At 41.8% G+C, this 250,000-nt stretch overlaps 8 protein-coding genes and 2 long non-coding RNA genes across 18 annotated transcripts in view; 5 read left to right on the forward strand and 5 right to left on the reverse strand.

The window, feature by feature from the left end:
- The window catches only part of mgmt (O-6-methylguanine-DNA methyltransferase), a 34,146-nt gene extending 19,333 nt beyond the window's left edge, over nt 1-14,813 (forward strand). The window contains 3 exon segments of the mRNA XM_088420771.1: nt 910-1,077; nt 6,815-6,959; nt 12,523-14,813. Coding sequence (XP_088276897.1) covers nt 910-1,077; nt 6,815-6,959; nt 12,523-12,681 — 472 coding nt within the window. The 3' untranslated portion in view covers nt 12,682-14,813.
- An 11,382-nt stretch (nt 14,814-26,195) lies between these two features.
- Nucleotides 26,196-141,565, reverse strand: ebf3b (EBF transcription factor 3b). Of its 6 annotated transcripts, none has more exons than XM_088420763.1 (16): nt 140,822-141,565; nt 140,449-140,605; nt 140,309-140,372; nt 140,181-140,236; nt 138,800-138,873; nt 134,179-134,247; nt 67,623-67,704; nt 63,766-63,883; nt 56,754-56,884; nt 56,543-56,669; nt 38,992-39,080; nt 33,100-33,165; nt 32,740-32,911; nt 32,270-32,455; nt 30,812-30,901; nt 26,196-28,189 (listed from the first exon to the last, which is right to left on the reverse strand). In XM_088420763.1, exons 1-16 carry the CDS (start codon nt 140,950-140,952, stop codon nt 28,158-28,160), a joined length of 1,644 nt encoding a protein of 547 aa, XP_088276889.1. In that variant the 5' UTR covers nt 140,953-141,565; the 3' UTR covers nt 26,196-28,157. The 6 variants fall into 6 exon arrangements, with proteins under 6 accessions (XP_088276889.1, XP_088276886.1, XP_088276888.1 ...); XM_088420760.1 differs by having other exon boundaries at nt 30,734-30,901; XM_088420762.1 differs by having other exon boundaries at nt 56,754-56,887.
- Nucleotides 60,450-140,645, forward strand: LOC148419877 (uncharacterized). The gene is made up of 4 exons (XR_015866318.1): nt 60,450-60,717; nt 62,475-62,539; nt 131,667-131,825; nt 140,499-140,645. It is a non-coding gene; the product is annotated as an uncharacterized LOC148419877 (long non-coding RNA).
- A 17,384-nt stretch (nt 141,566-158,949) lies between the features above and the next one.
- On the forward strand, nt 158,950-165,661 carry LOC148419878 (serine/threonine-protein phosphatase 2A 55 kDa regulatory subunit B delta isoform). 2 transcript variants are annotated; one of them, XM_088420765.1, is made up of 10 exons: nt 158,950-159,221; nt 159,421-159,495; nt 161,575-161,672; nt 161,745-161,910; nt 161,989-162,101; nt 162,433-162,610; nt 162,708-162,872; nt 162,953-163,122; nt 163,288-163,379; nt 163,981-165,661. In XM_088420765.1, the coding sequence occupies exons 1-10, from the start codon at nt 159,158-159,160 to the stop codon at nt 164,258-164,260; spliced, it is 1,401 nt and encodes a 466-aa protein (XP_088276891.1). In that variant the 5' UTR covers nt 158,950-159,157; the 3' UTR covers nt 164,261-165,661. The 2 variants fall into 2 exon arrangements, with proteins under 2 accessions (XP_088276891.1, XP_088276892.1); XM_088420766.1 differs by having other exon boundaries at nt 158,951-159,164.
- Nucleotides 165,662-165,707: 46 nt separating this feature from the next.
- Nucleotides 165,708-169,868, reverse strand: bnip4 (BCL2 interacting protein 4). The gene is made up of 6 exons (XM_088420770.1): nt 169,678-169,868; nt 169,298-169,475; nt 169,157-169,214; nt 168,294-168,400; nt 167,713-167,862; nt 165,708-166,087 (listed from the first exon to the last, which is right to left on the reverse strand). Exons 1-6 carry the CDS (start codon nt 169,718-169,720, stop codon nt 166,045-166,047), a joined length of 579 nt encoding a protein of 192 aa, XP_088276896.1. The 5' UTR covers nt 169,721-169,868; the 3' UTR covers nt 165,708-166,044.
- A 7,763-nt stretch (nt 169,869-177,631) lies between these two features.
- On the reverse strand, nt 177,632-179,055 carry LOC148419880 (alpha-2A adrenergic receptor-like). Its single transcript, XM_088420767.1, has one exon. It carries the CDS (start codon nt 178,863-178,865, stop codon nt 177,774-177,776), a length of 1,092 nt encoding a protein of 363 aa, XP_088276893.1. The 5' UTR covers nt 178,866-179,055; the 3' UTR covers nt 177,632-177,773.
- A 1,145-nt stretch (nt 179,056-180,200) lies between these two features.
- On the forward strand, nt 180,201-184,298 carry smndc1 (survival motor neuron domain containing 1). The gene is made up of 6 exons (XM_088420769.1): nt 180,201-180,347; nt 180,691-180,810; nt 181,107-181,249; nt 182,556-182,720; nt 182,802-182,955; nt 183,662-184,298. Exons 2-6 carry the CDS (start codon nt 180,691-180,693, stop codon nt 183,797-183,799), a joined length of 720 nt encoding a protein of 239 aa, XP_088276895.1. The 5' UTR covers nt 180,201-180,347; the 3' UTR covers nt 183,800-184,298.
- Nucleotides 184,299-184,763: 465 nt separating this feature from the next.
- LOC148419882 (max-interacting protein 1-like) lies at nt 184,764-192,354 on the reverse strand. The gene is made up of 6 exons (XM_088420768.1): nt 191,925-192,354; nt 190,867-190,969; nt 190,451-190,480; nt 189,533-189,647; nt 186,920-187,091; nt 184,764-186,816 (listed from the first exon to the last, which is right to left on the reverse strand). Exons 1-6 carry the CDS (start codon nt 192,352-192,354, stop codon nt 186,653-186,655), a joined length of 1,014 nt encoding a protein of 337 aa, XP_088276894.1. The 3' UTR covers nt 184,764-186,652.
- LOC148419883 (uncharacterized) lies at nt 186,371-193,338 on the forward strand. The gene is made up of 5 exons (XR_015866319.1): nt 186,371-187,136; nt 188,010-188,085; nt 189,370-189,711; nt 190,094-190,277; nt 193,251-193,338. It is a non-coding gene; the product is annotated as an uncharacterized LOC148419883 (long non-coding RNA).
- Nucleotides 193,339-197,947: 4,609 nt separating this feature from the next.
- add3b (adducin 3 (gamma) b) lies at nt 197,948-216,549 on the reverse strand. Of its 3 annotated transcripts, XM_088421875.1 has the most exons (16): nt 216,474-216,528; nt 216,350-216,392; nt 214,995-215,236; nt 213,506-213,650; nt 211,329-211,480; nt 209,423-209,503; nt 207,501-207,650; nt 207,220-207,363; nt 205,784-205,882; nt 205,500-205,673; nt 203,725-203,991; nt 202,362-202,478; nt 201,588-201,677; nt 201,389-201,512; nt 200,345-200,440; nt 197,948-199,618 (listed from the first exon to the last, which is right to left on the reverse strand). In XM_088421875.1, the coding sequence occupies exons 3-16, from the start codon at nt 215,181-215,183 to the stop codon at nt 199,377-199,379; spliced, it is 2,070 nt and encodes a 689-aa protein (XP_088278001.1). In that variant the 5' UTR covers nt 215,184-215,236; nt 216,350-216,392; nt 216,474-216,528; the 3' UTR covers nt 197,948-199,376. The 3 variants fall into 3 exon arrangements, with proteins under 3 accessions (XP_088278001.1, XP_088278002.1, XP_088277999.1); XM_088421876.1 differs by having other exon boundaries at nt 200,345-200,437; nt 216,350-216,549; XM_088421873.1 differs by having other exon boundaries at nt 216,350-216,545.
- Nucleotides 216,550-250,000: the final 33,451 nt, after the last annotated feature.

The following is a 250,000-nucleotide window of genomic DNA, read 5'->3' on the forward strand; positions in this document are numbered from 1 at the left end:
GTTCCTAAAATTTTAAGTTCAATTTCAATTCAGTTTCATATCTATAAACAGCCAGATTTTCCCCCCATACTAGAATTGTTTGACCCAATTTGTCACGTGCCGCCTCTCGTCACCTGTCGAGTTGATTAATTTTTGTCAACACGTCTTTATTGTGATCCCAAAAGTTGAATATTTTTTCCTGTCCCACAAATATTTAATTAGAATTATTTTTTTTAGAACAATTCTGACACTTTATATGAATTTTTTTTCGTGGAAAAATTTGTATTGATAATGAAGTCATTTTTTGGAGAACAGATTTCTTCTACCATCCAAAACTGGACATTTTAGGTTGACTGTTTTTATGTGGATCAGTAAAAATGAAGTTTGAAAGGGTCTAAATTTTAGTAAATCAGACACTGACGACATCTTTTAGTCTTCGTTCTTTTTTTTAAACCCCAAAATTGCTTTGCGCTGGTTAAGGGGTACTTGCACGAAAAGACATTTCACATCTTGAAAAAAAAGTCCAGCCGTAAAGCAACCGCCTCTCAACATTGACTGACGTGTGACCTAAACCGCGGTTTCCCTGTGGACCCAAGTTCCAAAATAGGCCGGATGTATGAAAAATGTACGTTGTTAAAAATATCCATGTTCCAGGTGACCGCTTTAACGTCTTCACATTTCTTCAGCTTGTTTTGTTTTATTCTCCACGTAAAGCAGAGCGACGGCAGAACGCTGTAACTTTGTATCCGCCCGAGTCCCCCATAACAACTTACATTTCACTCTGTAAATTACGTCATCCCGCCCCCGCGTGACCCCCGCGGGCGTCCGTTTACACCCCGGTGGCGTATTTCGAGACCGGAACGCTCTATCGCGATCACACCTTTGGTCCCCCCCCCCCCCCCCCCCCCCCCCCCCCCCCCCCCATTGCAGGAGCGGCGAGCCCCCCCCGAGTTGCCGCCCGGTCAGCGCCGGCCCGGCGGAAAGCGGCCCCGAGTTGCGGCGCTGCGTGGAATGGCTCCGGGCGTATTTCGCCGATCCGCGCAGCACTGGGAGTCTCCCGCCGCCCGCCTTTCACCACCCCGCCCTCCAAGCAGGTCTGTCACGGATAAATATTTGCAGAGCCGTGGCCGGGATCAGCCTTTCACTCTTAATTGTCACTTACATCACTTAAACTCACTGGCGCTCCGTGTTTATAATGAACTATTTTATAGCTGGGAGAGAGAAAGGGGGAGGGGGGGGGGACACAGAGCTGTAACTTGCTTCAATAATCTGTGGCGGCTCTTACCACGCGTGTTAGTCCTGGCAGGATTTCCCATGATTCTTGGCACATTCTTTGAAACTGATCGAATTCCGCCCTTGACGTTTTCTGACAGGAAGCAGACTTTTTTTTTTTTTTTTTTTTTTTTTTTAAATGAGAACATGTGAATGGTGGTGAAGTTTGAATGAGTTAGTTGTAGGCAATGGGCAGCCACCTCGGAATGAGCGCGGCGCCAAAAAAAAAAAGGGGACAATTAGTGTCCTTTCACGCCTGGGCGCAGAGTAAACACAAAAGTCTTTAATTGTGATAGTGATGAGGTGGCAAACAATGCTGGGGACTACCAAAGTTATTTTGGGGAATGAAAACTAACATTAAAATCAAACGGGGTTTTTCATACTACGTTTCCATTCTAAAAGCAGTATATATATATAATATATATATATATATATATATATATATATATATATATATATATATATATATATTTTTTTTTTTTACAAACCCAGAAATGACCATTTTTTGTGCTAGCATTCAGCACTTTGTCTAGCATTAATTAGCCGCTAGCTACCAGCATTCATGATGACCGAGATGCTGTTCCCACTGATCACTTTTGAACAAACCAGGCTGACAAAATTCTTTTGGTGAATGAAAACTAACAAAATGGAAGTAAACTGAATTCGATTAAATGTTTTTTTTTGGAAAATAAAATAAAAAACAACTGAAACTACATTTTAGACATCAGACACTCCTTTTAGCGCATAAACCTTGTGTTTTTATTTACAAGTTAATCACCGTGTAAATTTTTCCATTTTTACCCCTGTATTTTAGTTGTAAATGTATTTTTTGCAATTAAAATTTTCATACACAATTTTGATATGCTATGTATGCTCCAATTTTTAAGCAATTCATATGGGGACAAGGCGCAAAAAACCGTCACAAAACAACATATTTTAAGGTTTTTGATTGCAATTTGATGATAAAAGATTGAAGTTAAATTTTTAGTTCAAAGATAATTCATTTTGATACATTTTTGATTCCTTTTTGCATTGATCTGAACAGTCTTTTAATGTCATCAATAGGTAGTTTTTTCCTTATTCTTCCACAAATCACCTTTATTCTTAATTTCTTATTGCCTGTCATAACCGCGTTTTTGACTGACTTATGTGATTGTTTTGTTGACATTCCCTTTAGTGTGGCTCCATCTAGTGGATGCTTAGCGCCAATACTGTAGCTTCTATTCTGTGCGCCTTATAACGCGGCGCTCCTTATATATGAAAGCCATTTTAAAATAGGCCATTTTTATCTCGGGAAATGCGGCAGTCTAAATGACAACGGTGAATACCAGTCCGCAGCAGTGGCTACCACAACACCTGCGTACTTTCTGAACAAAGTTCACAGGCGTCGTCACAGCGTCGCATGAAAGATTTTCCAAAGCGCTCATTTAGACGCACAATCACACCTACACGCATAAAAAAAAAAAAAAAAAAAAGCAATCCCTCTAATATATGCATTTAACAATTGTGTCTGCCTTCCCCTGCAATCAGGCCTCACTTTCCCTCTAATTTCATGCAGACCCGCAGTGCTTGAGTGATGGCATTTTCAATGAGCAGGTACTCCGTGGAGACCGGCGCATACAGCCGGCGAGTCCCACGCTCCCGCAAAGGCAATGCAGAAATACATCAGGACCAATTACGATATCACCTTTCAGTGCGATTCCCTTCGCCACCAAGTGCTTGTGTACCAGCCCCGGGCTCTTTCAAATCGCATCTCATCTCAAGTCTTTGGGGTTTTAATTAAATTTCAGGATAGATGGAATTCTTCATTAGTACCTGATCTGAATAGGTGATTGTGCCGCGTTGCGCCTCGCCTCCCTCGCCTGTTGTTTCGGGGCTCGGTAAATACGGGGTTTAGGGCCCCATCGCTCTCGGTCGTGGCGACCGAGGGCCGCGGGCGGATAAAAATGTTAAATGTTTGCATCCAGGGTATTTGTCCGCAGAGGAGGGACGGTAGAGGGATGCGCCGTTGTTGTTTTTTTTTTCGTTTTAATTCATAAATATGAGCTAGAAAGAAAGAACCCGCAAGTTTAATCGGGTCATTACGATCCGTGACAAGCAACTTTTGTTTGCTCGCTTATCTTGCGGGAGAGCCTCCGCGCGACAGCGCTCTCGCTGCACTTGTCATGTAATATTGAGTTGTGACCTTCGCTTGAAGTGTTGCCATGTTTATTTACACGTTTCTGACAAAACAAGCCACTTTTCATATTAGCTGTCACCATATACCTGAGCCGCAGAGGTGACATGAAAGGAGAGCCGAGGCGCCGCGTCTGGGCTGATTGTCACACGCGACATCACACGCCAGCCGCCGTCCTCCGAGGTAGCGGAGGGACGCGCGTGCGTGCGCGCGCCACCTCCAGGAAAACGCGGGCGCCATCGCGGGTTTTTAAAACCACGCGTATTCTTATCTCATTAATTATACATCCGTATGTAACAGACGAGAGGATCTTAGTCTCGGTAAGCGGCGCGGGGAACGTGCGGGGGGGGGGCTTACAGGGGCGCTCTTCAAAGCCCAAATGACTGCGCTCCTGCAGGAGCTTGAACCTCCCCCTGCGCTGATGAGACGCTCACCGGGGCCCGGCCCCTGTGATGTGGAGAGGAATTAGGGAAATGAACGTTTTCAGAATATCGAATAATCAGAGAATCATCAGCGCCCCCGTCAGCCTTCAAACGCGCCCGTCCCTCAAGACTCCAGAGACACTTTGACTGGGAGTCAAAGTCTTCCCTCCCATTAGACACAAAGGATAATGAGCTAGCTGCATTTCCACCATTGTCGTTTTTTTTTTTTTTTTTTTTTCCACGACGCGACTGTCAGCTGGAAGTCATCGCGCTCGATCCGTCATTAGCCCGCCTGATGGAATTCGCTTTTATCCCCACCCCCCCCCAATTGCTCTCATATCCAAAATAATGGGAAAATCAATCACAGGACTCAATAAGTTCATAATCACTGGATCCCTTCGATCCGAGGCTCGGCCTATTACCTGGCCTGCTGCGAGGTAATGACCTGTGACATAATTATGGCCCTGTGTGTAAACGTGGAAGTGCTTCCTCTCAACTCTTATTCAAACAGTTGACATGACTGCACTCGATCTGGAGAGTGCGCGGAATGGCCGTATGTCACCGCCGCTGATCACGCCGCAATTCTCAAATAGTGGGGCGGGCCTCCCAGGGGATTTGTTTTGGTGGTGTTTTGTTTTGTTTTTAGTTTCAGGCCCTTTATTGTGCTTATTTGTTGCACTTATTATGCACCCGATTTTGTTTTTTTCTCTTTTAGACTAAGCTGTAACCCAAATCAGTTGTTGAGAATCGATTTTTTGGTTAATCTTAAAGGATACAGGTTTAGGTAAACAGTTTTTATTGATAATCTATTTTTGTAGTCAGTGTGTAAAGTGGGGGGGCGCAAAAAGTTTTCTTTTTCCAGGGGGTGGGATGCTTGGCAAAATAATTGAGAAGCACTGCTTTTTTTTTTTCCCGATTTCTGAGCCGATTCAGTTTTTGCTTTAAAAGAGGGACGAAAAAGGTTTGTCGTATCAGAAAAAACATGTCAGATTTCCACATTTTGAAGTTTTTAGTTTTCGAAAACATTAATCATTGTTTTGAACAGAGGAAGGCATTTTGAATGTTTTATTCTTTTTTCCTTTTCTTTCGTTTTCTTCCAAACAGCGCACAAGGATTGAAAATGTATAAAAACTTATGAAAGTTTATGTAAAAATTATCCATTTACTATACAAACCGGAGGATAGTCTAAAGTGGCAAAAGCGGCACACATTTTTCTATTTTTAAGTCCTAAAATTTTTCTATTTTTAAGACCTAAACGGGAATTTTTCGGATTTATGAGAAAATCAAGGGCACAAGCCAGAGGCTTTCGGCCTTTTTGCCTGTTTAGACGATTGACCGAAAGCGTCCGCCGTGACCAAGTACAGGAAGGTAAAAAGGTAATCGGCAAATATCGTCCGTTTGGCCGATTATTTTTGGCTGATGTTTGAAGAGTCACAAGTAGAATAATTCATCTTCATGATGAATCTTTGACATCTATCGCCATCGATCGCGGATACCGATCTTCGTAAAAATGCCCATAATCGTCCAGGCCGATAATCGCTGCCCTTTCTTATTGTCGCCGGAAAGCCTTCAGGGAAAAGTAGCTGGAAAAAAAAAATAAAGGCAAACAACAGCAAGAGCTTGTCGCCGCCGACTTTTGGTTGTTTGCGGGGAATCGTCGACGCGGGATTTGTCAGCGCTAAAGTCTGGGCAAACTGTCGTCTGCACATCAGTGACAAAGCAATCAATATGCGCACGGCGCAGGCCCAAAAAGTGACTTTCGCGTGGGGGGATAATGCATCAAGAAAATTTTCGGGGAGGGGCGTCTCTCCCCGTCATCTGCTTGACAGCGTGATTATTACCTGAAAAATTATTAAACAGTACCTACGGGCCTTGTTCAAGACAAAGAACTCACATGGGTGCGCATCAATCAAACGTATCCCCTTTAGGTTTTACACTTATTCCCCCCAGTTTAGGCAAATTGCCTCGTTGGCGTGGCTTTGTGTAGCCGAGAGTGACTACGAGGTAGCGAGGGAGCCTGGGGAGCGAGAGGATGTTCACTCCGTACAAGTGAGACAGGGGTGTGACATGTTTTCACACAATGCCAATTTAGGGGGATTTCTCCTCCATCACTTGTCATGTGCTCTCTTAGACCATATAAATGAGAGAGAATGGGAGATCGCTAATTGAATTTTCATGACTGAGTACACGCGCTTGTGTATACTAGGCAAAGTTCACCCCCCCCCCAGCTTGATAACGAGACCATTGTTCGAGCGGCGTTCGCGAAAGCTCGCCGTCGGAGCGTCTTTTTCAAAGGCCTCCGCTCTTCTTAGGCAAACACGCCACTTCCTGGTAATCCAAAAAAAAAAGAAGATAAAGCTAGTGCTAAAGTGCTAATGAAATCAGAGCTGTTAATGTGGCCGCTTAAGCTGCAGATGATTTGAAGAATTCTGCCGTTTAAGCGGAGATGATATAATGAATCTACTCTGAATAGAAAGCAATTAAAAGGACAAATTGGTCTGATTAACCTCAAAGTCATCCCCGCTGCCACAAATGGTATGCAACATTCAAATTATTATTATTAAAAATCTGGAGCAGATTTGCCGTCTTTTTGGCCTCTCTTAATCCTTTTAAATGAAGGAGCCAACTTTTTTAATTTTAGCTGTGACCTTTCAGTGCATAACCTAGATTTTTTTTTTTTTTTTTTTTCTCCTCCTGCCTTGGAAATAATTTTCTCCCATCAGCCACTGTACCGTATTATTGCTAGTGCTAAGGTCAAACGGAGGGACTCGCATGTATTTAGCAAGCAAACGGGTCCTTGACGGCAAATTAAACCCAAATGAAGGTGTCGTAGTTTTGATTTGTGCACTTCGGCGCCGCGTCTGCGTATTTTCCGCTCATCTTGTCCGCCAGCCGCTTTGAAGATGACATGAGGAATCGGTCATCTCTCTGTATTTTTCTACGTCTCTGGGAACAGGACGCGCAGCACGCGACTGTGAACGTGTCGCGTGCTGCGCGTCCTGTTCAGAGACGTGAAAATCGGGGAGACTGTGTCCTACAAGCGGCTGGCGGAGATGGCGGGAAATCCCAGAGCGGCGCGGGCGGTGGGCGGGGCCATGAGGAAGAACCCGGTACGTGTGATTGACAGGTTCCCCCATTCCCACACTTTTTTTTTTTTTATTACGAGGATTTGGAACTGCCCATGTTGCATTTCGGCATTTACGCTTTCAAAAAAAATGAGTGATTTTGACGTAAGGGGTTAAACCACGGTAAGTTGATTAATTAGCGCAAGTGAGGCATTACATTATGATGAATAGGATTCATTTTATCGCATACAAGTGTCTATTTGTTGTATTTTCAGTCAGTGCTTAAACATAGCTGCGATATAAAGTTGGGCTGCAGCTATCGAGTATTTTTGGTATTCAGATATGGGAAATTTTAATCGAATACCTGGTATTTGGTTTAAAAAAAAAATGAATGTTGAAAAACATATGATCGCGCCAGTGTTATGCGCTAGAATTAGTTGTTTTTCTGGTTTTATTAATATTCCTGCGTGTGAACAAGAATGGACTCGGACGTTGGTTCAGTGTGCTCTCTTCTTGGACCGAAAAGAATGCCGTGACAACCTCAACTAACGCGAGCTGCTGTTAGATGCGACTGGCGCTGGAGCCAAGTGATTTCCGCCCTCTAGCTGGTCCCGTTACGCTAATTATTGTAAGTATAAAATATAAAATATAAATATTTTATATAATAAATATCCAAAATATATAAAAGATATATATAGAGATATAAAAAAGATAAGATATAAAAAATGCACACCTGTGCGTCAAAACTCTGCTTGTGTGGCTGACGGATCAATCTTCCGCAAATGGCGGTTTTTTTCAAGTTACCATTTATAGGACGCACCCATATTGCCGTTCATTTTTTTGGGGGGGGGTTAGGGTTAGGGTTAGGGGTTAGGTTGGGGGGGGGGTGCATCTTTTATTTGGGGAGTTAGATTAAATGAAATCATTGGTTCCTGGCATACATTTTAAACTATAGCTGTTAATAGCGAATGACGTTCATCTATGTGAAGAAATTTATGATTGATGCCTCTCAAATATTATCAGCAGTTATTGAACACTGCGTTATTACAAATCGTTGAAAACGTGTTTTTCCTGACTGGTGGAATCATACATGTCATCGTTGGTGAGTTATTTTGATTGTAGCTCTATAGGCCGCTCATGTGGCCCTTGGGGGTTTCCCGTCAGCAACACGTTGATGATCCCTGAAATAAAGTCGCGCTGTTCTACATCTTCAACAAGCAAAATAAATAAATCCCACCTTTGGGCATTTGTAAAAGCAACACTCTTCCGGATCTCGTATCGGATCTCATGAGTATAACCTAATATCTTAGCGATCCAACTTTTTGTTTTAATAAGCGTCCGCAGACAAAACAAAGTGTAGAAATAAATGAGAAAGACATGAAAAACTGTAACGCAACACCAAGGTGTTTTATTTCCAAGTCCTCCCTCATGCCGGATTTGTTTTTTAACAAGCATCCCTTTGGAAGCCCAATCCGGGCAAACTAAACGGGCTCCCCCAGAGACAAGGAGAACCTCTGGCGCGGTTTTAAGCCCACACCTTTTGTCCCTCCTTCACCGTTTCCTGGGTAAATCTAAGAGAGGAAGCCCGACCCTCCGCGTCTTCGGCCCCTGCGCGCCAAACGGAGGGCCAGAGGGCAAGTGGCGTGTCTTCTTTTGATCAAATTCTTTGATCAAAGTCCATTGAACGCTTCCCTTACGGCGCTGCGGGCACCGCCGGCGTGAGACGCAGAACGCCCCTCGTAGTCCAAACGTCTTCTTCCTCTCTTTTATATTCACAATATGTCACTTTTTTTTTTCTGTACGTACTTTATTAAGTACACTAGCCAGTGGCGTCGCTTCCGGATGGCTGAATAATATTCTCCAGTCAGTTTTCGCACTTGTTTCCCCTTTCGCTGAGGGGAGGATGGGAGCCTGAGCCCTCAACCGCCGATACTGATCCGGAGTCAGATTGTCAGTGTCAATTACTTGTCAGCGGCGTCGGGCTTCAGCTGCGAAAAGCTCAGTGTGCTCAATCGATCCACGCCTTCTCCATGCCACTCGTTCCTATCGATAAGCCCGTTGCGGAGCATCCGTACACATCCACCGTTAAGCCCCCGCCGCTTCCCCCCTCCTCGCCGCAGCCCCCCCCCCCCCCCCCCCCCCCTCGCAGTCAGGAGGCAGATCCGAAGGCCTTGAGGGTACCCTGCTCTCCTTCCAAACCCGGGGAACAATATTGATCTGAATACCGGAGCAGTATTTCTCTGTCTGCAAGGTTAATCTGGGGCTCGGAAAGTTTTATTGCTGTTGATATGGGAGCGGGTTTAATGATGGATCTGAAGCCAGGCGCCCAGCACATCCAACTTTTATACGCCGCCGCAGCCATCAAGTTATGATCAACCAGAAATTACTGCCACGGTCGGCGACTTTTTTTTTTTTTTTTCCTTCTTTTAACCCTTGTGGCATTATGTTACAAATTATGGAAATTCCTGTGATTTTATTATGATATCATAAAAGAATCAATGGGGGAAAAAAATAGGGAGTTGAAATTTCCAGCAGATGATTAAAACGTAAAATTTTAAAATGCAACGATTCTGATATTTCTATGTGACTGCAGCTGGTTGTGTGAGATTTTGTGTAGAAAAATAATGATTGTCCAATTTTTGGTCCATATAAAACCATTATACTTACAATTTTTGAGATGCATTTGAATAGGGTTTATTACGATGATTTTCCTGCGATTTTTGCTACATTCCGTTGCGCGGCGGTCAAACTATGTCAGCAAACAGAAAATTCTTTGTCGACCTGTGTTTCACTTCCAGACAGTAGGTGGCGGTGGATACCAGTTAATGATTATGTCTTAATGTGTCATCGTCACTTCACAGGCTAAAGACCGTACCGATTTTCCATATTTTGTGGGTGTTAATAAATTTAACATACATTTGAATAGTTGAAGGAAAAAAATATTCACATTTAACTCATTATTATGTATTTCGTAGCATTTACAACATTAAAAAAAAGGCAATTTATGTGTGCTCGCAAGGGTTGACGTCACCAATCAACGGCGGCGCGTTTGACGTTGAAACGATTGCCGCGAGTCATGGCGAGCGTCGCCGGCGCTCTTGTTGGGAATTTACAATGATCGAAGTGTTTTAGGCTGGCTTGTTTAATCTTTCTCCAGCCATTTAGTTTACAAAGAAGCCGGGACCCCCCTGGCAGTCGTCTGCAATAAGAGTAAACGCTCCACCGACTTCCTCTTTTTAATGATCACAGGGTTATCAGATCTTAATGTTGACACCCTCTCGATTGAATATTCATCCTGCTGCTGTTTTTGCCCATTAATTTTTGATTGCTTCTTTGCTTTACACTTTGAAAGAGCGGGAAAAACATTTATCGCCATAGACTCAACCATCAAGCCCAATGTGGGATTGTGCGCCTTCAAACCCCGCGTTGTTGTGGTGGCGCTTTTTTTTTTTTCTTACCCTTTTTGTTTTACCACAAAAGTGCATGTTCACGTCGTCTGTGTGGCGAAAACTTGAAAGCTGCGCCGTTTACGCGATTATTTATAAATCACAGGCTCTTTTATCCCATACCGCAAAATCCTGTAAATAACACACACACACGTGTATGTCTCCCCTTAAAAAGATTTTTTTTTTACTCTGTGCGTGTGTATAATACGCTTCCCTGATTTGATGATATACGTTTTTATCAAAGTGAATAAAATAAGGGCGAATCTCGAGACTAAGTGTCGGTTTTAGGCCATTACCTGGCTTTGTTTTTAAGGTGTCTGTGCTCACAATGTCAACAGATGCGGTACTAGTATGTACTGCTTCCTAGGAGCAATTTTACACTTACAAATTTGAAGAATAGAAAATTGACTTTGATTAAGTTTTAAGGAAAAATGTTATATTGGAATAGGTAGGTCTTCATTTCACCCCGGGCTGAGTTTGGAAAGGTCATAACATCGTCAAATATATTTTTACTTCCAACTGCTCAAAATGTTCAGTGGCATCAGCCCTAGTCATACATATATTAAAAAATATATACAAAATTTCTTAAAATGTGACAATAACAATGGTCATAATTCGAGTGTTATTTTTGAAGACTTTTGCATTATGAGAGTCCAGGCTAAGCCATTCATCAAAGTCATTGAAACACTTGCAAATGTCATAAGCTGGCAACTAGCACCACCCGGTGGTTTTGGGGTGTCAATATAAAAATTTCTCTCGCCCCCGTTCGCGAATTGACATTGAAAGGTTTAGTGCGAAAATCGGGGAAAATACCTGACAAAACATCGGGTTTTGAGTATATTGAATATTTCCCAATTTTGAATGGCAGTAAATGAGCTCGACATGGGCTAAATTTGACACCTATAGGGTGTACCTCTCGATCTCCTGTTTGCAAGCATTTAGAAGTGATGGCAGCGTGGCATATTGAAAGTTGTCATGTTTTGACAATCTATGCAATATTTTAGCCTCCTAGTAATTTTTTTGTATGCTTGTCCTGATTGCATTAAAGTACTACTGGTATCTCTACTTTGTAGTTTGACAACTCAAGAATAGGGTATCAGTCTGATTAAAAAAGTCTTATTGAACAGCATTATTCTTTTTCCAGACTCAAGGTACAAAGATTGATCAATTAATCAAGAACTAATCAATTATAAAATCTATGATTGGGAATGAAAAGTTTGGGTCCCTTTTTTTTTTAATTGAAATTTCACACATTTATGTGAACCGATTTATGTGGTCCTCCCTGAAAACAAACTGATTGGATGATGATTTATCATACGGACAGGAACTGGATCTGTTGAGTTAGTTTGTGTCTAAAAAATACCATGAATTTTTTTGATGGTAAACTTTAAAATTTTGTGAAAATTTTGAATTTTGGTACAGAAGCCCTGAATTAGCATAACATTTTTGGACTGTGTTGAAACCAGAACGTGTGAATCAGAAGATACATAGTAATGGTTGCGAGGAATATATGACATTTTGGATTTGTTTTTTTTTTTTGTAGGGGGGTAAAATTTAAGAAAATTCCACAGACATTTTTTGTATGTGTGTGAAATGAATCTCCAAGGTGAATGGAAAGCCCGGAGTATTTAGAATTTCTATGGGGGAATGAAATTATTCTGTTTTGATGAATCGTTCATCCCAAATAAATCCGATTTGTTGGGTTGGTGAAATTTGAAAATTTGCGAAATAAACGCTAGCCTGGATGGCGTGAATTTTTTGAATCTGATGAAATTTGAAATGAAGTGAATCAGATGGGAAATGTGGGGCGACGCCAGACGAACAAATGGTCGGAATACAAAGAAGAAGAATATCAAAGAATAAAAAAAATGTATCTAATCAGCATGATTCACAGGATTTCTACTTTTTGTTTCCACGTATTTTCCTGTATTTACACTTCATTTGCTTATTCTTAAAATTCAATTCCCCACTGTGAATTGCAATATCGAGGTGGCTTAACAAAAAAAAAGCCAACAACATAAAAAAACAGGAAGATAATTGTACCTTTCCAGAAAAAGATAAGACATCAAAGTACCGGCGCCGAGATGCGCTTGCACAACATTTGCAAAAGTTGCACGTGGGTTTCCTCGGGGATCAATTCCTCTTTTGTTTGCCCGCGCCAGATTCCGCTGATCATCCCCTGCCACCGCGTCATTTCCAGCAGTGGCCGGAGCGGCCCGTACATGAGCGGCAGGGGCGACCGCCTCAAAAAATGGCTGCTCGCCCACGAGGACTCCGGCCCCATCAAACGTTCCGAAGGAGAAACAGAAGCGCCGAGTTGAGCGCGTACGTAAATATTCCATTTAAATTCATTTAAAAAAATAAATAAAAATCTAAGAATAGAGACGCCCGCATAGTTAATGCGCTCGCGAGTAGTTGCCGAATTAGAATGTACGAAAATAACTTAAACAGAGAACAGTAGGAATTACAAACATATGCTCCCGTGGGCCTGGGCTGCGTTTGCCAGATAGTGCTTGGAATGGTTTTTCTAAAGGGTTATTATTCCCTTAAAAATATGTCTCTCGCATTGTTGTTGTTGTTGTTGTTGTTACCCCCCCCCCTTTCCTGAGAGCAGAATTAGTCTTTGTACCTCTCGTTGGTTTTTTAATTTCCTGCCAAGCGAGTGCTTTGTTCGACATCCAGTGATAAAGGCGGCGAATTTTGCCGCTACAAAGCTTTGTAGTGGAGTATTTGTTTAGTCTCCATTTAGATCTCATTGTTTGCTCCCGTCTTCGCCATCCACCTCCAGCGCTGATGTCTTATGCATTATATACGGCGCCGTCTCCGCGTGTCAAATTAGCGCCTTTCATCATTTTTAATTGCGTTTATTTACAATAAAAAGTTGACCGCCTTGGGCTCATTACCGATTAGGCTCAGCGTCTTCCTCTCTCCGCCCGTGTCTTCTTCTTTTTGGGATTTATTTATTTATTTCCCCCGCTCTCTCCCGAGTTGAGCGCTTTCCATTAGAGGGCAGTACAGAACGGCAAAAAAAGTGACAGCCGGCAACCCGGAATTCATCCTCGCGCCGTTTGATCGGCAACTTACACGTTTGTATGTTATTTTATTTGCGGGCGCGAGCGCGTTTAATCCCTTTCGAGAGGAATTATTTTATCTCGGAAGGACCATATGGAGGGGGCAGTAGGGAGCGCGCGCGCGTGTTTGACTGAACGTTCGCCCCCCCCTTTAAGGATCTTTTGTTGCGTCGACGCTTTGGATTCTTTCCTTTCCCCTATTAAATTCTTGATTCTCCTCAGCGTCTAATGCGATTCCGGGGTGACCCTGACATGTCCATAGTTATTCCTCCTCCAGGTAGACTAATAATCCACCCTCCCAAAATAACCTCGGCTCTAACCTTTGCTGATCCAATTCCAGCGGCCCTCCCCTTGAATATATTTCAACTTTTTTTTTTTTTTTTTGAATCCCTCATCGGAGCGGGCTTTCGCCGCGCCGCTCGGACTCGCCGTCGCTGTGCGCGGACGTGGAGGCGGCAGACAGGCAGATGAAGAATGAGAGCCAGTCTGCGCTTTCACAGAGGGCTAATGATGCCTGTGGTGACTACAGGCTACAGTCAGCCCCCTAACGAAGGGAGTTGTGACACAGCCACAAGGGGTCCCATTTAAGCCAGGCGCACTCTGAAGTGCACTGTAAGCACCCTCCTTTTCTTTTTCTTTCTTTTTTTTTTTTTCGCTCGTGGCTAACTAAATTCGGTGGAATGCTACAAATTTAGCAAGCGGAGTTGCTGCTGTCTGGAGCTGCTGAAAACAAGTCCAGCATCAAAGCGTCAGCTACGCTGCCAGTAATTGGCCGCGTAATTGCTCAGGTACCCAAGGCAATGCTTTATATTAAATATTTCACACCTTCTTCTTTTTTTTTAATTTTTTTTTTTTTACATACAGTGCTCAAATAAGGCTACATGAAGGCCCTTCAGGGACTATGTGAGATTTTCAAGTTTCTGCAGATAGCAGCAAATCAAATTTTATACTTTTTTTAGGAACAGAATGTTTTTCCTTTCGAATAAGAGCAAATTAATTGGAACATGATGCAACTGTTTGCCATCGTGACTTCGAATGCTTTTATTTTGGTGAGTTTCATCCGAATGCTTATTGTCATTAGTGATGAAATTTTCTGACAGATATGCCAGGGATCGGTGAGTACCAATACAAAGGGGGTGATACTCATATTTTAAGGTAGCGTCTCTAACTTATGTTTTTGTCACGTTTCGATCTGGAATACTACGATTTTTCATCCCCCGTTTACGGCATTTTCCCCGCTTTACAATATCAACAACTGTCATGACCTGTGGGGTTGGCTGTGTTTATGTTGTTTTGCCTCCCTCTTCAGGCGTTTTTAGTTAGTTGCTCTCATTTTCTGTTTGCGTCAAACTAAGATGCTGGTCTCCGATTGGTCGGTGTCAATAAAGCATACTAAAGACTTGATCTTGTGTGAGTGCTTATAATATCGTATTTATTGTGCATTTTAGTGCTTAACTCAAAATTTGATTAGTTAGCTACGGGCGCCAAGATTGCTAGTGATGTTAAAGGGAGTAGAAAGAAGATGAATAGTATGGAAACCAAGATGGAGATAATAAAGTAATATGAATTAGGTTAGCCTAGGCTACGCTACCCTCGCTAGGCCGTAAGTAGCTCAAGTCAACGTCACTCAACAGTAAATACAATTTTCATTCTTCCTTTATATATATTTTTATTTATGATATGATTTCATTGTATACATGTATGTTACGTATAAGTAGCCCTGACTATTTTTAACGTATATAAAATTTGACCTGGGGTTTTATATGCAATAACTAATTAGCATAGGTTACGATAATTTCAGTGTTTCATGGAAAGGGAGTATCAACGCTATCGATACTTTGCGACGACATTTTATGCCTTTATTTTGTTTTACATGGACGCACGTCGTCTTCAGTGACGCAATTTATCCGTCAGAATAACCAGAAAACAGATGATGTGACTCGATTTATCTTCTGGAGTCGCTGAATAAAATAACACCACTGAAAATGTAGTTCCAAAGTTGAATCAATCAGACGCCATTGCACAGAAGTCTGTTTTTAGTCTTTTCTTTTTTTTTTCCCTCCAAAAATGCGGTCTGGTTAGAGGGTACTCGGCCGGAAAATAAAGTATTTCACCGGGGTACGTCATTGAAAAAAAAAAAGTAGCGGTACCCCTTCTGTGATATTACATATCCACCGTTCAGAGTTCCATTAAAAGAAGCCGAGTCCATCTCATCAAGCGAAAGCTATAATTTTACCCCCCCGCCCCCGTTTCAGTGAGATGGCGCGCGTGCGGCCACGCGTGCTCACGTGCGCACATGTGCACGTCCATATGTGTGTGGGTGAAGTGGATGATATCGAGTCTGACTTCATAAATCACCCAGACACTGATAAACTCCCCATGCACCCACACACCGCTAATGGGCAACCCTTAAGGAGTGTGAGTGTCTCGTGCGGCGTTTGATTCAACATTTATTAACCCCCTCATACACACACACACACACACGACACACACTCATCGGAGCCCCGCAAAGAATATATTTTGGTGGCGTTGCCCGCGCGAGTTCATACTTTTGACCCGGCCAGGTTGCATTAATCACCGGCGGGCGTAGTGCGAAATATTTCGGCGTATAGCGACATTGCTTCGCTTCTCATAACTTACATCCTGTCTCCAACTCCCCGTTTCCCATCTCATATCCTGCCACCCCTCCTCATTATAGAACAATTTTCTCCCCCACATCAAACACAAACACACTCCACGCTTCCGCGTCTTGCTCCTTACACGTAACCGGGCAACCTGCCCCCCCCCCCCCGCCCCGACCCCACCCCTTCCTGGTGGAAACGTGCCAGCCCGAGCGGGGTCCCGCATCCGCGCCGGTGATTCATTCGCAGATGCTTTTATTATTTCCAACAAGTTTGCGAGCTTAAAAAAAAAAAAAAACACACAAAGAATTGCCGGGAAGCCGGAGGAGTGTTTGCTATTCAGATAGTCCAGTCAGTCAGGCGCAGGACTAGATAGCCCGACTAGCGGGATCGGATTTCCTCCCCCCTCCCGTCTGTCTGTCGGGACCGCCCGGCCTCGGAGGCCCTGACACCGTGGCACCGCGCGGCCGCCCGCGACAGCTGCAGCGCCAGCCTCTAATACCCAGGCGCGCCGCCGACGCTACTAAGAGCGATATGGTGGCAAACGTGCCATCCTTTTATGCCCTTGATGGTCTTTGGTTTTGTTCGCTGGCTTTTGTTTTTGGGGGATTCTCATAGGGGAAAAATGAGCCGCCGCCCACACACACTTTGCTTGTAAAACCACATGAACGATCGATATTTTTCACACGGTTGACGGTAAATTTCAGAGTAGGGCTGCAACGGGTAATCCACATCTAATCAAACTAATGTGATGGAAAATTAACTCATTCGATGCCGGGGACGTATTTTCACGTTTTTCAAAATGTCACTGTGTAAGATTTAGAGAGTTTTTCAGAAAAAAATGTATATAATTGTTGTAATTTTCAAAAACGTGCAAAAAAATGTGTTGTTAATGTATGTTTTAAAATGTAATCTTAGGTCTAGTTATCATTAAATTATAGCGCATGGGGGGTGGCACTTCTGGGGAGTTTGCCATGTCTGTAATATAGCGTAATATACCGTAATGCCCCGTAAAGCTCCCACAGGCACATACGAAAAATTACACATACTCCCTTTAAGAGTCCAGACATTCAATCCCAGATACTTAAGTATCGATTTAATATGTCAATGTTTGGAAATTAACATTCTTAATGTTCTTAAGTATCCATTTAATATTTAAGTATCTGGGATTTAATCATAAATGTGAAAAAACGTCCCTGGCATTGAATGACTTTCAGGCTCATCTTTGATTGATTTTAGTTTGTAATGTGCTGTAATGTTTATGTTTATTATTATGTTTGTTTCTATGTTTTTGGACCCCAGGATGACTAGCTAGATGCTTGAGCTAATGTGGAGCTTTAATCTACTGTTACCATCGTGTTGAATCAAAATTTAAAAAATTGTTATAATTAGGGGGAAAAAGTTCACATATGTACCCCAATTTTTCACAAACTAAAACCAATAACTGAATTTGAGGTGATGGAAACTCAGTGTGATTCATTTCAAGACATTTAAAAGTAAAAAAATCTAAAGTTGCTTACCAATTTTTTGGTAGGACCATTTTTTGGTAGGCATGTTTTATGAAAATATGCTTTTAAATATACTTTAAAAGACCTTAAATCATATGTATAAGAACAGAGCATCATTTTTATTCTGGTTTTTAAAAGCATTCACTCTTTTTTGGGGTGTTATCAAGTGTATTTATTTCATATTATTGTACCTTTCGGTTCACGTGGTACGCCGCATTATGAGGCGCAGTCTAGAACATGACAAGTTGGGAGAATATCCATATTTTTAGAGCCATACGCTGAAAGTAAATAAGAATGAATTTGAATCTTGACATCAATACACAATGTGCACCTTATAGTCCGCAAAATGCGGCGATGAGCAATTTTGCGTATTATACACGGCCTCGTGTTTTTCATTGGATTTTACGGCACATGAGAAAATAAGAAAACCCCGAGAGCTTTTATGCGCGTGTGTGTTTAGCTCCAGTAACCTTGCATCAGTATGTCATTGCAACCTCGTGAACCCCGAGAACAGAACCGCAATTCTCTAATTAGGACCGGCTGACGAAGGGCCGCGTGACGCGGGAGCCTCGTATCAATCCCGGCGCGCTAGCCGAGTGTCTCGGCCCGGACAAAGTGCAGGTCTAGCCTTGGTCCTGTCGACAAAGGGGGCGGAGCTTCAGAGGCTCCGGGACCCCGTGGCACCAGTCTCTCCGGTCCCCCCCAGACAGACTGGGAGCATCTGGGCTCTGTCAGCGCCTCCGGCCCCCGCAGACTGCGATCTATATGACGGCGAGGATCGCATCGGGGAGAGAGGGGCTGAAAATATGAGCCCGATTCCTCGGCCTCGTGCAAAAACGCACGCCGGTTAGCGTCACGGGTACGGCGCGCGCACGCACTGATAACAGGTCAGAGTGATTAATTTTGCATGACGGGAGATGGAGGCTATTGATTAGAGGCTAACGCCGGAATAAGTCCTCTCTATAAATTGGCCAATTAAGTATTAATTAAAAGCGCGGCGCTCGGAAATATTCAAAATAAAATAAATAACACGTCGCGGCGTATGCAGATTACACTGACAGAAATCATTCCAGAGATGTTTTTTTTTTTTTTTGGAGCGCGCTCTGTGATGCGCAGGCGAAGATGGAAGCCGATACGGCGCACTTGCCAAGACTAATTAATCCATACACTAAATTAGGAATATAAATTGTGGTCCCGATTTAACAAGGTCAGTTTTAACTTCGCACTTTACACTTTATTTAACTGTGCGACGGGGACGGGGGAAGGGGGGGTTGGGGGTGGCGGGCGGCGGGGGGGGGGGCGACGCCCTATCGATGCGTTTCGCTTATTATGATTGACGATTGATGATTAAGTCCTCCAGCTGACACACACCAGCAAAGGCGGTGAGTTGGAATTGGATGTGACACATACACAGTTCTGCGTGTTAGGTAATTCGTTGACGAGGGGCCAAATTCATTTATGGAACAGCGGTATTGGCAGGCGTGGACACTCTCTGCAAAAACAACGATAATCACAGAGGTTTGGCGCCGCGTGACAAGGACTCTTCAGGGAAAGGCCCTTACAAGCCGCTTTGTTGGCCGAGACTTTTGGGGGAGGGGGGCATATCCACCGCTGTTCCTAAAAAAACACCGAGCGGCGACACGCTCGGTGCAAGGAACCGAAAGTATTCCGCACTAGAAATGGGACGGCATCAGTTTTTTGATATGATGACCTTGAGCAAAAATGTAAATGTAGCACCGTTTAAAAATGACAGCTCTACTGAGCACGATCTACCTTATTTATAAACAAAATATTGAATATTTGATACACTGACAAATGTGTACCATGTTTAATATAGCATTCTTGTTTTTTTTTTCTTTCTGAGCAGTGCTCTTTACTGGTAAGTTATTTTTAAGACAAAGACCTCCTCCATATTCTCCATGCATGCCAAGAAGGTAAAAAATAGAACAAAAAAAACAACAATGCCATCTAATTCTTTTCAGAGGCAGCTTGTTGAGTCGGCTCTGCAAGCCCTAGTGATACCGTATTATGCCATTGCGCTTTCATGAATGTCCAGTTTGTGTCGACAGCCAATTATATTCTGCTCTCGTTAGGTTAAGCGACTTCATTACCGGTTTTAGAAAGTACAGTGGACCCCGGGTTCCGGTGTCCCTAGCTTGCGAAGCGGAATACGACATTTTTAAATGCCCTGGGTACAACATTTTTCCTGCCTTACGGCATCAACGACAATGACAAAATTCAAACTTGTGTGCGTGTGTATGACCGTGCGAGTCAAACCACGCCCATACGTCCTTCTATGGGTCACTATAAACGTCCCTAAGATGTTGGTCTGCTATTGGTCGGCGTCACGGCGTCCGATGCTTCCGATATCGAATTTATTGTGCATTTTAGCGCATGATTCCAACTTGAATTGGTTAGTCATAGGTCCCAAGATTGCTAGTGATTTTCAAGGGAGAAGTAAGAAGATGATTGCTATGGAAACGAAAGTGGAGATAATTAGAATAAGGCTAGGCTGGGCTACCCTCGCTAAGGAGCTTAAGTCGCGTCACTCCAGGGGTCAATAAATGTCGTTTTTCCCCTATGTTTTTTCTTTATGTTGTTCTTCATTTATACACATGTATATTATATTTAATTGGTACTGACTATACTATTTTCCGACAAATTTTTAATCTGTATTTACAATTTTGATGTTTTTTACCTGCGGTTTTGCACGCTTTAGCTAATTAGCATAGGTTTCTATCGCCCGCCATACGACGATTTCACCTCGGGATCCCAATTCCGGAATGGATTAACGTCATACGGTGGGGGTCCACTGTATTAGCAGTTATCGAACCGTTACATTTCCACGCCCCGGTAAACCGAGCCTATTTACACATTTCCATACATTTTTTTTTAAAAGAAGAAAGTCAGTCGGAGAAGTAAAACACAAGGGGGGAGCCATTTAATCTCCTTCCGCATTCCCCATTTTTCCTGCTAATGAGCCTTATTGACAATCAAACAGAAGCTGTCATCCCCCAGGATGCAACACTCCCATCGCCAGCCTGTTTGTCATAGTGTCCTGGCAATCACAGGCGCCTGCAAGACCAGGCTGGCAGTTAGCGCTTCTCGCAGCGCCGCTGCCTGAAAATGGCACACTTCCTGTAGAGTTGCAGCTGCCACCTCTGCTACTTCCATTACTTTCTATAGCATGCAGATGTTGGATCAACATTCCCTGCCAAGGGGACCGCAATAACTGCGAGATTCATGCCATGTTTCGGAGGCGCGGCAATTTCTCAAGTGGCGCAATTAAAGAGGGAAACGCGGCGCCGGGTTCCTCGCAAGTCGGAAACGGAGCTTTTTCGTACGGGTTCAGAAATGCGCCTGCTTTTTACCGCCCTTTTCCTGAGCCGAGCCGTCGTGCGGCGGACCTGTCGTGACCCGCGGCGGATATGGAAATGGGGCGAAGGTTTTATGGGCCAAACGGATTGGACGCGGTCGAGCTCAAGGGGCATGAATATTGGATGTTATTTCTGCTCCCTTTTTATGTAATCCATTGCCAATACATTATTAATAGATGATATCATATCCAGAAGTACTGGACAAAGCACTACAGAGGGCCGCTATGAAAGGGGCTCTGTACGCTCGGGCCGTCGGCGGCAGTTATTTCGGGGGACCCGGCGACGTTCGTAAAGGGAAAATAGGTTGAACGCGGCACTTTATTTTATTTTTTTTTTAAATTCACTGAAACATTCATGACGTATCAAATGACACCCAAATTCAAGTTTAATGGCTCTTCCAACGCGCCGGGATACTTTGCACATCTTTTTCTTGACTGCGGCGAGTGAAGTGGAAATCTTTGTACGGGGCGCGTCGTCGTAGCGGGGGAGCGGCGTGTTATCAGATGTTTCCGTTCTCACACAGACTATTTAAAAAAAAAAAAGGGTCAAAGCCATCGTTTTGATGCGAATTTTTCAAAAACGCTCAGGCCTCTTGAAAGTTGCCATCCCAGGTTGCGTCCCGCTACAGCGGTTCACAACCTTTTTTTTTTTCAACCGCGTACCCCTTAAACAACCAATCGAGAGTTTCAAAATATAATAATTAAATAATGGAGCGGTGTGGCTCGGTGGTGGAGTGGTGGTCTCCCAGCTGAGAGGTCGCGGGTTCGATCCCCCGTCCGTCAAGACCATGTGTCCTTGAGCAAGACGCCGAACCCCCAGTTGTTCCTGATCCTGCGACAGGAAATGACTAGTTAGTGTAAAACGCTTTGAGTACCCAAGGTAGAAAAGCGCTATGTACGTGAAAGTCCATTTACCATAATTCAACGTTAAACTTTTTTAGTCAAAACTCAAAACCTTTAAATAGGTCATTTTGTTGTTTTAAAAACATCGCGCTTTCTCTTCAAAAAACTAACAGTCTTTGCGCCTTGTCCCCTTATAAAAATCTAAAAATATTACCGCATTTTCTGCATTTTCCGCATTTTGTTTTTTAAAAAGCGGATGGTGCGCCTTATAATCAGGTGCGCCTTATATATGGATCAATATTGAGATTGGGATCCGTAGATGGCGAATGAAGTGTTAAAGTTAGCTTTACCTGTTTCTTTTGTGTGTTTACCGTTGAACAAGGTTGCTCATATTGACATTGAGTTATGCTATTGAGAGTTTAGAGTTATTATTGTTATTACTTTGAGTATTACTGTATTGAGATTGAAAAAGTTTTAAAATACTTCATTAATTCAGGGTGCGCCTTCTAATCCTGTGCACCTTATACATGGAAAAAGTTTTAAAATATGTCATTAATTGAGGCTGCGCCTTATAATCCGGTGCGCCTTATAGTGCGGAAAATACGGCAATTGTGAAAAAATGCATTGGTAAAAATGGCAGAATTCTCATGGCGATTACTTTATTTGGTTTTTATTTTTTTGATTTCTGATTTTTTTCGCGGTTTATCGCGCCGTATAAGTCGCACGGGATTATAAGGTGCGCCGTCATCGTTTGAGAAAATTGAAGGCTTTCAGCGTGGAAAATGCGGTATTGTTGTGGTCGCTATCCAACATATGTAGAAGCAGCTTGCATTACATGCATTAAAAAGCATTACATTTGTTTTGATTCCTGCAGAAAGCTTGTCACAATCTCCCATACCGCCATTTGCGCTCCACTGTATCTCAACCGCCCCTCCCACCAGTAACATCCATTAAAAGTCCAACCTATAACCTCCTCAATAACGGCGACACGACCAGCGGATGCGTAAGCTAATATTCCCGTTTTAAGGTCAGCCGGAATTGTTTTTTCTCCTGGGGAAAGTGCAGATTGATAAAAGCGCAAACAAACAAAAAAAAAAAGAAAGCTCTTTTCTGAACGCTTGCCCTCCACGGCCCGGGCCAAGGTTTCAATTCCTTTCTATCGGGCAGCCCAATTCCCCGCGTGCTCGGCCATTGTGGCGCTTCTCCATTGACTGGCTCATTGTCCGGCCGGCCCTTTGTGCGCGCGCTATCGCCCGAGCGCAATCTTTCACCTGAGCGGCCCCCGCCGACGCTCACCTAAAGCCGCCGAGTCACCCGTGGCGCCGCCGCCATTAGCCGGCCCTCTAATGAAGAAATATTTATCGCATCGGCGCCTGTAAATCCGCGAGCGAATAACGTATTGTTATACGTATTTTTTGTTATACGTACTTTAGTAATAAACCAGCGCGGGTCAAAAAAAAAAGGCAGACATACATTTTATGGTTATCTGCGGTATTTCGTCAAAAACTGCCCAAAACAGTTGTGTTATTTTAAAACCGACAGTTTATGAACTGTTGGGTCAAATAATATATGTATATATATATATATATATATATATTTTTTTTTTTTTAACCACCTGTTTTAAGTCAATAAAGTACGTATTTGTACCCGGGTTTTTGGTTTTGTTTTCATAACCCTCGTGTGTTTTTTTTAGACCAATTCTTTACCTCAAAGGCAGTTCATTCACATCAAAGTGAAAGAAGACACCAGGGAGCTGAAATTTCACCCAGGTGGTGACAAAAGCCCAGTTAGACCACTGAGAAATCACGCTAGCAGGACTGTGCTATCCCTTGGCTAAAATACCGTGAGAATGCTGTGGAAGATAATGACCCAAAAATGGTCAAAAAATTTCACAAGTGTACAAAATATTCTGTGCACTGAAAACAGTTGGGTTTAAAAAGTAACCCAAACTGGATCAAAAGGGGGCAACAGATGTTTGAGTCAATTTAACTCATGTTTTTGTTATATATATATATATATATATATATATATATATATATATATATATATATATATATATATATATATATATATATATATATATATATATATATAAGAAAAAATAGAGTGGTAAGTGTTTTTTTGACCCAAAATTGGTTGTTTTTCAGAGTGCGTATTCCCACACAGTTTGAATAGAATTTTTTTTTTAGTGTTGCCTCCCCTTTTTGAATATAACAATCCACGAGCAGATGTTTGAAGCGCCGCCCTGGGCAAGTCTCGTTCAGATCGATATTGCTTTCAATATTTCCCTCCTTTGACAGATAAGCACTACTGAGGCCCGTCTTGATAAGAGCGCCCAACGTATGGACTGGCGCTGGCGTTTGATTGCGTGACCCCGTCACCTTTCGGGAGGGAGGCGGCGGCACGCTACGGCGGGGGGGGGGGGGGGGAAGCACTGTCAGGCTCTGGTTATGGGGCATTATTGACCCGGGATTTATAAATATTTAATGCACACATTAAGATCATGGCGGAAGGCGGCCATTAGAGTTCTCCAATAAAGAGGCTTCGGGAATGATTGAGTGGCGTGGGCCCGGCTCGCCGGACACGGGGAAGAAACCTGCTGAGACGATGGAGTGCACCTCCAGCCTGCCTGCCAGCGCTTAAAATTGGCAACAACTGAGCAAACATGTCATTTTTGATTGTACTTTCACCCTTGCAACTTGTCTGCCCCTCCCACCCGCCCCTTTTCTTTTTTTTTTTTCTGCTCAGCCGGCCATTGTTTGCGCCCGTCTTAAATTTACAACCGCGCTCGGGCTAAATGTACACTTTGCGCATTTTCCTGCCCGAGCCAAGATTTTCGTCATGAATAATAGAGACAAACGGTAAGCAAAAAAAAAAAAAAAAGGGGGGGCACGATAGATCCGACGCCGTATCCGAAACGGATAATGCAATGTCAGGACGCCATTGTTATCAGACACTTTGGATTACCCGGGGAATGATTTGAGGCTAGCAGGCGATCGCAGCTGAAAATTAAATTGCTCTTTTGAGGGCGTCTGTCCTTTTTTTGCGCTATCAGCACCCCCCCACCACCACCGCCACCACCGCCGCCGCACATCTCCCGACTATCCCCGCGCGGCGCTTGACATAATAAGCTGCGATATGCTGATTGGCACTCAGGTTGCCGCCGCTTAATTGTGCATTAAAAGGAGAGGTGGCGGCGGACAATGTTGCCTTGATGGGAAATTGACATTTTGTGACCTGCTTCTCGCTGCGCGCTCAGGACGCCAGATAAGATGCTCTCTTGTTTTTAGGGACCCCCCCCCACACACTCCTCTCCTGTTTGACCCACTTGATGAGTATAGATTTCACAATGCCCCCCCCCCCCCCCCCCCCCCCCCCCGCTCCTTTCAGCTCGCTAACTATAAGGGGTTCAAAACGATAGCGGCTCTTATAGACAAAGGATAACCTTGCACTTTCAATGTATTGATTCTTTATTAACTAGGTGGCTTAATGCAATGAAATGAGGGATTTGAATGAGCCCCATTTGAGCTGCTTTGAATAAGAAGCCGCCGCCGTTTATGAATGACTACAATGAGGCTTTGAAGCGACAGGAGGAGCTCGCAATGTCAGTGGGAGGAAGAGGAGGAGTTGTTTTTTTTTTTCTTGGAGGTTATACTTTTCCGCAGGACACGACGTGGTCCGTGTGAGTGGTCGCAAGAAGGCCGGCGGTCCCCAAATGCTCCGGAACTGATTTAGTTTAACGTTTCAATCGTTTGTGCTTTGTTTGGATTGATCTTTGTTTTTGGCGCCGTCTCTGGCCGCTGTTGGTATTACATTTTGTAGGATACGACGTGGTCCGTTTGAGTGGTCGCAAGAAGGCCGGCGGTCCCCAAACGCCGGGCCGCAACCGAAATAATGCTCCGGAACTGATTTAGTTTAACGTTTCAATCGTTTGTGCTTTGTTTGGATTGATCTCTGTTTTTGGCGCCGCCTCTGGCCGCTGTTGGTATTACATTTTGTAGTGAGAAGGATGGTGTGGTTTTGAGAGCACGCTCTGTGAAATCTGGCCCACGATTGACTGTACTTTCTTCGTAAGAATGTTGTCATTAATGTCCCGATGAATTTGTTGATCCAACAACTTGCGACTGTGGATAACACGCGAGCTAATATTAGTTCTTCTCGTCATCACGTCGTAAAGCGCCGCCCTGTAGCTCGTTCGCATTTTCATTTGTGCCAGGGATTTTCTTCTAAATATTCCCTTTCGTAATTCAGTTTTATGATTGACTTCATGTAAGTTGCGAACAATTTTCAGTCCCCTAACGGCAGCAAAAATCTCGTAGGGATGAAAAATCGTCAGTTGGAGAGCAGCGTAGAGCATAAGTGTGTGTTTGCGTTTTTTTTTTCGTTTTTACTCCAAAATTTTAATAAAACATCATGTTTCCATTCCAAATGTTGACATTTTTAATGTTTCTCCCCTGTAAACACGTGTAAGCTATGTGGCAGAGTCATAAGTGGTGAGTAAAAATGACTTCTTTACATTCTACAAAACAGAAAATAATACAACCACAAATGGAGCCTGTGTTTTTCTCCTTTTTTTTGTTTTTGTTTTTTTTTTGGTAGGGTTTTTTTTTTTTTTTTTTTATCTCCAAGGTTGTCCCTCATGCACATTAGTCTCTATTGGATCTTAACAACTATCATATGGGTCACAAACAATTTATTTGACAATACAACCAACAAAGTTTTCTCCAAAATGGTCTGTATAGATAATTTAAAATCAATATAAAAATAAACAATGAAGTTTGACTTCCCCTTTAAGAAAAAAAAAAAAAGTGGACGAGAGTCTCGACGGAGTTAACGCAAGATTTTGAGAATACACATGAAATATATGCACATTGCATTTTCATCAAATACAAAAAAAAGAAAACAAATGAAGGCAACATTTCTTGGCTGAATTATCTGTGCTGCATCACTATATTAAGGGCAATGACGATTAATACATACATAATGAAAAGCAATATACAAAATTTCCGAGATAAATACATTATTTATAGTTGATATGTTACAAAATTTCCCTCAGTGAGCGCAAGTGTGTGTCGGAACAGAAATATGACAATGAACTACTTTACGCCTACATTCTCCATGGATTTGCTTTTTTTTCTTTTTTTGGGCCTTTTTTTTTTCGGTGTTGATCTAAAAGAACATGAAAAAGACAGATGTATAAATATTTAGCACAAGTTTGGCAATATCACAATAGTCTACCATTTTTTTTTTTTTTAAACCACATATAAAACACATAAGGGAATTGGAGCTATAGAAGGGAGAGACTGCTCCTCATCAACAAGAAACAGACTTCACAGTAGCCTAGGAATGCATTAATATACAGTGCTAGCAAAAAAGTTGAAAAACATGGCAAAACACACTTGCTTAAAAGGAAGCTCTAGACATGGAAGTACATCATATTCATCAACAGAGCAGTGTTTTGTACACGACAGTGTGCTTGTTGAGTCAAAGAGATTTTTTTGTTTTGTTTTTTTAACCATTTGAAGATGTTTTTTTTTTCCTAGCTACAATAAATTACAAAATTTAAGTTAAAATGCAGGAATGAAACATGGTACAACTTTGTCCGCCAAGCCCCGCCCCCCTACAGCCCGCCCCCCTCCCTCCCTTGTTATTTTTTTCGGTCGGTTAACTACATTATATATCTCTTATAATTTCCAGTTGAAATCGTCTTGGCCCCTGTGTTGTTGTTGTTGTTGTTGCTTTTTTTTTTCTCCCCCCCCCCCCCTCTCACATTTAAAAATACAAAAAAAGTCACATTATAAAGACGCACAACTCTTGTGTGTGGTTCTATTAAAAGAGTCGGAACAGGAAGGAAAAAAAGGGAAAAAAAAATCTGAGGCAAACAAGTTCATTGGCAAATGTACTGTACATCAGTGTTTTTTTTTTTTGTTGTTTTTTTTTTGTTTTTTGTTTTTTTTTTACTGTACAACGATGAGTCCCTTCCAGTATTGAGCGTGTGGTCGATCGGACGGATCCAAGGCCGAAGCGCAAGCCGACAGGTATACAAAATAAACCCTTCGTCATCCTGTGTCCTCGTCGAGGGCGGTGGAACGAGCGGGCGGGGGAAACAAACCAAACAAAAGTCCCGCAGGAAAAAGACAAAAAAAGACAAATTTGCGGGTCCTCGCGAGATCCTTTTTCTTCTGCGGGGTTGCTTAAAGTCATTTTGGGAAGATTCAGAACAAGCACTCGACTATACATGGCACAAGCAATTTTTTTTTCTTTTTCATTTTTTTTTTTTGCTGTTTAGTGCCAGGGGAGGCGGGAAGAGGAGGGGGGGTTGGGGTGGGTGTGTCCCGTGATAGTGGTAGACTGGTGCTTGAGATGAGGAAAGTGCATTTACATCGGTGGGACGACGAGGCCGGACATGGCTGAGAAAAAGAGGAAAGAGGCGATTAGTCCATCAAGCTTCAAGTAGTTGCTGGAAATAAATGCAATGAAATAGTGCAGCTATGTGTGTGTGTGTGTTTGGATGTGCGTGTGTAGGTGTGTGTGTGTGTGTGTGTGGACGGCCGCCGTTGCTGTTTGCCCGCAGCTGTGCGCCCCCCTAGCGGGCCAGACTTTGTTAAGCTCCCTCCTTGCTCTGACATTTCAGCCCCCCCAGCACGTACGCCTTGCTTGCGTGTGATATTCCCACTCGGGCGACAAACGACGCTCGGGGAGGCGGAGCCTCTTGCTGTAAATTCGATCGGATAATCGGGTGTTTGGATAAACATGAAAATGTGTATTTTTGCTTGGTTAAAAAACAAGTATGTGTGTGTGTGTTATATATATATATATATATATATATATATATATATATATATATATATATATATATATATATATATATATATATATATAATCCCCAAGAAATATTTTTACATTGAAGAGTCCAGACATTCATTTCCAAGTTGATTGAATATTTTTTTTAATTAGTAACCTAAGTCGTTAATATCTTAAAGTAATTATTTTAGAACATAATTGATTTAGTGTCAGGTATTTAATAGGCTCCCTTTGCCAAGTAATAAATGAAATAAAATATATAAATAGGTACTGGGAATTCAATTTTATGACGTAAAAATACGTCTTTGGGATTGAATGAGTTAATTTTTTCAACAAAGCTTTTGTTAAAGATTAAACTAAAACAATATTTTTGAATTTGAACAGTTTAGGTGAGGTAATCAATAATTTTCGTCCTTAATATCTTATAATTGATTACTTCAGAACATAATCTTTTTAGTTCCAGGTATATATGAGGCTCCTATAGCCAAGTAATTAAAAAAATGAAAATATGTTAATATGTTCTGGGGATTCAACTGTATGAGTCTCAAAAGAAAAAAAAAACATTAAAATACGTCTTTGGGATTGAATGAGTTAATATTTTCAACAAAGCTTTTGTTAAGGATTAAACTAAAACAGTACATAAACGTCCATCTTTGTCTGTCTTTGTGCAGAGTTCAGCTGCCACAGGCAGTAAAATTTTATTTTAATGCTTCATAAAATTTACGTCAATCTCCGGCGTTTCTGCTTTAACTGACCTTAAATAAAACATTTCCTCCTAGTAAAAACTACTTTCGTATTTTTATCACTTTTTTTCTAAACTTACACTACATAGCTGCAGAGTAATTTTACTTTAGAGACAGTGATCATTTAGAACACAGAAGACAAAACACGAACTGCTTTTCATTCTCAAATAATCAACTTTTTCCTGTTTAGAAATGAAAAGAAGTGACATCATAACCACAGTGATCAATGCTGACTAAAACGACATTTAATTCAGCTTGCCTTGTTCAAAAAGTGATCAGTAGGAACGGCAACTATGTCTGTTGAGTCATTAAACGGCTTTACAAAAGCTCAATATGGGGCAGGTGAATTCAGCTAATGTTATTAGCATCTGCTAGCCGCTAACATTGGAGCCGCCGCTAATAGCGAGCAACAGTCGCCGTGTCATACAAAATCGGCATAATGAACCGTTCTAGATTAGCGTAATTTGCAACGTGAACTTGATTATCAGTTATGAGTCGAGTCGGCCATTACAACGCAGCTCTACTTCAAAATAAAAGCGTACCAGAGGCGTCCATATTATTCGGGAAGGAAAAGTTTATTTTGAAGTTATCGACGGCGTATCAACGCATCGCACCGGCGCTCGTCGCTACGGTTAGCTTGGCTTTTTTCCTGACGGCGTACACGAAATAAACGGGTACGGGAGGCAGAAGAAATCCGCCTGCTGCGTTTTTCATCTTCGACGTACGGAAATTACCGGAGGACTCGTTTCGCCCCGAGTACGTACGCTCTTCTCGGAGAAAGATTAGCCGCGATCAAAGGTATCTTCCGCGATTGTGGCGAGACCATCTGCTCGGGGCGTCATTAGCAACCGCACCTCAGCCGGAGAGTTTATATTTGCGCCACTTTTCACACGTTTTAACAATTAGGCGACTAGCGAAGTGCCGGGAATGATATATTATGATATTGCTGGGAGTGTATTTGTAGAGTCATGGTTGGAATGCTTTTAAGTTTGCCGGCGCAGATGATGGCGAGGCATTGCTCATTAATTTCTGCACAACATGTATTAATAAGTACGAACGTGTTGCGAGATGAACTTTAATTTCCCACTTCATTAAGCCCAATGTTATTAATCTTGGGGCGCGCGCGCGGCGCCGGCTTTGCTTGTTTTCAAACCAATCGGCGCCGGTGACGAGCGTACGCGCAAAACCTAATAAACATAATTACCGAAAACAATTCCGCCAAGCTTCTTCGTCGGCGGGGATCGTCGTTACCGAAGGGCGGCGAGGGTGCGCGTCGGCGTGCGTGTTATGTCCACATGTGAGGTGTGTGTGCGGTGCGTGTGTGTGTGTGCGTGTCTGCATGTGTGTGTGTGACATGTAAATTGGCCTGTCAAAATGCATATATATGTGTAATGATTAATCCCTCACCAAACCGGACAGAGGCCTGAGCAGCAGTATCTGACCAGTAGTCCGTAGGGAAAGGATGAGGGGGTGAGGGGGGCTCACCTTGCAGTCCGTTGCCGTTGGCGCTGGTGCAGGAGGGGGGTGGGGAGGCCTGGGGTCGGACCACGGGGGCGAAGGCGCTCTTTTGTTTAACTGCGGAGACGACAGGGAGGGAGGGGGCAGGAGGGCGGGTGAGAGTCAGAACGTGCTGTGAGTTGTGCTTAGAGAGGGAGGGGGCAGTTTAGGTAAGGCTGGGGTAGTGTTACTTCGGGGTCGGGTCGGGGGGGTGAGGGGGGGGGCGGTACACGATCAGAACTCGCGGGCTCCGGCGGAACGTATTTGGAGTAGTGGTGCAAAATATCAATCGAGTGACCGAGAGAAATACTTACCTTGTGAGTTTAATCTGGGCTCTAGATCAGCCGTTGTCAAATTGGGGGTACGCGTACCCCCGGGGACATTTTAAGGCACTTTGGGGGGGATGCGAGATTTTAACGAGTTTCCGCAGGTATCGGCAAATCTCGTTTAATGCTTTTTATTGCCGTAACGGGAACGGTGCGGTTTCTTTTCCATTTAAGAGCAAATTAATTGGAACAGTGAGGCAACTTAATGGTTGCATCGGTCCCTTTTTAAAACAACAAAACAGTTTACCTTTATTATATTTTTTAATTCATATACACTTTGTATATGCAATTTTATAGCGCATGAACTGGAAATATCTTCTGGCGTTACTTTGAAGTACTTCTACAAAGTTTAACAAATCAGACATGCATAGAGCCCGGGTCAGTTTGACTTATATTAACCTATAAAATATGTATTGTTCTACATTTCAATTCCAATGTTCGATATCCTTCAGAATTAAGGTGTTTTATTAAAATAATCAAAAATGATATGTATATCAATGAAACATTCTTTATCATGATACAAGTGGAACGAGAACTTTTTTTTATCGTGATTGATTTGGGGGAAAACCTTCAAGTCATGAATTAATGTCAAGTTTGGGCCAGTACGACCGATAAGACCAAACCAACCCCGAATACGCCACCATTTTGTGGAGATATGATTCCAATAAACTTTATGATGACCAGGGAAAGCTAAAAAAAAACGGAGATATCTAGAAGCCAGTTCCTCCGTGGAAATCCGTTTTAATGTAATCTTGCTAGCAACCAAAGTTAGCGTCCCACCCTGCCTTCATTATGTGGCAACTGCGGATCGGCGCTCGCAGATTGCGGCTTGATTCGACTCCCGAGACCCGCGTAGGAACTCGCGGCCGTACCGAGCACAAATCTAGCGACCGTCCAATTCCGCTCACGGCGTAGAAAATCAATCAAAAGGGTCTTCATCTTAACCGCGCGCGTCCCGAGAAGCCCCGGCCGCAAATGGGACGCTTACGCATTAGCGGTAGCGGCCGCGTTCTGACCCTGCCTCCCACCATTCATCGAGGCCCAAACCGACGCGGGAACTGGAATAGAATCGGCGGCGGTTCGGTGCGACGGCTTCGCCGGCCGCCGGCGGGCTACTCACTTCCATATGGGGAGTTGGCGGAGGATCCGTTGAGGAACCCCGGGGAGCTTGGCACCCCCAGGTTCATGCCGGCGTTGCCGTAGCCATTCATGCTGTTGCTGACGGTGTTGTAGCTGGACTGTTGAGGGGTGCTGCTGGAGATGTAGCCGCGGGGGGACACGCTGCTGGTGTTCCGGCTGTAGCCCACTACATAACCAGGGGGAGAACAAGGACGTTCGGTTTTTAGCGGTCAAATTTACTGCTGCAATCAAATATAGATATATATTTTTTTTATATCCGCTCATACTGCAGATGGCACTTTAATAAGAGGAGAGATTTGAACTTAATTGGGGCCTTTAACAGCCTATATTGTTCCGGGTAGGAGCAGTTAGTCAAAAAAGGCGGATTTCTATCCGTTTTATCTTTTTAACGAGTGGCGGCGAGGAGAAAAAAAAGCAAAGGAAGTCGGGGCGCGGCGCGGCGCGGCGTACCTTGGTCGTTCCCTTGCGACTCGGACACGTTGACCGCGAGCTGGCTGCTGAAGGAGTTAACTCCCATCATGCCGTGGGAGGCAGTGTTGGCGAGGGAGGGGATCTGGTTGTGGTTGCGGGGAACGCTGTACAGGGCCTCGGCGATGTCGGCTGCCCTCTTCAGAATGATCTCCTGAGAAGCGCGGAGAGGGAAGGCAAAGGTTGTTTCGGAGTTTCCTTTTTTAAAGCTGCGCCGCCGCTTTGATGCCTGGTTCACGGCTATATGCTTGAGCTCGCATCTGGCTCCGGATATAGTGATGCGAAAATCCCCTATGGTGATGCTCTGGGTAAATTTCTCATTTATTTACGTACGGAACAGACCTGATTGTTGTGGGGCATCCCATACAAGGCCTCCACGAGGTCAGCCGCCCTCTTCAGTAACACCTCCTGACGAGGGAAGAAAAGCGAGAGAAAACGCTAAGAGCCCGTACGGTCATGACGAGTATCCAAACATTACGTGTAGGGGTGTGTATCGCTCCAGAAAAAAAAGAAAAAACGGTTTTCTATACGTGGAGGATGAAACCGTTCGAGGGCTCCTCAATCTGAAAGAGGGACGATCGATCCAGATCAACGGGTAGATTCGATTCGGTATGATGCGGAATAATCCTGTCATTCCCCAAATATAAGATCGGCGTACGAGACGTAATTTCTATGTTACCGTGGATGAGACGTACCAAAACGTTGGCAGCAATGTAAAAACTAACGAACCTTAACCCTAACCCCAAAACAAAAGAAATCTCTTATATTGGTAAGGTTCATTTTTGTTTAGTGTGTTTCAGATTTCCCACGTTGCGAGTGGTCAGTGAACGCCTAGCCGGTGTAATTGAATTTCTTTTCCTCGCGATGTGGCGCAAGTTCATTTCATTATAAATATCCGACCTTGCGCAGCATTCGTGTTTCACCAAGTTTATGATTTTGCCAAAAGATGCAATCATAAACGAGTCAAATGGGACAGCTGGTGTTCTGTGTAGCACTCGGCCGCATACCGTGCCGCGCTTATCGCCTGGAGAAATCATACCTTTTACATTATCCTTTCACTTTTAGTAATTTTCCTGCGCGCGAACGAGGATGGACTCGGACGTTGGTTCAGCCTGCTTGTTTCTTTTATTGAAAATAATGCCGAAATAACCTTAGCTAACACTAGCAGAAAATGAACAAAAGCTGTATAAAAAACAAAAAATACGGTATAATCCATGCATCCGTTTTCTTAGCCGCTTACCCCCACTCGGGTCGCGGGCCTTTACCGACGCGAACAACCATTCGCATTCACAAACTTAAGGGCATTTCGGAGTGCCCAGTATACTTTGTTTTGGGGAACGTGAGAGGAAACCGGAGTACCTGAAGAAAACCCAATCGGGCACGGAACTCCGCGCAACCTCTGACCTGCGAGGCGTCCGCGCTAACCACTAGCGCACCGGCGTACGGTATAATAAACGGAGAAAAAAAAGCCCAGCGATGCAGTTGTAACTATTGGATCCCACGCAAAAGGATTTTCTGGTTCAAACCGGTTTTTGCACACCCCGAAGAAGACAACGGACCACGTCGGGTTTTCCCGTCGTCCTAAATTGAGGAGCAGCGCTGTTTTAAGAGACGCATTTACACACTACTTGGCTCCTCCCATGCATGCCGAGCGGTGAATAATGTTCCCTATCTTAATTAAAGCGGCGCAGTCCTTTAAAAACAACACCTCGCGCCTGATTCCGGGCTTCCGGAGTTCAGCGCCGAGGCTCCTCTCCTCAGAACAATAAAGTGAATTAGCTCTGGGTTAATCTAGTTCTGTTGTAATGACATTAAGGAATTTTTCAATTAACCTCTTTGACTGGCTGCTGCAAAGGACTTCACAAATGACTTCCCATCCAGCGGGAGCCGGGCGCCGACGCCTCGGGGACACGGATGCTCACCGCGCGGTCTTATCCGTGTCCGCGCCCCCGCCCCGCGAGGCGGATTAGCACGCGTGGCTTTGGCTCCCCGAAAGCAGTTGGCCCGGGATCGGGCACGGGCCGCGGGCTAGGCGGCGGGCTCGGGCCCGCTCCCGCCGCCTCTCGATTCGCCACTTACAATTAAATCCCTCTCGAGCGAAGCAGACTGCTCTCTTTGCTTTTATAATACGGGAGGCGACACGCCGGCGGCGAAAGCCTCCCGTCCCCTTTTTGTTTCCCGGCGCGACAGAGGCGAGGCGCGGAAAAACGCCCGCTCCTTGTCACCTGCTGTAAAAGCGGCGATTTGTTGACCGGGCTTTCAGAAGCCCGCTTAAAAGCAATGCAAATCCGTCAGCAGAAACATCTCAGATGGCGCTTGTTTTCTTCCCGCCGTTCGCCGTGTTTTCTTTCGCGGGGCCCGGGTAATTTGTCTGAAGTGTTCCATCGCTTGGCAATAGCCGTGCGGGATTAAGACGGCAGCTGCCGTAAATGAATGTAAACACAGCCTCGGTTGCCTTCAAACGGCGGCCTCCAACGCTTGGCCCGCCTCGGTACGCCGCGTCGCCGCCGCGTTTACGCTCCCTTTCATCCCGAGGAGCATATCTGGCGCGGCCCTCTTGATTTATCAAGATGAATCACCGCGGAAGGCGCTTCCAGCGCGCGCCGCGCTTTCTTATAGAAACATATCGCTTAATCCGGCCCAAGTTAGCGGATGGGTGCCTCTTAGAATGGGCATTTACCTCTGAAATTGGGGTGTATGCTCAACGTCGCATGCATCTAGTTTGCATACAAATAAAGAATTACGCTTGTCGCCGGGCAGGTAGGCTAAATGAGAGGACCAGCTGTCTTGATGTGTTCTCATCAGGCGGAACAGATTTCTCCGGCGCTCGCCGAGTGAGATAAAGTGGCTTTCTTTCTCTTTTCGTCGGCGCTTAATAATTACCAATAATCTATTCTATCATATTTCGAGCTCTCCGACATGCCTCTCGATTTGAAGCAACAATTAAAGCAATTAAGAGCCGCCCGTGTTTCATTCCCTGTAAAAACGTCCTCGCCGCTCCTTGTCCATATGGCGCTTTGCGGCGGTGGCATAAGGACAGCCCGGGAAAAAAAAAAAAAAAAAAAAAGGAGACGATATTGCCTCTCATCCTTAATCTGTCGTTTACCGCGCGGCGTCTTAACTAACCGAGCCGACCGGCGGGGCTACGCTTAAGTGGCGGCCCCGTCGTAGCCGAGGACGATGAGAAGCGCCGCGCCCAATCAAGGACGGAAGTTTGCCGCCTTCCGACGAGACGCCTTCACGCGGATCGGCTCACGCTGTGAATACGATTAGCGCGGAATGGCGTTCCGGGGGCATTTCCATGTAAATTCTGAATGCTACTCCAGAATAAGTGTAATTGGCTTTCATGTCATGGAGACATATCAGAACACGCCACGCTAAATTGAAACAATTAAAGGGCCTCAAACGATTCCCTTTGTTCGCCGACAAACGCGTGACCGATCCCCGCTTGTTCGGCGCCCCGGCTTTGCATAAAGGTCTGGCGCGGGACGAGCGTTTAAGCGGTGACAGATCAGGCGAGATTTAGACGCCGCTCGCGGGAAGTCGTAACAAATGACGCTTTGTCGTAAAACGGGCGGGAAACGGGCGATTCTTGGCGCGCTAGATTAACGCGGATGTTGTATTTATATTATCGCGGTTAATAAAAGAGGGTCTAGGTTATGTAGCTCCGAGTGCTAATGCCATTATAAAACTGTAAGGCAATTACTCTGTTAGCTCTAGCCCGAGGTAATGAATGCATTTAGAAGCATAGGGCCATTAGATGAAGGTACTTCAAAGAGCACAGGAAGAGAGATTCATTTAAATACATGGGTAATTGCTTGACATGAGCACATTTGTAATATTTTTTTTTTTTCCTCTCCTCTCCTGGCGGATTATGCCAGGAATCGGAAAAGAATGGCTTTCTGCTCATTTTCGGGGGGGAAAGTCAAGAATCCAAAGCAATCAGCTTAATAATAAAACAATATTGAGTTTCCACTTTTAATTTCATAATGAATCTAATTTGTTACAGAAGAGAGAAATTGAGTGTGATATAATGTGATATCCGAGTCTATTTGTCCATTACTGCCAGAGGGCACAAAACGGTATTATAAATTGTCTTTTTTATATTATGAATAGAAAATTGTTTTATAACAAGATCTTAAAAAGGGGGGTGAATTCCAAAGTCTCTCTTCACTTAACGCCATGCCCGCAAACCAATCTCCTTTCTCATCACTTGACTGCTCACACTTATTACTTTCATATTCACCCTGGACTTTGCATTGAATTTTTATATCTGCACTCCTCCCACAGGGTCAGACTGTCATCTACGATGTTGTCTTAGAATTACGAGGTAAACTTCAATCAGAGGCGGCCCCCGCCCCCGCCGCCACTCTCCCTCCATGTTTTTTTTTTTTTTGTTCCCCTCTCTCCCTGTGTAGCAACAATATTAGCGTGCATCCCTCGCTATCCATGAGCACTCCCGTATTGGCTTTCTGTCTCCTTACAATTACCACGTGTCTTACTGGTCCCAGGGAGAAGGCTGGTGGAAATCAATAGCGCGGTAATATTATCAACTGGAGGGTGAAGTCATGGGGTGGGGTCGGGGGTTGGGGAGGGGGGGGGCCGGGGCGCGGCGGCGAGTGGGCCGGGTGTCGATTTGCCTTTCTGCTAATGCACACCCCGCCGTCCTCCGGCTTTATCTCCTTTTTATAGAGTTTCCCCCGCCTCACCTGCACCCGGTAATGGCCGCTCTCCGTATGCCGTTTGTGTCCTCATTCCAAATGTACGCGCGGGCCCCCGGCAGCCGCCGCCGGCTCTTTTATTGGGAATGCGCTTTTGACCCCCGGCGCTGACCCTGGGATGGCAAGCTTAACAATGACGAATCACTTGGCGGGATCATTTACATGCCCCCTGAACCCCATATTTGGGTCCATTAGAGAGCAAATCAAATATTTATGTTGTTTATTGGAAGTGCAGGGTTTCATCTCACTCTGTGATTGTTTCATGCAAAGGCTGGGAGACCGCGCTATATTAAGTATACACGCGCCCGGGAAACTAATCTCGGGTCCGGTGTCAAGAGCTGTCTCACTGCCAACAACACTTTGTATTCATGGAAAGAAGTCTGCTTTCTCCGTAATAAAGCTGTGTTTAACAATGCGGCTGTCTTTTTTTTTTTTCTTCTTCTTGCAAAGACGCCGTGACTTTATGGAATAGAAATAGTGCGCCCGCGTTGACCAGCAATGCCCGCCCGGTTAAAGAAAGTGGATATTAAAGGTGCTCCAGCTTATGGTCAGGGTTTACTAGATAAAATTAGAGTCACATTTCATGTCAAGGTGTTGTGTCCCGTCTCCGCGGGGACCGGGTCTAATTGAAACACTTCATATCGCCAAGCTAGCGCTAGCTGCGACGCTCTACTTCTCCGCATGGCCTCGGTCAAACATCTTTAGCGACCGCGCGCCACGGTCGTTATTAAATTGGCCGCCGGACGTTAATGATATTGCTATGTCGCATGCTGGGATTTAATAGATAAGGTCTTCAAAGGTTTTACGGCGGTTATTAAAACTCTTAAGTTGGCCACCCGCTTTACTTTGGATGGACTAATCAGTTACATTATTACGCCCGACACATGTGGAACGTCAGGTTACCGGCGTGGTAGCAATTAGTGACGAGGCGGGGGTAGATTTTATCAATAGGAAATGGAAGGGAAGAGAAGAATCAAAAAGAATCGAGGGGTTTCATCTCAGCGGGAGAACGATCTCCCCGTTCCACGAAACGCCGGTTTACGAGAGCGTCTCCGACTCGACGCGGCTTTCAACCGCTTCGTCCGGGTTCAAAAGAAAACAATAAGAAAGCCGAAGCATAATAACGCGCGGTCTTTGTCTATTAGCGGCGGTAAGACGAGGGGGTTTACGGCACAGGGTTCTGTAAACAAAAGATTAAACCAAATCGAGCTGCAGAAAATGAAAGGAAAACATGAGCGGGGTAATGAGGGCGCAGACGTCGTTTCTGACCAGATTACCATCTCCACAGACTACTGGAGAGGAAAACGCCTGATTGAGCTATTTTACCGCACAGAGAGTTTACGCCTCTCTCCTCACACTAAACCGATGCAATTACCGGGCTGGCTAGTGGCTAAGCCACATATGCGAGGCAAAGCTGTTCCTTTTAAAGCGCCGCCTTGACGATAATGTCGCTTTGTTCGGCTCTCGCGCATGGAGACGCGGTAAGGTAGTATTTGTGAGATGCGGGACTGACCTTTGGTAACCTTTCGGGGTCGCCGGGGTGTCTGGGGATGACCTTCTGCAGCCTCTGGAAACCGTAGTCGATGGTGGGTTCGTTGAGGGCTGCGCGAGAGGGAAGATGGCCGTCAGACCGGTCGCATTTTCGGGTTCGCGTGGATTGTGGTGTCGTAGTCAAGACCGGGTTGTGCATCGAGACCGAGTCAATTGTTTTCTGTCAAGCTTGTACCATTTACTTGTTTGAACGCTCGGAATTAATGTAAGATAATCAAATCCGTTCAAAGACTTGTAATATCATTGATACTTTGATTAGTACAACCGTTTAAAAAAAATAGCAAATCTGATTCTTCATTCTACCACAATCCCAACAGTATTTGCGAGTATTTCTCTGAGATGGTAAGGCAATGTTCAACTAATACGGTGCTCAAACTTGGCTTTGAGTTTTTCCAATGATCTGCTAAGCAACTGTTTAGAGTAAAACTAGCATAAATGTCCATTTTTGTGCCAGTGACATTCTTCTAACGTTTGATTGCAAAGTTAGCAAAGTTCAGTGGTAAGAACTGAGTTACCAAGTTGAATGTTTTTCCTACTGCTTGTCCGGGGTCGGGTCATGGGAGCAGGTGCTTAAACATGGAAGCCCAGACCTTTTTCACCCCAGCTACATGCTCCACCTCCACCTCTGGGGTATCCCCAGGTGTTCCCAGGCTAACTGAGAACCATAGTCTCTCCAGCGTATCCTGGGTCATCTCCGAGGCCTGTTCCATTCAGAATATACCCAAAACACCTCACCATGGAGGTGTTTCTAATTAGATGCCTGAACCGCCTCCACTCAGTGTGAAGAAGCGAAGGCTGGACTCTCGAGTCCCTCCCGGATGATGGAGCTTCTCGCCGTATCTCAAAGGGAGAGCTCAGACCCCCTTTGAGCAAATCTGGTTTGCTGTTGCCAAGATCTTGTTCTTTTGGACTCATGACCATTTGTGATGGTAAATCGAGAGCTTCGCTTCTGCGCTCTAGTCTTCATCACAGCAGACTCTAACCCTGAACTTAACCCTAACCCTCACTCGTGAACAAGACCCAGTGATACGTGAACGCCTCCACTTCGGGTAGGATATCATTCCCGACTTAGAGTGGGCACCCCACCCTTTTCTGATCAGGACCAGAGTCTCAAATTTGGATGCGCTTATCTTCGTCCCGCTTTATAAAATTCTATTTTTTTTCCCAAACAACGTATGACACTTACTCATTCTCTGGTCAAAGAAGCAGTAGTTTTTTTAGTATCGATGGTCTGGACCTGTTTTGATGAAAAATCCCGAGACCGACCCGGTAAAAATGCTTTCGACTCCGTAACGACGGCCCTCAAAAGCGGCGTGCAAAGGTCTCGAGAATTACGCGGCTAACAGACAGGAAGAAAGTCATTGAGCAATCTGTTAGCGTTTACAGTCCAAAAGTCATTTCAGAACGGCTAATTTCACCAAAACCTCACGGGTGTCAAATCGTTTCATGGAAGGAGAAAAAAAAAAAAACACGGCGGCTCCGTGGGTGGCGATGGAAAATGACACAGTTACTTGTGACACCCGTGTCACAAAGTGTTATTCCATTAACAGCCGTGATGACCTACATCACTGCGAGGGACCCTCCCCCTTCTTTTTTTTGTTTTTTTGTTTTTTTTATCTACTGTCGAATATTGACTCGGTCCAAACTACAGAGCGGGCCTCTTTTAATCTAACAGAGCTTTAATAATCTGCGAAAGGCTGTCCACACATTGATCTAGTGTAAGCCGCCGTCATCTCACACTTGGCCACCGACCGTACCGCAACAGAGCGCCGGTGAAATACGGCGGCGGATCCCGCGGAGCCATCCATCTTTTCCCACCCCTCAAATAGTAATCTGGAGCATGAGGCATATTGGGCGATGAATCAGGGGGCACAAAGTAAATGAATCATAAGCAAGACTTTTGGCGGGAGCGCGGACGCTTTATGTCTGACAGTCCTAATGGGTAATTGAAGGCTTCCTCACAGCGCCGCCCGCTTCTAAACAATCATGTGTACACTCCGAGGCAGGTCTGCGCGAGGAGGGGAGGGAGGAAGGAGGGCGGCGGGAAAAGGGGGAAGGAATGACTTAATAGAGAACATCACTTCTCGATGTAGATATCATTTTCAGGAGAGTAAGTCGGCCGAGCCAGGCGCTACATAAATCAATGGCTTTCTATGGAGACTAATAAGAAGTGCCTGCTTCTATTCATTGTTCAGCCTGTAATTTGGCCCATCACTCATTACTCAGCATGTAATTTGGGGCATTAACGGCGCGCGGCTCGCTGAACACGCTCCACGCCAAACGCACACGCAAAAGCATCCAGTCACGGTTGCAACGTTCGTTGGTTTTCGCTTCTTTTTTGTCCCCGGTTCGTTTGAATTGAGCCTGTACGATCGTCTTGTTTCTGCGAATTTTTGGCACTTTTTTTTCAAACGGCATGCAAATACATGTGCTCTGCATCCTGATTGGCTAAGAGAATGGATTCCGTCCAGCACCAGATTATTTGAGGCACTCGTCAAGCCCAACACAGAAAAAAAATAATTATTATAATGACACGTTATGTCAATGGAAAAACCATGCAGTAAAAAAATTCAAAATAGAAAAAAAACATGACAAACAAAATATATTATAATAAAGAAAACAAACATTAAACTCTCTCTCTCTCTCTCTCTCTCTCTCTCTCTCTCTCTCTCTCTCTCTCTCTACATATATATATATATATATATATATATATATATATATATATATATATATATATATATATATATTTACCCTTCCTATTCATTTGTGTCCATTGTAGTTGACATTTGTTTTTGGTGAATATTTTTTGACCGACTCGAGCTACCCTATTAAGACCTAGCGTCCTCGATAGAGGGCACCCTGAACATTCCAATGACATGTTTTTTTCAATGGACTTGCTGTCATTCTGAGACAAAATGTAGGCAACAGTGAAGACAAATGGACAGGCTGGCTCAGGAGAATATATAGTATCATGAAGATATCAAAATGTCAACAAGCGCTGTGCAAGAACGAAAACAATACAGTAAAAATCATTTGTTATAAAAAGGAATAAAACTAAATGGAAAAAAAAACATATAATCAACGAGGGGAAAAAAATGTACCTCAGGAATTTCCCGTATTTTGACCGTACAAAGCGCACACACACACATAGACCCGGCGTAGTTCCTGCGCTCCACTTGTACAGTAATTGCCAGGCCGAGCGTGATCAAATGCAGCAATTACGTGTTCAAGCGTGGACGATGCAGGGCGCTAATCGATAGCAAGGATCTAGCGTAGCCCGCAAGTACAGTAATATGCAGCCTCAAATCGCCCGGCTCACCTGAGTAACATACACGGCTGGAAATCTAATTTGGCAGCTCATCATGCGTACCCCGAGCGACAAAAGGGGCCCGTCTCACCCGGCGGACAAACGCCACCTTCCCCTTAATAAAGGATTGATCGGCCGTATTGATCGTACATGACAAGGCGGGAGGCGGGAATTTGCCCCTTTTTTTTCCCTTTGTTATTTCCGACCTCCATTCTTATGCACGCACGCGCACCTGCCCGGGATTGCGTCGGCGGCCCCGCCAGACCCCGCCGCTCGGTGTGATGTAAATTGTGTATGTGTAAAAAGCACTCCATAATCAGGCCATCCATCATCAGAGGCTGTCAGTGGGCGCTCTCAGGGTGATACATCACGCTCTCCTGTCCCCCCGCCTCAGCTGGGGCCCGCTCCGGCCGCCAGGCATGCCGGGAACGCCGGCGGCTGCGAGGGGGCGCCCGCCGTTGATAACCGTGCCCGGATGGCGGCGGCCAGAGGATAGGATATCCTCAAACGATGCGCCCGGGCTCGAGCGCTCGCGCCCGCCAACGAAAACGCGGGGCGACGCTCTCATCTATCACGGAGATGATCTTTGTAACAACCCCGGCGTAATGAAATTGGTGACACGGAGCGCCATCTGCTATTGATTTCATGCAAATGCTGGTGACAGCTGATGGAGACTTGCATTAGCGCTAAACGGCGCTGTCACTTGATGACTTGACAGTTTTGTAGTCGCGGCATGTACGCCGGCGCCGACAGACACAGACAATGTCAATAATCCCGGAAGAGACGCCCGTGATATATACTGAGCGCTCATACGCGGCCGGGGAAAAGAAATGCCGCCGTTGCGCCTTGCTAGCGCCGCGCGTTTTTGTCCTCCGTACAAAGATTTTCTTTCATCCTCCTTTCTCCGGAATGATCGCGGGCTTTACTTTTGAATGCCGCACACGTTGACAGCGTCCGTTTTCGTCACCGAGTACTACTGTCTCTTCTTTTTGTCAAACGCTTTTTAGGAATCTTTGTAGATGAGCCAAGGATGACATCTGGGGGTGGCTTCAAGACTTGCGTAAATAATGGGAAACTGAGGTATCAGCGCACCGTTCAAGGGCCTGTCTCGTGGTACTGTAATTCCTCGAATATGTGACACACCTGTGTAAAAGACACACCCTTAATTTTGTGGTCAAATTCTGGAATTTTTTACGTTACCGTGTATACCAACACTGTGGTCACTATGTAAAAATAGAATAAATGTCATCTTCCTAAACTCGTATATTATTATAATATTGTATTCATATCTGTAAGTTATTTATTTGTTGCACATAAAGTTAAGTGTGTTTCAAATTTCCTACATTCTGAGCGGTCAGTGAACGCCTCGCCGGTGTAACTGAATGTGCTCGAAGAAGTTGTTTTTCCTTTTCTTTGCGACGAGTTAATTTCGACTTGAATAACCGAAGTCGCGCAGCATCCGTGTTTCACCAAGTTTATGATTGTGTGAATATAGATGAGCGCAATTAATAAACAAGTCAAATGGAAGACATTTTGTTGTTCTCTAACCGGCGCACTCTTAATTGAATCAGCTGGGGACATCATAACTTTTCGGCGATCCTTTCGGTTTTAGTCATATTCCTGTCGTGGATGAACTCGGACATTGGTTCAGTCTGCTCGCTTCTTTTATTGAAAATAATGCAACCTCAGCTAACGTGTGCTGCTGTGAGCTGCAACAGGCACTGGATGCTAACAGCAAGCTGACGTCCGCCCTCTACGCCGTATCATTACGGTAGTTATAAGTCAAAAATCGACTTATGTGGCTGACAGATGAAGCTCAGATCTACTTTTCGCAGGGGCTAAAATTCTCACATTATACATGCTAATTTGGGGGGGCTAAACAGCATTTTGAGATTTTTAAGACCCACAGGATATATTCATATTCTGTTTTATTCTGTATTTCAGGGTTAAAAACTGAATTTTGTCTAAAATGGCGTGAAAAATAGACAGTGCTTTATTTTATTCGGCATTGCTTCTTGCTTTTTTAGCCTTTTCTCACTCCCTGTAAAATTTTGTAAACGTGGTCTCAAATGTTTACATTTTTTACTAAAGTTGTGGATTGCTTTCATACCTAATTGCTTTCAATAACAGAATACTTGAGTACCGAATTGAGAAATAGCTTATTTTGTGGAAAAGCCATTTTTAGACCCTCCTTTAGGCAAAAACTTGAAAAAAAACAAAAATACGAGTTACCTGAGATGAACTGAAGTTCCTAAAACATTTTTTCTATACCTTTGCCTGTGAGTAAGTACCTTTTGTGTCCATCTGACTGAATATTAATTCGGCATTGGTGGAGGTCTGTGCTCCGCCCAGCGTCTCTTAAGCTTGATACAATTATGTACAAATTCAATGAGCAAAATGTATTTTCATCAAATGGTCAAAGGGGGAGTTGAGGGTGTGGATGCTTCAGCAGCCCATTCTGCCCCCCACCCTTTTTTTTTTTTTTTTCCGTGAGGGCTTTCAATCGCCGCATGGAAACATGAAACCCTCCACAGACATCCCATAAATCCTTCCCTGGGTGGGGAGTCTAGCCAAAGGGGAGGGGGAGGCTGAAGAGGGCAGGGGATAAAGGGGAGCTATGATACGGGTGGTGGCGGTGGTGGATTGTTTAGAAGGGGGGGAGGGGGGGGGGGGGGGTCTGCTGGCACGTTCCAGTCACGCCCGCTTCCCGGCCCGCGGCCAATCAATACCACTTTCCTGTTTTAGAGGTGGGTAATTATGAGGTGGAGAGATTGTGTGACCTCTCACCCCTGCTGCATTACTCGGCTGATATTAAGATAAATTGCCTGATTTTGGGTAAACATATGCTGCAATTCAAACTGTCAGCACTGGTTTGCTCAGGGATAATTTGTATTGATCTCCTGGCTTCTTCCCCATTTTGCTTACTGACCTCACGGATAATTAGAGAAAAAGAGACACGGGGAGCTAAGGCAGGACTTGCATTTGAATACTTTGGAGAGCAGATGAAGAGCACAGGAAAGCTGGCGGGGGAGGGCGCATTATGGACTAATAGAATTTTCATTTTCTGTTCAAATTTAGACAGGTTACACGGTCTGTTCAATTACGTCGCCGCTCTGTTCTTTTTTTTTTCCCTTCTTCTCCTTCCCGCTAGTCATACAGATAAGAGATGTAATTGTTTAACAAGCGCTTTTTCCACAGTTTAATATCCGCGATTATTAGATTAGCGCACGTTTGTCAAATTGGACGGATTACGAGAGAAAAAAAGAGCCCGAGCGGCGTCGTTCGCCATGATTCCGTCTTGGAGGAATGCTGTTTTCCTTCAAAGTTTCCTGACCTTCCCGCTCTTGCGCGAGCGCGCGATCAAGTTTCAGAATATGAAGAAATGGAATGCATGACTCGGTGCGCAGCTGCGACCGTATCGCTTCCAATTTTGCGTACGAGAAAGAGCGCCCGGTGGACGGGCTCCAGCGGAATTCCTCGCCACTTCCCGATCTTGTTTTCAATCGGGCCGCCGGACATCTCCGCTCGCTCTTTCCAACGCGACGTGGCCGACGCTGGCAGCGCTAACGTGGCGCCGCGCCGCCGCCGCCGCCTCGCGCCCTCGCTCCATATGGAGCCGAATCGAGCACATGTTTCACCCGACGGTATCGGGACATAAACATAGGGAAATGTTTGAGCCCGGCAGTAAATTTCAGGGAAATTGTTCCTTGTTAAGTCTATGAGCCTGAATGGAGGCTTGCGCCGCGTCCTAGCATTCCTGCCAGCCATTACAGCTTATTACGATAACTCTATCTTTCCAGGAGATAAAAACCTAGCCTTGTTGCCATTTGCCAGCTATTACTTTCGCTAATTATACTTAACTGCTTCGAGCTTATCTCCACTCCTCCTACACCATTGAGCAGTTATTTTTTTTTCTTTCCCCTTAACACAAATTAGAGGTGGAGTGGGAGTTGGAAAGGGGGAGACAGATAAACAGCACAGGCAGAAGTTCATTCAAGTGTTATTGCATTTGCGACTCGTCAAACAGCGCGAGCCGAGCCTCCGAGGCACCTGCGCATCTGTTAGGAGGATGTGGCGTCAGCAAACGCGCGCCGAAGAGCTCGTCTTATTGCCGTTCCGCGGAATAGGCCGCGATAAGGAAAGGCGGTCCGACGTGGGGGAAATTAATGAGATACCCGCACGCCAGCCGGTCGGCCGGGTCGATTTCGGACCTCGCGGAATCGCGCGATGACAATCGAGCGCGCCCCGATGGTTTTTGAGTGACGCTTCAGTTTTGTTCCGGGATGCCGAGTTCCGTTAGGGGACAAGGATGGTATTTTGGCAACTAAACCGCACGCAGCGGCATGCGTCGTCAGATAAGTAAAATGGCCGTCACATGAAAAGTCAACTTTTTGGATCTCGTAACCATGTTCCGATGTTGATTTATCATTCTTAACACACCCAAAGTATTAATATCCTTCATTTCTAAGGAGTCCTTGCTTATTCTGCGCTCTCACACCGGCCCCGCCCGTGCAGATGATAACTGCTTGAAGTACGCTTATGACAAGAGTACTTTGCAACTCCCTGCACCACCTGTGCAAGAGAAAATACACTCTGACCTTATCCTCGTCTTTTAGTTTCGTTTTGGTTGCATAGCTGAGGAGGAGAAATTTTGCACCGGGTCGGCCAAGTAAACAGCAAACTTGCATTTGCATTTGCATTTGCTTAGCTACAAAATGTGTAGCATTTTGCAGCGAATAACTAATCAAAAGTAACTAAGAACTATTCAAAGTAAAAAGTAGTTGTAAAGTTAGTAAGATCAGATTTGTATTTTGTTTTAAAATAGCTTCAGGTCCCTGGGATTAAAACTGCTCCACCAAATTAGAACATCACTCCTCAAATTAACCCGTTCAATCCCAAAGACATATTTTGAGATATTTTTTTAAGAGTCCAGATATTTAATCTCGGGTGCATATTCTATTTTTGTCCTTTTTTTGCAAGTGTTTGGCTCAAGTAGGATCTAAAAATAGCTGTTGATTTAATAATTAAGTAAATAATAACTAAAGTTCAGACGTAATCGTTGGGCTCTTCGTGTCAAGTAATTGATTACTTTAGGTCCTGAAGTACTAGAGTAATTTAGGTACTAAAGTAAACAATTAGGTCATTATAAAGTATTCAAGTAAAAGTACAAGTAATTGATTACTATCAGTACTTGATTATAAACAGTTTTGAAAGCTATAAATGCATATGTATATAATATATAATGTGTGTGTGTGTGTGTCTTTGGGATTGAGTGAGTCAAGTCAGTGACTTTTTAAAGCGCTCTGCAGAAAGATCTAAATCAAGGTGAGCCTTGCATACGCCATGCTTCGGGTCCCCGGCGCGGATAGAGCAGAAAACACGCATGCAGATGAAAACAGCGTCTCAAACCAAGCCAAATTGGAATTCTTCACTGCACACCCACGCAAAGCTCATCCGCTTTGACACTGACCATATCATCTCCATCCACTGTAGCCAGTTATCATTGAGTGATTCCACCTCCAGCGGCCTCAAGATGAACAGGAAATTAAAATTTCAAAGATCTGCAGTTAAGATAAATCAATGGAGAGAGATCAATGTTCATTGAAATTTCATGAACTTTGAGCCGATACAGATGGAAATACCCAGACAGTTACACTCTGCTGCAGATATTGCCCCTGCAACAGATAAAATGTAATTAACACGGTTAAAAGGGAGCAATGATACAGATTGCACATCCATAATTTCTCCGCGCCTTCATTTCTCCGGTATTATTAGAAAGGGCCGAAGACACCTGTTCAATCCCCTTAAATGACATCTCGAGTACGCGCGCCGCCTCTCTGAGGACGACGGCGGACTTTGGCGCATTACCGGCCAACAGAAATCAAACGGCTTTCCCTTCACAGCTGATTGCGAGCGCAAATTAATATTGTAAAATGAAGATCAATACATGGACGGGGCGCCGGTCGATGGCGGCTAAATTACGACCGCGTTTTCCCCCTCATTCAAGATGAGTTGTGTTTTCCTCCCCGAGTCGATACCGCGCTGCCTCCCTCATTCATTTCTCAATAAACTCGCCGATGAATTTCAATCAAAATGCGCCGACGGGGGAGGAGGGGGCGGAGTTCTTTTAAAGCCCGCCGGGCGTGGACGGCTCCAAAAATGGGGCAAGGGGGGGGAGGAAGGGGAAAGGGGAAAGATCCTCGTCTATGGAGGACCCCCCGCCCCCCACCCCACCGCCCGTCCGTCTTTCCGACGCCGTGACTTACCGAGGACGACCCATCCTCAAACCCCCCCCCCCCGACGACACGAGGGGGGCAAAAAGTGCGTCCAATTAAAAGCGAATCAATGACTACCATCCTTTCGAAAACATACCGCCGCGGCTTTCATTCTCCTCCCACAATGCATCCCGAGACGTATTAAACGCGGCCAAGTACTTATTTCAATCAATTTGCCCGAGTCGGATTTCACAGGTCACTTGCTGATAACGCGCGGTGGAATAATGCCCGCGGTGCGCTTCTCAAAGCCCTACCTGACAAGCTGGCTGACAGCGGGGGAGCGCGGCCACGTGTCACGTCAGCCCCCTAATTGGACACGAGGACCTTCCTCTGCGGGACCTTGTCGCGCTCCACGCAAGCTCACAAGGCCTTCAAACGACGGCCCGTCTAGCTTGGCAGTCGGAGTCCGCTCCGCTCCCGCCGAGCCGCCGCTAAATACCCCGCTTGTAATGAGACAGGCAGGTATGGCGATTGGATAACACGGCTTGACACATGCTACTAGGCCGCTGCCAAGCGCTTACAACCCACTTGGCCGCCGAGATGACTTTTTACAAATGCCCGCGCGCTCCCGTCTCATGGCGGCGGTTCATCGCCCGCCGTAATAATAACGGCGCGAACGCAATTACGCCTTTTGCTTACATGCCTGCGTGAACGCTTTTGATTGGGGCTATCTTCGCGCCGGGCCACACCCATCATTGATGGAGTTCCGAACCAAACCCCGGCAGGGCGGGAAATGGAACGGAAAGGCCGCATCTGATCGGCCGATGAATCTGGGACTTCAAAGCGTCGGCGGGGTGGGGAGGAGACCGGAGGGTAGGCCTGATTTACACAATAGCGCAAGGCTCCATCAGATAAAGAAAAAGAAAAAGAAAAAAATCCGGCAGTGTCCTAGACCGCAGAAAGCTTAATTTGTGTTTTCCAAAGATCAGTACCTCACTATAACGTGGTTCACTTTTTGCTGTTTTTCCTACCTTCGATGATGCTAGTTTTTGAACAGGGAGGAATGAGAGTGAGAAAATGCTAATGCTTATCTGCGAAAAAGTGTTTTGTGACAGATGGATTATCCCTAGTTTATTATACTTGTACAATACATGGAAATCGGAACCAACCCCATGATTAGAATTGGGGGTAAAAGTGCTTTATGGCACTTTTATACCTTAGGTAAAGTGCGTTACATTAAAAAATATATATAATAAAGTAATAAATAACAATTTCCTCCCCAAAGTATTGACAAGGTATCAAATCGATACTCGGGTGACGTGGGCTTGGGTGCAAAAAAGGTAATGGAAAACAAATAATAGAAAAAAATGAAAATATAATAGTATAATAATTTATAAATGCTACTAGATATGATATTGAAATACTTTTAAAATTATACGTGTAATAAATCATACATTATGAATAACAGAACTGAAGATCACACAATATATTAAACAAAAATAATCTTGAATTCGTAAAAACGTGAAAGATAAAGCAAAAAAAAACGTAACAGGAAAAAATAAAAACACATGATGAATGAAAATAAACACTTAAATGAAAAAATATAATCAATGACAAATTTCGTATAAATGAAAAAAAACATACTACACACCCTCAAAAAGAACATAAAAAAATCAACTTATACTTTCCGTATTCCATAGATTCCACTTATTAGTTATTGCTGTTTTTTCCCACAAAAATAATAAAACACAGTAACAGGCTCAGACTCCCTTCAGTGCAACTCTGTCAATATTAAAATGCTCCGTCCGACATCCCTCCTCCAACAATGACTTGAAAAGTTAAAGAATCAAACACCAAAGACGCGGCCCTCAACCGGCGCACTTGGCCCATGTTCCTTTTCCATCCTTTAGCCGACTGACATTTCCTGATCCCCACCTCTATTGAATGAAGCACACCTGACCCCTTTGTCCTTATGTTGATGAATGACCGCCTCATACCCATTTTGTCAGATTTTGGTGCAGCCGAGTCGATAGCGTCACCTTGACGGGTAAACTTTGCGATCCATCAGCCCTCAAGGCTGTCTGCTCTCGACTAAGGCCCGGCAAGAGCGGCCCGCTGCATGGGCGGGCGGGGGGGGGCGTCGGCTCCGTCCGAAACCCTTCAACCGGTGCGCCCGCCGGCCCGTGAGGTCGGACGAATGGCGCCTCTTATTACTTGCCGGAAAGTGAGGGGAGGAGCGAAAAAAGAGAAAGAAAAAAAACGCTTGACTTGTACTAATAGCCGAGAAGCCGCGCCGGTCACCAAAGGTCTGAAGACGAAGCACCCTGTCAGTGCCCGGCTTGGGAAATTAGCAAATAATGTTCCCTTCCCCCTGACAAATGTGTGACAGCTCGCCTTCGCCAATCATCCTCTCCTAACGTTATGATGCATGTCCCGGATCCCCACTGGAGGATACAGGCGAAGTTTACTGACCCTCAATTTACCCGTGACAAATGGGGTCCTGCTAAATGTGCCTTTTCTAGGGCGCGGAAGGGCTTCATTTTAAGCAATCCCGGTTATGTGGATGTCACTGATTAGGATAAATAGCGGCTGAGTGGGTTAGCGCCGCTCGCCGAGCCCGATTACCGCGGGTCCGCGTTGTTGTCCCCGAGGGGGGGGGCTTTTGTGAAAACTTGACCGTGTTAGAAAGGCAAAAGCTCGGTTGTAATTAGGAGATTTAATTGGATGAATTGTACGGTCGGGTTTTTATTTTATGACCAACCCGGCGCGGGAAAAAGGTTACAATGCTGCAAATGTGGTTGAAAAGATTCTTTCTATATTTGTTGGCGAGGAATGGCAATAATTTCCCCGGGTCAAAATGACCCGGGGCATATTTAGCCGCCCGAATGTGTATGTTATATTATTTTATTATTTCAATATTTTATTTTGACCAGTGTCTTATGTTCTTTTTTCTGGAAGACCAATAATGGCTCTGGGTCAATATGACCCACAGATATGTAAAATGATCTTTTTTTTTTGTGTAGAAACCCAGTCAGAAATACTTAATAACGAAAATACTTAATACTTAATTTAATAATAATTTAATAATAACATGAAATGGAATTCATGGCGTTCATTACACACCTTTCTACAGATTCTAGTAGCATCTTTTCCACACAACAAGCCAGCGCTGGGCCGACTGTCAACAAAGTAGGTTGCGTTGTACGCTTTCTCGTGAATTCACCATCTAACCGCGGAAATATATTGATAATATGTGCTATAAATGTGTGTTACTTTTGATTACACTGATTACTATGTGTTGTATGGAATCGGTAATAATTTTTACTTCTCCGGCATGTTTATATTATTATTATACCTAATCAGTGGGAATTTTTAAAATAATTTTCCAAGTATCCCAGACTTATAAACAAGTAATATAAGCCATAGTTTTTTTTTTCCAAAGGAAAAAAAAAAGAGAATCAGTAATGAAAGTGTTAAATGTGTGCTGCGTTTATTTCGCTGGAGTAGTAATCACTTCCTGGATCACTTTGACCCAGGATCTTGTGTAATTAGCTAAATCTTACCAAAAAAATAAAACTAGTTTAATCTGGCTTACACATCCGGTGATTCTGTTTTCCCCCTCAGAAAAAGCAATAATCTTCCTGGGTCATTTTGACCCGGGATTTGTTCATACAGCAAAAGACTTGCCCAAAGAAATCCTTAAAAATGTACACAAATGTCATTTTTCATCGATAAATCGAATATTCTTAAACAAATCAGAAATATCGAACAGAAAACAACGCTCATCATTGACTATAACTTATAACTGCGTCAAATTGGCCCCCAACATACCAGAAGGGTTAAAAACAAAAGAGTGAAAAAACAAACAAACGCAAAAACCTCTTGATCACTCCAGGCTGCTCACTTAGAGCGGCTGGTAATAAAGTATCGACTTCAGGTACAGCTCGGACTTTCTCCTTTTGATTTTCTCCAACCTTGCTGACAGTCAGTTCTAGCGCTTCTGTCCTGACCAATGGATAACCGATACATGGATTAGACAGAGGACAAGCCGGCAAGCTCCGAAGGGACAACACTTTGTTGAAAGGGGAAAGGGATGGACTGTAAATTAGCCCGCGCCACTTTCCTTTCCAACGCGCGCGGGGAGCCGCGCGTTCCTCCAAGATGTCACAAAACCGCGACCCAGTGAACTTTTACGCCCGGTGTCTGTTTGTCTCGTTAGCGTTAAAAACGTCCGAGAGGAAATGCCAGCGCGAACATTCGACGCTGCGGGGTGCTCTCTTACGGAGAATGGATTGTGAGTTTGGGAAGCGGTTTCGGGGTAATAACCCGAGCGAGGACGTGCCCCTCTGCTGTACGACTTGACTCCGGGTAATTTGCGGTAATTTCTTTCAATTGGGTGACTTACGTTTCCACAATTAGGGAGGCGGTTCAAGAAAAGCCAACTTGGAAAAGAAAGTATGAAAAAAGCAGGGAGCTGAAGCCGCAGCTGGGGCCGTAGATCCGCGTCACACACGCTTTTGATTACTGTATCTATACAAGTGTGGAAATGCTAACATGTAACTAATGCAAATCTGCATTTGCAAGCAATGTATTTATGTACATACAAATATTACTTACATTCAAACACGTACAAACGTATTATCAGACACAAATTCATTTAAAAGTACGTTTGAATGTATTTGCCGAATTTATGCTGGTCCATCATTCATCACTGGCCCCCTTCCCTTGTTTTAAGACCGCCATTTTGTTTTTTCAAGCCAAACCAAGTTGTAATCATTAGAACATCGGTCCGTCGTATTATTTTACCCACACTTCCGTCGTTACTCCGTTGTAATGAGGTGGGGATGCTACACAGTATTGCTGGTCATTCGAAACATCAATTTTTTGTGCTTTGTTTGATTTTTTTAATTCCGCGGTTCCGGGAACCACAAAAGAAGACGGGTGTGTAGAAGCCTTTAGGAGTAATATGCATCTTTTCACCATCTCATTCTTGTCTCGTCCCCCTGTAAAATTTGCGTTTCACCAAGTGGTCCTCAATCATTGGCCCCGTATATTCAAATAGGGTTGGACAATCCAAAATTAGCAGTTGCGTGATTCCGTATCTATGTAGATTCTACCCCCACACACCGTATCATTTTCTAACGCAAGTTGTTGACAGTAAAAGGATGCTTTCAAGACCTTAGCAAAAAGCCCATTTGCGGTTCCAACGTGTCAGCCCAACAATTACTGGACTCTGTGAAAAATCAAGCGGCCGTTTGCAAGTGTCAATCCTCGTGAGCCACCCGCCGACGGAGGAGCCGGACCTTGTTCATTGGTGACTTTCGCTTTTAATTCACTAATCAATTGTACCACCATTGCCTCCAGGGGCAATTGTATCCTTCTACTAACTGGAAGTGAGTAAGTACTGAGGGAAGATGGAGTAAGAACAGAGGGGGAGAAGAGAAGAAAATCAACAAAGATAGAGAAAGGGGGACACGTTTCCTCAGTAAAACCTGATGGTAATCATCCCAATCCGCTTAGCCTCTGTGACTAATGGGGTCTGTTCTTTGGGGACCTGCCACTTTCACCGGGGCGCTATAGAAGCCATTAATGTCTTAACTTATACACCTTCTCAAGGCTGCGCGCTAGCACATGTACAGACACACACACACACACACACGCGCATCTCGTGCACTCGCAGGCACACATGCGATATCGCGGGCACACTACACTCCCGTTTCATTATCCCGGTGCCTTGTTGGCCTTTGCTCCGCCCCTGCTAGGGAGGTTAAATGCAGGAGAGCTGGGCCAGACTGCACGGTTGGAGGAGAAGGGGACGCATGGCTGAAGGAGGCGAGGGGGGTCTGGGGAGCGAGAGGGAGGGAGGGAAGGGTCTTGATGAGAAACAGCTGCCCCAGGATGGAAGGATCTGGGTGAGCGGGGGTGGCGGGCCCCCACTTTGCAATTCTGCTGCGCTCAAGGCCAGGGCTGCGCTTGAGGCCCGGGGCTGCTGGTGGCGGGGGGGGGGTGTTTCTCGACGCACCCCCTGTTTCATTCTGTCCGTCAGAGCCGCAACAGACAGAGGCTTCCAGGTCAGACAGGCTGCGACCCCCGCAACCTCTGTCTCCTCGGCAATGATGACAGATAAGACCGCCACTTCCTTCTGTTAGCCAAGATAATCACATCGCCTTACTTTTGGAGTGTGACACGCTCACACGGGGCGCACACCTTTCTTGCGCGTGTTTGTCTTGTTACGTACCCCTTTCACACCAACCGAAGTGAGGTATTGCATTACCGGTTTCATTTCTTAAAACTAGAAAAGCTTATGGCTTCTGCCAAGGGACCAATAGTCGTAATTTGGATTACCCCCTCCTCACAAAAAAAAACCAAAACAAAACATTGAGATCCATTTCCTGCAAATGTTTGAGCGTTGTCGTGAAATCCCTCATCCCACTGAGTGTTTTGGAACGCAGGGAGTGTCCTCAAGAGTCGCAAAACGAGATGTGTGCCTGTAGTTTTTTTTAATCGCAAAAAAAAACAAAAAGTCAGAACTGTTGGCGGTTGTTTGGCTGGAACCCGACTACCTTGGCCAACAGTCGAAACTGTTTGCCCCTCCCTCAACGTAAAAGGTACCTGTGATTTCCCGAAATGTACGGAGATACGGGGTTTGTTCAAGACTGCAAACGTTCACCTTTACTTGTCGGAGCAGAATTTTGAACAAGTGCTAGAATTTCTTTGCGCCAAAAAAATAGATCACTAAATCTGTTGGAAAACCTTGGACAAATGTCAAAGAGGTTCCATATTCTGCAAATATATAGGGATACAGGGTATGTTCAAGCGGAAATTGTCGTCGCATGATGTTCACCTACATGTTTCTTGTCGCAAATTTTGAATGGTCAAAATTTCCTTGCAACGTAAAGAATCACCCAAACTGTTGGTGAATGTTTGGGTGGAATCCAGCTACCTGTTGGCCCCTTTGTGTGAAAGGATCCTAAGTTTCCCCAAAAATACTGGCTGTAATCAAATGCAAATGTTCAACAAACGACGGAAGACATTCACCTGCACATTTCGCTGGAGAATTTTAAACGGTCAACATTTCCTTGCCACAAGCAGAATCCCTAAAACTGCACACGTTTGGGTGGTACCAAGCTACCTGTGGGCCCCTCGGTGTGAAAGGGCCCTAAGATTCGCCAAAATATACGGAGATAGGGGCTTTGATCAAGTGCAAATGTTCAACAAACGGCCGACGTTCACCTGCACGTTTGAGAAACGATCAAAATCCCCTTGAAACAAGAAGGATCACTAAAACCGCGACCGTTTAGCTGGAATTCGGTTACCCGTCGGAAGGGACGTAAGCTTCCCCACAAAATGCCAACGGCAGCGGCAGAATTTTTTTTCTTTCCCCTGCCTGTCTCACCGCTCCGCATTCGCGTCAGTACTTCCCTCAAAATCCTGCTAACAGACATACAAGCTCCACTGAAACCATAAACCACCTTGGCAGCGGTAACAGGATAGGCACTCAATAAAGTGCGACGAATCCCCGGATCCGCACCTTTATCCTCATCTCCGCCGAAATTTAATGGCATCTTATTTGGCCCGTTCCCCAGCCGTCCACAAGGTTTTAAGCTAGCTTTAGCGTAATCCTCCTAACTAAGTAACAGCGAAAACATAACCTCCCTCCCCCCCTCCCTTTTGCAAAATCGGCACAATTAGCAAGGAGAAAGCTCTATCTGTCTCGTATCAATCAAGATAAAGACAATTGGCAGAATGAGTCATCCTGACAGCTTGAGTTTAACAGAGCTCGGCAGCGACCTTGTACGACGGAAGGTCAGAGGGGGATCGGGTTGCGGCGCTGGAAGCCCCCCTCATCAAACAGCCTTTTACTTAAAAACATTGCAGATCTTGCACATTTTACATCCAGCCAGGCAAGACCTTGGTTAGTTCATTACCGCCGAGCCGAGGGCTTTTCAGTACAACGGGACGACTAAAAAGGGGGGGTACTTTTGACTCACCAGTGTACACAAATCTCCCAGGGGCACCTTTGCAGAACTGCTTGGACTTGTAGGACAGCGTGACTTCCACCACGCCGGGGATGTGCCGAGGCGGAGTCTGGACGCGGATAGCGTGGGGAGTTATCAGCTGGATTGCAGAGCGGGAGAGAAGAAATAATGAGCCCCCGGCAAAAAACGAGGAGAGGAAGCCCGGAGTCTCCGCCGGTCATACCTCGCTCCATACGAGCATGGTGCCGAAGACCACTTGCAGGCCGTCGAAGAAGTTGTCCCCTATGATGATGACGGTGGCTCCTCCGGTGGTCCATCCCTCGCTGGGGCTGATAGCCTTGATGCATGGGGTGGCTGCTTATCCAAGACAAAGAGAAGAGCAAATTCAACATACGAGGCGCCGCCGCCGCCGCGTCCGAGCCCTCGCAGACACTCTGAAAAAACACTTGCCTCAAAATAACCCAAATTGGGTCGCTACCTAACTTTTTAAGTGATTCTTTTTACCCGTGATGTTAGGCTGGTCCGTTTGGTCCTTTTGACAGAGTGTGTTTTTTTTAATATATATATACACAATACTCGAAAACTGTTGGGTAAAAAAGAGAAATAGCCCAATGTTTCAAGTTATTCATATAATACAAAATGTTGGGTCGGTCTATTTTTGATCCAAATTGGTTTGAACTAACTTATTTTTCACCCAACTCTTTTTGAAGTGTAAAAATGTTGTTTCAAGGAAAAAAAAAAGAAACAAATAAATGGAATCGGGTCAAGTTGGACCGACCCAACTTGATAATACCCCGTTGAGGAAACAGATGAACAAAATGTAGTTTTTTTAAGTTATTTGTTTTGCTAAAACACTTTTATCTTGACACAATTAATCTTTTTCAAACAACATTTTTACACTCTAAAACAATTGTGTAAAACCAAATCGGATCTAAAGGTGACCAACAGAACATTTTAAGCTCTTCGTTTTAGCCATTTTTGACCCAGACTGGGTTGACCCAACCTGCTGTTTTTCACCCAACTCTTTCTAAAGTGTAAAAAAGAGAAGAAACAGTCGAAAATAAACCAAATTGGCTCAAAGATGGACTGACCCAACTTGGTCCCATTTCAGCCAAAATATTGCCTCAATCCAAGGTGTTTTCAAGCATTATCTTTTTTTTAATCAACATTTTTCAGACTATAAAAGCATTCGGGTCATAAATAACCCAAACTGGGTCAAAAAGGGAACAATCCAAATTTTGACAGTGGGGTCATTCCATTTTTGACCCAATTTTGGCTATCCCTGACCCCATTGTTTTTCGAGCGCCTATCCTGGAAAGGCCCCCCGGCGAGCGGTGCCCGGCGCGTGAAAAATGATGGATTTGTCCTTTGCGGCAGGAGAATCCAAATCATTCATCAGCGCGGCGGAGTGGTGTAGTTAAGCAGACCCTTCAAATGGTTCACTTCACAAAGGCTAAACGCCGGGCTCGCCGGCAAAATGATTTGATGTTGCAAATGATGTGTCAGGGCAAATGTAGCCATCGGAATTGATTAGGCGTGCGCCGGCGTGTACAGTAAGATTTCAAAGTTGGGGCGGCGCGTCGTAAATTAGCGGAGAAGAGAAGCCGTTAAAGTGGAAATGACAAGCTCAAGCTTTGCTGCTTGGCGTTGTTTCATTACCTTTTGTTCTGCGTACGCCGGAGTAGTTTCAGGTTTCCATAAGGTGGAACGCGCTTCATGAATTATTCACGCCCTACCCCCCCTCCCAATCCGCCCCCTTTTGTTTTGGTGATCGATTCAATCCATTTCATATTGTTTATTATTACAATGCTTTTCATCTGGCGTGACTTGTGCGACGCGGCGCCGCCATACATCAACACTCGGAGTTGTTATTATAATCTAATTTGAGTGATCTGGCGCCTCGCATCCGCTGTCATTTGATGCATTACCTTAATATGGCGCTGGGCGCAACACCGTGTTTACCACCGAAATAGCGTGACAGCTATCCATAAAGCAGCCGCGTCAAATTTAATCTATTTCCATCGATATCGTGGAATATGCAATATGAATTGCGCATGCTATTCCGTCCGGCGTTTTTTTTTCTTTTTTTTTTTTTCTTTTCTTCCCCGGGCTTCTAAACCTCTATTATCCTTTCCATCCAGTGAGTAAATCACAGTCGGCCCCTTGTTGTATGGATCACCTCCGACAAGACATCTCCCTTTGTTTGCCTTGCTGTTGGGCCTGTTGGGGTCATGTTTGCCGTCTCCGCCGGCCCATAAAGCGCACGCGCGCACACGGGTACTACGGGGAATCCGACTTTAACAGGCGCTGTTGACTTCATGCTAATCACCCCGGTACAGATTTTCATTTGCGAGGCCTGGAGGAGTGACATTTGCTTTCCTTAATTGCCAAGCGCGGCGTCTGAAAGAGGACCGAGCCTCGGCGGGCGCGCCGGGCCCCCCTCGGAGGGCCTGACCTTCATCAGCGCCGACGATTACGGCAAATAATTCACCCTTCAAAATTACTGTAAACAAATTGACTTTGGGGATGAGAGGGGAAGGGGGGGCGAAAGTTGTCGACGGTCGAGAAAAGACGGCGAGCGCGGCTGCGAGACGTTCGTCCGTCTGCCGGCGGATTTGCATAAGTCTGAATGCGCAGACGGAGCGGGGAGCATGTGCTGAATGGGGACCGTGGAAAAGTGGATTACACAGTCAGCGCCGGCGATCTGATGACAGACACGCACAATAAGCCCCTCGCCACACCCGCCCCGCCCAGCCCTCGCGCGTGATAAGCATCGCGCGGACAGGAAACTTTGGGTTACGCCGCAGGAAATGCACCTGTTTAAAGTCCGAAGAGGAAGTCCATCCTAAATTTTCTCCCAGTAAAACGGGCCGGAATTTGGACCATTTTGGGGTCGGTTTTTCCGTATCGTTCCAGTAGTATTTCGGCAAAGGGATGGCACGCTCCTGGCAGTGGTCGTTGAACTTTGACATTGAGGTGAAATTTCAGCTCCCTGGTGTCTTCTTTCATTGCTTTCCCTCATTCGATCCCAATGACATTTTTTAAGGGTTGAGTTATTCATTTCACCAAAAATATTGTTTTGGCCTAACTATTATCAAGTATATGAAATATGGACAACTCCAACATTTTATGGGACTAGTTTTACCCAAAATATTGGGTCAGTCCAATTTTTGTTTTAACGCAACTGTTTTAGAATGCATCTTTGTTGTCACTATAAAAAAATGGCTGGGAGAAAATATCCCACAATATATCAAATTTTTGAGGGGGGGGGGGGGGGGGGGTCAAGAAGAGTGTTTAGTTGAATTCCCCTTGAAGTTGGTCCCGCCCACGCCTGGGAATTTGTCAAAAGCCATCCCAGATCTACTGTCCCAAAATAACCCAAATTGGTTCACAAAGAGACAATTTCACCCCAAATTTTGTAGCAAAAGGCCACATTTCAACTATCTGGGGCGGCGCCTAACACTTTGTTCTTTTTCATCAAAAAAAATCCGACGTGGAATCCCCCGTAAATTAGTCCCGCCCACGCTCGCGAGTCCGCCATCAGAGGACGTCAAAAGCCATCCCAGATCTACTATACAAATAGTTGAGACGCAAATAACCCAAATTGGGTCACAAAAAGACAATTTCACCCCAAATTTTGTAGCAAAAGGCCAGATTTCGACTATCTGGGGCGGCGCCCAACACTTTTTTCATTTTTATCAAAAAAACCCGACGCGGAATCCCCCGTAAAGTTAGTCCCGCCCGCGCTCGCGAGCCCGCCGTCGGAGGACGTCAAAAGCCATCCCAGATCTGAGCCCGGGAGGTCGCGCCTGCGGTACGGCGACACTCAAACAGGTCTGATGTCGCCCCGTGAAGCCGTCCTTTGTTCTGCCTGCTGAAATGTGTTGTAATTGTGCTGTGGGATGTCCAGATGGTCGGTTGATAGTGCAGCTGATGGGATTATACCTTTTACCTCTCCCTGGGCCATCTGTTCCCTTTGACTCTCTCTCTTTCACGACATGGCTGCGCCTCTCTCCTTTTCCCTCCATCTTTTCCTCCCTCTCTTTCTTCCTCTTAGGCCCAGCAGTCTGGATTCACTTGTCTTTATTGCATAAACCCTAACAGCATTACAGCCACTTGGCATGCAAATGAGGCGGGCGCTGCGGGCTCTATGCTGAGGCTCCTATATTGTCTGGGGCTCTATAATGGTGAGCCGCCGAACGTGCGCGCGCATCATGACGGCGATGCCGCACGCGCGCCTGCGAAATACTATTTGTTTATGCGTCTTTAAGCCATACATGTTTGAGTGGCAGGCGAGCGCAAAGCGCGTTTGCGGCTGAATGCATAATTTGCTTGTTGTTTGTCAGCGTGCGCACAAGTGGGAGGGGGAAGGGGGGGGGGGGGTACCTAGAACCCAGGACCTCCGCCAAGGCCCGACGGTCCTCGTTTGGATGGGCACCAAACTCTTAGATATCCACCCTATTCGTAGGCCTGGATTTTGTCAGCTAGATTAATTATTGGCATTATCGGAAGCCGTCGGGGGGGTGCTATGAATTCTTTTGGCGCCGATCATCTTATTTTGTTGGATCGCGCTCAAATTTTGTCACACTAACAACGCTTGGTCCAAAAATCGGTATCTCTGGCTTCAGTTTTTATTTACATATTTTCTCATTCATGCAGCGCTGGATTTGAGATGTCCCCGGTTATAAGGATGCGCAATTTACTCAATTTTTCAATCGATTGAGGTGAAGAATTTGTATACATTTTGGAGGTTTATCTATTTTAGGTATGCATGAAAATCAAATTACTATAACAAACTTTTAGCAGACTAAATGTGAAGCGTTGTTGGTTGTGTATGAAATATTAGGAGTTTGGAAACACAATTGGTACTAATGTTTTTTTTTTCTTCACTATTTAACCATGTCCTGATATCTAGTCTCATACTCAAGTCATCGAGATCATGAAGAAATATTGAGAGAATTATTTAGTCAACAAAAAACGTTATTTAAAACAGGATTTTTTTTCTTTGCACTTCTTATTTTTTCAGTCAGCTTTATGATGCGGATGTGCTGAATGATTTTCACAGCCGTGATTTCTTGACCTCTTGTTGTTTCAGCAACTTTTGGCCCAATATGGCTTTTTACATATTACTGTATTTTCTGTTATTTTTCTAATATCGATGTTATTTTATGAGTCGGAATGACTTTCAGTTCACAGCTGTGCATTTTCAAGATTTTTTAAAGAATTTTTTAGATTTTTTAAGACTTTTTTTTAGAGTTGTTAAGACTTTTTAAACATTTTTGTGGGTTTTAATAAATTTAACCTACATATTTGTGGATAGAACTGATGCAACTGAACAATTTGAGTGGTTGAAGGAAAAAAGATATTCATAAATAACTTTAATTACGCCCTTAAAAGCATTTACAAAATCAGGAAAAAAAATGCAACATGTATAGTTTGCAAGGTGTGTGCACAAGAATGACCTGGAATGCTCATGCTAGTGAAACGGCTCAAAACATTGCCTGAGAGATGCGTGCTATTCCGTATCTGCGCCAATAGGGGGCAGCACTACTTGATCAATGCTGAAGCACAGAGAGACTGATGCTCCTCTGCCTCAGCCACATAACTGAGGCTTCTTGCCTATAGTGAACTCCAAAGGAAGAACGTGTCGCTATTTAAAAAAAAAAAAATCTTTAAAGCCTGCTGGCGAATGTCACGGCTCCTTTTCTGGACACGGCGGGAGTCTGGGAGAAACAAAGCGAGCCATCGTTTTCCGACGCGTTTTATATTAGCGGAGGGAAGAAAGAAGGGGGCGGGGATGGCGTTGTCAAGTCAAACACACACTCTCTCTCACACACACACACACACACACAGAGCCGAGCATCTTGAGGGTGTGTTAAAGTTATTAGACAAAAGACATGTTCAACTGCGCGGTTGACAGTCGCTTCTTTTCTCGCTTTTACAGGGTGTCACTCTGCTGCTTTGAAGAGTGTGCTGAGGAGACGAATAAAGCAAGGCTTGGCTTAACCTGTAAGGAACACACACACACACAAATACATTGACACACACACACACAGGCATAACGCAGGGGGGGTCCCGGGGGAACGGGGGAACATGGAGGCGAGGGCTCAACCTCTTTAATTGCTCTCCTCATTAAGAAACTGGTTGCTAGGCGATCCACACCTATCGTGTCATAAACGCGAAACACACAAACAGAACGTCAGCGAACATAATGACTTTGCTGCTCCGGGCAGGACTTTAATTATTTGATTTTGTTCTCCAGTAGAGGAGTCATTAATAAAGACAAAAACAAATAGATTAGCTTTTTGCCCCACCAGGACTGCCGAGCGCACCAAGATATATTAATTGTCTTGCGTGCGCGCGCGTGTGTGTGTTTTTTAAGTTTATTAGTCGTCGTCGTATTAAATATTACATTTGCTTTTGGTGGTCCAAGCATTAATGGCCATTAATGTGTCGAGAAGCTCGGTTCACTCGGCGGCGTATATAAACAGTTTGCCCGGCCGTAATTGGCCCTTGAAATGTGAAGATAAGCAATTTGCACAATTGCCTCTAGTCCGTTCGCTCCGTTTTCTTTTTTTTTTTCTTTCTTTTTTCAACAAGCCTTCAACCGTACGCGAGTGGAAAACGCAAGGGTCACGGGGTTATGTTTTGTGCATTTTGCTTTTTGAATTTCCCATGGTTTGGTGGTCCTCCTTCTCTCGCTCTCTTTTGGCCGTGCAGGCAATCAGTCTATCATATGGAATCAGTTGGAAGAAAAACAGTAAGTTCTGTTTTTCTCATAGGTCACCCCCCCCACCACCACCAACACACACACACTCGCTATTCACCCCCCCACCCCACCCCCCAACCCTTTCTCTTTCCTCCCCCCTGTTTCTGCTCTCTCACAGCTAAATTTGCAGAACCCAATGACAGGAAATTGACCTCACAGCTAAATTCTTAAGCAATTCGATCATGTTTCACATGAGCTTTTAGGACAAATGTAGGTGCATTAGTAAAGTCGGAATACTTTCTGAAATAATAAATACAGCGACGTCGTTTCCAAAAAAGATAGCTAAAGAGTCTAAAAATGGAAGCCGCGGAGAGAAAAAGACGCTAATGCGCTAAGAGCTACTAGTCGTGTGCTGGTAGGGTGAGAGAGGATGACGGGAAAGAAACGGCGAGAGGGTGGACAAACAAAAGATGCAAAAAACAAACCAAAAAAATGTGCCTACCATTCTCCAGATAAGGAGGCGTACCTTCTGAAGGGTCGAGTCTGCGAGCCCTTCGCCCATGCTTGGAATTGTTGTGTACGAACATGTTGTCGGAGACGGCCAGTACGTGGCCGTCCACGTTGACCGTCGTCGATACGACAACCTGCAAAGCGGAGACGGGGATATTTGTTAGGTTTTTCAAAGTGGCCTTTTTAGGACATGGAATTCCGGTTATGATGCGGATGATGCAGCTTTGGAAGGTAAAAATGTTGTCAAACAAAAGTACGGTTTTGATTTTAGAGCGTTGTTTTGACAAAATGACAAATGTTCGCATCTCGGTATTTTTCTCAGTCAGCTTTATGATGTGGATGATGTTGTAGAATCTTCCATGATGCGGATGATGCAGCTTTGGAAGTTAAAAATGTTGTCAAACAAAAGTACGGTTTTGATTTTAGAGCGTTGTTTTGACAAAATGACAAATTTTCGCATCTCTGTATTTTTCCCAGTCAGCTTTATGATGTGGATGATGTAAAATCTTCCAGATTTTGCGTAGATGACAGCTTCTCACATCACGCAAGTAATCATTAAGCAAACTTATAAATGTTATTCAAACCAAGATATGTTCATGATCTCTATTTTACTCAGTCAGATTTATGATGTGGGTGTTGCTTTAACATGAAATGAATTGTTTAACTGAAGTTAAAAATGTGTCAAAAAATGTTTTAACATCTTGCCAAAAGGACATCATTGCACATCTCTGTCTTTTTTTCTGCTCTCCATGATGTGGATGATGCTTTAACATGTAATGAATCATTTTCATTACATGTAATTTTCATTCATTATCAACGTCGGTATTTTCTCAGCTACTGTTATGATGTGGATGATGCTTTTATACGCAAGTTACCATTTATAAAACCTAAACATCTTAGTAAAACCTAAAGATCTTCTTGATTTTAGATTTTGCAATTTTGTCTAGATGACTGCTTTGCGCATCTTGGTACTTACTGTCAGCTTTATGATGTGGATGACGCTTTACCACTAATAGAATTATTTATTAACGTTAAAAATGATATTCAATGTTTTAGATTTTAAATTCTTCAAAGTAGTTGAGTAGAGAAAACTGCTTTGTACATTTTGGTATTTTCTCTGTCAGCTCTATGATGCGGATGATGCTTTATGACCGGCAATGACTTTTACTTCTCTGATGCTTTTTCAAAAATTAATATCTTCCATTTATCTCAAATTTGTTTATCATCTCCAAGGTGTTTTCAAACCTTTGACATGTACCGTAATGACCCGGTAAGTGGGCATACGTGTTGCGTGTTTTCACACCGCACGGCCGCTTTCAGACACTCGTTTTGTTTGGAAGTATCGCTTTACGGCGAGCGGCCATTTTGCGTTTTAGTGCCTCGCATTTGTGTACAGCTAATTGACTTTTGAGCCTCCAAAATACATTTCCGTTCAGCCACTCCGCCAACTGTCGTCACGTCTCAAAGCTCCGAATTATTGATCAGCGTGTGCATCTGTTTGAAAATGGAGGGGGGCGGGGGGGTGAGGGCACCCCCCCCCCCCCTTTTAAAATATTACTGGAGTCATTAGTAGCTGAACCGTGCTCTCACCCATCACTCAGCAAACATTTTGCTAGGATCGTATTCCAAACCACACTCCATATTTCATAATGCTTATTTTTGTTGTTGTTTTTTCGCCGACCACATCTCCAAACATTCAGGCCACATGTGAATGGCTAAAGTGTGTCTGAGCCGGAAACAGAGAGCCCCTCTCAGGTTTTGCCTCGCCGGTAAGTGACCTCGCTGTAGCAGCGGAATTTAGGGGGGGGGGGGGGGGGGCTTTTTTTTTAAAGGGGGGGGGGGTGTAGGTTTTGGGACCGCTGGAGGTGGGGGTAAAGGGAGAAGGGGAAGTGAAAGAGCTCCATTCTTTGGAGCAGGTTCAGAGCTGGGCCAAGCTGAGGATGATGGATTGGGCCCGCTCTGGCCTCCAGCTGGTTTTTGGGGGTAATAAGTGGAGTTGAAGGCATTCGGAGTACACAAGTTTGGCTAAAGAAACACCTACGGAGGAGCATCTGGCAAATCTATTTGGGAGGAAGAACACTATATTAACTGTTGGACCCCAGACAAGGGGAGACATGATGTACATTTTTGCTTCTCCGAAAAGTGCTGCGCAGCTTCTTCTCGCGGACCCTTTGACACCGACGCGGGACGCCGTGTCTGTCACGCATCGGTCCACATTCGTCCGCGGGGAATACGCCGGGAAGGAGTGGAGGGCTGATGGCTTTGACATCGGGACGGGACACCCTTGTCTTGTCCCTCTCATGTCCGGGGGCTCAGACTAGAGCGCCTATCACCCGGCGAGAGAACCCCCCCTCGCTTTGTCCTCATCCCGTTGGCGCGAATGGCTGGAATCGTGACGGCCAAACGCTAGCGGCGGGATCAGAGATGGACCGATTTTCGGGGCCGATATTTGGAAATTTGGCATATACGTATACAGTGGCCCCCCGGGTTACAGCATCCCTGGCTTACGTTTTTTTCACGTTACGATGTGTTTTTCGTCCTCTCTTTGAAGCGTTTTTTTTTTTTTCCCCGCTTTACGATTAACATCAACAACTGTCATGGCTTTTGGGGCTGGTTGTTGTTTTGCCTCCCTCTTGAGGCGTTTTTAGGCAATTGCTCTTATTTTCCGGTCCCATCAAACTTCCTGCGCGTCCCTCAAATGCTGGTCTGCGTTACGATCAAAATGGCGGCATGCTACGGACTGGATGTCGAGTGCTTAAATTAACTGTTTATTGTGCATTTTACTGCTTAATTCAAACTTGAATCGGTTATCCATGCGTCCCAAGATTGCTAGTGATGTTAAGGAGAGAATACGAAGAAAAGCTAAGCTAGCCTAGCCTAGCCTAGGCTACCCTTACTAGGGAATATGGGCATAACAAGCGTCAGTCAAAGTACATTAATCCTTCATATATTTTTTATTTATGATGTCATTTAATTGTATACATGTATATTATATATAAGTATCACTTACTATACTATTTTGATACCAATTTTTCAATATGTATGTACAATTTTGATGTTTTTCCTCGGGGTTCTACACGCATCAGCCAATTACCTTAGATTTGGATTGCCCGCCGTACGACGAATTCGCGTTTACAATCCCAACCGCGGAACGGATTAATCTCGTCGACCGGGGGCCCACTCGGCCTTTACTACTAATAATCGGTCCTGAAAAACCCGTATCGGTCGAGCTCCGTTCGGGATAAACCAATTATCAATCGGGGGGTCGGGGGGGGATCATTTCAAGGCTGGACTACTTGACACATTAGACTCTGGAAGGCTGAGAGAAAGTCGTAAAAGCGCTCGGCGGTCATGTCCTCTCGGTGTAAATCGCCACGTTGTGCCTGCCCACAACAATGATGGTTTTCAGATGGCTGCAAGTGCTACATGTGCGTACGCTTAAGTGTGCACACATGTGAGCAAGGCTGCTAGCGGGAGGGAAATATGAACGTGCGTGCGAGCCAGCGAGCGCATGCTGGCGCATACATGCAGGTATGAATTTCCGCTGTCAGACAGCTCGTGAGTTAACACTGTTGTTACATGTGCTGGGATGCCCCCCCCCCCTCCCCCCCTTTCCCGTTCCGAGGCTCAGAAAGCTGTCAGGAACACAATTGATGGCACCCCTAAATCCTATATCTTTATTTGTGTCAGATACGATCCCCTTATAAATATTCCGTCCAGAGCGCATAAGACACAAATTCCCCGCCCTGGTTTTTTTTTACCTCCCCCAGTGCCAATAATAGATTCGGATTCATGTGTTGAGTGCGTGTTGATTTATTTGTACGAGAAGGCGGCAGTAGACGGGACGCGACGTGTGAAGTGGGTTTCAGTCACCTGGAATCTGCGCATGTCTCTCGGGTTCCCTGCATTCTTCAGACAGTTCTGGTTGCACTTGAGGAAGAACTTAAGGAAGAATCTGGAAGAGAGGACACAGCGAGAGAAAAGAAGTTTTAGCCGTCTTGATTCTCTGTAATACGTTTGGCGTCCGTAAGCACGGTTACGTCGGAGATTTAGAACAGGAGCAGCGTATAAAAAATTCAATCCCATGTCCGGTTTTGACAGACGCTGTCAGAGTTGTTTGTTTGCAGGCGTGTAGAACAAGAAGGGCGTCAGACTCAAATTATGCATTCGAAATTCGGGATTCTCTCTCGTGGCTGCATTCTGTACCGTACAAATTCGGTGAATTAACCTGTATAATACACCTCCCGTGTCAAAATGAGTCTTAAAAAGTCTTTTTTCGGTGGTTTTCCGACTATCAATCGCGCCAGATTATTAGATGACTGCACCAACACAACAGTGACATGCCTGGTTGCGTTTACTAGCGGAGAGTGTCGTCTGCTGGCTATTAAAATAGAAGTTCAAACTCTAAATCAATACTTCGATCGCGTCTTCTTCTCTCTTTCAAAAAAAAAAATGCAGATAAGCCACACTGGATCAAAGTGTAAGAAAAAGGTAGCGGCTTTGGTATATTAAAATTTCCCCTAGCTCTCGGTGAACCCAAAGGGTGGCCTCCGTGAAGCTCCGCCCCTGCTGATGCGGCTCGATTTGAGCCTTTTATTTCACCCCCGAAAAAAAAATCAGGCGTTCTTCCCGAGATTTTTCCGTTTTTGAGACCACGCGCTGCGTTTTCAACGTCAGCGGGAAGGCGTAATTACCGACGCGGCGTCGCGCGCGATTAGTTTAGCAAACAACGGCGTTGCCGCAATCAAGCGGGCGCGGCGCAATCGATCCATTATTTATCCCCTCAAAATCAACACCATCAGTCTCTTTGTCGCGGCCTTCACCCGAGTTCACGGGTCTTTCCCGACACCCATCTGCCACTAACACGCGGAAAGTCACTTGATATTCCGCCCACCTCTTTAATCCCAGGACACCCGTGTGCAATTAAAGTTCTCCTGTTCAATAGGGAAGCAAATGAGGCCCACCTGTGACCAGGTCTTGTTTGAAGAGCATCAGGGATAAAGGACCTAACAAGGTGAGAGCGCGCCACAAAACTTATAGTCCTGTCAGGCAATTAGGCGGACACTCCTGGGACCGCCGTACGCCACACACACAGACGCACGCTTAACGCATGCACACACGCCCCGTGCACTTGTGGCTGGGTGAGGCAATTATGCCACAAATTACAACCTGGCTAATCGTCTCTGAACAAATGTCACGTCTGACTGAGATCTGGGCCCGGCCCGTTTCTCAGCCCGCCGTTTCTCACGGCTCGGCCCGAGGTTATCCGACGAGGACCCCGGGCGCGGCGGTGCTTAAGGGGTGACTTAACGCGGCCTATTGTGCCGCGTTGCGCAAGGGCGCGGAAAAAACAATGGGAACGGGCTCGTTTTTCGCAACGTCCCGCCGCCGAACGCTGACTGATGTCGCCGGGCTTCGCCGCTGTCGCGCACGCCGTTATATTTACTTTCACCCCCCTCGCGTTTGTGTTTGCGTCAACTGTGGTTTCTATTGTGCTCGTGAGGCGGGACCACACAAGAAGTAGGCCGATATGGTTTGGTTTTTTATGAGGTCTGATACCAACGCTGATTATTCGTGATGCGTGAGTACCAACACTAAGTATTACAATCATTTCAAAGTATCAAAGTGTGTATATATATATATATATATATATATATATATATATATATATATATATATATATATATATATGCACAGTATATGTATATATATTTTTTTATTTATTTATATATATATATATATATATATATATGTGTGTATGCACAGTATATGTATATATTTTTTTTTTTATTTATATATATATATATATATATATATATATATATATATATATATATATATATATATACATATATATAGGGGCTGATGTTCGATCTACACTATTCTCAACCCTTTTTCAATGACGTGAAATGTTTTGTCAGCCAAGTAGCCCGTAACTTAAAACAGTGTGTTGTGCCATCTGCGTCTGATTTATTAAACATTGCAACTACATTTCTACTGTTGTCTCCAAGCATATTTCATTCAGCAAATCCAGAAGATAGATCGTATAACATCATCTGGTTTCATTTCTGGCTCGTCCCGAATGGCAGTGTGTATTCGTGTCAAAGTTAACAAAATAAAGGCGTAAGACATCTTGCAAAGGAGTCACTAAAATGCATTTTAGCGATAAGTTGGTTTATGTCCAGTTAATTTATTCTTAATACTTATTTAACGTATCACATTTTTGGGTCTTTATGTCACAATTAAAATGCTTAAACTTTATCAAGACAGGTGCACTTTATGTATCATATCAAATTGAAGTTGAATAAATTTTGACTCACGAATAACTCGATGCCCCCCCCCACATGTATCATATGTTCGATGATACCTGGAAAAAAACCTTTTAACATCACTATATTTTCCGCACTATAAGGCGCACCTTCAATGAATGGCCTGTTTTTAAACAGTTTTCATATATAAGGCACACTGCATTATAAGGCGCATAGAATAGAAGCTAAAATAGTGGCTAGGGTTACATTACGCATCCACTAAAGGGAATGGCAACAAAACAATCATATATGTCTTTTCAGAAATTCAGAATAAAAATGATTTATGGAAAGTCATATCTGAAGAATGATTAAAAGAATCATTTTGATTATATTAAAAGACTTTAGATCAAAACTAAGATGAATCAAGAATTTAAAAGGTATAATTATGATTCAATTCAATATAAAACTGTAAATTTTTAATGGATTTGCAAACAAAAGTCTTCAAATATATTGTTTCAAAAACAGATTTATTTATAAAATCATGCTTTCTTTTACAAAAACTGGTGTTTTTTTTGCACCTTACCCCCATATAAATTGCTTCATAATTGGACCATTTATAAGATATAAAAATGTCAAACAGGGTGTGATCAAAATTTTCATTGTAAAAAAAAAAATTCTAACTTAAATGCAGAGGTAAAAATTGACACATTTTTTCACCTTGCTCCCATATAAATTGCTTCATAATTGGACCATTTATAAGATATAAATCCATCAAACTGGGTGTGATCAAAATTTTCATTGTAAAAAATACATTTCTAACTTAAATGCAGAGGTAAAAATTGACAAATTTTTTCACCTTGCTCCCATATAAATTGCTTCATAATTGGATAAGATATAAATACGTCAAACTGGGTGTGATCAAAATTTTCATTGTAAAAAATAAATTTCTAACTTAAATGCAGAGGTAAAAATTGACAAATTTTTTCACCTTGCTCCCATATAAATTGCTTCATAATTGGATAAGATATAAATACGTCAAACTGGGTGTGATCAAAATTTTCATTGTAAAAAATAAATTTCTAACTTAAATGCAGAGGTAAAACTTGCCAAATTTACACGTCGATTAAGTCATCGTATTTTTCCGTACCGCTAAATGAAAATTTAAGTTTTCTTCGCTGTATAAAGCTGCTCTGTCCGCTTCGGAGAAAACGGCCGGTTTTTAGGTGCGCCTTATAGCGCGTAAAATGCCCTACGCGAAATTTGAGAATTGAGACCCGCCGCCCTTGACCACAACCGACGGCGACGTAAGGCGAGCGTTGGATCGCCCTAAACGCCGAGTCTCGCGGCAACGCTTAAGCCTCGCCGTTCGTCCCGGCGGGCCGGCCCGTAAATCAGCATCCGGAATGACCCCCCTCACCCCGACCGCATTAACACATGCGCCGCTACTTCGGAAGCGTTCTTCGATAGACTCCCGTACCTCGCGCTCGGCCCCGCGGGGAGAGGTGAGGCGAGAAAATATTTTCCCTCCGCATCCTCGGAGCTTTGGCTCGGACATCAATAAAAGGCGTTTTAACCCGTGCCAGGATGCTGATTGCCTGTTGGTGCGCGGCGAGGCCATAAAAAAGCCGACTTGTCATTAGAGCGTTTCACTTGATTGTGTTGACTGTGTTTTGGGGTTGCATCTGTTGGCTGATCATCAAAATGACCATTATGTACTCTAATTCCCTGACCCTGTTTTTATTTCCCCGAAGAGTCGTAATGTAGAGCAGCAGACATCTGCGGAAAGCAGAGCTGAAATACGACTTTTATTTGTCTGTCGCCTCTCTTACAGATTGGGCGAGGCCGGGCGCAAACGCACGCGTTCCTCCGTCGCGCGCGCAATTTATGCCTGAGCAAGAGATGGAATACATTTGCCAAACAATGCGCCGACTTCATAAAACAAACGCATTACTTTCCGACTTTTCTCGGATACTTTGTTTTTTTTTTTTTTTTTGGGGCGCTTTTTTCTTACCCGCCTCGTTCTGGCTAGCAGCGGAGCAAAAAAGTAACAAAACAATAAACGGGGCCCGCTCATAAAGAAGCTCCTTTATGTTTACTGTTATGAAGGCAATTAAGCTCAATTTCGCCGCTAAAAAGATAAGCTTAATTTTCATCGTCCGCGGCGGCGGCCCTATAGCATCCATTACGTTTGAGTTGGTTAAGATTCTCCACGAGCGGGGCGCAAATTGGTCCTCGGTGGAAAGGGGAGCAATTAAGAGCGGGCCCCTCTCTCCCTCTCCCGCTCTTTTACTTCTTAAATATCTACCCAAGTTTGTGCTCTTGTTTTGGCACGCGCGGAGACAAAAGGAGCTTGTTTAATTGTTTTTTAATGGGATATCAAGTCGTCGCTGCCATTAGATGTTGGCAATGGAGGGCAAAGGGGGATAGCGAGAAAGAATGAAGCGCAATTAGGTTTGATTAAAGCTATCCTTCTCAATAATCAGCCCTTCTGACAGGACAGGGGGGCCCCGGCGGCCGCCGAGATGGAGGAAGGTGTTGAGTGATATTAAGGCCAATGAAGGGGATATTAACATGGCTAATTAAAGCTCTTCCGAAGCCGGCGGAGGAGGCTCTCGGCGGACCCGGGCGGGACCGACTAATCGGCCCGGGCGGCCATCGCTCGGAGGTGAGAGGGAACGGCGAGGGGCGGGGCTGGGCCAAATTCCGCCATCCGACGCTTTTCGACCGAGGGCCGACGGCAGCTTCTATGCCGGTCGCGCCGCTCCACAAATCAACATTAGAACGATCCCGGCCCGCGCAATTAATACGCTTCTCCCGTTGTACCTCCGCGCTCGCCCGCTGCCGAAGCTACTAATCATGCCGTAATGATTTCTCTCCCTCTGGTCAAAGGGGAAATAGATTGTCTCTTTAGTAATGCGGCGGGCTCGGGCGCCTTCCACTCCCCGGCTTCACACGGCCGGTAATTGAGGAGAAAAAGGCCGACTTTGGCACTTTGACTGATTTGAGGGCTGCTAGACCCTCTTATCTTTACTCTGATCATTTTAGGCTGACACTCAAAGGAAGACCCATCGCCCTAATTCGAGCTCGCCCTCTCCTATCATCAAACAGGGGGGGGGGGGGGGCGGGAGGAAAGTGAGTAAGGGGGGAAAAAAAAAAACAAAACAAACAGACGAGGTGATGAGGGCCTTCTCTCATTTATACGGCCGGCTTAATTGCCGGGTTGATGTCACCCGGGCATAAATGTCCGCGGCTTTGATTGGATTGACGAGGGCGAATAGGGATAGTGTTGCATTATTGAGTGAGTGGCGCAATGCATAAAACGGGAACGCCGGCGTTTCAATGAAAACGCGCAATGAATTCTCGCCGGGAAATTGTTCTGGCAAATTTGATCGGCGTTCCGTCGACCGCCGTCGCGTTATAACTGGGGGAAGAAATATTCAAACAAATAACGATTATCGTATCACCTGCTCCTGCAACTGCTGTTGGCGTGCAAGTGTTCCGGTTTTTGTGCGTCCTCCTACATTAGCTATTCTGTTAGAGGTGCACCAATTAATCATTAAATCATTTTTGTTCATGGATTGGAACTCAATCCTCAGAATTTCAGACTTTATCATTTCAAATTAAATACAGTTTACTCCGATTCATGTCATCTTCGATGAAAGAAAACTGATTAGACTTATGTTAAAGGGACAATGTGTAAGATTTAGACCGTTTTTCATTTCGGACAGCAGGGGGTGCTGCATTCACTATTTTCCATAGCTATACGTAATATAACTTAATGATAACTAGTCCTACAATTATATTTAAAATACTCTTTTTGTTGTTGTTGAGAAAAAAATTATTTGCAAGTTTTTCAAATGTATAATCATGTATTCCTTTTTCATGAAAAAACTAAATCTAAATCTTACACATTGTCCCTTTAAATCAAAGTAATAAACAGTATTTACAATCACCCGCTTTTTACTTTGGAAAAAATTGTCAATATTTTGACCTATTTTCTAAAATGTGACAAACAAAATCAAAAACAAAATTAATTTTGTGGTTATTTTTCTTCTCTTAATTTGAGAAAATATTCCGGTCTTAATTGAAAAAATGTGAAGTAATGTAAAGTATTTTTATCCATTTTTAAAATGATAATTAGTGACTCATTTTTATAGATCTTTGAGATGTTTACAAGTACTCATTTTCTTTTGCTTTCATGCCCAGCTATGGATCATTGAAAACAGGTATTATTATTATGTTTTATTTTATTTTTTTTACAAAGCTAAACAATTGACTCGACATACTTCCCACTCCATCATTGAAAACACTGGTAAAAAAACATGCCTTCCATCTGACTACATTTCCCAACTTTCCTAGAAACAGAAACAGGAAGTGGTTCTAAGTCTGGTGCGTCACAAAAACAAACAAGAAGAAATTCAAGATTTAAGTTCCCTTTCAATTGGTTTATGATATAAATCGCTATGACAACTACGTGATTGACAAATGGCCCAAATTATTGATTTTTTTTCACGTACCAACACTGTGTAAAAGTGGGACAAAGCAATGGCTGACAAAAGCCAAAACCGGGATTGTCCTAGTTCAACCCTAGCTCTACCCTCAATTTGTTTCCCTGCCAAAAAAAAAAAAAAAAAAAGAGCTTTCCCCGTCACAGAATACACCACCAGATGGCCAAAAGTATCCATACGCGTCAGGTATTGACAAGACTAAGCTCCCGGACCGCCGCCCCGCCACTAATGACTAGCTTGCAGTGTCCGCAGCCGGCAGCCATGACAGTGAGGTCATCCGTTGCGGGGTGGAGAGTATCGATCGCCGACCAGCCCGGGCCCATCGGGCCCCAGCTGCCTTTCCCAGACTCAATGGGCCCCTGTTACAGGAGCCCCCCATAGAAGGAACAGCTCCCGACACCGCGCTACAATCTGCTGACACCAGATAGTTGCGCGCGGGTCAATAGCGTATCGGATTTCCAAAACGCCGGGGTCTTAATGTCAAGTCTCCCGCCTTTTCCTACCTACTGCACCGCTTATTAGGCACTCCGCCGAACTGCGTTCAGATCTTTGTTGCGACAAGGTGGGGAAAAAAAAAGAAATAGAGACACTTCACGATCTTAATCGTCAGCGCTTATGTATGCGACTGAAGTGAGGCTACGCCTATCCAATATTTTGGTTATCCGACTGAAAATTCAATCGGATGATTAAGTATAGGGATATAAATGAAAGATATACATTTTTCTCTCAATTTTTTAATTACGATTGAACTGTTGGTTGCTAAACTCTGAGTCTTGAAAAATTACCGACATTTCAGACAAGTACCTTCCTGTTTGATTTGTGGGATGACGTGAACCACGGTAGCATTTTTTTGCTAGCTAAAGCGTCACGTGAGCAAAGATTTTTGCTAAAAACGATCAGTAGGAACATCAGCTGTGTAAGTCATTTATTCTATTAAACTGCCTTTCAAAACTCTGTTTTAGTCTTGAAAATTACCAGCATTTTAGACAAATATCTTACTGTTTGATTTGTGGGATGACGTGAACCATTGTAGCATTTTTTGCTAGCTAAAGCGTCACGTGAGCAAAAATGTTTGCTAAAAACGATCAGTAGGAACATCAGCTCTGTAAGTCATTTACTTCTATTAAACTGCCTTTGCAAAACTCTGTTTTAGTCTTGAAAAATTCCTGACATTTAGACAAATTTCTTCCTGTTTGATTTGTGGGATGACGTAAACCATTGTAGCATTTTTTGCTAGCTAAAGCGTCACGTGAGCAAAAATGTTTGCTAAAAACGATCAGTAGGAACATCAGCTGTGTAAGTCATTTACTCCACATAGACCCCATATAGCTCCATATAGACTGCAGACTTTGACGCCGAGAGCCCGACGCGGTTGCCGTTCCTACTGATCACTTTTTAACAAACCACATTGACTCAAATGCGCTATTTCAGCTGGGAAACTCAGGTGAAAATCTCAAATTTTCTGTCTGCTATCAAATTACCGCAGGCCAGCCAGGATTATTTCAAAATAAAAACTTAGCAATGCATTGACATCCATGTTATTTGGGAAGGTTCATTTATTGGCACGTTTGCCGTCACGCATAGCATGAGCATCCGTTGCTACGGTTAGCTTGAACTTCTCCGCGACAGTAAGTAAACGGGAGAAAATGCCTCCGTTTTTTTTTTTACTCAAATTACTCAAGGCCTCATTTCAGCCCTGAAGTCCGAGTACCTCGGGAGGCCGGGTCGGGTAAGGCCGCCGTTTCTGTCCCGGGTCTCGGAGGCAGTTTTTTTCTTCGCCCCGGCCCAAGTCAACCGCAGCAGCACATTAACAATATTTGCTCTACCCCGCGTACAAGCGCCCTGGGAGCCACCCCGGCAGATCCTATCGCTTCTTTATCGGCCAACAAGTGCCTCACTATCCAACCTTATTGGGTTTGGGAGATTAACCCCTTCCGCCGGCGGCCCCGGCGGCAGATGTCACCGCCATTATTATTGTTCGACATCAAATATCTCAACTGCGTATCTGCCGCAATTTATTGGATCTTTTCGAGCACCTTTTTTTTTTTTTTCCGTCGGCCGCTCGCCGTTGTCAGTTCATTTTGTTGTTTCATATTTTTTTCAGTGCCGCGTGTATGGCGGGGGTGTCACAAATAATTGATGCGCTTCCTGCGCGCCCTGTAGATGTAGCTGTGTCCCTCCATTCATCCCTCTTTACCCTCACACCCCCCCCCCCTCCCCCGCCCCCTTTTTCCTCTCTAATGGGCAGAGTGGCATTGACATTATTTCACTTGAGGATCCCTCATTCTGTCAATCCCTCTTCATTTACTCCATGGCTGCAGAACTCATTATGGAAGCGCCTTGGCTTTCTCTCTCTCTCTCTCTCTCTCTCTCTCTCTCTCTCGCTCGCTCTCTTCTACTTTCACTCTCACGTTGTCTCTCTCTCTCTCTCTGGACACTGTTAGTCTCTTACTTAAGAGAATGGCTTGTCTTGGCAAATGGCCGGGTGTCAGGGCCCGCTTCTAGCTAGGCCAGGTTCAGTGTCGCGGATGAAACAAAAGATGGCCGGCTCCCCCGCTAAGTATCTATCAGCGGGCGAGGCGTGCGTGATGTTTGTGTACTCTGTGTTTTCATCTTTTTTTTTTTTTTTAAATCAGAATTTTTCAAACTATAAGCCTATATTTGATTCCTACAGTTGTCATTATTGTGGTTATGCATTAGGCACGGTATGGTATGTAATTTGGCATGGAGTTTGACAGGTGCAATTACTGTTTTTCTGACTATAAACCGCACCGGTATATACGACATAGCAGCAAAAAAAATAAATAAATAAAAATAATGGATAGGCCGCACCAGCCTATAATCTGCAGTTTGTAACATTTATGCAGAAATGGCGCGAATAGAAGTTTTTTTTAAATATATTTCTTTTTTTGGAATTGTATTTATTTTATAATTTCCTGTTTACAGGCACATCCTATTTTCAACAGACTGAATCCGGCTACATGTTTAGCACCAACATATTTATATAAAATAGATGGAGGGATATTGCTCAAAAAAAAAAAAAAAAAAAAAAAAAAAAAAAAAATATATATATATATATATATATATATATATATATATATATATATATATATATATATATATATATAGATGTATTTATGTGTGTGTGTGTACACATCACAAACTTTTATGTTATTTATTTATTTTATTATTTTATTGTGACTTTTATTTAAACCTTAATAGTTCATACATAATTTGTGTATTTTTAATCCTATATTTTAAAACCAGTCGTTGATTCACATCTTTTCATTTGTATTTCATAGTGGTACCATAAATTGATCATTTGAATGGATGCGTTTGCTTCCTCGTTGGATTCTCTCCTGGTGGCTAGCCAAAAAAAAAAAAAAAAACACTTTCAGATAAGCCACACTGGACCATAAGCCGCAGGGGTCAAACCATGAGAAAAAAGTCACAGTTTATAGTCGTAAAATCCGGTACTTTGAACACAATGTGACGGGATGCTAGAACGTCAATATTTCCACGCACCTTTTCCCAGGGGAAAATTCCTCTCCTCTCCCCCCCGACCCCCCCGAAATATGTTTAGTATTCACACATAAATAGCGCATGATGATGATGCCAATTAAAATGATCAGCTGTCAGTCAGTGGAGTGCAGACCTCTGCCAAGGCTGAGCAACCCTCATTTGGATCAGCACCAAATTGAATATACGCCTTCTGAATAGATGCCTGGATTTTGTCATTAACAGCCATGCATTATTCACAAACACCTATATCTGGATCAGCACCAAAATGCACACCATTCTTCCTTGGCCAATGCAATTTTTTTATATGCAATCTTGAAGACAGAAAAAAAAACAACTTAGCTTTTTGTAGAGGTGAGACAATGCATCTACTGTATCGATTTCTGAACCAGCGGTTCTCAAACGAGCGTTTTTTTTTTTTTTTTTTTTAATACTGTGGTAGCAACAGAACAGCTTTCTTTTCAAATTGGGAGCAAATGAATTGGAACATGAAGCAACTCCTTGCAAAAATGCTATTGTGACTTCTTTGCAAAACACGCAACATAACTCAAATTTGTACGTGTTAATGTGCTGTCATTTTATACTAGCTGCGCTATTGCAGTTGCAAATTATGATTTACTACTAAATCAGAATTATTAACCAATCAGTTGAATAACTGGGAGTGCTGTTAACTTGGAACAAGGGAGTCACTATTGAATATTTTAGAAGCAATTGTTCTATTGAAGAATCAAATACAATATTTCCTGATCACTGTTTATTTACCAATACATTTGGTATTGGTAAATGATTTTCGCAAATATCAAATTTTGATTAAAGCGAATTATAACCACTAGGGATGAGCGAGTATTGATATCAAGGGTCAGTATTGGGCTGATACCGATACCTAGGCTTATGATGGAAGCTGATCCTTAGAAGAACAGAAATGTCTTAAAAATTTAAAGTGATATTGTGGAATACATCTGCCAATTCGCCGGCTTGGGGAGAACATGCAAACTTCACACAGGAGAGCCGAAGCCATCTGGATTTGAACTCGGGCCCTTAACCGAATCATTGCCCCCTGGTGGCCAGTCAAAGGAAATGCAGATACGGCGCATTTGCCTATAAGCTGCGGGGTTCAAAGCATGAGAAAAAAGTTGCGGCTTACAGTTATTACATTAACCTAGTTAGTTGATGAATTTTGTAACAGAATCGTGATTTATTCCATAGCTCCACATAAATGCAAAAACCAGTTGAGCAAGTGCGCTTCGTTTCGGCCCAATTGCTTCAAGATGCGACCCGATTACCTCGCCCATCCCCAAAAGCCACGATTGTGTAATTTCTTGTATCGTTTGCGGGAAAAAAATTCGCAAACTCCACGACGATACGTAGAAAACGCAGAATCAATTTTTTTTGGCTCCCGAGCAGAAAATCTGGTGCTTTTGATTAGCGGTCAACTCTGGAGCCGGAGGCCCTGAGGAAATACCAGTCAGCACCTCCCGCCACTCGTCCCGCCGACGATAAGCACGTGTTGGAGCCAGCTGCCCCGCTGAATAGTTGTATTTAGGGTGTGGGACGCGGGGGTTCTGGAAGGCTCCACAATGGCGGCCATACAGGAGTGATCAGTACAGTTGGGGGGAGGGGGGGTCGGTCTTTGGACATTTACTCAGCAGCTATTTTGGAAGCTGCTCATACTTGCATGTGCTTGTATGGTCCCGTGAGTCAGTGCTTTTTTTTTTTTTTTAACCCCCCCCCACCACCACCACCACCACCACATTTTGCCACCGCTGCCCGTCCATGCATGCCCAAACGCGTACGAGTGTATTTCGACATCATATTATTACTAATGTATAATACATACATCCAAAGTGGCTGTCAGGACTGGTCAGCCATCATAAAACATGAGGCAGCCACTCTTGACATCGCCGCCACATTAACGCATTCGAGAGAAAAGGGGGGGGGGGGGTGAAAAAACAGTGCATTTGGACTACTGGGTGGGTTGGGGGGGGGCGGGGCGGTCGCAGAAAGACAGCGAGCGTCTCGGCGCTTAAAGCTAACAGGTAACCTTTCCGTGCACCTAGGACAAAGGCGGGTTGGGGGGGGGGGGGGGAGAAAATGTCAAATTAAGAGAGGCCAGGCAGAGAGACGTGGCTGCCATATTTGTGTGAAAGCCCAGTGCTGTTGGCAGCAGAGATGGCTGCTTTCTGATTCATCTGGGGCCGTATGGCAAAGCTTTGTCAGTCTGTGCGAGGTATAAATAATTCAGGGTGAGAGATGGCAATTACAGGGCCCTGCACAACCAAAATGAATATTTTATAAGGACTAAAACTGCCCTGGAATGAATCACACACATGGAGTCACACACATACACACCAAGCACGTCACCCATTTGTGTGCACACAACATGGAAGTGAATGGGGTGCACATATAGGCACAACCCCCCCCCCCCCATTCCCTCCCCCCTTTCCACTCGCCCTTCTAACATAGATGTTGTATTGTTGACATTACAACTATTATATGATCTAAAACCCCCGCGTTAGGACTTAATGATATTTAATATGCCGGCGCGGCGGGCGAAATTTCGATTCCCCGCTTTGGACGTGGCGCAATTTCTGCCGCTTATTTTTGTCAAATTAATTAGCAAGAAAACGAAAGCGTAAAGTCTTGTCGATAAATCCTAAAGCTCGGCATAAAGGAAGTCTCCCGGGACGATCCGGCTTTACTTTTGACCCTGTAAATATGCTCTTTGTGTGTGTGTGGGTGGGGTGTTGTGTTGTGTTGGGGGGGGGAGTAAATGCTAATGGGAAAAGATTAAACCCACTAGCCGCCCGGAGCATTTGCCTCCAAAGGGTTTTTGTCTGTCAAAAAGGAAAATCTTTATAATGGCGGGACAAAAAATAACATTGTTCCCCGGTCCGGAGGAGCGCTGCCACTTGCTTGAATGGCCATTGTGCGCGCCTCGTAATGATACCTTAGCTTTTGTGCGCGGGAGGCCAGGTAGGGCCGCGTGACATCGGCGTCACACAAGTGCCTCTCTGTGCCCGCGTTTGGGGGGGGGGAAGGCTTTCGTCCGTGGTGGGAAAAAAGGGGGGGGACGGATAATGAACGGGACTTGCTTTCGTGGCCCTGAGACTAAAAGCATGGTGGCAAAAGTATCCGGTTCAGATTGGAAGTAAAACGTATCCGGTTCAGATTGGAGTTGAGTAGTGTGAATTGTGTGTGTGTTTATACACATATATATAAGTATACAAGTATATTCAGTTGCATATTCTGGGTCATTTTTGTAATAATAAATATACTACAGTGGACCCCTGGTTTACAGTGCCCCGTTTTTTATTTCACTTTACGACGTGAACTGCGATGTTTTTTCGTCCTCTGCGTTTTTTTTTGTTTGTTTTGCCTTACGGCATAAAAAACAACAACATATTTCAAGCATGGCGGTCAGTGTGCATGCGTGACTGCGAGTCGCTCCACGCTCATACGTCACTACATGCATCACCACAATGCTGCACTGCTATTGGTCGGTGTCATGGTGTCACTAAGATGCTGGTCTGCTATTGGTTGGCATCATGGTGTCACTAAGATGGCGACATGTGAAAGACTTGAACTCATGTGAGTGCTTACAATATCTTTTTTTTGTGCATTTTAGTGCTTGGTTCAAACTTGAATTGGTTAGCCATGGATCCCAAGATTGCTAACGATGCTAAAGAGAGCGATTAGTTTGAAAACGAAGCCGAAGATAATTAAGAAATATGAAAAAGGTTAGGCTAGGCTACCCTCGCTTACATAGCTCCAAAGGTAAACAAATCCTATATATATATATTTCTTTTGATGTTATTTAATGATATACATGTATATTACATGTATATAGATCTTACTATACTATTTTGTAACAAATTTTTAATATGTATATACAATTTGGATGTTTTTACCTCGGGTTTTATACACATTATCGACAAATTCGCTTTACGATCCCGATTTCAGAACGGATTCATTTCGTATGATTCATTTCGTATCTTAAAATAGTTTTAAAATAGGCCCTTCATCGAAGGAGGGCCTTATAATCCGGCGCGCCTTATAGTGCGGAAAATACCGTAATCACTATGTATTTTTTCCTTCATTTCTTCCCACATCAGTAAAGTGCTTCTTCCTCCTTCCCGTTAGCATAGCATCTGCCAATGGCCATCACTTTCTCGAGGGATGACGTAAGAGCGCGATTTTTTTTTTTTTTTTTTTTTTTTTCCCGAGCCGGGAAATGTGTTTGTCAGTCCAAAGGGAGGATGGCAAAGCCTCAGAGGGAGGAGACACCCCAAGCATGAAGGCGCCGACCGCATGCATCGCCCAAAAGTGACAGGCGGGCAAATGCTAAGAGAAAGGCTGTTTCCGCGGCGAAGCGCGCTGTTAGCGATCCAGCTAGCCGCCGTGTGAAGACGCCTGACAAAGCCGTAGCGTGGCGTGTCTCGCCCCGTTTGTGACTTTTCAAAGAGTGTGATTTGCAAATCACATGAGTCTGTGGGCATAGACCGGGCATGTAAGCGCGGTGAATAAAAGCCCCCCTGCGCCGCCGAGGGAAAGCCGGGCTTGTCAGCCCGCTTCTTTGTCAGGAAACTGACACATAAATAGACAGCGTTTTGCCACTCACTCCTCCCCGCCCGGTGTACACACGAGGCACGCGTCTGCCTTCGCCGCATCCAGGTCGGGCGGCTCTAGGGGAGGAAATTGTTGAAAGGCGCCCCCGCCGCTTCTCGGGGCGACCCATACGGCGGGGCCACTTCAGAGCGCCTCCCCACAACAAACAATGGCGGTTGATGTGTAACCGGATACTAAAAAAAAAAAAAAAAGCAGAAGATCGCGTCGCCGGGTCCAAAGCGTCACTACAGGGCCTATTTTTCATGCAAATGACTACTAATGAGCTTCCTGAAATCTGACTAATTATATCAAAGTGATTTCTTTAATTAGTTTGTAATAACTCCGCGCGCACACAAGCATCGCAGTAAACAGATTAAGCTATGTGGAGCTAGCGATTTGTCACACTTTCTACGAGGTGCCGCGCAGCTGGCGCTAATGTCGGCGCTCCGAAAGGCCCCAATAAGTGCGCGGCTTTAAGAGATATTAAATTTGCGCCGGGAGAATTTTATGGAGTCTTTCCACGATGGGAACATTTGCAAGTGGAGTGGCTCTCGGTAGACCGCCGACCTCCCCCCAAGGCTAGGCGGTCCGAAGGTGGATGGGGGGAAAGAAATTGTCAATATTTGAACATTTTTCCTTCGCCGGCAAGGTTCGTAATACAAACAAACCGATTAATATCATTGGCCGGGATCCGTGTCGCTGCATGGAACAAATTACGCCGTAATCAGTATGTCGTCGGGGTCATAAAGTTTCACCCGCTTGTAAATATTTAGTCATACAGAGTAAATATGAGGCTAAAGATGTCAGAGATGCATTTTTATCGAGCTTTTAGGAATTGAGTACTCAATTTTCCTCAGTTCAGTAGTCCTCAAACGGGGGTACATGAAGGCACTTCGAGGGGTAGGTCAAATTAACAGGTTTTCATGTTCTAATTAATTTATTCTTAATTTGAAAATAATTAACTGTTCCTGGCGCGGCCGTAAGTAGCATTAAATGCATGGGGGGGGGGGGGGGGGGGGGGGGGACAGAAGACAGACTGATGAGTGTCTGATTTATTTGACTACATTTGTAGATGTAGTCAAGTTGTATTTTATTCACTAACAACAGAAGATTGATGGCATACCATCACTGGATTGTCACTAACGACAATCCGTTTAAAACTAAACAAAAACAAACAGTGCTTTTTTGTCTGTTTGATAAATGCGCAAATACAAAAGATGCAGAGTGTTCCCAGAGATAGCAGAATCTCTTATAAAGTTACCCGAAAGTTGAAATAAATAGGGTCATCTTTTTATTCCTACATTTTTTCAATGATGTACCCCCTATGAGTTTTTTTTCTTGTGACAAGTACCCCCTAACTTTAAACAGAGTGCCGTGCCATCCGCGTCCGACTTATTAAACTTCGCAACTCCTTTTTTATTGGCTTTTCTAAGCATATTTTATCCGGCAACAGCAAAAGCGTAGACATTGCGCATCCATATAACAAGATAGAGGCATGCAATCATTCGCAAATGGGTCACAATTTAGCAGTACGCTGCTTCATGTTCCAATTAATTTGCTCTCAAAAATAGATTTGCCAGCAGAAATCTTGTTGAAATGGCTTCACGGACCCCCGGGGGTACCGCGAGGCACGACGTCTCAAACCGCAAGTACGTTACGGCAAAGCCGCCTCGGAGACCACACCTGAAGCCAAACGCAATTTGCCGAGCGTCAGACGACGATATCGCGTTTAGCGTCCACTTTGCACCTCCGGCTAATCCCGCAATGTTCTCCGAGCCCCTCAAAAGTAAAAAACATCTAACGCGGCGTCGGTCACGAGAGAACGCGCCCGATTACGATCTTTGCGATCCCCTCAATCTGCACGCCGACGGATTAAACATTCAATTTGTTAGCCGCCCCGACCAGCGCCCGGGTCCACCACTTACCATACAAATGGAAAACACGCTAGTAATCTATTAGCCTGCCCGGCCTGACACTGTATTATGTTGTATTTGTATTATATTTACTTCAGGGAAATTAGGATTCAAGTCATATTTATCTTGCTGTGGAAATGTGTGTCTAAATGGAAATCACCTATAGCGTGAGGCAGGATGCAGAGCCATACTAATGTGATCCGTGAACCGTGCGATTTAGTCACCCTCTCTGGATGCACCGTGGGCTCATTCTACATATCAAACATGCTCTCCCCCTGTTCCAGTCCCGCCCGCCCCCCGCCACACCCGAAGCCCCCGATGCTGTTTGATAATTATTACGCTCGCATTACAACACAAGACCTTGCCTGTGGAGCTAGAGGAGGCTCCGCCCCCCCGCGCACCCTCCCCCGCGCCCTCTCCCCGCGCACGCACGCACGCACGCACGCACACTCGTTGTCATATACAGTAGTAAACAGCTTCCCGGTAAGCTGTTTGCACTTGACTGCCCGCTCTAGGAAATAAAAACAAAGAGCAAATTGGGGGTTTCGCGTCTGAGTGAATAAATAAGGTTGTTTTACTCACAGAATGCATTACCTTTTAAAAGCCCGGCGCCCGCTAATGCGCCCGGCCTTTTCATTTGACAAACAAAAGCCCAAATTAGGAATTAAAAACACTCGTATTGAGATAACGGCATTAGCCGGGCGACGTCAATAGGCGGGGAGGGGAAAAAAAATTGGACGCCATCCACCTCGTTCCCATGCTTCCATTGTTACGTTAAATTGCAATATTAATCCCGGCTCAGGGCGAGCTACTGTAGCTTTGTACGCGGCGGCGCACTTGAATTATGCCGTTGAAGTAATTGATAGTGATTCAGCCATTGAAGGTACTAATCCGGCGATTGGGTTGGTCTCGCGCCGTGCCATTTACCTCCAGATGTTTCCAGTTTGGGGGTAATCAATAAAGAGGGGAATCAAGATTGGCATTCACAATACTCCCCCTGACAAGCTCCAGCCGCATGTTTGTCAAGCAAATTAAACACACTTAGACTTTTCACCTGCTCCGCCGACGACGCCACATATGGCCGTGAAGTTAAAAATAAGAAAGTCTGCATACATTACCATGCATAATGCACAACTCCCTCCATTTAATATGCAAATTTTGTAAAATATTACTGAATACCTTCTGTTCGGAGTGAATAAATTTGAATCGCAATTAGAATAATCTTGTATAATTAATGAAAACTGTCAATTTTGGTTCCGAAGTAATTTGATTAGCATGTTGATAGGACACTTATCAAGTTCAGTAAACTGTTAGATTAGGACGGCGAAAAGAGAGAGAGGGGAGGGAAAAAAAGGAGGCTGTATTGGAAGGAGATTTTTCTCGGCAGTTTTGACATTTTGCCTCGGCATTGTAAACAAAGACGGGGAGCTGGCAAACTTCCCGAACGCGGGGGGGGGTGGAGCTGGAGATGGAGATGGAGATGGAGATGGAGATGCCCCCCCCCCCGCCCCTCCCCTCCCTCCCGCACGCCATTTGTAGTGCTCACATCAGACAATTTTAAAAACAGCTCTCTAAATGTTTGCGGGCTATAAACGTCGACTCCTCGGACGGGAATCCCCGACGCGGCGGGCCCATCCCGGCCGGCAAATTCATCTGAGGGCGGCCATCTATTAACGACGGAGCGGACAACAAACTGACGCGCGCCATTGTTTGCCGGGTATAAAACACAACCATCTGTACCGTCTCCACACCAACGGAGCCGCTGACCTCCTTTTCCCCTCTCTTTCTCTGCTCATTAGCTATCCTCAACCTCTTTCTCCGCCGCTTTCACTTTTCAAAGCCCCAAATGAGACCTAAATCGCTTGCAATACAGGTTAGCTCGAGGAGGGGAGGGGGGGGGGGCAACATCTGTCGCTAGGTACCCGCTCGCAGCTCGGGGTATCTCCTGCGAGGAACTTTGGGGATGTTTAATTCATAAACGCTGTCATCCATGTAAACCTCCTGATTTCATAATGACTAACTCTTGGTGGTTTAATTAATTTAATAATGCCTTTCAGAAGCCATAAATGAAAGGGCCTCTGAAGTGGCGCATTAATTAGCCGGCGCCCGCGCTAGTCGCTGTCAGACTGGTGGCTGTCAAGAGCCGGGGCGAGGGGAAGGGGAGGGCGGGCGGGCGGGCGAGGAGGATGGGCACGGCTGACGTGCCGGAGGTCGCGGGGTCGTGCCAATCACGCTCCTCGCCGCTCGTAATGAGTCATGATGGGCGCGCCTGCAACACGCGTGAGCGCGGCGGGGGGCCGAGGGGATCTGGGAGGAGGGGAAATGGGGGGGGGGGGGGGGGTCAACCTGTGGTCATGTCCGTAATTCGCCGGGACAACAACATATTTACATTGGCGCTAATAAGCTCGCCGCATTATGTTGCCGCTTGTATTTACAAGGGCCGCGCTCGCCTCGTTCGCTTTAATTGCAATCTTACGGCTTCCTTCCTGGCCGCGATGCAACGTTAAATAAATCAAAGTTCGTTAAAAAAAAAAAACGAAGAAGAAGAAAAAAGAGCCAGCCAGTCTCGCGCCGAAATCATCACAGAAAGACGAGATGATATTCGGGCGCGCATCTCATAAGGAGCTTGTTTTCCTCTCTCATATTTCATAAACATGAAGCGGCGGCGGCGGAGGAGGAAGCTTGTGTCTGTCCATTTATTACCATAAAAAATCAGCTGACTGAAGTATCTCACTATCCGTGCGGGCAATTAACTGTTTTGAGGAAAGGCGTAATACGGGACTTTGTAATGGTATCATTTGGAGTCAAGGCACAGATGCGCCGTGCGGAGCCATACTGTAATTAGAGAGAAACGCTGTACAGGTTTTCCACTAATTAGCAAATTATGCTGAAAATAGCATCAAGCTAATTAACAGTTATTATGGCATTTTTGAAAGTATGACTTTAATTAGCAAAGTCCTGACGCAGGCAATTTTCAAACTCGTCTTGGAGAAGATGAGGAAGAAGGCGAGGGGGATGAAGAAAAAAAAAAAAAGAGGAACACGGGGGCACGATCAAGAAGATGCCCGGATTACTATGTCGCCGTCAGAAAAGCGGAGGGGAGAGGGGGCGACCGGGCCCAGCTTCCGCGCGCGCGTCCGAATCTCCATCCAAATGAGGGGACATGTGCGCGGCGCCGCGTTTGCCAAGCCGGGCGCCCGGTGTCAGGTGGCAGCGGCGAAGACGGCGGCGAGCTCAGCTGGTGCCCGCGCCCGCTCGCTTATTCTACTCCGCTGCACATTAAAGGAGCTCTCGAGTGGAGCCGAGCCAGGCCGGCCGGCCAACCCGACGGCGGATTCCCACCAAAGCTTCCTCTGGCGCCATTTTTTTTCTATATTCTCATCCTACGACGATTTCAACCGTTAATTGTTGATACGGTGCGCGTGTGAGGTGTTTGGTGGCGGGAGGGGGGGGTGGGGGGGGGCAAACGTGTCTTGAAAGGCACCTGCGTGGCGGCTTTTTGAAGCGGGGAAGTGTCACAAATGGAAGCGGGGCCAAGAAGAAAGAGCGGGAGAGGAGGAAAGAGAGGAAGAGGAGGAGAGCGGGTGTGGACTGAAGGCGCTTTGAAGGCCCGGCGCGAGAGAGAGAACAGAAGTGCGCCTAGCCCCAGGCAGCCCGCAGCTCAGGCCCATTAGCTACACTGACCTTGCCCGCGCCTTTGTCTTTGTGCTCTCCTCCCGCTGCTTCCCCTTCTCAAGCATTCCCTTTTTGTTGTCTCCGAGCGAGATTGGGAAGGGGGCCGTAGCTTTCCGCTTTGGAAACCCTACCGCCGCGCGCGCGCGCCCGACCCGGAGATTGTGACATCACTTCTGCGCGCCTGACCGCAACTTGGCTAAAGTGGCCGGAGCGCTCGCCCCCGCTCCTCCGCCTCCCCTTACTTCCCTCACCCCCCTCCCCTCCCCCCCGAAGACCCTCAGGAGGAAACACCAGGGGGGAGGGTGCCGCATACGTGCACCCACTCTGGGCAGCCTGCCTCTTTATTGCCTGCCTCTCATTTGAGAGGATGGCGCCCGTCTGCCAAGTTTTGACACCGCCACATATGGCCTCCTCCATCAATCGGACTAATCAAGCATCAAGGGGAGGCAGGACCGGCTTAATTGCCAGCCAGATATAGCTGCTCTCACTTGACGCGCAACTGAAATAGAAGCAGGTCTGAGGAGGCTTGACAAGAGATGAATTAATACGCCGCCATTGTTCCCTTCGTCCCGGAAACGCCGGACTTTTGAAATGGGGGATTTGTACCAAAATCCAAAGCGAACTGCGGTATAGGAAATATTGGGAGGAAAATCACTTTTAAGAATGTAAAATGATCGTAATTGTAGCCGCGAAACGTTGCATTTTTAGTCAAATGTCACAACAGTTTTGATGGTGTAGCCTGGAGCCAAAAAAAAACAAAAGAAAAACCTGAATTTCTTTCGCGTCAACATTTTTCTCCTCTGAGGTGGAATGGGGCTAGCTAGCTAGCGAGCTAGCTCTTTCAAAATGCTCTCTAGCCTTAATGGTATTACAGTAGTGGGACTTGGCTCTTTTTTTGTTTTTTAGTGGAAAAACTACAGTGATATTTTACACGCATAAAATTGATTTTTCCCATTGACATCAGTTGATCAAAACATTTGTACATTTCTTATACAGGTTACAGCTTAGTCTAAAACTGAAAAAATAACCAAGTGCACCGAATGACTGAATTTAAATAAGTCAAAAAAAATCTCTATTTTATTGTAATGAAATTCAGGTTTCATTACAATAAAATCGGGAAAATAAGCCGTTTCCCTGGCATCGCCCCCCCACAACATTCGCCACGACGACTCTAAATAACATTATTATCTACAAAAAAGGTGTATCTAAAACATTTCAACATGAACGAAAGAAAAAATCAACGTAAATCAAGTTTCAACAACTGGTAACTACTTTATACAGCATTTATACAGGTTACAGGTTAGTCTAAACCTGAAAAAAATAACCGAGTGCACCCAAATGCCTGAATTTAAATTTTAAAAAATGACAATCCTTATTTTATTGCAATTACACAAAATCAGAGCCTATTCCCTGCCGTCATCTGCGGCCCCCCGCCCCATCGGGGTCCACTATTTGAGAAGACTGCATTTCTGAAATCTTTTCTTTGTAAATAATTAGCCGGTGTGTTTTTGCTTTTCCAAAAAAAAAAAACGTATCCAAGCATTTCCCCCATGCGCAAGGATGTTTGACTCATGGTTATTTTCTCCCCGAAACTGTCCGCGGCCCGCACGGATGTTTCCCCGCTATTGCAAATATTGCCCTAATGTAGCATCATCCACTTGTTAATAAGGCGCGTCGTAACGCGTGCGGCGTTTGCAACCTCCGGTTAGAGAAGCGTTCAGTCGGTTGTCGGGGAGTTTGATTTTCCCGTGCAGGCTGCGGCTCTCAGCTCCTCCAGAGTCCTTCAGGCGTTCTGTCTGCCTCTCTCAACTTCCTGTACCCCCCTCGCGGTACCCGCGCGCCCACCTAGCCGAGCCCCCCCCCGCCCCCCTACCGGGTTAGCAGCCGCGGAATAACTTAGCACACGGAATGAGGAGGCGAGATCAACGGCGGCCGTCCATTCATCTCCGCTTTCTCCTGTCACTCTCCCGCTCGGGTTTGTAAACACCGAGGGTCCGCGGCTGAGAATGGCCTTTTGTCCGGCGTGTACTTTGGCCGCGGCTCCTCTCATTCACTTCAAAGGTAACAAGTGACAGATGTCTGTCTCGGCGCCGCCTTCGCCGTACGCCCGGGCGCCGCGATAGCATCTGGCCTGAATGTCAAACTGTGAATGTTGCCCGAGAATGCGCCGGTGCTTATGCCAATCTCATTGTTATTAATGTCAGGGACGTTGCCTACAGAGGTGTTTAAGATACCGCCCGCCGTTCGCGTGGGGAAGCGCTGGAGGAGGAGGCCCACTCTGCCCGAGCGACGATTGATAGAACGGATCAAATGCGAGCGTGATAAAGAAGGCTTACGATTGGGTGCGGATCTTGCGTAGGGTCGGACCCTCGCCGAAAGCGCATTTTATATTTAGTTTGAATCGCGTTCGAATTTGACGTGTCTTAGCAGCGCTTGGGATCCCCCCGAGGGCTTAAAATAATCTTCTCCATAAAGATGCTTCTCAATGAAGACTCAAAATTGGACTTTGAATGGTTGTTCATTTGACTACATGATTGACTGGCGACCAGTCATGCTAATGGATCCAAAACTCCATGTAATGTGTTCAGGATCGGCAGAAACCTCCTTTAGGACAACCACTCATGAAAACGAATGGCTAATATAGTTTTGCAGTTGATTTTGGGTGTAATTCCACTGTCAACCAGTAGATGGCAGAACATTTTGAGAAGCGCTGAATTTTTTTAGGAAATTCTCTTTCATTCTGCGTTTTGCGCCTACAGAAAGCGATGTCTATGGGGGTATTTTTAAATGTACATTTTTTGACATGATTATTGATGTATCGGCTGGTAAGAAATCAATATGACAGTTGGTGAGTTTGTTCCATTAGAGTCAAAGTCCTTGGAACGTCCTGCATTATTTATTTGTTTGTTTGTTTAAGTGGCATTTCAACAATTTAAATTTTGGAAAATTATTAACCCTTGAAAATATATGTGATTTTCTAAGACGAACTACTGAATTTTAAAACACTGCCCCCCCCCCCCCCCCCCCCCCCCCAAATAATAAAAATAACATGTTGCAGTCATTTCCTTTTTTTTTTTGTTTGTTTGTTTTTTTTAATATAGGGTTAGGGCTTTAATGAGTTCATAAATATATGCTTACATTTTAAGCAACATGTTGATATTTGATGCCAATCTGAACCCTTCACAAACAATAATAATCATTTTTATTTCCAAATATTGATTATTGTCCTCCATGGCCCCTGATAATTGCACCCATCCATGGGCTAACATGTTTTGTTTTTTTAATGAGTTATTAAGTTTATTTTTCAAGTGAATGAATTTCATTTCAAAATTTAAATTTTGGAAAATTATTAACCTTTGAAAATTAATGATTTTCTTCGAGAATTTTTCTCATTTTAAAACAAAGCCGTCTAAAAACATGAGAAATAAAAATTATTATTATCATTATTAAATTAAATTATTTCTCTCCTATTTTTTTTATATTATATTATATTATATACTTACATTTAAAGCACTCATGACACTAATATGACGCCTTCCAAAATAATATTTGTTTTTAATCCCCACATATTGATTATTGTCCTCCTTAACCATTAATAGTTGGTATTGGCTCTGAAAAAAGAAATATCAATTTTTTGGTAAGATTTTTTTTTCTCATTTTAAATATCAGTTTATTCATTTAAAGCAATGTTTAAAGAAAGAGGCCACATGTTCCCAGATCTATTTTGAGAACTTTTGGGGTCTCGCGGAGCTGCCAAATGTGAAATGTGGGTCACAAGCTGAAAAAGTCTGAAAGAATCATGCCCGGCGTGACGACTTTTGGCCGCGGGGCCCGATGGTGGAAAAGCAAACCGGCAGTAAAGCAGGAGCGGAGCGGGATTAAATCGCTTCATTGGAGTTGAAAAGCGTCGAGGAAAAAAAAAAAAAAAAAAGGTGCTTGCGTTTTTTTGAGCGGCTAATCACAGCACGGCGCCGTGTTTGTTTAACGTTTTCTCCTGGCCGCCGCCGCCTGCTTGCGGTATTTACATGTTTAATTGAGAAGTGTGCCGGCGTTTCTTGCGCCCATCTGCCGAGTCCCTTCCTCTTATCAGCCTCATTCCTCAAACTGACAGCTCTCCCACTCTGCATATCTCGCCTCCGCTCCCGTGCCACTTGTGCGCTAACTCCGCTCGCCCGCCTCTCCCTCGTCCCCCTGCAGCCTGTCACGGCCCGGATATGAGTAATGACAATGCGTTTTGCCTCAAATCAAACGCGTAAGGAGAAGGGAAATCAACCCGAGTGAGGAGATGGTCGTCGAACTCCCTTCCCGCCGTTTTTTTTTTCTTTTTTCGGTATTATCCTTATTATTCCTCCGCCTTTTTCGCCCGCATCTAAATCACCACCTGTCACATGCAACACGTGTGTCATTGTATCCCCATCAGCGTGTTTCATTGTACACGCAAGCACCTCTGAAGAGCCGCCTCTTATCAGTGGAGTGTCAGAAAGACCCCCCAACACACCAACCCCCCCTTTTTCGCCGCCTTTTCCTAAACGCTTTTCTATTAGGAGCAACGTTGTGTCGCAGTGATAGCACCAGCTTCTCCACTTCATCATCTATAATCCCAGTAGGCATCAATGGAGTCCTTAGCGTCGCCATCCACACCAAAGGCTTTGTGGCCGGACGCAAAATGAAAACACGCTTAAATGAGAGGGAAAATCTGAGGGATTGTGACAGGAAACGGGGCCCCGAGCGAGAGTTGACGCGGATGTCTTTTGATGACGCTAACGGCGCTGCTACAATTGTCATTATTGCGGTTATTTGTTCTAATTAGGCACGGGTGTTTGACGGGTTCAATTAGCGTATTTTTCAAACTATAAAGCGCACCGCTAGGAAAGCTACAGCAGCATAAACGAAGCAAAAAAAAAAAAAAAAAACACATTTTGTCACGGATAAGCCGCGGCGGACTATAGGCCGCGGGGACAGACCCTCAATTAATGACATATCTCAAAACGTTTTCCATATATAAGGTGCACCGGGTTATAAGGCGCACCCTCAACTAATGACATATTTTAAAACTTTTTCATTCACAATAGAGTAATACTCAAAGTAAAAGCAATAATAACTCAAATAATAACTCAATGTCAATATGAGCAACCTTGTTCAACTGTAAACACACAAAAGAAACAGGTAAAGCTTACTTTGTCACTTCATTCCCCATCTACCAATCCCAATATTGATCCATATATAAGGCGCACCTGATTATATGGCGCACCATCAGCTTTTGAAAAAAATTAAGGCTTTTAGCTGCGCCTTATAGTGCGGAAATTACGGTATATCAAATTTACACCACAAACTTAAATACAAGATCTTATTTAATTTATGCATTGTTTACTCTATTTTTTAAAGTTTTTGAGCACACCCCTTGATTCACATCTTTTCAGTTCTATTTCATAGTTTTACCTTGAATAGACACTTTGAACTCACATTTGTTTTACCGTGGATTGTCATATTGGCTTTTGGATTAATGCACAGCAGGGCTCAAATCATGAGAAAAAAGTTGCATCTTCTAGTCCACACGAGTCAAACTCCAGTCCTCGAGGGCCGGTATCCTGTATGTTTTCTTACATTCTCTCTCAACCACACCTGATTCAAATGATTACAATCACTTTCAAGCTGCGAATCATTTGGATCAGGTGCGTTGGAGAGAGAAAACCAGAAAACATGCAGGATACCGACCCTTGAGGACCGGAGTTCGACTAGTCCAAACCCATGCTGTTAATCAAATCAAGTTTGTATTGCACCGATTACTCATTCCAATAATCATATCGTTGCTAAATCGCAAAGTATACTTTTCAAACCGTTTTTAGAGGCGCATCAAAATTCAACAAATAAATGGTCAAATCTTAACGGGCCGTAGTTTGCGCATACCTGCGTTACACCGATCAGATATGTTACGTTTTATGAAATTTGCAATAACGACCACCAGTTCAAGTCAAAGCGAAACCCGCAGACCCTTTTCTTACTATAAATAACGCTCCTTGAATCTAACAGAACATATGTAGGGCATTAGAGTAGAATAATTTATTTACACTAACCGAACGGCGTGACAGATAAAAACAACGTTAAAAGCAGCGATGGTTGACAGGCGCTCTCTCTCTCTCTCTCTCTCTCTCTCGCACAAGAATGGCGAGATGAAAATTTCATCTCGACGCGAACTTTCAACAGCTCCCCCAAAAAAGGAAAGAAAGAAAGAAAAAAAAAAGTCTAAAATGATGTTTCCGCCCTCCCCGGCATGCCGGAGCCCCGCTGGGAGCGTGAATGTGATCAGCAGCATCCCCACCACGTCTCCTCATTATTGAGTAAATAGGTTTGGGCATGTCCTCAGTAAACAAAGCCAAGACTGACAGTTAAGGGAGTGAGGGGAGTCGGAGGCGGCCTCGTTCCCAATTAGAGTCGCCTCAGGCAAAACTTTAAAGAGGAGATCAATCCTACAGATCGCTAAACTGATCCTGTCACAGGCTGGGGATATTTAAACCGTGGCGCCGAGCGCAGCCGTGCCGGGCACTCCTCCGTACGCTTGCAGCGTACGCGCTAATGACTTGGGGGTAGGCTCTCTCACCAGGATGCGCACCCCACCGCGCGCCCGCCCCGTGATTGACGGCTCAAATCGGACCTCAGCTGCGGTTCTCAGCGCAGTAGGGGCCAGATGGGGGAAATAGTGATTTACGTCCCCCCCCCCCACTTCCTTTTTAAGTATGCAGCCCCTCAACCGGCAGATATTCCTTAATTGTCTCCCTCACTTACCTGAGAGCTTCTTTCCCATCAAAGATGCAGAGCGCATTTCAAATTAACCCGAGATGTGTTGATATGTCTTTTTTTTTTGCTTCAGTCGGACTTATTCAAATGCGTCCGTCTCTCGGCGTTAGAAAGGTGTGATTTTAATCACCCGGTCCGGGGGTCGGCAACCTTTAATACTCGGAGTCGTTTTGACGGACCGTCACGAGGAAAAGGGAGCCGGCCGCAAAGCCTTTTTGACGTCTAACTTCCAGCCGTCCGTTATCTGTAGCTGCTTATCCTCGCTGGGGTCACTGGCTAGCTGGCGCCTATCCCAGTTGTCTTAGGGGGCAGGGGACATCCTGGACTGGTTGCCAGCCAATCGCATGACAGAGAGATCAACAACCATTCACACACCCAAACACATCTAGGGACGAGTTAGGGCGTACGATACACCTGCCGTGCATGTTTTCGAAGCAGAAGTGCCCGGGGAGAACCCGCGCAGGCTCGGGGAGAACATGCAAACTCCACACAGGGATTTGAACCGGACTCTGAACTGTAAGACAGACTTGCTAAATACTCTCACTGAGCCACCTTCGTCTAACTGTTTCTTCTTAATTTATATTATATATCATTATAATTGTGTATTACCATATATTACTATAAATAATGTAATTTTTATTTTAATTATATTATGTGAGTATGTATTATATATTTACTATATACTGTATTATACCTTTACATATTTATTATGAATCTTGTGTTTTCATATTTTGTGTGTATCTTATATATTATATATTATTGTTGTGTAAATATATATTATATGTTTATTATAAAATTATTTTACGTTTAATTATATTTGGTTTTATATTTATATTATATTTTTGTAATGTATTAATAATATAATTCTTTTTATTTATCAGATTAAATACGTTGTTAGATTAAATATCTGTAAATATTAAATATTTATATATTATTACGTGAATATATATATATATATATATATATATATATATATATATATATATATATATATATATATATATATATATATATATATATATATATATATATATATATATATATATATATATATATAAAGAATTATTTATCATGGGTCAAAAAAAAAAGACAGACCCAGCATTTGGGTGAACTTAACCCAGCTTTCTGTGTTTTGAGGGTTTTTTTTTTCCCCAAAATTGTCTTCCAAAAATTGACCCAGTTTTGGGGTCGTTTCATGCAAAACAACCCAGAAAGTTCAAATCGACCCAAATATTGAGTCTGTCCTTACTTGACCCATAATTGAGTGTGTAAACTCAAAAACGTTTCTGCGTATCCTACTCAATATTTGCTCAATTTGTAAAACAAACCCAGTATTTGCGGTCGCCTTGTACAAAATGATCCATTCTGGGGGTTGTTTTGTCCAAAACCCCAGAAAGTTTACAAAAGTATGACGTCCGGGTACTTTTAAACCACCGAAATCAGCCAAATGGAGTAAAAATAACTCGCGCGATTCAAGGGCGTAAACAAAGTCAGAGAGGAGCCGCGGGTCGCAGACCCGGTCAAAGCCCGACATCCCGCTAAGGCGGCGGAATCTCACCCGCGCGCCTACAAGCGGGCGGCGGCGCGCGCGCGGAGGAACCCGACATTTAAACGAGGCGAATGATGCATTATGGATATGAGCCGGCTTCCCGCGCCGGCCAATTAATCACGATCATAAAAAGGCAGGAAGACAAAACAGGAGCTCGCCGCTAAATTGCCGGCATCCGGCGCGACGGCAAATTTTGCGACGATAAAGAAAATCTTAAAGAGGGTTCGGGCTTTCGCTCGCGCCTCTTATTGGGAGTCGTTCGCTTTCAACTTTATTTGCGGATTATTGCAAATCCCCCGTACAAATCATATCATGAAATCATGTAGCTGAGACATTGGATGTGTTCTGCTAATGCTCAAGGAAGATCCCCTGAGGGAGCCATTGAGTGCGAGGAGAGAGGCGGATGGAGGGTGAGAAATGGAGGCAGAGCCGCTTTCGCGGGACGCGGCGGCAACGGCGAGGGGAGGGGAGGTGAGGGGAGGGGAGGGCGGCGCCAGTCAAGCTGCACTTTATCCTGACAGATCTCCTTTACACACTAATTTCCTTGTTAAAGAAGAGAAAATGGCACTCAATCCGGAGAAATCCCTTTCTCCTGGCGAAGGCCTGTCAGCCCGAGAGATGAGTGGATACCGGCCGGGCTTTTCCCGCCTCCGCCGGGCCCCGCGGCGCCGGCCGCCGTTCCCGTCCTCGTAATTAATACGCCGTCGGGATATAACGAAGCGTACCCGCCGTACGCGCGTTCCGGCCGCCGCGTCGACAGCGGTCGTTTAGCCGACTCGCCGGAAAATCAAACGTGAGGCCCATTGATTTTTTCATCATGTCATCGCCGTCGCAAATGGCAAACAAATCATGTAGCAACATTTCACGCTCGCTGGCTGCGTAAAACAACCCCGGCGATGAGACGGGATTCATCACGGCAAATTTAGGAACGCGACGAAGTGTCTTCGCTCCAATTTGAAGGGGAGCGATGAACAAAAAAAATGCAAGCCTGCCGAGACAGCTACCATATCCTCCTGAAATCTAACCTATTCATTTTTGTCCACAGCGGTGGACATTAGTTCTTGCTCTATATCCGATGTCACTAGTAGTTTTTAGACACAAAAACTTCCCAAAAGTACAAACACAGAGAATTGTAAAGAAAGTCCAATTTCCTCCCGAGACTCATCCTATTCATTTGCGTCCACTTTTGTGGACATTAGATCTTGCTCAATATCTTTTGACCTATATTTATACCAAGCCCCGATGTCACTATTATTTTTGATGCACAAAAACCTCCCAAAAGTATAAACACAGAGCATTGTAAAGGAAGTCCTACTTATTCCAATTTCCTCCTGATACCCATCCTATTCATGTGTGTCCACTCTAGTGGACATTAGTTCTTGCTCAATATCTTTTGACCTATAGTTATACCAATCACCATTGGCACTATTATTTTTGATACACAAGAACTTCCGAAAAGTACAAACCCAGATCTTTGTGAACAAACATGTTCCAATATCCTAGCCCATATTCACTTGTGTCCACTGTAGTGGACATTTGTTCTTGGTCTATATCCTTTTAACTGATACCACGAGTATTCTTGACACACAAAGAATTCCCAAAAGTATGATGACAGATCCATTGTAAGAGAAGACCCTCTAGTTTTAATGTCTTCCTGAGACATCGCCCTATTGATTTGTGTCCACTGTAGTGGACACTGGTTTTTGGTCTGTATCTTTTGACTCTTTTGAGCGACCCTACTAAGTCCTAGTTTGCTCTGTAGAGGACATCCTGCCCTTTTCAGTGGTGTCTAGGGGGATATATGACTTATTTACAGCATACTTCATAACTTATGCAGTTTTACCTTGAGAATTTTACATCAGAAAAATCAAGGGACCAATTTTGCGGCACAAAACCCTCCCAGATTACAGGGAAAAAAATTAATAATAATACCGTGGTTTATCGCGAGAGTTTCTAGGAAAATTTATCGTCCGTAAAATTGCGCTATGGCGACAGACCTAATTTGAAGTCAGCCGCTCAGTCTGCATGTTTCTCCTCTCCCCAGATTACAATTCGGGGTTTGACTCAGATGGGGGGGGGGGGGGGGGGGGGGGGGGGGGTCATGTCAGGACTACTTTTGAGAAATCTCGGTAACAATTCAGATGCGATCGATAAGGAGTGACAGTTTATTCCGAGGCTTAGCGCGGCGATGGCGGGCCAGGCCTCCGGTCCAGAGGAATGAATTTGTTTTGTATTTGATTTTCCCATTAAATTTATTACCGCCCGCCGCCCTCCCCCCGTCGCTCCCCGCCGGCTCTTTTTTTTGGCTGGCTTCCTACGCCCGCCGTCTCCGCCTCACTCTTGTCACTCAGCCGTAAACGTCCGGCGATCTCTCGTCCCGTGATTTCCATGTCCTCACTTTTCATCCGCTTTCTGATTGCTTCACACCCCCGTGTCGGCACGCTCGCCGCCGACCCCCGCGAGATGACGGGAGGGGCGGGCGGAGCGGGGCGGTTACGGATACTCGCCCTTTGTAACACTTCATCATATCGGCTGAGGACAGAATGGAGTTGAGAAACATTTTCTTACAAAATGGTGCTTTGGCGCACAATGGTATGGTAAATCTATTACCACTCTGTCAAGGGAAACCACTTGAGGCAAAGTGAGGAAGCGCAACCCTGAAAGCGGACCCCGCTTTCTCTAAAGTGTTTTCCGAACACCCCCCACCCCTCCTCGCCCCCACTTTCTGGATGTAAGGGTCATTGAGGGAGCCAATCGGAGGGGGGGGGGCGACCAGTCAGGGAGCCAACGGCGCGAACAGGACACAAGCCAGCTGATGAAATTCATCCATACTTCTCACTTATGATGACATGATTGATTTTCCCTCAGAGTGCTCAAATGTAGGATTGTCTCCTCCGCCACCCCCTCCCCAATTTTCCCCCCTTCAGCACCCCTCATCTCCTCTCGCATCCCGGCCGCCTCAATCCAACCCGCCCACCCGCACGTCCATCCGAGCGCCACGCCGGCAGCTAATGGATAAAGCCTCTGTCTGTCCGGGCGGCGGCGCGGGGCTTGACGAGTGGAAGAACAACTGCGGCGAATGAAGGGTGAAATCTGAGAGCGCAATTTTCCGTCTGTCAATCTCCCCCCCGTCAGAAAGAACAAGTTGACCACCAATCAGCTGAGTCGATTCGGGGCTGTCGGCCTGAGTGACAGCCGTCGCGCCGCCGCATTAACACGGCCATGAGAGAGGCGCGGCGGGGGCGGGGTCGGACGCTCGCGCCGCCGCGCCTGGCTCATTCGATTTGGAGATGCGATTCGCATTTTTCCGCCTTAACAAATGAACAAACTGACAGGTTAATGCATAACATGTCACTCCATAATTCATGCCTGTGAATCCCGGAGCCTCCCTATCATCCGCTAGGTGCTTGAAAATACAACCAATTAAACAATATTTAATTATTAAAGGTAGAAAGTGAAGGAGAAACATGCCTTAAAAAACTCTTGCTGGCAGTCAATTATGATAAAACTTTAATGAGGCTGGATAGAGAGCCATAAAAACTGATAGCCCCTCCGCCATGAATTATATATCCATATCGATTTTGTTTCTTTGCTATAAGAATCGCAGGTAATCGTATGTTACCGCATGTAAAGTGCACTTCCCCGGCGAGGATAAATATTAACTATCAAATATATATGAGGGCACGTGTGCATTTATGACCACGTTGGAAACGAAGAGATGGGATGGCTCGGGGGCGGGGCGGGGCGGGGGGGGGGCGTCCGGCGGGACCGCGTGAAGGGTGCCGCGTCTGACAGGAAGAGAGACCCTTAGCGCCGCCGCCTTGATATGTTACCTAGTTAGCGTCACGGAGAGAGGAATAAATAGTTCTTTATTATTTGTGGTCGCCATCATGTCTCTCCTAATAGACAGGCCATAGTGAGTTTAAACCGCATTATCCTCGGCGAGACCATCGCAATTACTCTTGAGAGCCGCCTCTGATGTGTGGATAAGGCGGGTCGCCCGTGTCTTAATGAACACAAACAATGCCAAATGGAGGTAAGGAGCGCTGAAGGGAATGATAATGGCCGGGGAGGCCTCCTTTTAATAGAGACGGGCGCTAAGTTGTCTGCCGTGATCCACGGCCATGTTGGAAAGCGCCCACGTCGGACATCTTTCTCCGTGATCCCATTACGCCGTCGATCCCACGTTTTGTTTTTTTTTTGCGCGGCCTTCAAATCGCATTTGCCGCGCGCGTGTGTGCGCTGCCGTCATTGTCGGCGCGTCCCGCCTTGTAGGACGCCGCGGAAAGGTCAAAGGGCGGATCGGCGTGACATCCGGGGAGAGGGAGAGAGTCTGTGAGCTAGCGGCGAAGACTGGGTGCTAGCTAGGTTAATTGATAAACTGCCGCTCCACTTCATTAGTCAGACAGAGCGGGCTTAACGAAGGAACACAAGAGAGCGTGTCACTCGGAATATGTTAATCATGAGCGGCCATTATGGGGCTTCCTTCCCTTTCACCTGTGAGGTCCGGCCGAGCTGTTTATTAAACAGACGAAAACAAGATACAGTTGGCGCGTGCCGATACGAGCGTTTTACTCGTGATACGGTGCCGATATCGTTCCTCGAATAGGGTACGTGAAGGCACGTCGTGAGATAACAGAGTCTAATCTAATGAGTGCGTGGTTAGGGACAGGTCGTTTTTCTTTTCGGATTAAGAGCAAGTCAATTGGAATGTGAGGCGTGTAACGTATAGCTTAATTTGTATGTTTTAAACAGATTGGTTTCATCAGTGGTGCAGTTTTAAAGCAGACGAGCCAAAATGAATAAATAAAAGAGATGATGTTATGATATTTATCTTCTTGCTGAATAAAATATGCCAAGAGATACCACCTGAGACAAAAATTATGGACTCATTCTTTGCCAATCATTTTTAGACCCACCTTAATCCTAATACTTAAAAATGAGCCCATTTTAGGCTCCAAATATTCGGCGCCGAATATCAAATAAGCATGAATGTCATGAATCATATTTTCTGCACCATACAGCACACTGTATTGTATGGCATATTCTCGATTATGGAGGCTATTCCTCTTCTTACGCCATACATAGAGTGTTTCCCAATTTTTTTATTTTTTTTTTACTACCAGCGTACATCCTGTAATTATTCCATAATATTTTCTGATTGGTTCATTGCTGCCAGCGTGCATATTCTACGTATTATATAATGTTCTCTGATTGGTTTATCGCTGCCAGCGTGCATACTGGATGAATTACATAGTGCTCTCTGATTGGTTTATCGCTGCCAGCCTGCATACTGTACATATTACCTAAATTTCTGTAATTGGTTAATTGCTGCCAGCGTGCATACTGTACGTATAAAATACTGTTCTCTGATTGGTTTATCGCTGCCAGCGTACATACTGTACATACTGCATACTGTACGTATTACATACTGTTCCCTGATTGGTTTATCGCTGCCAGCGTACATACTGTACATATTACCTAATGTTCTCTGATTGGTTTATCGCTGCCAGCCTGCATACTGTACATATTACCTAATGTTCTCTGATTGGTTAATTGCTGCCAGCGTGCATACTGTACGTATTCCGTACTGTTCTCTGATTGGTTTATCGCTGCCAGCGTGCATACTGTACATATTACGTAATTCTCCGCGTACGTAATGTAAGTGTTTCTTCCCTAATGTTCGTGTGTGGGCGGGAAATGGCCTGAAATTCAGTCGAGCAGAGTATGTATAACCAAAGTCTTACAGTAGCATCTCTACCGATTTTAGGACCCCACACAAGGCTTGCTGGACTGCAGCGCAACTATGGATTTTCAAAAAAATTGCCGTTCGGGAAAATGCGGTACTAATAACCGTACCGGCCTTGAAAAGAACGTACGGGTTTATTTCTAATCTTGACACCTCTAAGACAGAGGCAAAGAGCTGTCCCGGGTGTTATTGAATATAAATATCTCATGAGCGTGTAAAAAATGCATCGTTTGGCCTTTGCACAAAAGACGGGCGGCTAATACAGCGGGCAGGTGAGCGGCGCACTTGACGTACGTAGCGGAGGTGAGGGCGTCGGGGGAGCGCCGGGGCCGAAGCGCGAGGAGGCTTTTTTTTTAATTTTTTTAGCGTTGCCCGGCCCTTCCGCTTAAGTGCACATGGCTGGGAGGAAGCCGGGACCTCCAGCTCTGACCTCTGCGCATGTATATTTAATAGGCCATCAGTTGGCCGGGGCAGCGCTCTGATCAGGATTCAGAGAGGGGCTTTGAACACCCCTGTGTATTCCTGAGCGTGCAGCCTCAAGCTGCTCTCCCCAGCTGTGTCAATCCGACAGCACTGTTACAGGCACCCAGACAAGGCGGCGGGCTCTCCAGCGCCAGCGCCTAATGACTACAGCAGCCAGAAGAAGAAGAAGAAGAAGAAGAAGAAGAAGAAGAATAGGGGGGTGGGGCGGGGGGCGCAAAACAAACAATAACATTTGGCGCGTGGAGCTCTGCTACCATCTAATGAGTGCTTTTAAAAGCTGAAATATTGCGCCAGCTGACGTGCCGGGGGTTACATCAGCGGCGCCATCTCGCACGTTGCGCTCCTCCTTAATAATAACAAAAAAGGCAATCACGCGCCGAGCGCGCCGCCGCGTAACGACGCCGGCAACGAGATGGCAAACGGAGAAGTGCCACTCGTGTGTCTTTTCTTCTAACAAGGTATCACCGCGCCTTGAATCGAGACGGCTCGCTCTCTCTCTCCCCCCCACCCGCGAGTGTGTGTGTGTGTGTGTGTGTGTGTGTGTGTGTGTGTGTGTGAGAGAGAGAGAGAGGGCAGCTTAACGAGGGCGGTTCATTTGACAGGCAATTAGTTTGCCGAGCTGCTATTGACAGGCCCCGCGCTTGTGTTTGTTCAACAGCTCTGGGTGAGTTCCACGCTCCCCGGGCTACGTGACAAAGCACCTCCGACAGGGAGCTCCTGATCTCCGCCGAGGCTCGGAGGCTGGCGCTGGGAAGGGGGGGGGCGGGATGTGTGACAGCCTAGCGAGAGGGCGGGGGAGAGATCCAGCACCCACAAGGGTCTATTAGAGGGTTTTGTTGCAAGTTAATGTGACTACAACACGCTTCTTGTGTTGTATTTGGAAAAAAGGGGCCCGAGCGATGATGTTGTCATTTGTTGTGTGATTGCAGGGGATAGGGGAGGCTAATCTTTGCAGATGCGAGTCGGGGAGGGCGGGGGCGAGGCAGAGAGGCGAAATATAACAAGATCCAAACACTCTTTTATCCCGGCAAATCCCGTATTCTAATGCAAAGGCCCATCCCTCTTTGAGTTGCAAGCGTTTGGTTTGTAGAGCCGCCGCGGCGATCAATATCATTATTTTCGCAGCCGATCGAAGCGCCTTCACCGAGTTAATGGGGGATTGAGGTGGTAAACGTTTACCCTCTCGCTGTCAGCAGAGCACTGGTCCATAGTGGGCCCGGATGACAGCGCCGGGGGCCCCCGCTGTGGACACACTGTGTGGAGACGTCGCGACGGGCTGCACGGACTGTCAAGCGCCTGTCGCGCCCCCGACGGCCCCGCGTGTGGACGTTTGAGTCCGAGCGCCGGCCGGCGGCGGAAACGACAAAATCAGGAACGGGGTCGAGAAAATGCGGGGATTGTTGTGAAGGGAAAAATGCGAACCCATTTGATATCAAAGGGGGTCCCGATCGGATATTCGAACGGGATATCGGTCCGATATCAGCTAACAAACGGTGTCAGATTCAGGAATGGGCGTTTACCGACATCAAGTATCGCAAAAGGCAAGATCTGAGTCAAAAACAATCTTTTGCAAAAGAAGGAGAGCACACAGAGATTTTCCAGTAATCTCGAGCTCTCCTCGTCGTTTTATCACAAAGAAGGCGGTCACAAGTTTCGCAATTAACTAGCTAGCTAAGCAGCTACGTAGCTAGCTCGACAGATAGATAGATAGATAGATAGATAGATAGATAGATAGATAGATAGATAGATAGATAGATAGACGCTTAGCTAAATAGCTAGCTGCTTAGCTAGGTAGCTAAGCAGCTAGCTAGCTAAGCAGCTACGTAGCTAGCTTGATAGATAGATAGATAGATAGATAGATAGATAGATAGATAGATAGATAGATAGATAGATAGATAGATAGATAGATAGATTTTTTTTTTGGCGGGGGGGGGGGGGGGTAAAAATATATCGGTCATCATCCAAAAGATGGAATCTACAATTTCCTTTTTCGGATTTCCCCGGTGTCTCGTCTCAAGTTTTAAACAATGTCAAGGAGGATCGTCAGATGTAAATTCCCACGCACTCGGGATGCGTTAAATCAAACAAAACGCGGCTTTCATGTGGCCGCCGGCTTCCCCCAAATTTATCGGAGCAACAAACTGCACTCATGTGCAAGTCGTTCCCCCCACTGGGAGTTTTTGTCCCACAGTTGTTAGCACACACATTGTTTGAATGAACAAGCTGTGTGTGACTCAAAAGGGGTCATAACAAACATTGTGGCAAAATATACACACTTCCAATTACATCACTTCAAAGTTCATTTCGCTGCGTTGTAACGACCACCAGAGCTAGCTTAAGCGCAGAAGCGACATAGCTCCGTTTACACTTGCCGTTAAATGCGTCACAATTTTCATACTTTCTTTCATTGTATTCTTCTATCTCAACGACCGCTTACTTTTATCTCTACAGTTCATAAAGGATTTATGAGGCTGCCAGTTTGAGTCTGGAATGAATTAATTTGCTTGTCGTGAAAATTAGAACATCTCGGAAGCATCGCAAAATGCTTTTCCAAGGTTCCTCCATACTCAATAGTAGGCATAGGTTTTACTCTTACTCAACTACTAACATGCCGAAAAACGGGTTGACTGTTTACCGTGGTGTTAAAAAAATGTGAATAACTGCTAATAATTGCTTTTCTTTTTTGATTAATACAACAAAGGCTGAATATGATTGGCAGCTTGCAGACTGGACTCAAGAAGACGTCTGAACACATATACATATATATACATTACGCTTGCATGCCTAAACCAATAAATCCGCAAAATTTTGGTGATTTCCCCACTTCTAGAAGATGATTGGACGAACTTAACCAATCAAAATGAAATTGTGAAGCTTAGCACACCCTCTGTGCGCTTTTTTTTAAATCTAACAAGGTGGTTCTCAAGACAGTACTGTAAAAGGGCAAAGGCAAGTGCTTATTTTTTATTTATATAAACATGTATAAGTAATGTAAATGTATTCGTCTTAGGCTCACAAGTGATAACATTTAGAAAACATGTCACATTATTTTAGAAGATTATTTTTCAAATTCTAGTGCACCTCACTGTGAAAATACGGCGCATTTTGACAATAACTGGACTCATGATACGGTATCATTAGCGCTTGCAGAGTTGACTCGGCAAGCTGCCTCTGCTCGGTATGCATGAAGGATTTTGTCTTAAAAACGATTTACCAGTGTTAGGGCAATGTGACTTACTAAGAACAATCTAAAAAACAAGCAAAATATTCATTCATTTATTAATTCATTCAAACATGATACACTTTTCTTGATGTCGCAGTTCAATTCGATATTTTTTCCGCAAATAAAATAGGATTGTTTTCAATGGAAAAAAAACTGAGAGGTAATTTTGATATTGTGATAGGCTGCACAGTATGAAAATCTAACGATTAAGCTAGTTTTCGCAACATGAATTGTAACCGCTACGTGGATTAGCGACAGAATACGGCGCCTTCAAACGACATCATCACCAGAGAAGAACTCAAACCAAGTACCCTCTCGAAGTTCGCTTCCGAGAGGCAACCAAAGCGGCGACCACCCCATCCGACTGTCAGTCATGTTTTTAGTTTGAGCCGAATGCTAATAGGCTAAGCTCCGCGCGGGACGCCGCCGACTTCCCGGCAGCCTCTAGCTAGCGCAGCATAACAACCCCATTCGCCGCGATCCGTCGGTAATGATAAGCAACGTCTCCAAACAATATTTGGGCGGTCGCTCGCCGACCGCGGATCAGATGCTCCGTCGGCTGTTTTTTGAGCAATGACGACGCCGGCTGCAGCTGGCGGCGGCAAAACAACTCCTCTGCTACGGCAACATATGCTAAATAGCTCTTCAAGTGCGCAGATGCGTGGCCGTAAAATACTTCCCCTGTCTGCGTATCTGCATCACCCAGATGGGTTCCAAGCTGTGCCAAAGCGCATCTCATCAGCTGCCGTGAACTATGGCGTCACATGACCGCCGCAGATATGCGCGGCGCTATTCTGTGGCGTCTTGGCAGCGCACCGTCCGGTCATGCATCATTGGCCGTGGCGGGTGGTCAGGGCCAGGAAGGCCTTCGCCGCCGGCCAAAATGCAATCACAAGCATTGACCCGGGTAATTGACAGCCCACTAAAAGCTTTATGATTGCCTATAGATGCCGTGAGATGGCGGCAAGTCTCTACTTTGGTCTAATTTAAACTTCTGTGCTAGCAAAGATGGGCTATAGTGTTTGCAAATATATACGTGATATGATTGGGTTAATTTGACTTCTTTTGGCCCAACATTTTGGATTAAAAAAAAACAAAAAAACTCCAGAGACACCGCCTATTTGCGTCCACTGCAGTGGACATTTGCTTTTGTTCTGCGTCTTTTGACTGATTGGCGCTTCCTCACTAAATCCTGGTGTGCTCAATAGAGGACATTCTGGTCTTTCCTATCGTGTTTTATGTGTTTGGGTGGGATGCATTTAACTTTGCTATGTCGCTGAGGCAAAATGGACACAAGGGTGGACACATATGAGAAGCAGGGGTCTTGGATATGTTTTGGTTTATTTTTGGCACAACTGTTTTTCAGTGATATATGACCCAATTTTGGTTATTTTTGGGCTACAAATATCCCCCTGAGACCCCGCCTATTCATTTGCGTCCACTAAAGTGGACATTTGTGTTTTGGGGCTTTGTCTTTTGACGAATTGGAGTTTCCTCACTTGCTAAGACGAAATGGACACAAGGGTGGACGCACATGAGAAGCCAGGGTCCCGAGGATATGTTTTGGTTTATTTTTGGCTCATAAATTGGTTTTATTTGACTTAATTTGGCCCAACAAATATGAATACCCACTGATTCATTTGTGTCCACTATAGTGGACATATGTTTTTGTGTTTTGTCTTTTCACTAAATGGAGTTACCTCACTAAGTCCTAGTTTGCTCGGTAGAGGACATCCTGGCCTTTACAATGTTGTGGAATGCATTTAACTTTGTTATGTTTTTGAGACAATATGGACACAAGGATGGACATGGGGCGGGGTCTCGGATTTTTTTTTTGAGTGGTATTTACATATCCTGTATATATATATATATATATATATATATATATATATATATATATATATATATATATATATATATATATATATATATATATATATATATATATATATATATATATATATATATATATATACACACACACACACACACACATATACATAGTATACATATATATCTGTATACTGTATAATAGCAAGGTGATAATGACGTATTCTGTCCCTGTTGAAGACATGTGAACAAAATACGAAGCCCTACTGATTATTGGCAGTTACAACGGAAAGTTTGTTCTCCGGACACCCCCCCCCCCCCCCCCCCCCCCCCCCCCCCCCGCCTCAAAGCCACCCACCCACCCCAAAAAAAGACTAATCAGGCGAGCCGATTCGCGTTCGCACGAGGGTGTGACACGACACTGAGCGATTTCATGGGACCCGGCTCCATGACTCAATGACTTATTGGTTTCCGCCCTATTTTAATCGCCGCGGGGCTCGGGCCAAAAGAATCTCGGAGGATTCCGCCGCGCTCTTTCCCTCCGCCGTTCAGCGGAATGGAATTCGCCGGGCGAGCGGCCTCACGTCATCCGAGGCGTCCTTCACAGTTTTTCGGGGGCCCTAATTCAAACCACATGCCGGCCCACGTCCGGTTCGCCGACCTCTGCGGGGAGGAGGACGCCCGCTCCCCATTGGCCGCTCGGGGATGGGAACCGGGGCGTGTTGGCGGAGAAAGATAACAAACAGCGCTAAGTAGGAGCCACAACACGGCCAAAGCGCACGCATAAATATACACCGACATGTTTGGACACGCAGACGTACGCAAACATACACGCGCGTGCACAAATACACAACGCCGGGCTGTTTGATGGAAGAACCAGCGGCGATATTGCCGCCGTTCTTCGCCGGCCGGCGTATATTTTATTTTTCCCTCCCGCTTCGCGCCGTTCCCAACTGACTTTGCGGGGCTGAACTCCATTTATGAATTATCTGACATATTTCCCGCTATTTTTTTGACAGGCGTACTCAGAGGAAATTTCAAGGCGCACCTTTCTCCGTGACACGCGGAAATATCAATATTTGAATAAATTGCAGATTTGGATCTCCTTACATGGATGCTCTCCAGCAAGCGCGCGCGCGTTTGTGCTCGCGACTTGAGTGAAGGCGATGGGAATGGGTTTGTTTCATTCTGTTACCACGGTCTTATCCCCCCGAGCCCGCAGGCAGAAATCTGTATGCGGCATTTCATTAGGAACCGGCGCCGGTGAGTGACATGTGAAGCGTACCTCGCCGTCGACCTGATGAAGTTTACTTCTCTCAAATGACAAAAAGCCACTTTGTAGACTAGCCCTTTTTAACCCCCCCCCCCCCGCACGAGAACAAGAAGAGAAAAAAAAAAATAGACGGGGAGGGGGGGTGACGGCGCGCAATAATAAAAGAATCATGACTGTTGTTTCACGGCGTGACAGTCCGACGTGTAAACAAATATTTCACATGCCGAAAAATGTACGCTTCAGAGACGTTTCTCCCCTCCGAAGCGGATGCGGCTCGATAGAACTGCGACACCGTTCGAAATACGATCAGCTGGAAAACCTCGCTTGACAGGACGCAGAAAGGGAGGCCGAGCAAAAAAAAAAATAGTCAAACATTTGTCACCTGCAAAGGGGAAAGTGAGGGCTCATCCGGATTCGGAATTATTTCTGCATCCCCGGGGAGCGATGTGCATACGGATCCCGCATGAGGTCATGAGAAGTTACAACCTGAGCGCCTCGACACGTTAAATGGGATTTTCCCCGTTTCGAGTGAAATTGCTGCCAAATGCGCAATCTGGATCAGATCGGGACGAAACGCCGTGCGACGTCCCAGCGTGGACTTGCGGCCTACGGAATACATGCGCTGACCCCACTTGGTATTCCCGTTTAATGGAACCACCAAAGACAATTACCCGCATGAGGGATACGGTGGTACCTTACCCCGTTCGGTTTCAGACCGCTAACTTGAATTGTAATGCAGTTAATGTGTTCCAGCCCCATCGAAATCCTTTCTTTTTTTCTATTGTAATTTCCATAAAGAAGAATGAAACAAATAAAACGAATTGTATAAAGTATTACAAACAGTCTAGCTAAGTTAAACGTTGTAGTTAATCGTTTGGAAACACGTTCAAATTCGAGTAGTCTCAACCAGAGGTTAAGAAATTCAAATTATTACTCCTTCGAACTAAAAGTCATTTCAGGTCATAAAGCATCAACCGCGTCGTGAAATTGCCAGAGAAAAAAAAAACGGTGATCTGGGCAAAAGATGCCTATTTGAAATCTAAATGATGAAACATTAACTAACTAAATGACTAAAAGTCATTTCAGGTCATAAAGCATCAACCGCATCATCAAATTGCCAGAGAAAAAAAAAAACGGTGATCTGGGCAAAAGATGCCTATTTGAAATCTAAATGAAAATGGAAACATTGTGTTTTCATTAAGGCATCTTTCACATCATAAATCTGACTGAAGATGTGGAAAGCTGATATCTGGGCTAAATGTGCTAAATTTGAAGAATCACAGATATAAAACATTTGGTTTGTTTGTTTGTTTTTTGATTTACATTTTTTTTTTGCTAAATAAATAATAAATCAGCCAAATGCTCTCAAAGCTCAAGAAATTCAAGGTATTATTTAATGAGAAGTCATGACATATTCACATCATGAATCTGACTGATGTGGAAAGATGTGGAAAGCTGCTGTTTGCAAATAATTCTATTCCATATTGTTGATTGAGTTAAAATTCTGACTAATTTTAGAGTAAAATAAGACTGAATTAGAGGCCGTGGTCCAGTGTTTTGATGTTGATGTGCCTTAAAGGGGCGTGGCCTAATGGCTATTTATACGTGCGTGTGGTTCTGAATCCATTTTATTGACTGTTTCTACTCGTTTTGCACCCGTTACAGAATCGTAGCTAATTTGTCAACGGCGCACAAGGCATCTCGTCAAACAAAGTCATCAAACAGCAGCCGCGCTCTTCTTCTCATTCGCCGGATGACAGCGGCGTCGCCAGCAAACTGCCGTTTCCCCCCTCCGGTTCTGTTGTTGTGCGCTAAAGCGGTGATGAATCCGCCGGCGCCGTCCATCGGGTCAATGTCAAGCATCCATAACACTCAGCGTTGTCGTCGTTACGTATGAGGGACTCCCGCCTATCCGTCTCACTCGCTTTAGCCGCGGTAGCTGCCATGTTGTCCGCGCGCCTGATAGATCACCCCCCTGTGTGCCCCCCCCCTCCCTAACATCATTTTAAGCAACCTGAGAAATGGCTTCCCCATGTGAGGTCACTCAGGTACCCACCCCCTCAAGACCTGCTGACCCCCCCAAAGCTGACCTCCCTGACCCCTGTGCGGTACTTTCTCCCGCACAAAACACAAACAAATCTTATCACGCGCTCGGTGACTCGGGGGGGGGCTGGATCAGCGCGGCGCTTTTTGACAATCATCTATCCGCATGACCCGCGCTTTCTCCGACAGGGTCTGCTTGACACCTACAACGCGGAGGTGACTCTCCCCCCCCCCCCCCCCCCCTTCCGCTGTCCTAACCCTTATCTCCTCTGCTCTCCATCTCGCCCCTCCACTTCTCTTGTGTGCACAACTTAATAAGCAAGCAAGGGCTAGATTGCCATTATGGAAACCCTGGAAAATAGCCCGGACATTTCTCCCTCGCCGTATCTGCCATCTCCATCTGGAGAAGGCGCTCCCGCTGCCCCCCTTGTCCTATCTGTGTGTGTGTGAGCGTATGTGTGTGTTTTGAGAGGGGGGGGGGGGGGGGGGGCTGCAGTGATGGCTTTCACTCTCCACTGGCTACAATGAGATTGGCCCACCAGGGTTGACTCTATTCGAATCGACAAGCCATTTCAATAACGTAACAAAACAGAACAGAGTGGTGATGTTGAATAAAACATTTTGGAGGAGAGCCCAGGGGGGCACGAGAAGGCAGCGAGGGGCTCCCAACACTTAAGAGGAAACATCTCCATATGATACGAGAATGATAGCGGAAAGGGAAAAAAAAAAAGGGCCGCCTTGTGATGTATTATTACGCTAAAAGGATGCAGTTTTTTTGCAAGGTTTGCGCAGGTCAGCGGTGTTAATTGTGCTACATGACTAGCATATGCACGTTTTCTCCAAAGCTAAGCGATCCTGCGATTGCAAAATTTTTACTATGTGTATAAATTGAGAAATAAAGTCATACGTTGTGGCAAGCTATTTTTTTTTTGTTTGTTTGTGGAACTAAAAGCTTCAAATACATACCATAAATTTTGGACTATTAGCCACTATTCTTTTCTCATTCTTATCTGCGTTTTTTTCCAGCCACCAGGGGGCAATCTCCCGGTAAACAAAAGTAGTATTGATTTTGAATTTTAACTATCTTAACTATCTTTAACTATCTTAGCTATCTTAGTGGAACACCAGAGGGTATATGCTCCACTAGTAAACACAATCAGGTATGTTACCGTTGAGCTTGTACTGTATTCTAACAATCTGACCGTGTGTTTTTTTAATGGGGTGAGTTATCAGTAAATTATTTGGTCGACAAAACAGAAAACGGTCAATCATAACAGAATATGTTAATAGGCATTTTATGCTCGGATAAGATCTTTCCACATCTTTAGTCAGCTTATGACGTGGATAATGCTTTGTGAACTGGACATATTTTTTGCATTGCCAAAACATATCTTGAATTTCTTGCGTTAATATTAATCCATAACCCTTTACACCGGCACACCATTCCACATCATCAATCAATGTCTTTATGTGAGCAATGCTTTATGACCTGAAATGACACCTGTGCATTTTCAAGAGTTAGTATCTTGAATTTCTGGACTATATATCTATAGATAGATAGATTGATTAATTGATAACCGGGTTGGCGCGCAGAAGTAAATTTTACCGCAAAATGGCGGTCTAATTCCAAATGCTACGACGTCGGGGGACGCTTCCACACTCCGAGCCTAATAAAGATTACACTGAGGTCAGCACGTCGCTAATCCCTGACGTTATTAGTCCAAACAAAGCCTCGAGCTTTGCGCCACGCACCTCGTCATGCATGCGCATAAGGTCCGAACATAATACGCTGTGACTTAAAGCATACAATGAGAAGAGAAAATAAATACGTGAAGAGCGGCGGGGGGGGCGTACGGGGCCAGGCCGCCGCGGACCGATGACATCGCCGCCCCCCCCCCCCCCCCCCCCCCCCCCCCCCCAACGGGCAAAAGGGCTCAGTGATTACGGAGGCTCAGCTTCCCTCTAAGAAAGCAAACCGGAGCCGCAGTCCAAACAAGAGCGAGCCGGCAGCCAGAGAACGCCGACCGCCGCGCCGGGCGGCTCGGGTTCACCCGCCGCCTCCGACCCGACTGGCCCCCGGGCCCGCATTAGTCCCCTCGGCCAGGCCTCTCTAGGACAAACAAACAAGCGGCACTTACGCAGTCGGGGACGGCCGGCGAGCCGGTGCCACCGGCGCTGCATGGAGGGGAATTTGACCCAATTGGATTTGCTTTATCGCCCCGTGTAATGACTCCCAGCCTGGCCGGGTCCGAAAAAACAACTCGCCGTTTTGACTTTGGCCCGAAAAGGGGTTACTCCCCCCCACCCCTTAAAAAAAAAAAAAAAAAAAAACAGATGGGGAGGCATCTCAAAAATGTTCTGCGCCTCTGGGGACATGTGGTTTTCCCCATCATTATATAACTGTAAACTCCTGGATGTCAGAGATTGGGGATAATAACTTTCAGATGTGGGCGCCGGGACCTGCTGGATGGGAACGCTTACTTGGCAGAAGGGAGGAAGTCCCAGAGATTAGGACTAAGATGTGACAGGAATAAAAGTGGATCTGGACTGGAAGCGGACGGGGTCGCCTCGGCCCGTTCCGGCGTCGCTAATGGCGACGCGCTGGGTGGCGCCGGCCGCTCCAGTGCGCTCTTCCTTGTTTCATGAGACGTTTAAAAACAAAAAAACGGATATATATTTGTTTTTGCTTTTTGGTTGTTTTTTTGATTAGTTTGGGGTTATTTTTTGTTCCACATCATTTTTGCAATATGTTAGCACACTCCTCGTAGTGCGACAAGTGCTCGTGCCAAGTTGAACTTTGGCTTGTTGCCGCCATCTGGGTGAAATTTCAGCTCCCTTTGTTCAAAGGTTCTGTGAAAACGTTGCGCAATGTTGTTGGTTTTTAGTTTAGTTTTTTCTTGTATTGTTTTTGGATTTGGTTAATATACATTTTTCAGATTTTATGCTTTTCATTTATTATGTTTTTTGGATGGGGCTTCATGTCTTTTTTATCTTTTTTCCATTTATGTTAACTGTGTTTGTTTTTAAATGCTTTCATTCATCAAATATTTTTTCCTCATACAATTTTTGTTATATTTTATTTTATTGTACATTTTGTTTGTTTCTGTTGCTTGAGTATTATGTTTTTTTAATTTATTATACATTTTTTGTTCGGTTTTTAGTTGTTTTTCTATATTTCTATTTTTCTATATTACGGTGCCTTTAATATATTATTATTATATATATATATATATATTATCAGTCATACTTGTTTCTTTGTAATCCTATTCAGGATTGTAATTATTGTTTGCCTTTTAAATAGTTTATCATTCTTTTTTGTGTTTCTTTTTTTATGTTTTTCATTTATCATACATTTTTTATTATTCTTTGGTGGTTTTCCATATTATGTTTTTAATATATTAAGCACTTTATGGGTCATACTTTTTTGTTTGTAATACTATTTTCTATTGTAATTTTTTTTCCTGTTTTTGTCAATTTTTTGTTTGATTTCTTTCACTTTATGTTTTTAATTGATTTTTTTTTCTTGATATTTTTTGGGGTGGTTTAAATTTGTTGTTCTCATTTATAGTTTTTTTCTGTTTGTCCTACTTTGTTTTTTTTTTTCTTCATTTATAAATACTGTCTGTATATTTCAATTTTTTTGTCTTGTTTATTTATACATGTTTTCAGGGTATAAATTCCCTCATCACAGTTTTATTACACTTCTCAGGCAGGCATTTAAAAGACTTTTGTCTCTGGATGAAGTAGTTTGTAGAAAATAGGTCAAATCCGCACTTAAAAAAGGAAATAAACAGGAAGGCTGCAAATGCGATCTGAGTTATAGCGAGGGAACGTCGACTACGGTGTTAGCTTTAGCATGGGCGCGCTAATTCCCCTCCCGTAAATGAGTCCTTATAGAAGTGTCATCCTGTAAAACCGTTTTTTATTGCTCCGTCTCACACGGCGGGCTCGCATCATCGCTCGCGGTTCAAGGTTTGCTCGCTGGCGCTCGACACCCCCACCTCTACCTCGTCTAATGAAATGACACATTTCCTCTCCTTTCGCTATTTCCACGCCGTGGCTCGGCAGTAAAAAGCTGTTTTTTCCATCTTTTTTCATTTCTCCTCCCTCCCTTTTTTTTTCTCCCCCTTGCTTTAAAGCATCGACCGCCATGCTGAACAAGCAGAGGAGGGTTTTTTATTGTAAATCAATAGTGATCGATTAGCAGCCTGGGTGTTGAATATGGATCAATATCACACCGGGCTGTGGAGGAGATCTGATTTCAATTGGCAAGAGAAGCCCGCAGCAGGTTTCCATCAAGCGGTAATTCAAGACATGGGAACATAAGTCAGATGGATTGATATAGACTAGCCAGGACCTTTCTTGCCACTGAACCAGCACAAGGAAATTTCTGTCATATATCATTAACGCAGTTGGGGTCGGCAGTTAAAAAAAAAGAGGGGGGGGGGGGCGTGCCGAACACCCCACTGACCCTCCGTGCAGAGCAACGGTCAAACGCTGTAAAAACACGCCATTAATAGCGGCAATGTAATGCTCTGGAGCCGAAACGCTTACGGAGATGCACGCCGTAAGTTGTCCCGTGGCGAGGAGCGACCCATGTGAAAATAACCCCCCCCCCCTCCTCCCCGCTTTTTGTTTTAATTCGGCTTCATTTATCATTTGCTTGTGATTTGCGAACGGCGACGGGGGAGGGCCGCGGTTACCGTTCCAAACGACAGCATTGTAAAGCAATCAAAACACGGCTATAGTTAGAAATAACTTGTCACTTGTAATAAATGACACCGGTTCAGGGCTCTTTCCACCGGGACCTCTGCTCCGATACATCCCGGGCGCCCCCGGGGGCCCGGCGGCCGGCGGACCGGCTCGTTTCCCCGAGGTAACTGATGACCCTCCCGCTGAATAGCCCCCCACCCCCGACCCAACCCCAATCTCGTGTCCTGTGACCTCACGCTAGCGGGAGCATGTCCGATGGAATCTTACCGCCGCTCGGCCCGTCCTAATCTTGTCCGTGTCACACCACAAATTGCCGCATTCAGAAAATGGAAATAGATAGAGGGGTGACAGGAGGGAGGAAATGGGGGGAAGGAGGCTCCCCTGTCCGATGATAACAATAAAATATAGCATGACGTTGTATATTGTTTGAAAAAATCAAACGCGAATGATTTTGCTTTTGTTTAAAGCGAAGAAAGAGCTCAAATTTGCACCTTTTCCACATCATGATCGGTTTTTGACGTAATTAGATCAAAATATTCCCCATGAATTTCTAAAAACTGCTCGAAATGGGAAAAGAAAGCCAAGATCTTGTGGGATTTTTACGATGTAACGTCCGCACCTTTCCACATCTTCAGTTATGATTGTTTTTTCGTATAACACAGTATTCTCCATGGTTGAAATTTCTAAACGCTGCTTGGAATGGGAAAAGTAGGACAAAATCTTGTGGGGTTTTTACGATTCAACGTTAGCACCTTTCCACATCTTCAGTCAGTATTACGACACGGATGAAGCTTAATAACTGTAATGACTTTGAATTTGAAGGTGATACAGAATTTTGTGCTGGCACTGTACATGTACTCTATGTTGACTGTAAAGTATCACATAGGCATCATATAATAGGGAAAAAAGTTTTTTTTTTTTTTTTTAATACCCTCATTTAAATGGAACTAGGCAGTTTTTCCACATCTTAATTTTTTGACTTTTCATAGTTTTGCATGGTTTAGTTGTGTGTTGTTTTAAAATAATGACTATAATACTGACCATATTCGCGTTTTCCACAAAAAAATGACCAAGTATAATATTGACCACACTTGCGCTTTCCACGTCGTCACGACACTTTTCTTTCATGCCGTATTTAGAAAGATTTTTCTAAGGCCAAAGTTTCTAAAAGATTATTTGAATGTTTGACCGGCACTGCAGATTAATATTAAAAACAAAAATAAGGTGACTTCTTGTACAGTAAAGGGAAGAAGACAGTGTTTCCACATCTGCATTTCATTGTCAAAGTTGAATGGTTTCTCTCCTGGCCAGACTACTTCACCCCTTTTGCAGATTTGTTTTAAAAAAAATCATTACAAATCATTTTGTTCAAAAAATGGATAGAATTTGATGTGATTTAAAGGAAAAAGGATCAGAATTTGCATGTTTTCCACATCTTCGTGCCATTTTTTTGTTACAGTCAGAAAGTTTTCACCATGAATGTAGTTTTGATTTTAGTTTTTGTATAAAATTGGCACCTTTTGGCCAGATCAGTTCTCTGTTATCGTTCCACATCCTCAGTCAGCCTTATGACGTGGATGATTCTTTATAACCAGTAATGACCTTAAATTTGAAGGCGATTCCAAACATACGACGGGTACTGTACATGGTACATACGAGTTGAAAACAAAGCCAAAAGGAAATGAAAATCCTGACAGTTTTTCCACATCTCCAAAACTTTCCTCCCTGCAAAAGCTCCTCACCACATACTTGCGGGCTTGTTTTTGGAAAAAGATTCCATATCATCTTGTTAACAAACTACAACACCGCAAATTCACAAAGTGAAAATAGGAAAAAAGGGAGAAAGGGGAGAGGATGTGGGTTAGAGGTTGTCATTGACAAGCGGCCCCCTCCTTATCCCCCTTGAAGAAAAATAGTTGAGGAAAGAAGAGGTCGGGAGATCCCGGCAAGGACTCGCATCTCGGCGAACATATTGATCTGATTTACAAAACCTCCAGTCTAATGCGAAACAAATGGCATGGGCGTGAACTGGTACTTAACCATAAAACCCCAGCATTACTCCGCCTCCCATGAAATACCGCATATATCCCTCAGCGTGGCCCGATGTGCTGTTTTACGGCCAGATACGACTGAGGTTGACCCAACAGTTTGTTTGACAATTAGGGGGAAACCTAATAGGGAGCGAGAACAGGCCGAGGGAGGGGGGGGGGGGGGGGGAAGAAAAAAAAAAAGCGACTACAGAGCAAAAACAAAAACAGTGGTGGCTCTTTACGGACTCTGTTTGGCAAAGCGTCATTAATGCTTCAGGGCACCAAACGACATCCATTTCAATTATACAGCAGCGCTAAATATTTGAGGAAGAGTGACATGTTTTATTTACTCCAGCTTTAATTTCAATAATGTACGATTTCCACCGCGCCGACTCCTCTCGGTCGAGGGGGGAAGGAATCTTTTTATCGGTTGTTTTCTGTCATAATATCCCAATAAATCACTCGCCCTCGCTCCGCAGCTGGCTTTTGAAAGCCGCAGAAGCACAACAACGGATGCTAGTTTTAACAAGCCGTCGGGAAAAGAAAGAAGTGGGGGGGAAAAAAAGGAAAATGGCCGACTTTCGGGATAAAGGACGGGCCGGGAAACCGCCGTCGACACGGGATCGTGCGCCCCGTGTTGAGACGTGACAGAAAATGTCTGACGAGTGAAAACAAACACGAATGCTTACATATGTAAAATATATACGCAAGGGTGTGTGTCACCGTGTTTTGCGGCGCCGTAAAGACGTGTACAAAATAAAACATAACCATAAATGATGTTGTAGTTAGAAATTTCATATCAAAACAATCAAAGTCTTGAGTCAAGACACCGATTAGCGGTGAATATATACACACTAGCTTACCACTAGCTTAATGCTATTATACAATGTGAAACACCATGGACAAGCTAGCAAAAATTAGCATAGATGTCACGGCAATTGTAAACTCTAAAACAACTACAGCTTTAAGACGATATATGACAATATATTTAAACAAGATCTATTTTCTCTCCAACAGGACCATAGAGCAACATGACCATGTACAAGCTAGCAAAAACTAGCATAGCAATACGACTTTCTTTCGTATATTTGAACGCGATGAACATGATAAAATATCAAAGAGATATTTGAATTATTTCAAGCAGTAAAAAGTTCATATTTTGTCAATAATTAGATGGCGAAATAATATTTATATATATAATACACTTTCCCACTTTCTGATGACTAAAATTGACATCACATGTGATCAGGTATCAACCAATAATGGATCACCTTTTGGTCATGTGATCACAAGCTGAGCTTTGATGGACTCAACAGTGGACACGTGACTAGGATGGTTTTTCGGGGGATTTTGGAAGGTATAGGTCATTCTTTAAAGGGACAAGATTTAGACCGCTTTTCATGAAAAAGGAATAAATTAAGGGATTATACATTTCAAATACTTGTAAATGTGTTCTTAATGACCAACAGTAATTTTTAAAGATAGATCTAGTTATCATTAAATTATATCATAAAGGGGGTGGCACTTCCATGTTTGTTTTAGCGACAGAAAAGCGCTTTAAATCAGTGTCCCTTTAACGTGAGCAGTATTTTAATTGGTCTAGGTCATTCCACATCATTTTCACAATATTTTAGGCAGGGGATGCTTAGTGTATCAGCAGCGGTGCAATTTTGAATGTCATGTTGTCATCACCTGGGTGAAATTTCAGCTCCCTGGTTTTCTTTCAGTGCTTTCTTTTTGACGTTGATATAAAAGGACTGGACAAAATACTACACAAGGGTTGAAATTGTGTCTGCTTTTTTTTTGAGAGGGGGCAAAGGTTTTTGAAACGAAAAAACAGCAGTGGTATCGGTGCTTGGTATCGGTGTTGTTTGTATTTCTTACGTTTTTGTCACGGTTAGACACAGCCTTCGCCAATGCTCCCTAAAAGTTGAAAAAATATCTTTTTGGGGGGGGGCGTGGGGGGGTTCTTGCTAGCAAACCACCCTGGTGGAGGTAATAACTGACGTTAAGCCTTTCTTATTCCCCTCATGCAACGCGTGTTGCTCTTGGCCCCGCCGTCCGTCCCATCAGCCCAGCTTTGGCCTTGTTTCTGTCAGCAGTGAAAGCCAGGGAAGGAAGGAAGAGAGAGAACGAGGGGGGGGGGGGGGGGAGAAGTGGGTGGCAGGGAGGGGGTTGGGGGGGGGCGTCTCCACGGACAGATGGACTGCTCTTTCTCAACACATGTGGAACCATGTTTCGTCTTTCACTGCGACCGTCGGCGCGCACGCACACCTCTCCGGCTTCTCTTTAGCGCGCGTGCACGCGCATACGCAAACATTCCTTCCGCGCACACATGTTAAAGTCATCACCCCTGCTCAGCGCTAGTAAAACACAACACCCCCGGCTCCTCTGCTGTTGTCAAGTCTTGCCATTAGCTGATGCCACTGGGGAATCCTACCCCCGGTGAGGTGGGCGTCCCCGGGGAGCGCCAGGCACCGCGTTTACGTGCAGCCGCCACTCATGCGAACCCAAACGTGTGAGCGTAATTTGGAGAAAAAAAAAACAAAAAAAAAACAATCCTTTTACGCCGCGCGTCTTTTGTGCGCGTCTTGACATTTACAAAGTGCGATAAAACTGACACGAGGGAGGAGGGAATAGAAAACAGGGCGAGGATAATTTGAGGTAATGTTTTGCTTAGCGAAACACTATTACCCAATCCCGCGTGTTGGAGCGCTGGGACGGAGGTTCTGGCTCGCGGAGAGAGAGCGAAAGGGGTCTGGGTTTCATTTTTCGCCGAGCGGCGAGCCAACGGCGGCGAGCCAAGTACAGCTTTTCGCTCTCAACACTTCCTGCCGGCGCTCCTCCGGCCCGGGAGGGGACGGATTTCGCTCGGACGTCACCTCGCGGCCTCTCCTTTGCGAAATTGCTCCGTGACAGTTTTTTTATTTATTTATCGAGATGCCTTCGGATTCGAGAAAACGGGAAAACAGAGTGAGCGCGCGCACGCGAAAGCTGCTGTCGACCGCAGCTCGCACCCAGAAGCTCACCCAGAATAAGGGGGGCACACAGAAGCCCATCAAGCCCCGCCTCTTAAAGGTTGACAATACATATTGTATTTACTAGGGTTGGATGAGTACTGGTACCGGGTAGCAGCCTTTTTTGGAGGTATCGAGTAGTCGTGGAGGCTACCGATACCAGCCACCTAAGGCTAAGAAAATCTGACGTCATGCTGCGTGTAATTTTTCTTGGGCAGTAGTTGGCGCTATTTTGTGGCAGTCTGTCATTGTGTGAAATTGAATTTTATGAATGGATACTATGAGAGAGAGCTATTGTTTTTTTCTTTTCATATCATGCACAGCTGAAACCTTTTCAAATTATTTCAAATTTTATGTTTTTTTTAAATCCATATTTTTTCATCGTTTGTATTTCAGTAACTACAAATGAGGTTTTGTCCCCAATATATTTTTGAATGTATATTTCTATACAATAATATGCATTAGTATAATATTATTTAATTTATTGGCATTTTAATAGTAATAATCATATCTGAATTTATGCGTTTGTTTGTTTTTAACGCTGCATTCAAGCCTGCCTGCTATCTCCCTATTACTGTTTTTATTGCCTACTTTATTATTTGCTCTATTCTGATGTGTCCATCAGAAAAAGAATTTGATTGCGTAGCGTTGCTTTGCATGTGACGACGCACGGGGAATTTTCGGACCGTTAAAAAAATGAAACGATTGCCGTCAACACTCGCGCCCGCCGCACCCGTCGTTCTCACATCGGACGTTCGACGCCGGGGCGGCTTCATTAGCCGAGGTGCGCGCAGGTGCGTAAATATAGAAGGAAGGCACCTGCAGCAATCCCAACAACGCTGACCCTTCCTCTTTTATGATTTTCATTAGGGAGGCAGCAGATTATCACCGGCGACTGAGTGCCATCTTAATTGCCTCTGTGCAGATGCGGTGCAAGGAGGAAAAAAAAAAAAAAGTCATTTAGGAGCTTCATAAACAGAGCGGTCGTCGCAGGTTATCAAGACGGCGGCGGCGGCGGCAAACACGCCCTCCTCTCCATGGCGCAATTAAAATGGTTTTAGAAATCGGCTTTTGACAGAGCGCGGCTTAGCCAAAAATGTAAATGACATTAAAGGAGACAATGAATTTAATTTTGTTTAATGTCCCCTTTCGCTGATTCTCATTTACATCACATTTCCGCATAAAGGCCTGACCTTATAAATACTGGCATTTGTTCAGCTTTTGGAGGTAATCACGCTTTTGCAAAAAAGCAGATGGGGAGCGCGCGAATTTCACCAGATTTGTGCGCGAGGGGGGGGGGGGGGGGGGGGGGGCGGGGGGGGGGGGGGCGGGGCCGGGCCTTTTGTTTCTGGTAAACAACTTGACAACAAGTCAAGTGCACTCTGGGAAATGACCTCGTAGGTGTTGCGCAAATGAACGATAACGCAAAGTCATTTGGAAAATACGGACCGGCTAATGAGGGACATAACGGGGGGGGGGGGGGCTAAGCAAAATGTACATTAGGCCAAAATGTAATTGCATTAACGCAAGAACAGGTGTGCTGAGGCCTTTAGAAATCAGCTAAATGAATAAAAGCCTCCCGCAGCACGCTCGCATGCGCGCCCACCAAAAAGAAGACCGGAGCAGAAAATAACAAGTCAATGTCATGAATTATTCAGCGGCTGGGCTGATCTCCAGAGGTCGTTGCTCTTTGACCTTTGCGACAGGAAGTGAAAGGGAGTGCCGCCGCCGGAATGAAAGGGGGGCGGCGCGGGTTTGGATCCGGGGTGTGTCGGAACACGCTAACGTTATCTGGATTCTCCCCAGAAAACACACAAACAGTGTGTGCGTGTGTGTGTGTGTGTGTGTGTGTATATATATATATATATATATATATATATATATATATATATATATATATATATATATATATATATATATGTGTGTGTGTGTGTGTTAGGGATGTTAAATCAATACCAGTATGAATACTTAACTCTTGCGAACACAATTCCCCCCCCCCAAAAAAGGAAAAACAAAAAAAAGACCTATCCGTGCCAATTTTCAACATTCTTCTGAGTAATTTCTACCCCACACTGAAACTTGGTACTATACTAAAGATACCAATCCCCGATACTTAATGCAAAAAAAAAAAAAAAAACATCCAACATCAAGTAAGTCCTCCTCAGCAGTAGTTGGCGCTATACTGTGACAATTTGCAGCAATCTGACAATATTTTTTTGTCTATCATACTATGTGTATTTATATCTATTTTTTTTTCACCATATTACGATAATTTGTAACATTGGGGGTTCATCGTCTGCGTCAGAAAAAAAATTGACATTTTTATCATCGCAATAAACGAATATTTAACTCTTGCGAACACAATTCCCCCCCAAAAAAGGAAAAAAAAACAAAAAACAAAGACCTATCCGTGGCGATTTTCAACATTCTTCTGAGTAATTTGTACTTTGTGATATTCGCTGACATCACTAGTATCGATATCCTGAATTTGGCCAGGAAATCGACCCCACACTGAAACAGATACCAGCCCCTGATACTTAAGGCAAAAAAAAAAAACATCTAACATCAAGTAAGTCCTCCCCAGCAGTAGTTGGCGCTATACTGTGACAATTTGCAACAATCTGATAATGTTTTTTGTCTATAATACTGTGTTTATTTATATCTATAAATATTTTTTTTTTCACCATATTACGATAATTTGTAACATTGGGGGTTGATCGTCTGCACCAGAAAAGAAAAATGACGTTTTTATCATCTCAATAAATTGTATATATTAAAAGTAGTAGCGGTATCAATATTCTATATCAGTATTCACGACGGAATATTTCTTTTTTCACGTCACATTTTTTTTCCCGTGATTTGCGGGAGCTCGGGGGGTTGTCGTCATTTTGCTTTTGATGAAAAAAACCATCATTTTTACTTACTTCCTGGAACGCATGGTTGATTTATCTAGCGTAGGCCGATGTAAACGCTACTATCATTTTTTTTTTGTTATTTTCATTTAAAACCAATAAATAACACGCCGCGTACACGCCTCTGTACAAACTTAACTCCGCCCCTTCTGTCGCGGAAGGCGAAGCGTGAACCCGGATGCCGGGAATGAGTCATTTTCTCTCGTCTTTCAGCGGCGCGCTGTTGTCTTATTACAAAATCCATGCGTGAGCCACAACAATGTGTCTAATCTTTCACACGCGAGGAGACAAAGTCAATATGCGAGCGAGCGAGGACGGCTAGCAAGTCGCGGCAAATTGAGTTATGCGCGCCATGCTCGCCGCGCACTGTAGACTGGCGACGCATCTAATCGCATATTGGCTATCTCATCACTATCATTCTAAAGACTCAAATTACCCAGTGAATAAAGCTACACCCCCACTTACTTTAAGGCACCATTAACTTAGAAATGTCACATCTGCGGGGCTCCGCTAAATCCGCTCGCCGTTATTACATAACGCTCTTGCCAAAATAATCTCGTTGCGCTTTTTTTTTTTACCCCCGCTTCGATATCGCCGTTTCATTTACATTCGTTTCTTCCGAAGGACTCTTCCGGCGTTTTCTTCTTTTAGGCACACACAAGCGATAAATTTGCATTTTACAATAAACGGGATTAGATTTATTACGCTTGGAAATGATATGAAAGACGGTGAATTTATCTTCTCCGATAGGACTTGTTAACATAATGAACTCTTTGAATCGCCGTCTTTTAAGCGTTAGCCGCAAAAGCTTTCCAAATTTACGTAAACGAGAATCGGTAAATCGTAAATCGGATTATGACTGTCGTGCCGGCAAATATCTGGCTTGATTACTTCTTTTCATGTTCCGTGGAACAATAATATCCAAACATGGACGATACTTTAAAAAGCACTGCACTAATATATATATATATATATATATATATATATATATATATATATATATATATATATATATATATATATATATATATATATATATATATATATATATAGCAAAGCACTAATATATATATACATATATATATATATATATATATATATGTATATATATATATATATATATATATATATATATATATATAATTTTATAATTAATTTTTAATTAAAAATATAATTTAAAATTTTTAATTTATTATTTAATTATTTAATTATTATTAGTTATTTTTTTTTCTCATGAGTTTGCAAAGGCTCAACAAAATTTCTCTGTGTAATTTACAGTTTTATTTTATATTTCATTCTTTCACGAAAAATTAACTGCGCCAGCTATCTTTGTTTTTTGGTCTTTCATCCTTTTCTCGCGCTCCTGTAAAAGATTTTTAGCACTTTCTAAAGTTTAACTTATTATAAAGACTGCTCTAATTTTGACAGTAATACATTTTTTTCCTGGCTTTTGATTCATTGTACATAAAGAAAAACAACTCGTTTGGATCATATTTTTTCGACAAATTTATGAATTTTTGGAACCCCCATTTTAAGAAAAACGTAAAACTAATTTTTTCTGTATTCGACACTTCAAAACAGTGAATTTAATGCTTTAATTTGGACACCCCTAATATATATATATATATATATATATATATATATATATATATATATATATATATATATAAAATAAATTATAATATATAATATATCAAATAAATTTGTCGATTTGAATTCCCTTCCAAAACTGTTTTTCTTTCCACGCTAGCGCCAAGACATTAGCCGTTTGATTACCAACAAAAAAAAATCAAGAGAAAACGGGGGCATGTTCGTTTTGCAGTACAGCGGCGCTCCCCGAAGACATAAAAAGTCACAAATCCACCCCGAAAAAAAACGCAACTTCCCTTCATGTGAAAATGCGAATGAATAATGCAAAGGCATCAAATTTAAGCGTTGAAATATTTAAAGAGCAAGCGGCGCTGAAACTATGGGACAGCTGTTGGCTCTCTATATCTAACCAACTTTTTTTTTTTTTTTTTAAGAGAATCCTTCCTCTCGCGTTAAAAAAAAAAATAGTATCAGAACTCGGAGGGAAAATAGGGTAAACAGATGTCTGGCCCGACCGCAGGAAAATAGGACACATTGGGAATGATAAGTTTCCCAAACTCCGTCGGACATGCCAGATCCATGGGAACGCCAGTTAATGTCTCGCTTGATGCCAGCTAGCAGCACACGCCTCCCCTTCCCCTTTTCCTCCCTCCCCCCCTCCCCTCCCCTCCGCCCCCGCGTTACCATCTGGGAAAATGTTACAGTGCGTGAACGCCATCAATGATACAGTCCAAGGAGCTCGTTCTCACGAGAATTTCCTACGATTTTTTTTTTTGTACCGAAAGGAGAAAAGTGACATTTTCTGGGTTACTTGCAAACATGTTGTGAAACTAATGCGCCCCGACTATAACCTCCAAACCGCAAAATGAGTGGCGAGGTGAACTCGTTCGCTGCCAGGGACGGATTTTCACGTTTTTTTTTTTTCTTAAGTGCTGACATTCGATCCCAGATACATAAGCACATTCAGGACATTAATTTACAAGATACTTAAGTATTAAATACTTAAAGGGACAGTGTGTAAGATTTTGACAGTTTTTTATTAAAAGGGAATAAATTAAATAATTGTACATTTCAAAAACTTGCAAATGAATGTGTTCTTGATGACCACCAGTTTTAAATATAATCATAGGTCTAGTTGTCATGAAATGATATTACATGGGGGGCGGCCATTTTTGTTATAGCTACGGACAAATGCAGCACCTGCAGCGCCTCCTGCTGTCCGTACTAAAAAACTGTCGAAATCTCACACGCTATCCCCACTATCGGTAAGGAAGTGCTTGAGTGATTGATTACTGGATGTAATCAGCTACAAAAGTAATTGATTACTTTACGTTAGAAAGTATTATATTTGTTGAATACTATTGTAAGGTAATACTAAATTGAATAATTACTTAAGGTCATGAAGCACTAAATTGATTGAATATTATCGTAAGGAAGTACTAAAGTTATTGATGACGATGTAATTAAGTACTAAAGTAATTGATTACTTTAGGTAAGTAAGCTTAAATTGTATTGTATCTATCAGTAAGAAAGTACTGAAGTGATTGATTACTTTTTGTAATGAAGTAGTAAAGTAATTGATTACTTTGTGTAAGAAAGTATTATGTTCGTTGAATACTATTGTCAGATAATACTAAATTATTGATTACTTCGCATAATAAAGTACTAAATTGATTGAATACTATCGCAAGAAAGTACTAAAGTTATTGATTACTCAATGAAATAAAGTATTAAAGTAATTAATTACTTAAGTAAGAAAGTATTACATTAAAAAAGTATTACATTGATTGAATACAATCAGTAAGGAAGTACTAAAGTGATTGATTACTTTATGTAACTAAGCAATAAAGCAACAGATTCCTCATTGTGATAAATTACCTAAGCAATTGATTACTTTAAGGACATAAGTAATCACTTACTTTAAGTAAAAAAGTCCGAAAGTAATCAATTACTTCACCTACTAAGTACTAAAATAATTTAAGCAATCATTACTTAGGTACTTAGTTACCTAAAGTAATCATTTACTTGATTACCTAGCTACATAATTGATTACCTCAGTACTTGATTCATTAAGTGTCGGACATTTTTTTTTTTTTTGGCCCTACTTGGACTAACGCGTACCTGTAATTGAATTTCTGAACTCTGAAAAAACGTAAACATATGTCTTTGGGATTGAATGAGTTACTTGTGAGATTCGGTATGAAAAGTAATGACATTTAATTAGTCGAATACTGACGTTTTTTTGAATGACTTGCAGACCCTCAAATATTTTTATGACTCACGTTATGGAACAGATGTGCCCTACCTCTAACCCCCCAGAACAGATGACATCATAAATGCACCAAAAAAAAAAATCTTTCTTTGACCCTCTTTAATAAATGATGTGAATTGTAGCATTTGCTGTTTTGAGTAACTTTTTCTGGGATTTTTGCAACTTAAAATGTTATGACTGAATGTTGTCAAACTATTATGATGTGACCTTTGACCCTTGAGACACTTGTGCTTATATAAATACAAGAAATAGTTTTTATCTACAAAAAATAACCTTTTTTGTTAATTGTAAACAATTCAAAAGTCTTTTATGACATTATATGCCTTCACCCTAACAAGCTTTACTTTTTTTTTTTTAATTTAGCAAGAAATGTGGAAATTGACTCAACTTAGGCACTACTTTAATTTGTTTTATTCCTGATCAGTCTGCTGAAAAGTTGCTTCACTCATGACAATGTGCATTCGAATAGAACTAAAAATAAACATAAAGGCATGTAACATTTCGCAAAGAAGTCAGCATTCATCGGTTTCCTGTTCTAATTAATTTGTTTTCAATTTGAAAAGCTCTGCTTTGTAGAAATCCTGTTAAAAAAACATGTACCCAAAATGCCTTTGAAACGTAGCCACATTTCAGAGCCACTTTATTTGAGAGCCACTTATGTATTTATTCATAATTCAGGAACTTTTTTAACAGGTCCAGAAGATAGATTTTGTAATATCATGTTTATTTCTGTCCCGCATGTTTCAAAACGTTTTGACTAATAAAATTTTGCATCCAGAATGCACACAACATGTGGTAAAGGGACTCTGCATTAAGATACTTCATGTTCTACTCAATTATCTCTTACTTTGAAAAGAGCCTGTTTTTTTTTTAAAAGGGGCAGTAAACAGACGTTTGAGCAAACATGATGAATAATCATGATTTCAATATTGACCCAAAAAATCGCTATTATTCCTTTTCAGCCCTACTTTCACATTTGAGAACGTACGCCTTCAAAAAAATTGGCGTTTCTAAACTTTTGACCGCCATGTATGCGGTCGCTATTGCCTTCAAGTTTAATGGCGGCCCTGTTTCTGGAAAACGCACCAGTTCGAACTCAGTTCAGGTGCTTAACTTAACTGCACCCCCCCCCTTGGAAACTCCCGGCGGAGCCCGTACGTTTCCAAAGCTTGTATTTCCACGCCGTAATTGTACGCAGACGCTGCTGATTCCGAGCTCTCGGACCCGGGCGGCCTTAGCTTTGCGTCAGTCAAGTGGATTGGAAGTAATCAGGCGTCGTCGGCGCAGGTGCCTGGTAATGACGTGCGTGCGAGGGCGACACATGTAACACAAATGGCAGTAAAACACGGCAGCCGCGGCGAATAATTTAACAGCGGCGTAAAAAGGAAAAGGAGAAAAAAAAAATCAACCCCGTCCCGCTTGGGCTGTTTTTTTTTTTTTTTTTTTACTAGCGAGCCTCCCCCGGTCACTGGGAACCTGCGAGGGCGCGCTGACAGCCTCATAGTTACGACATGGAGACAATGGGAGGGTCTAATGAGGAACATATGCTTTTGTGTTTCAACAGAGCCGCTCATTGTGCGGGGGAAAGGGATACTCCACTCCCATTCACAGCCGGCACAATGCACCCCCCCCCCCCCCCCCCCCCCAACCCTCCCCAACCCCCCCTCGCTTGACTTTTAATTCTAGCCCCGCCCCTCGCCATCATCCCGCTCGCTTAAGTTACACGTTTTGTCCGGAACAATGCGAAACTCTAGGATGACGCCGAGCGGACATGAAAGCGCCGCGTTAAGAGCGCGTCGCATGCGGCATCCCCTCGCTCGCAACGCGAGAGAGGGAGCGAGAGAGAGTTTGCCGCGCAGACAGCGGTAGCTGCGGTAATCCATCCCGGCTCCCAGGGCAGCCGGCTCCTACTTGCCCATGCATGAGAAGCGGCTGGAGTGGAGTGGCAGCAACAACTGCTCAGCCCTATTTGATTACTAATAAGAGAGTTGTCCCCTCTGTCAGATAGCGGGCATTCGCCGCTAAGCAAACAGTGATTCCGCCTAGTCAAACATTAGCATTGTCGTCTCTCCCCACGACGCGCCGAGAGTTACATTCGGATGCCCTCTCGCGCACGCGCGCGCGCACTTTGGCTCCCCCTCGCCCCGCTTCACCTCCTCCAGCCGCGTAAGATATATTCAGATTGGCTTATGTATTTGAGCAAGTGGGAAATGTGGAGGAAATGGGGGACAGGCGAGGAGTTTTCAGGATTGAACCTGGGATTGAACCGGTGCTTGTCAAATAGTGGGGCGCCGATGACCCCGAGAAATGGGCTTCAAAGTTGACATTTGGTAAAAGTTGATATGTGTTGTATTTTTCTTTTATTAATGTTCAAAATTATGCATGTTTAGGTATACTTCATACTTTTTTGAGATAATGATCTTATTTATTGTCTCGGGGGTATTCTTAGATGACCCCATGAAATGGGCTTCAAAGTTAAAAGTTTATATGTATTGTTTTTTTTCTTTTATTAATGTTCAAAATGATGCAATTTCAGATATACTTAAAACTTTTTTTTTTTTTAGATAATGATCTTATTTATCGTCCAAGGGTGTATTTTTGGATGACCCCAAGACATTTGCTTCAAAGTTGACATTTGTTAAAGTTTATATATATATTGCTATTTCCTTTTTATTCATGTTAAAAGTTATGCAATCTCAGGTATATTTAACACATTTTTTTTATTAGATAATGACCTTATTTATTGTCTCTGGGGGTGTTCTTGGATGACCCCAAGAAATGGGCTTCAAAGTTGACATTTGTTAAAAGTTGTATGTATGTATTTTATGTATATGTATTGGGGTTTTTTCTTTTATTAATGTTAAAAATGACGCAATTTCAGGTATACTTAATACTTTTTTTTTTTTAGATAATGATCTTATTTATAGTCCAAGGGTGTATTTTTGGATGACCCCAAGAAATGGGCTTCAGAGTTGACATTTGTTAAAGTTCATATGTATTGCTTTTTTGTTTTTATTCATGTTAAAAGTTATGCAATTTCAGGTATATTTAACACATTTTTTTAATCAGATAATGATCGTATTTATAGTCTCAGGGGAGTATTCTAGGATGACCCCAAGAAATGGACTTCAAAGTTGACATTTGTTAAAGTTTTTTATATATTCCTTTTATTTTTTATCATTGGTAGGAATGCTGCAATTTTTGGTGTACTTAATAAAAAAAAAAAATTATAGCTAATGATCTTATTTATAGTCTCAGGGGGGTATTCCTGGATGACCCCAAGAAATGGACTTCAAAGTGAACATTTGTTTAAAGTTTATAGAGATATTTCATTATATCTTTTTGTTGATGTTAAAACGGATACAAGTATACTTCATATCATTCTTTAATTGATAATCATCTTATTCATGGTAGGGGTTCTTGGATGACCCCAAGAAACTGGCTTAAAAGTGAACATTTGTTCAAAGTTTATATATAGTGTATATTGTTTTTTTTTGTCTTTGTTTTTTTGTAAATATTAAAAAGGATGCAATTTTAGGTATACTTAACTTTTTTTTTTAATAAATAATGATATTATTTATAGTCTCGGGGGGATATTCTTGGATGACCCCAAGAAACGGGCTTAAAAGTTTGTCGAAGGTTTATTTGTCTTATTTCCCTTTTGTTAATGTTAAAAAATGACAATTAATAGATATTGATCTCATTTATAGTCACCCTGGCAAAAAAAAGTAATGATAATAAATGAACATTTGCAATAGCATTGAGACGCAAAAACTGAACCGCGGTGTAGCAAGGGAAAACTGTAAGAACTATGCATTAAATTGTCAGCCACCAAAAATCCCTAACTCTTAAAAAAAATGCAATATAGAGCAAACATCGAGTCATATACACCGTAGATTTCAAGCTGTGTCGAAAGCCGTCGTTGCCGTGTGACAAGCGCTCATTTCACATAATTGTCACGCCATTTCAGAAATTTCCCAGTGGAGCCATGCCTTGAGATGGCAACACCCAACCACTTTCAAATCACATTGGTTTCCGAGCAGAGGAAGGACATGACCAGACGGTGGCAGTAATGTACCGAATACCAAGAGGCACCACAGAAGAAGAACAACAAAGCACAATACATGAGGTACACGTTCCGTTTTTTGGATGAAATCAAAATAATGACTGAATATGCTGAGGGAAACATTGACATGCCCCCCCTAAAAAAATAAAATAAAATAAAATAAACACACAACAAATAAATATTCCGCCTGACTTATCCACGGCGGCGTTTGTTCGCCCACTTTGGATGGAAAGAGGGAAGGTCACAGATACGTGGCGGCTCCCCTCCAGGTGCGAGCAACACAAGAAAAAGAGATACACACAGGAGCACAGACCTCCCCCAAGGCGGAAAAAAAAAAAAAGACGATTTTTGGATCATATTCTCCTGCTAAGATTCATGGCTGAATCACAAATGAAGAAAACAGGCTCGTACAGTACCGTGATGTGCAAATGTCCAATCGTGGCTTCCCGAAAAGGTTCGGTTCCGTTCGATCCTTCTCATAGGTCAAAGGTCAAATCAAGGTCAATGAGGGTTTCTCAGTATGGGGTAGATATTTTGATATATTTGAATTCATTTATTTGATTTTGAAAAATCAAGCAATAGTCTCAAATGAAAAATAGCACAATTATGGTGCAAAAAAAGGATCCACCCAATATTTGCTTCAATTTGACCCGATTTTTTGTCTTGTTTTACATAAAACGTCCGTTTTTTATAGGTTGCCTTATGCGAAACAACCAATTGTTGGGGGTCGGGGTTTTTTTTGGCAAAACAAACCAGGAAATTGGGTCAACTTGACCCAGATTTTGGTTCAGTCCTTTTTTGGCCCATAAATGGGTTATTTTTAACAGGATTGTTTTTAAAATGTATTAAAAATGTTTACTTTTGAAGTTGATTCATTTTAGCAGTTGTGCTTTTTTAGGTGTAAATTATAAACTGTAAATCAATATATTTAAAAAAACAAACATTTTTTTATGTAGAGTTTATGATAGATTGAATATTTCTATTGCAGTGTTTTCACTTTAATTTTTCAGTGTAAAGAGTCACTTTTAATCAAAATGTGTCATATTATTTGGTTTATGTTGCTGTATGTATTTGGGAGTTTGGTAAATATTTGGATCAAAGATAATTATTGGAACATTATTTTCTGATATTTTTGGAGTGTTAAATATACCCTGTGACATTTTTTTTCTTTGGGCTTCGTTTTATTTCAGTTATTATTTTTTTAATTTATAAATACATAAAATTGATTTTTTTTTTGGTCTGGTCCGTCTTAAAAATAGGTAAAAAATTAACAATAATTGCAAAGTAAATCTGCAAATGGTATGAAAGTGCATGATGTTATTTTTTTTTTTTTTATAAAATTGCTATTTTTAGACTGATTTAAAAAAATATATACAAATAGAAAGAAAAATAGCAAAGTAAATCTGCAAATGGTATGAAAGTGCATGATTTTGGTTTTTTTATATATATAAAATTGCTATTTTTAGACTGCCTGATTTAAAAAAAATATACAAATAGCAAGAAAAATAGCAATGTAAATCTGCAATACAAAAATTTATGCTCATAAAGGAAAATCTGCGATTGAGTGAAGCCACAATTACTGAACACCGATGCAGCTAGGGAACACTATAGTTTTAAAGTTTTTTTTTTCTGTATGATAAGAATCATTAAAAAACTTAATTTTCATTTTGCGGCATTTTTTGAGGTTTAAAACTGGTCAATTTGGCCTTAAATTTAGTTAACTCTAATTCATGCAGTCAATATACAACAACAAAAAAATGGTTTGGAAGTTGACGCAATATAATGAATATGAAATTGTCTGTTTTCACTTTGGGACACTTTTGGATAATTAATCAAATTTCCTCGTTAACATTATTGTTGTCCTCGAGATTAAACATACCGGTTGAGTTAAGTTAAGCGACACGTTTTGTTTTTGCGATATACATTTTCACCGCGCTACTCATCCTTTCTTGTCATTTTGCCTCCGACTCGACGTTTTCACAAAAGCGTACTGTACGGAAACCTTAAATGGGATATTCCCGCCAAAGGAATAATCGGCGTGAAGCGTGACGTCTCGCTCCCCCGGCGGAGAAAAAAAGCCGCTCGCCGGAGTTAACGAGCGACGGCGCGATCAACAAAAGGGTGCGTGCGAGCCAAATCAACAGCGAGTCGCCCCAGCTAATTAGCTGTATTCCCAGCGTGATCCTCTAGTGATTGAACCACCTGCGACTAAACTTGCAGCACCCCCATCCAGGTGGTTGACCGCCCCCTCGGCGCACAGGTAGCTGGGAAAGACCCCCCTCGGCCACTCCCACGCCCCCTCCTCAGCCCGAGAGGGAGGGGACGGAAACCGGTTCGTTCGAGGGGGCTCGGCCGTTTAGGCGCTCCTAAGACTCCGCCCCCGCCCAAAAGATACAAGGCAAAGCAGGGGTCCTACCTGTCGATGATGACCGGGTCCGACGGGGTCTCGTTCCGGTTCCCGCAGCTTTTCTTGTCGCAGCATCGGCTGTCGGGAAAAAAACGGGAAGGGTCAAACGGATTTTTACCGGAATCGATCGTGAGCGGAAAAGTTTTACCGCTTACGATTGGGGCCGTCAAAGATTAAAGTTACAAAGTGACAAATTCATCCGATTTATTTGTGATTTTAAAAATGCTGGGTCAAAAATGAGCCAATTTGTGGCAAACGTGACCCCCCTCCTGCATTGTTTTGAAAAAAGCAACGCAATATTGGAGGGTGTTTTGGAAAAAAAAATAAAAACACACTCTTTGGGGTTTTTATACAAAAAGGCCAATGTATTTGGGTTATTTACTGCAATATATATATATATATATATATATATATATATATATATATATATATATATATATATATATATATATATATATATATATATATATATATATATATATATATATATATATATATATATATATATGGACTGGTCTTTTATTTATTATCCAATTGTCTGTCCCTTTTGAACCCAATTTTTTTTTTTTTTTATCAATTTCCTGAGTTTTGTATGACTTTGGGTCCTTTGTTCGACCCATTTATTTTTATTATTATTATTATCCGATATGTTCTCCTAAATACCCTGCCTTATTATTTGTGTCCACTGTAGCGGATGTTAGTTTTTGGTTAGTATCTTTTGAGTTATTAGAACCACCACAAGTTTTTTCAAGTCAAGTTGAGTCTTGTTTGACCCATGTTGTGGAGTGATTAATTAATTTATTAATTTTCCATATACATTGGGGTCTACTGTGTGTGTATATATATATATATATATATATATATATATATATATATATATATATATATATATATATATATATATATATATATATACACACACACACACACACACACACACACATACTGGGTCAAAAGAAAGAAACCACACTTAGAAAACACTTGGGTCAAAAATAGCCCAATTTGGGCAAAACCAAAAAAAATGCATTATATATTCTGGTGCAAAATAATGTAGAAAGTTCTTTTTTTCATCCAAATTGGGTGATTTGTGTTTTCTGAGTGTGGTTTCTTTCTTTTGACTCAGCTTTTTGGAATAAAAATATATATATCCTTCTGAGACCCAGCCTATTCGTTTACGACCACTTTAGTGGACATTAGTTTTTGGGTAATACCTTTTCTCTCGTCGGAGCTACCCAATTAAGTCCTACTGTGTTCAAGGTAGGTCGCTGCCGCTGGGCCGCAGTTGACTTTGCTATCTTGCCGAGACAAAATGGACACAACGGTGGACACGATTGAATAAGCTACGTCTCAGGAGGATATGGCTAAAACATTTTGGTTTTTCGCGTCTGAAACAAGCTAGTAGAACATAAAAAGGCATTCAAAGGAAAAAAAAGAAGATTAAAAAAATGATCCTCGCCCCTCCCATTGACTAACTTACGGAAAAGTCTTTTTTGTCCCGCCGGCTTGGAAAACGCCGGCGCAAACACGAGCTCCCCCAAGCCCAGCGTGCGTTTATCGAGTGGCTACCATGCGCGAGGCTAGCTTGCCTGCTTGCATTGATGCCGATAGATAAAAAAAAAAAAAAAAAATGTGGAAAAACAACATGTTGTGTTGTTTGGCTTATAGCGTTGCAGGGGAGGGGGGATGCATGGGGGGGCAGGCGTGGCGTGGGGTGGGGGGGGGGGGGGGGGGGTGGAGGCAGGGGAGTCACTTTTCACAGCTTCAGCTTTTGTTTACCTCTAATTGCCAAGCTGCTATTTCTGAGGGAGATGCAAGGTGCCACCCTCCACCAATATTTCTGCGAGGCATTTATCAATTATGGCCTCAAAAGCACTAATCTATCTTCCACCACATGTTTCAGACGCAAACACCCCCACCCCACCCCACCCCGACCCCCCCCCCCCCCTTTTTTCTACCACACCAATCCAGAGCTTGCAGCTAGCTGACTTTCACATCCTTTGATTTGAACATGAATTAGAAAAAGAAAAAAAAAAAACTGAAATAAACAAATTCATCATCCGGGCCTTGTATTTGAAATGAAAACTCGGGAGAATCGGATTGATTTACGCCATATGGTGCAGGAAGCCAAACAAAGATTTGTGCAAGGATACTGTCGATCGAGCTCGCTCATCTTAAAAAGAAAAAGAAAAAAAAAACGTCTGATTTACAGCGGCAATAATCTCCTCATTTATTCCCATCATTTCTGAAGCCCAAAAATAAAAACTAAAAATCTGATCTATGACTCGCCTTATTATTATTACCGCTCAACACTTTCTTGATATTCCACTTACACAACAAAAATCCCCCAAAACCGCAAAATCCTCCTCATCCATGACACATTAACCATCTTTTTTTATTGCATCCTTTTATCATATCCTTGCCCCTATATTTGACCTCATTCAAAAGTCAACATAATCTCTTCAAAAGTCCATATCTTACTTCACTATTGACTGAATCATCACATGATCAATGCTTGGAATATCATGTAGAGCAAAATATTGCATAAAGCTTGTTCAGTGAAATGCAAATTGAGGCATTATCTTCTTTTTGTGTGGATTGTGCAGGTGTGCGTCCGCCGTGGTTATTCATCAAGCCGCGCGTGTAGCGACGCCGCTTGTCACCGTGTCGTGTACGCCGCGCACGCATCACTAGTATCTTTGCACTAGTGACCCCAAATCATCCCATCTCAGTCATTGAGAATGATAACCATAAAGCGGTGCCTCCAAATTATTAGGAACGACTCACTTGTCAATCAAAACCTTTGGAAATTCCAAAGCTATGCCGGATGTAACAGTAAGTTTACCGTCGGTGATATTCGCAGCCGTGTAGGTATTAATAGCGCTCATTACGCAAGTGCAAAATATTAGGGACCACTCTCAGCGTGAATCGATAGACAACAGCTCTGGCGATTGTTTGCACAGCTGCACACTTCTGCTGAATTAAGTCAAGCTAAAGCTAACGTACCGAGGGGTAAATTTCACATGAGTGACGTGAACCGAAATATTAGGGACAAGTCGCAATGATTGCAGCCATGCAAATTGTAAACATTGCTTATAAGAGTGAAATAAGTGTGAGAGTTCTGATGTTAGGAGTCATTGATAACAATCATATGAAATGATGGAAATATCAATCGCTAAAATCATGCCGTTCATTTTTACAGCCACTCAGGTGACAAATAATAAACTTGCATGAATCAAAAGTGGCGTTACTTTGGAATTGACCTATTTTGCTCATGCGCAGTATTGATCATGCGATGCAAATCATAATATTAGGAACAGCTCTCCGCCTCCAGCGATATACTTGTAATAACACAAAGCAAAATCTCAAATTGAGTGGCAGTCAAATGAATACAAAAATACTTTATCGCTACTTTATCATATGGTCATTGATAACAAGACAATATCAGTGCATCCAAAATTTTAGGAACAGCAAAACACTTCTGCGAGCACTACAAACTATAACAGAAAACATATTTCCATATAAAACTATTGCAATTACTCTCAATGGGATCACTTGCCATAAAATTACAGGCAGCCAAAAAAATAGAAACAGCTACAATCTTCTACAACCCTGCACAGCGTATAATAGTCATGTAACTACTCTTACTGGTCATAATAGCAAGCAAAATATTAGGAACCATTCTCAGCATGCAGAATATGAAAACATAATCCTAATTACTGCTTTCAATAATATTACAGTAAGGGAAATATTAGAAACAGGTGATGCAATACGTTTGCCATTTATAACAATAAACATGAGGCATATGTTGTGTATTATAGTAATGTAAGGACTCTCAAACTGGTTATGCTGGTTTCGAATAGCAAAATATTAGGAACAGCACCCAGGGCACATGGTGGATTTTTTTTTTTTTTTTTTTTTTGCGCACGTGTGCCGATTGTCAGGTGTGCCTAATGTTCTGTCCACGCCGGATATTCCGAGTGTGACGAACAAAGTGATGGATGCGCGTGCAAATTGAGGGTGAGTGATGAGTTTACGCGAGGGGGGGGCGGGGCGGGGGTGCAAAAAAAAAAAAAAAAAAAAGACCATATGATGCATGCGCATTTCAATGGAAACAATGCAACAACAATAATCGTCAAAACAGGAGGGTGTTTTGTTTTGTTTTGTTTTGTTTTGTTTTTTTGTTCAACTGACTAGTATCCGAATTCAATGCTGGGATTGGGGGGGGGGGGGGGGGGTGCAGAGGGGATTGGGGGGGGTGACAATAACAACAAAAGGCGTTTCTTCCCCTGTCCGGGTATCGGTGACAGCGCTTGAATGGCGGCGCAACGTGAGAGGCGCAAATTTGCGCAAATTGCTAAAAGGCTCGCTGAGCATTGCTGACAGCTGAGCGCTCACTCCAAAGAAAAACGGGAAAATATATTTAATATAGCTACAAATATATATATATATATATATATATATATATATATATATATATATATATATATATATATATATATATATATATATATATATATATATATATAGTTTTTAAAGTTTGCAAACGTTCTTTGCGTTGCACGACGAGTCACACACGTCACAGACGAGGAAATTTTACAATAGAATTATTAAAAAACATAAACTGTCTTACCTGCACATGATTTCGTGAGTCAGAAGAACTCTGCACATTTCCGGGTTCTTGTCTTGGCCCTCATAAACGATGGCCTTTGGGAATGAAAATTAAAATGACAACTTTAGCACGGTGGTCATTTTTTTTTGCCTTTCAATTTCGACATCACATCCAGTTTTTAATCGTCGCAAGTTGCGCGTGCGTAAAACTCTTTCTGATTTTAATATCGCATAAAAATGTATTTTTTTGCGCCTCATCTCTTTTTAATCTTATTGATGAAATTCCAAATACTAATAATTCCAATGTGTATTGTTTTCCCTCCCATTTAATCCACTTAAGACGGACAGACTGACAGGGGTGTGTGTGTGTGTGTGTGTGTGTGTGAGGGGAAAGGGGGGGCAGAAGGAGGGGGGGGGGCATTCTCGCTCCAATAGAAGTGTCATCAATATGCTTATAATCTGGGGATATTTGGGGGAAAGTGTTAATGGGCAATCTGTTGTTTATTTTTGAGCCGCTAACAATGATCTTTTTCTGTGGATAAAACGCGCGCACACGCGCGCACGGCGCGGCTGTCTGGCGGTGTACGCTCGAGTAATTTTTGAGCATTGGCTGAAACAGATGGCGGGGAGCGATCACTTCTGCCGCCCTCCATCCCTCCTCCTCTTCCTCATCCTCATCCTCCCGTTTCTAAGGAGACTCAGCCCAACGGCACCTTTTCGAATTCAAAAAAAAAGTTGCCGTCGTAAATAAATCAAACGCCGGCGCTAATTATCGTCAAATGTAACATAATTTTGAACAGTTGTATTGATGACGCGGCGGGAAAACGGGGCAGAACAAAGATGAGTTTGTTTTTAGTTTGTTTTATTTTGATTTGAAGGTTTTCCGAATTGCTTTTGACGGACGTGGCCGTTTTGCAGCGGAGGAAGGCGAAATCCATAAATTGCTTGTTCTGCGTCATTGACTCGGATCATTGGCGCAGGAATGTGTGTGTGAATGTGAGTGTGTGTGTCGAAACGTCACGGCTCTATTTCTTCAATTAAAAAAAATACATAACAATAAATAAATTGCTAATCTCTTCATTGGGATTTTCAAACGAAATAGGCGGCGTGCGTTTGTGTAAAATTGATCCCAAAGAAGGAAAAAAAACGTGATGAATATAACGTACATTTATTTTTTTTTCCTTTTTTTTCTCATATGGGTTTCACCTCTCAGCCTTTTGCGAGAAAAGGGATCATATGGAGCAGACGTGCTCTTTAAATTTTTAATGTTGGACAAAGTGAGTCTCGCAGGCTTTCAGCTTCTCACGTTACGCCTTGTATCGAATTTTCTTTTTTATTTTGATCAATATTCATATTTTCGGCCGAGTTATTTTTCTTATATTTTAACAGCCCATGCAACTTACCTGCTTCGTCATGGAATCGATTAGCCGAATGTAAAGATCCTGTTCTGTTCTGACGCCTGTTCGGAAAAAAAATATTATTATTAATATTATAAATATCAGGTGTGGTCATCGTATCTGAGTCTACTCACCGTTACTGTACAATAACTGTAGTTTGTAATGAATCCCATTGTTGGTTTTTTCACTGGTAGGCTCCTGCAACGGAAGAAAAATAAATGAAGTGATTTTTTTTTTAAATAGTGGCAAAAATTGAGATTTTTCGGGGGCTTACTTTTTCTTTCTCCACAAAGTCGACAAAAGCCGTCCTCTCGATTTCCACAGGCTGCCCCTGCCTGTCATACAAGGCCAGCACGAAGTGGAAGAAATTGGACTTCCTGAGGTTGGACGGCGGCTGCTTCTCGTAGTGCGCCCGGGCCAGGCCGACTCCGCTGCGGGGTCAACAACAAGGACACACCGGGGGTAGGTCCGGTTCTCGCCACAAAAAAAAAAACCTTCCAGCGAGGCATTTGGACTCTTTTTGCCGGTGCGAGATGTTTGTTTTTACCAGCAGCGAAAAGAGTCCAAATTCCGAGATGGAAGTCCCATTTGGATTTTTTTTCGGGGGGAGGGGGAGGGAGGGGGTGACAAATTGACCCTCGGTATACCTTTGCGCGGCCGTGTTGGCGTCCACGACCCCGGCTGTGTGCATCCACGAGCGCACCGAGTTGAGCCCGCCGAGCGGTTCCTCCTTCATGGTCGTGCCGCCTCGCGGTATCGTCTCCTGAATCCCAAACATGGAGCCTCCTGCGTGGTGTGAGAAAGCTTTAAAAAAAATGATTAAAAAAAAAATGGGGGGTAAATGGGGAAAGGGGAATAAGGGTCCACGCCGCGCGTGTCGGCTTATCCGTCCAAAAAAAGTCCACACAGGTCCGCTCTCCCTCTTCCCTCCGTCCGCTGTGAACAATTCTCAAAAGTGTTCGAGTGAGAGATATCCACACACGCGCGATGGTTTCAAAAAAAAAAAAAGATATTAATGTTTTTTTTTAGGCGTGGAGGAATTAAAAAAAACGATTGTGTTCGTGGGTGATGCTGCTCTCAAAGTGGACACATCCCCGAAGCACCGGCGTCCAAAACCTTTAGGACTTGACGAAAAAAAAAAAAAAAATAGAAAAACCCCACTCGTGGCGGTGGAGGGGGAGGCAAAAAAAAAGAGGTGCCTTCTTCTTGTTCTTCTCCAAACACTGGTCGCCAGTGGAAGGTGCTCCTCGCTCCGCGCGAGATGCGGAAGTGTCGGCGTCGGTGTCGGCGGCGGCTGGTGATGTGGAAGAGGGGCCCCGTTGCTTGGCTGCTGCGCTGGATGCAGGGAACATGCAAAACTAAGCCCTCTTTCCCCGAGGACTGCACTCTTTCCCGGGAGCCAAAACTCTAAACCCACGGGAGAGGAGTCGTCACGGGATGACGCGGGCGAAGGGGCGGGGCTTTAGCCATATACGGAGGCGTGACGCTTCCTGTTTCCAAAGCGCCGAGCAGAGCGAGGTTTTTTTTTTTCGTTTTTTTTTCTTTTTTTTTTTTTCCTGATCCACTTTTCACCACCTCTTCTATTGTAGGGTCCTCTAAATGTGGTGAGATTGACTTTTTATTTTTAATAAATAAATTAATGTAAGCGTGACATTAAATATTAACAAGTTGATGTTTTTTTTTTTTTTTTTGCTTTTTTGACTGGTCCACTTTTTACCACCTCTTCTATTGTAGGGCCCTCCAATTGTGGTGAGTTTTATTTTTTATATGTTTTAATAAGTCAATTTTAACATGATATCAGCACATTAATGTATTTTGGGGGGGGGCTTGGTCCACCTTTAACCACATTTCCCATTATAATAACTAAACGTTTTTCCATTGCGTTTATTTTTTTAACTATTTTTTTAAGTATATAATTAAATATTACCACATTTATATCCATTTATTTCCTTCATGTTCACGTTTCACTTGTTTTCCGAACATTATTATTTTACAATATCTTATTTGTCTTTGATTTGCCTCGTCCGTATTTCGCCCTCTTTTGCATGATAGGTTCTCCTAAACGTAATGACTTTAATTTTTTTATTTTTGAAGAAATAGATTAAGTATGACATTGAATTTGAACACATTCATGTCGCGTTTATTTTGTCAAATGCAAACATTCGTTGAGTAAATCGTGTCGTTTTGGAGTATAATTAAAATCGTTTTCCTCAAAACGGACGACAATGGCGATTTTTGCTTTTTCTTTCCAACACCCCCACCTAAAAATAAATGTTTAGAATCAAAAACACATCCCGGGAATTTATTGTTTATTTTAGAGGCGAATTCGATTTTCTGTTCCCCTCCATTGTGACGTCACGTCGACTTGTACCTTCCATTATTAGCCGCAAGTGGCCGGAAAATCAGCAATAATAAGACACATCTTCATCTTATTTTTTTTTTTTTTGCCCACGAACTGTCTTGCATGCTCCTCGGTCCGAGCAGTTCGCTTCATTAGTGCTGAAAAGGAGGATGAGGAGGAGTCGAAGGAGGAGGAGGAGGAGGAGGTGGGCCGCCTGCTCCATCCTGAGCAATCTATCTAGCCGGTGCTGAGGGTTAATAGCTGCTGCCAAAGATAAGTGAATTATAAGCTGTTGCTTTCACCTCCGCGCAAATCTATTGCCAAATTGAGCTTCTTTTTTTTTTTTTGCGCCGCACGCTAAAAATCGCAAAAAATTGACGACAATATTTCCAAGTCACTTATTAAGAAGTTAACCTTGCCTTTGAGATGCGTTTCTTTTTTTTTTCAAAAGGCAAATCCTCTTTAGAGATCAGATACTGTTGACTGGAGAGGAGCCGCCGCCACACACACGCGCGAACACACACACACACACACACACACACACGCGCACACAATGTGCCGGCGTCTTTTTAAAGCGCATTTGACAGCAAATGCAGCTGTCCCCAGCTCGTTGTGGACATATTAGCGGTGGAAATGAATGCAAATCTGTGTGCTGCAGCCATCTGGACGTGCAGAGACGCAAAGAGGGGCGTCAGCTGAGCCCCCTTTTGCTATGGTGGTCTTCACATGCAAAATCTAAAAATCAAAAGTGGAATTATTGGCGGTTTTTTTTTTTATTTGGTGAGGGAGGTGAAGATACGCAAAAAAATACGTCGCGAGTGTCTCCCACACTCTTGTTTTATTGACCTCCGCTGATATCAAATCAAACTCCCAATGAGAGTTTCCGGTGTGTGTGTGTGTGTGTTGAATTTACGGGGCGATGTCTCCCCCAAATTTGCATGTAAATGGCCGACATCAGCCTCCACGCGTGCCAGGGGCCAGCGGGCCTCCCAGATGTCACGGCAAAGTCAATCAGCCGGCCGCTGCCCAGCTGGCCGCGCGGCCACGCGCTTCCCGACGTTGCGCGTGCACGCGCCATCGCGAAATTAGGATTATCATTTTAAAAAAAATGGTGGAGGCACTTTGAATTTCAGGAGATCACCTGCATTGCGACTTTTTTTTATTCTTATTTTGTGCAGGCAGCCCGGGCTTGCTTTATTAAAGGGATCTTTTGTCGATTAATTATTAATTACATGCACGCCCACAGTGCCTTGCAAATTCTTAATGATTAGCTAAGCAGCCCACGCAGCAACCTACATTTTTTTTTCTTGCGCTGGAAACTATATTTTTATTATTGATTTTTTTTATGGTTAGCTGTTTGAGTGGAAAGTATTTCTGTATTGATTTTTTTTTTATATAATGATTGTTTCTTTCATTAAAACATTCTGTCATTGATTATTAGACATTTTCTAGCATATTTGAAACATTCATGATTAATGATTTTTTTTCACTTGTTTCTTTCGCCATAAAAAATAATTGCTTTTAATTATTTCCCCGTGTTTTAGCTAAAACACATCTAAATAGAATTATAATAACTGACAATTATCAGTTTAATATTTGCGCGGGTTCGTGATGAATTTATTTCATAAAAAGTATTTTAATTCTAACATTTGCATTCATATCTATATGATCATTTCCCCGTTACTTTGATGAAAATATCAACTTTATCATTTTCATTGAGATATAATCTTCTTCTTCTTTCACTCTAATAATGTTTTCCCCCCAAAACACATTTTCATAATAATTACGTTCGTGCGTTTGTTTCACCACAAACACATTTTATTACAAATAATAATTTTCTCGTGACTATAAAACACATTTTTTGTTCATTAAAATAAATGCGTTCACATTTAGCTCACAATTAAAATGAAAGCATCCTCATTCCACACGCACATTACCAGGAAACATAAAAAGGACAAATTATGGATTATTTTTGTCTTTTTTTTAAGGATGGTAAAATGTATTCTAGCCATGAGGAGTGATGAGATCGATTTTTGTCGAGCTGATAGACGGACAGCGCCCCTCTTTGGCAACACTCATTTTTTCTTTTTTTTTTTTCCTCCCACTTCCGCGGGGAGCCAAAATCTCCACGTGGATTTTTATTTTATTTTTATGTGCAAGAAAAAAAAACCCGACCAATTCTGACGCCGATTATACTTATTTACATTATTATGTTATTGTTATTACACATTTGCAAATCTTTGTTTTGTTATGCGTGAGAATGAATGAAAAGTCCTAATTATGCTTTGTGAGGCCAACACGCTTGGGGAATAATAATAATCATATTAATATAAAAATAATAATAATTATTATAAATAATATTCTGTGGTGACGTCACATTTAGTGAGCAATTTAACTGTGTGCACTGGTGAGTTGTGTCAAGGGCATCAATGTGTGTGTGCGTGTGCATTTGCATTCCCATTCTGCTGTGGAAATGATGAGAGACTTTTTTTTTTTTTTTTTTTTTTTAACCCGCGTGCGCTTTCGAGCCTTGCGGCGCAGTCTGTGGGCGAATTACATTTTAAAAGAAGGCGAGAGAAATTAAATAAGAAACCGAGACCACTTCAGGGCTATTAACATCTAAAATATCCCCTGGAAATTTCCACCGAAATACACATGACCGAAAAAGAAAAAAAAAAAAATATATACCCAGGGTGCCATCACTCTCAGGCAGACCCCTCCCTCCTCACCCCCCCCCCCCCCCCCTTTTTCTTTCGCACCCCACCCCTCCAATCCAATCGTGGCGGTGTCCATCACGGCTTTGTGGAGCTATCCGGGACTGATTTAAATAAAAGTTGGGCGAGTTTCTTGAGTGGTGTCAAATAGGGAGAAGGCAATAAAATGTGATTATTCAGCCATAAGTGGAAACATATTAAGTTGAAGGCCAAACGAAGACTTTCAAAAAGGTCATATCTGAGATCTCATCAGCGGGTGGGCGGGGCTGGGGTCACGTGTCTATCGGACGTGATCATAAACATTTTGCATGGACCATAAAACTGCATATTTTTTGGAACAGGAAAATAAACTTCCATCCCATCATGCAAAAATATTGCAATTTAGAATCATAACGTTACATCAGAGAAACTGAGGTCAGAAGGTCATTTAAGGCCAAAACTATCGATTTTGTTCAGTGCGCGAGAAGAGGTGACCACTGTGAGTGGATAAATAAATAAAATAAATATTTTTTTCTCACTGCAACTGATAAGAGAGTCAATTATCTGAGGCTTTACTTGACAGAATGCAGTATGTTAAAACAATTTCAACCTTTTGCAAAATATATTTTTCAGCCAACTAACCAGAACAAAGCTTTTTTTGGTTTGAAAAAAAAAAAAAAGCTCTAAAGCATCTTTTTTTTTGTAACCCTGGAACGACATTTGTAATAGTCTCTCCAAGCAGATTTTATTTAGCAACTGTAAAAAAATAGACTGCATAAATCATCTTAATGCAAATTTATCCTTATAAAACATCACAAAATTAAGCCATACAATATCTTTGCAAAACCGTCAATAGAATGCGATTAATCGATAAGTTCTTTCATCTTCTAGTTCATTTGCTCTCAATTAGAAAAGTAAGAAGTAGTATTTCCATCAAAGCATTAAAAAAATAATTAAATTGGATTTGCTGAGAGGTAATTCACATGTACCCCCAGGGGTACTCCCACTACCATTTGAGGACTGCTGACTTAGGCAACTATGCTACTGTACTGTAAAACACACACACACACATCCACAAGTATTTTTTTTTAGACTAAAACCATCATTTTAGTTGAAATACTGCATAAATTCTTGACATTTATGGCAACAATGATACTTAGCACAATAAAGTTGTTTGCTCCAAAACAATTTTAGTTGTGAAATACAAGAAATATCATTTTCATAACAGCAGTATTCAAAATACATTGCTGAATTGAGCATCTTAACATGTTACTGAAATCGGAATGAACTTGAAACATCCTGAACATTTAGCGAACTCCATTTTGACTCTTATCGTGTATTTTGTTTTGGTTTTGAATGCCAGTCCATCCCACCGCTTTGTTTCTCTCTTATATTCTTGTCCTAACATGTAAGAATTCATCATTTCATCACGATCCATCATTAACAGCAATGTGCCACTAATGAACCCGCCTCCTCCTGCGCGCCCGCGCCAGTGTGTGTGTGTGTTTTCGAGCAATGCGGCGCGACTTTTTGCACTCTGCCGGCATCTGCGCAAAACGCCGAGGTGCGTTGCTATTAACAGAAATGTTAATTGTGATGTCACGGGAGCAGGAGTCAAAGTGAGAAGCTCAGATGAGGAAGAGCAAGTGAACGCTAAAAATAATCCAGCTGCACAAAATGATCCCACGTTAGTGGCGAGGGACCTTTTTTTTTTTCCGAGAGGTGGAAAAAGAGGAAGTCAATGAATTGGAAAGCTTCTTTTTTTTTTTGTCTTTGTTTCAGCGGGCCTTGTTTTCCCCCGCAAATTGTATAATGCAGCTCTTTGTTCTACACGCCACATGAATAGCTTGTCCTGAGCGAGCGCACACACAAAAACACACACAGACCAAGTGATCATCTTAAAAAAAAAAAAAAAAAAGCAACGCCCTGGTGCTCACTTGGCCTAGTTTCCAGTGGGAAGGGGCGCGCTATCCGGGGAGGGGCGGCGGCGGGGAGCGCGGAGGATGTTCACGCACTCTGGGAAAGCGAGCGAGAGTGATGCGAGTCAACATCGACAACCTTCTTCCCCGAAAGCTTCCTGTCCTCGTTTCACGACGGGGTTCTTTTCGTAATCGAAATTTCAATGCCATTGACGAAGATAGACGTACGATTTTTGGAATAAGTTTTGCTTTTGCGCCATCTTGTGGCATCTTGGTGCCAAGCGCATTAAAACAAGACAACTGCCACTTTGTCAGGCCTTTAAAATAAAAAATATGGGTACGGCGCAATAGGGAGGGACCACTTGATGAAAACACAAATTTTACAGGGGAAAGAGAAAAGGTCACAACCACGGGGACCCATTGTGTCCGATGTCGGAGACAGTGGAGCATGTTGTCTCGCTGTCACGCTAATTTCGATGAAATACAGTATAAAACTGAATATTTTGCTGTGAAAGTTTGTAACAGGGGTTCTGCAAGTGGCAGCAAATCTATTTTGATGCTTTGTGAGGCTTTGACAGGTATAATAGCTTTCTTTTCAAATTAAGAGCAAATTGATTGTATCATGGAGCAACTACTAGCTCAAATGTGTTGCAGTGACTCCTTTGCAAAGTGTAGTCAGCACTTTCAGCGATTAAAAAAAAGTTGATATATTCTCCATGATGAACTTGATGGCTAAATTATTTTTCCAAGTCCAATAAATAATTTTTAAAACTCATTTTCCACTTTCTTTAAACTGAAAATGACATAGCCTGCTCAGGGCTCATGAGAGCGACCAATCAAAGCTCACATATTAGTCATGTGACATTCATAAGCTAAGCCTTTAGCCCACGTTATGTCATTTTCAATCAACATCGAGTGAAAAATGTATTTTTCATCCTTTTGCAGTATTTTGAGAATTTTATTCTCGCAGTACTTTAGCCAGTAGGTGGCACACTCATGGTAGTGTGGTAACTATGTTGCTCTGCCATTTTTAACGTCAGCATCTACTGTAGGTGAAATTTCAGCTCCCTGGTGCATCTTTCAATGATGAATTGGACAAATTACTACACAAGGGTTAAATGCATTCATTAAGCATGAAAATTAATTTAGTCTTCAAATTGATTATAGATAAAAATAATAGTTTCGCCTGCTGAAAATGGTTAAATAAGTGGACCATCCCTTGATGCATTTTTTTTCACCGAGGTTAAGAAAAAATATTTCACAGGAAATGAAATAAAATGTAGCGCCATCTACTGGACAAACCCGAAATCTTACAGCGGTCGCTTTGCAGCGGATGTAAAATAAATTTCCCCCAAGCTGTAAGGCGGTGAAAAATTTCGCCAACACAGCGGTGAAATCCTATTTACAGCGGAAGCCACGATTATAAAACAACGGTATGGAAAAGTGAAACCGCGCAAACCTCCTAACCTCAAAACGTCAGCGGCGTCCTAAAAGCGTCGACCGACCCCCTTGTATTCTTGTTTGACTTTGCAATTGAGAATCCTACAGAAGCTTAACGCCCGAGCTAAAAAGGCGGCCAAACTCCGGCGCGGGATTTCGCTTGTCAATTCCTGTTGGATTTGAGCAGCATTAGGACGCTCGGCGCGCGCCATCTGCTCTGCCTGTTGATCGATCGCCCCTCGGTTCTGCGCCCGCGCTCGTTCGGGCTTTCAGGTGGCCGCTCGGGTTACACGGCACCGGGTGGCGCGAGGGGGCGGGGCCGGGAGGGGAGGGGCGAGAAAGCGGGCGCTCTGGAGTTTTTGCCGGACAGATTTCGGGCGAGGAGCGTCTTGATAATCTGGGGCTTGGTGTACAGCGCCTAACCAAATGTCGACATCTGCGAGGGTGCGCGCGAGGAAAAGCTCCACGGAGGAAGGGGGATCATCATCTTAGCTCCCCTCACCTTCAAGCGGGCCCGTCGGGCTTTAAAAGGCAGATGAAGAAATCCTAACGTAAACACGGCGAGTCCGGTTTGCGCCGCCTGCGCGACACCGAGGCGAAGGGGCAACCTTGGCGGCTTGACTTTTTCGTCGCCCCCGGATGTAAACATTCGCGCGCGACGTACGTTAATGGCGTCCGACTTTTTCTCCCGAGGGTGACTTTCACGGTCGCGTGCAGAAAACAATCCATCGAGTGTATGGGCATGCTCAGCAAAGCCGTAAGGTGGTCTAAAATTTATATAAATTCAATGAAAAAATATATATAACTCTATAATATTGCACTTAAAAAAACTTACAAGTAAATAGAATGTAAAGAATTAAACCTTTTCAGCCTCACAATGAAGCCGTCGCAACTCCTTACGTGCATGACTTGGCCACCGGGGGCAGTATAATAGAGTCATGCAGGTACGAAGAAAGAAGAGTTTCACAACTATCGAAAGTGATTTTTGTGGGCCAAGGATTCGCTTCCTGTGAAGTTGCGGCTAGTAATCAAGTGAATTCAAGTCCACGCCACTATCAAGTGCTTGAATAAAACGTAAAATAAGAAAACATCGGAACGTCAGATGGCGTCTGGAAAATCTCGGAAATCAGGTGACTTGTATCCAAAGGTGCCTCTGTATTGATTTTTTTTTTTTTTTTTGAAAACCAACAAAAAAGCAATATGAGTACTTGGCAATTGTTTACTTTCGAATACAGTACACTAAGCGGATCCCAATCCGATATTGATATCGGATATCAGTCTGATACCTGGAAAAAAAAATCGCAGATATCAGTCTGATACCGGGAAAAAAAATCAGTCTGGAATCAAAAATGTTTAGATTAGCTATGTACTAAGTAAAGTTCTATTATTTTTTAGCATTTCAAAAACTATTCATTGTTTTTATTCACAAATTTTAAGAGTAAAATTTGATGTAGAGTCAAATTAGAGTAAAACCATCCAAACAAATCATGTCCCAAAAGTCTTATCAGTCAAGTCACTCATATCTCATTGATTTTTCTTTATGAAAATCAAGATGAGGCCTGGATAAAACCACGATTAGTAATTGATCATTTTGGATTACAGTTGCCAAGGCATGTCCTGATTTGATATTGATATTGGATATCGTTTCAATACTAACCAAAAATTAGTATCCATATAAATGAGTCTGTACTTAAAAAAATCTGTACTGAAATAAAGTTGAAGTGTTGTTTATCATTTCTAAAAGTATGAATCGTTTTTATTCCTTTCATGAGGGTTATTTCTCTGCACATTCTGACGTTTGAGGTTGAATTTATGGAACGCATTAATGTTGGAATAAATGGGTCATATTTTCTTTTAACTGCTGTCGCTGCCTATTTGAATTGTGTCACGTCAAGCCTCTTCTAACGTTTCACACGCAAAGTAAAAAGATGTGTCATTCCTGCTGATATCTAATTGATATCGGTGTCAGACTTTAATATTGATATATCAGAAGTGAAATACTGTACTTTCATCGGGACACCCCAACAGAAAATCTATCATCGGTTTTCTAATTTGTTTTGCTTTTTGTTTATTTCGGGTGTCATTCCACTCCCAGCCACTAGGTGGCGCCACGTTGTCACATTTAACATTTGAAGAGAATTCACTTTGATTTTGCTGAAGACAATCTTATGGAATCCTTCGTTACGCTCTAGATTTATTTATATTAGCGATGCTTGTATTATTTTAAAAGTTTTGTTTAAATACCTCGCAAAACGGTGTCACAAACGCTACAGAAACGTATATAAGTATTTCTATATTTCAGATTGGACTTATTGCAGGGTGGTCTGGAATGTAACCCTTTGCGACGGAGCCCGCACTAATGTTTTACTTGGTCTTTTGCTCCACGGCGCGTGTGAAAGTGACTTTGACTCTCCTGAGGAAAAGTTTGAGCATCTGTTCCGCCGTGTAGTCTTTGTGGAGAAATGAAATATTGAACCGATTGAGTGCGGCATGAATGTTTCACCGGCACGCCGCCGATGCCGATTATACGGGGAGCGGCACTTTAACACGCACGAGCCGACATGTTGTTGTTGCCTTTAAGTGCGGCAGATTAGCGGGCCGCAAAGCGTTCCGTTCAGTTTAGCGGCGACATGCTCCTCTAACGACAGCAACGAAAACACGTACGCGCGACGGAAATACACACTCGAGTGTTTGTGGTCATCGTCGGGGGTCGGGGAATTAATTGTTAAAATCAGACGTTAAAATTGGAGGCTTTAAGGACGGTTTAATTTGGGGACTAATTTGAGGTTAGCTTTTAGAAGGATTTCTTTCTAAATCGAAATCGTAGAAACTAGCCCGCCGGTGAATTAGGACAATAACTTACAAAAAGTAATTATTTGAAAATTGACGCATTCCTGGGCTTACTTACGAGAAGTAATTAGGAGAAACATGAGTAATTTGAGGTCGGCGCTTTGAAGAATTACTTTCAAAAGCTAAATAGCGGAAACCGGCCAACTTGTAAGTCAGATAGCTTACAAAAAGTAATTCAGAGAAAACTGACAAATTTCGGGGGGTTACTAACACAAGTACGCAATTTAAAGCAAAATACTTTTGGGTTTATTTACAAAAAAATCATTAGCTAGTGTTAAGTAGGATTTGCTACACAAGTGGAAACTAAATTGTGGGTTAGCAGGCTGTTGACTGCTAGCAAGTTAGCTTACAAAAAGCAGTTAATACAATGACAGTTTGTGTTGGATTAATTACAAAAAGTAATTAGAAGAAATTACTAAATTATGGGTTACTGAAAAAGTAAGGAATGCAAGCCTGACTATTTTGGGTTTAGTATTTAGTAGACTTAAAAATCGCAGAAATTCATCAACTTGTATTCGTTAGCAGGCTAGCTTTTAAAATTTCAGTGGACTGTCAACTTTTGGAGGTTACTTACAAAAAGACATTTGTAAACAAAAAGGTTCATTTTGGGTTACAAAAAGGTTCATTTTGGGTTACCGAAAAAGTAATAAGTAATACCATGATAAATTTCAGGTTGGTATTTCGTAGGGTAGAAACTTACCAATTTGTGTTAGCAGGCTAGCTCGCAGAATGCAATTTAGTCGAAAACTGTCCGCTTTGTGTTGTTAAATGGATTCCTTTGGATGCAAATTCTTAATTAATTAGTCTAATGTTGAAAAATAATCAAGTTCGATCTGTTTCCCACGTCGTCGGCCCGGTTCTGCCGAACGCTAACCGCGCCGGCTTCGGGCGCTCACGTTTGCTCCCGATATCTCGATTGTCGGTCGTTAGCGTTAGGCCGTCATCGCCGAGATGATAAAACGGTGTCGTGAGTAGCCTTTTGTGCGCCACGCTAGGAGAGTTCCGTCGCTAAAAGGGAGGGACAAAAGCCAGAAGGCGCCACGGGTATAAGGTTCCGCCCGGCGACAATGGGCAAAGTTTCAACTTGCAGCGCGATGGGTGTAACGTTAACTGGGATGGCCCGGATCAAAGCCGGCCGAACAAAGTGGGTGGAAATGCCGCGGGAGAGCGTCTGCGCTCCCCGCGAAGGACGGCTACAGACCCCCGGTTGCCCATCCGGGCTAATTAGCGACGCTCTGTTTTTTTTTTTGTGTGTGTATTTTTTTGGTTAAAGGCCAGGCCCCCGATTTCGACATTAGCAAGCGAAAAGCCGGGCGTCTTAACGAGAAATCCGACAAAGGCTGATTAATTCACAGCCGCCGCAAAGGCGCTCAATTTTGTATCGCATGTGAAACATTCATCGGGCCTCTCGCCGTCTTTGGGAGCGGAATTATTCAGTGGCGCCGGTTGAAATGAGAAGGGCGGCCTTGGAAATGTGCGAGGCTTACGGCGAGCCATCAGGTGAGCGGGCGTACAATGCCGACGTGTAACCTTTACACTGCGCTTGAACCCGCGCATACAAGTGTTATGAAAGGTCCCTGTGGCGCCGCACTCTTCTCACATGGATTTGACGACTTGCCACTTTATTAGCTGCAAATCCCCCCCTTACGTGTTCTGTACAGGGATTGGGGAGGGGTACGTTATGAGCCGGGATTCTCATTGTCTTCTGGAGTTATTAGAAGGAAGAGTGTGCAGCACCCCCCCCATCCAGCAAACGGCACCCCGGGAGAATAGGCCGATTGTTTGAAGGCGAGCTACAAGTGCAATTTAACCCATCTTATTTACAATGTGATCGTTTTACAAGGACATGCTTTCTGCAAAGAATCCGCGTCTAATATTTCTCCTCAGTGTGATTCATTGATTTTTTTTTTCTTCCCCTTTCTCCTTCTCCAGAATATATTTGATGTGATGTCCAAATAAGCCTGTAGACAAAGGAAAAAAAAAAAAGTCGAGCTGAAGAAAAGCTTAGTAGATTGGCAGCAACAAAAACACAATGAAACGAAATGTTAAATCAAGCGTGATTGAAAAGGAGCTGTGTGATTTTTTTTTTTTTAACCGGAAACTAGTTGGTGGCCTTCACTTGTGTCATCACATCTTGCAAAAAAAAAGGCTTTCACTGTTGATTTATAATAAGTGCCATACTGCCATCTAGTGGACATATTAGTACACTGTACGTAAAAGATGCCCGTCACACAGTTGATGCGACAAAAAAAGGCATTTGACGTACTCAATATAATTCACTAATTATTACTTTAAAAATTACTATTCTTCTAATTAGGTGGTTAAATATGAATAAAGTATCATCTGCAAGTTTACCATTCATCACATATTAATCAAATATATTGTTATTAAACATAATTAAAGTATGCAGATCGCTACAGATGCGTTTTGTTACATAAGCAGCTTACAGTTTTACTTTGACTAACCAATCAGAGGACAGAAAAAAAATATAACATTTTCAAAGTTACCTGAGAGGACACTTTTTAAATCAAATTTTGATGGCCACAAACTCACGGCGCAGAAATCTCAAGCATCTATGTGTGTGTTGTGTTAGAGTAAGATTTGATTTAACTAAAATATAAGTCACAGAAATAGTAAATACGAAGTTTGCCTAAACAGTTTCTAAACTTGTATTAAAGATGAAATGCAAATGTATTGAACGAAAGGTTAGGCGGTATTATTGAGCTATCTTTTTTGTCCCTCTAGAGGGAGCCAATGAGAAATTCATTTTCTCTTTTCATACTAGTAAATGGATCGGACCATAAAAATAGACACTCAAGTTTTTAGACATTAATATAAGTAAAGGAGTAGATGGACCTTAAGCAATATGTTTTTTTCAATAAAAATATTCAATATATACAAGACATTTTAACATTATGAATGAGAAAACAAAAACAAAAATCAAACTTCTTGTGTAATGCAACCAGCTAGCGGCTAACATTAGCATTTGCCTCCAACTTTGTGTATCTGCATTATTTGCAATTTGCTACTTGCGTTTTTAGCTATTTTTAGGTTGATAGTATAAAAAAAAAATGTGTTTATTGGAAATCCATGGTGGGGACAATGAATGCTGTTGAAATGCCGAGAGTAACTTTATTTAGACAGTTTAAAATAATCACTGGATTTATAAAATGTATTTAATAACTTATTTAACCCAATGTACATAATATAAAATAACATAGACGGAAAATAATAACCGATTGTCCAAATTCTCGCACTATATGCTGGCAGCGCACATTGACTATTCATCACACTTTCTGCATGAAATGGCGTGGCTCCGCTTTCAAATAAATGCACCTGGTTTTGACGATGTTCGGGGTTTTAACACCAGAGCGAGAAGAAAATTCAAGAAAAAAAAAAATAAAAGAGCCGGCACGAAGGGTGGAAGCAGCGGCGCGTCCTCCACGTCTGACCTCCGGTGTTCCACGCATGCAAATCATATCAAGGACCTGAAGCTTTCTCATGTGCCGGGCCTCCTGGCTTCCAACTCGCCAAGGTGGACGGATGCTATAGAGACAACACAGCCAAAATAATCTGGAAAAGAAAAAAAAAACACAGCGTACTGAATAATTAATTGTGTTTGTCTTTTACTGGTTTGTGTGCGTTTGTGTGTTTGTGTGTGTGCCTGGACATTGCTTCATGCCCCTGAGCGCAGCAATGGTTAGTTTTAAAAACTGTCTGATGGACCAAACATGGGGGAGGGTTTGTGTGTGTGTGTTTGTGGGGGGGGGTGCAAGGTGCTCTGTGAGGTGTGTGTGTGTGTGTGTGTTAAAAGTCAAGCAACAACATAAGAGGAGCAGTGTTTGAGTTTCACGGGTTACTTCGTATATTCATTACAAAAGATAAGTAAAACACTATTTAAATGTCATTACTGTATATCTTCATTCTGAATGGGCGAGTACCAATATCAGGTATCAGTATAAGGGCGATACCAACGTTTTTTCAAGGTATCGGGTGTTTTTGAAGGATGCTGATACCAGTCACTGATACTCAAGGGAAAAACTAATCAGACATTTTGGGGTGTGTTAATCTCACATGTCTGATATTATCACTTTTTTTTCCCACCATCTGGTGTTTAAAATAAATACATTAATTAAAAAAAAAATGCTAATAATTTAAAAAAAATGTGTGCTGAAATAAACTTGAAATATTTTTTACTGCAAAGAGTACATTTAGTTTTGATTTAAATTTTTATAAGTATCGGCAAGACCTCTTAAAAATTGGCATTGAACATCTGATTTTTTTTTAATATATATTTTTTTTCTTGGTATTTTTGGAGGGAGGTTGAAACAGATTACTGCCTTAATCTGTTTAAGGCCTAAAGGCCTGCCTGTCTGCAAAGCCTATAACAGATATTTAGTTGAGTAACACTTTTCAATTTTTTTTTTTTATTTTTCTAATGAGCTGTTGAGCCACTTTTTAAAAAAGTAAAATTACATAATTGTCCATCTTTGTCTGACTTAGTGGCAGTAAACACACACACACACACGGGTTGGTTTGTTTGTTATGTTTGATTTTAACAAATAAATACACAATATACTCTATGTTGAGATGTGTGAAAGCTGCCTGATTGGCATTTTTTTCAGTATCACGGTGACACCAGCCTTATTTCAAGGTATCGGGTACTTTTAAAGGATGCTGATACCATCCACCGATACTCAATTGAAAAACAAATCTGACGTTTGGGGGTGTCCTAATTTAATATCAAAAAGGGTGAATCCCCAAGAGTTAAGTACTTGTACTGGTATCGTATGGAAAAAGTAGTATCGAATCTCCGTAGTCTTAGAGCTATTTCTTTAAAAAATAGTCAAAACTGAGCTACTTGTGGGTTTGTAAGAGCGCTAGTTTTGATTTTAACAAACAAATACACACTATAGTACACGTTGAGATGTGTGAAGGGTGCCCGAATGGCTTTTTAAACCCAGCACAAAAAAAATAAAGACAAACAATAGGTGTGTTGTGTGTGAGAGATGCTTTCAAAAAGAAAAGGGGGGGGGGGGGGAAAGTCAATACACCTTCATTTTGCCGGCACTGGTAATGAGCCATATTTTGCTGGGAAAATGGCGTCTTCTCCGGAGGCGGCGTGTCTGCTGAATGTGGCCCTGATCCCGGATGAAACAGAAGGCTCAGCAATCAATCTCTCCAGGTTGCCCACAGCCAGAGAAAGCAGCTGCACCACATGTTCGCCCGGCACCACAGCCACACGTTAACATACGGCCCAGCGCGGGAAGCGTCCACAAGCAGCCTCTAGCTGTCTTATAATGAATTCCCGCCGGGATCGGGAACTATCAGAGTCGGCCGGTGTTACTGGAGGCTCGGAATAAAGTCAACACCTCTCCTTATACCTGATCAAGCTGCGGCGCCGCGGCCGCTCGGCGAGCGAAGCGCTCGCACTCGCCGTGCGGGCTGAACTTTGGAGGAAAGTGAGGACCGAAATCCAATAGACGCGGCAATTAGCAAAGCTTTCGCAAACGGGCCGTCAGTCGAGGTTGCGCTTTTCCTCGCGCTGATTGGACGGTTTTCCGTTTTTGGAAAAAGGCGATTTTGAACGTTTGTTGTTTCGTACAAGTGCTAAAAATCGCAAATCCGGGAAGTTCTCGTGATGTTGGGCTGCACGGTTTCCGTTTTTCTTCCCCGGTCCTGAAAACCAAAGAGTTCTTCCATCCATACTCGAATTAAAGTATCTGCATGAAGATTAACTACGAGGGCCGGTATATTTAGCATTTTCACTCATCTTTCGTGGCCAACGGAATATTGTGTACTATATCTATGTAAATATGGGTGGTAACATGAAAGGAGATTTCCATTCCTTACTTTGAATTGCATGTAGGTAATACCTATGTTGTATGTGTGGAAACGCTGCCATCCAATGGAGACGGTTGTCACTACAGTCACTACAATTGGCTTATATTAGTTAAGCATTGGTCAAGCTCCCCTCCATAAAAAACATTTGACAAGAATTTTACTATTTATGATTGTTATTACTATTTTAAAAGACGAGAATTCTCATCCACGCCACTGAATGAGTTAAAAGCTAATGCTGTGTAATGTGCTAATAGCCTCGCTAGCATCAATGTTAACATGCTAGCGTTTCAACAGTGATTTATTCTAGAATAATGTGACATGCTAACATCGGAATCTGCCTGGAAACAACACTGACTAATCAAAAGTTAAGTGCTTTGAATGTCTTCTAAGATTTACTCATTTTGGTTAAGCAGCTGGACTCAAAACTGCCACTTGAAAACCCTAAAAAAATGTTGGACAAAAAAACGAAAAACACTTTCAGCATTCCTTATTTATGTGTTTGTCTATAAATTATTTACAGGGTGTGTAAGTTATCGGCACTGGAAAATTTAAACTGATACGTACAATGGTCAGATGAGTTGTTGTATATTTATAATTATGAATGAAAACTATTCATATTTATAGCACTAATAACACACTTTTGCAATAAAACACAATGTCTATTTTCTCATTGCTTTATGTATTTAACCTTTTCCCCTCTCTTCTGGTCGCATTGCTTGTTCTTTTCATTATAAATTAATTTGTAAATATCGTGAATTATTTCATTTTACTACAGTGGCGTCCTGTCAATAATGTGTCACCGTGTGCATTTTATTTTTTTGCAATGTCGTCATTTTGACACTAGGTGGTGCACGTTCACCATGGAATAGAAATGCTTGCGAGGTGTTATGTTTATGTACAGTACAGTATTTTATGTAACTTCTGAAGTACAATCAATAAACTCCCAGGGAACTAACTAGTCCCGAACAATTATATTGATTTTTTTTAAGTTATTCATTTATTTCAGCAATACAAACGTATATCACTGTGTAAGTATATGGTCGTTTACAATTTTTTATAAAGTTAGAAAAATGTACAATAAAATAGGATAGCTCACTCTTGTGGCATACAAGTCGGTCACGAAAATGTAAAATGTGAAATGAAATGACACCAGTGGCTAATTGAGGCATATGATTCTGCAAGTTTGTCATTTTTCCACTAGGTGGTGCTCATTGACCCGTGAAATAAAAATGCAAAGTTTCCCATTCTATGAAATGAATGTCTTCAAACAGAAAATCAATTAACTTCGCTCAGGAAATGTAATTTTAAACAATACTTGGCGCATTTTAAAAACTATTTTTAATGCAGTATTCACATGTACCTTGGCGACATTCTTTTTTATTTTTTAACTCAAGAAAAATGTAGCTGTTTGAACGACTTTCCTTTTATTTATTTTTTAACTCGAGAAAAATGTGGCTATTATGGAAATCTTAATGTAGTTTTGTTTGTTGTAAAATAAGCAACACCTTTTAGAACAGATGAGTTATTTGTGTTCTCTCGGTTTTGAAGTAGGTGTACCGGCTATCGTAAAATATCTGTTTGAAAAAAAAAAGCCTAATAATAACATGTTTATTCCAAACTAGCTAACTTCGATTAACGATGCCGGAGCAGGATGGAGCGCGCGCGCGGTGGCGTGCGTACATGACGTCACCGCTCCATGTCCCATGCGCCATTTTGAAAAGGGGGAGAGGAGGAAAAAAAAAAAATCACGGATAATTTGTGTGGTCTTGACAGATCGTGAAGCCCCGGCGTTTCTCAGCCATCGTGGATGTTCACCGTTAACTCCGAGCGAGCCGCGCGCGTCGTTTTGGGCTTCGGACGCGCCGTGTACAGCAAAAATCGCTGCTAAATGAAGCAATGGCGGGTGAGCGACTTTATAGGAAAGACGGGGAGGAAAAGGATCCACCACCTCGCTTAGCTCGTGCGTGCGTGTGTATTATTTGTGTGTATGTGTGTGTGAGAGATGGCCCCGAGTGTCTGCAAGTTAGCCGGCTAAGCTAGCTAGCGTGCTAGTTGTCAAAACTGTGTCTCTGTCAAGTCATTTTTCAGCAAAACGCAAAAATCTGTTGTGACAAAACTGACACTTCTTCCTTTCTCTCTTTTTTTTTTTTACCTTCCAGGGGTTGCAGGTGGAAATGATTTTCAGTGGTGTTTCTCCCAAGTGAAAGGAGCGATAGATGAAGATGTTGCGGAAGGTATGTGGCTAACGTTGGCGCGGCTAGGCTAAGCTAGGATGGAGGAGAGCAAGTCGCTCTTTTTGCACGCAGGTGGGGGTTAGTTAGAGGGCGCCGCCGGTATGGCCGAGGCCCGGCTGCGGTGGCCGAATGGTGTGCGTTTGTGGATTTGTGTGTGGGGCGTGCCGTTTGGCTTGAAACGAAAACGTTACAGTGTCTGCGGCTAGTTAGCAGGATGCTAGGAGGTGGCTAGGCTATTAAAGGGGGAGCGCCTGTGCACGTGACGTCATTGCGCTGCGCCCATAAATTATCGTGCGATATCACGCCCGAGTTCATTCATTCATTTTATGGATAAACCATAGCGATAGAATAAAGGTCGCAATCTACCGGCTTTATACTTTTAACAGAGGCCAAAAAAGGCGATTCAAGATGTATAAAGGGAATAACATACAAAGATGAAAACATCAATAGAAGCAAAACAATTTGAATGCAGCATATACATGTGTAATAAGTAAATAATAAGATGTTGCGTTCATGTGGCAATTTAGGATAAACCTAAAACGCAATATAATTATATACAGTGGAAAATGGGACTTCCCATGATCCTTTTAATGCACATCCAATAGATACTGTAGGTAATATATTAATCCCATGAGGGGAAGTAGATACAGTATTGACAGCAATACAATTACAGTACCTCCAAATAGGAGCAATTGTGAAAGAAACCCAGCATTTGAACAAATAATAAATACTGTACGTTTTAGGGAAAAAAAAATGTAATGGATGTATTGATTGTTAATGTAATGGAATGCTGAGTTGAGCATATCAATAACTATTTTATCAGTAACAGGACAACATGTTCATGTCTTCCTGAGAGCCACCCTATTCATTTGTGTCCACTGTAGTGGATTTCTTTTTTTTTTTTTTGTCAGTATCGTACTACACACTCTCGCTACGCAATTACAATGAGTCATAGTGTGTTCAATAGAGGACATTCTTGTCTTTCCAATTATGTCTCATGCGTTTGGGAGGAGCGCAATTAACAGCAGTGAACACAAATAAATAGGCTGGGTCCCAGAAGGATATAATAGTATAAAATAATAATACGAAAACAGCTTTTGAGTGGGACTCAAGGAAAAATAAACATTAAGTATAAATGTAATCAACCATTCGTTACTTCTGGCACTACATGGCAACATGCTTTTTTTTTTTAATCAAATTGCATTTCTACTTTGTATAAAAAGCAAAACGTGGATAGTCTTGGGGCGTCAGTGATCGGGTCAATAATTTCCATGAGCTATTTTCTTTGGTTCCTCTGTGGGTGTTCACACGAGTAGCCAACCGTAATTTGTTTGTGACTCTCCCGTTAAGCTGTCTTTTGCTCCCGCAGGTCTAACGATTCATCAAAAGTACCTCCATGTTACATTTCTCTTGGTTGTCGAGTGACAATAGGTGATCACGTAGGTTAATTGTCACTTTCTGCTTTCTAGTGAACGAGCGCCTAATTGTTCTGCATTACATTCATAATATGCCGCTGACATGGATAGATGAAGAAAAATATTAAGGGTGGGAATCTTGTATTTTAAAAGTACTACTGGTGTCGGTATTTGGTATCTTTCGGCGACTACTCTTGTTGAACTCTGGTACTGGTAGCGGTTTTCAAAACAGTGGTATCAAAGCTTAAGATACATTTGAAATGAGTGTAATTTTAAGCTTCCATTCATGTGTACAGTAAGCTTGTTTTTAAAACATGCCCCGCAGTCTGCGGCCGTGGTTGTTGTCCTCATCTGTCATTCGATCTGGCTCTCGACCTTACCGAAGAGCGTGAGATTTTTAATTCGAGGAAATGTCGACGGAGCGGTTCTACAAATCGTTTTGACGCCCGAGCCATTATAAACACCGAACGTTTCCTACCACGTTTGCAGGTGCTTAGTCACGTTTACATATCATCATGTACAGAATAAAATGCAAATGATGTATTTGTCAGTTTATGCTTGACGCGCTGTTTTTGTTGTGACGAAAGGAATTACTACAGCATGCTAGTGTGGCTGAATGCAGATATTTTTACCCATCATCACAGCTTGTTGTTTCTATTTTTAGCCGACATAATCTCCACGGTTGAATTCAACTATTCCGGAGAGCTGCTCGCCACGGGGGACAAGGGCGGCAGGGTAGTGATTTTTCAGCACGAGCAGGAGGTATTTAAATTTCAACCGTTGTTATTTTTGCATTTTCCGTCCGATAATCGTCGTTTCTCTTTTGCTTGACAGTCTAAAAATCGTCCACACCTGCGTGGCGAGTACAACGTTTATAGCACTTTTCAGAGTCACGAGCCGGAATTTGACTACTTGAAAAGTTTAGAAATCGAGGAGAAAATCAATAAAATTAGATGGCTACCGCAACAGAACGCCGCTCACTTTCTACTTTCGACAAACGGTAGGTGACTTTACAGAACCTTTTTTTCCCTGTGCCAAGCGCCGTCTCGTCCATTTATTCTTTTGAACTTTTGATCAGATAAAACTATCAAATTGTGGAAAATAAGCGAACGAGACAAGCGAGCGGAAGGCTACAACCTGAAATATGAAGATGGCCGACTCATAGACCCCTTTAGAATCACCTCGTTACGGGTAAGTCCGTTTCCAGCATCCCCTCTGCGTTTTTGATTTCGTCATATTAGTGCTGTCAAGGTCATGTGATTATTTTCCTTTTCAAATACAAAACAAATCTGACGTCAAAATGCACTGTTCTTTTTTCACGAAGCTTTTTATGAAACCTCGAGAGTAAAACAATGTAAATATCTGTAAATATTTAGCAGAGTTCAGCTGTCACAGGAAGTAGAACTATGTTAACTGAGTTTTTTAATGCTTTATAAAATTGTAATTTCCTGAATGTCTATATTCCTTTTTTTTTTTTTTTTTCAACTGAGCTTGCCTAACTGCTGTCGTGGCCGCCTTGCAGGTACCGGTGCTAATGCCGATGGATCTCATGGTAGAAGCCAGCCCGCGGAGGATCTTCGCAAACGCGCACACCTATCACATTAATTCCATTTCTGTAAATAGTGACCATGAAACGTACCTCTCTGCAGATGACCTAAGAATAAATTTATGGCACTTGGAAATCACAGACAGAAGTTTTAGTATCCTTTCAAAGCGGTTTGCTTTCGCCGAGCAAAAGCCCCGTTGCAAATCTTCCGCGGTTGCCCGTTGTCGCCTTTAACCCCGCCCCCCTCCTAGATATTGTAGACATCAAGCCGGCTAATATGGAGGAGCTGACAGAAGTCATCACGGCGGCGGAGTGCCATCCCCATCAATGCAATGTATTCGTGTACAGCAGTAGCAAAGGCACCATCCGGCTGTGCGACATGCGAGCGGCGGCGCTTTGCGACCGCCACTCCAAGTGTGAGTCCGCATCATCTCCGTCTCCCGTCCGTGTATTCCTCTCTTTATTTATCGACGTCCGTTTGACGACCGATCTGCAGTCTTCGAGGAGCCCGAGGATCCGAGCAGCCGCTCCTTCTTCTCCGAGATCATCTCGTCCATCTCAGATGTGAAGTTCAGTCACAGCGGGCGCTACATGATGACACGTGACTACCTCTCTGTCAAAGTTTGGGACCTCAACATGGAGAACCGGCCAGTGGAGACGTATCAGGTACAGCCAAGGCCTCGAAATGTCCTCGCAGAAATTTTGTTTGTCGGAAGCCAAAATTAATGATGTTTTTACTGTTGTGCCAGCTGGTGAAATTTTGATGAGAGGGTTTATTCATCGGATGTTAACCATGAGTAATTTGAACCACGGTTTTGATTTCCGCCTCAGGTCCATGAATACCTTCGCAGCAAACTGTGCTCTCTGTACGAAAACGACTGCATCTTTGACAAGTTTGAGTGCTGCTGGAATGGCAGTGACAGGTATGTAGTCAGTTCTGTCATTGACCGTCACATATTCTCATATTTATCAGGACGCTTTATGCTTAATATTTTTCTTGTGTACAAATATTTATCCGTAATTATTATCTTTGAGAAAAGGTCCGACACTTTATATTGATTATTTACTGCGGAAAAATATGTAAGGTATTTCTTTTTGAAAACTGATTTCTTGTGATTCGAAAGAGGACACTTTAGCTTGGTTGTTTTTATTTTAAAAATGAAGTTTGAAAGGGTCTAAAGCACAGGTGTGGAACTCCAGTCCTGGAGGGCCGGTATCCTCCATGTTTTGAAACCTTTTCCCTCCAAAACACCTGATTCAAATGACTGGGATCATTTTAAAGCTCTTGCAGAGCTTGCTAATGAGCTAATCATTTGAATCAGGTGTGTTGGGGAAAGAAAACTGGAAAACATGCAGGATGCCGGCCCTCGAGGACTGGAGTTCCACACCTATGGTCTAAAGGTTAATAAATCAAAAAAGAAGGTCGATAACCTCTGATCCGAACAACTGCTCCCACTTATTAAGAGCGAGTGGTTTTATGGGCAAGATTCCGCCACTTTGAGCATGCTCTCGCTTCTCCGATAGCGCCATCATGACGGGCTCCTACAACAACTTCTTCCGAATGTTCGACCGCAACACCCGGCGGGACATCACGCTGGAGGCGTCCCGGGAGAGCAGCAAGCCGCGGGCCACGCTCAAGCCGCGCAAGGTGTCGACGGGCGGCAAGCGCAAGAAGGACGAGATCAGCGTGGACAGCCTGGACTTCAACAAGAAGATCCTGCACACGGCCTGGCACCCCAAAGAGAACGTCATCGCCGTGGCCGCCACCAACAACTTGTACATTTTCCAGGACAAGATCAACTAGAAGAACGGGACGGGCTTTTTGGGCGTCCTTGTTGTAGATCAGCCTAATACGTGTCTATCCGTATAAGAACAAAAAAAAAAAAACGGCCTTGTCGTCCTCCCGGTGAAGAATTTTCGAAAGCACGTGTCTACTTTGTTGGAGGCTGACCCATTGTAGGTCTGTTTTATTTTGAATCTAAGCTAAGGTTGTTTTTTTTTTTTTTTTTTGTTTTGTTTTGTTTTTTTGCCTTTTTGGCATCAGGGCAATCACCACGCCCCGCCCCCCTGCCCTCCAGCGACCCGGAAAGCGCGAGCAGGGTCCGACGGAGGTCAAACTCTTCAACGTCGATGTTTGTGTTGACATTTTTAACCTTCGTTTCAACCGATTTAAAAGGCGCAGACAACCCTTCAAGAAGTGACATCGTACCGCCATTTTGCAAGTGTTCCGAGCCCCAAAAAGCGGATTAACGGCCGGTTTGGGGGGAGGAAAGAAAAAAAAAAAAAAGCCAAACTGTAACATTCCCTCCCTCTCGTTGGCCGCATATCTGCTGGTGGAAGTGGCCGTCAATCTGGAAAGATAACTTCTTTTTTTTTCTCCCCACCCAATTCACAAACTTACCCCCCCCCCCCCCCCCAATCAATACAGTGACCTGATTTCACTAACTGTATCTACTCAAGTACACCTTGTCATCCACATAATAAAAAGAAACTAAAACGACAGATGTGTTTTTAAATTTAGAAGTATGTATTATATTGCTTTGCATGTTTTTATGTTGTAGAGAGGCGGAACATGTCCAGTCGCACCACTGTCGATTTTTTTTTTTCCTTTTTTTTTCCCAAGCAAAACTTGTTATTGAACTACTATTTTGGGGCTACCGGTTCCGCATCCACTGTTGGACACAATTAATAATGTGCGTGAGAGAGAGAGAGAGTCGGTATGAGTGTGTGTTCAAATAACTTGATTTTAAAGGTTTTTTTTGTTTGTTTGTTTGTTTTTAAGTGGGCTGGTAAAGCACACGGCACAAGACGGACAAAGGGAATCTGCAGCCTTAATTCCGACTTCTTATGAGTGACAGCTACAAGTTACCCTCCCTCCCGCAACCTCATGTGCATTATTTGTTAATTCCCATTTTTTTTAGCGTGATCTCATCATACGCCGCTGCTACATGTAGCTGTCTAAGAATACACATTTACAGGTCGGTGATAAAGAGTGCCTCCCAATTTTCACAGTATTGACAGCCGTCATCCGTGTCGTTACCAATTCGGGAAGTTCCTCCAAAAACGTCACCCAACTGACGTGAAGGCTACGAGTACGTTCGGACAAAACACGCATTGTCTCTGTCCGTTGATTCCTAACATGGTGGCAATGTATTCACTTGTTTATTATTTTGACCAAAGTTCAATAAAATTTTAATTGTGTTCATCTTTTGGGGGATTTTTTTTTTTCCCACACAACTCACAGAGCGACATGTGTTTTCGATTTTTATTGAACGTCAAGGACGGAATTTGTACAATTTCACAGCACGATTTGTAGTGAAGTAATCACAGTACAACTAATGATCCCCTGGATACAAATAACAGTAATATGCAATTTAACAACTGATCAAGTGATTCAAAGCAGTGACGTACGACAGACCAGTTCCTAAAACGCGCAGATCTTGAAGGAAGCAGCAGAAAACCGGGACGGGTCTGACGAGTCCAAGAGGCGCCGTCGTTTCAGTCGTGTGGCCCACGGAGCCGCCTGATTTTTCACATTCTCATTTTAAGGCATGCCGAAGTCTCCCCAAGGTCCGAATGCAACACTTCTCAGAAGGTGCTGTGGGAGGTCAGACGCTTCCCGATGTAGATCCTAAAAATCAGATGACCACATCAATTGTATGTCTAAAAATTGAAAATCTATTTCAAACACAAACAGGGTGAAGTAAGGTACACAGGATTATCGCAGCCAAGTAGACTATTAAAATAAATTCAATTTGAAATAAGACCGCCCCCAAAAACTGGACCTAAAAAGTCTGCAGACACCTGGAAAATGTTACAGTCCAGTGAAACGAAGTTTGAGCTTTTTGGCTGAATTTCCTTCAAATATTGAGGTCAAAATACCAAACTGTTGTGATTATAAGACTGGCTGATTCTGAACATAATCCTTGAAACCGTAACCCTATTTTTTTAACCTTATTTAAGGTTATTTTTTTACATTATTTTCTAGCTAGTGTAATACACTATTTCCGACGCAAGGTGGCGCTTGTACCCCGATTATGGTAGCTCAAGTAATTAGTGGCAGGTGTGTAGTGTAAACGGAAGTGGCTTTGTTTTATGATCGTGTTTCGTTGTTTAGATTTGGAATTAAAAGAAAGCGAAAGTGATTTACGCTGCTGCGCATTGGGTCCACGGGACGTCGCTGGATTTTTGTTTCGTTTGAGTTGGATTGGATTTTGAGATTGGGACACTGCTAGCTAGCGGCTAGCTAGCCACCGCAACGTAACGTTTTTTGGGACAAGAGTCACGCACTTTTGGATCAGAGGTACTTTTTTTTCCCTATTATGCCATATGACTATTAATGGTCCATTAAAAATTGTGTGCAAACATTTAGAAAAAAAAATCAGTTGCAGCGTTTAAGATTGTGTTTGTATTTTTCAGTCTTTGTATGCCGTTGAAATGTTGTTTTCCCTCGCTACATCGCGGTTCGGTTTCTTTGTTTGTTTGTTTGTTTGTTTTTTACGACTATACGTAATTGCAGATTTCCATTTATGGCCATAATTTTCCTGTTGCAGGTATACGTCACTATTTGTCTTGCAATTTCATTCTTTAGATGAGACAAGTAAAAAAATAGCCATTTTATTTTAGAAAGACATTACTCTCTACCACATGAGTTTTCATTTATGACCATATTTATTTTGCGGGTTCATCTTGCTATTTTTCTTGATGTGTTGCTCCTCGGTTTGACCAAAAGTATTAGCTTTGTGTATTTTTTGAGAAACGAACAAAAAATGGAACAAAACTAATTATAATAATAAAGTTCAATCTCCACTTCATAGGTTTCACTTGCTGCTCGTATTTTGGGGACGGCAACCCCCACAATAAACAAAGGAAGACTAAATTTAAATCACATTCCTTTGTTATTTTTCTAAATATAAATGTAAATACGGAAATTATGTTGCTCTTCTAGCATAAACAAAACAAAAATAAATATGTTAGATGCCAGAACCAGTCAAAAGTTTGGAAATGGCTTCATGCTCTATTTTCTTTTGCTACCAACTTCATGATGTGGATATTGCTTGATTTCTAGAGTAGCATGTGAATTTGAAGTGTTTCCAAACTTTTGACTGGTACTCTACTGGAAATGTTGAAACCCTAAGACAAGAATCAACATGACTTTTCGGATTTTCACGCCATCAGAGTTTCTTTTGAAGTGAAGTCAACATTTGCGCAATATTCCAAATGAACGAGCAGCTCGCGTAATGCACCAAGTCTTACCCGAGGCCGACGGCGAGTATGTGCGAGATGATGAGGGAGGGCAGGAAGAGCCGCAGGAAGTCGGGCGACAGGACGCCGCCCTCCTTCATGACGCTGGTGTTGCGCATGCTGAGCGGAGTGTTGCGCTTGGGGTGCTTGAGCAGGAACTCCCTGCCGACAAGCACATCAAACTTTCATTGCCGCTGCCAGGTGGCCCGTCTAAGGTCACGGCGGCGGGAAATTAGGACACGTTTTTTTCCCATTGAGCGGTTCGTTGTGTTTGTAAACAATAAATGCCACATGGTTGTTCATGAGGCAGAAAAGCAAGAGATCAGTCATGAAGCAAACCGAAAAGAATAAATTAAAAATAAATTGGGTGCATACGTGTCCAAACTACGGTCCAGGGGCCATTTGTGGCCCGTCATCCATTTTTCAACAGCCCGCTAGATATTTTAAAAATGGCAATAGCATTATTATCTCTAAAATTATCTATAAAATTGTTCAAACTGAATCCTTCTGATATCCTTCAGTTTTAAATCAAAGATTGTGTGCCCAATGGTGAAACCACACTGAGTGTAATTACGTAAAAAGCTGAAGCGTACTTTGGCGGATTGTTCTCGGGTCGACTGGACCAGTCCCAGATCCAGTCTGCGTTTTTCTTCATCATGAGCTCCACTTCCTGTCTTCTTTCTTGCAGGTCCTCATCAGACTTGAACATAAATGCATTACGGGTTTCGTCAGAGTAGATTAAGTGTTAAAAAAATAAATAACGTAGGATACACACATTCCCAGTAATGAAGTTATTTAATGTACAAATGGTTAGCTTAGCTTCATCTACTACCATTTTGTTGTTTCTTTTATTTTCTGGCAGTTTGGATGTGGCCCCATGCTGCCTGTCACAAGTCGTACTACAACAGAATGTATACTGAGTTTTAGGTACATTGTCCCCTAATATCTTTGATATCCATCTTAACTCTTTCAGTGCCAAGCGTTATCAGAAAAGGAAACCTCTAGAGGGCCAGTATTTTTTGCATTTTCACTCACTTTTCAAGGCCAACAGAATATTTTGTGCTACGTCTATGTAAATATGGGTGCTGCCATTGAAAAAATGACTTCCATTCTTCAGTTACATTTGCATGTAGCTAACAGCTGTGTTGTAAATTTGGCACCCAATGGTCAGATATCACTACAGTGCCCAATTAGCTTATATTAGGTAGCGTATGACCAGAATTGTATGATTTATTATCGTTATTACTATTTTAAAAGACTGGAATTCTCGTCCATGGAACTGAATGAGTTCAGGTTCATGTGCATGCTTTGTTTATAGAGCACTACTCACTGCATCACAACTTCACTAGCGTTCGTCTTTAAACTAAGAGCACCATCTTACACTAGTGACAGTTTAGATATGTGTGCACCCCGCATGACGTAAAATCAAGACAGAACATCATACTCCATCCAGTACCTGCAAGCTGCTTCCACCAGAGCCTCTGCACACAAGTGGGGTCAATGCCCTGCGTGGACTGCAGTCAAAAGGGGGGCAAAGGGTCAGTGTGACCAGTATCCACATTTCCCAACCATTTAGTTCCCCTTTCGGTCAACAGACCTGTTGCACTGAGAGCTTCCGCCTGAGCTGTTCCTGCCAGACTCGTGCTGGGCGTCCAGCAGCATGTTTTCCAGGTCATCCTGCTGATTGGACGTGGGCATGACGAGCTCCTGGCTTCCGTGGCGACTGTTGCTTTGTGAGGCCGCGGCCCCGCTAAAGTGGTACTCCACCCACGAACCTGGGGGGGGAGGGGATGCAAAGTTTACACAGAAAAGCTAGTGATGTAGATATGTATTTTGTGAAAAATATTGGGTGGTGATTCAAGGGTAATAGCATCCTTTCCTCGCAGATTCGTCCCATTCACATTAAACGAAAAAATATATTTTTTTGTATGCTAGCTGGCCCATTTCCCAACAAAAGCTGCCATTTAAAGACAATACCTTGCAAACTCTCCTCCGAAGACGCGTCTTTTGATATCGACATGGCGCCGCTTAGCTTCCGTCTTCCTTTCAAGTGTGGAACTAAGTGTTATCGAGGCAATTTGTCGAATCTGTGGCGAAATATGCACCGATTTCCGAGCAGCTGGAGCTCAGTGAGAGCGACGCACAATAACAATGACGCAATCAAGTGTTTACCTCGACGCTGATTGGCGGAGGCGAGGGCGCGCGCAGTGCGTAATACACATACGTCTCGCCTGCTCCGGCTTGAATGCGCATGCGCGACCGCTCTCGTGGGTATACGACCGTCTTTATTGCGTACGCGAAATGTCACAAGCCGGAGTTTGATCACGCACCGTGACATTTGAGCCATACATCACAAATAGGATGTTGCAACGGATTACGTCGAGAGGAATGTTGTTGGTCAAGGAAAGGAGGTAGTGCTGCAAATTCGCCTGCAGAGGGCAGCATACTTTACAGTTTGCGCTGTTGAGGTCCCACACAAAATGTCAAAATATATTACGTATTCACCTCCCTTTTTATACCATGTTTAGGGAAGTAAAATCGGGACAATTATCTGTTTAAACAAACAAATAAAATCTAATATAATGGTGAAATGTGACGTGTATCAAGTAACTCAAGCGATTCATGTCATTTTTGTTAACGTTATAGGCGTCTTCCCATGTTTTGTAAATAGAAAACAAAAAACAGATCATTCTGAAAAGATTTTGAAAATTTAGGGAAAAAAAATGTTTTGCATGACCGTAATCACTCAGACTAAATCAAGGTTTTCTTTTTTCATTTTTGTGATTGTGGCATTGTCACGTTTTACAGTAGAATAGTGGTAAATCTTTCAAACGTAATTTGCGAATGAAATTTGAGAACACGTGTATTATGTAACGCAGTCAAGCAAGTGATTAATTTCCCATGTTTGCAAACATGACTGTTACCATATTTTAAAAAATAATTAAATCAAAATAGTTTGGGAAAAAATGTGTATTTAAAAACATTGCATTTAATAACATTGTAATTATGGCATTATTTCACAAAATAAAGTCTTTCGTATGGAATATGCTATATGAATAAGGTTGCCTTGCTACATTTATTTCTTTTGCTTTCAAATGTATTTAAATTTGTGAATTGTAAATGTTAAAAAGTTGCCTTTCAAAGATTAATTCTTGGCAAATATACGTTTAAAAATATTTTAAATGTGTTATAAAATAGAACAGTGCTTACAATCTTTCAAATGTAAATATTTGTTTCAAACTTTATATTTCTCATACATTTTCAGACCTGACATTTTAAAATATCTAATTGTAGATACAATATTGTTATGTAGTGTCTTTGTATAGAAATTTCCTAGAGATTCAAGACTTGATAAAGTGCATTTTCGGATTTCAGATGGCTATATTTCCTCATATTTTGTCATTTTAAACACTTAGTGGAAGCTATGTTTACTCATGCTCATTTGTTTGGTCTTGCTGTTTTGTTTAAATATGCACACAAGTGCTTTTTTTAAAAATATATATGCACTGCTTACTTATGAACCGCCAGCGTATTATCAAGTCCAGATGAAACGTGCGCGCTATCTCGCGGAGGTGGCTCCAAATTTGAGGCGGGTAAATGAAATTACATTTTCCTCGCGCGGAGATTAGCGTGACTGATTATTCCGGGAAAACTCAATTATTTTTGCAATTTAGGAAAGCTATTACTTTGAAATGCGCCCTCCTTCCTGCCAGACACGACGGTGTTCCTTTTGTAATCTACCCAACTGAGATACATTTGGAACAAAGATGTTGCGCTGTTGTAAATTGTAAGAAATTCAGTGCATTGTCGCCTTCTTAACAAAATCACCCTCAAATACATTCAAACTGTATTTTTTATAACTTTGTATATCAATTTTAAAGATGTGATCCCCTGCGCTGAAATTCTTCCAGTTTTAACGCCAATGCCATGCCCACCTCATACGGTGAGAGCGTATATGCTTTGCAATTTAACATTATCCATCTGTCGAAGTAAATATGGAAGCGATCCAATAATTCCCTCATGAGATGAAGTTTAACACGAAACACCTGGAATTTTAGGGCCATTTCCCCCAACGTACTATATAAAATGCCGCCAGTTGTCAATATTTTCGATTCAATAAGCATTGCATAAACATTTATGAAGCTGTAATCCCTAAGCAAAGCCGTCTCATATTGTGCCGGCGTAAATGCTTTAGATTTTCATAAGCTGCTGTCAGGATGTGTTGCCGCTGACAATAATTGCGTTAAATGTTATGGATGTTTTGTTCATCTCCGCATCCTGGCAACAGACGGCACTCGAACCGCAACTAGTATCTTATATTAATATAATATGAGCCGAGCGACAACCGAAGGCGGCTAACGGGCGAAAGAGTATATGAAATGTTGATTAGATACAGAGTATAAATAGGTTTTGTAGAAAGCGAGATGAGAAAGAGGGAAGACAGGAAGTTGTAGTAAGACAGGAAGGCATTTAGCATCTGTTCCATTCTTGGTTATCGCTGACAATTAAACTCCATTGGCCGCATCCTGCTTGCTATCATCCACACAGATGAATAAATGGTTAGCTACATTTGACTTCTGACCTAAATACTAAGCTAGTATGAAGCTAGTTTTGCTAACGATGAATATCGCACGTTTTATTCCCTTGTGGTGCTGAACTTTATAGGTGATCCCTAATTTTAGCTCATCTGTAGTGCTCCCAACCCAGAGACATAAAACATGGTCAACTCCCCCCGAATAAAGGAATAAAACAGTTGTTTGCAATCGGTTGCCTGCTGAAAAAAAATAAAATGTTTGGGCACCCTTGAATTGGAGCATGAAACTGATTTGTGCTGACTAGAATTGAGTTGTAAATTGACTGAAGCAAGCAAACATTGAATTTTCCCATTGGACTCAAATGTGTCATTGCATATTGTCGTCATCCAGGAAGTGTTTGTGCACGGATTAGCCGGCTAATGATTGATTACCTGAGTATTAAAATGTAAAGTATTAATACAAAAAGGTCATCAAAGCAGCGCGTCAATGCCTTTGTTGCTACTTCGGAGTGCTAGTGTGAATAAAGCTTGCAGACTTCGCTTCTGGACTGGAAAAAAAACCCGTTTGTTAGCTCAGTGCTAGCTTGCTAGCTGAAGAGACATGTGCGACATGGATAGGTTTAAAAGTTTATTAAAAGTTTACTATAAACCACACAGACTGTTGGGCAATATTCAGTGAAGGGTCCTGAAGAATAAAGTAAGCGATTTGCATTTAAAAATAAAACGTTTCCATAGGTTTACGTGGCTATGTTAGCGCATGATCATTATACACATATACATATACGATTTTTCATTTAAAGGACTGTACTGTACTCTAATTTGAATGGATTTGGTTTTCAGTGGTTAAATGTGTAAGTCGTAGTACTTTTGATACATTCAATTAAAATTACAATGGCACAATAATTATAATATTTCTCCAAGTATCGGTGGCTGATAATGACATCTTTTATGAGAACCTGATACCTACTGTATACTTTTCTGCAATACCGCATCATTCAATCGATTATCCACTCTTTGTTGCACATGCTCATACACATTTTTTTGCCCCCAACAACACTTTAATTATGGATTAACATTCGAAATCTTCAAAGCAACTGCTTATTTAATATTCATAAGCCATTACGAGTCCTCATCCGCTCTTATGTAGGAATTGCCTCATCCTGTAATGGTAAGATTTTTCTTTTTTTTTGTAATATTACAAAGCTTGAGGTAAGACGCCATATATTAGCTGCGCCGTGTCCTACTGGTGTTAACTCATTTTAATTGTCCTTTTATTTGAAGTCGGACTTCTCTTAAAAAATAAATTAGCTTGGCCGAAAGGAATCTGCGATGAATAATTTAACAGCAAATTATATTCGCACGTAGAAAGGGATGTACTGTAATTAACGAAATGAGTAGAAGAGAATGGAACGAGTGTCCCTGAAGGATTAATTCATTTTTTTTTAAATATGGATATAAACACAAGTTATATTTAGTAAATTCCACTTGGTGCAAGCGACTTTCTTAATTCCACATGGGGGCCTTGCTCCCTTGAGTCCTGAACATCGCTTTGTTTTGTAATGGATTGCTCTGTTCATGCACAAACAAAAAAATCGTAACAAGCCAGTGGCGTTATTTCATGAATAAGTACAGAAGTTTGCAAACAAAAGCCCAGTTAAACTAAATGTAGACACATTAATTAATTTCATAAGAGGAATCACTAACCAATGTCAACTATGAAATGTATAGTTTGTTAGAAAAACATAGAGCTTAGCATTTTCGCATTGTAGCTGGTGATAGTGTTCATTTTTCAATTGCAAAGGATTAGCCACCTGCTAATAGTATTTGTGAAAATAATTTGTATGAGACTCATAAATTAATCATCATCCAAATAATTGTATGTTATGTTTTGATTCTTCAGTATCCCCTTTGTCTGAATTTGTTTCCGGTTTTATTTGGGCAGCTGTGAAGCCAAAAGTATTTGTCTAGGTGAACAAGTCTTTCAGAAAGATTTTTGGAATGCCACTCCCAGTTATTTTGCTGTCAAAGTAATCATAAAAGACACTTTATTAGGCTTTGCGTATTAAAAACAACTGCATAACTTTGGCCTCGTTTTTTAGTCGACTTTATAAGTCCATTAGCCCACTGCTAAGTCGTAATGGAGTGCCATAGATGAGCTAATATATAGCATCAGTGTTATAACAATTGAAACGGTTTTCTATACAAAAATGGTGCAGCAACACATGTAGACACTGTTATAAAATGGTCACGCAATGATGAAAAAATCAGCATGATTATATGAAGTGTATAGCTATTTAATTCTTGACTTTCAATTATGAAGTTTTTTTTATCTTAAAAACGGAACGATTTCAAATCGTACCAAATTGTTTATCCATTTACTCCTTGACACAATTAGCCCCATTCCCCATTTTGACATCTTGTCAAAAGGCCGACATCCCCTGCCAACTGAATTTACCGGGGAAGAAACGAAACCAAATACGCAAACGTTAAAAAAAAACAAGCGATTGAAGCGAGCCATCATTGGCTGAACTGGAAGCGAACCGAAAAGGCAAAATGAAAGCTAGATCAACCCTCTGCTTCTCAGCACAGGATCTAAGTTGATTATCCGGCATCTTTATCAATGCGAGCGGGAGGAAGTATCATGTACTCCGGCGCTCCATCCATAATGAATGAGCCAACATTCAATTAAAAGGCCTCTATTCATCTTCAGCTATGATGTAAACTTATTAGTATGGTCTGGAGGCCTCCGTCTGACACTGCGAGGCAGTCTTAATCATGCCGCATGTCTGGGATGCAGTCTGCGCTCTTTAATTGCCTCAAAGTTCAGCCGCCCTTTGGAGAGACATGACCAGAAGATTTAAAGAGACCGGGGCAACAAGCAGAACGTGGAGACGACCGATTGTGGGAACTTTCTGCCAGCAGCAACTTTTTAAAGCCTCGTTTTTTTTTATCGACTTTATATGAAGCCCTTAAACGCCCTGAATAAATCATATTCTCTCTGTACACAGAGAAAGTGGACATGTGCGGATTTACGATGCACGCACGATCTGCGCGCTTGCCTGCTGGAACATAAACTAGAAAGGCATACATATTTTAACACATTTGGTGAAACAGAACAGTAGTTTACACACAATACAGTGGAACTGGTGAAAGGTTCCTGCTCTCGCGCTCTAATATATATATATATATATATATATATATATATATATATATATATATAAAACAGTACTCAAGTAAAATCTAATAATACATTTTGATTGAACACAGGTCATCATAGTGATAGTGGATCGGGGGAAAAAGGATTTGGACATTTTATAATGAAAAAAACATCTAAACAATTAATTTTTAGATCAACGATGGTTTCTTTAATAATTGATCTTGGTGCATTTTTGTACTCAATAAATGAGGTCACAACAACATAAGCAGTTTACTCATTTAATGATGAATCAATTTATCACTCAGTTTGATTAATATAAATCAGATTGATCATATCTTGATTAGCAAAAACTGATTGATGTCCTTTTCAATTATTGTTCAACAATTTGGATTCATTGATTATAAATAAAGTTCTCATTTAAGATAGATAGATAGATAGATAGATAGATAGATAGATAGATAGATAGTCTACTCAGCTAATTACAGTAGTTTGCTAGATAGCGATATCTCCTGTATAATGCCATCTGCTGGTTGTGGTGGCAAACTACACAATTAAATGTTGACCATATTAATGATGTAACCAACATATTAAAGTAATTGAACGTATATTTTTCTAATGTAATGAAATCTTGGATTTTGAACAAGGGTGTGTAGAATTTATATCCACTGCATATGAGCATCATCCTCTCTGACCTGTGCCGTCATGGCCCAATAACTGTTTCCCAAGTAAACATATTAATAGCACACATGAGCTTCACATACCAGGGTGAAGCTCCACATATGTTGCACAATTTTTCTCATGCTGCATTGTTCATGGGAACTCCAGCAGCATGACATTTATTTGCCAACAGATGACCGTTTGTGGTGACTGATAGCAGTCGTATTTTAAGACAAACATGCGTACCGCAGGAATCTCAAACAATCTAATTCCACAACGCAAGTCATGGGAATTATCCTGCTTTGACCGAGCAGCCGATTCACGGGATTGTAGATGTCGTCCTGTTGAAATGTGCTAAAAAAAAAGCAAAATATTGTATTCATCGCAAATACTCCACGCCGATAATTGCGTGTGTGTGCGTATGAAAGTGAATTTTGTCATTCGCTGAAGCCTCTCTAATTTCCATTGCTTTGTTTGACTCCAGGGGAGGATTTAATGACATCCTGATATGAAGGGTAATAATTCATGATAAGCTGCCTTCAATGATGCGCTCGCCCACACACCTCCCCAGCTTTAATTTTCCCGTCATATAACTGTCTCCCTCCCGCTCGGTAGAGGCAAGTTGCCCGAGTGACGATGGCATCGTTTGCCGTTCAATTGGATTTTCAGGTCATCACTCTCCTCGCTATTGTATCATCTGCTTTCTAATGGCAATAATGGCCTAGAAAATAACGCCCTTGGCAATCCGGTAGCAAAGAAAACGCAAATGATGTATTTGAAAGATGAAAGTAAATAACCCTAAATTTAGTAGAAAATATGTGATAACATGTTTTGGTAAGGTATTTGTTTTTTAATATTTGGAAAGGCACTCAAATATAATTATTTTCCCGCTAATATTTTGACGGATGAACTCAAATATTGGGAAAAAAAAAGGAGTAAAAACAAACTGGGATATGTGAATTTAGCCTGAACCAATCACTTTATTAGATATTGCTGTTAACTCATTCGATCCCAAACAAGAGTCTAAACATTTAATCCTAGGTTTGTTTGTTTTTTCAAAGGTAAAATTAATTATATAAATGGTGCGTTGGGTAATCAAGTACAAAAGTAATTGGTTACTTAGGTTAAACAAGCACTAAACTAATTGATTCATTTAGTTAATCAAGTTTAAAAGTAATTATTTACTTTGGGTAATCAATCACTAGAGAAATGTATTTGAGGCAATCAGACATTGAAAAATTAAAGTAAATTAAAAAGTAAAGTAAGTGATTACTTTAGGTACCTAAAGTACAAAAAGTAGTCAATTACTTTAAGTACTTATCCGCTATAAGTGATCAATTATTGAGGTACTTAACTACTTAAAGTATTAAGTAATACTCAAACTTTTGTTACCCTGAGATTTACTTTATCAGTAGCCAACCTACCACAATATATACGTGTGTGTGTGTGTGTGTGTGTGTGTGTGTGTGTGTGTGTGTGTGTGTTAAACTTGAATTTCATTCCATGACATCACCTTTTTACTTGTCAGGCCGCTTTTATTTTTGTGCATGTTCGGGATTTAAAAAAACAAATAAAATTCCTAATGTTGTATATCTCATTTAATGTTTTTGTCTTTAAATGTCATATCCCAATTGCACATCAAACAAGTTACAGTCATAAAGCATTCAATACTGATGAGTTTAAATCGCAACATAAATTATAAACGTAACATCAAATCGCATCCTCTTATAAATCGACGCGGGTTTTCCTGCAGAGGATCTTTTTAAAGGACCTCCTGAAGTCATTGTTAAATATGGTGTAAATGACCGGGTTTAGGGAGCTGTTGCAGTATCCCAACCAGAAGAACATCTTGAAGAGCGTCTCGGGCACGCAGCAGGCGCACACGGCCGTCAGCGTGTAGGTGAAGAAGAAGGGCAGCCAGCACAGGACGAACACGCCCACCACCACGGCCAGCACTAACGTGAAGCGTCTCTCTCGCCGCTGTCTTCCTTTCCAGCGGCCGCAGTCGGCCTCCGATTTGGGGGCCGTCCTGGCGGCTCGCCGCTTTTTCAGGGAGCACAGAGTTATCTCGTGGCCGTCGGATGACGAGTCATCCGCGAAATCGTTGACCTCTCTTTGCTCACGTTCCAAGCGGAAATTTGCGTCGCACGGGCGTCCGTTTTCTCGGGACCTCTCGCCCGGCGGGGCTCTCGTCCTCTGCTTGGCCACTTGGTAGATCCGCACGTAGACCAGGACCATGATGGCGCAGGGCGCGAAGAAGGATGCGGTGCTGGAGAAGATAATATACCACTTCTCGTCGTTTATTTTACACTTTGGTCGGTCCTCCTGACCCTCGTCCTTCTTCATGGTGATCAGCGGCGGGAAGGAGATAATGGCCGCCAGGACCCAAACGATAAAGATGGTACATTTGATCCGGTGCGGCGTCCTTCTCAGGTTGTACTCAACGGCCCGCGTGATGGACCAGTAGCGATCCAGGCTGATGGCGCACAAGTGGACGATGGACGAAGTGCAGAAAAACACATCCAGCGCCAGATAGATTTCGCACCACGCCTTGCCGAAGTACCAGTAACCCATCAGCTCATTGGCCAGCGAAAAGGGCATCACCGACGTGGCCACCAGGATGTCGGCGCACGCCAGAGAGAGCAGGAATAAGTTCTGGGGGGCTCTGAGGGAGCGACTGGTGGTCACCGCCATCACCACCAGGACGTTGCCAAAAACGGTCAGCAGGATGAGGACGCCCACCAGGAGGGTCAGGGGCGCCGAGGTCCGAGCCGTGTACGGGTGCCGGGCGGCCGCGCTCGAGTTCAGGCAGTCCATTGACACTTTGATTAATTACACTTGACATCAGTGGAAGCGGTCTTCATTTTCTTCCAGGGGAGAAAAAAAAAAGACGAGAAATTCTACTGGGAAGCGCTCCCATGCCTTTGCTTCTGAGCACTTTAAAAATAGACACTTGAAATGAATCATTCATCCACTAACCTTTTCAAAGTAGGCACACAGATGGAGTTCAAGCAGATGTTTTTAAGCAGGTGTGGCAGAGTGGAGACGGGCTCTTTTTATACCAGATGAATGTGACGCTACAAGCGAGAGTGGGAGGGCTCCTCCTGCTTCTGGATTCTGCTACCGGGCTCTGAAGCCTTAGTAATGACAGAGGCTCTCATTTTGATATATTGGATTAATATTTATATATAGTCGCCGGAATGAGAATCTAATGATCTGCAATACGAGTCAAAAGATAAAAAAAAAAAAAAAGACTGGAGGTACAAAGACAATATAACTCTGAGTCAAGTATTCATTTCACTCATTATTAATTTTCCTCAGTTTATCTAGGAAATGTAGGCAAAATAATTTAACAATGTGGCCATTAATGTAATGTAGAAGTGTATTGTGTACTATAAAGTTTTTTATCTTTTGTTTCAGTCTTGCATACCCCTCTTGTTTAAAGTCAACTGCTATTGGCTCCTTTGACGCTTAATAGAGACAAGCACTCCTGTAAAAAAAAAAAAAAGGATACTTGCTGACATTGTTTCTCACATATACAGATGACTTAAATATTATAAGTATTTGCTAGTGTGTGTTATGCAGTCACGCAATACTTCCAAATTGAAATGGTCAAATGCATTTAGAGGTAAAACAATTCAAGCTTTTAAATCTTGAATCGACAGCTGTGAAATGAAAGTTATTCTTGGACATAAATCATCGTCTACATCATCAAACTGACAGAAAATATAAAATGTGCAAAGTTGTTATCTGGACAAACGCTGCCAATGCATGAAGTCAATAAGAGGATGTTTCCAAACTTTTGATTGATATTTTACATTTGTAATTGTTCCCTCGTTTATCACAGGGATTATGCTCCCAAAAATATCCGCAGTAACCTGAGATTTACTTTTTTTGTTTGTTCCCATTTTGTATTTGCTTTTGAAAAGAAAAAAATACATCAAATCGATAAATCTTTTTTCTGGTCCAGTTTAGGAGGAAGGAAAATACATGAATCCATCTAGTATAGGTTGATTAATAAATACACAAATAAATAAATGTGTTACTTTTTATTTATATATCATTTGATTTAGTAGTGATTTTTTTTCGGAGACTTTCAAGGCTAGTTGTTGTGATCGCCACTGGAGACGCCCTCGAGCTCAATCGAGACTTACGTGTTCTCGCGAGGTTTCCATTGGCAGGCTTGCACAACGTCGTCCGTCGTTATTGTTTTGCTTCACGGCGATTGTTTTGGGCTTTATTTAAGCTCTAGGAATTGAATGCTAACCTAATTTATACACCAAACACAACCATAAAGAGGTAAGTTTGGTTTTGTTCAACGTTATGTTTCGATTAATGAACGGTATTTGAGTTTATTCTGCTGTTACTGCCGGGCCGCTAAATTGTTAGCATTAGCATCCATCGCGATAGTGAAGCCTCGGCTAGCAAGGGCCCATGCTAGTAGATACAATCAACTTCTTTTCGCATTGTGGCGTCTTAGCTAAAATTTATTATCAGTTTTAGCTCCTCGCATAGTGTTTATTTTCATTTGAACTCAAACCACCGTGTAGATTTAATCTTTAATGACACATTGTCCATCCCTCGAGTTGTGTGCTAATATTAGCTAGCTAGTGAATGTGGTGTGCTCGATGCCGTTCCGCAGATGTCGGAGGACTTGTCGAAACAGCTCGGCAGCTACAAAGCCCAACTACAGCAGGTTGAAGTTGCCTTGTCCACCGACCAAGAAAATGAGGATCTCCTCAAGCTCCAGAAAGACTTACAGGTTTGTTTCTGCGTTCATCACAGCTACACTGTATGGTGAAGTTTCGCTTTGCTCTGCGGACCGGGTACAATCACCTGCCCTTTAAATTGTCTTCTATTAAATGTCCGCACTCTTAATTTAGACCAGACTACAACTTAAAACACGTAATGTCAGACGTTTAATCGTCAATAATGAAAACGTTTCAAACTTTTTAAGGGTCGTCTCAAAAGCTACACCTGGGAGATTCATAATCCATTTTTATAACCCAAAATTAAGGATTAACAACTAATTCGAGACACTTCTGATTTCTCTTTCAGGAAGTCATCGACTTGACCAAGGACCTGATCGCTTCGCAGCCTGCGGATGCGGCCCCCAGTGCCAATGGCACTGCGCCAACTCCTATCAGGCACATCTGGAAAGTGGGAGACAAGTGTTTGTCTGTGTGGAGTCAGGATGGACAGTGAGTGTCACCTGTACCACCAGAAACAAGCCCGAATCAAGTTTTCTTTTGTTTTTACGTTTGCCTTTTGCGTAGGAGTGCATTTTAGCCCCTGGAAATATGATGCATAGTGTCATTCATTTGAGTAAATTTGAGTCAAAAAGTGAAACTCATTTCATGCACTACGTCCAGAGCACAATATGTTTAATTAACGCCTATTTTATTTTTTTATGGTGACGAACACAAAAGACATTTTGCACAGCGTTATACTTTGTTGAGATGCACCCTTATTTGTGATCTTGAGTGGACACTACAGGTGGTATTAAAACAAATATACATTTATTTATCTGTTGTTGCTTGAAGAGGAATGTTGGCTTATTTTATAGGGGTCAATAAAACGGACGAATCTGGGCCTTTTCCCAACAGTCCCTTTTATACAAAACCCAGTACTTTCCACTGAGACAGCATATTTTATTGTCCTTCACCTGTTTAAATACATTCCTCACCAAATAGAACCCCCGCCAAAAAAAAAAAAAAAAAACCTAAAAAAAAATGTAAGTTCAGCTCAGCATGTCGCTTATACAATCATTTGCACATAAATCGTGGAAAGCTGGCTTTAAATGCATGGTTACATTCAAATAGTGAAACTAATTCACGACAGTTTATGTTCTGTGTTCTGAACAGTATAGCAACAAAAACAAATACCTCACGAAATGTGTTGTAAAATCATTTGAGAAGAAAACTTTGAAAAAACTCTTCTTTTGTCCAATTAGTCTGCATAATGAATTACTACTAGCATAACCCAACTTTTCAATGGCAGTGTCCCTCTTTCTTATATGCGATTTCAGTACCCATTTTGCTGATTTTTTTATTTTTGTACCTATCCCCAGTTATTTGCCGTTTTTCCCTCAGGCTGTAGTCTTAAAAGTATTGCTTTTGCAACAAGTTATGATTACTTGGTGCCATGGACTATGTTAAAATAACACAAAGAGCCCTGTGTAATGGAAAATAGTGCCTTGTTGTCTATACTTGTCAGTTTTTTACAATTATGAGCACACAGATGAACAGAGTGGTAGTAGTAGGGTAATATTGTGCTCAAATTCGAGATGCTCTTGTATTTTCCTGTCATATTAGACATGGCATATGTCGAGCTTAACTGAGCTGAAAACTCTTCAAGCCTGCTAGTTACCTTCTATTCAATAACAGAGTAAATAAACAGCCTCTCCATGGGGAAATATGGTTGAATGAAAAGAAAGTCTCTGTCGCTTGTGATTATGGCTCACCTGAGAACTGTACTCACCTGCTTACAGACGTGGCTCTTTTGCAGGGTGTATGAGGCCGAGATCGAGGAGATCGACCACGAGAACAACACGGCCGCCGTCACCTTCACCGGCTACGGCAACGCCGAAGTCATCCCCCTGCAGAACCTCAAAGCGGTGGAGGACCGCAGGCGCCTTGAAGATGACCTCGGCTTGTCCAGGAACAAATCCAGGTGCGACCAAAGCGTTGCCCGCGTACTGTATCCCACATGCCAACGGCTGTTTGACATGTCCGTTTGTCTTTGTGAGGCTAGAAAGGAGCAGATAGCCGAGCAGCGAGAATACAAAAAGAAGAAAGCCCAGAAAAAGGTGTTGAGGATGAAGGAACTGGAACAGGAGCGAGAGGACCAAAAGTCCAAATGGCAGCAGTTCAACAACAAAGCGTACTCCAAAAATAAAAAAGGACAGGTATTATTCATTTACATTGTCGTACTTCCATAGAACAGTGCTTCTCATTTATTTTTTGCAAACCCCCACTCCCTTTGCTGCAGTAACTATGTATTATCATTATCTATGGAAATTGAATATCCAGAAACGATCATTTTTAGCATTAGCAATCAACTTTCAACAAATGTTAATTTTCTTTTTTACAGCATTTAAACGGGTTACAGGTTAGTCTGCAACAGAAAAAAATAACTTGTGCATCAAAGTGCCTGAATTTATTTTAAAAATATGATTCATTATTTTAAATAGAACATTTTTGACCAACTGAACACTTTGTTGCTGAAAAAAATAATCACTACATATTGACAAATGTAAATTGATCTGGAACATTAACACCGCAACACCAGATATCTTTTAACACCAATCTGAAAAAAAAAGGTATAATACATTGTGCTCATTGTTTTCTAAATTACAAAATCAATAACGTGATTCAGAAAAAAAAAAAAAAAGTTGACAGTAATTGAAAAAGTTAATAATTCCTGCACATACTTTGACAAATAGAGTGCCACTGCACCATCTTGTGCGTTGGGTGTGCAATTACACTTCACAAGGCAAAACTAGGGCCTCTTCCCTCCGGTTTGAGGGGGTCCGCAATATATAGACCTTTTTATATATATTTATGTACATGTGTCAGTTGTTTCCTAATGCTGATGTATGCTTGTTTTCTTAGGTGAAGAGAAGCATATTTGCATCACCAGAAAGTGTCAACGGCAAAGTGGGCGTGGGTACATGTGGCATCGCTGACAAGCCCATGACGCAGTACAACGACACGTCCAAATACAACGTCAGGCATTTAATGCCGCAGTGACCCTCTCTGCGTCTCTTGTAAATACACGCCCCCCACTCCCCACCCCTTGCTGTATACTGAATATAACAGTGATGTTCATTTCATTTTGTGACTACACAGTGATAGAGAAGAAAGGAGGAATTACTTGCACAGCCTATAATTGAAATGTTGTGTTTTTCTGAATATTGTGCAGGTAGAAAAAAAGCTGTCCAAATTAGACAGGAAGCCAGCCTGCTTTGTAATTGGGTCAGCTGTTATATACAAACAGGAAGTTAGCTGCTTGTGCCCTAATTCCACACACACAGCGCTTTGGGTCAAGCTCAACATTTCTAAGAATCAGTGTGTAAGTGTCAGCCAGGCTGTTTTCTTTATTCTTTTTTTTTTTTCTCCCCCATATAGATTATAAATACCTAACGTTGCTGATGACCTCAATTAGCCCCCTCCCCCCTCCTTTTTCTTTTTGCTTTGTTTCTGTAAATTATCAAAGTCGAATAAACATCAGTTTGTTGAGTTTTATAAATGACTGCCTTCTGTCGTTGGAAAATCAACTTGCAGGCTAGAAACCAGCATAAATAAGAACAGCAGCGAATCAAGCTGAACTTCAGGTCAGTGGAGCGGTATGCTAATACAAAAAAAAAATGCTAACATACATACTGATACCTCTGTGAATTACAGTGATGAAGCATCTGCCCTCGTGGTGAGTAGTTTTTCTATTCTAGCTGTATTAGATGCTTGTCAGATTTTTTTTCCCCACCTATCTCAGTTAATGTATTCTCAGGGTTTAGGTTTTCAGCCACAGAATACAAATATATATTTATGCAAAATAGTTGCTTTTGATGTAATGATTTAGGATCATTCTATTAAAAAGTGTGTGTGTAGTTTAATTTTTCTGTGTTGGGCTTGAGTCTTTACAAAAAGGTTGGTACTCATCATACTCATTGAGTTAAGTGGCAAGAAAGTATTAAAGATACAGTATCACAATTGGTTCACATTTTGGTGGAAGAGTTTTATTAGGATTCCAGGAGCGTCATCACGATCCTAAACAAAATATCAGCAGGGCACCAGCAGCATGGTTTGCAAACCCAAAGGGAAAAAAAATCACATTAAATCCTTAATCAAGCACTAGAAAACATCAGGGCTGTGCTCCCCCCCCTAAAACATTTTTTTTTTTTTATAGTGCATTTGATACATTTCTCCAAAGACATTGGGTGAGCAGGGACTTGTGCAAGAGTCAAACACTCACATTAAGACACAATTTGGTGCTGATGGATTCACTAGCAGGGGAGAAAATGGGTATCATTGGGGTGACAAAATGTTCACGTTTTCAATATGGACTTAAGAAAAATAGTTCATGCTACAGATATTTTTTTTCAAAGCACGTTACAACATTCAACACGCATGCACTGTAGCTTTTCAAAAGTCGTTTTTTTTTTTTGAATCTAAATCACAAGTGTTGCAAGTTGGACATTATTATTAGCTTATGGACGGAAAAAAATAAATAGATGTGTTATTGCTTTTACATCTTGTGCTCAGACAAGTACTGGATAGCTTATTACGTACTTTGGAAATTGGAGTTCAAATAAATAAGAACGGATGAATGGATTTTAAAGGGGTTGTCAAGTCATTTACAATTTTTTTTTCTTCCACCACTCAAGCTGCAGCACAATTAAATATAGCAAAAATAATAAATACTATGCAAAATAAATTAGAACAACTAACGTGTAGATATTTGATGCTCATAGCTCCGACTAAAAGCAGATGTGTTTACAAACACATTTTGGAATGCAGACTTCACAGCCCGACAAACAAAGAAAAAGGGTGATTTTTTTTTTTTTTCATTTTAAAAATGTCATGAGCAAACGCCAAGCTTGTATTTTTGGCTTTTTTTTTGCTGGTTTTCAAGAGGATCGGTTTGATTTGTTGTGTGTTAGATTCACCCCTTCGTGCCGCTCTTTTTTTTTATTGTGGCGGTCAGGGGACAACGGACATTCAGGTTTAGGTTGGAGTTGAGCTTAAGGCTGGTTCTTAGGTGGACTTGTTGGGATTGTGGAGCTGTTGGCTGGTGATTGTTAAAGTCAGGGGTGGGGAGCCTTTTTCAGGGACCATTTTGAATCCTCGGGCCATATTTAGCGAAGGGTCGCTAAGGATCATGCAAATATATATATGCAAATATATATATATAAATGAGATAAAGCTTTCGGTATGTTTCAAAATTGATAACTTGTTGACTTTCTTTTTTTTTTCTCACTAGGGCTGCAACTATCAAGTATTTTTGGTATTCAGATTTCCGACAGCATTCTAAATGACCTTCTCACTACATTTTTGTTTTTTAACTTTGAATTCAGATGTGTATGACCACGCACTATATTCCTCTCTAGACATCAAAATTAAGATGAATCTCACCATCAAATTTTTATGTATGAGACAAAGATGCCTGCTCAAACAGCACATTTGAGTCGCCGTGGTGATCAGGAGGAATGGTAACTTTTACTTGCATGCCGCTAGCTAGCAGCTAATTTATGCTAGACGCAGCTATAACTGAGCCTGAGGCACCAGTAAACACTGGCGATCGGATTGACATTTTTTTTTTTTTTGACGTGCACTAATACGTGGCTATCCAGGCCAAGAAGAAACGCCTTGGGCATTTTCTTTCTTTTTTTTTTTTTTTTAAATGAGGTCCTCAAATTATTTGACTCGTACTTGAGTTTGTGCTTTGCTGTCAACTGGATTGACGTATCTTTTTCCTAACGATTTACCTTTATTTTTTCAATTCTAATGGCAGATTCTGTCCCCTGCGGCCGAGGTTCCCCACCCCTGGTTAAAGCCATAAAACAGTGGAGTTTGGGGGCAAGGGGGGGCACAGTGGGGCAGACCTCAAGCGGAAAAGGCCGCTTTGAGACTGCAGGTGGAGTAGCCCTCGTCGCTGGCCGAGCTCTGCCGGCTGCTCTGGTCGTCCAGGTCGCTGGTGCCGCCGCTGCTCACGCTCTCGATTTCTCCAAGGGAGAAGTCGGTGCACTCCACATCCACTTCGATCTCCTCTGCAAGCACATGCAAAATGACAATACAGTAAGAACTCCTGGAATTTTTTTTCTCCCCCCCCTTTATATTGCCGCTGGGAACATAGCGCAAACGTAGCCTAACCGCGGTCCGATTCCGAGCGCTCTGATTCTGTGGGCGAACCCAGGCTGTCCATGCGGACGCGGTCCCGTTCACCCAGCGTTTGCAACTGGGCCAGCTGCCTTTGCAGGTACCGCTGCTCCCGCTCCAGCGTGTCCAGCTGGTGCTGACTCCTCCGGTCCACCTCTTCAAGTTTCTTCAATGAAAAAAAACAAAAAAAAAAGAAAACAAAAGATATGAGGTGAGTAGGTTTTATTTTGGGTTAACGACTTGACAGCGTTTTTAAATTATTAAACATAAATACATACTCATTCATTGCCATTGAGAACTATTAACCTCAAATACTTGATGGATACCAGTTAGCTCATTAATTTTTATATGTTGAGGATTTAATCAAATGTTGAAGGCAATTTAACATGCATAGTTTGAACATTTAAGTAATTCATTCACTCTCACTCGACCAGGCATGGGAAAACTACGGCCCGGGGGCCAAATGCGGTCCGTTAAGCTTTTTAATCCGGCTCGCTGAACGTGAAAAATTCACAAGTCAGGAAAAGAGTGGTAATGTTAATATTTTGTAGGATATTGGAACTATCAGCACTTGAAAATAATCATTCTTAGCGATAAAAAAAGCTGTATTTTGATCATTTCATTTTCAGTTGTAAGAGTCATTTCAATAAATAGTCAAATACACAGGATTTGAAAAACAAATATAATGCTTTTGTTTTTGTTCTCTTGAAAATAAAACAAGTTTCCTACATAGCCCGCATTTTTTTTCTCTCATGAGGTGAATTATCAAAACTCTGGCCTTCGAGTCAAAAAGTTTGGACACTCTTGCACTAGAGGCTGCCCATTACCATCATTTAATTAACTCAATCACATACCACCAGAGGGTGCTCATAACTATCATTTAATTGAGTAATTCATTCATATTCCACTGGGGGGTGCCAATAAGCCATTAATGCTCTCCTGTAAAAATGCTCTTAATTTGACTTTTTCAGAATGGGCTTTGGTGATTGAGTACTATAACACTGTTGAAGCAATTTTCTGCAGCTGGAGCAACCCTGGGTGTGTGTTTTGTTTTCTTCCTGCATGTCGTTTGCACATGCTTCAGTTTTCACCAAAACCGCATCAAAGCGGCACAGCAAAGCCACATTGCCAGGACTTCGGTGAACTCTTGATGTTACGAGGTACTTCATACTGAACACACATTATCCACAAAGCAAAATTGCACCAATTACAAAACACCCCCCGCAATGTCACCCCCATAAAAGTAGACAATCCACATAATGGTGTCTGCATTATGTAACCATTTGTGTCTGTCATCATTTTGCAAACAAAAGCTTTGAATCTCCAAAAAGCAAAGGGGAAAAAAAACAAACAAAACGAGAAAGCAGACACTCAAAGAGACAAAGTGCTCAGTGATGATGCATTCACGCGCCATGAACACGAGCGTACAGCTGGAAGGTCATGGGAAACACTTTAGTAAGCAGCCATTATAATCTTGTGTAAGCAATCCATAAATTTCTGAAATGAGCGAAGCTGGAATATTGTTTGCAGTTGGAAATTGTTAAAGAAGGAAACCTAAACATTGTTGGCAGGCCATGCATTTGGACTTAAGATACCACCGTCAGCACATACTACTTGTCAGTTAGCTTAAAGCTGATGAAGTTATAAAGCTTCAGAGCTGAAAATAGTTTTCAAGTAATTTGAGTTTGTCCATTCCAAAAAATGTTTGCTAATGGGATATTAGTGTTCACGTTAAAAAAAAAATCAATCACAGCAACAATTGCTAATTATTTGCATGACAGTAAAACATGCCAGAAATGCTGTGAGAAGGCCTACTTCAAAATAAAAGGTACTTTACTCAATAATATACGGACACAAATGCATTGGTACACTTGAATTTTGAAGAATGTTTCGGTGGGGTGCTGCAGTTTAACAACTCGATAGTCTGCAGCTGTTGCTTCCAACTCCAGTTACAAACACAGTGTTCTAAAATTACGTTCAATCACCAATTCAAGCGGCTAACAAAGGACTTTATTATGCTGACATCAAAATTGACATATGCCGCCTGTTGCCAGTGTTTACCGCTAGCTCGGGCTCAGTTGCGTCTAGCGTAAATTAGCCACTAGCTAACAGAGCTTGAGTGCTCCATATAGGCTGGCGTGAGATACGTGAATGATGGCACACATTTAATTATTTCAAAGATTTAATAAAATTATTAGGAGTTAAACTGCCTTTCCTTAAATTTTGAGATTGATGATGATGATGATGATTCTAGGCGGCGAAAGGGTCAGATTAAATCATCTTTGGCTTCTTCTGTTCCAAATGTTAAATTTACAACATTAGTGTTTGGTTCTTTCACCGTTGATTTGTTACTTTTATGTTTTGGGGTTTGTTTAAAACGAACACTCATTCATAACTTCACTTCCTTTGGGAACATTTGCTTTGGAATGTGATGATTTTGGAAGTCAACCATCAGTTACGTCTTGCATTCACCAAGTTGATGTTCTCCTGTACAGTAAGTTCCTTTTTTTCTCTGTTTGGTGCACATAAGATGTAATAACGTGGCTCAGTATTGAACACAATTCAACTCTTGGTGCAAAATTATTCTGATTTTGACTGTCAGGATACCTTGATGTGCACTTTGGCTTTGTTGAGCAGTCCCAGCGTGGTGTGCCGACTGCAGTCTGGTCCCAAGGGGATGAGCGACTTCAACCTTTCCAAGCACAGGCGGAGATGCGCTCGTCTGCAGCCGGGAGGGGGGCACAAACAGGAAGTGAATTTCCCCTTGGCGGATGCAGCGAAATAAGGTAACCAAAATATTATACGCAACAGTGCATAAAAATAATCCTACACTTGCATCAGCACCGAGCTGCCAGTCTGCAGCAGATGGTGATATGAGCATTTTTTCGCCCTCTGATTGTCATACCAAAACTAGCATCTGTTTTTGTACTTGTTGGTGAAATATTGATGAATTCTATAATTGTGGCGGTTGATAAAGCCAAGCAAAGGCCCACGTATCTAAACGTACGGTACCAAGTGCAACTACTGAATAAAAGTAGTATATAGGCCAAGCTGTGATGTAACCCCACCCCTTCCAACACACGCACACACTTGATTTGTTTAGCAAACATTAACAGGCCATTTAATTTCAGACACAAACTCATGGTGACATTCGTCGTCTGCTCACAGCTACGCTGGCCCCATCCCGCAGCAGAGAGGGAGGAGGCTGTGCTTCAGGAAGGAGCCTTGTTGTCTGGAAACAGATGCTTCACATTTACCGACTGGGGAAATGTCCGCAAGTCCTCCAGGGAAGTGTGTCACTCGCTAATCGAGGAAGCGTGAACACGTCGCTAAAGGCTACGCTTCAGCAAAGGTGAATTCAAAAGCTATGGGCAACAATGCCCTCATTAATGGTATAATTATTGAAGCGATTTGTCACCATGAAAATGTAGTTTGTAGATTTTTGGAATTTATTTTTAAAATCCCACCTCAATAGAAAAACAATGACATTCAAAGATAAAAAATCACTCATCATTTATTACTCACCTATTCTTTTCCAGTTCATTGTGCGCTGATCTGAAGACAAGAAAAAAAAAAGTTTAAACTGTGACACAATTACATAAATTATGAGGGGGGAGGGTGGGGTGTAGGATGCAATTTAAAAAATAACCCTAGATAAATAGCTATTCTGTAATGACAAAAAATAGTAATTAAAAGCACTGTTGTATATTTTAAAAAAACTTGTATACACATATATTCCAATTTTATGACTACTGTATGACCCTATGCTCTTGTTCATCATTTTAATTCATCTTTATACAAGGTAATTAAAATAGGTTGTAATGCATCGCCTGACACACTTGCATGACAGAAGTTGACTTAAAAAGACAAAATATTTCCCTTTCCTGAATTGAACATTGACATGTTAATCATTATAACATTACACTGTTTATTACACTCACCTATTATGAATATTGTCCAGTTTCCTGTTCTTGAATTTACGATGTTTCTGTGGATGTGCCAGATCATTGGCAGGGTACGTCGAAGCATAACCATGCTCACATTCTGTGTAGTTGAAAAAAAAAAAAACATTTTATAACGCTATACAGCTTTATATAACTTCGTCAGACACTTATCCAGTTTTTAGTAGTCTAATAGCATTAGCATGTGTCCTGACCTATATTCTCATCAAATTAGGGGTATAGGTCGTAGATTAAAGTTTGATATTTACATTGGTAAAAAAATATACAAGCGGCAAAGACCAAAATATTATTTTTATTATACATTTATTTCTGCCGTTCCCTTGTTTACGTGCCGCTGCGTAAAGATCATACAAATCCCATAATGCTTCACTTCCGGTAGCACGGAACGTCACGGTTGAACTCGGGTCTGATTGGTTTAAGCGGAGGTGGTGAGCAAGAGCGCGAGGCCAATCAGGAGACCGCAATATGTTCCATGTGGAAACCATGTGAATAACACATACAAGGAAGCTTTGGCCCTGAAAGTGATAACCTGCATTTATAATTCATTACAAGTACTTAACTATACGTTTTTAGCGTAAGGAAATTGTTGTGTATTGTGTGTGCAATTTTTGGCAAATAGCAGGTGGAGCGCCATAGTTAATTCATTAGACGGGATGATTGGTGTCGTATTTCATCTGTTTTAAAATAAATGACTAAATATATTTGTTTAACGTACGTGTATGAATGAGGAATAAAGTGTGTGCATTGTGCATTTTAGCTTTTGTGGCCTGCCGTTTTAAAATGGGAGCAGATCGCCACAACAATTAAAAAAAAGCGCACCAAATTGGATGAAAACGTATCGTTTTATCCGAATGTTCTAATTCGATACATTTGCGCTTTGTCCCACAAGGCGCAGGTGGGGGAAAAAATGTTATCCGTGGCCCTGCGTTGTGTTGTGGTGCGCGTCGTCTCTATTGTTGTCTGCCCTCGGATCCGACCGAGGCGCGTTCACGGCACGCACGCGGTCGTGTCTCTCCGTTGCACGCATTTCTACTTACTTCCGCTGTTTTTATCCACGCTCTCAATGTAGTGCGCGGCGTCCAGAAGCACTTGCACGTTCTTCATAAACGTGTCCATAGCCGAGCACTTGGCGTCCGACGCGTCGCCCAGCGAGCAATCGGACACGTCTCCCGAATCCCGCGGGTCCGTGAACGCACCACGCGCCGACACCAGCTCCTGCTTTTTCCGCTCGTCGCCCTGTCGTTGTCCCGCGTACTTGACCATTTCTAGCGAGGTGTTATTTGTATGCACCGGGGCGAAGAAGCGGCCCCCGGCTCGTCGTCCGTGTGTGCACTGAGCGGATGACAGAGGCTGGATGGAATTGCAGTCCTTAGCCTCAGCCACTTGCCCTACTTGGTGGATAATCCCTCCCACTGAACGCGTGCACGCCGCATCCATTGTCAACTGGGCCACGGAACACATCCTCATGATCAATGCTGCAGGAGGGAGGGGAGCTGACGGATGAATTTATAACAAAGCGTCATTTACATGTGCTTTATCTCAAAACGCATCAAGTGGTCCGGTTGGGAAGCATTTATTCTATATACTTGATACCGTGAACTATTCCATTTTTGTTTTCATTACTAAGGCGATTCGGCGCTCAAGTACAGTGGCTCTCAAATCTTTTTTCAGTGATGCACCCCCTGTGAAATATCTTTTCAGCCAAGTACTGTACCTCTTTAACGATGCAACACGTTTTTGGGTTTAAAAAAAAAGACTTAAAACATGCCATCAGTGTTTGATTTATTAAACTTTAGAACATTTTAAACCAATACACTTTGTATTGCTCCACAAAAAAACAACATAAAGTGTCCTCTTTTGGATTATAGAAGATATCTGTTGTCAAAAAGAAAAAAACCCAAAAGTAACGCACAAAAAATAACAAAGTGCTAGATGCGTTCTCCAAAAATTAAACGTAAAGCATCCTTTTTTCAGTTACAGTAGAGATCTGTTCCCAAAAATAAATCCTCAACTTAATTATTAAGAAATAGTCATCCATAAAAAATAATCAATAAAAAGTGTAAAACCTATTCTCAAAAACAAATCATTACAACTAAATATTTATCCACAGAAAAATATACAACATATAGTGTCCTCTTTTGGGATCATAGTAGAGATGTGTTCACAAAATAAAATCATTAACTTGACAGGTGACGAGAGGTGACACATAATGTAACAAATGGGTCGAACCATTCTCTTATGGGGAAGAATCTGTTTTTTTACAATAATAAAATTGAATAACCTACTGAACATAAAATTTGTTATATGAACTTATATTTTCCTGAAACAATGAATTCATTCAATATTTTTTTCGCCACTACTAGATACAACTGAAGGCTCATGTACTACACCACCATTTATGTGACCTTTAACCTCTTCAACTCACTTTGGAAACAAAATCTTTTCCATAGGGTAAGTAAAAATAAACATCCGACATCATTTGGCTACAGAAGTGTAATATGAAACGGTGCCTTATAGCAAGCAGCCTGTGTCAGCACTATACCATAAGGCTTCTGCTTGAAAGGAGGAGAAAACAAGTCAGAGAAATCCTACTAAAACATCCGAGATTCATTTGGACTCACAAGCAATTAAACTAACTTCTATTTAACAGGAATTCGAATGTGATGGGTTGATTCTAAACGAAGAGGGTGTGCACACTAATGCAACTGCTTATTGTGTTGTTCTTAATTTTACCTCCTCTCTCAAAAAGATTGAAAATGTCTTTTCAGTTAAGTTTCTCATCTTTATTCCAAAACCTAGCATTTGAACAGGGGTGTGTAGACTTTTTATAACCGCCGTAAGATTTCAATCATGGTTTTGGAAAGGGAAAAAAAAAGTGTTATTATGACAATAGTTATAAAGTTAGCAGCAAAGAGTGAAAAATGCAATGGAAATATTAAGTTGAGACAAATAAAGGTGATACTAGAATAACGTTCTAGAATTGTAGAATAGGGTGTGCACACTTATGCAACTGTGTAATTGTGTTGCTTATTTTTGCCTCCTCTCTCAAAACATTTTTGAAATGTATTTTCAGTTCAGTTTCTTTAACATTCAAGAGTTTTATTGTCATATGCATAGTAATACCACACAATGAAATTCTTCAATGAAATATTCCATAATCGAGCAAATAATAAGGTAGGCAGTAAAACAAAAACAAACAAATATGCCCAAAATCTAGCATTTGAACAGGGGTGTGTAGACTTTTTGTAATCGCTTCAAGCCAGCATGCACGTGTTTGGACAGAAGAAAAAAATTGCAGAATAATTATAAAGTTTGCAGAAATGGGTGAAAATGTGAAGGGAAAGATTACATACATTAAGTTGAGACACAAAAGATGATAATATATCATCCATAATTGTGACTATAATTTAAAAAAGGTTGGTGCGAAAGGTGTATGTTGAGCATTTAAAATCAAATAAAGTAGCCTAAAAATAGTTAAATACATATTTTTTTATGTTAAAATATTACAATACTGTAGGTTTTAATGTAAAAATAATGGATTTATCAAGAAATGACACTTACATGAAATTATGACATAAAGATAATGTGTTGACTCACTTTGGGTTAATTTTCCTTGCTGTCATTTTGGGGCGTATTGTGCCCCCGCCCCCACTCCTCACCCAGCCCAGCCCAGCCCCTCGTGACCTCTGCAGCCAATCAAAAAGCACTTTTAAACCATGCAGCATTGAACCCTAACATTGTAAGTGGCTTCCTTGTGTCTTCGCTAAACTCTCAGCCTCTGATTAAGAAGTCGTGCTTTTTTTTTTTTTTGCCAGTCATGAGTGCCGAGGGAGGACAGCAGACGAGAGGGAGGGGCCTAGCGGGGGTGTCGTCTCGTCTTTGGGGGGTCTTTACGAGGCCAGCCATGCGTGGCGGTCCCGGGCAGACAATAGGTGCAGATGGCCGGCCTGCTGCAGATGTGGCCCGTCCTGTAACGGACGCCTGTGAGAGAGTGACACCCTCCTTGAAGGGTGGGGGGTGCAAAAAAGGGGGAGTTGGAGGGAGGGGTTGTGTCAGCGGCCTGGTGGGGCTGCGCTCGGTCACAGCATGGGTGTAGAATGTGACCCCCAAGCAGAGTAATCTCAAAAGCTGGAGGATTACAACAGTGGCTCGGCTAGCGCACGGGAGGCAAAGTCAAAATTTGTGTGTGTGTGTGTGTGTGTGTGTGAGTGTTGGGGGGGTGACTTTTGGCATTTGTAAGAGGACAGACTACAATACACTTATTTCTCATTTAACCATCCTGTTATGTGTGTTTGGCAGAAACAGCAATAATTTCCCTGGGTCACTTTGACCCGAGGTGTATTTAAGTCAGCCAAATCTGTCAGAAATTTGTACTGTTCAAACAAAATATTAGATTTGAATAAGGGACTCTCATGGTCAGCAATGATATCTCTGGGTCAATATGACCCGGAGGTTGTGTGCATTCTTGTCAAGTTAAGTTGTTATGTATTTATGTCTGGAATATTAATAACATCCTGGGTCAATTTTGACCCGAGGTCACATTCAATAGTTTCAGTAACGTTATTTTTTTTCTGTTTGTATTCCTGCTAACCAACAAGTTTTGTGCTACTTTATACTCTTTGAGAAACAGGGTCATTTTGACCCGGGTTTTGCTTATTCATCAAAAATGTTCAGAATTTATTTTTTTTTTAATCAAGACAAAATGCATACGGATGTCATTTTTAAGGGATATGTTGATTATACATGAGCCCCAAGTGGAAGTCTTATTCTGAAAACCTATATTCAACATTTGTTTTTGTTTTGAATGGGTCAATTTGACCCGGGGTCACATTCAATAGTTTCAGAACCTTTTTTTTTTTTCTGATAACTAACATTGTGTGATCCCTTACCCCCCTCAGAAACAGCATTAATACTCTTGGGTCATTTTGACCCGGGTGTGGGTTATTCATCAAAATTGTAGTGAATTATTATAAATAAAAAAATAAAAAAACAATGCATACAAATGTCATTTTTATGGGATATGTAAATTATACAAAAGGCAAATAGAATCTTTATACTGAAAACTAAATTCAACATTTGTTTTAGTTTTCAAATGGGTCAATTTCACCCAGGGTTCATTGTTAATTAGTCAATAGTTTTCTTGTTTTTTGTTTTTTGTTTCCTCATATGTAATCCTGGTAGCCAACCAATTTTGTGAATACCTCCCAGCCCAACCACCACTTTTGTCTCAACGTTGTATTCAAATATCCGTTACTTGTAGGACTGCAAATAGATGCTAATCATTGCCTAAGTTAGCATTAGCTTTCAATGATTGGACTGGAAGGCTAAAGCATGTTGTTTTTTTCCAATAGGCGTGCAGCAAGTGCACACGAGCATATTACAGCTCACTTAACCTCTGTTATCTTAGCGTCTCTCTTTCTACAGCGTGGTTGGGCAAATATTTGTGCTCCGGGACCACATTGTATTTTTAAATTAAGCAGATGGGTCAGGTCAGCTCATTTATTTATTATACTGATTAGAATGCCTCACGGGGAAATTCAATTTATGCTGTGTGAAATTTGTACTGCGTGCCACACACGCAGAGGCAAATCATGCACCTGCTGACCCCCCCCCCCCCCCCTCCCCCCGCCCATGATTTTCTCTACAACTACATTATACAGTACTGAACCAAGGTCCGCCCATCTGTCTGTATACAGTGTATATTTAGCCATCTAGCTGGCTATTAACAGAAAAAGTCTGCACACCCAGTCTTCTAAAATAAAACAAGAGAAATGAACGTTTTCCCTAATGTGACACACTGCCCAAATTGAGGGTTGGGGTGCATTGGGGGAAAAAAACAAACAAACAGACAAAAAAAAACTGAAAGTAAAAATAAAATACTAAGATAATATGATTGCACTTATGCATGTACTGTAAAAAAACAAACAAAAACATGCCTACTAGAACAGTGTTTATCAAAAAAGGGTACATCACTACATGTACCCCAGAAGGTATCAGCATATTCTAATATGATGCAATGTAGTGTAATGTAATGCTTAAAATCGGAACAGTACATCTTTTCGAAATAAGAGCGAATTAATTAGAACATGGATCAACTCAATTTTGTTAGACTCCTTCGCAAAACGTCTACACACTTTTCTAGGAGATGAGACAAAAATAAATCACCCATCTAGTTACACACTTTGCAGGACTCTTGGTGTGTCCACTCCTGCTCTCCAGACATTATCTTGTCGTCTGGCTGCTGTCGGGAGACAATGACTGAACTTTGCCCTGAGGTCAGTGGTGGATGCCCCTCCCCCTCCTCCACTGTCCAGACATGTGTCACCTGCTCCCAACGAAGCATTTGTCTTTTACAAATCTCCCCAATTTTTCTTTTTTTTTTTAATCCCAAAATCAGGTAAAATCACCTCAATAACATGTCCTTAACTCAGTTAATCTCAGATATCTTCATTATTGATTCTTGTGGAATTACGTTACAAATTATGGAAATTCCTTAGAAATTCTTTTACGTGATATCATAAAAGAATCAAGGAATTGAAGGAAAAATAATATTCGTAAATTAATTATTACACCTTTAAAAACATTGACAGAATTAGGAAACAAAATGCAATGTTTATGTATAGCTTGCAAAGTGTGCGCACAAGGTTTAAATCGATACTTAAGTACATTAAAGACATTAAATTCCAGATACTTAAGTGTTAAACCGATACTTAAGTATCTAGGACAGAATGTCTGGACTCTTAAAAAAAAAAAAAAAAACGTGAAAATACGTCCGTGGCATTGAATGAGTAAATTCTTGAATCTTATCCCATCCCATACGCATGTTTTTTCTTTTTTTTAGATGGAGGGAGAGACCCCCCCCCCCCCCCCAGACTGCAACACCTGTTGGAGACACCAAATCCCCTCTTTGTCTCGGCAGACCCCTCTCAATGTGATTACCATGACAACGAGCCATTCAGATCATGGCGGTGAGTTTATTATACCGCACTCGACACTTGTTTGGGAGGGGGCGGGGCTTATGCCAAAGATAAATATACACAGATTCAGGGGACGAAAAAAAAAAGGTGTCCAAATCCTTCTCCAGCTTTATTTCATACGGGATGTCTTTGCATCTTTACCAACATCAAACAAAGTGGTATACTCATCTTAAAATATACGCACACAAAACAACAGTGCTCGCTTCCAACGCGTAGAATAAAAATAACGATATAAAAATGGTTAAAACCACGTAGCGTATTAAGGATTGTACTGTCACATTCGGAGACATTTCATAGTTTTTAGTATAACCAAAAAAAAAAGGTATTTACAAAACAACCGGCTCCCTTTGGGTCGACACATTCACATTGTAGGCCACCGAACGCAAACGACGACAAAATTGCTTCGTTAAACTTGGTCAGAACAATAAAGCAGCTTCTATGGCAATTATTACTTTTGCAGAGTTCCTCACAGCATATTTTTTTAGTACAAGAGTTAGTGTGTAAATATTGGCAAACAACAGCACAATTATGTAATAGCGAGAATAAAAAAAAAAAAAAAGCGAAGGGTGGGGAACCTCCTGCTTACAAGAATTTTTTTGTTATAAGACAAATTGTATTTGTGGAATCTACAATACGACCGGAAATATTTCTATCCCTGCAAATTTTGATTTTCTTTCTATTAATAAAAGATTACTTTTAGTAAATAGTAGTTAAAAAAAATGTTAATCATAGTATAATAATGTTCTGATCACATTTATCTGCAGCCATGTCCAACTATTTAATGTTTTGCTTATATCGAGTCTTGATCTGATACCGTGGCGAAGCCTCATGGACGAAGAAAGGGGAAAAAAGGGGCACATCTCAATTCTAAGGTTTTTTTTTTTTTGTTTATTTTCTGAATTAAAGTACCCCAACATTTTTTGTATAACTTCAAGTCAGCAGTGGTTCAAACCGATCTGTATTACCGGATTTTTTTACTTTATTTGAACCAACACTCAAGCAGCAATATAATTAAAAAAAAATAGTCGCATAGTATAGTAAAATATGGTGAAATCTAATATAATTGTTTGAAAAATGTAACTGAGACGGCTTGGTTGACTTTACTTTTTTTTTCATTTTAGGACGATTAAAAAGTAGTTATAAAAGTAGAACGAGCTTAACATAAAAAGTAAAAATATTAAAAGTGTTTTCCTTTTGACAAATGGGCTAACTATTAAACAGCGTTCTTTCGAAAACTGCGATTTTCTTTTCCGCCGTCACAAAAGAAGTTTTTGTTTCTGTTCGCGTAACAAAATGTGGTAGTGAAGCCGAGGTCCCCCCACCCCCGCTCCAACGCAAAACACAAGCTTCTAATCTTCAACTACACAAGTCGTACTTTGAATTTTTATTCCGCTCGTTTTTCGTAAATGCCTCCGAGGGATTTGTGCAAAAAAAAAAAAAAAAAAGGAACATCTTCAGAGATTGTCTCTCAAAGGCCAAGACATAACCGAGACACTTTTTTTTTGTCGGACGTTAATGAGCCGAGGACAGCTGACTTTTCTCCTTCTTCTTGCTCTTCTTCAGGAAGGAAGGCGTGCGGAACTTGTTCTTCTTCTTCTTCTTGTTCTTGGTCTGGCCCGGGCTTTGGGAGCTCTCCTCTTTGGCGCTCATGGAGATCTCCAGCGATTCCGAAGCGCTCACGCTCAACTTGGAAACCTCCAGGCTCAGGTCCTCGTCCCGATCCGACAGGTGCTCTTTCCCGTTGGTTAGCGTGTCTGCCGGCGCCGAAATAAGAGAAGTAAATCAAAGTAAAAATACAGCATCCCGTGATATCCATACGGTCAGTGATGAATATTAATAATATTCGCCAGGACTGATTAATCAATTATGGCACTTTAAACATCAGCTTGAAGCCAATGACCAAATTGGCTAATTTTCACCCGTAATATGAACATTAATTTATCATGTACTATGAGTATTTAACAGTAGTTTTATACAAGTAACTCTAGAGTAATGCAGAGGTACCTCTACTGACAAAATAAATATGATCCGATAGTCATTTTGTAATGTGAATTTCTCGTAAGTAGATGCGCTTTTTACATTTAAATAGCCTAATTCGTTCCAAGCCCCTCAAAAGACTTTTAAGCCCTTTAAATTAATTAGAGACACTATAAATAAATGATAAAAATGAATCAAAAACTCTTGCAAATTCGTATTCGTATTCCGCAAGTCATTTCGTATTGTGAATTTTTCGTAAGTAGAGGCGATATTTACATGTAAATTGTTTAATCCAGAAATAAGTTGCTTCCTGTTCCAGTTAATTTGCTCTAAATTTGAAAAGAATAATCAACTTCCTGTCACAGTATTAAAAAGCATTCCGTTAGCTTTGCTGATACCTGCAGAAACCCTGTTCAAATCACACGAGCCTTCCGAAATCTCCTAATTGACAATCGGCGCCCTAGCGCCCGGTAAAAACGTCTTTGGAGTAGCTGTGTGCTTACCGAACTTGCTTGGCGTCATGATGGGAGAAAGGGAGAGCGAGATGGTGGATCCGTCGAACGTGGTCATCTCGTCCGCATCCGTTGCGTCTTCGTCTTCTGGAAACAGTTACATTAATTGTGATATCATCACATTAGTTTATTTTGGGTCCCACTTGGAAAAATGATTCTGCTATTTTTCTTGGTGGTCAAATTTGACCTTGAAATGTATGTCGGGTTTAACAGAAAACTATGACATAGCAGTTTTTTAACCCTCCTAGCTGTAATGTCCATGGGTCACTTTGACCCGGGGCATTATTTAGTCACCTAAACGTGTCCAAAATGTGTATCATACAAATACAATATGGTATTTTACACACTGACTTATGTTCATTTCTCAAAAAAAAGCAATAATGTCCATGGGTCACTTTGACCCGGGGCGTATTTAGTCACCCAAACGTGTCCAAAATGTGTATATTACAAATACCATGTTTTATTTTACACAGTCTTGAATTTTGAATCTCTTATGTTCATCTATCAAATGACATTTATGTCCGTGGGTCAATATGACCCGGAGATTTGTGCATTTATCCAAAGGTGTAAAAAAAAAAAAAAAACAGTTTTTTTGTTTGGAAACTCACTCACAAAGTAACATAGAAACAATTTATACAATTGTGTTATGTCTGTTTCTCTAGAATGGTAGTAAGAGCCTGGGTCAATTTGACCTGGGGTCATGCATCGTTATCCTCATGCTTTAGAAACTATTTTTGTGTGTAATTCTCCTAGCTAACAAAATTTATAATCCCCCCCAAAATAAATCTACTAATAAACTATAATGAACATTTACTTCAACTTTATAACGGGTCACTTTGACCCACAATATAACAGGAGGGTTAAAATAACTAATAAATATGTTGTTTTATGAATAAAGCTGAAAGTTTTTGGACATCCTTGTATATGGATTGAAGGCCAACAAAACCTCCGACTGGAGGCCTTTCTTGTTTGAACCCGCTTTGAAGTGGAAAAAAAAACACAGCGGGACATTTTTTTCCTTCCTTTTTTAAGTACCTTCTTGGCCTAGTTGCTTTCGTTGCACCAGGTTCTTGTACTCGTCCAGCACCTCCTGTGTTAGATGGTTGAAAGGATTGGGCGGCAGGGAGCGAGCGTGCTCCTCGTCTTCTATGATGAAAGCCTACGCGAGGATTGGAGAACGTCAGAGTAAAAACAAACAAAAAAAAAAATACACAAAAGTTAAGAGTATACTCACGGGTCCCGGGATGGTGTCCACAACAATGCCTGCCAGTAAATGCGATTTGGGACCTGACGTCATCTGGTCGCCTCTGTGCTGCTCTTTTATCTAAAGGGAAAGAAAATCCAGTGATAAGTTCCATTTTTGTTGTGTATGAAATGAAATCATTCAAATCAATCATTTTGTTTCATTTTAACTTCTTCAACAGCATCCATGTGTTTTTTGTGTTAATACATGTTTTTTTAACCTTTAAAATGGTGATTGTCGAGAATTATCACATGTATAGCAGTGTTGCGTTAGGTCTTTTCCACTTTTCAACAATTTTAATTTTTTTTTACACTTTTTTTTTCTCCATTGGAAATGAGCCTGAATTGTGTTATCCCTTTTTATTTTTTACTGGGGGGGGGGGGGGGGGGCACTGCATATGTCCGCAAGAAGGTTTTGTGTAGGAAACTTTGGTGCAAACATGGTTACAGCAAAGCTTCAAAGTAAATAATTTACCTATTTTTAAATATGACTGACCAGACTTGGTCAACATCTTCCACCAGCCTTACTTAACTTGTTTTATTTTAAGTCCAATTACTGTATATAGTTGTCGTCTTATGTTATATTTGTGCCTGTGTGACATCCAGAGCTGGAGTCAACTTAGTGTGAGCTCCTGGAGCCGAGTTGTGGTCTACAACAGCTGCTCATGAGTGGTTTCATTTCATAATTCTTTAACAAAATAGCATAACCGCCTAAGTTGTTTTTTGATTATAATAAATAAATAAAATAAATGAAAGAGTGACTCACCCGGTTCCTCTTGTGCAGCACTTCCGTGGGGTCAGTGTTTAGGGGGACAAACTGGTTGGGGTCTTCAATTTTAATCGGGGTGCCAATGCTTTTGCCAGGTTCTGACGACTTCATCCACTGAGAGACACAGACAAATTTTTGAATGAGAAAAGGTGTCTAAAACCTTAGGGTCAAAATGTTTAACTACCACGTACTGAGAGGCTAAATTAACTTAAGACTGGTCTTTCACGTCTTTAGTCGTCACTGGCAGTGATTGAGTTAAAAACCAAAAAAGGACCAATCATTAACCTTAGTCTTTTTTTGTTTTGGCAGAGGTTTTGAGTGAATCGGAGCTCTTTCTGCATGGAATTTGCACAAGACTGCATTTCTCCAGTTGTCCACATGATGGCAGGCTAATCTAAAAGACCTCATCGGTCCTTTTTCTTCCTGCTGACGGTTGCAGGCAGCCGGAATCGATGCCAGCAGACTTTTAGGTGAGAGGCAAGGTAAACAATGGACTGCTTGGCAGCACATTCACACCCATTGTCCGATTCACCTGCCTTTTTGTTTGCTCGCGTCTTGACTATTGTTATTCTCCGTGGTCAGACTCCCCCATACTTTGCAGATTTCAAGTCATTTTATTGTCCTGTTACGTCAATGTGATGTGCTGACTTGCTTTTGACTTGTCGTCCTTCAAATTTATAACTGCAAAATGTCAAGAATCTGTATTTTAACCTGTTACATCCCAAAGATGTATTTTTACGACTTGGGCATACAATCCCAGGTAATGTATTTATTTACTTATATGGAAAATATTTTTTTTTGCTCTAATACAGTGCTCTTTGATGCATGTTTTTTTTTTTCAGTTTTAGACTAAGCTGTAATCTGTATAAACGCTGTAAAATGTAATGAATAGTTGTTGATTATTTGTTTTTTTTGTTAATGTTAAAAAGGATACAGGTTTAGGTATACTTTTACAATTATTAAAGATAATCTTATTTATAGTCAGCGCATCGAATGGGGGGGGTCGCAAAACGTTTTCTCTTTCAGAGGGGGGCTCATCTAAATATAATTGAGAAGCACTGCTATATTTACATAACAAAAACAAACAAAAAAAACCCCCTATAAATTAGTACCTGGGATTGTATGTCTGAACTCTTAAAGGACGTAAAAGCACGTCTTTGGGATTGAATGAGTAAAATATGTATGATGACCATCATTATTTTAAGTCCATTTACAAACTTTTGGATATAAATCAAATTTAGTCTTCAACATGCAATCTCCACACAGGAGGGCCTGCGCCAAGACTCGAACCCAGAACCTCTCCACCGCGAGGCAAACCCGCCGCTCCAAAAGCCGCGTGAAAAGGTATGACCCGACACACCGTTGTTTTGGTTCTGGGGCTGACGTCTCCGCTTGGCGAGCGTTCGGGCACGTTGACCCTCAAGTAGCTGTTTGGCGAGGTGAGCCAGCGCGTCCGCTCCCGCTGCTGCCTCTGCGCCATATACTTGAAGGGGCTACGCAGGCCCGCCCCCTCGTCGTCGTCGTCCGACGGGATGGCGGAAACCGTGGCGGGGATTTCCACGTCGTTCTTGGACCGGGGCTTTTCGCGGATGATGGGGTTTCTGTACGAGTGGCCTGTTCTGTATCCCTGCGGGGGAAAGAAAAAAAAAAAGAAGTTTAACCTCGGACGTTTTTTTGGTTTTGGTAAATAAACGGAGTGGAAGTGAGTACAAGGATGCTTGACCACCCAAGTCAGACTGCCGTCACGTGTCTAAATATTTAAACGTTGCACATACAGGAAAACTTAAAAGTATTTTTGCAGACATGTCTAGTTTAACAGGAAACATGTGGGATTGAAAATATTCCATATGCGGCTTCAATGGGATCAGTTTACATTTGAAAGGGGAAAATTATGACAAAAAGAAAATAGGGATGCTCAAGTATACTTGGTATCGATTCTGACCGTAAGGTATCGGTACTTGCGACAGCACCCCAGGATGGCCACTTTTGATTAGGAACTAGAAATCAGAAGAACAGCAAATTGAAAATGTCTTATAGTTTTAAGGGAAATTCTGGTATTGAGCTATATGGGTCTGTCTTTAAATTATCTGTCATTATGTAAATTTTATGTACATAGCAAAAGAATCATCCAAATGGGTCCTATCAATCAATATAAGAATTGCGTACCTGTACTGATATTAGTCTAGGAAAAAAAGTGGTAATGAAAAGGGCCAAAGATAAAAAAGAAGTGTGTACCGATACCCAGTATCGGTATCAGTATGGGGCTGACACACGGCTTTATTTCAAGGTATCGATACCCGTGATACTTGTATCAGCTGTTCCCTAGAAGCAGTTTTACATGACAAATGAGAAAAATACAGACTTGCCATTAACTGAATGAATTTTTCAGGAAAGTACAATGTCCTCATGAGACCTAGCATATCCGCATGTGTCCTCTGGAGTGGACATTGGTTTTAAGTCTATCTTTCGGCTCATTGTAGCTCTTAAGTCAAAATGCACTCAGTCGAGGACATCCTAGTCTTTCCAATGGTGTGGAATGCATTTACTACCTTCTGTCTTGTTGAGACAAACTGGACACAACAGTGGACACAAATTAATAGCCTGAGTAATAAATAGCTATCGGGATAGAGAGGGCTTTTTTTTTAAAGGATCTTTCTGTTTATGGGGGTAATTTTGGATCTCCAAAATACTAGTGGTATCAGTGCTTGGTATCAGTGACTACTCAAAGGCTAAGTGATCGCTCGTTCCTTCCTGCTTATCCCCCTTAGGGTCAGTGGCATTAAAGTAAAAAAGAGAAAAAAAAAAGTATTGAACACCCCTACTTAACACAATAATTTAATGAGAATATGATAGATCTCGGTCCTGCTACAGGATGTAAACACTACGGAGCTGTCGGCGAGTCTTTTTCGGCGCCAATAAATCCCATGCTGTAACAGGGCGCTCTAAATCCAGTCTGCTAAGTGACTGTGAGGTCACTTATTGCTGCTAGCTTTGTCATGTTGTTGCCTACGCCCGCGAGGGTGGGCGGACAGCTCGCGCAGCTGCAGCCCGCTCCGCCGCCTCGCCTGTCAATCAATAAGACGGCGGTGCAGATGGAGCCCACCATTAGATGGTATTAAACATAGCCTCACTCACCAAGTTGTCCAGCATCCTCATCAGGGACTCGAACTCGGCCTCTCCCACTTTCCACTTGAAGTCGTTGCTGACGGGCACGCCGGCGGCGGCCGCTCCCTGCGTGAGGGGCTTGAATTTTTCTCGGTCCAGAAGGACCAGGTTGTCCACGCCGCCGGAGCATGCCAACGCCTGCACCTAAACGTGAGTCAGAGCAGAATATAAATGAGAAATCAAATCTACTTGATGGACCGCGATTTCGGAAAATTGACTTTCAGATCGGGTCTAAGAAAAGTCCCAAAATCTACCTGGATTTCGCACGCCTGCTGCGAGTGGTACATGTAGTGGAAGGCTTCCTCGACGGTTTCTCCCAAAGCAAGCAGCCCGTGGTTCCGAAGGATCATCACCTGGAAATTACAACGCAAATGCAATTGCAGCATTTAAAGGGACAGTACACCGTTTTTTTTCCTTCCATTTTCAGCAATTAGGAGTAAGTTTTTATAATTATAATCAAAACATTATTTCATGATGAAATTATTTTCCATTTTTGTTGCTTTTAAAATTTTCCACTGGCTGCCAACTTAAGATGACATTGTCACATGATCAAGTGGTGAGCCATGATTGGTTGTTACCCAAGCAGTGAGCACAGGTGATGTCATTTTTAGTCGTTTCAGGAATTTTCAGTATTTTTTGTCCAAAGGCAAAGCATCGAAAGATGGCACAAGGAAGCTGAAATTTCACCCAGATGGTGACAACATGTCAAGTTTAAAATGGTAGGACCGCTCATTTATCACACTAGCGGGAGTGTACAATTCTTTGGCTAAAATACTGTGAGAATAATGTTGAAGAAAATAGTAAAAAAGCGATTCTTCCAATCCTTTCCTTAAAGGGAAAACACAGAAAGACAGCACTAGGAAGCTGAAATTTCGCCAGCTGGTAATATTATGTCAAAGCTCAACAAGGCACAACCACTTATTAATCACACTAGCAGGTGTGTGCCATCTCTTGGCAAAAATACTGCAGGAATGATGTGGAAAAAAATGACCTAAAAATGGTCAAAATACTGCACGAGATTTAATTCCTGGGCAGTGTTTTGTCCAATCCTTTACTTACATCAAAGAGAAAGCATTGAAAGAAGGCACTAGGAAGCTGAAATTTCACCCAGATGGTGACAATATGTCAAATTTCAAAATGGCACGACCACTTGCTCATCACACAACAGGAGACTGCGAGAATGATGTTGAAAAAAAGTAGCCCAAAAATGATGAAAATGCGCGAAGGTTAAGACAAAAAATGATAGGAGATGCGCTTGTAATGTCCAGCCCAGTAAAATGTCATTGTTTTAAAAATGATATAACTTACTAACTTCCAGCTTTTTCACGTCTATAGTCGGCAATGGCAGTGAACGAGTTTTAATCTTTTTTTCTCACAAGACTGACAACCCCTAACAAAAAACGAGCTATTTTTTATGAGCTAAAACTCGTAACATTAGCAGTTAGATAATAAAAGAGCCGCGCTGCAAAGATCGTAATGCTCACTTTCCCGTGACGTGTCTATTACGGCGCTTTGCGTGGAATTGAACGCGCTGCGAGAAAAATAAGGTAGCCACAAGGCAGAATTCCCGCTAGAACTCTGTAATGGAACTCATTAGACTGCGCAGGTGTAGCCGGTTGTGAGCGGGGAGGTAGAACAGCTGTGAAAAAAAAAACCCTTTCGCTAATGGAGTCTCTCAACTTGACAGTACCTTGGCAGTGGGGCCCAGAGCTTTTTGAAACTCCACCTTCTCCTCTTTATTATCCAGGCTGCCATGGTAACCGAAGCAGCTCACGTCTCCCAGGAGCAATGCCTCCTGGGAAATGGGCAGGATTCCACACTTCATGGAGGACACCTGTTAACATAAACAGCGTCACCGCCGCCGCGTCTAAACAGAGACGCCTTTGCGCCGTCACATAAAAAGACTTCTCAGTCGCGCGCCGTCAATTTTACGGCCCGGCTTGAAGGTTTACGGCATTATGGGGGACTCACGGCGGCCGTGGCGGGCGTGTGGACGTGAACGATGCATTTCAAGTCGGGCCGCATGGCGTAGATGGCGGCGTGGGGAGCCAGTCCGAAGCGGTCGATGCCGAAGTCGGTCGAGCCTCGGTCCGCGATGTCGCCGATCATGTTCACCTTCACCTGAAACGGGAACTCGGCGTCAACTCGTTCCATGCCAAAGACGTATTTTTACGTTTTCGAAGAATTTGTATCTTTTTCATTGGTTATTTTGTCTAGAGTTGGGCTTAATGTGTGCCTAAAAATGGTTGGGACGAAATGAAAAAAGTACTTAAGTCATAGGTGTCGAACTCCAGTCCTCGAGGGCCAGCATCCTGCATGTTTTCCGGTTTTCTTTCCCCAACACACCTGATTCAAATGATTAGCTCATTAGCAAGCTCTGCAGGAGCTTCAAAATGATCCCAATCATTTGAATCAGATGTTTTTGAGGGCAAAGGTTTGAAAACATGAAGGATATCGGCCCTTGAGGACTGGAGTTCGACACCTGTGACTTAAGTGATCAATTTTGATAATTAAGTATTAAAGTAATCAATCACTTTATACACGACAGTAATTGATTATTTTCAGTACTTACTAATTTAACTGATTGCTTCAGTATTTAAATAACTAAAATAATTTATTACTAATACATTAGTGCGTAAAATAATCAATGACTTTAGTACTTTTATCATCTAAAGTGATTAATTACCTCAGTACTTTTAGTACCCAAAGTCATCAATTACTTCAGTAGTTTTATTGCCTAAACTAAATCGATCGCTTCAGTACATTTAGTACCTAAATGAATCAATTACTTTAGTACTTGTTGCACCTGTAGTATAATAAATTAGTTATAAATTACTTCAGTATTTTTAAGTACTGAAAGTAATTGATTAGTACATTTAGTACCAAGGGTAATCAATTACTTAAATGCTTTTTGCACCTGACATAATCAATTACTTCAGTACTTTTAGTACCCAAAGTAATTGATTAACCTAAGTACTTTTAGTGCCTAAAGTAAATAATCAATTACTTTAGTACTTTTTGCACCTAAGATAATCAATTACCTCAGTATTTTAAGTACCCAAAGTCATCAATTACTTCAGTAGTTTTATGGCCTAAACTAATCGCTCGCTTCAGTACATTTAGTACCGAAATGAATCAATTACTTTAGTACTTGTTGCACCTGTAGTATAATAAATTAGTTATAAATTACTTCAGTATTTTTAAGTACTGAAAGTAATTGATTAGTACATTTAGTACCAAGGGTAATCAATTACTTAAATGCTTTTTGCACCTGACATAATCAATTACTTCAGTACTTTTAGTACCCAAAGTAATTGATTAACCTAAGTACTTTTAGTGCCTAAAGTAAATAATCAATTACTTTAGTACTTTTTGCACCTAAGATAATCAATTACCTCAGTATTTTAAGTACCCAAAGTAAATAATTACTTTATACTTTTATTACCTAAAGTAAGTAATCAATTACTTGAGTAGTTTTAGTACACACAAACATATACATACAGGAATAGTACACACACACACATATACATACAGGAAAACACTAGTTTTAGATCGTACTGTAAATCACAATGTATAGTCACTAAGTTGCCAACATTGAGTAGCTGCTCACTTTGTCAAATGCCCGGTCGTCATGGTAACAAAAGTCCTATTCACCTGAGTGGGATGTAAATATTGAGTGTGCAGTAATTCTTTATACTTTATGCATACTTACACCTAAAATGAGCTTTAATTAGACATCCCCTTTTACAATTTTGTGAATTTATATATATATATATATATATATATATATATATATATATATATATATATATATATATATATATATATATATATATATATACACATACACCTAACGAAATACACCTCACTATGTGTAAAACATATTCACTTACCAACGTTGCGGCGGTGACCTCAGCAAAAGACAGACCTCTCGGACTAATCAGAATATGATCCTGTTCTTTGTTGACACGCACCTGAGATGAAAGGAAAGTGGGCTTGCATTAAAAATGATAACTTCATTCTGGTTAAGATCATGCGGCAAAGCATTTGAATTTCTGAGAGCATTCATTATTTCTGCTGAGGAGTTGGGGCCAGCGCTCTTTTATGCGCTCGCAACTTTAACGTCGCTACGTTATCCATACGCCAGTGTAAAATTATGAATAATGTTGCTGTCTGAAGGTCAAGTAATTAACGTTTGAAGATGGGGAAAAGTGCAAAATAAAGCCACGGCTTTGAAAAGAGATTTACATTTCTGATGCTAAATCGAATGTTCATGAAAGACTTAATAATTCGCTCACATATATTTATATATTCTATAAGTTCTGAGGGATCAGTTAAACGGTTTAAAATATTCATGGTAAAAGGTCTGCGCTGCCAAATGTGTCAGTTGACAGTGGTGTTATGCCACTGAAAAATAAATTACAATGGGATCTGTCGCTATTCTCTTGCGTCATTCAGAGAAAATGTATTTTTAAATTCACTATAACCTACTTTAGGAGGACATACTATGGGATGGTTTTGACTTTTTAATGAATCTCTGGAGTGCCAATGCGCCCGCATCAAGTGTCAAAATAAGCAACCAGGTTATTTTTTTTGGTGACGGCGTGGACAATAAACATACACAGATCAGGTACACTAATTGCCGTTGGAGTCTGAGCTGTTCGGCTTCAAGTTCCCAAGATGAAACGTTTTAGCTCTGCCGTCGGTCGCTATGGTAACGGAAGCTCAGAACTGCCCCCTCAAAAACAGTAAATTCCAGTGAAAGTTTAGTGTGCTGTTTTTTGGGGGTTTTTTTTTGGCTGTTTTGACAAGAATGTTCTGAAGGTTTTTTTTGGCTAAGAACTGTTTCAAACAGTGGGATTAAAAAAAAGACTAAAATGTTTTGTCTTTTAGGTCTTTTAGGGCTGGACCATAAAACAAAAGAATTCAATTAACTTATTTGAAAAATCAACATCTAAAACGAGCTAAATTGTTCAACTGAGGTTTTGCGCAAGTTTTTTTTTTATCTATTTAACTGTTAAATACAACTAATATATATCTAAAACATAGTATTAGAAATATAAAAATTATGCATGAATTGAATAAGATCTTGCATCAAAGTTTTAATGTCTGATGTTACAAGCTGCTACTTATAATCTGGTGCAGCTTATATTTGACTTGTTTTTTTGTTTTTTTTTGCTCAAATTTTGCTGGTGCAGCTTACAGTTGAAAAATATGGTCATTTTAAATTATATACATTGTTGTAACATTTTGCACAGGACTTTTTTTTCTTTTAGTAAAACATGCCTTCTTTAAATAAACATACGAGTTTATTACTTCCGCTGAAATCGATTCAAATCATAATCGTCCAGAATGACAACAAAAAAAAGGAAAACTGATTTTTTTGCCATACTGCCCTACTCTATGCCTTATATGCAAGATGACACTTTCTTTTTTTTTCTCCCTGCCTCATTTACATGGATAACGTGACACAATTGTGGCATGCGATACTATTCTTATCAACAGCAAAGGATCATTAGCAGGAAATGGCCTGAGATGGAACCACACCCCGCAAAAGTAAGTCATTTTAGTGGAGCATATGTTGTGAAATGCGGGGGTAAAAATGTGTTTTAGGCATATACATTTCTATATTTACAAAGATAATGTGACACAATATCAATGATGTCACCTCGAGTTACTTTTTGTCTTTCGGGGAAGCTGACCCACAAAAGCGAGCCGCATGTCCCTTTCAGCCCCCGGGGCCGAGCTGGCGAGCGTCTCGTGAAGACAGAGGGACGTGCGCGGGATGTCAACACTCACGGTGATGTAGGAACTGGTGAAGCGAGCCCAGCTGAAAAGGTCAACGAGCCTGTAGAGGCTGGCCAGTTTGCAGCGGCCGGACTTTTCGCCTTTGGCCAAGGACGGCGACTCCGCCGCGTACAAGTCATTGATGGGAGACACCGTCCCCAAGCCTGCAGCGGGACAACACATCACCCGGTAAAGACGTTTGCATTGAAGCGCAATTTTGCACATAACAAGGATGTTTACAGGCTTTGCCTTCACCGCTGATAAAGTTAAAGCCTCCCTCGGGGAGCATGTGAACCTTAAAAAAGGCTTTCGGAAAACTCCCACTGAGGATATTTTGGAAGGCGCGGCCATATAAGGACATTTAACGACGCCATTTCTTACAGGCACTTAAGCTTTTTAAAAGGGCATAGCTCGGTTTGACTTCACAGCCTTTTTCTCCAACATTAACGCCTTTAACTTCAAGACAAACAAGGTGATCTCAGCTGGAAGACGCCTACATTTAAACATGAGGCCCGCAGGCCCCCCCGAAAAAGTTTGGGGAGTGTGACTGGGAAAACAGATATCTCCATTACAAAAAAAAGCAAAGTTTCCAGAAAACATCCCGCATTGTGGAAGTGTATTTGAACTTCAAAACGTTGCTTCGACCCCGGCTCTTGGATTTGTAACCGCGCCTGTGTGTATTTTGGATGGACGGCTATATTGAAAACAGTGTCAGATGGAGTCGCTCTCTTGAGGAACGTTAAAAGGATTAGTCTTCTTCTGGGCCTTTGAGTGCAAATCAAGTAAAACACATCTGATGTGCTTGTGCTGTAGGAGGAGCACCAGATGAACGTTAGCTGCTCTCGGGACCGCAGTAATACTTTTTCAAATAAAAACCTTTGATACGAAGAAGCTCCTAAATTCAATCATGATAACTGATGTTACTGAGAGACTAGCAAATGAATTGAGCCGAAAATAAAAAGCAAAAACAATTGAACTCCCTTAACCGTGGTCATAAAAAATGTTATTTCGCCAACTGATATTTTATTTTTTATCTTTCTGTCTCTTAGCGTGCTACAGTAGACAATTGACCCATGTGAGGCGTTTTGTCCGATCCTTCAAATCTTTACATCAAAGGCATTTCACAACATAGGTTAAGCATTGAAAGAAGACACCAGGGAGCTGAAATTTCACCCAGATGGTGACGACATGTCAAAGTTCATTCTGGCACCACCAAAGATAAAGGATAAGGTTATGGTATGGATTTATGTGTAGTAAATAACGAAATCAGTGCCACTCTTAACTGTAAATGGTTATTGTACATGAAGTAGGGCTGCACGACTATGGCCAAAATAATAATCACGATTATTTTAGTCAAGCAGTAAATAAAGGCTTTTTTTAAGGCTTGACACTTAAAAAATAAATAAATAAATAATAATGAAAACATTCATTAAGCACATTATTTACATCAAAGCAAATTTGGATAAAATTGGTCAGTTCAAGCCAAATTTATCCTTTTTTTTTGCCAATCAAATATATTAGGAATCAGGTGAGAAACTCAACACCATTTCACATTTTAAATAATATATTAGGGTGAGAAAAGCAGAGGATTTTCTCATGCACACATGTGGGAAACATTGCCCCCTGGTGGTAGGGCGAACAAGTGCTTGATTCCACACATAGTGTCATATTTTTAAATGTTAATATCGCCGAGGATCAACTTAATTAACTGTAGCAGTCAATATCATTGAAATTTGATTAATTGTGCAGCCCTAACAAAGTTAAAATAACTGGCAAATTTTGGGATTTGGACGACTATAATCTGCCAATTTAATCTTAGCCGGGCTCTACTTTTAGTGTGTGTTTCTATATTAATATGTTGGTGTTTCCATAGCTTTGACTGGTCCTGTATCTGCGAAGCTCAGGACCAATACACCGACCCACGGACCAGTGGTTATCGTCACGTCCAAAAAATGGATGGTTTATTTTTTATAGTGGTCCTTTGTATACATGCTGATATTCAGACTTCTCCCGCAATAAAAGTCAATAAAAAAGATGGCCTGCGATTGCCCCATCCATAATTTGAGCTAATATAATTAGCATCCCAAACTGCCGCCATTCACTGGCTTAATGGACACGTTGACAATGGCCTTCCACAACGTTTCTGCTGTTTCAGGCTGACAAGAATGAGTAGATTCACAAGCACTCACTGATAGGTGACGTCAAAGGCCCGGCCCCGCCCACCGTGCTTGCCATGACCAGGTCGGCGAACTGCCTGAGGGCCAGGAGACCTGCGGGGTTGTTGCCCTTGGTCATCTGGTCCTGAATCAGACCTTCAAGCTCATCTTTGAACACCTGCAACACAAAGAAGAGTTATTACACTCTTGGAGCTTGGTAATCCCCACATCTCATTTTGGCACGTTTCTTATTATAAGTCGCAAATCTGGAGGGTGAAAAAAAAATCTCCTTGTGCGAGCACCACAGGGGGTGGTGGTGCAGTTATTTAAGCCTGACTTTTACTTTCTGCGACTCTCCGGGCCGCGCTGTGTTTGTCAGCCCAAGCTGCATTCTGCTTCATGCGAGCGGCGTAACCATGGCGATGAAATAAGTTCCACTTGTTAGGGGCCGTTACGCAATGGCAGAGGAGTGTGGGCTCGACTTATTTCTATGCACCGCGCTGGCATGTGTTCACTGCGCCTCCTTGAACTGAGCTGCCGGGCTTCTTCTCGAGCTTACGTCCCAATGCAACGTTTAACGGGGTTGAAATGATTCCTGTGATGCGTTTTTATCATAGGCTCTCTGCACACCAAGCCGACGATGAGCCGTCGTGGCGCCCTGCAGCGTCGGACTATTATTTAGGCAGATCGGCTCAGAAAAAAAATAAATAAATCACCAAAAACACTGCAGCGGGGCCAACTGAGTAGATTTGTTTGATGTAGTACTCCTCCGTGCCATAGGCGGCGATAGTCACTGTTCCTACCGCATTGTTTACATTTTGCGCAATGCATCATGTGGAAGGCCTGATGTCACGTCCGTAGCTTTATTTATACGCAAAATAAGCAGACTGCTTTCAAGGTAGCCATTACGCAGGGCCGCAAAACAAAAGAAATGATGCTGTTTACGATAAATTTGCCCATTATAAAGGTTTCAACTTTTGTGCCGATTGTTTTTTTTTTTTTCTGTGCTCATCACTTCAGGTTCTCATCTTGCCTTGCGCACTAATTTGTGAGCTAAACACCCAGTCAGAATGAAGATTTTTCGACGAACGCCGACATTCCGACGATGTTTCGCCACACCGGGCTAACGGCGCAGACACCCCGATTGGGTACCCCAATGTGGCCCAACAGAATTTTTAAAAATGTGTGAAAAAAAAGTGGGCCAGCTATGATCACCAGAAATTATCTACAACTGCAATAAACATCAGTCGAATCCCATGTCTATATTCAGAAAGAAAACAAAAGAAAACAATGGTAAGATATGTATTTATAAAGCAGTTACTTGGAAATCATTCATGTTAATGTTCACACTTCGTACACTAACTCCTACACATATAAACAACAAATTAATTAACAGAAAATATCATTTTCAATATGTGACGTGGGCCACTTAAAATGGACGGCGGGCCTCAAATTGGCCCCCGGGCCATAGTTTGGATATCATGATCTAATGTCATAACCAGATTGTTTGCAGACTACATACTGGACTCTGCAGGATGTGGGTGACCCTCTTCTTCTGCTCCATCATGTTGAAGTCCTGCCTGAGGTCCGGGGATAGGGCCCGGCCGCGGAGGCCGTCCCGGTCGCTCTCGCAGAGGCGTTCCTTGGAGTCATTGCTTGACAGGGACAGGGTCAGCGAGCCCGCCAACTGCCTCACCTCCACCAGACTCATCCTCCAGCAGAGCCTCTTCAGCGACCGCCTGCCTCCTACGCTTCCTCTTCAATCTGACAAAGGTACCCCAAAAAAAAAAGATACAGCAGCTTTTTCACAGTCACGCTGTCAAGGCAACAGAATAATGGTGACTCATGTAATAACTGGAATTTAGATCAGCAATTCCCAAACACATTATTGTGCCGACGGATTATCAGGCGGCCTGTGAGAAATGATCTAGTTTCGATTGAAAGAAGACCCCAGGGAGCTGAAATTTCACCCAGATGGGGAAAACATCTCAAAGTTCAGCATGGCACGACCACTTAGATATCGCAATTTGCAGGAGTGTGCCATCCATTGGACAAAATACTGCAGGAAAAATGTGAAAAAAATGACCCAAAAATTATGAAAATAGGTTTATTGAAATTGAATAATCGTGATTTCAATATTGACGAGAATAATCATGATTATTATTTCGGCCATAATAGTGCTGCCACGCAATATCCACAGTCGGTATCAGAATCGGTATCGGGGCCAAAAAATGGTATCTAACAACACTAGTGATAACCACTTCCTCACCTTATTATTTATTTACCACAAATGATGTATTTGTTTAACTATCTTTATCAGCTACGTATATTGACAGACAGAGATGGCAGAAAGTACATTTTTGTTTGGTAAAGTGCCTTTTTGGGGGGGTTTTCTTATTGTCTCTTCCTTGATCAAAAAAAAAAACAGCAGCACAAAATGGAAATGCTCATCATACTTTCCCTTGGATTTCTCAACACTCTCCATCACTTTTTTTTTCCCTGAATGACTAAAGAGTGGGAGGAAAAGCACTCAGCATTCTTAAGCCAAGAGTCGTTAACAGTCAACAAAAGACGGCGTTTTTTTTCTTCTTCTTCTTTTGTAAAAGGAGCTACTTTGAATTGCAGTTAGCACCTTTGGGGCTACCTGGATGTGGGGGTGGAGGGATACACACTAATAGACACATCACAACCACGACTATTCTTTGCACGTTAAGTAGTTCTCTCAAACAAATTAAACTCTTGCGTAGCTTTATCGACAATATGAGTCGAAAAAAACTCAACTCGATCATTTTTATGAGTAGAATCACGATAATAGGTTATCGGGAGGGGAAAAAAAGCAAGAAGCTAAGCCATCGCGAGAACACGTCCAAAAGTTACCTCAAAAGTTCTCCGGGCGACGTGAAGTCCAATTGTTTCCCTCCTAAAAAGAAGATTCGCCAAAAAAAAGCGAGATAAAAGTAAGCCAAGTGGATATTAGTCCTGTTGGAGATGTATTACGCACATGTTATCCAGAAGGAGGCGAGTGGCGAGCCGTGTGTAGCGGAGAGACAGAGGGGGAGGGGCAGGGGAGGGGAGGGTGGGTGAGGAGGATGTGGGTGGGTGTGTGAGTAGGGGAAAAAAGGAAAAGTGACCACGTGACCTGACTTCATCCACCCACGAGGCCTCCTCGGAAACCAGCAAACAATGGCGGCCACGCCGCGACCGAACGAGCGGTCCAAACCTCAATGACCACAAGCCAGGTACTAACTAAATCCATCCCCGAGTTCTTGTGGTTTTATGCGTTTTCACCAACACTTCTTCCCTCCATCTGCCCGTGTGATTCATTGACTCCCGCCTCTTCATATGCAGAGCGAATGCTGTCACTGACTTGCGAGCAGAAAAAAGTGGATACGTTCTTAAGTAGAAGCACAGACGCGTTTACAGTGGCGTGAAATAGAATGTAACATTTGGAATTCTTTACATCTCTCCACAAAATTAGCATTGCACATCACACATGAAAAAAACAGTGCTTTTCAATTATTTTTTTTGCAAAGCTCGCCCCATGAAAGAGAAAACATTTCACACTGTGATCATTATCCATGAAATTCTTATAAGTAGACATCAAATTGTATCCTTTTTAACATTATCAAAAGAAAAAAACAAACAATATAAATCCACTTCCAGCAGAAGTTACCTTTGATTTTTGCAGTGTTTATGCAGGTTACAGGTTATTCTGAAATTGAAAAAAGGTTCAAGTGCATCGAAGTGCCTGAAATTTAAAAAAAGGTGTCAATCTTTTTTCAAGTTTTTCATTAAAAATGAATACATTAAGTGATGATAAATCAATTCAAAAACTTGCCAATAAATGTGTTTTTAACGAACAACAGTATGTTTTGAATATAATCGTAGGTCTAATGATTAAATAATATTACATGGGGGGTGGCACTCCTCCGGAGGTCGCCATGTCTGTTATAGCTAAAGACAGCAGGAGGAGAAGTGTGTAATGCTGTGTTTACCGTAATGCCCCTAAAGCTCTCACGGGCGCATGTGAAAACTTACTTATACGCCCTTTAAATGTTCTTGGACAACTGAACTGAAAAAATAAATAAATAAATGTAAATTGATCTAGAACATTAACTCAGATTACCAATATCTTAAACGTTTTAACTTGATGAAAGAGGTGCAAAACATCGTGCAGATTTTTGTTTTCTAAATCACATTAATCACTAATTAATGCGTTTGATTTAAAGATCTTTGTAAAGGATTAAATACCACAGAAGGGTTAAATACATTTATTTTTGATACCGGTGCTGGTATCGGAAATTTTCCTGATACGACATTCAGCCTTGTGCATATTGTCTGATCTTTCCATCGAAGGCATTTCTTATTAAAGGGAAATTTCACATTAAAGCAGCTGAAATTTCACCCAAATGGTGAAAGCGTTTCAAATTTAAACATTGCTCGACCACTTAGTTAACAATTTACCAGGAGTGTAGCATCCCTTCGCTAAAACACTGCGAAAACGATGTGGAAGAAAATGACTCAAATTTATTTATTTTTTTAAATCCATTGAGTGATTGGAGAGACAAGGAATGAAGGAAGTCAAAAACTGTCATTATTTACTTTTATCCTTACCCTTTTTATTTACTCCAAGACCTCCTGTAGGGATCACCTGACACCTAGCAAACACCGTTTGACAAACAAAAACAAGTCGCTCGGAAATAATCGTTCATCTCCAGTGAAAGTCATCGTTAATTACGTTCCTTCCTTGTTAACAAGCGCGGCGTGCACTCTTGTGATGTTTAAAGCAGGCTTTTAATATGACATGATTGAAAAAAAATCATCGTGTCTCTCAAAGCGGATAACCAAGCATGAATAATTCATATTGTTGAGGTGTAATCAGCCAACGTAACGAGCAAACATCATTCAGTAAAAGCGCGCTATTTAATCAAATCTGCTTACTTGGAACTCTTTTAGTTTAAGTGAGAATTTTTTGTGGGGATAATGGGGGGAAATTTGAACAGTGGTGCCATTTTTTTTTTTCTCACCGTAGACTAGTCAATGCTTGATAATTTTATCGTGGGTCGGGGAGAATTGGTGTCTCTTGCAAAACCAATTGAAGAGAGTCCGGGTTTCAAAATAAAAGATTTTTCCAAATAAAATAAAAAATCAGACTCAGATAATACAAAAAACGGAAATACAGTGGTACCTCTTATTACAAAATTAAATCGTTCTGGAGGAGATTTCAAAACGTGCATTTTTCGTAAGTCAAGTAGATTTTTTTTACGTTAAATAGCCTAATCGGTTCTAAACCCCAAAAATGCTTCTAAACAAATGAATCATTTTAGTAAGAACAAGAAACAACAAATAACAAGTAAAAAATAAGAACAAATAATAATAATTGTAGCAATTGACAATATGAATGCAATTCATTTGTTTGCCGTGAGTGCAGTTTTATTTGTATCTTTTTATTTTACATTTCCAGTGCTCTAGGCATCATTTACAAGTCCAGAGGAGAGGTAATGATGATTTTTGGGAAATTTTGACCATATAAGTTTACTGAAATTTAGTTTGGGGTCATGCAAAGTGCTTCCTGTGTGATGTCATTCAGCCTACTCGCTTAAGTGCTAACAACATGCTAACGACGCTAATGTCAGACGCGGCAGCCCAAAGTGGTATGCGTGTGTTTTTATGTGAATATGTACTGTACAATGTTACGCATATTTATTGTCATTTTTATATTTCTTGTGCAAGACCGCTGTAAACATTGGTGGAAAGAACTAGTGTCTCTACTTTGTGGACAAGCTGGCATAAAAATAAAATATAAAAACTCATCAAAACTGAAAGAAATAGACATCGTGGGTTGTGATGATGTGTTACATTATAGCGCGGGTTAACAATTTGTAACTTCCTTATCCTGAATTTTCTTTCGTTACTAGAGCACTATTTTTCTGAAGAGGTGTTTCATAACCTGAATTTTTTTGTAACAAGAACGGAATTATGTTGGCGCGTCCCGGTTCCAGTTGATCCACGGACCGGTCCAGGGCCGCGGACCGCTGTTTGGGAACCCCTGAATTAGCGGCCTCTCTCTTCCTTACAGACCCTCCTCAGGTTATTATTTTTTTTTTTTCCGCTTTACTGGTCAGCCCCTGCGGGGATGATTTTTTTCCTTAAATATTCAAAAGCGGCGCAAATGAATGCAACACTGAGAACTTTCTCAGCACCATTATCCCTGCCAGCCCGCACAGAATTAATCACTCACAATCGCGCTTCGGGGGGGTGAGATTTGGGGGAGTAAAAGATCGAAGGATTGTGTCACCGACTGACGATTCCAGGAAACTGAGTGCAGTCTGCTGGGTGGGTGCAGCAGATACAATGACATATGGCTTGACGTAATGAAAAGCAGAGCTCGCTCGCGACCCCTCAAACCTCACATTACCCCCCTCCGCCCCCCCGACCGAGTTCCCGCCCTGCACGTTCTTGCTGACTATTTGAAGTTTTCAGCGTTCTGCGTCGGAGGCATCGATCGCACGTCAGGCGTTATTAGTCGACGTTTCTTTCTTACAGATTAGCAGCGAAATCGGATATCGACGCCCGAGACTTGTCACAAAACTAGCGCTGGAAATAACCTCCAAATAAAGACAAGTAAACGCTAAAGGCCCGTTCAATCACGCCTCCATTATCTATGCTGTTGATCCAGGGCAGGGTCAGTCCACCCAAGGTACTCCCCGGACAGATAAGATCTATTTGTGCAGTAAATGAGATTTTGCACTCGCGGCTGAAGAAAATCCATGTTTGCTGTCATGAAACGGACCGCGTTATAAGCTTTCGTCTTCTTCTTCTTCAATCAATTTACTGTAGACCCATTTGAATACTGGCTGTTTTCATGCAGTTTTCGTAACTCGTTCAATCAGAAAGACACATTTTTACTTTTCTTTTTCCATTCAGTGCCAGGTACCTATTTTATTTTTCTTTTATTTATGTATTTGGTTAAATATGGGTGTAAAAAATGATATGTTCAGTAGGTTATTCAATTTCCTTTTTGTAAAAAGTCAAATTCTCCCGCATGCTAGGATGGTTCGACCCAACTTGTCACGTGCCACCTCTCGTTACCTGTCAAGTTAATGATGTATTTTTGTCAACACATCTCGACCATGATCCCAAAAGAAAACACTTTTAAGTTGAATATTTTCCTGTGGAAAGATATTTATAGTTTTTTCTTTGTGAGAAAAGGTCTGACACTGTCGATTATTTTTTGTGGGACAAATATTTATTAATAATCAAGTCCATGATTAATATTTGTGAAGAGATTTCCACTGTAATCTCAATACAGGAGGCTTTATGTTGAATATTTTTCAGTAGACATTTATAATATAAATATATATTTTTAGAACATTTACAAAGCTTTATATTGATAATATTTTGTGGAAAAATATTTAATAAAAATTAAGTTATTTCTTTTTGACAACATTATTCTTCTATTTTCTTCTATTTTCGGGTACAAATTGTTTTAGTGGTACAGAACCCATAATTGTTTTTTTTTTTTTTTAACCCAACTTTACCAGTTTTCTAAAGCAATAACTGAATTCAAACTGCAACGAACAATTAGTTGAATTTTCGATTAATCTGCCCATTGTTCTGATGCTTAATAGATTAATCAGATTAAAAAAAAAACATATTAACTAATACTTTTTTTTTCATTACTGGTTTCACCTATAACATCAGAAAACAGGCTAAAATATTATTTTTTTCCAAAGTAAAAGCTAATGATTGTCGATAACTTATTTTGATTTACAAGAAATGATCATCAGCCTGCTTTCATGGCTTATTAAACGAACCACAAAATATTTACTGCTGACAGGCTGAAATTTTGAGAATTTCCTCAGGTTTATGTGCCTCAATCATTAATGGATTACAGTAATAATTGTCGATTTGTTTTATTAGTAATTATTCATCAGTTATATGATAAATTATTGTACCTCTAAACAAAATCTTGATTATCTTTTTTTCCGCACTATTTGAGATAATGTCCCGTTTTTTTTTTTTTTTAATAAAGGGATGAAAATTCAGATATTCATCGATTTAATCAACAAAAGGATCGAGTGATTATTCGCTTATTGAAATAATTATATGAAATACCTTATGGAAGACTTCATGTGTGTTTTTTTTTTTTTTGCATACAGGGTGAAGCAGCATTTTGCTGTTACGCCGCACGTAAACCGAATAAGCAGCTTGTTGATGACATCATCGTGTTCAAAATTCCAAGGTATCCTGCCAGTTATACAGATCCCTCCCGTAATTCAAAACATCATCGCGATCGATCAGAAGACGGCTTTGAAGCAATTTATTTGAAGCCAAACTATTGGGGTCAGATTTAAAAAGTCTTAACAATCTAAACGAGATGTTGTGTTGTGTTGTTGTATGTGCGATAAAATAGAAATAAGAAAAGCGGCTTGAGTTGGCGGCCCCTCAACATTAAATTTCATATCTGATAGAGTGTTAAGGTAAGGGGCCCGGGGGGGTTTAGACAGCCCCCGAGCTTTCAAAACAGAGGGGCCTTTCATGAAGGAAAAAAAGCCCCGAGTCAACGGGACGAGCGCAGAGATGTATCATGACGAGGTTGCACTCTCGTCTTAAAGAAGACGTCAAATGTCACGGAGGTTCCAGTTAATGCTTTGCGATGGCTGCAAAATAAGCGTTGCGTGTCTTCGTAAACGCAGCCAAAAGCGCTTTATCCTTGCGATGATTCATTTGCCGCAAAACAGAGGAGCTTTGTCTAACATCTCCATCAGCTGGGTTGTCACGGCAACCGAGGCTAACGCGCTCATGTTTGAAGCCAAGTGGGTTGCTGCTGTCAGTGCGTAAGTGAAAAGACAAGATGGCAGCTTGTGCATCCTTTGCAGGCAACTTCAGCGTAAAGATGCGTTAGAAATTATGTTTTTTTTTTATGTTGATTGCGTTTTAAAGATGGATGAACTTTAAAGTCGTTTTTCTCAAAACTAGAGATTTCAACTAGGCAACATTCGTTAATATTTGAACTCCGTGTATTATAAATAATCGGGAAGTAAATTAAGTGTATTAATTATATATCTCGATTTTGTGGACCCCCGCCATACAAAATTAATTCGTTCCAGATTTGGGATCGTAAGGCGGAATCGTCGTATGGCGGGCAATACAAACCGATGGTAATTAGCTAATGCATGTAAAACCCCAGGTAAAAACCTCGAAATGAATATATACATATTCAAATTTAGTCAAAACTAGTATAGTAAGTGCTATTTATATAATATATACATGTATATAATTAAATAACATCATAAATAAAAAATACGTAAAGAAAAAATGAAATTTGATTTACCGACGTGATTTGAGCTAGTTACTGCCATATTCCCTAGTGAGGCTAGCCTAGCCTTGCCTTTTTCGTATTTAGTATTTCTTCTTACTTCTCCCTTTAACATCACTAACAGTCATGTGACCCATGACTAACCAATTAAAGTTGGAGTTAAGCACTAAAATTCGCAATAAATACAATATCCTAAGCGCTCACACGAGAACAAAACTTTAACGTGCCGCCATTTTGAAACCCGACCAATAGCAGACCAGCATCTTAGTGACGTGTTGCAGCGCAGGCAGTTTGCGTGAACAGGAAATGCGAGCAATTGCCTCAAAACGCCTGAAGAGGGAGGCAAAACGTCATCACAGCCAACCCCACAGGTCATGACAGTTCTTGATGCCGTAAAGTGGGAAAAATGCTGTAAAGAGGGGGCAAAAACACTTAGTATTCCACTTCGTAACGTGAAAAAAAAACTTCTTGAAATTCTCCTCGCCCTGATGTTTTTTTTTTCAACCTTGATTCTCAGCAGCAAAAAATATTGTGATCACCACCTATTTCCGATCACACTGGACATCCTTGGTAAAAAGTTAAAATAATTGGCATCTGTTCAGGCAATGTTTGAAGGCTTGAGTTAAATGCTCCCACGTATTGTTTATGAATTAGCGTGAAGCTAGATGCTAAAGTAGCTACGTTTTCTGCGCCTCCCCTAATGGGTTCTGTATGGAAATCCAGTTGGCTGACATCAAGTAAGCCTTCCGGCTAATGTATGCTAAACGTCAAACTTGTTCATCATTTTGAGCGATTTTCTGCGCTACTCATCCACCACGCCAGCTGCCTGGTAACATCTGGACAAGATCACGCAGAGCTCATTTCACCTTTGAGAATGACTCGCTGGGTGTTTTGCTAGTCGGAGGATGAAACTGATGTAAACACACACAGCTGGGTGCGCCATTTAAAAAAAACAAAAAAAACAGTAAAAGTCGCAAGGCGCCCTTCGTTGCTTTCGAGGATTATTCTAATTGTAAGTGGCGCATCAGCGTGAAGCCCAACTCAAAGCCCGCGCGGAAACCTTGCCGGGAAAGTTGGATAAAGTTGCAAAAGTTTTCCCGTCAACGTATTTTTTTTTTTATTTTTCGGGGCTACAAAACAATGCTACTGTTTTGACAAGCTCCCACTGAAGATGTCTGTGCGCGACGCGCGTTCTAAAAATGTACGCTGGCACGGCGGGGGTGTGCGGCAGCTACAGAGGCCACTTTGAACCTGGAACAATTTACATTGTTACACTTGGATCCGTGCCTTTTCGGGCCCGCAAGTACACATGCGCCTAATCAGACGCACACTTTGCAGCGGTGTGGAAAAGAGACAGGCTTTGTTTATTTAAGAAAGGGAGTTGGCTGCAGTCTCAGCTGCGGTTGTGTTTGGATGGCCTCCACGCTGTGGAGATCCAGCTGTGAAGATGTGTGTGCGGGTGTGTGTGTGTGCGGTTCGCTCTAATTACGTTTTACATGTCTGGCTAACCAAAGCGCGCCTCGCTATGTATGTTCACACTTCCTCCTTTGCTTTTGCGACTTAAAAGCTGACATTAGCAACGCCGCTGTAATTTGAAGCCGTTCGTCATAAAATTCATTAAGCAGGGGAGGCCATGATTGGATAGTGATAAAATTTCATCTAACGGCAAATGAGTCATTTGAAAAGTCACCGTTTGGAGTACAAACTGGGCTTTGGCCGATCTCATAAATATTCTGACGGTGTGATAAATATAAGCAAAAATATGACGGTGTTTAAAATGACCGCTCATTTTTTTTCCCCATCAACCCCGATATGTTTTATTTTGGAACGAAAATTTGAATATTTGGTACATTGAGATGTGTAGCATGTTTAATGTGAATGAAAGAGAGTATGTGTAATTTTTCGCATGCGCCTGTGGAAGTTTTAGGGGCATTACGGTAAATGCAGCAATACACACTTCTTCTCCTACTCTGGAGGAGTGCCACCCCCCATGTAAAATCATTTAATGATAACTAGAGCTAAGATTATATTTAAAACATACTGTTGATCGTTAAGAACACATTTATTTGCAAGTTTTTGAAATTTATGATCATTTATTCATTTTAAATGAAAAACGGTTTAAATCACAGGTGTCAAACTCAAGGCCCGGGGGCCAGATCCGGCCCGCCACATCATTTCACGTGGCCCGCGAAATGCCCATTCCAATTTAAGTTTCTGGTCAAAATATCACATTTGTAAGTCAATTTGAATTTTTTTGGGGGGAAAAGCAAGCGCTTTTTACCCTCACCCTCTTTCTGATTACAAAACTTGTTGGAAGTGTGAGAAATACACCCAAAATGTATTTTATCACGGTCATCCCGGCCCCCTGACAATAACTGTAACTGCAACGTGGCCCTCGATAAGAACGAGTTTGACACCCCTGGAAATCTTACACACTGTCCCTTTAACGAATGAAATGAAATGAATGTTTTTTAATTGTTCTTAGTTTGTCACGGTGCCTTGTCACTGGTAAGCTTTTTTTTTTTTTTTTTTAAAGACAAATACCGCCTCTTTATCCTTCAGGCATTAAGGTTTAAGAAAAAAAAAGAAAGAAAAAAAAAACAGTGATTGCCATCCATTTTCGAAGAGGTGATTTTTTTTCATCATCTCTGCAAGCACTATTGATACCGTATCACAAGTCCTATAATCAAACTGCATCGTGGTAATTTTTTTCGTCATCTCTTCAAGCACTATTGATACCGTATCCCAAGTCCTATTATCGAACTGCATCGCGTTTCCACGAATGCCTACTGTGAGTTTGGACTTAGAAAAAACTCCTCTTAAGCACCATGACTTGATTTTGATCGATAAACTTTCGCCCGTCTTCCAGAAGTTGCGAAATAAATTCTATTTTTTTAGACACACAATGTTGTTAGACAAGGGGCCGACCCTTGTCTAATACAAAGCCACCAGCGAGAGTCTTTCGCAATGTTCAGGTCTTGGCCTGTGATTATTTTTTTTTTTCTCTCTTTCTCTCTCACTGTAATAGCTCACATCGCCAAGCATACACATTAGGAAATCCCACATCGAAAGTCAACAAATGTGTGTTTGGGGTAATGTTTTTGCTGGGTGACATTAATAGAAAACAGCTGTCGGGAGGCCTCAGCAGCTGGAATGGCAGCTGCAAAAAAAAAAAAAAAAAAAAAAAAGCAGACAAGCAATGGAGACGTGCTATAATGTTGCCGAGCGCATATATGCTTTCAACATAAACATAAGATGCAATATGTATCCAAGAGTCACGAAAAAAGCTTTGAAAGTAACAAAAGATTGTAGATCTTGGCAAAGAAATGATGAGATTTGTAAAGAAACCATCAAAATAAGTTGTTGAATAATAATAAAGTTAACAATAGTTTCCTTCCCGTTGTGCTGCCATTGCATAAAATTGCTCTTTTATTATTATTATGACATCGCTTGAGCTCAGTAAGAAAAACATCAAATTTTAATGAGAATGTAGATGCAATCTACAACGGGCATTACTTTTTATCATTTGCTGTCTTCCTATTAAAAGGCCGATAATGTTAGAATGCAATTCAAATGCAAAATCTGTTTTATGCTACGTCAATTGTGCGTTTGCTTTTTTTTACTTTTGTGGAAAGCTACTGTACTCACAGCGTTGCTTTGATGCAATTAAATGTCTCCACATGAAATATTACCCAATCAAATTTTCCATCGATTATTTAATCGAATAATCTGATGAAAAAATAATTTGCATAAAAGTACCCTGAAAAATAATCAAAATGAAAAAAATATTAATTTGCTGTCATCATGAAATATTTTACAATCAAAATTTCCTTCGATTTGATCCATTATCAAATAATCTGATAAACTAAAAATATTTTGCATAAAAGTACACTGAATTAAGATAAAAAATATTAAATTGGTGCAATGCTACAGTAAATGAATTACTGTTGTTATTATTGTTGCAGACTTGTAGTTTGTTGTGTATATATATATATATATATATATATATATATATATATATATATATATATATATATATATATATATTAAAAAAAATTGTAATGAATGTTAAGTCAGTTATGTTTCACAGTTTATAGTTATAAGTTATATTTTGCATAGACAGTGAAAAAAAAAATCACCTCAGAACCGACAAATCCTCCCCTCTATTGTTGTACAAGTAGAAAAAAAAAAAAAAAAAAAAAATCGTATATATATATATATATATATATATATATATATATATATATATATATATATATATATATATATATATATATATATATATATATATATATACACAGAGACACACACCTGGAATTGAATGTATTTGAAAAAAATACGTAAAAATACGTATTTGGTGTTCAATGAGTTAAGTCAGTTATATTTCACATAAACAGTGAGAAAAATCACCTCAGATCCGACAAATTTTCCTCCCTATTGTTGTACCCTTAAAAAATATAAAATGGAAAAAAATAAATACACATGAATACCTTGAATGTCTAGGGGGAAAAAAAAAACGTAAAAACACATATTTGGTATCGAATGAGTCAGTTCCACATCACATAAAGATTTCAAATCTAGCGCACCCAAACTTTTCACGTGACGGGTAGACTCCCACGTTTCCCGGCGGTTTACAAGAATCTGTTTACGCGCTCACTTTGATGCGGGTCACGGGGCTCCCCCGATGAACGGCAATTGCGGCGCCGCCTGTCATGTTGGCGCGCTCCCTCAGCCCTTGCGTGACGGCGGCCGCCTTTTCTCACAGCCAGACAAGTCAACTTGTCAAAACCTCCAAACCGGAGAGTGCGTGGGATGAATCCGCCTCTCGTGAATTACGCGTGATTGAAAATAGTTTGGTAAATGTATTTATCGAGGATGCAAATGGGTTTGTGTGTTTATACGGGAGGGCGCAACGGAGCAGAATTTTGCGGCGGGCGAAGAGGGACAGCCTGCTCGCTATCGCCTCCCTCCCACGCGCTCTCCTGTGAGCAGAACAGGCTGTTCCGCCTCTCTCCTCAACCACCTGAACACTTCAAGCGTCTGCACAATGCGCGCCGTTGCCGTGACGATAAATGCGGGCAAACAGTCGCACCGCCGTCTTATTTATCGCTGTGTTTTTTTTGGTGAGGTTTACTGGACTTCTCTAAGATATCAGTCAAAAGTCGGTCATAGAGTAAATACATTTCCTCAATTGGAGATGGGTTTTTGAGGTCAGAAATTTGGGGTAAATTGCCATTTTTGTACGTTTATTATTTCAGGTTTATTTTTTTTTAAACAAAATATATAACAGCATTTTTGTCCAAATAATTATTTGCAATGCTAAATAAAGAAAAGTAAATAAAATAGAAACACACTTTTAGTGCGCTCGTATGTCACTACAGGCGTCACTGTATACGTCACTAAAATGCTGGTCTGCTATTGGTCGGCGTGGAAGGTGAATTCTAAGTTTTTTCGTCCTCTCTTTAAAGCATTTTTCCCGCTTTGCCGCTTCAAGAACTATCGTGACCTGTGGGGTTGGCTGTGTTTATGTTGTTTTGCCTCCCTCTTCAGGCGTTTTTAGTTAAACGGTCATAGAGTAAATACATTTCCTGAATTGGAGATGGGTTTTTGACGTCAGAAATTTGGGGTAAATTGCCATTTTTGTACGTTATGAAAACGGATTTATTTTTAAACAAAATATATAACAGCATTTTGTTCAAATAATAAACATTTACTATGGTAAATAAAGAAAAGTAAATAAAATAGAAACACACCTTTAGTGCGCTCGTATGTCACTACACGCGTCACTGTATACGTCACTAAAATGCTGGTCTGCTATTGGTCCGCATGGAAGGTGAATTCTAAGTTTTTTCCTCCCCTCTTTAAAGCATTTTTCCCGCTTTGCCGCTTCAAGAACTATCGTGACCTGTGGGGTTGGCTGTGTTTATGTTGTTTTGCCTCCCTCTTCAGGCGTTTTTTGGTAATTGCTCTTATTTCTGTTCACAAAAAACTGCCTGCGCTGCAACGCGGCACTAAGATGCTCGTCTGCTATTTGTCGGTGTCACTAAGATGCTGACATGCTAACAACTTGATGTTGTTGCGAGTGCTTACAATATCGTATTTATTGTGCAATTTACTGCTTAATTCCAACGTCGATTGGTTAGCCATGGGTCCCAAGATTGCTAGTGTTGTTAAAGGTAGAAATAAGAAGATGATTAGCATGCAAACAAAGCTGGAAATAATCAATAAATATGCAGAAGGCTAGGCTAGGCTACCTTCGCTAAGTTTATAGCCACCAATGTCACTCAAATGTAAATAAAATTTCCTTTTTCCTTTATATATTTTTTTATTCATGATGTTATTTAATTTTAAACATGTATATTGTATATAAGTAGCACTTACTATATTATTTTGTTAATAATTTTGCATATGTATATACGGTTTTGATGTTTTTACCCTTTTAGACACATTAGCTATTTACCATTGTTTTTTATTTTTCGCTATACAACGATTCCGCCATATGATCCCAACTCCGTAACGGATTAATTTTGTATGACAGGGGTCCACTGTATTTGACTTGTCACTATATATCACTAGCATCAAAGCATAAAAATGCTAATCTCTATAACTCACCGGCTGCCATTAACGGAAATAGATGTCAAAAGTCCGTTTTTACTAAAATGGCAATAAATTAGTGAAATATTCAACTTTTCTATACACATCGCTGGCATCGAAGAATAAAAATGTAATCACGGTAAGAAATGGACTGCTGTTTCATCTAAACCATTGACTTCATTTTCTGCCATTGACGGAAATAGACGTGAAAGATCCATTTTGGATCTTGGCGGTAAATGAGTTAAACGTTGTACTTGTTACTATATATCACTGGCATCGAAGGATAAAAAAGCATCACTTACAGTCAATAACCCACCGCCATTGACGGAAATAGACGTCAAAGGTCCATTTTTGCCGCGCTTACAGTAAATACCTACAAACACTCGCTTGGAAAGCAATCTCAAAATTTGGAACCTATGAGACTGACTCTCCTGCTTGTCAAGTTTAAATCTGCTTTTGGGAGGCCACTAATGAGTTAAATTTAGATACCTCCCCATCTCTCATCTGTTGTTGTTGACGTCTTTGCACAGCCTGATAAAACATTCATTTCCTGTGTGTTCCGCAGTCTCGGAAGCCACCACGCCCGTTGTTGGCGGACATCCTCTCTAAGCTCGATTCACCCGGTCAAGGTCAAAGGTAACAGTCACACGAGGACATTATTAAAATAAACACGTGAGAACCTCAGTCGGCTTCTTCCTCATGCACATCCTCACCGAGCGTGTTCCCAAAGTCGAGTTCACGTTCAGGGCCTGACCCGCATGTGTAACTTTTGCCGCACAATACTGCCATCTAGTGGCGGTACAAGCCGTCTCCATTGATCTCTTGTCAGACTGCTACAAAGGCTTCTGTGACTCTCTCTTGTTGATTTCATCTAGCAGAGGCAGCTATCTGGAGTGGAAACATGAAGAAAATAACGAGTTGTGTTGGGGGAAGTGTCTGCACTGGCTGGTAGCTCTGGGCCCCCCACACACGCGTTCGGACAAATCGTACTGATGGCTTGTCAGCGACTTGCTGCTGCTGGGACTTGTTAGGGGTGAGTCCAATTACAGGTACGACTTGGTCAGAGGTTTCATTCAAAGTATGATCCAAAAGATATTTTCATTTAATACCTGAAAAGATTGTCATGTTTTTTTTAATTTGACTTTTTATTAAACCATTTTGGCGTTGGATATTAGGGCTGTTGTTACAAATGATTATTCCCCAGATTAATCGGATTACATTTATTTATTGCAAGACTATTTTGTCTTCGTTTATTTGCCGATGAATAATTAAAAATACAAAAAAACCTAGCAATATCCCTCGACAGAAAAAAATGTTGTCGGATTTTGATTATTCCCACAAAAAGTAATCAGCTTGCTTTCGCAAAGGGTTCTAGAAATCATAATAATTACAGGTAAGGAGCTGAAATTAAAAGATTTGGACAACATGAAGTTAAAAACAATTATATGGTTAGTCAAATACTTACTTATTATTTTGGTAGCTATAAAACTTTAAATCTGCAAAAATATAGGCATATATATATATATATATATATATATATATATATATATATATATATATATATATATATATATATATATATATATATATATCGTGGCGCAGTGAATAGCACATCCGCCTCACAGTTCAAAGGTCAAATCCACCTGGCTCCAGCCTTCCTGGGTGGAGTTTGCATGTTCACCCCAAGCCCAAAAATAAACGGATCTATATATATATATATATATATATATATATATATATATATATATATATATATATATACACACACACACACACACACACAATACAATTGGTAGATACTGGGGTCAGGGAAAGTGCCTACTTTTTTGCAAATGTAAAGTTTTTCCTATCAGAAACTTGACAGGTTGAGGATTTGCGCTCGCAGCAAGTGTGCCTGTTTCAAATAGATTTGAAATTCCCCTTCTAGATGTAGTCCATTCATGAATTTAAATCCAAACACATTCTCAAAGTGGCGGGGATGGTTTTCGGGTCGCGGAGGAAAGTAGCGACACGATGACAAAAATTGCCTACGAGGTAGCATCCCGGTTAGGTTCGCTGATGGAACAGATGGGACAAAGATGAGATGGCAACTCCTCTGCGCTTTTTACCTGACGTTGACTTTAATTGAGATGCATAGTACATGAAATGCCCTTGAGATGCGGGAATTAAATTTGGGGCTTTTCTCGAGGCTTTCTGTAAATGTCAGAGGAACGGACTCAAAGTACTGCGCAACCTCAAAATTTGGAGTTTCAAGCAAACTTTGTATCAGAAATTGAATGTATTATTTATCATTTATTATTTATTCATAAGTTGGATCCAATAGCCAAAGTCCAAACCTCAGAACTGCGAGGCAGTTGAAATACAATGAAACACACTTTATTTCACTAAAATACAGTAAAAAAAGGTAAAAATGCAATGATGAGTGACAAAACGAAGGTAGTTGCGATATTATCTCCTTGGCAAAATTGATATTGTGTATTTCATAGAAATACACTGTATTTTACTGTATAATAATTATAAGTATAATAAGTGTATGTATTTCAGTGAAATACAGTGTGTATTTCAGTAAAATACAGTGTGTATTTCATAGAAATACACGGTACTGAAATACAGTGTGTATTTCACTGAAATACACTGTACTGAAATACAGTGTGTATTTCATAGAAATACACACTGTATTTCACTGTATAATAATTATAAGTATAATAAGTATATGTATTTCACTGAAATACTGTGTGTATTTCATAGAAATACACTGTACTGAAATACAGTGTGTATTTCATAGAAATACACACTGTATTTCACTGTAGTATAAGTATAAGTATATGTATTTCACTGAAATACAGTGTGTATTTCATAGAAATACACACTATATTTCAGTGAAATACAGTGTGTATTTCATAGAAATACACTGTATTTCACTGCATAATAACTTAGTATAATAAGTATATGTATTTCACTGAAATACAGTGTGTATTTCATAGAAATACACTGTACTGAAATACAGTGTGTATTTCATAGAAATACAGTGTATTTCCCTGTATGATAATTATAAGTATAATAAGTATATGTATTTCACTGAAATACAGTGTGTATTTCATAGAAATACACTGTACTGAAATACAGTGTGTATTTCATAGAAATACAGTGTATTTCACTGTATGATAATTATAAGTATAATAAGTATATGTATTTCACTAAAATACCGTGTTTATTTCATAGAAATACACTGTATTTCACTGTATAATAAGTACAAGTATAATAAGTATATGTATTTCACTGAAATGCATTGTGTATTTCATAGAAATGCTTCTTTCTACGAAATACACAATATCAATTTTGCTAAGGAGATAATATCGCAACTACCTTAGTTTTGTCACTCATTCCAGTTTTACTTTTTTTTATTGTCAGCTTGTTTCAGGGTGACATTTCTGTTTAAACATTTGAGACTAGAGTTAATAAAGGTTTTATGAGGATGACTTTTAGAGTCTGACGCGAATGAATGAAATTTAAATGATCCTTTTGTCCATTTATTTTCTATACTGATTATTCTGTTCAGGGTCACTTTTCGCTCGAGCCTTTCTTAGCTGAATTGCGGCTAAAGGCAAACATGGAAAGACAGGCGATCGCCGGGGCTCTCGACTGAGACCAATTTGGGCACCCGGGCACCCTAATTACTAGATGTTCTGCCTTAAAAGAAAAAAAAAAAAACGTTTATAGGAGCAGGGAAGGAAGGTACAGTATTTGTGACGCTATACTATTAAAGCATGGCTTGAATATATGTTTTTTCATTTATCCAACATATTTGTTCTTCCACATTTCAATGCCATTGTTAAATATTCTTGAGAAAAAGTTACTAGCTCTAACAAAGGATATACCGTATTTTCCGCGCTATAAGGCGCGCTTAAAAGTCATCAATTTTGTCCGAAACTGATAGTGCACATATACAGTGCATTAAAAACTCTTCATTTTGCGTGGACGAAAAATAAAACAACCTAATCGCTGTGTAAATTCTTCCATTATTACCTCTGCATTGAAGTGATGAATGTATTTTTATTTTTATTTTATTATTTATTTTTGTTATTACCATTTTAAAACACAAGAATTCTCATCCATGGCACTGACTGAGTTAAAGAAGCGAGCAGACTGAACCGCCGTCCGAGTTGTTGACACGCAAGAATATTATTAAAATGGAGAGGATCATGTAAAGGTTATGATGTAGCCATCTTACACACAATCATAAACTTACTGCAACACGAATGGTACGCAACTTCGGGTGTTTATTCGAGCACATTCAATGGAAAACTGGTCCGATATTCACTAACCGCTCAATCTGTGGGAAATCTGAAATACACTTGACAACAAGTACCGTATTTTCCGCACTATAAGGCGCACCGGATTATAAGGCTCACCCTCAATTAATGACATATTTTAAAACTTTTTCAGTCACTATATAGTGATACTCAAAGTAATAACAATAATAACTCAAATAATAAGTCTCAAAAGCATAATAACTCATAATGTCAATATGAGCAACCTTGTTCAACTGTCAACACATAAAAGAAACACGTAAAGCTGACTTTATCACTTCATTCCCCATCTACGGATCCCAATCTCAATATTGATCCGTATATAAGGCGCACCTGATTATAAGGCGCACCATCAGCTTTTTAAAAAATATAAGGCTTTTAGGTGTGCCTTATAGTGCGGAAATTACGGTACATAACTCACTGATATGAACGCATGAAAGAATGAACAATTCTGTAAAAGATGAGATTTATTCTGTTTTGCTATACTGTTTACATTGTTGCCAAAATGTTGGCGCGTCCTTTACGGTAACATAGAAAACACCAGAATTTGACCCTAAACTTAAGGCCGCGTCCTTTATTTAGGGAATTACCCTGGCTTTTTTGAAATGAGAAAAACGCGCGAGCGTCCCCTCAGAACACTTGGTGCTGAGTTAAGAGGCTCTTGTGAAAACGGAGGTATTCGTCAGTGACGGCGTAATGTGTAACATACAAGGCCACCCAAATAAAAGCCAAGTCTCCTTCAGATCTTTTTGCGAGCTTTTGGACTGGTGACAGCGGCTCGTCAGATGTAATGGCGTCAACGCTACGCGATCGTAAAGCGCGAAGAAGGCCTCGCATGCGCCCGCCGCGCCACCTCAAGGCGGATTACCTAATAGCCGCTGGCACAGATGGTGTAGGACAAATGAGCCGCCTCTTGTCAAGATGCCAGTCGCCGTTTTTCGTCTTTTTTTGGCACCGGCGCGAGCCGCGCGCCTCGGCGGGCGCTCCCGCGCGCCCAACCCGGGCCTGCTTGTAAATAAATCAGAGATTCTCCCTGGCGGCGCCTTTGCTCTTCTGTATTCCGAAGCCTTCGCGGCGCGCAGTTCCTGTGCGGTTCTGGCGGTGGCTTTTGGCGCCGGCGCCGCCGACTGACACATTTATATTGGATCCAAATGTTAATCAGTCTCCCTTTATTGAATCTCTCCATCGGCGCCGCTCGCCCCGGTGAAAGGAGAGTGGCGTCGCAAAATAAAGTCCAGCTGGATGAGGACAGGTGTGCTGGCGGCGCTCCTGCCGGCACAATGCAATTTACTCGAGCGCTTTTGGAAACTCCGAAAAGTGTCAAAGTGTGTCCGCGCTCTGTTAATCGCTAATTAGCGCCGAGGAAATCCAGTTAAAAGTTGCGAGACACACAGAGGCCGCATCCTTCGCTCCGTCTCTGATGTCGAAATCGGCGGGGTTCCGCTCGGAGGTGGAATTCGGAAGATTGTTGAAATCTTGCTTGGATTGCCAAAATGTTCAAAAACGTGATTGAAATAGCGCCGCGGCTAACGATTATTTCAATAATTGATTACAGTATTTTTTGCACTATAAGCCGCAACTTTTTTCTCACGATTTGAGCCCTGCGGTTTATTGTTCAGTGCAGCTTACCTGGATTGTTTTTTCTTCCCCCCGGCGGTAAAGCAAACGTGTGAATCTGGTGTCAATTTATGGAACAACTAAAAAAATTGAACGCAAAAGATGTGAATCAATGGCTGTGCTCAAAAAGACTTTTAACAATAAAGTATGAAAAATCTAAAAATGATGCATATATTGAATAAGATCTTGTATAAAAGTATGTCAAGTGTAAATTACATACATACATATATATATATATATATATATATATATATATATATATATATATATATATATATATATATATATATATATATATATAATAAAAAAAACTGTATACATGAATAAGCAATGTTTGTATTTAACTTCCATCTATGTTAGTACCAAACATGCCTCATGTTAAGTCTGTTGACGATAAGATCAATTAAAAATAGTTAAAAAAAAAACTTCCTTATACCAATATATATACCTTATACCAAATATCAACAAAAATGGTTTTGTTAGCTGAATTTTTACCGCTTTGTCTTGTCGTCTGAAAAATACGGTAATCCGTCGATTAATCAATGAACTGTGCTTCAGTTTCTGTCCACACGAAACGTGACTTTTTTTTTCAAATTGCCTGCAGTAAACCCAGCGTAGCGTGTTACTGTTGTGTTGGTGCAGTATTCTAACAAGCCGAGTGTGTGTCTGTTTTGTAAAAAATATGTTGAAACTGCTCTTTTTTTTAAACATTGGACATGTTACAAGACAAAAATAGACTTTATGTTAAATTTTTATCGGCGCAATGTATAATCTGATGTGATAGTCAGAAAAATACGGTAATATTTTTTATGGTTCATTTACTGGTTTAGTCAGTAACCAGTCGTGAAATTGGCAAAACTATAAGTCTTTGCTTTCTAAAATTAAAAAAAAATACAGATGTTTGTAAATGTTTTATTTTGACTCAACACTGCTAGCCTGCTTTCATAGAGTGCTAATGAAATCTGAGAGTATTTAATAGATATAGAGCGATATTTTTTTTTTCAAGGCTTCTCACGATTATAAGGAATCAAGGAAGGTCGACAACAGCTATTGGGTATTCATTTTCAGTTAAAGAAAAGACTTTTGCCTCAAAAAACAAACTATAATTCCTACTTTTGTTGAACTCCCTTTATCAAAACGCATTTATCAAAAACTTTTCGGGGTTTTTTATTTTACTTGATTTTTTTTTTTTTTTTTAATAACATCTTTTTCGTAATATTCTAACAAGTTAGTTCAGGGACAATCCTAGGACACCGACATGTCTTAAATTGTTAAATGAACATCTCAACAAGTAAATACCCCCCAATAAATTACCGTAGTAAAAAAATGAAATAATTGAAATGTCAATACAACAAACATAGTTTGTTGTAATTACATAAAAAAAACAAAAAGTGCAATGTTCCCTTGTCAACATAGTGTATTGAAAAGTGAAATACGTAGTTAAATATTTGCCAAGTTTAACACGGTTGTAAATTGATTCTTTATCAGCCATAGATTTAAAAAAAAGGCCATAATTATCAAAATGTTGAATATCGGTGCTGATAATCAGCGCAGATTTGCGACATTTTCACTTTTTAATCATTTATTAATACCACCTAATGAATTTGGCTGATTTTTGGCTGTTCTAGAACAATTTACTCGTGAAAATTCATCACACTACCTTAGAAGTAGTTGAAATCTTCACATTGCTAAACTTGATTCAAAACAGTGAGACCTTGCTGAGTGCTCCGGACAACTTCCCGTACACAGAACTTGGCTCCTTGACCATCTGGATACCCAAAGCGCATATTCCGAGATATTTCCCCAACAGCTATCTAAGGTTGCTCCGACACTTCTCTCATCCTTGACGGCACTAAGTTGAGGTCTCAAAGCCCACCTTTTCCTCTTCACAGTGATGTGTTTTCACACCACAATTCCCATTCCACTCTGAAGGGCCTCCATGTAATTGCTCCACATGGGGCACTCACATTTGTCTCCGCGCCGCACGGCGGCTCTATCAGTGGATTCGAAAGTTTCGGTATGTTTTTCACAACCGGCTAAGTGAGAATATGATGGCTTGAAACTTTAGATGACTGTCTGTTATCAATAAGAGAGACTAGAGACGAAGAACGCAAACTGGGTCAACATGGAGAAGAGTTTGCCTTGTCAGGCTAAATTATTCTGACCAGCGCTTGGTTTCCTCTGGCTTTATTCTTTCTTTCTAAAGCATGGGTTGATCTCCAACCTTTGCAACTCTGGAATATGCCTTCAAAAAGTTATCTCCTTAGTCAAGGATCTTCTCTTATTGACCCTTGGGACAACAAAGTGTTCCTCGCAGCTGTGCCATACAAGCAACATCAAATAGTCATTAAGTTTGCTCATTTTTGGGTCAATTTCTTCCATGTAATTTCCTTAGTATTTTAGCCAAAGGCTAACACCTTCCTGCTAGCATGATTACTACCATATCATTTGCACCATAAAGTGCACCTAAATGCTTTTAATTTTCTCAAAAGCTGACTTTTGCGCCTTATAAACGACGAGTTATCATTTTTGGGGTAGGAAAAAATAAAATAACTTAATCGCCATGTAAATTCTTCAATTTTTACCTCTGCATTACAATTATTTTTTTTACAACACCCTGGTTGAAATTTTGATATGCTATATATATCCTCCAATTTTGAATCAGTATATATGGGGAATAGGTGCAAAAACCACAAGTTTTTGTAAAATTAAAAATTAAAAAAATTGTATTTTAAGGTTTTTGGTTGCAATTTGATGAAAAAAATTGAGGTTTTAACCTCTTGATTCGTCTTGACATTGATCTAAACAATCTTTTAATATAATCAAGCGTTATTTTTTCTTCAGACTGTACTTTATACAAATCATCTTGATTTCTGATTGTCAAATAATAAAGTTTGACTGACTTATCTGTTTTGGCATTCCCTTTAGCGCAGCTCGATCTAATGGATGCATAACGCAACCCCAGCTCCTGCTGTAGCTTCTATTCTATGCGCCTTATAATGCGGTGCTCCCTATATTTGAAACCAGTTTTAAAATAGACTATTCATTAAATATACGCCTTATAATCGGGTGCGCCTTATAGTGCGGATAATACAGTAAGTGGTTTGCCATGAACATTGACAGGTTGTCACCATCTGGGTGAAATTTCAGCTCCCTGCTGTCTTCTTTCAACGCTTCCTCTTTGATGTGAAATGCCTTTGACATAAAGATCACTAGGATTAAACGAGATAACGTCAGGTCAGTCTTTCTATATTGACGTTTGAAATGTCAACATATGACGTCATGGAGACTCAGGCCATAGCGCCTCATGGGTCAGGAATCACAAAATCTATAGTACTGAAATTGGCCTAGCTTATTTTTTTTTTCTTTTTGGCACCGGCTGTCCCTTTGAATCAAACACTTAAGTCAGCGGATAAGCCCGTCCAAGGCGCATCAGGATGGATGAGGAACTTTTACGAATAATGATTAGCATCCATCACCCCGAAATGCTCCTTGACTGCAGCGAGCTCCAGGTGAAGCCCCCTTTCCGCATTTTCTTTCGTCTGATTGGTGGCTCCGAAAACCCCTCCTGGCAAGACACTCAGCTGAACTCCCTCACCTGATGTCGCAGACATCTCCAAACGTTGTTGACGTTATGCAAGGATGTCTGAGCCGGGGCCGCTCACTGCAGGAACGCTTCTCATTTGTTTCTTGTTCAATCTTGCGGGCTATTTCTAGAGATGTTTTCGCATTTTGAGATATTCTAAAACCGTCTTAAAGCTCTTACACTGTTTGCGAGTCTTGACGAAGGCAGCGAATACGCATTGACCTCATGGATTCGTCAGGGGTCGTTCAAGGTCGCATTTGTTGCTAGGGTGATCTTAAGATATTCGGAAATTGTCTTATAGCTCAGTTAGCTAAGCTAGCTTTGCTAAGTGTTGACGAAGGTAGTGGGTACGGATCAGGAATTTGACAGGGTTCGTTTAAGATCGCCGTTTGTTATCTTCTGGGTGGTATTTGGTTGTGTTTTGGTTAGTGTTGGGATTTTCTGTTTTTTCCTGTTCTGGGTTTTTGTTGGGATTTGATTTGTCTTTTCACATTCTGGGTTGTTTGGTCTTTTGTTCATGATTTTATTTAATTCATGTTCCACTTGTGTCAGTGTTCCATCAGTGTGATTGTGTCCACCTTTCCTCGTTAACCTGCTTCCCTTATGTCTCCCAATTAGGTCCCTGCTCCTATTGTTTCATGTCCAGGTGTTCTTTGTTTGTCTCATCAGTTTTGAGTGTATTTAGTTCCCTGTTTCCCTTCAGTTCTTATAAATTTGGATGTTTTTCTGCTTTAGTCTTTGAGAGTTTGAGTCCTGTTTTCCTTCAAGTCTGTCCTTCAAGTATTTTGGTCGTTTCTTTTTCAGTATTTTGTTGGTTAGTTTGTATACATTTTTTTTTCTTTGGTTTCTTTTTTTCCCAAGCTTCAAAATACATTCTTTTTGAGCACACCTTGCTTCTGGCCCCCTGTATCAGGGTCCACAAGCTTCCACTACCTTCTGAAACACTCTTTATTGTTCTGAAACTGTCTTATTTTTTTCTATTATGTATTTTCAACTTGTTCAACATTTCCTTGTGGCAGGAAATATAATCAACCGAGGAGCGCTTGTTGGCGAGTATCAATGACGGCTGCAGCTATTTTGATCCCGTCAGGCTTTCTTTCAAGGTGACATTTGTTCTTAAGGCATTATAACTGTTTCAGAATATTTTAAGAACAACTGGGACCTTGAACTAAACTAGACAAGCTCAAAATAGATGCTATCTTTGCTGGCTTCCATCCTTACCACTCCTTAATGATGGACAGTCCTGTTTTTGATTGCCAGTATTCATAACAACTGTTCTTCCCACAAGTGACTGACATTGGATGTCCGACACATTTTTTTCTACTTTGGCATTTTCTACAGTCAAATATTCTAACTATTAAATGAAATTTTGCTGTTTACTTGGCTGACTCGGTGCAAAATATCCCCTCAATTTCAGAACCAAAACAAAACTAAGAGGCATGGATAAGGTTGGGGTGTATTTACTCTTGCACGGGCAGTGCAGAGCTGGTGTAAGGGAGGTACAAATGTCTTCTGTCATATGTTTTTTCCCAAGTCACGTTCATCTGCTCGGGCATGGCTGGTGTGAGAGTGCAGAATGAGCAAGAAATGCATCAATGAAGAAAAATAACAATTTTGAGGGGTTTAGTGTGAGAAATCAACATTGCACGATGGTTAAAAGCTCAAAAAAGTTGTCTTTTCATTATAGTGCCCCTTTTTTTTCTCTTCCTAAAATGCTTTGTGCAAGTAGTTGACTTAAAAAAAAATGTTGAAAGGCACTGTTGGACAGCATGGCGCGGTCCAAAAGCAAAAATGTAGCCCCAGACCTTCATTTCTTGTCAGGAAGAAACTCTGTTGGTCAAAAACTGTTATTTTGGACATTTGCGTCCAGAAAATGGACTCTTAGAAGGCTTCTGGTTTGTTGACGTACTTTCCAGCAAGGTTGAACCATGCGGCTTTATCGTTTTTATAAGTAATGCCTTCCTTCCGCCACCCTCCAATGAATGTCTTTCTATTCTGATTTTGTCTGATTGTAGACACAATTTTTGTCCTGGCTGCTACCGGAGAGCACTCTAGAGGTGATGTGTATCGTGGCCTTTACATGATGTATTATTTTTCCGCCGCTTCTCCGGCTGATAGTTTTGATGGGCGCCCACTTCCAGGCTGAGTTGTTGTCATGTTGAAGACCCTCCGCTCGTAAATTGTCTTCCAGTGGATGGATGGTGCCGGAATCTTTTGAGAGCGGTCTCAGAGCACCGCTCAGACGGATGGGCTGTCAATATGCTCGTCTTCATTTCTTCCCGCTTCTCCTTTGCTATCGGCTTTTTTTCTTTTGTTTTGTTTCTGCTGCTTTTGTTGCTTTCCTGTTACTTCGTTTTTATTAGCGCGGACAATATAATTGAGCCGATTAAAAAAAGAAAATAAGCACTTGAATTTTCAAACCGCTTTGCCTCGCCGAGCTGGTAATACGGCAATTTTTTTTTCCGATCCAAATGATTTTTTTTCATGTTAAACGACAACACTTTCACAAGACGTTTACTATGCTTCTTGTTTTATGCGACCGCTGTTCTTTCTGTGTGCTGCTGCGAACCGGAGGAACGCGAGTATGGCATATCTGAGAAAAGTGAGCTATTTGGTGGACAGGCGCTGCCATGTGATTACACAGCGCGGTGCCGGCTACAAATACACTTGGCAGCTCTCGAATTCCACAATATGAGAATCCTGGACCTGTTATAATAGACTCGTGTTAGCAAAACACAAATACAATATAATGCCTATAATGCATATGCCACAAATAACAGGTGCCGCAAGTAAATACAAGCGATGCATAAACGGATGACGATGACAAACAATTATGCAAATAGAATTTTCAAGGTGTTTTTTTTTTAGGTCCTTTTTTGATGAAATCCTAGACTGTTATTGTATTTCTTGTCTACAGACAGCAAAGTACAATAAATCATTCTCCTGCTCATGCCAGAATCTGGCTTGTTTCACTATAATTAAGTCAAAGGGTTCAAGCGGTGGAAGGCTTGCTGGCCAAACCTGACTGAGCAGTTGGACAGAGTGCGGGGGTTTTGCAAACACTTTTCTCAAGTGGTTGTGCATCGGTTGCAAAAAAAAAACCTCCTGAAGTTCTCAACTTTCGTCTTCCAGCAGGCAAATGGTTAAAATTGTACCGTATTTTCCGCACTATAAGGCGCATCTAAAAGCCTTAATTTCGTTTAAAAGGCTGATGGTGCGCCTTATAATCAGGTGCGCCTTATATATGGATCAATATTGAGATTGGTAGATGGGGAATGAAGTGATAAAGTAAGCTTTACATGTTTCTTTTGTGTGTTTACAGTTAAACAAGCCTTGGTCATATTGACATTGAGAGTTTAGAGTTATATATTGTTATTACTTTGAGTATTACTATATTGTGATTGAAAAAGTTTTCAAATATGTCATTAATTGAGGGTGCGCCTTATAATCCGGTGCGCCTTATATATGGAAAACTTTTAAAAATGTGTCAATTGTTATTACTTTGAGTATTACTATAATGTGATTGAAAAAGTTTTCAAATATGTCATTAATTGAGGGTACGCCTTATAATCCGGTGCGCCTTATATATGGAAAACTTTTTAAAATGTGTCAATTGTTATTACTTTGAGTATTACTATATTGTGATTGAAAAAGTTTTAAAATATGTCATTAATTGAAGGTGCGCCTTATAATCCGGTGTGCCTTATACATGGAAAAAAGTTTTAAAATGTGTCAATTGTTATTACTTTGAGTATTACTATATTGTGATTGAAAAAGTTTTAAAATATGTCATTAATTGAGGGTGCGCCTTATAATCCGGTGCGCCTTATAGTGTGGAAAATACGGTAATTGAATTCTCTGAATATAACGCAAAAGAAGGCAAAAGTCATGGCTTTCAACAAATATTACGGATATAAATCGTAACTTCTGCAAACTTCCTCTTTCATTAATTCATTTTTATAACACTACAGGTGTCAAACTCAAGACCTGGGGGCCGTATCTGGCACGCCACGCCATTGAATGTGGCCCGCAAAAATACTGCTTTGACTTCAAGTTCCTGGCTAAAATGCCAAACTTGCAAGTTGTCTTGAACTTTTTTAAACTTAAAAAAAATTGTTCCCAATCTCTCTTTTGAACATTTTTATCATCTCCAAACTTTGGTAAGTGTGTGACCAACACCCTTAAAATTGATCTAAGCTCACTGTTATTCACATTTACAACGCAGTAAAAATGAGTTTGACACCCCCTGCTCTAACACTATTTGTAATTTATCTCCCAGGGTATGAAAAAGCAAAGTGTGGCGAGTCTCTGTCAAAAATCCAATCGTTCAGCCTGTTTTCTCGCCCGTTTCCGTCGTTTCCCGATAAGAACATAGGATGGCTACGTTCTTATCGGGAAACGACGGAAAGAAATATTTTTGGGCAATGGCGCTTGGTATGCAGCGGGGCTTCGGTGACCCCTGTGCCGCTTAATAATGACCCCGTTAGGTAATTTTACCTTAATTTTGGCTGAGCTGGAGAAATGCGTATCATACATATTTGATGTTAATGGCGGCGATATAAACAGACAGGAGATGAATTTCGTTGAAGAGCAAAATTAAATATGTATGATTCTAAGTTCCAATCGGCATAATAATTAGATATTTAGTGTATATAAAACGGTATATGTTAATTGCCTGCTTATAAATACGGTATACTGCAGAATAGAAGTATACATTAATAATGTGAATGTATTAGGATGGAACGCTTAGCGGAAAGGAATAAGCTGACGTGAGTTTTGAATGGAATAAAAAGCCAATATTGTGCTCCTACGTTTCATGATTAGCTTCACTTAACTAATCCGAGATAAATACGGCATCATAAAGAGTAAAAACACAGAACTCTGATGCAAGCGTAATTTCTGCTTTACCGCCTACTTGGAATAGCAGGTGAATTGATTAGTATCAAGTATGCACTTGGCATGTCTCATAAAATCCTGATTTAAGTCATTTGTTTTCCAGGAAATGGAACTGAACCTGCTTGAACTTCTTTTGCCTGAAACTCAGACATTGGGGAGCGTTTATTTGATTTTTTATTGTTTTCCCCAAGGGCGCTGTTCAAGTAAAACCAGAAAAAATAAAACTGAAAAAAGATCAGTTAGCCAGTAAATGAATATCAATAATTGTCATGCTAACTATGCTGGTGTGCAGCAAATGTCAGAAATGTCAGAAAGCTTGTAAATGTCACATGACCAAACTTGGAAAAGTGATGAGTCGCGATTGGTTCGTTAAAGAAGCTCAAAGCAATGTCATTTTCTGGCAAAATGGCCGCCCACCGAAAAGTCTTATTCTAGAATAAGCAGTGTTAGTCAGAATGTTGCGTTCAAATGAGTGAAGAAAATAGGATTTTTTTGTACTTTACTTCCCCTTTAAAAATACAGAACACAGTACATAATTTTTAGCAGTAAAAATTTAACATTTTGTCTCATTGACTTTTTCATTATCAGTGATTTACAGACATTCTTTTACCCTCGCAGTTATAAATATTTGATTAAATTGTGAATAATTACCTGGGATTGAATGTCTCGACTCTGACAAATGTAAAAATACGTCTTTTGGGATTGAATGAGTTGCTGGACGAGTGGTTTACAAGACATGTAAATCATTCAGTGATTAATTTTCTGACCCTCCTAGAACATTCATATATATATATATATATATATATATATATATATATATATATATATATATATATATATATATATATATATATATATATATATATATATATATATATATATATATATATATATATATATATAAGAACACCCCCATGATAAGTGAAAAACCAGGAAGTAGCGCCACCCACCCGAAAGAATTGTCATGCATGTGTATGTGGGTCTCTTAATTTTTTAAATGGCAAAAATATTTCGACAAATATTACTGCCTTACACGTTATTACTCAACTCCTCAATGAACAAACCTTTTGCAGTAACCGTACTGTTATCCCTTCCCATCCTTTTGGCCGTAGTCTCACGGAGAGCCGCGGTTATATTAAGCCTAATTAGAGTGAAGCCTGTAGCTGACCAAACATGATAACAATCAGAGTTTACACTTAAAATTCCAATTTATTAGAAAATCAATCTTAGTAAGAGATTTCCAACGCTCCAACGCAGCGCTGCTCTTTCCTCCTGTTCCTTCGCGTCTACCTAAACGCGCGTTTGAGTTTCATGATGGCGACGGGCACTCCTACAAGACACGTGATTGGCTCCCGGCGCGAGTACACGCGCCGGGAGCCAATCACGTTTCTTGTAGGAGTGCCCGGGCCATGTCAAAATATCTTTTTCGTATATGCGGCGGGCTGCAGTTTGGACAACTCCATCGTCGCCGACCGATACCTTGGTCATCTGTAAGCTTTCAGAAGATTTAATAACAATAATTTAGAGGCAAACAAGTCCCCTGAAAATGCCGGAGTCTGACGCGTGTATCCGTGACACACGAAGCAAGCCAACCAAAATGGGATTCATTACCTGCGTGCCCCAGATTACACAGCATTATGATCCCGCTGCTGAAATTGTACTAATGCTCGTTGCAAATATTGGGTCATTTCCTGCCGCACTGCCATTAGAGAGACAAAAATAGCCCTTCTCTTTTATTTGAAACAATTACGCCTCATCAGCCGGGACATTACCAATAGGCTTTGACAGATTTCCTCAGGAGAACTCCGGGCCACTTTTGCTAACTTTGAAGCATTGCATTAACCCCTTTTTGAACTTTGACCCCCCCCTCCCGCCTTCTAAAATCTCCTTATTTCATCACCCGCGTCACGCACGGGAGACGACCTTCAAGCGCACAGTTGCACAAACACAATCTCCCGTATGATAGAGCGAGCAGGCGCCGTGTTTGGGGAGTCGTGGGTATCTCCTGGGGTACCTCCGAAACGTAATTACCCCAAGAACAAAAAGTGCGGGTGGATATCCCAAGCGCTGCCTAACTGAGAGCAATGTCTCACTTGAGTTGAGAAAACACACTTCATCAGAAAGAAACCGAACTACAACGTTGCTTTTTTAATTGCCAGTTTCCCATCCATCCGTTACCTCCGCCGAATGTACTGTGCGATGTGGTATGCTTTGGATTAGGCCGGTATTTAACAGGTGTTTTAATAAGCGGTAAATCTGTTGATGAATTTGTTGATTCGTTGATAAATTGGTTTAAGAATTAGGGTTGTCAAATTGAAAACGTTTTGTTTTGGAGGCTTTTTCAAATTGTACGAGGTGTTGAAAAAATGAACTGTTTTATTTACTTTCGAAACATAATTAGCCGAAAAACAAAAGGTGCGGGTGGATATCCCAAGCGCTGCCTCAAAGTCTCAATTGAGTTGGGAAAACACACTTTACGTTGGAAAAAATAATAACTACAACATTGCTTCTTTCATTGCCAATTTGGTCTCTACCAACCGCCACTACCAAATCCATCATATGATGTGGTATGCTTTGGATTAAGGCTGCATTTAACAGCGTTTTGATGTAAATCCGTCGGTTTAACTCGGGCTGTCAAATTTAAAGCGTTCATTTTGGAGATTATCTAGCTTGTATAAAGTTACCCAAAAAAATTTTTTATTTTTTATTTTTAGTTTTATTTACCTCCTGTCGCAGCTCAACTCCGCTAAATTTGCAAACAAAACTCTTAAAATAACGTTGTAGAAAATAATTATGCAGCAGCGAAAAAAAATGTATGATTTGTATTTGTGTGTGCATATATATATATATATATATATATATATATATATATATATATATATATATATATATGACCATGCTTCCAGGTGAAACTTCAAAATAAAAGCATTCGGAGGTTGTTTGTGTTAATCATGAACTTTGAACCCACTCCTATATATATATATATATATATATATATATATATATATATATATATATATATATATATATATATATATATATATATATATATATATATATATATATATATATATGGGGTGAGTTCAAAGTTAATGATTAACACAAACCTCTGAATGCTTTTATTTTGAAGTTTCACCTGGAAGCATGGTCATGACAACGGAATATACATTCCAAGTGATTCCGATATCATATTTGGCGTTTTTTATTTCAAGTTTTGCGTTTATGTGGAGCATTTTTATTCCGTTTGCTCATTTGGTCTCTAATCAGAATCCTTGGCTCCATTTAAACTGGGTTGCAGAGGACTTCTGAGAAATCCGAGAATATTTACAGTCAAGCGAGACGAGAATTCTGAGCATTTGGATGATGTTAGGTCTCTAAACAATTTTTCGATTACTAAAAAAAAAATTGAGGATCGTGCGCTTTTTCTCACCGCGCTTTTTTTAATCACAGCAATCTGCTGTGATTTAACCTTGATTTGATCTTTTCAAAGAATAAATACTCATCTGGGTAAGTTTTTTTTTTTAATTTCAATTACCAGACATCTTTTCATCATTCTTTTTGAAGTGCCCGGACTTTTACGAAGATCATTTCCGTTGGTTCACTGTCATGGCTTCTGTCACAGCCTTGGAATGAATGTGGAAACACCTCAAGGGGTGATTCATTGACAGTATTGGCTGAGATCTTGGAGAACATAGGAGGACTGTCAATACGTTCACTTGAAGGCCACATGTAGAAAAATGGAAGGACATGAGGGCAACTCAAAGCCATTAAATGCCAAAAGATGTCCATTAGAATGAAACATTCAATATTTAATGTGAGTCATTCTTTGTAGTTATTTTTTTTTTTTTTAAATTGGCGTAATGTGCTTTTTAACACTTAAGGTCAGAGGTATCCAAACATTTTCCTAATACAAAAAAAAATAGAAATTTATTTATTAAAATTATTAAAAACGAGACTGTAAACAAACTGTAAACAAACAAAAAAAAAAGCAGTTTTTTAACGGTAAAATACCAGCAACTTGATTGCCAGAAATTGCCGTTAAATCACAGTAACGCATTTTCTACATTTATGGTAAAAAAAATTAATTTGTACTGTTGATTTTACGATTACAAAATATACAGAGTAAAATTGCTTACATTTCGGTTTTTCTTATAAGTGATGAGGCAAATAAGACTTTTTTTCCACATGTTTAACGCTGTCTACCATCTTTTAAAAAAAAAAAAAAAAATTAGCATCACGGGTCATTTTTAGCATATGTAACAGGCCACAAAAATGTTGACGGTAGGCCACAAATGGCCCCTTGCCCTTAGTTTGGACAGCCTGATTTAGGTGCTAGGATTTTTTTGTTTTTGCTTTTGTTTTTTTTCAGTAATGTATTAATTTTCATATCACTATTTTTAAAAGTTTTGAGCTTGAAACTCTATGCAAATTTGCCACTTTGGCACTTAAAGGGGTGACAATATTTACTTTGGATTGATTAAACATGCTAAAATCAGCCGAGCAATCAATGATCCATTTCTATTTTCTAGTTACTTTGGTAAATTGCACTTTTCTATTAAAAATGGTCAGGAAAACAACATTTTCAAGCTTTTTTTTTTTAAGCTAGTTAAATACTCAGCCGCATCTCTATTGTAAAGCCTTTTTTGATTGACACTTAGTTTCTGCAATCTTTCAGGTCCTTTGAGTCTTGTGCTCTTTTTCAAGCCCGATGATGTTTTGTTTTTTTTTCTTCTCTCGCTTCTGAACAACGTTGTTTTCAGACTATCGACAGCCTCCTTCAATGGCATCAAAATCTCCTCGGATTTCAGATCGGTTAGCTGCAGTCAAAACATCTGCCAAATGCCAACTCGATTGCTGGCCTTTGTCTTCTCCGTCTGGCCAATTAACCTGTCGTGAGACGCTTGCCTAAATACTTTTGTAGCCCTGAAATTTGACGGATTTTGCCTAAAATGGCTGTCAGCGATAAATGTCGGATTCCGCCGCTTAAATCACGACTATATTTTTCTTGAACAAACAAAATGTCATTCTCGAAATATTTCTCACTCGTATATCAACGCTAGGGGTGGACACGTACCAATACCCAGAGATGGACGTTTTGGAAATGTTGTTATTCAATCGTCTATCAATTATCAGTTCGTGGTTGGGTCTTTTTATTTTACCCACGCTTCCGTCATTTCTTCGTTACCACCAGAGTTGGGCATATTACTCTTTTTTTTTTCTGGTCCTGGGCAATTTGTCGCAAAAGCGAATTGTTGCTGCGGGAATGTCAATTTTCGGCGAGGTCGTCCACATTTTCTTTGTGCGCTTTTATGATGAGTAAAATTGAAAAAAATCAAATATGAACAAAGCGAAGGTTTTTATCCAGTTTGTACGGTTTTATGAGGTTCCACATCATGAAGCTTTATAAAAATAACGCCTTGTCCCAAATATTTTTTTCAAGACTATGCGTTATAAAGACGTTATAAACGTTATAAAGACGAAAATTGGAAAGATCTCGCGGAAATTAGGCGGTTCAATAGCTACGGTTCAATTTGGCATCGAATTGCGCTCTACCGCGTCGGGCTGGTCAATAAATTACATGAATTTTATTCATTTATCATTAATTTGATGAAGTAATCGTTTATTTTAAGAATCGAAGAAAATTTGTAAAATCATGAAATCGAGCTTTTTTGAAAGGTTGTAGGTTGGTGTACAAGACAAGTTGAAAAACTACATAATTGTGGTATTTAAGTAAGTTGGGTAAAAACTTGAAGTTTTTTTTTTTTTTTGCATAAGCTAAGAATACGTTTACATTAACACATAGCCAAAACAAGTACAGATTACTGTCTGAATATTTTCTATTGAATTTATTCATTAATAAATCAAATAAATGTTTGTCGGGTATGTTGATTTGGAATCGATTAAAATGGTAATCATTCAGAATAATGTTGATTTTAATATTATTATTGTGATTATTTAAAAAAAAAAATTCTGCTACCCATCAAGCTGCGGTTAGCTGGCGGTGTTCCACAGGGTTCAATTTTGGGGCCCCTTTTTTTTTTGGAGGGATGTGGATTTTGTCTATCAAAAGTGTCACTACTTAGTTTCTGCGAAACGTTTTACACTGGTATCGGTTTCAATAAAAAGCGGCATTGAACATCTTTATTCAATTTGATGAAATCTGACGAAAAATGTAACGTTTCACTCGGCCTTCAGCATAAGCA

The sequence above is a fragment of the Hippichthys cyanospilos genome, chromosome 8 (assembly GCF_059441005.1).
Source record: "Hippichthys cyanospilos isolate Australia breed blue-spotted pipefish chromosome 8, RoL_Hcya_1.0, whole genome shotgun sequence".
Lineage (NCBI taxonomy): Eukaryota > Metazoa > Chordata > Actinopteri > Syngnathiformes > Syngnathidae > Hippichthys > Hippichthys cyanospilos.

Excerpts from the sequence above, each read along its gene's own strand:
- ebf3b (XM_088420758.1), bottom strand. The coding sequence starts at position 140,952 with ATGTTTGGGATTCAGGAGACGATACCGCGAGGCGGCACGACCATGAAG. Across the intron at positions 138,874-140,180 it reads TCGATTCCATGACGAAGCAG|GCCATCGTTTATGAGGGCCA; the intron begins GTAAGTTGCATG and ends TCATTCCCAAAG. Across the intron at positions 67,705-134,178 it reads GACCCGGTCATCATCGACAG|ATTCTTCCTTAAGTTCTTCC; the intron begins GTAGGACCCCTG and ends CCTCTCTTCCAG.
- LOC148419878 (XM_088420765.1), top strand. The coding sequence starts at position 159,158 with ATGGCGGGTGAGCGACTTTATAGGAAAGACGGGGAGGAAAAGGATCCA. Across the intron at positions 162,611-162,707 it reads AATCACAGACAGAAGTTTTA|ATATTGTAGACATCAAGCCG; the intron begins GTATCCTTTCAA and ends CCCCCCTCCTAG. Across the intron at positions 162,873-162,952 it reads TTGCGACCGCCACTCCAAGT|TCTTCGAGGAGCCCGAGGAT; the intron begins GTGAGTCCGCAT and ends ACCGATCTGCAG.
- bnip4 (XM_088420770.1), bottom strand. The coding sequence starts at position 169,720 with ATGTCGATATCAAAAGACGCGTCTTCGGAGGAGAGTTTGCAAG. Across the intron at positions 169,476-169,677 it reads TTCGGAGGAGAGTTTGCAAG|GTTCGTGGGTGGAGTACCAC; the intron begins GTATTGTCTTTA and ends CTCCCCCCCCAG. Across the intron at positions 168,401-169,156 it reads CTGGTGGAAGCAGCTTGCAG|TCTGATGAGGACCTGCAAGA; the intron begins GTACTGGATGGA and ends TTTATGTTCAAG.
- LOC148419880 (XM_088420767.1), bottom strand. The coding sequence starts at position 178,865 with ATGGACTGCCTGAACTCGAGCGCGGCCGCCCGGCACCCGTACACGGCT.
- smndc1 (XM_088420769.1), top strand. The coding sequence starts at position 180,691 with ATGTCGGAGGACTTGTCGAAACAGCTCGGCAGCTACAAAGCCCAACTA. Across the intron at positions 180,811-181,106 it reads AGCTCCAGAAAGACTTACAG|GAAGTCATCGACTTGACCAA; the intron begins GTTTGTTTCTGC and ends TTTCTCTTTCAG. Across the intron at positions 182,721-182,801 it reads TTGTCCAGGAACAAATCCAG|AAAGGAGCAGATAGCCGAGC; the intron begins GTGCGACCAAAG and ends TTGTGAGGCTAG.
- LOC148419882 (XM_088420768.1), bottom strand. The coding sequence starts at position 192,354 with ATGAGGATGTGTTCCGTGGCCCAGTTGACAATGGATGCGGCGTGCACG. Across the intron at positions 187,092-189,532 it reads AAGCCAAAGTGCACATCAAG|AAACTTGAAGAGGTGGACCG; the intron begins GTATCCTGACAG and ends TTTTCATTGAAG. Across the intron at positions 186,817-186,919 it reads GCGCTCGGAATCGGACCGCG|AGGAGATCGAAGTGGATGTG; the intron begins GTTAGGCTACGT and ends ATGTGCTTGCAG.
- add3b (XM_088421873.1), bottom strand. The coding sequence starts at position 215,183 with ATGAGTCTGGTGGAGGTGAGGCAGTTGGCGGGCTCGCTGACCCTGTCC. Across the intron at positions 209,504-211,328 it reads TCACCAGTTCCTACATCACC|GTGCGTGTCAACAAAGAACA; the intron begins GTGAGTGTTGAC and ends CTTTCATCTCAG. Across the intron at positions 202,479-203,724 it reads GCCCCAGAACCAAAACAACG|TGGATGAAGTCGTCAGAACC; the intron begins GTGTGTCGGGTC and ends TGTGTCTCTCAG.